Raw genomic sequence first — 244,085 nt, 5'->3', positions numbered from 1 at the left:
CGAGAGGCAACCAGAGGCCAGTCAGTATATACTGACCTTTCTGAACTGGCAGGTTAATAGAGTTTTGGACCAAACCCCTCGGTACCAGGAGATGGCACTGTTTACTGCTCTCTGCCATTGGCAGCTTGGAGTGCTGCACATCTTGGAGTCAACAGGTAAGTGATTGTACTGGATCCATATTTCAAGTGTTTTGTCAGGCTGTCCCCACTTAAACCAAGCATTTTCAGGTATTTCTAGTGATGAGGTAAGAAAATCGGTGGAAGTGCAATGTGGCAGTATGATGCTGTACCTTTGCCTAAACATAGGTCAGATCTGCTGTTGTGTTATATTACTTTCTGCTAGGTATTCCAAATCCCTCCTCATCCTTTAAGGACCCAAGAGAATAAATTTGTGTTATGCATGGCACTATCTTGAGGTTCTAATGTACTTGCAAGTAGGTCATGAATGACATTATCTGATAGCTTCTAAATATTGGGAAGGTACTTGTCTCTTATAAAGTCCCACTAGTAGTTTTTCAGCATAAAAAGCTGTAACATCTTTTCTGTGAGACTGTACATTGTCTCTGGCATTGAAGGATGTGAAGACAGAAGCAGATGTGCTTAAATAGTCCAGTTAAGACTTGCTTTTGCATTTCTGCTGTTGTGATAAGACTTAATTCTGCTTTACCTCTTGGTTCTCTTCAGGGTCAGCTATTTATACACGTTTCTGTGGGAATGTTTCTCCAACACAAATAAGATTACATGTGCAGTGCAGTTTTCTGTTCTGTGGTACATGTACAATCTCATTAGGATGCCAGAAGTGGTCACTCCCTTGAGAGTTTCCTCTTCATTAATTAAGTTGGCAGTGATGACGCAAAGAATATTGTGTCTTGCCATGATATGATTCATAAAATTAATCTGGCAGCGATGTTTTAGCGGCAGTGTGGCTCAAAACACCGTTTAAGAAGATTGCTTTAAACTTTTATTTTAAGGTAGTTGGCAGCTTTCTCTTTGTGCCAATTTTTAATTGCTTCCAGTATAATTGCCATGTGAGTTGTTTGCAAATCCTGAGCTCTTTCAGCCAAAACACTTTGCCTTTTTTGGGAGTAAGGATAGAAGAATATATGCTTGCCGTTGTTAAAGTATTCTAGTAGGTTCTAGCATCTCTGTGTTTAGGGCAGGGATCTGAAATCTTTCAGGGATGTGTCTTCTGCCTAACTTAAATCACATTAGCTAAACTGAGCTACATACGTCATGGAAAACTTGTAGGAAGGGGCTTGGTAGCATTTTCCATCTGCTCTGGCCCTGACACAGGCTGCTGGTGCATTTCCTAGGCTGAACCCTGGTGACTGAACTGCGCTGCTAAAAGCATTGAGTCAATGTCATTTGTTAGCTCAAGTGCTTGAGAACTTTGGCAAACAGCATTCATTTGCTGCTGATGCATGTTTGTCTTGCATCTGTGTGATAGCACAGAAATGCGGCTTTCCAGTTTTCTTTTAAACCCTTAAAACTACCCATCTACCGAACTCCTACCTTCACAAAAATCTGGTCATCAAAGAGCATGCAGGTTGCAGAAGGTGACAACTGAGTTTACCCAAATTCCCTTCTCTTATTGCTTAATTTCAGTTTACATTGGATGATAGAATAAATAAATCAGAAGGAATCAAAAACGGCAGTAATCACGCATTTTTAATCCACAAATATGATAATACATCATATACTTAGGGTGACCTGAACATTGCCCATATTTTAGCAATGTTATTACATACCAAGCTACAAATACAAAAGTAAACAATGGAGATACAGGATATGCAAGTATGAGAAATACTTGAAAACATCTCTTTCCTTAAGGCTACTCAGATTTATAAATAAAACACAGATGTTCAGCTGGTGTGTCTAAAATACCAGAATCTGAATATTGATACTTGCAACACACAAACAAAGTCACAGAGATCCCTTTTCTTTGGACATCTTGAATGTTAAATAATCCTTTCTTCTGGCTTTAAAAAACAAAAGATCTTAAATTTGTTTGCCACAAGTGAAACGAGCACACAAAATCTGAAATGGGCACTGAGACAGGAGTGTTGGATCCAATAAATACTGTTCAAAAGCATCGACTGACAGGTACATGCTTGGAGAAAACGTAGCTAATGGTGCATGTACGTATGGCTCTGCAAATGACTGAGCTTGCAACTCCAGATGTTGGTGTTTTGTCACCGTGCTGTGTTGCAAAGGAGTCGTCCACCTTCATTGACACTAATTTTAGTTTTTATGGTTAAAGGAAAAATGAGGGGAAAATTTACATCGCTACAAGCTGCTCTGCTAATATCTTGTGCTGCCATTTTTACTGTGCTCCAAATGATTTCTCCTGGGAACAGATAAAAATCCATGTTGCACAATCCAAGTGAATATGATCTGGGTATGTGTATTCTCTGTATAAAGGTGTGATAGTCAGAACTGTTGTTGTAAGAGATAAAATACAGTTATGGTGAGGAAAGACAGAAGAAGAATAAATGGCAGTAGATGGAAGTGAGGCTGGAGGATAACATGTAGAGGGCAAGGATAGATTTCTGAACACACTTCCTTTAGCGTCAGCACCTTACCAGCTCCAGGATCCTATAAGTGCTATGCTTGTCTATCTGCTCTACTCCCGTTCTCCCCTAATCCTAACAAAACTGGACAGAAACAAATATTTCTTTGCAAAATGTTTCCAGATTGAAGACATTGGACTATTTCATTAAAAAAAAAAGGGAAAAAAACAAGTCACTGACAACATTCTGAAGAAAAGAAATTGTTCATGAAGCTCCATGGAGTGGCTAAGACTGTTCTCTTCAGGCTCCTGCAGAGGTACAACCCTCGGATGGCACTGCAAGCATGAGTGGGGCTTCCTTTATCACACCTAGTTTACTGTAGGCACAAATTAATGTCGTGGACGTGTTAAACTGAGCGTTTTATCTAGGTTGAATGTTTTGAGGATAGGGAATGTAAACGTCGCTCCATTGGTGTCACTCCACTGGTGTCACTCCACTGGTGTCACTCCACTGGTGTCTTTGTCGCGTTCCTCTTCACAAGTGCAATTTCAAAATCCTTGCAAAGAATGTTTTGTCCTGTCAGCCAAAACAGTAAGAGCACAAAGAGCAGCACAACCTTTGGCCTAAACTTGCCTGATGTTACCAGATACACAAGCCCTGAGAGGGGGGAAACTGCTGTACTGCTTTATCTAGTTTTCGGATTGCCTCTGAGCTCGAACTGTTGAGCTGCTTTTCCAATTTAAAATGAAACCTTCCTCCTGTTAGCAGGTATGAACCAAAACTCTCTAATGAAAACATGGCTTCATCGAGCAATTCTTTAAATTTTCTCCCACTTCTACTCAGTTTGTATTATTTGTTGTTCTCCTATCAGACTTCTTAAATACCATGCAAAATCAGAGATGGCTTCTCATATTGATTCCTGATCCTTTTGAAAGGAGTGAGTTTAATCCATTACAGCCCTACTTTCTGTCCAAGCTTTTTCATGGAGATAAAAACATATGCACCAAGGGCCTGGGGGTAAATTCCATGCGTTGCTCTTTAGCCTTCACCTGTGTAGTTTTACATAGCCATGCACTGGAGTTTACTTTCTTTTCCCATGTTCAGCCTTGTACACAAAGGTAGTAAGATCATGGTGTGTAGCAATCTCTTTCTCAACAATATCAGCAGCCTTGTTCGCTCTGCTTCTTGGAAAAGACCAAGTTATTGGAACAAAACATTAAAATTGATAACTTTCTGATTGAAGTTCATCATGAGCCTGGTGAGCACTTTCTGGCCCTTGTTGGAGACTGTACTAAGAGGCCTGTGGGAAGGAAGCTCGCTTGCTCACGGTGGCTCATGAAGGGTGGCCAGTTCTAGAGAGAAGTTTTTGGTTGGCTTCTTGGTTTGGAGCGTAGTTTCAAAGGATCTTCTCATCAAGTAGTTTGTTGATGCCATCACAGATCTTTTTGAGGTACGGCCGACAATCCCCATCAAGACTGTACAGGGCAGTTAGAAACTCCACATCTGCAAAGTGGTTGAAGACGTGGTTGATGCGCCCGTGGGATCTTGGTGTCAGGTGTCGATCTACCAGTTCATGCACAAGGTCTTTACATTCATTCAGAAGTTCTGCAAGAACATTTCTGTCAAAAGTGTACTCTACCTCATAGAAACTGACAATTGTCATCGCAGTTTGGTTCAGCTTCTTCCTGAACTTGTCTACGATTTCCAGCTCTTCTTGGTTGAACTGATTATTTCGATACAGGATCCCAATTTTTATTGCCACTTTAATCAGGTCTTTCATAATTTTATGGGCTTCCTTTTTGTTTCTCGTATGTTCCTTTGTTACTTTGTACAGCTCATCAAAGATTTCACTGCTTGTGTCATCGATGAGCATGTTAGCCATGGTTTTGGTTGCCATTTTACTCAGGATCTTTTTCTGGGCTTGCAGTGCGAGATTCTTGGAACTGAAATAATCAGGACCTGTTTCAGAATAGGAGAGGAGAAAGGTTAATTTTATTTGGTGAATAATTTTCACAAGCACTTAAGAAATTAGTATCTATGTGCTTAACTGAAACGTTATGTGTAACACTGATCATTACATATAGTCATCGCTGCAGTAACAGAACGCTTCCAGCACTATTTCCAGGTATCCTTGGGGTCTCGGACACCCATGTTTCAGGTTTTGCTGTCACTGAGGTTTTTCGCTTACAATTTAAGAACAGAATATTCTGGCAGGGGATATCTTGTGCTGGGTCTTTGCTAGGCTTTTAATTTTGAAGTTCAATATTAAAGCTTTCTTGGCAGAGAGATCCCTTGAGATGCTGCGGTCAAAATAATACATAAGCTATCGGAGACAAGCAAAATGAGATAGTGACAAATAAATACATGCCCCTGAAAGAGTTATACTTTTGTCATTGGGAGGCACTGTTGTTCCACCGTTAGACTAAGCAGCATCTCAGCTAAGGACTAGCAAGACAGATTCAATTCATCAGCGTGGATTTGGCACATGGTTTAGTGATGGACTTGATAATCTTACAGGTCTTTTCTAACCTCGCCGATTCTACGATTTATTTTGCTTTAATCACTAGTAGCGATGCCTTTCCTGATTGTTACAGGTTTGCAAAGTTACAGGATGTGATTTTTGTGACGTGTTGGTACCTCAGCGCATGCAGTCCCACCACATGAAAGCACCCGAGTATTTGCTCTACATTTATCAAATAAATATCTTGGATTTTTTATCTTTTACTCATCTGTGCAAGTTTCACTCAGCACCTGAGCGAGCATGTGGCTACTCCTGCTGGACTGTATCTAATGAGCTTCTATAATTATTGCTAGAGGTTAATTCAACCTTCCTCTGGTTTTCACATGAATGTTGGTTTTTAACTGACCCTGTATGGAGAAAGTAGATGAAACAGAAAGCTTTTGTATGAAATAATCATCCAGTTTAATACTAGGGTACTGAAGTCTCTGTTGGATCAAAGGGCATTTTGTCGCTGTAGCCGAATGCTGGTGAGTATGTACTTGGGCTTACAGCTGATGAGGCGGGTGCTGAGTGCCAGCAGAGAGGCCTCTTTGGTACCAGATACCTTCCTCGCCTTTCCCTCACACCTCCTCTCAGTGTTTGCTCATGCAGAGGTGATGCCTGTCTCTACCTGCCAGCTGCAGACCTCACTCTGCTCACCGGGAGACCAGGGCCTTGGCTGGTGCAAGAGGAATGGAGGTAACCGATGGAGGTAACCACCAACAGGTTATGGATAACAGTGACAATCACAGTTTCCCATGCTGATTTGATTTTGGAGGCTGGGTGGGTTGAAGCTGGTTGGGTGAGCTCTGGGGCCCCTTTCCAGCCTTCAGCATGGGATCGCTGTCAGCCCGGTGCGCAGCTGTCGTCTGTCACATCTGTCATGGCTCAGTCTGCTCTGCAGCCTCGCTCAAGCTGCCACGGGTTCACCCTCTCCTTCCTCCCCATGCTCCCTACATCCTCTCATAAGGATAAAGGGGCGCTGGGTGCCTGTGCTCACTTTGAATAAGTAACCCTCTGAATTTCAAGTCTTCTGTTTAAATCCTGTTTTTCGAGTTAGCTGGAATATTAAAGTCATCTTTCTTTGTGTGCTACAGCTGTACTACTGCGCAGCATGAAAGAGTAACATTTAATTGCAAATGAACCACCACCTGGAAAAAATAATTCAATGTGCTTAAAAGAATTGTCTGTCATTTGGAGAGAAAATTGTGGGGCTGAGCTGCCGACGAGGAAATGGAAAAAACTGTGATTTAATCTAGAAACGATAAAACCAGGATGAAAGCATTCTTTCACTTAGCAGTACGTGGGTATATAAATAGTATCAGTGATGAATAATTATATGCATTTGATACAGTAAAATGGAAGATTAATATTAGCATCTGCTCCTGTAGTGTTTGCTATTAATCAAGTGCATGCAGTTGTTCAGTATCTGTTTTGATCAAAACCTGCAAATAACTGCAGTTAGAATATTGAGTTTTCTAATGTTCATGACACTTGTGTGTCACTGCCACCAGGTCACAGACCTGATGGCTCCTGCTGTGCCTGGCTCCGCTGCAGGGAGAGTTCTGCCGAGCCATGGCAATTCTGCAGCTGGAGCCAAAGCAGTGGTGGCGGAGCACAGAAAGCTCTGGCTGGCAAAGCACCACGTCCCCTCTTGCATCTCTGGTGTGCCAGCACATCTGTGTGGGAGCCAGGACCAGCACAACCACCAGCACGTTCTCACACACACAGGCATGCAGCTGCCCTCCCATCTATGTGCTTTCTGAGAGACATTTGATGCTATATGAGCACATCAAAGCTTCTAGTAAACTTAGCAGAAGTGAGGTTTGTTTGGCCCCAAATAAGTAGTTCTGAGGTATGTTCCTGTATTCAAAGTCTTGGCTGTCATCCATGAAACTGAACAGAGCATGATCCTTGAAAGGTGGGTTTCTTCCCCCATGACACCCCTGGGTTTGGTACCTTAAATGACAGTAACACAGTTCCCAGTGAAAGGTGCACAAGCTATGAAATGGGCAGCGCAGCTAGAGAGCATCAGGAGGAGTTTAACTGAATGTTAAGGCTGGAGCATTTTTCCATGGCAAATCCCAAGAGTGGTATCTGCTATTTAACATCATGAGGCTCAGCTCCTTCTCACCTTTCTAGAAGTGAAATAAAATACTCTGTTACTTCATTGGCGCTGCTAAGCATTTTTCTAGAAGCTGTATTCCCCGTCCCTCTATCCTTTCCTTTACCAGGCCTTAATGCTATATCCATCCCCTCCTCTCGTATCCTCTTGCTCTCCTCTGCTCAAACCAGGACCTGTTTCCTGGCTCCTATCCTTCCTGTGGCCCCCTTCACCACTCTGTGCTCTTTTCTCTCCAGCCTGTCTCACCATGGCAGCTCTACAGCTCAGCTGTGCCAGGCATGGGTACTCAGAGCCCTCAGAAACCAGGTAGATCCAACTACTTTGTGCACTCCTTTCCCCTGCCTCCTTCCATGATTTGTGCTGCTCTAGGGTATAATCTGTGATAGCTGGTAATTAGTTTCACCACCACGACTGCCATGCACTTCTCCCAGTCGACTGTCCCAAGAGAACAAGGTGCCAATGGAGAAGGGCAGTGCTTGGTGGGGACACAGCCCCTGTAGCACAGGATGGTGCTGTATGTTAATCCATGGATGTATGTATGGATGGTGCTGTATGTTAATCCATGGATGTATGTATGTATGGTGCTGTATGTTAATCCATGGATGTATGTATGTATGGTGCTGTATGTTAATCCATGGATGTATGTATGGATGGTGCTGTATGTTAATCCATGGATGTATGTATGGATGGTGCTGTATGTTAATCCATGGATGTATGTATGTATGGTGCTGTATGTTAATCCATGGATGTATGTATGTATGGTGCTGTATGTTAATCCATGGATGTATGTATGGATGGTGCTGTATGTTAATCCATGGATGTATGTATGGATGGTGCTGTATGTTAATCCATGGATGTATGTATGGATGGTGCTGTATGTTAATCCATGGATGTATGTATGTATGGTGCTGTATGTTAATCCATGGATGTATGTATGGATGGTGCTGTATGTTAATCCAGAGCCTGCAGCCTGCTGCCACAGTGCCTCCGCCACATCAAGAAACCGCTGAAAGCTCCGGGAGGAGGAGCACTGGTGCATCCCAGCTGCATGAGCAAGCGGCCAACCTGGACTCTGGGATCAGTGCTCCGCAGAGCCTCAGCCCCCGGTCTCCAGCTGCCCGAGTGCCTGCTGGTGGGGTCAGGCGATGTGCATGCAGTGAGGAGGAGGTAGATCGCAGCCATCAGCCCCCTTGGGCAGCCCAGACAATGGCGTAGGGGCTGTTTGCAAAGGGCTGTGCTCAGCTTTGCTTGTATTCGGGGCATGCACAGCTTTACAACAGGGTATGCTGGAAGGCGTGAGAGGGACTGTTTGGATCCCTGCCCCCAAAATCACGTCGTGTTCAGACACCACGGTGACGCTTTGCCTTTCCAAGATCACAAGTAGCTAGCCCCGTGATTAAATCCAGGCTTTCATGGGGACTGCAGGTTTACTGTGGCACTTTTCTTACTGCAGCACGTTGCTCATTACACAAAAAAACCATCTTTGCCTCCTACATACAGCAATTCTATTTTCTGCTTGCTTTCATACAGCAAAACAAATCAGCAACAACATTATAGATGCCATTAGCTTCCAGGAACATTACACCAAAGCTAAAAATGAGAAACCAACCTCTGAGTGTACTGCTTTGCTGGGTAATGATTAGCTTCCATTATAGAAAGTCTGACATCTTGTTACTGAAGTAAGGACCAGTTCTGCCTTCAGATCTGTTCTTTCCCTCTCTGTCATCCGGAGAGTTGTGTATGATAAAAGCTAATAAAAAAGGCCCCCATGATGGGATTGGTCCCACAGCAATCTTCCATCTTCCAGAAAGTGCAGCTCTTCAGACCTGTATTTCCACAGCTGTGGTGCCTGAAGAGGGAATGGCACAGACCCAGCTTCATGAGGGACCAAAGGGAGAGGCTCCCCGTGCTTGGGCAGTCCTGTGGTCAGGATGCTACACCGCTCCCCGCCAGTGACAGCCCCGCTTCTGGCACACGGTGCTGAGCATGACAAAGATGTCTCTCATCCACTAAACTTAATAACAGGATTGCTTAATAACAGAGTTGCCTAATAACAGAAGTGTGGAAAAAGTTTGGCAACTCTGGAGGGTGGATGTAGAAGTTTTGTATTTTAAAAGTTTTTGAGACAAAAATGCAAGGGCATCTGTAATATTCTTGAAGCGTTTTGGTTCCAGATGGCTGTACCCAGTACAAAATGGTTAGAACTAAATGCTCAGCAATACTATTTTCATGTAAATATCCATTCAGCCACTCTGTACAAAACACATGGCAGAACCAGTGAACCAGAACATGCTCCCACTATGCCCAGGAGAGAGCCTGGTCGACGTTTTCTGGAAGCAATTATGCAGACACAGAAACAAACCCCTGATATGAATCCATTTCCCTCCCAGTTTGCCGCTTCTTAGTCAAAGCCTTAATAAAGTTTTGCAGCCAGGGTATTTTCTCTGCTGGCAAAGGGCTGAAAGACGTCTTGAAGTGAGCTCTGGAGGGAGTGCTGCTTCACAGGTGAAAATGGGGAGCGCAGGACTTAATCTGAAGTGTCTCTGTGGAGTCTGTCTAGTGCAGTTTTAATTGTATTAGCAGGCTTGCTTGGATGGGGAAGGATGCAAGGCTATCCCTCTGGTTCTGTGGAGCTACGTCTGACACGGGAGCTGTTTCCGTAGTGCCTGCTGCAGCTTGCACTAATTAATCAATTACCTCAACCACTGACTTCACCTGCTCTAAAGTGAATCACACTTGGAGCTGTGTCTGACCTCCCACGTGCTGCGAGTACAACCCCAGCTCCCAGCAGCTGCTGATGGGCTGCTTTCAACCTCTTGCCAAGCAGTGTATTGGACAGGGGTTTCGCTTGACAGGTGAGTTGAGCTGTGGTAAGTTAAAGGACTGAGCTAAAGACATGAAGAGGATGCAGAACTGCAGTGGGAGTCTGCAGCCTGGCAAGAATGGGAGGTGATGGGAATGTGAAAAGGTCCCTGCACCTGTGCTCCTGTTGTGCTGTAAGTAGGCAAAGGGATGAATCTTAACAAGTGAGAAATACACCAGAAAGTAAAGATGATGTCAGGCTGACATACTTTTAATACTCCTGAATCCTCAATTTTCAAGCTCAGAACAGCCTCTGCAGCAAAAGACAGGCTTTAAGGAGTCAGCAGTGCCTTTGGAAATGCAGGCATCCCTCCAGCTGCTAGCAGTTGCTCAAGACTGTGGGAGATGGACTAAGCCAGGGGACAGGCGCACTTGAAGAAGTCTGCCACAGTATGGGGTAGCTGGGTTGTGAACACTGGTGTAGGAATGTGCTGTTTTAGTGATTTGTGTGACCCAGTTTGTGTTTTAACCCGGTGCCTACCTGCTCCTGAGCCTGGAGAGTCTGGACAGCCAAGGAGAAGGAAGGAGGCAGCTGCATGATAAAGCTCTTGCAGAGAGCTAAATGAGCAGTGGATATCTGCACGGTTATTCCAGTGTTGCTGCTGGTAATTTAGAAGGCCGGCAGTTTGTTCCATTATAACCTGGAGTGATCTGTGATGTCTCTTTTTCTTGACATCAGTAGTTAAGAAAGCATAAATAGCGTTTGAGGAAAATAAGAGCAAGGAGCTTTATTAAGCTGATATGTAAAGCTGTAAGGAAAAGAAAAACCTAGCGCAGAGTTGGAAATGAGAGTGTTGAAAAGCAAAGAGCAAAAAGATCTAGTTGTTTCATTTGCAACACTTGGGCAAAATAGAAGTCATGAGCTGCAAACCTGTGTTTCATTTATCCTTTAAGAATCCCTTACATGCCATAAGACTGACTAGAAAAGTAAACCACAGAACTCAGGATTTCAAAATAGCTCTAAAAGCAGGCAAGAAAAAAAGCACACTAAAGGCACTTCTTCCATAGCATTTAGTATGATGGCCAGGGTGTTAGCTCTAAGTGTGTGTGTTGCTCTTGGACAGCTACAGGATCACTGCAGAAGAAACATTCAGTGTTTCCAGTAACTTTAAGCCAAGAAATCCAATTGACCAGATGGAATATATCAGCTTTCTGTGAGGCCAATGTAAACATGTGTAAGCACCAGGGGCTCGGTGCTCAAACTCTTAACACTTTTATATTGTTACTATGAACATAAAAGGGTTGCTCATCTCCATAGTGGAACAGGAGATTACAGAGTGGTAATTATATGATCCTGGGAGAATGTACTGGTATCCAAGTGTCTGAAGGCAAAACTTGTGCATGCTGGAAATGGCAGCAATATCCCTGTACAGAGGGAACATGACTGAATGGAAAAAGGGAAAAGACCATTTTTCCCTTCAGTGCTTTATATGAGCAGCAATCATGCTGCAAAAAAGGACTGTCTGGGAATCTAGCAACTGGAGATTTGTAGTGATACTCTTATTTCAGCAGCTGGGTTTTATTTAGCATTTACTTTATTAACAATTCTTGTTGCTACATACTTGAGTGGGCCTTTCAGTACCTGGCAGAGGTGGTGGTAGGCTGGGGAGCCCCTTGTGTAAAGAGAAGAGGCACAATGCAGAACAAGCCTCGAAACTATTGTCGTTGTCCTGGTAATGCCTCCTGAGATGATACCAAGGGGGAGAGGGTCTCAGCTGCAGTTTCCATCGGCTCTGCTGGAGTTGCCAAGAGAGGGTTTGGCTAAGATGTTCTCCTGCTACCCCCAGTAGCTGGCTGGGGATTGAACTACATTGTTGTACTCTTCTACCCTGCCTAAACACAGCAGCTGGCAAGTGGTGTCTGGGGGACAGTGCTGTCCTGTGGCTGAAACTGGCCCGTGGTGTGGAACCTTCACAAAAGCTCCCTTGGTTATATGGCACAGCTGACATTGTGCCATGTTTTTTATGGCTGCTATCTGACACTAATACACTTGGTCACATCCTGGAAACTCACATCCAGCATGTGAGAGAGGAAACCACTCCCTGACAAAAAGGCTCAGTGAGGATCATCTCCATGTGATGTGTCCTGGTACCAGGCAGCAACTACTTTGCTAACAACCCAGCCCTTGGGTCTGGCCTGCCAAGTATGAGCTTGGCACATGCAAGCAGGAAAGTTGCCTCTCCAAAAGCAGTGACTTAAGATCCTAATTTTATCCTGATGGCGTATATCAGAACCAAACCTAAACCCAGCTGCAGCACAGGGAATGGCATCTTTGGAGAGTGGCTTACAGGTGTTCAGTTTAAGCTTTGCACCTCCCATTTTGTAGCATGCAGGGAAGCTTTGCCAAGGCAGCAAAGATCTGGTTAGCTTCTGGCAGCTGGTGGCGAGTGTAAACAATGCAGAGCTTGCTTAAACAGCACACGTGGGGGACACACCAAGTATGAAGAAGGCTTTGCTCTTATCTGAAAGTGCCCAGGTGTTATAGAATTAAGTAAGTCTGTCTGCCAGGAGTAATAGCGAAATACTGGGGTGTTTGGGTTGTTGAAGCTTTCCTGTGCAACCAAAAGAGGTTTTAAACTGAACACTGTATTTCATAAAGCGGTTCAAAGTCTCTCAGTGTCAGCTCATTACGGTGATAGCAAGTGCAAGCTCCACTGAGAAGACTGAACACCCCTACCCCAGAAGCTGCTGATTTAACTCTGCCTGACACCGCAAGACAAAGCTTGCACCCTGATGGCAAAGGTTTGACAAGGGAGGAATGTGCAACAGATTGAGACATAACAGACCAAGGCATTGCCTGGGCTGATCTTTAAGGACTGGGAATGCGGGAGGATTGGTTACTACCCTATTGCATTGACCCACTGATCCTGTTGCTCTATATTGAAATAGGTATTTGTGATTATATTGTGGGTTTTTCTTTAAATGCTAACTTTGATCAAAAGAAGTCTAGAGCAGAGAGGCATGCTGATATATCCAAAATGCTACAGCAGGATCCTGGGACAGTGCTCTGGTGGCAATAGGTGAGGACTTTTTGGTCTTCAAACTGTGACTTCTCCCCAGCCCCTTAATATATGCTATTTAGCAAATCCTGGACAGTAACTGTTGAAAAGTGTAACTTCAGTCTCCGAAACAGTTTGTGTTTAAACTCCTTTGTCTTCTCCACAATTACTGCATTTCTTAGACTTTCCTTTTAAAAACGCTTCATTTAAGAATAAGGTATCATGGTGACTACATAGCAAAAATACCTAATTAGACAAATGATTATTATCTCTATAGGAAAATTATGCTTGTTTTAATGTCTGGCCATGTAATTTTCACAACAGGACAGTAATGAGTTCTTTGATATGTGCTAAGGAACCGTTTATTGCTTAGATGGGACAAAGTCTCTGGGGAAGCCACAGGCATATAATGAATGATAAACCAATTATCTTGTTAAGGTAAAAAGCCTCACAGGCTTCTTTAAGAGGACTCTGCCATCACATTCTTCCACACAAAAGTAACAATTATCTAGAAGAGAAAGGACTTCTTGCCAAAGTGTTATTTGCTACCGTGACTCTTAGAAGCCATGAGAAACCCTTCAAGTTCTTGCAGCTATTCTGGTTTTATCCAGATGCAATTATTGTAGCGACTTCTCTTTGTAGATGATCTGTAAAACCTGCCTGCAGTTTTACTTTATGATTGGTTTCTAAACCAGTAAATTCTGTTTTGAACAAAGACTTGAAGAGGAAAACAAAAAACAAACTTGCAAGCACTGAATCATAGACAATCCAGCCTGTGTTATCTAAGCATGGGGAATACAGCTATGCATCCTGGAAGCCAGCAGCTAGAATTGCTTTAAGCTGCTGCGGCTTTAGGATTTCAGTACATACCATCTCTCTTGATCCAAAAATGCAGTAACAATTTGGTCTCTCCTCTTGCCCCTCTAAAACAAATGCATCACCACCTGCCTCAGACGACACACACAGAAATCAGAGCCAGGGCAGGCAGTGTATGTCTGTATGGTAGGTGCTTTCCACTGGCTATTTCTGTGCACAGTGATTACCGGCAGAAGCACATCTCCTGGTTCAACCTCTGGCTATGTTTTCCTGCTGTAGACGGGGGATTTGGTGGCCAGGAGCAGCTATTCCCTTTTTCTGATGTTTATTTGACCAATATGACAGTTGCAACAGATCTTGGGGGGCTTGAGTCCATGTTCATGAATTGCTTGGATTCCTGATCAGGCTGCGTAGGCTTTTCTGTGTTTTCTTGCATACCCTCTCTCATAGGGTGAGGGAAAGATGAGGGCTGTAGAAGCATCTGTGCTTTTTTGGGCTTGATGCTTGGCAATTGCCATATTATCACTCCTGGTTAACAGGAGGTGCAGATTTCCCTGTGCTTCTGTAGCCCAAATGCTTTCTATTCCTTCCACATAAGTCTCTTTAGCATGCAAGAGCCACTTGTTCCCAGTAGGAACATAATAATATGCTGTTAGTAAAGCAAGGCCTGGCAGTATCAGCCCTAAATATTAAACAACCTCTGTGTAATATGTGTGCTTTAAACAGATGAAGTGCAGCTAAGAAACAGGCGATTGGGTACGGGTTCACGGATCTCTCTCTCCCCCACCTCTCATTTCTCATCCCCATCAGGGAGAAAATTGAGGGTTTATTTTTGTGCCTTAAAGTTGCCTGTTGTTGCAGTACACTATTCTTTCAACGTCCTTGCCCTTTACATAGAGTAGCTCTATTTTTAACTCTAATATATTGAGTGACATGAAAAATAACCACATCTATGCTCTAGGGATGTACAAAATTCTGTGAGAAAGCAAGCAATAGAGACCCAAGGGGAGCTGGTCTGAAGATGCTCTGAAGCTCCAAGTTGGCATTTCTCTATAGCTTAATAGGAGGCTTAAAAATGGGGGGAAAAGTATTTCTGTTAAAGCAGGTCAAGGTGAATAAACTTTCACAATAGGCTGTAACTGCAGAAGGTGTCAAGCTGCTGCTGACCAAGCGGGCTCCCAGCTGCACAGGTCTGAGCTCTGTTACATCCAGGGGGAGAGGATGTGGGTTGGCAGCTCCAGCACTGCATCCCTGCAGAACTACACCAGTATCTATCTCTGCCGAGCATATGGCTCTGCTCACCAGCCTCCAGCGTGCTGTTCAGATACACCCAAAATAGCCCACCTTGTCCCACAGAGGGGAGTGACTGGAAGCAACACTGAAATTCACTCTTGTCATGTGTTTTTGTCTTGTTTTCAAAACCAAAAATCGCATGACCGTCCTGTTTAGCCTTCTGTGCTTGAAATGTGTTGAGTACACCGACACAGTGTAAGTGTTGGATGGGTAGGGGTAACACTGAACAGTGTGTGTATGTAAATGGGAAGAAGCCAAGGGAATTTGGGGGTGAAGGGGAAAGGCAGGCTGTTTAACTTTGGAACTGATTTAAGTTCATGGCATTTGTATATCTTGTTTGGTGGTTTTGGGTTTTATAAACACCATGTGCTATATTGTTTTGGTATGTTGGTATTTGGTTGCTTGACCAGTAGGTTTTAAAAAGGTGATGCATGGAAGGGGAATAAATCAATTGCAGAGATGATGTACATCTGAAAAAACATATGTCCCCAAATAAAATACCAGAGCAGCTGTTAATTTTTCCAATTAGCACCAGCCATGCTTCCGAACTCTGTTTTTAAACCAGAGAAGAGAATCAAATGAGGGAAAGACGAAGCAGGCAACAGTGGCAAGAAGTGTGGCAGCAGTTATCTTTTCCAAGCCAGGAACAGGCACTCTAGACTGATCAAAACATTTAAAACTCTTAAGAACGTTTAATTAACCTTATGCATAGACTGTTGTCTCGTTTTTATTCTTTGCTTACGTGCATTGGGGGAGTCAATGAAAAGAAAAAAATCTCATGCCTACTTATAATACTTGCTGTGTTAAAGCATCGTTGCATCGTTACTTACAAGGTACGTGGGTGCTACCTATGCACGTGTGCTCACAACAGTTTTTGTCCCCTCCATAATGCAAAGCCTAGATTAAAAATACCTGATGTATTGCTAAGCGCAGTCCAAAATATGAATTCCTAGTCTGAGAATATTCTGGAGGGAGAGGAAGACTACAAAAAATCTTGTTACTGCAACTTGTGAAGTCTTTTGCAGTAAAGGAAATGCTCCCAGTTAATTCACCACTTGCCACACCAGCGACCCTCCTGGCTGCAGAGCATCCCTTGCTCTCTTTGCCCTGCGTCCTTCTGCCCCAGTGCACAGTGCCTCAGCAGGTGGCCATGCATTACCCCTGCTCTGTGCCTGCCTGCCGGATGGAGGAACCATCAGCTTTTCAGACCCAGGTTTTAAACTTAGCATAGTAGTTTTCAGCAAACAGGTCCTTGCTCCACCCGCACAAACACTGCAGTGTGAATTTCACTGCCATTTGAAGCAGACAGTTTTGTTTCCCCCAGCTCAAATTATCTGATGCTCTGTGGTGTAGCTTTACAATACTGGCCCATCACCAGATGGGAATTTTGCTTGTGCAAGTTCATAAAAGACCTGGGGGCATCCTTCCTTTCTGAGTAAGAGCTGCTGATAACATCAGTGGCTGAATGGTGCCTGCTCTGGTTTCTTTTAACTCATCTGAAGCATTTATTTGTTTTTTTCCCACTAGAATTATAAAGATTTCTTTAGAGACTTCTAACAGACAATCCCACTCTGGCCTTGCTGAAACAAAACCAGTTTGCTGTTTGTTTATAACCATCAGAAATGATACTGTAGGATCCATCTTCAATGAGTTAGTTCGGTGGTATAGTTATAGATGAACCAATGGTGTTACAAGTTGAAATATATATATATCATTGCTTACCCTGGCTGACAAGCAAGCAAGTAAGTAAATTCCTTTTCCTTGTAGTTTAGGGTTTTCCCCCATTCTTCAACAGAGAACAGATGAGGTGTGTGCTATGCTGGAATAGCTGCCCATGCACAAACACTGGTGCTCTGAGCACATTTACAAGAAAAATCTAAACTGATTGTGTCAATACTGTTAATCCAGGGCGAAAACGATGTCTTGTTTTAAGTCTGCAAATGTTAGAAAAGTATTTCTTAGCAGCAAAGCTGAAACTGGAAAGGCAAAAGACATGAATACTTAAAAACAGGCTCTGCTTATGCCTGTTTATTGTAGCTCCCCCAAAAGGACAACAAAACTAGAGGAGTCTTCGTTTACTTATTGTTTTAAACAATTCTTTACTGTTTCCCTGGTGATTTTTTTCTCCTGCCTCTAGAGAAGGATTAGCTGCTGGGGAGATGGCCAGCCCTGATTCTGAATGGAAAACTCCTGAGCAAAGGAAAAATTAACACTGGTCAGTGCAGCTGGGTTTCATCATGCTCTCCACCGCTTACCAGTTTTTGTGCATTTGATTGGAGATTTATTGGTAGGGAGAAAGCACACATTGCTTCATGTCTCAGATGTGATCTATAACCCTGCTTTCCTTTAAGATGAAGCCTGATTTAGACTTTAATATGTCCTCAGGTTGATCTGCTCTGCCCTGCTCATCTGCACTGTTGGGTCAAGCACTCAATGCAGATGCACAAAACACTAAGAATGGAATATGCGATGGATTCCATCCCCATGGGGAAAAAAGGACACAGATTATTTATCTGTCCATCCCACATGAAGTAGGACACCTGCTGTATTCTCCGTATTCATTCTCCTTAATCCAGTCATGAAGAATGACCACTATTTATCCAGAATTTTCTTTACTACAAGGAATAGTTTTTAAGCCATGAAAACCTTAGTACAGCCGAATGAAAATGTATGCTGAGTCTTACCATAGGAGCAAAAGTTTTTATTTCCTGTGAAAGGATACAAAACCCAGGAAGGTGGATTTGCCGATCAGTTCTGTTCCCCCTTGGTTTAAGATCTGCATGAATAGTATCTGCTGAGAATTAGTGTCTTGCTGCCAATGACTAAGGAAAGAAAAAAATCCTGAGGTCATACTGGAAAAGAAGGAGGAGAAACTAGACTATAAATGATAATGTCCTTTTTATGGGTTTAAACTAAAGTTCTAAGCATATCATCAATACTTTCACAGGGATGTAACTGACCCAAACAGCATAAATAACATCTTACAGTCAAAGCTCCTTTAGAGAATAAATGCTAATGAAATAATCTGGTTTTGCACTTCTATCTTGTTCATGGTGTGTATATATATTGCAAAACATATCATGTCAGGAGGAGTATCCTGATAACAGGAACCCTTTCTCTGTCATCAGGGAGTCTCTAATAACAGTTTGACAGCAGTTGCTGTAACCACCCATGGTGCAGAAGCTCACTCTAAGTACAACTCTTTATTTCAGGAAAGCAGAAATGGAAGAGATGCTGGACAAGTACTGAAACAGTGAAGGCAGCTCTTAGGAGGTCTGCTTCATTATTCTGAGGTATGTGAGTAACAGCAATGGGTTGTTTCCTGTTAATATACATATATGTATCCTCATCATATGATAACTACAGCTATATGGAGTGAGGACTGAATCTACAGAGGAAACTTGAAAAAAATCACTACCTCCATGTTACCTAAAGAAAACCCTGAAAGGACAAGTATCAATGATAAGCACAGATAAGCAGAATGTGACATCCCTCCTGAGGTGCCAATTCTGAGAAATCTCTGAGTACACATGTACTGAGGTTATATGTGCTGATACCTACACCTGTGCTGAAAGCATCAGCTGGATCCAGCACAATGCAGAATTGTTACCTCTGAATACAGCAGTAACAACAGTCTCTAGAGAGACTCCACATGAACTGAATCAGGCCCTGCCTGATATTAAGAGAAAGAAATGTAGCACAGCCCACATGCTGTTATCATCTTGCTGTTTCAGATACCAGCAAAACCGCTGCTGCTTTTAGATCTGGTTAATGGTAACAGAGTAATAGAAAATTCTGCTAAAAGACTGTGCATGGGAACAAAAAAATCATTCCACCAAAACTTGTAATTTGGTCAATTTTGCCGTTTCGTAATCTCAAGCATGGTTTTTTAGTGTCTGTAGTACATGCGGAAGAAACAGAGCTACTTTTCCTTCTGGAGCCATTCTAAGTATAGGCAGCTTCTTGAGGCTTACCAAGAAAGTTGCCGAAGATGAATTTAGACCCATCTTATCTCTCCCGGATTTTGATATGGTATTCAAAGAGTGAACACCCTGTGGAGTTTCCTCAGATAGTCTAGCAGTTGCCTGAAGGGAAATAATGCTTAGCTTCCTATCACTGCTTTTTAGGGAGGTAAGCCCTTCTTTTTCATAAAGACCTAACATTGCGTTTCTCAGTCCTGTTCTAAGGCTCTGCTGGATTCAGTGCTCTTTCTGCCCGAAGAAGCATGACAAAATCTACTTCTTGCTCTAATCTCACCAGTCCCTTAGGAACAAACTGAATTCTGCCCAATCTTGTGTTTCCCATGTAACACAAGTTTCAGACAGTGGAAAAAAAAATAATTCCTTCCTTGAAGAGGGATTTATCATAGAACCATAGAATGGCTTGGGTTGGAAAGGACCTTAAGATCATCCAGTTCCAATCCCCTGCCATGGACACCTTCCCACTAGACCATGTTGCCCAAGGCTCTGTCCAACCTGGCCTTGAACACTGCCAGGGATGGAGCATTCACAACTTTCCTGGGCAACCCATTCCAGTGCCTCACCACCTTAACAGTAAAGAATTTCCTCCTTATATCCAATCTAAACTTCCCCTGTTTAAGTTTTAACCCGTTACCCCTTGTCCTATCACTACAGTCCCTAATGAAGAGTCCCTCCCCAGCATCCCTATAGCCCCCCTTCAGATACTGCAAGGCTGCTATGAGGTCTCCACGCAGCCTTCTCTTCTCCAGGCTGAACAGCCCCAACTTTCTCAGCCTATCTTCATACGGGAGGTGCTCCAGCCCCCTGATCATCCTCGTGGCCTCCTCTGGACTTGTTCCAACAGTTCCACATCCTTCTTACATTGAGGACACCAGAACTGCACACAGCACTCCAAGTGCGGTCTCATGACAGAAGAGCAGAGGGGCAGGATCACCTCTATCTGTATGCTCTCCACTGTGTCATGTTTATGTGAACTGCTATTATGCTCATGTGTTTTGTAGGGTTCAGCTTTTCCTGAAACATGTCTGTAGTTCCTGCTCTGTGCTCCTGCAATAGCATAAACCAGGGACATTCATGTCTAATTACATAAATAATTAGCAGAAAGCAATCACTGCTGCAGAGAGGTTTTAATCAAATGATACATTTGTATGCTCTTAAATGGAGACAAACCTTAAAAAGGAATGACTGTGTACCTGTCATTCAGTATTATTTTTTCAAATACCAAAAAATCTTAAGAGTTTCCTATGGGTTTGCACCACAAAACCTAGAGGATGATAATCCGGTGTTAGCACTCTGAATATAGGTATTGCTATACTGCTCACAGGGAATAACTGTTAGCAGGAACATTTAAGTAAACTCTATCATTAAGTTGAATGATGCCCTACAATAATTTAACTTTTACCAACGGTCATTATTAATTCAATGGAACTTCCCAGGGTGATTTAAAGAGACACATTTCACAGTCCTCCCCATAGACACATAGTACATTATCTGTTCAACATGGAAGGTCTGGAAGAGGAGCCCTTTGGTTTATTCTTCATTTTAATTAATGCAAATTTGAGTTGCTAGTGTTATGCTATTAAGCCTTAGACTACAATGTATTTGAAGCTTCCTTTGGCAAATAACTGAGGAGATTTGTAACTCAGCTGGGCTCACCTTAGTGGAGCTGGGTTTGCTGCCAAACTCAAGAGCTGGCATGCTTTTTTTTTTCTCTTTTTTCCCACCCAAGTCTATTAAAATAGTTTCTTTTGCAGCAATCTGTTCTCCTCCTCTGGGCCTCATGGTGTGCTGCTGAGGACCCCTTGGCATAATGCTAACTATTCAGGCCTGCCTTTGCCTTAGGGGTGAACTTGCTTACCTGCATTTCTTCAGCTCCTGGCAGCACTGGGTCCTCTCTAGCTACAGTCCTCTCAGGTTTGTTGTAGGAGATATGCTATCAGCATCTCCCCATCAGCCAGCTGCCTGTCCTGTCTTCAAGCCTAAAGCCTGAATATGATTTACCACTCGCTGCTTTTCAATATTCTCTCCCTAAATATTAAATACGCTCACGCTTACAGAGAAAACGCTGCAGCTTTACCCTTCCAGCATGCTTAACAACCATCCCTCCAATGCAAAATATGCTCATGCTAAAATCACATTTTCTTACAGCAAATGGGCACCCCAGTGAGCCTCTCAGACTAGCTTCCCATTATGTGAACTCTCATCAAGTGCAGCTTAGTGGTGCTAGCATGATGTTGCATCAGAGGACACTTATTGACTTTCATATACACAGAAATTGCTTGTGGAAAGCTTTTATCAAAGAAATAAAACTCCAAATGCCAGAAATCTCTCTCTCATATAGTGAGAGACTGCCTCGAAACCCAAGCAGCATGCTACAGCTTGCAAAATTTCTGACAAATGGAAACAGTCACTTAAAAAGCAGAAAGTAGTCAGCTGTCACTGCCCACGTTCTGGACCCGTGTTCATGCCCATGGCTGGCTGATGCATCTTCTTCCTGAAACTCACACAGAGGATACATCCTCCCTGTGTAGGAGCATTTGCTATATGAGGCTCTGTCCCTGGAATACATACAGATCCTAAGGTTGTATATGAACAAGCCAATTTAGGACATGATTCTACCTCCTTCTGCACAGATTAGAATTCTTTTGCTATATTCAGTGTTTCATGAAATAAAGTCTACTGATACCAGTGGGAATGGCCTAAACTGGCCATGTAAAATTATGATGTCATGTATGATGACAGGGAGATTATTTTTCCAAAGATGCTTCTTTACTTCGGTTTGCCTCAGCCATTTTCACATCCAAGACTGACTTAATATCCAGCAGGAGCTCTTTCCTAATTCTTTTACAGGGAACTCGCTATTCAAAGAGGACATGTTCCAAACAACCATATTTTTTTGAGATGCCTTGCATCATGTTTCTCACTGTATTGTCTCTGTACAGGATACCTGCTGTTATTGTTCTAATTTCCCTCAGGTACTAGAGGATAGCCAGGCTTTGCACACTGGTTACTGCCTGAATTAATGTCCTGAATGCAAACAGTATGTCTTTTGCATACTCTCATCCTCCAGGCCGGGGACTGGATCAGTAAGCGCAGAGGACTGTTTTCTGATTTCTCTTAGTTATGTTTATTTTTCACTATGACAATTTCTCAAACAGAGAACAAGCTGAAATCTTACTGTGTCTGTTCTTGCCTCATTCCTCCTTTTTTTTTCTCTTTTCATAAAATAATTATGCAATTCATCTGGAATATGGGAATATAAATTACTTCAGTCAATGGCTAGAGGTAGGAGTGACTTTTAATGACATTGTCTATGCTTTAGCTTCAGAAGTAAAGAGACAAAAGGCATAGGTCACCAAAGCAGTAAATGGAAAAAAAACAACCTTCAGAGATAGGAATGTGCAGTGAATGATTAGAACCTCCAAAGTGCTGAAATATTATAGGCTAGCTCTACCAAGCTCTCATGATTTATAAGATCTCTGGAACTCTTAGTTCTGTGTTATTTCTTGGCTGTCATTCTTATCACATATGCTAGTTAATGTGTTTTGTTAAATATGGGCAACTGTAATCACACTCTGTTCTCTCTTTAGGGTCTGCTTGTGTAATTTTTTTCCCCTTTCTTTGTTATACAAGAAAAATGGACTTCAAATAAAAAAACCATGCCAAAGCCAGGTTAGATCTCTGACAATGTCTAGCATGGTCTAAATGAAATGGGTACATTTCTATGGATTTTGATTTTATTTACTTTCCCAGTTGTCTGTAGGTACTCATTTGCCCTGGAAAATCTACAACACATACCTACTCTGGTACTGAAAGATTAGATGGAGAGCACAGAAAAATGTTTTATTGTTTAATAGACATTTTGTATTGCATTAATAGCAGTACCTTCTGTTTTGTTCAAGGCCATTGCAAAGCGTACCTGGTTTATTGTCCTTTAGTGGCGAAGGTGCAAGCTAAATGGACTTCTCCTTCCTTCCTCATTTCTACAAAATAATGTCCTTTCAGATATCTTGTTTTATAATAATAATTCGGTCGGCACATAAACACCCCCCTGCTTTCCTCCATGCTTCCAAATAGCTTTATCTCTGTGCTGCTCAGTACACGAGCAGCAGTGATGCAGAGGTGGAAAATGTTCATCCAACACAGGACTGTGATTATGACAATGTGGTTTCAGCTCCTCATGCCATAAGAATGAGCTGTGCTATCATGCTAGGGGCCGAGGAGATTAATGTGGCCAGGAACTGCTTTGGATAATATTTTTTAGCAGGTAAGTACAGGGCTGTATGATGTTTCTTGATAAAAGAAGGCATCTTTCATAAAGACCTCCTCATGTCCTTGAAGAGCTCCTTTCTTGGTTTCCTCAGATAAGACACAAAGCCTGCACGGAATCTAACAAACAGGCCATTCCCTGCACTTCTGTACCTCTGGAGCACTGACACAGCAAAGGAACCATTCGTTAGCATGGCAAACGGGCTCAAAGATATAACCCTTGGGATAACATGGACGTAAAGCACCAAATTCAGTAGCGTTATCACTTCTTTTTCATAACTACATTTTTCTTGTTCATACAATATCAAGTGCGGTATTTCCCAGCAAATGTGATCTGTAATTACAGCAATTCCTAAAGCGCCAGTAGTTTTAATTGCTGCCTTTTGCTGTATTTTTGGACTTGCAGCTTAGGATGGTCACTGTTGGCTTAATGTTTCAGACTTAGTATTTACTTGGGAGGGGAAAATGCTTCACTGAATTTTATAGTAATGGACAGGTTTATGTGGAGCCTTTAAAAGATTCAGTGGGAAAAGTTTCCTCTGATTCATTGCAGGATTTGCAACATTACGTTGCAGCACAGTTCATGAATGAATTCCTGAGAGTAAAGCTGTTTGGTCTGCTTCCCCTAATTGAGATGCACAGGAATAAACTGAATTATCTAAGTGGTAAGTGGAGCAAAGCAACACTTTTGAAGTCCAAACTAACTGTGAGAGGTTAGTAACACCAGCAAAGCCACCTCCGTGTAAAAATCTAAAATCCTTATCCTTTGAACAGTTACAATAATGAGCCTATTCTACTCACTTAGTCCTGACTAACCCACTGAAGTGGGAAGGAAATGAATGAAAAGCCGGTTCTCTCTCCATTGCCAGAGAACAGCTTTCCAAACAGCGCTTTTCAGCGGTACCCTGATTAGAATGACTGGCGGCTCAGGGGACTACCAGTTGCCAGCCTTGGCACCTCGCTGATTTTCAGCACTATTTGTTACTTTTTTTAAACCCTAAGCAAGTTGAAACTAATCAAAACACGCTTCTTCAACAGCCAGGCATTTCACACCCAAGCCCTGCTTAAACTTACTCATGAGAATAGCTTTGTCATTTTATAGGGTATATTCTGAGTGAAATGAACAGACCTTAGTGTGAAATTGAATTTAAAAAAGAATTGATTTCTTCCCCCCCACCCCTTCTCATATCTTTCCAAATACGTCCTAAGTTTTTGCCTGTACTAAGGTAACCCTGTTCATGGATCTAATGTTTAATAGTCAGATTGAATAATATCCCAAAGATGAGTCAGAACATTGATGAAATTTGCACTGAAGTCATAGAAAAACATAAGCCCTAAAGCAAAAAGAATTTGTGGTCTTTTCATCCCAAAGTACAGATCCAGCCTCTGAAACTATTTGCTCTTTTTCAATCTAAGAAGCTAAATCCTCTGGTGTACACTGGCACAGTTCCACTTGCACTGATAAACCGCTGTGGTTTTATACCAAGCAAGGGAGCACTGCCCTCATCAAATATATATTTGACAGGTTGACTGAGGAACAATAATCACTCTGGACCTAAAGAGACTTAAGACTGGACAGATATCATGGCTGTATTTACTGTATCTACTTATGCAATTAGGAACAGGGAAACTCACAAATTATTGGTTGTACCTAGCATTAATATAAGCTGGAAGTGTCGTTATTAAGCTATTTTGATGGAAAATATTGACTGGTTGAAATATTATTGGAAATGTGTGTACTATTTATAAAATTCCATATGTTTTCTTGTCAATCTCCCAAGCTGGCAGACAGCCCTTTTTTCCTGTGTCTGCCATTTGCATTAGCTTTGCTGCATAGATTTTAGCTGAAAAAATGACTTGTTCTTGTGTGATAGGGAATCCAGGTCTTTGCTCCTCTTCAAACAGCTGATATTGACCTTGGTCTTGTAGGCTCAGTATTGTTTTGAGGAAAAAAAACAACCAAACAACCAAAACCCAAAACCAAACACCAACCCCCCCCCATGTATAAATATGCATAAATATGTACAGACACACATATTTTTACATTTTCTCAGGAAATTAGTGACAACACAGCACCACTGGATTTTGCTAGTCTTTCTAAAACTGCCTTTAATCAGGTCTAATCTTGCATACCCTTATGTAGATTTCCCTAATGATATTGTAATTTCATCTCTGTGACACCACAGGACTGACAATAATGATTTGTTCAGAATTTGTTATTTATTTCTTACTGTCCAAAGCCTTTGTCATTTCATAGACTACCAAATGCATTCATTAGGATACCCTACTTCTAACGGCAGTAATACAATGGAAGAATTATTGTTGTCATAAAATGTTCTAAATGTATTTTTGTATGAAGGGAATAGCCCTATTTCTCATCAGATCAGTAGGATTAAATCACATACTTTGGGAACACTGTTGCTTATTAAGAAATTATTTATGAGTTGAATTATATTGCTTCTAAATATATAAAGAGTTGGGATGGCTTCCAACAATTACTTAAGAAGGCAGCCGAGTGATGCTTTCCAATTAAATCAGTCTGACTTTTTTTTAACTTCTTAGTGTCCTGTGTTCTTTCTTCTATTTTTTCACGATTGAAGTAGATAACGTATTAACCTCCTACCACTGAAGTCTTGCACATCTCCTCTTTGGTATCCTTTCATGTGGTGACGATCAGTAGGAGTCTCTCTGTAGGTACTCACTACATGAAAGGTTTCTTTCTTGTCCATATGCTGCTGGTGGTGCTTAAGTTCTTCCTTTTATTCAGGACCAGTTGTTATACAGAGCTTCAAAGCTTATAACTTCTGATGGCTCATTTATATTTGTATTCTTCATTCTTTGATAGTGATCATGTTAAAAAAAACCTGCTGAAAACAGTGCAGCACAGAAAACATTGGCTTCCGTGGTAGCGCCTGTGCTGTTCAAATTAGGCGAGGAGATAGGTGTAACTCCATGGCCTTATTTATTATCACAGGAATAAAGACACATTAATTAAAAACAAAAATGTGAACAAGCAAAAGAAAAAAATCCACTAAACCATAAAGCATTCCCTTTCCCACTTGGATGAAACTCTACAGAGAAAAAAAATCACAGCCCTCCTCAGAGGTCTGTCTCCTAGGTAAACCATACCACAGAAACTTAAGTTATCTAGCTAGGCTGAGTCTTAGACTGTGGACCTGGGTGGGACACCCCAGACCAGGGCAGCCCGTGAACTTTTCCCAAGGTGTCAGTGAAAAAGGTAACAAAGAAAACCTTGTCAATCAGTTATCTGTAAACGTGTATTTACTATATAAGCACTCTCAACTGAAGAAAAGTTAAATAAACTGCAAAAAAACCCCACTCAAAATCCCTGGAGCAGACTATTGAGCGCTTATTCCTTGGCAGAACAGCCTTCCCATAGCTGGCTATAGTCATCGCTGCAGAGTTCACTTTGTTCTATGCTGAAGGAGTATGTCTGCTCCAGAGTACATGAAGCCTGCCTTTATTGCTGGGGTTGGAAGTGTGCCACTCAAAGAACTAATCAGAATCATTTATTTTTTCCACTACTTTGGAGTAGATAGCAAACTCATTTGGGTATCTGGCTTATTTATTTAGCTCTGTTACAGGTTCATCTAGTTACTGATGTTCATTTGCAAGATTTAAAGGTTTCTTCTCCATTAGTGCTGGGAAATGAAACCAGATTGTGTTACTTGGAAAAATGACTTAAAATTATGGAAATCATTCTCGTACAAGGAGGACAGAAATAGCCCAACACAAGTGTACTTTGCAGTTGCCAGTTGAAACAGCAGCCTATTTTGTGTGACGCCTTTCACTGATTCCTTTCTAGGGTTGCTCCCTAAAAAGACTCTACAGTTGGTGGGTCTGAACTGCTGCTTTCTGTCAAGGGGAAACTGAGTGGCTATTCCATAGTCCTTTTCCAAAAGCTCCTTTTGAAAGCTGAAACACTGGAGCACAGAGATCTGCCAGAGCGCGCCACTGGGAACAGAGGAACACAGCCCTTGTCTAATGTCAGTACATCCTGCCAGCTCCTCCCGTTCTGCTACGACAGCTCATATTCTGTAACAGTGGCTATTGCTGCTTGTGCCATAAGTAGGAGTTTTAGCCAGAGGATTCATGAAGCCAAATCCATTTTTAACTTGTCCACATCCCCACCGGCCTCCACGAGAACTTCCCTGAAACAATGTTGATCAGTACTTGGACTTGTAGGCAGAGCACAGCTTGACACAAACTGCTTTCCTTCCTACAGAGTGGAGTTACCCTGCCATGCTGTTCCACATAACCGAGTGTTAAGGAACTGGCATTTACAGACCTATCTACTGGTTTTAATAAAGGCTTCTTTAGGTTAGTTTCAGGACCTCAAGCTTTCTGGGCACAGAACTGCCATCTAAATTGATGCTTTTAGGACATTGCATTCATCTCTGCGTGGGAGACAACACATTGGTAGTTTTTGACAAGACTGACAGAATTAAGGTGGTGATTGACATATTTTGCGTAGGGGGAGGATGGTTTCTGACCATGTGCTTTTCCTTTACATTGTATATAGGCAGCCAGAACCCTGGCTACTCCCAGGGAATGCAGTTCTTACTCTAAAAGTCCTCTGGAGCAAATCAGAGCAGAGTTAAGTCTGTGAGCCATTACCAAAGAGCACTCACAAGATAGTGGATGAATTTGTGATTATTATAGTTGAGCTACTCTAACTCATGGTTAATTTTATTCACAGATTAATCTCATAAAAGATAATTTAATGCCACTGTGTTAAGCTCAGGTAGGACTGTCAGTCCCTTGGGTAACATTCCTTACAACCAAATGATGCATTAGATTTGGGATTTGGCAACAAAACTCACCATCTCATTGAATTATACCACACCTCACTACGTTTTCACAATGACATTCAAAGAGTAATGGTACACTAAAATACATAGTTATGTACTTTAATGACATGCCCTTAAACAGACTTTTGTGGAATGTGCACTCTGCTGTTTAAAACTGCATTCTCACAAGCCAGCTTCTGTAAACCACGGATCAACCATGGATAATCCTTTATGGCTAGAATTGAAGAATTTCTTAATGCTATATTGTCTTGTGGTAATGGAACATATAAAGAAGCCCTGCAAAACTCTGCAAATTACTTAGGGCCAGCCATAAGCTCTCAGCAGTATATGGACCTTAGGTCCTTACCTATGTGTATCTTATGGAGATCTTTTTTACCCATATGAATTCTAGTCAGAGTTGGGATGGACAGAGGAAGGAGTGGGAGAAAGGGAAGCTTTACCCCCCTTTGATCCCCAGTTCTGCTCAATTCACTGATTTTGTTACGTGCTTGTGTGCTTGTGGCTGTAAAATGCATCTTCCTCTCCTAGGTCAGGGCTGTAACCACCCCTGCTGATTGTTTGCTCTAACTTTCTCCTGCCCTTCTGACAGCAGCTAGTTGTTCAGCTCACTTCCAAAATAGCACTTTGCTGCTCCAAAAATTATCATGGCTTCTCTTTTGGATCACAGCCTCTGTCAAACTGTTTATTTACAACACATCTTAAAAGCACCCTGACGTCCCAATCAGTAGTAAAATGAAATAATCATTGATTTCTTACAAGATGTACCAACCTTTATACCATTACATAGAGGAAGTAAAATAGAGGCTTGAGAGATAATCAGAGTAATAACTTTTGAATCTTAGTCTGGAAATAGCAACACACAAACACATCTTAAAAATAAGGATTTAAAACATTTTTCCTACATTTTTTTTAGAATTTGAAAGCTCTCAAAGCACACTGAACAAAAAAATCTTTCAGATTTTGGTTACAGAGTGTATCTTGCTTAATAAAGTATCACGCATAGCATGTTGGCTCTTTAAAATACACACTAAAATGAAAGCTGTCTAACGGTGTAGATACAGAAGGTTTTTAATATTAACACTTAGCACCTACATAGTCTATGAGAGTCTCCGCTCAGTGAGAACTGAGAAGTCCTTTGCGTTTGTGCTAGAAAGGTCACTCCGTAACATCCCTATTTGAAAAAGAAAATCTGAAACAATTTTTTCTTTTCCTGTCCAACAGGAAGTTATGAAAATTCTCTCCATATGAAGTTGTATAGAGAATTAAAAAAAAGGCCTTCACAGCAATCAGTTTCTGAGGTATTTGAAATTCCCATAGTAGATCGAGTTAAAAAGTGGTATTAGTGCTACCACAAATTTGCCAGAAAGATAATGACCGATTTGTCCTGAGCTTCAAGCAGCAGGCACTCGTTCATTGTCCTTTAGTAATGAAATACCAGATTCTCACTCACATTTGGAAATCAAGTGACAAAATCCTTTGACTACAGCTCCATACAACAAAGGCACTAATTAGAAAATTCCTTGGTAAATGACAAGACCAAGACACTTCTGTTCAAGACCAGGATGTTTAAATTTGTTCAGATAAATAAGACATGCAGAAGACAAGGATAATCAGATACGTATGTGTAACCTAAACATGTTTATTCCCCAGTAGTTTGTACCAGATTCTTTTTTATTTCCATATAAAAACAATACCTGCACATTTTTACTTCTCACCTCCTCCTAAGCTGTAAACCTCCTCCTGCTGTATATGCTATCCATGTCCAATCACATCATCTTTGTCTTTGTACCCATCAGATTTCACACTCAAGCTGAGAGTTTTTATTAAGGTCTGCAAAAGCACAGATTTTGGGATGCAGCTGATCATGATTCCTTTTTTCTATCCAAGTATTAGAAACCCTTCTGGGACATGTGAACTTCCCAGGGCTTGTTGCCATTTGAGTATTTTGATTTAGAATGAATCCTCAGTTATTCAGTAGTATCAGTTTGTGCATTTAAACACAAACTTTCTCTCTTCTCATGCTAGGAATCCCACTTCACACAGAGGCTAATTAGCTACAATTTCAAATGGAGTAGGAATGATTACTCTACTGTAATGCTGCTGTTTCTTAGCAACCATGAAAGATATAGTGAAGCCTGTGAGAGAGTGACACAAATAACATCTTTTCCAGAGTGAGAACTTCCACCTAAACCACCCTGCTAGTGGGATAGTAAATTAACTTGAAATGTTGCCTACTTCAGGCTCTAACAGTGTGATTTTCACAGTCCAAGATGGCACTGAAGTATTTCATTTCCACAGAGCTGGTAATACCAGCTACCTACTCCAACCAACTTGTAAAAGTTCATTAGAAAAGTATTTTCCGGCTTCCTTCCCAGATTGTGTCTAGCACTAACCCCTCACTTGATGGGAGTTTTACCAAAGCAAAACTGCAAGATTATGGATTGCTTCAGGCCTAATAAACAAAATTAATTTAATTAAGAGCAAAATTGGTAATTATGTTTTTTCATACTATGTTTTATCATACTAACAAGGTATCGTTGAGCTTTTAAATTGCCTTGCTGTACTCTGAAGATACTTATTCCATATAGTAACAGGTTTTACACTGCAAGACAAACACTGCTGTCACTGATTTGCAAAAATACTCACAGAACTTTAAAAACAGTCAATAGCTGAAAGTACAATTAAAAATTAAATTTCTTTAATACTTTCAGAATCTTTCTATGCCTTGTTATGCAGTCCTACTCTGCAATAGCTACTTGCATATGGCATTGCCAATACTGCAGATTTAATTTGTATTCTGGAAGGGCTGGAAGATTGGTCTCTGTGATCCTCTTTGTAATTTGCTTTTTGAGCATGGGAATGTCTGAAAAGGAAAACCACACAGTAGACTTCAAAGCACCAAAGTAAGGATAAAAATGAATTAATGGCTCAAAATAACAAAAACCATGGAGTCAGATTTTGTTCTATGCACCTGAGATGTGCAGTAAGGGGAGATACACATGGCAACACTGTGTTGCTGCTGTCTCACCCATAGCACAAGGTGCTCCTCATCAGCAAATCAAGGGTTTCACTGACCAGCTTCACCTGCCGCTTGAAATGGGAGAGAGGCAGGATGGAGAGCATGTTATTTGCTGCAGGGGAGCATGGAGGGGAAGGCAGTGATCGAAGGCTGAAACACAGGATGTGCAGCTTGCAAGGTTGGTGTGTAGCTCTTTGGTGCTGCTGGTCTGTCTTTGAACTTGGAACATCTTGGGGCTGTTGTTGGAGGCTGTGGGAAACTTTTCTGGTATTACAATGTTCTTGTCTGGGCATTTGCTGCTGTGAGAAGCTGTGTACTGAGCTGAAAGGAGCTGTGGTCTAACTTAGGGACTTCTGTGCAGCCTGCAACAGTATAGTGGAGTCTGTGTGGAAAAACTTCTGCAGGACAGTAGCTTTTTCACACCACTACAGGGTGTGCATATAGGCTAGAGTTTCTGTGGTCCTTTTATGTTGCTTTGGCACAAGGCACAGGTGGAACTGGAGTTTGTCTGGGTGGCCAGTACAGTTTTGTTTCACTGTTTCATGGAACTGAGAATGGGTTCAACTGCTTGTGTAAGTTGTTGACTTTTTGCTGGAAGAAGCCAAGCTAAACATATAAAAACCTGAAGCTGTAATTCTGTAGCCATAAACTTGCAGTGGAGCTTGGCAGAGCATTCTGCAAAGTCCTGTGCGAATGAAGGACTCGACTCTGCTGGCACTATGTGCAGTAGCGCATCCACCAGCCTGTTTGACAATGTATTTACAGGGCTCTTGTTTACTCTGAGTTTAAGGTTAATTTGGCAGCATTTATATTTTTGCTTGTTTAGTTTGTGTAGGTTTGTTGTTTTTTTTTTTTTTTTTTTTTTTTTTTTTTGTTGTTGGTGTCCCTCCCCCCCCCCTTTTTTTCCTTAAAGTAGAGATATTCTTTATTAGTCTGAAAGAAAGAGAGGAAACTGTTGGGTTAACCAGTATAAGCAAATACATACTCCATACTCAAGTGGTCCTCACAGAAACGGTGTTTTCTTACATGGTGAGCTCAAAGGGTCTCTGAGAATACTGGTCTATTAGATTTAAATGCTTTTTGTTGAGGTATTTTCATCTAAGATGTAGATGGATGTTTAACTCCTTGTTTAATATTCAAGAGTATCATCAAGGCTTGATTAGCTTATTTCTAGTAGCAGAATGGCTGAGCATTATGCCAAGTGCTTTCTGTAGTAGTTTTATTCATGCATTGTATTTCAGTAATTTTGTTCTGATGTGCTTTCCTTGCGTAGCCCAGAGTGGCTTTGTGGCACGCTCATTGAGAGGAAACGTTACTTTTCCCTTGGCTCCCTCCTATGATTAAACTTAAGAAAACCTTTGTGCTCACAAGTTCCAGACTTGCAGCTCCTAAAGGCTGGCTTGCAGGTAGATAGAAGGCAAGACTGTACTTGGTCTGGATTCCTGTCTCTGTAAGGCAGCCTGCATCATCATCTTCTTCTGTAGTCTGGAGCTCCAGAGTCTGTTTTCTCAGCCTTGCCATATTTTGAAATAAAAATTTGGTGTTCCTGGCTGACTTGACAGAGCAACTCAAGACCTGGTCCTCACAGTGACCACCTGGAAGGCATCTCTTCTCCCTTACTTTGCATAGAAACCAAAGCCTGTGGGAGAAAGGCTGAAGTGTCTCAAGTCTCTCCTTTTATGAGCCAGGATGAGGTTGCAGTTCACAATAGGATTCTGGAATGTTCTAGTATTCCCCCCCCCCCCCTTCAGTCTGTTTAGATTTCTCCAGGGGAAAGTTACAGCTCTACAAAGAAAGGAATAAGGCTAGCTATAATTCCTAGTTTTTAATATTGCTTTTTGCTTTATTTTTCCTGGTTAAAACTCGGATTCCTAAGATGGATAAGTGCTTAGTCTATCTTGGTTCACTTCAGGAACAGTTCTATTTTTTCTCCCCCTCTCCCCCTCCCTGCTATATATGGCATTGTTATAACAAGATTAAAATGGGAACTTGAATGTTTAATGTATAAAATACACTTTCTGGCAAAGTTAACGATGTCATCTGCTCTTCAGCAACACACTTGGTGTTATGCTTTGGTCTGATTTGCCTCCTGGTCTCACTGCAGTGTTAAGCAACACCTAATCAATGTGTAGGCTGGGAGAGGATGGTATAATTTAATGGAGCAGAAATCCACCTTCCTTTTCTCCAGGTGTAATTTACACCCACAAAATGCTTCTAGTGGGCATTAAGCAAGATGCATCTACAGTACCTACAGGAGATATATTTTTAGTATTATTTAAGATTGCCATTAGGTGTTAATAATGGCTGGTGGCTACATGGTATGTAAACACAAGGTATCACGACAGACCTCCAGGAACAGTTTGCTGATGACCTAGACTGGCTCTGTTTCTGCTTTCCAAGCTGGCTGGCACAGAGGGTGGCTGCACCTGCCTTCTGCAGGAAGATTAGCATCTGGAGAGGCGAGGGCAGTCTGCAGTCTATAGCACAGTGCCTGCTGTAGCAATTAAGCATCGGTAATACCTGAGGTGATGCTGGGAGGGATTAATCTGAATTGAATCTGGGGAGATGAGAATGGATGGTGAATGTGATGTGATAGCTTATGATACACACAATTGGTGCACCCTGATCTTGTGATTTAACATAAGCTGTAGTTTTTTTCGGCTTGTGGAGAAGAAAGGATAAGAATAATCAAGTGATTTTTCTCCTTTTTTTTTTTTTAGCTGCGTCTTGGGAGCCTTGGCAACTGAGCAGTTTGCATTTACACTTTAGAAATCAATGCTTGTTAACTGCCTGCAACCTAGTGATTAGGTAACCGATCAGTGAGCAAGGCTCAGAAGCCCTGAAGTTGGAGCAGTGAGGGTTTGGCTAACGTTAGGACTGGTGGACTGTCTATGCAGATAATAACTGAAGTGAGCACTCTACAGGAAGATTGGAGGCTTTATCTGCTAGACTCTCGGTGTTGAAAATGAGATTGAGTTAGGGACCAATTTTTGGCAAAGGTTATTGTCTGCTCACACAGAAGGCGCAGTCAGGATAACAGTTTGGTTTGGTGTAGAAAATCGTTCATGTCACTGAGCTAACCTTCAAATTGCTATTGTTTCAGTATCGTAGAAGCATGAGGTTGAAGGAACATTTTAACAACCATTCAATCCATTCCTTTCTCTGAGATAAGACCAACAGGCTAGAAGAGATAATCGTCTACTCTGTTGCTAAAGACTAACATCCCTTCATGGCTTAATGCAGTGCTTGTAACTCCTACAGCTAGAAAGACTTTTGTAATGTCAGACTCTATCTCCCTGGCTGCAAGTATGCTAAATATGCTGAGTGCTTCTTCTGTCTCCAACAGACATTGATCCCTGCATGCATTAACTAACTTTAGCAATATTCCAGTATGTGTGTGTGTGGGCAATGTTCTTTAGTGATCTCATTTCTAGATTGAATGAACTGATCTTGAGATGTAACAGAAGGAAATAATGTTATCCACTACAACTGTTCACTACTAAAACCTCAACCTGTGTTTCTACAGGCAAGATTACTGTTAGAGCTCTGTTAATGAAAAGCTATGCCTCAGATGGATCTGATTTTGGAGTTTGTTGTATTTCAGGCCAGGATTCATTTGGATTTCTAGAATTTGGGGTTTAGTGACAGGTTACTAGATCTCATCGCCTTACAGAGGATTTATTATTCCTTCCACTAAGGCATTGCCTGAGATGAAGCAATGGAAGGTGAATAGTTTTAAAGCACAAATTCAGTATCCTAGAAAGCCATCTTCCTGCAGAAAAGTCTGAACAGACAGGACTGGAAAATTGTCCACGTTCCTTGGGCTGCACACAAGTGAGCCTGGCAGCAAGCAACCCTTGAAGATTATGATGTAGGTGGGTTACATATGTAAGATCAACACACAATTTTTTACGTGGAAGAACTGAAACTGGAGTTATGAAGAAAACAGAGACTCTACATGCTGTAGGGAATGCTCTTCACTCTATGATGTACAGTGAGTTTCTTTGTGAGACTGTGTTCTTAGACTGTGGTTTATCACAGTCGTGGAAGGAAGTTTGTGTCCTATCACTTGATCAGGATCTCTCTGCTTGATCCCACCCTGTATTTTGGAAGACTTATATCAGAAAATATGCCAAAAATATGAGCATGTTAATTCTGCCAAGCTGCTTTTGTTCTGGTAAATTCTCTTTGGGTGAAAGACTTCCCTCATTTCAGTCAGAGGCTCATGTATTATAAGGGAAAAGCAAAACAAAGAGAAGTTTCAAATTGTGGGTTCTATTTTTATTCTAAACATGCGTTCACTGCCAGAGCTGGACAGCCAGAATCGGAAGCAAATGGAGAAATGGGGGGGAATGTGTGTTCTCTTTGGTTTAATTACTAAAAAATATGAAATTTCTACTTCTGTTTGTAGACAGAAGTAGACATATGATATGTCACAAGACATCATAGTCTTATGCAGTAGCTCTGCTTATTAGAGAAAAAATAATCACAGTAATGTGTTTAATATGACAAAGTCAACTGTGATGAATTAGTGCTCTGATGGCAGCCTTCTATGAAAGGCTTCTGAAAGACCATATTGAACGCATATGGAGCTTTCATATTTAAGATGATATTTAAGTGCTAACTGCAGAGGTGCAGCTTCTTTCTCAGGGTTGGAAGTTATAATGTACCTATGAAAGCATCTGCAGTGACCATGCACTGCATTGATATTACTATTTACTAGCTTTTAATAAAAAATCTTGAGGTTCTTACTGCACAGACTCAGACATTCTGACCTAAAAATAGTAAAGGTAAACAGACCAGGAATGGGAGGAGAAACAGATCAACTGAAATACTTGCTTAAGGCTATGATTAAGACCCTGCTGTCAGTGCAGTACTTCATCCATCAGATTTTAAAGGATATGATATGGGAGGCTGCACAAAGAAATTAGACCAGTATCTTTACAATGTCCTTAAATTTCAAATCCTATTTGACTTGAAATTCAGGAAGGTGTTATTTAATCAAAAGTGGCAAAGTTTAAGAAGATATGTGTATAACACATACCTCTTACAATGTATTAAATTGGTGGACAGACTGTTCACATGGAAGTCCGTGCTTAGTATGAATCCAGTATTACTAGAGCACACACCTACTGGGATGTTTTATGAGGAAAGGAATCCTGCCATTGTTTGGTGCTTTCTTTTTTTGTGATGGAAAATTGAAAAAGAGAAGAAAAAAAATGAAATAAAAGGCAACCTGGAAAACCAGGATATTTTTCTTTCCATCTTCTTCCAAATGAGCATGTGGAAACATGAGGAGGCTTCTTAATACTGCCACTTTCTGTTACTCTGCACATGTCTATACTTCTGTACTCTGGTAGAATTATGTCAACGCCAAATCAGCATTCTGTCTGTTGAGATCTGATATATCTGAGCATGTAATAGCATGGGTTGGGTTGGAAAGCCTTAAGATTGTCTAGTTCCAACCCCTCCTGCCACAGGCAGGGATGCCTCGCACTAGACCAGGTTGCTCAAAGCTGTGCCCAACCTGGCTTTGAACGCTGCCAGGGATGGAGCATTCACTTCTTTGGGCAACCTGTTCTAGTGCCTCACCACCCTCACAGTAAAGAGCTTTTTCCTTATATCTAACCTGAACTTCCCCTGTTCAAGTTTGAAGCCATGACATCATGTCCTATTAACTGTAGCTATCTAATGTTTCCTCTGTGGTGTCTCTTCTACCTGAGTAACTAACTGTGCTATTGCAGAATTGGTCACCCTACTTTCACTGGCTTGGATAGGACTGTCCCAGGATTAATTTTTATTTGCCATTTCAGTGTAAAGTGTTTTAGGCAATCTAGGGTCCATTTCCCCTTAACATCGTGAAAGCCATGTGTGTGTATATATGAGCCCAAGTGAAAGTAACCTTAAATACAACTTTCATGTGTGTCTGTGTATATAAACCTTTGTATTGTCGATCTGCTGGAGACAAACCAGGAAAAACCCCAACAACAGAACCTACTCCAACAGCTGGCACAATGCAGGTGTGCTACTCTCAAAGAATGAGAGAGCTGCAAAAGGTCAAAATGCAGGGTTTTGTTTTCCAGCATTGTGTACAGTTCTCCCTAGGGAGGCAGCTTCCCAGCCACAGTGCTCCCCAGGGGTAACTGTGGGGAGGCAGAGATTGATTTGTAACAGGCTGTAAATTTGATGACACAAAAATGCTCAGTAGCGTTCTTTTCTTTCCCAGAGCTGTTATTCCACACTGTACCTCCTGAGTGGCAGAGCCTGCACCCTCTATGATTTACTCAGCTCTTGACATTTGTTGAAAATACTTAAAACTTGGCTTTAAAGGCTTGCCTACTGATGTGTGTGCATTTGTGGTAACAGGACATGATCGTTGCTAGTGAAAAATGTGAGCCAACAGGATAAAGACTTCCATTCTGGAGGACACTGTTCTCTTTACTTACTAAGCTGTTCCTGGTGCTCTGTGTATTTTCATGAAGGAAACTGCTTTTATAGTGTTTGTTTGCATTTCTGCCTCTCTGGGGATGATGTCAAAAAACCTACTGAGGTCTAGGACTTGAAAGTATTTAGCTTCTCTATATATAGCATTTCCTTAAGGAAAATCAGTTTTGTCCACTTTACATAAGCATAAAAGAAAAAAGCTCAGTTTCATTCAGACACATACTCTTTGTATACAAAAAAAAAAAACAACCAAAAACCAAACCCCAAACAAAGCAGAAGTTAGACCAAGGCAAGTTTCAACCCAAAAAGAATTCAAGTGAATAACTGTTAATTGTGGCAACAAAACTGCTGCGAGTTTACGAGTTTTATGATGCTGTGTATCACTTCATCATGGTAAAGAAGCCACATTGCTTTCAAAGCAGAGTCCTTATTTAAAGATTATTCTTCTTTCCAGTCTTTTCAGTAACACATGATCTGTAGAGCAGACAATCTGTATGTCATTGATGAAGTGATTTAAACACAGGCATTAACTGTCCCAAAATTATAATCCCTGTTAAGTGTAAACACTGCTTTGTTACCTGTAAAAGTGAAGAAAGAAACAAGTATTCCAGAATTAGCGTGTGTGCCATTATGTTAAGCAAGTATCTGAATGCCCATCAAATGTGGCTGAGGAAAAAGAACTCTACCAATATAGAAAAGCTGTTTCAATAGCAAGTAAATTAATAAAAAACCACTCGCAGCCTGTGGTTGCCTGCATTGGTTATTTGGTAAGTCTAGTTATATTTCATTTCGGTTCACAGCCAGAGGTATTTGACATGAACCTTTCTACCTCCTCGTCATTGACTGTGCTAACTGCAAGGAAATGAAATTCTTTTCTGTGAAAATATGGAAAACACTGAATAATGGTTCCCCCCACCATCACCTTAAATTCTCTTCCTACACATCACTTGTCTCGGTCTCAATACTGTTCAGCTGTTGCTAAGGCAATATTTTCCTAGAGAAGTTCTAAAAGGTAAATACATAGAGCTCTAGGCAGTGCAAAAGCAACTGTTACTCATCTTCTGTACATGGATGGGCAAGCGTAGACACAGCTCTTGGGAATCTAAAAGCTACACAGGCATCCTGGTTGCAAAATCCTATCATGTAATGTTAATGTCTCTCCTCCGGTGCTGCACAATGCAAACGGAGAATGGCTGCACCAGAGCAAAGCAGTGCTCCCCCTGTCTGTCCCCCAATCTGCTGGGCAGGACTGTGTGTCCTCCTGTGTTCTGGCAAATCGCACACAAGATGCTGCTGACTGAGGATGAATGAGGTGGGCCTGGCATTAAGAGTTAGCGACCCAGAGAGATGCTGTCACGAAGAATGAAGACCCTGTTTCTAGCCACCCTGGAGATGGAAGATGAAACCTGGGTGTCAGGGAAGCTGCTAGCCCTGCAATTGACAGACTGCTTTGATTTGTGCTTGATTCAACTCAGCCAGCTCAGCAGTGGGATGGAAAGGTGGATGCAGGTGCTGTGTTGGTGTTCCGGTGAACCTGCATCTTCTTGGCAATTCTTGGCTTCAGGTTGTTTCCCTAAAGCCTCCTTTGGTGTACTTCTATGCACTCATCCTTGTCTCAGTGGCAGAAGAATAGTGAAATAGGCATTTTTGTCTTAAGAGAGTATGAGTTTAGTTTCTAGAAGCATCTCTCACCTTTGCTACCTCTTTACAGCTGTCTAAAGCTTTTGCTTGATTTCTAGAGGCAGCCTCTGTGAATCTTCTTGCAATATCTCTTAATGAAAAATTATTAGACCTTTGAAGAAAATATATTGGTAAACTTTGGGGGGGGGGGGGGGGGAAGAGAAGATCTGCATGCCATGGTTCACCACAATACTCTGCAAAAGGGCTATGCTTTGTTTTCCTTTATTCCCTGTAATTAAGCTATGTCACTAGAAAGCAGTGTCCTCCTCTGACCTCATTTTATCAATGACAGTCACAAGCTTCTGTGTCTGGAGAGAAATGCAATGTCTTCCCTGGATCTGCTATTCAAGCCCAATGATTTGCTCTTCCAGGGGTGAGGCTTTACTGTTTCTCCAAGTAGTTTTATTCAGGAATGAACTTGGAAATAACAGGGAAGCTCTTGTTATCTGTAGAGGTGCTTTTGTGTGTTCTCTCTCTGGCAAATACTGGATCTGTTTCAGTATTTCAAGATGAAATTAACTTTCCTGTTCTTGGCATGCTTTACTAATCAAGATGACACCAATCTCATTTTCAAACCCACTGCCTGTACTGTTTGTTTGCCAGAGGAGGCAGGTTGGTTCCTCTACTGAGGCAAATCTGTTTCTAATACCTCTAATTACAAAGACAAGACAGAATCTTACTCCCATCAGTTTCCCTTTCATTAAATATAACCTGCCAGCATTTACTCCCTCTTACAGTGGCAGAAATCATAAAACCTAGAATATTTGAGAAGAAATGAGTGGAGGAAGAAAAATCAGATCAATATGGGAGCAATTCAGGCTTGCAAAGAATAGCATATTGACCAAGGCATGGGGAAATGAGGCATCAGTTACATAGAATCATAGAATAGTTAGGGTTGGAAAGGACCTTAAGATCATCTAGTTCCAACCCCCTGACATGCTAGAAAGATGTGAATACCTGGAAAAGGAACACAAATTGTTAGTGTCAAAAGGTGAGGATAGGTGGAAAGAATTGAAAATGACTGTAGAGGTTAGAAGATGGAGAATATAGACAAAATTGGTATCTGCCTTCCTGCAAGGGACGTGGCCTCTCTGGTAGCATGTGGCATTCAAAGAGAGGGTTCAGGAAGGCTTTTGACCTTCCTTGCCTTTTGAGAGCCTGAGTGTGCTGCAAGTGCCAGGCCTCTTTTCAAAGCATGAGGCATTTCTGCCTGCCCTCCCAGGGAGCAGTTCCACTCACTGTTCTTGATGTAGTCAAAATAACCATTTTTACCAGCATGAGCTGCTGTGTGTAGCAACATAACACTGGAAGCGGCTATTTTCTGGCTCTTCATAACTAGGCTTTTGAATGCCTGGCACGGAGTAAAATCAGCACAGCTTTCTCTTGTTGAAGTGAGTGATACCAACTAGATAAAAAGAACCCTAGTTCACAGTTTGGAAATCAGCCTCAAAATTACAGGAGAGATCCTGGTTTGGAGGATGAACAGATACCAGCTGGTTACCAACTAAGTATGGAACTGCCCTAAGTCCCCAGACATGATGGAATCTGGTGAACACCGGTATTTGTCTGTCCTTCATATGACTTCCCCCCTCCCCTTATTTCATCAGTTCCGTATGATTTCTGTAGGGGAAAGTGTTTTGTGGAGAAATGCCATTTGGATGAAAATACTGGTCTGGGGGTTTGGGTTGTGTGGGGGTCTTTTTGTGTTGTGGGTTGGGTTGGTTTGGTTTTTTTTAGGTTTTTTTTTTTTTTTCCCCAAAGGGTTGTCAGGCAAGGAGGCAGGAGTAAAATCTCAGCCATATCTGCCCCAAGTACGCACACAATGTTATGACATTCCTTCTTATGCAGGATAATAGCTGTTACCAACCTTTAAGAACTGCTGTGGAAATAGACTCTTAAATACAGGTAAGAGAGAAGCTAGATGCACCTCATAGCTGAGCTCAGGTTAGACTGGGTTGGAAGTTTGGGTTTGGAAGGGACTTTAAAGATCATTTTGTTCCCCCACCACCCCCTGCCATGGGCAGGGACACCTTTATACGATAGAAGCTGGTTTCTGATAGAGATGAGGTTTAATCACTAAACAGAACCTTCCTCTTGTATAAAGACCCTGTTGGGTTAACTGGTGCCCTGTAAAAACAAGTTGTAGAGTGCCAGTATACTCTACTGCTGCCGATGTTTGTGGAAGTGGTCTTTACATATACTTGGGCTTTAACTTCTTATCCCATTTGCAAATCTGCAATCCGGGTCAACATTTTTCCTCATCAATTCTTTATTGTCTAAGAAATCCAGTACTGGTGCATCATAATGACTGTACTTACTTTTTTTTTGCCTCTACTACTAAACACTTCTGCTAACAGAGATCATTAATGAAATAAGGTATCAAAGAGCTGATGAGTAAGTATCAAAATAGCAAGGCACCAAGTATAACCTGCTTTGAAGTGAACATGAAGGTTGCTCTTGATACCTTTAACCTACTTCCTTCTGAATTCTGGGAGTTAAAGCGAAACGATGCACAAATAGAGAAAGTCAAAATTAAATGCAAGTAAACAAACACCAGACATTCACCTGTCATAACATTATATGGCACATAGGTTTTGTTGAAAGAATCATCTGAACGATGGTTATTTTAACTAACAAACAAACCAAACAAAGAGCAACTTGCTTTCAAGTTCAAGAAACCTGTATTTGATCTGCATATGTCAGTGATTGGACCATGTAAACTGTGTGCTCTAAAAGTAAACAGAAAACCGTTTGGAAAGGAGACAGTAACACAACAATAGTGTTAATGCATTTCTTCAAAGAGAGAAAATTTAGCTTTTCCTATAACACAGGCTGTTTGGATAAACAAAGTTAATGCCAGAAATGAGATGCTCATTGGTGGTAGCATGGTATTCTCCTACTTTTTAGTATTTGTGTTTCAGATTACCCTTCATATTAAACTAGCACCAGTAAGAGGACCAAAAGGAATGTCTTAATGGTGAAGTGTTTCATATCATAGATGGAAATATGCTCTAATTTCTGTTGTTACATCAACACACGTTAAACAAAAACCACATCTGTACGGAGAGACTAGTTCCTCTGCAGGAAGGCTAGACAGAACCAACTGATAAAACCTGACTTCAAACAGAATCTGTAGCAAGGAGGGATTAGTGACTGCTGGAAAGGACAGAAAAGTGACTCTTGCTCTTTCTCAGCCTTTTCCATTAAAGATGGTTGCCTTAAAAAGCAGGAAAATCATGGGCTACCAGCCAGCGTCTGAGCAAACTTGGCTTTTCCAGATGATGTTTGAGTCTTGAGTATAAAGTCATAATTATTACAGCAAGTTAGTCTTGGCTTCCTATAAGTCTCCTTCAGTCAGACTTACCAGCCTATAAGGTGCCTTCCCAAACTCTTAACTGGCAGAGAGATTTTTGCAGACAAACAGCAAGCAACGCATTTCTGATTGGGCAAGACTCCAAATCCAGGTCTTAGCCCAAGGCAGCTGCCCTGAGAGTGGTCCACAAGCAGTCTAGCAGCTGGACAGCCTTGAGCAGTGCACTGGAAGGCATGGTAATAGCGAAGAATCTCTGCACCCTGCTCTGACCACAGGCTCTATGTAAATAAACTGGGACAGAAACTGTTGTACGTGCATTTTATGGCCATCTGCATTCAAGCTGAATTATTTCCCACACTCCAAATGTTGTTTAATTCATACTGGCCACTGATATCCTCTGTCACATGCCAGGACATTCTGTGGGAGGCTATCTGGCATGGGCTGAAACAGTGCCAGGAAGTATATTAATAGATAAACAGTTTAGAGGATTGTGTACCACTGCTTGGGCTCACAGCCAGGTCCTGCTTAGTTTACCAGAAAGGATGAGTGCCATTAGAAAGTTACAAGGTTCTTCTACTTTCCTGGGAGGGCCTGCTACCCCCAAGGCTGATGCTGTGGGTAAACTGCAAATCCCAATGGCTTCTCAGGCAGACTAGGTCTTCAGGAACTTTCTCATCTTTCTGGCCCACTGTTTTCCCTTTTATCTGAGGTTTACAGCTTTATTCTTCTGTTATCAACTGTCAGGTGACAGTCTTCCTACCATGACATCTCAGTCTTTAGTGTAGATGAGAAGAAAAGATGAAAGATTGATTTCTTCAAAGGAGAAGTGTGAGGTTTTTGAGGAGATGCACTCATTGCCTTGTATAAGCATCCACTTTTGCCAAAATATCACATCAAATAGAACTCACTCTCATTCTAGGCTTTTGGCAAGGCAGACAGGACTGGTTGATGATTGCTATGTGTCAGGATATTGCTTTGTATTCCTGTCTATGAACTTCATCTGGCATCATAAATTCCTGCACCAAGGCTTGTCCCTATTCACCTGTTAGGAAAAGCAGAAGCTTTCTGGTCACTGACTGCTAACAGCATCATAATTTCAGGTGGGAACAGCTCAGTTTGAGGCTACAACCACCATGCCTTAGAAACAGGTTATCTCTGACCTGGCAAATCTGTTGGATGTCTTCTGCATGCTCTATGTGTATCTAGGTGGCACTAGCATGCCCTGTCCTGAAAATGAGTAGTTCTGATCAAGAGTATTAAATACTTATGCACTAAAATAACTCAATACAACATCCTTTGCATGCCTGCTGTCCTTACCTGGGAGTCAGAGCGTGCTTCACCTATGAAGACGAATCCTCTTGAGGCCACATGTTTCAATATGCCATCCTCAAAAGTAGGAAGAAGCTATTAAAGCTACTGAAAAGTGATATTGGTTATTGATGCGTAGCAGTTAGTATTGGCTACTGCACAGGCAGGTGAGCTTGAGCTTCAATCCAGTGCTTTATAAAGTTCCTAATTCTACTTGATTTACAAAAAAAAAAGAAAAACCCAACCCAGAAGGCTGAACAAGTTGACTTGTTCAACTAAACTGTCTATTCTGCTTGTCCAAGTTGTTTATTCAACTTGCCAGAAGCAGGATTTTTCCAGTTGGACAATCTGACAGTCACTGTGCTAAAGAGGGGTCTATGTGTAAATCAGCAGCCCAGGTGTTTCCTGGAGGGAATAGTGAAGAGATCCAAAGAAAATTCACCCAACCAGGCCCTTGGCTCATGCGCTTGCCCTAGCTGCTGCTCTTACAGGCAGTTGCTGCTTGCTCATCCCGAAGTGTCTCTTGCCCGTGCTCTTGGCAGAGAAACTTGGACACATGCTTTCCTCAGTTTGCAGTGTGAGCCAAAAAGCCCTGTAAGAGTTTGGAGCATGGTTTCCCATGATGTGCTAGTTCATGTCTGTCATCTGTCCATCTTTCTTCAACTAGCTTTGTTTTCCCTTTGTTTTCCAGCAGAAGGGAAAGGAGAGCCCTTTATTAGATATGTGCTAGAAAACACTTCATAACAGAAGCATCTAGTAGAGTCTGCACCTTCCACTTCAAACGGGTTTTATTGCTTTGTGGTTTGTTTATTTTCTAGTTTCCATACTTACAACATACTGTTATCTACCATTTCTGCTCGCTTATTTAAAGTCTGATAAATATTATTGCTTATCTGAGTTGGAACTTTCTATGTAGAATCAAAATACAGCTTTGTTAAACCAAAACCCTCCTTGTTCAAACACTCTGGGGCAAAATATACCTTTTGTCATGACAAATGTTATTCAAATGACCAGTGTAATACTACAAAAAAGAGTTATAAAATGCCTACTTGCATTTTATGTCAAGGAAGTATATTACTGATGCCTCAAATAATTGTGCTAAATATCTTATGGTACACTTTCTAATTAATTTTAACAAGAATATATTAGCTTTTCAATGGCATTTAACTTTGTCAAACTGATTAAAATAGGTAACAGGCTTAAAAGATTAATATCATGCAAGTACAGGCAGTTTGTGTAGCATGATAAATGATTTGAAGGAAAATTATTTGCTAACCACTACAAATCAAATAACTTTTCTGTAGCTGTAATATTATTTGTGTCTGTCAGGCCTGTTTTACAACAGTAAATAATGGTTAAGCCTATTCTTGTTTTTACTAAGAATATATTTCCTGTCCAGGGTAGAGTTCAGATAATTTATTAAAAATCTGAAATGTGTTAATATTCTTGTGCCAGGGTAAGATCTTGGCCCTCTTGAACACAATAATAAAACTCCCACTGCCATTATGGATGCAAGCCTGGTGATAATTTTGTCTTCATTTCGTTATCCCTGGCATCAGACAAAATTGCATGCTCCACAGTGCTAATGCTTCAAATACAAAAATCAAAACTCTTGTCACCAGTTTAGAGCTCCACTTAGAGTGCAAGCTGTAGTCTTTCCTAGGCCAAATGTCTGTTGACTTCAGCAGGATGAAAACCAGAAGGCACCAGCTCTCCAAGATATGTTAAGGTTCATAAAAACAATGTCTTTTTTTCAAAGACTATACAGGCAATTTAGCTTCTAGTTATCATATATTAATAGTGCAACATAGAATTTCATGTTGTTTTTTTTTTAATGGAACTATTATATTCTGACTTAGGAGCTTGTAGAAAGGCTTAAATCAATATCACCTAAAAGCTATATGGCTGAATTCCTGCTTGCTTCAGACAGGGCACTTAGGGCAAGCCACACCAAATGAAGATCTGCTGCCTTCTTTCTCTTACATGCAGAATCTCCAAACCCACTGCAAAAATCACTGCTGTTGGTGATGACCTGGATTTTTGTGCAATCTTACTCTGAAAGCTGGTACAGGTGATTCATGCTTTCATGTGTTAAGCTGCCTATGAAAGGGCTGGGAACAAGTAGTCCGGTGCTCTACCAAAGAGTTCTTTAAAAAGGCCCACCTCTCAATAGGTGGACATTAAAAAATGAGAACAGTGTTCTATTTTTAAAATTAATGTTCAGTTCTCGAAAGCTTATCTATAGGAAAAGAAATATGAGCAGTTGGAGTAAAACTCAAGGAATTTCACTGAGGATAGTGCTAGTAAGCATGCAACTCTTATTTTTGCAGTACAATATATATCTTTTTCAGAATCATGAAGACCTCTGTAATGCTCTTAATGGGGGTTTGTCTCATGAGTAACTTTTTTGGCGAAAACCAAACTTTTTTACTATACAGACAACTCGAAAGCAAAGCAGTAAAAGATGGGTGTGAGATTGTGGAAGGCAAGGCCATGGAGCTGGATGCTCTTCTGCACAGAGGTGTGGTGCTTTCTGCTCGTTTTAAAGTACAGCTCACATCTTGCACTGCTCGAGTACAAGGAGCTTTCTGTTTGCACCAAAAAAAAATCTTCAGATGCTATCATGACAACATGTTCAGAATAAACACAGAAAAAATAGTTCTGCCTCCTTGGAGACTCAGCTTTAAGTTGGTTATTAAAGGAAATGAGGCTGCTGGGATCTCCGAGTAGGACTCCAGCTGGCTTTCGGAAGCCAAGCATGTGTGGCAGATGGTAGGGGCGTACAAGGTAGCCTATCCTGTGCACACCCATGTGAGTCCCAGGAATGGCAGGGGTGCTGTTCCACTGGGACAGCAAAAGGCTGGGTAAGTGCTGCACAAGTAGTACAAACCCTTAAATGAGATGTTTTAAAACATCTGTATTGCATTAGCATCATGGAGCCCTAGTGATAAACTAAACTGGATTACACTGGGCTTGAACAATCGGACAGCCCAAGAAGTGGGCAATGGCTACAAGGAGTTTTAACTGTGTAAACTGAAGTCACTGCTTTATGAACCTGGAAGTGCTGAAAGTAATTAAGAGAGTAAGCTAAACATTCAAGCTGGCGTCACTTTCAGTACGAAATCCCAGCTAACCAAAGGCCAAAACTGAACCACTACTAGGACTTTGTCTCAAATACTGTTCTGATTCACTTTGCTTGCCCTATAAGCTGCAGGCAGAACGTTCCTGGTCACTGGGATCTGTGTGGTGTAGCACTTCCCTGAAGGTGGTGACTGATTCCCACACCATAACCCCTCAGCTTTTGTGCCTGCAACAGTGACTGACAGCATGACTACTGAACACCCACATACAGGGAGATACAGCACTGTACATATGGTAGAGCACAGAAATAAGACCAAATGAGATTTAGTAAAAACGCATTTTTCAGAAGAGGATGGAGGATACAAATGGCAAGAAATTCTTTAGGGCTGAAAAAATTATTGCAACTGGTTAAGACAAAACCACCATATTTTCACTCTATTCTACTGCATAGGCATCTGCCATGTATGGTCAAAATTCCAGATTTTTCTTGTCTTAGATAGTACAAAGCAGGAACAGAAAAGAGGAGAGGAGACTGATGAACATCAACTCTTGGCAGCTGGCAAGTGATGACATAAAAAGCACTTATGGCAACCTCCAAGCATGGTTATTTTTAATCTATTTAAAAGAAAATCCTATTCAGAACAGAAGTAAGTTGTTGGCAGGAGCTAGTACATTAATTTGTCTATAAATGTAATGTTTGTAACTTGTGCATCACAAACTACTTTGGATATTTGGATGAAAAAGTCTAGCTGTTGGTGGTCTTTGTTACCAAGTTCAGCCTAATGGAGCTTTATGGATATAAGCAGCTCTGTGACCTGTTGCTAGTCTTATTTTTCTAGATCACAAGTAGGAAAATACAAAATAAGGTAGCCCCTCATAGACTCCTTAGTAGTTAAAACTGAATTGGATTTGACTTTTTTTTTCCTGTTGTAGTTAAAATATTGTTTGGTGTTGAAACCCTTCTTTTTGGGGATGGGAGGAGGTGCCAGCTGGGATAAAGGACATGCCCAAACTGGACAGCTTGGCAAAAAGATCTTTCTTGAAGATCTCATAATGTAACATGGTAACTTTCTGTTGGGATTTATGATCACTAGGATTGTTTCAGACATTCTCACTGTGCTTACTCGTGTCTGATGCAAGTTAAACAGCTTCCGAGAAGTGCCTGTGACTTCCACCATGGGAAGCTGGAGGTCAAACAGGTCCCTTCTGCACTCGCTGTCAGTAATGGCCCAGCATCCATCACATGCCAGTGCGTGGCACCCTCAGCCTGCTCTGCTGAAGCCAGGTAACACCACTGTTGACCGAGGATGACTTGCAGACCTCATGTGCATGAGGAAGGGGGTGGCTTTGAGCCAACAGCAGTTCCCCACGGACCGGCAGTAGGATGCATGGCTGCATGCTGTGCCCCAAGAGCAAACCTACCTCCGGGTATGCTGGCTTTCACACAAGTTTATTGTCTCCACTTACTGTTTGTGCAGGACAGCCTTTAATTGTGGCTCACCACCAGTGGCTTGCTTTGTGCAGGGCACAGGAATGTGGAGATTTGGAAATGGCAGGAGAGTTTTATGTTTTTTTTTCTTCTGTCTCATCTCAGAACTATGCGGCTGCAGCAGCTAGACAAACAGCGTTATGGGTTTTGGTAACAAGTTAGGGCTTGAAAACAAAAGCGATGGGGCCCGAGGGCCTTGCATGCTGGCCGCTGAGAGGGACTCTCCCCTTCTGCACAAGGGCTAACTGCTGTGCTCCTGGAGCGATAGCAAAATACCCCTAATCAAACCCCCGAACTTCGCAGCCTCTGGATACAGAGCACAATGCATCTGCTCCGCGCCAGCGCTGCTCATTCAACCGGCTGTCGCGTCGCGGTTCAACTCTTCAGCGCGGCTCTCGCCCCTACCCGCGGCAGAGCGGAGCCCGGCGCCGGGCCGCACCCGTCCCGCTCCCGCGGTCTGTGTGTGCGGCAGCGGGCGCCGCTGGGATCACCGCGGGGCGGGCGGGCGAGCGAGGGGAGGTTTCTGCCTCTGATAGTGCCCGTCCTGCAGCGGGGCTCGCACGGGGCGGCAGTGACCGCGGGACAGCGGCGCTGTCGCTTCGGCGCTGAGCCTCGCACTGCCCCGGGGGCAGCGGGGGGTGTGTGCTGGGACCCCTTCCTTCCTTCCTGCAGTTGCCCCCGACCCGTCGCTCGCGGGGCCAGGCAGCAGCAGCCCCTCTTACCTGCGGGCGAGACCAGCTCGCCTTCGCTGAGCTCCGCGGAGTCCGAGTCCATGCTGCCGGAACCGGCGGGGCAGAAGCACCGAGGGGCGGCTCGGGGCGGGCGGAGTGCGGGCGGCCGCCGCTGGCAGGAGGAGTGCCCGCAGCCGGGGAGCGGGAGCCGGGAGCGAGCGGAGAGCAGAGCCGGCTGCCGCCTCCTCCTCTCGCAGCCCGGGCGCTGGGTCCGCGCCACCACATGCAGCCACCTCGCTTAGTGCCATTGGCTGCAAAGGAGGAGCGGAGACGGGCGGGCTCCGGCGAGGGGAGGAGGGATCGGGGGCGCGGCGAGGAGCGGGTGCTTCCCCGAGCCTGTTACACAAGTTCTCGGAGCCGTCGGTATCGGCCCGCCCGCCTCGGCTGAGCGGGACACGGGGCCGCGGGTTGCCGGCGGTGGCTGGGGGGACGGCCGGACCATCGCCAAGGGCGCTCCTCAGACAGGACTCAGGCGACCGACATGACAGTGCTTTACATTTGCTGCCATCGCATCCCCATTTATTTTGTCTTGTGGGCATCTTCGGTGACCTTCAGTCGTCGCCTTGCCACTTTTCACCAGCGCCCTCCCCTTAATGATCAGTGGCCACAAAAATTAGTCGTTAGAACAGCGGAGGGAAGAGTCAGTTCCCACTCGATATTGGTGTCCAAAAGAATACTGAAGGAGTGAGTTCTGCTGCTGCCTGTTTGCACATTATTCACAAGCTCAGGGTGATAGTGTAATACTTGGTAAATGAGGCCGTGTCGGAAGATCGTTTTGAACTCTTGAGTCTGAAAACTTTATAGCTTGAATGCAAAGCAGGCTTTTCTTGTGTCCTCCTACAAGCTACTACAGTCATGAGCTATCCCTAATTCACCTGTTTGAGGCCATTTGTTGAGCTCTGAGGTTAGGTAGATCTTTCTTTCCCTTTGCATTTATTACTTTCTATTTTTTCCTGCTGTTATAGGCCAAAGATCACTTGAACTTTAAAACAGAAATGCCAGAAAGGTTGCAGTAAGAGTACTTTTCTAATGGGGACCCAAATGTCATCCCAAACCAGACCTCATAATCTGACTGATCCATTCCTAAAAGCCAGCCAGTACCTGAAACACTTAACTGCAGGTAGCTGCAATCTCGAGCCAGAGCCTTATGCTTGTAGCTGCAGACCACAAATATCTCTTTCTTCGCTCTGTACCTCTCTCCCCCAAAACCACACAGGTCCTTATTACTGGAAAAAGCAATGCCTGGACATTGCTTTGAAGCTGCCTGTTTGCAGTTATTGTCATCAGGCTATGTCCAACACTCTCAACAAATGTAAAGACTTTCTCCATTAGCATATAGTGTGGCATCTAAAAAAGGTAAGAAGGGTTCTTTTTCAACTCAGTGGGTCCTGTCAAATTTTTGTCAGTGATGGCTTATCCTGTGCAATATTGAGTATAAGAACTAAAACTACAGTAGTAAAATGAAGCCAGAGTTTGCCTTATGTTCTAGGGCGAATCGTAGCATATGCCCCTGCCTTCAAATCAGGTTGAGCCTGAAGAGATAGAAGACCTCAAGCTTTCTGGCCCTGGAATACTCGCATTTGTATGCTGAATCGGAACACAAAACTCTTCAACCTCTGGAATGAAGTTAGTTATTTGTAATGTTGCTGTCATACCCTAGGCCTGTACTAAGGCACTTTTGGTTTTTAGTCTATGAAAACAAATTCTGACTTTTGTTTTTAATTGCTTTCATTAAATTTAAAATGACGTTCCAACTGCTGCTGATTATAACCCCATAAATTAGTATCATCTAACGAAAAACATCTAAACTAAAGTGATTTTAGGATTCTGTTATGAGGAGCCAGTGCAAAATCTAGAGTAGATGTGTGGAATCCACAAGCAATGTAGCTACAGAAAAATGCAAATACTAAGTTACAAAAAGTAATCCTAGCTACCACACCAAGGATGGAATCTGACAGTGGGAAAGGGTTTAGTCTGTCATTCTTGTTTTCTTTTCACCAGCAGAAATGCAACCTAAAAATCTCCCTAATAGGAGAAGAGTTTGTCTAATGGGAAGAGAAAGTTGTATTTGAGGTGCAAATTTTTTGCACTGTTTTTAATCACTTGAAATTAGAATTTCTAACCTGGACAAGTTCTGCCTTGCTAAGGATAATGCCTGTAATTAGATAAGCAAAAACCGAAGTGTTTTTTGCAGGGAGTTGTGGACGGTGGAATCTTTCCTGCTCCCTCAGCAGCAAAGGGTACAGTATATTCTGGGTCATGATACAATGCAGCTGTGTATATGCTTCCAAGGTATTCTAGGATCATAGACTCATAGAGTGATCTTGGTTGGAAGGGACCTTAAAGATCGAGTTCCAACCTCCAGTTGGAACTGGTCTAGTTTTCTGTGTGAGCTCTTTTCCTGAGTGTATAACCCATGCTACAATTGCAATTAAACGTTAAACTCTCAACAGTCACACTTCTCTGCACTGATTATAGTTCAGTTGGTAAAAGGACACATTATTTTCCCTGATCCTCTGAAAGACAGAATTCTTGGCATGGAATAGTTTAAACGAAAACTGAGTCCCACTTATTTTAATTCTTGCCTCTTTTCTTTACCCTTGTATTACCACAGTAATAATATATGATGGTAGAAACGGTGTAACTCAATCAGTATTGTATTGTGTCAGAGTTGTGATATATACATACATGGAGCATTCTTACTAGTATGCTGTAATTACTTTCTATTCCACAGTAAATGCTGTTTCAAGATTACTTTCCCTCTTTATTGCTGCTAACTGTAAAGCAGTCATTAAAGTTTTCAGCTGTCACAGAATGAGCATATTGTTTCATTTCAAAACATATGGTTAGAATTCAGTTTTTCTCCTTCCTAATGTTCTCTGCCCAGCAGAGTCTAGCACTTGGTTTAACATGTGACCTGGAAAATTCCATACGTGTACAGTTCTGAACTACATAGTTTCCACTCATTACAGTACTGGTGCAAAGAAAAGCACAAAAGGTTTATTAACAGTAATGTACGTACTAGCTAGATGCATGTTAAGTGAGACTCCACATGGAGAAGTTGACATGTCATAACTTATGTTTTTAATTCAGTACAAATATTGCAATTAGGTGTTCGTTGTTATAATCTAAAGTTCTGTTTCTCTGGGTTTGTGACTGTTTTCCTTATTACTAGGATAGACCTAAAGTTTGTTGGGATATTTAGGCACTGGAATGTTTTTTTCTCAAGGCTCAGTTAATACATTTGCCTGCAAGTCTCTACAAATATGACTTACGAGGGGAGCTGGCAACCCAGCCGACTGGAACTGTTGCATGTATTCCCAGTTATATGATGCTGTCTATCCTGTAGTGGCTACATCACTGTATGGCTCCTCTGTTCACATTTTGGCTGCATCTGGTCTTGATCTTCATTCCATATGTAACTTATCTGAAATCCTCTACCCGCTCATTGTATCTGAGCACTGGAGATCTGCCTGGGAGAGTTTCTAGGATTCATGCTTTTTCACTATTCTAGATATAAATCATACTTGAATGTTCACACAAATACGATTTCATTGTATTCTAAGTAAGTAGGCCAACTACCATAGAATCTATGTCTAATATGTTTATCTTTACAGGACTATTGTGAACTAAGATAATAGTATTTCTCACTTTCCGAGAAAGGGAACTAAGGTACTGAGAAGCTGTGATTTCAAGTCCAACACAGAGCACAGACATTCACCTGTATCTCGAGCTGTACCTGAACTCTTAGGTTATACTTTCTGCCAATTAAAAGATTGGTGAGCTGCCTCTGTGCTTTGCTACTCAAGCTTTCCCCCTTCAAACTGAGCCTTAAGGCTTATTCTAGGAAGCAGTGTCTCTTTTCTTTCCATTATCAAACATACCAGAACCCACTCTGCACTACCACCTTTTTGTTTGCCTTGCCTGGTTTAGACTGTAAGAACATGTCGATAGGATTATATTTTCTTTCTGATTCCAAATGTAAAAATGTAGGATAATATATTTTTCCTCACAATTTAACATGAAGGTGTGCTCTAGGATATATTATTTTTAGTATCGTTGCCTAATGTTTTGCTTTGCAGTTTATGATAGTATATCTTTCATATTCAAGCACCGCTGCTACTGATTGTATTAAACGGAGAAGCATCTCTCCATGCTGATTCACTTTCGGGATAGCGTGGTTAATCGGTGTCAAGGATCACTAGATTCTCTGATAACAACTTTGTTGTGCCAGGAGCCGAGATTCTTACTGGTGTCTCTAAGATAGTCGGCATGTGCATTTTGCATATGTTTTTTAATAGATTTTAGTTGAAATAACGCACCTATTGGTATTCTGCAAACACTCTTCATATTTGATTTAGAATTCAAACAATGAGCAAGATGTCTGAATTACTTTAATTCCTACTCATGTGCCAGCATTGAAGAGTGCAGTATTTTCTGGCTCCAGGTGTTCTAGCTCCCTGCCATAGTATAGGCATATATCTAGCCACTAGACTTGCTGAATTATGTTCTGCCTTTTTATAATGTTGACTTTTCTTCAAGAAGAGCTGAGGAAGCAGTCACAGACTGAGACTGCAGCCTGGTACTGGTGCTAACCTGTGCTGTGATGTTTTTGGAATACCGGATTTAAAGCTAGGACTGAAATTTAGCTGTGCTTGCTTCAGTGCCTTGTTCGGTGCTCTTAGATACTTTAGTCCCCTATGAAATAAAGTGGAAAAGAAAAATATTGTACTCCTCTGCAACTTAAATCCTGCTGAACTCCTTACTCTTGGTAGGTTATCAGAAAGCATAATTTTGTCAAAAATAATATTTTCATCTGTTTAAGTAGGCTAGGACTGCAGGTTGACTGTCCCAGGTAAAGTTTAATAACAGTAAGCAGTTGGTCTGATCTGATTTCTGACTGCTTATACTAAGAAAGGAAGAAGAAACAATAAATATCTTTGAGCTGATGCAACACTGAACAAAGGCAGCAACTTTTAAAGAAGGACTAGTTAAACTGGGAGGCAAGCTTGCTGACATCTATGCATATTAACATAGGAAAATAGCACAGCTGGAGTAGTGCATACTTCTTGTGTGGCATGCTTGGTTTTGTACATTGGGTTTTTTCCTAAAGTAGTAACTTTATACAAACAGGCTCCTACAGGAATTGAATGGCATAAACGTTCATGTCCACTTTTTGACCATGACAATGTTGTTACTTTTCTGTTCCCTTAGAGTAGGATTTGGCTCATAGAACAAGGTTTTCTATGTTAAGCTGTATTTGGGTTTATTTTTTTAAAGATGCTTTACCATTCTTTTTTTGGGATGATGATTTGTCCTGTGCTTGGGAGGATGCCTGTCTTATAAGTTATGTATGCAATTTGCTGTAGATTGGCAAACTCTTGCATTCAAAACCTTTCATTCTAAGTGATTTAAGAAATGGAAGCTACCTTCCCAAATGGAAAACATACCTGGTAGTTCTGGTGGTGGAAAATATCTGTTGAGGAAATTGTGTGTGGAAATTTTACTGATTAGGCTGTGACCCTCACTTGTTTCTGTGAGCAGGGAGTTGGGCATTACTATTTTAAAGCCCTGATAGATGCTTATTTTACTTGCCATTTAAAGTGGGATACTAATAACGTTTAAGACTGATTAGTGAAAACATAAACTTTGTTTCTGCTTTGTTTGTTCAGGGCTTGGGAAAATAAATCTTAAAGTTTTTTGTTTGTGGTTTTTTTTTTTTTCCTTGGGTATCACTGAAAAAATACAGGGTAGGGTGGGGGATTGCCTCCTGTTTTGTCCCCATTCTGACGCTGTCTGGAGAAAGCTCAGGAACAGCTGCAGTCAAAACTGTTTTAGTGTCTGCCACTGTTGTGTTTGTAATTTTGTGATGGTCACTGAAGGTATGTTAAAATTTGTCACGTCCTTACTTTCCATGTGTTGTTCAGTTATGCTGTTCATTACAAGGCTTGATTATCTGATGGCTACATATAAGCTTTTGACCACATCTGTGATGCAGGCAAAATACAGTTAAACCAACAATGGTTGCTGCTTACTGAGCTGTGTTTCAGCAAGTTTGAAACACTTTTCTGCTTCCAGTTTGGAAGATGGGTCATCCTTGTTTTCATCCATGATTTCAAATTATGTGTAGGAGGATTCTACAACTTCATGAGACTCTGAGAAAGTAGAGAGAAATTTGTTGCTAGGAAACTATGGAGGACCTATACTGTATTGTCTTTCCAGAATGTTTTATAGTTAGCATCAATTATTTCACTAACTTTTCTTAACCTGTTCCTTATGCAAACAACCCACATTTTTTTTCCTAGTCACAATGTTTGTTATACACTTATTTATACTAGAAAATGCATTCTTTCTGTGGTTATTTCTATATTGCTTTGTTCTGCTCTTCAGCAGAAAGAAACAAAACCCACCCCACCAAATATTTCAGATTATGTTGTGTTTTGAAGACAAATATTTATTCATGTAATAATGTAGCCTAGATATGCCGCATTATATGGTAGATATAATATGGATATAGGATATGGTAGATCGGGCTTTCTGACAAAAGGCAAATGAGATCTGCAGTTGCACTGCCTATATAGAAACTTAGTAATATTTTTCAAATTGGATACTACCAGGAGAAGTCTTAAAGCATACGGTGCTCTGCAGCTGACTAGGTCTAATTGCTCTTTTACACTGAATGTTGTCACTCCCATTTTACAACCATAAGACATGTCTGCACGTTGGAAAGGTGAGTGAATTAATGCAGTGGATTTTGGTCCAGGCGTGATGCACCTGTAACTGAAGTAGTGGTGCTACAGCTGAGGTTAGTCTTGGTAAAGAGTTTCTGCTAAAAACTGTTCTCTTTGACTGAAGGGAATCATAGCCTCTGAGAGGCAATCACGGAGAGAGAGAGCAGTTTTTTTGTGGAGCAATTCACTAACATCCACAGCCTTTGCTCAAATGGCAGAATGCTAATCTGCTCATTTGTGGTTTCTGTAGAGCTTGATGTGATTTTCAGTATGGAAACATCATCTTCATCTGACATTGCGTGGGCATTACTTCATGACCGTTTCAAAGCATGGCAAAAGGTACTATGCTACCCACCTATCTATAAATGGCTAAATATCATCTACTCAGACATAAAATTGCATTTTATGGGTAGTCTTAGGAACATGCAACATAGGCAATTAGATTACATGTGGTCCTAGAACAGCTCCAGCAAAGAGAATGAAATTACTTAGAAACTTGCTGTCCGGATCTCTTCCAGGTGAATTATTTCTCTTGCAAACATTGAGGGACTCAGAGTACTTGTAATACAATATTTGAATGACTTGACTTCAACTTGGACAATACAAATTTGACTGTAGATAAGTAGATCTACAGCCTTTACTTTTCTATGACTAAACTTTTGGATTGCAGACCTTAGATCCTCTTCGAAGCTAAAGTACATAAACCCTTCATAGTACTGGTGGAACTTTGAAGAAACAGAAAATGTAAAAGCCGTCAATACCTTTCCATAGTGTTACAGTGAGCTCTACAGACCACATGCCATTAGCAACCACTAAGGGCAACTTACCCCAGTACAAGAGGTAGCCTTCAAGCCAGATTTTATTATTCAGTAAAGCACCTCCTTGATGGCTGTGTGTCTTTGGGCAGAATCCTTTGCTCAGCTGGCAAGTCCTGCTGTTTCCTGAAAGGAGAATTTATGGAAAAGCTTGGATAAGAATTTTACTAGTTACATCTTCCCTCTGTCCCACTTTTTTTCAAGGAAAAGCATTTCATTGAGCATTAGAATTGTTGCAGTCATTATTCATGTTCTTCAGGAGTGGGGAGGAAGGTGATATCTCATTGAGAAGGATTTAAAGGTTTCAGACTGGGGAAAAAGGGAACAAAAGCAAATTGCAGCCTTAAACTGTATTTTTTTTTAGGACTTTCCTATTGGATCTAGATTGGTTCACTGTCCTCATTTGCCATATTGAAAATGAAGACTTGAACCTAAACCATTCTATCTTGCATCATATGCAGTGTCTATGAGTCATTCTGATTCATTGCATGTACATACAGTTATTCAAAGTGAATAGTTTTAGGAAGAGTGGCTACAGATGTAAATCAGCTGTTCTCTTGATAAATAATACCAAGACGATCTTCCTTTAGTATTGCCGAGGTCAGCACTGTGAGGTGTGTCTGCTTAATGATGTCTGCTCAAGAATTTCATGTAAATTCTGCCTATTTCCAGCATATGTAGGGGAAGAGTAATATTGAGGAGCAAAAAAATAGAATGCAGCAAGTAAGCATACCAAAGGGTTAAGAAGGTAAAGTGCTTATTAACACACCTGGTATTGTGTGATTTGGAACAAAACCACCTGGGTTCAGTGCTTTTTGTGAACAAGGCTTAATACCTTAGTGCTGGTATGTTGATATAGAAATACCTGCAGTTGGTAAATCAGAGCAGGTGTGCTTCTGTCCTAGGAGATACAGATTTCAGAATTATGAGGAAAATTGTTGGAAGGTAGAACAGGAGTATTGCATTAATGTGTCTTTGACTTTGCCTTTGTTAAAAAAACAAGCTCAGGCTGTCTCTGCCTTGTTCAAATAACTCTTAATACAGCTAGCCACTTCCAAAAGGTCAGAAGAGGAAAGCATGCCTCAAAAATGATTTAGTTTCTACAAACTGTGAAAAGTGGGTCTCCCTCCTTCACTCAGCAACCGAACTGGTGTCTCTGCTAAAGGGAAAGCAGAGAAATTTCATCTGTTGTTTGTTTGGCAGCAAGTGCCTGGGCAGTTGTTATGCATTTACTCAGATTTAGCTAGTGTATCACATGCTGGCACTCCATTGGTAGGTCTTTTGGAAAGTAAATTTTGTAATGTACTGTGAGGAAGAAAATAGGAGTGACCCACGTCTACAGGAAAGAAGGTATGTTAATTCCTGTGCATGTGGAACAGCATATTTGAAAGCGGAAACACAGTTGTACTAGTGCAGATATGACTCACTATGATCCATTCCATTTGTATTCTGACCAGAAGGCAGTTGGATTTCTCCTGATTTTTTTTTAAATTTTTTTTTTATTTTTTTCCAACCATGGTAATGAAAACTGTAGTGAGAGAAAATAATAATATGCTTCAATCATGAAAATGGAGTGCCAGGCAGATCAAAAGAGTACAAAATGCTGACAGTCTAAAAACTGGGCTGAAGAATGCTGAGTAAAGATAAAGGCACAGGAAGGCATGAGCATTTTCTGTTTTCAGGCAAGCGGGTAGAAGCAGAGGCTCAGTATCTCACAGGAAGCACTGAGCACCACGGAGGGATTGGACTCGGACAGGGGAACTGATGTGGAGGATGCTAGTGTGGGATGACTTGATGAGCAGCATGTGGAGCAAAATGCGGTTTAGAATGTGACAATCCAAGACCTCTGTCTCTGTGTATGGCTAAGAAGCCCAGTTCATTATGGAGAACAAAAGCAAACCAACAGATCCAACAGATTTCAGATAGTATCCATGGGTTGGTTGTACACCACTTTCAGCTCTGTGGCAGCAGTTAAAATGAGTAGCAAGCTGAGTCACTGCAGAGATTCATCATGGGTATTACAGACCCAAGGACAGATCAACTGCTGCAGCAGGTGTCATAATGAAAGAATTTGAAGAATGATAGAAAGCCATTACAAAGTCTACAAGCTGAAATGCTGCAGGGTACCAAAGCAAGCATGCTGCTTCATTAGGTAAAGAAATGAGGTAAGGTTCCCACCATTTTGAAGGGCAATGAACTGTGACTGGACCCCGTAATTAACTGGAAATCATACACAACAAACACCAGCTCTATTAATGAGGCCACGTATCTCTAAACAAAGTGTTTGGAGCTTTGCTGAAGTCAGCCATGTTCCATGAAGTTCTAACAGTGTATTGAGAATTTCAAGAGAAGGATCTGAAGTAGTTAGTAGCTGATGTCATTCTGGAGATAGAAATTTCTTTTCTGGGGTCTGGCTACTCATGTTTTTGCTGAAGGACAGTATTCTTTGTTCTGCTGAGTTCTAGGAGTTTTAAGAATTCTAATGAGCAATGCTTAACACTGTGAAGGAGACGTGGAGCCTGTGGTGTTCTTCTCACCTCCTCACAGCATCTACAGTGAGAATGAGGAATGATTCAAATAATCACAGCTGGGATACCGTTGCAACCAAATTTTGATGTGAAGTACTGGAACTGTTAGGAGAGGTGATCCTCAGTTCACCAATTATGTGCTGTTTAATTTTTTCCAAGGGAAGGATACATACTAAGTGAAAATGGAAAAAAAAACAAAACAGAAGTAGTACAAGGATATATACAACTGGCGCTACAGAGCATACATTATCACACTGAACACTAGCCAAACCTACTTGGGATAACAGGTTCAGTTTCAGAAATGGACTTCTGTCTAAAGTGAGATGCTTTTGGTACTGAAAAATACTGTATGAAAAGGCAATGTTAAAAAGCATTGGACAAAGCATGTGTGGGTTGGAGTTTAGTCCATTTGTTGTATCCCTCTTATGCTGTGATAAAATGAATCCTGAAATACCTTCTGTAATGACTCATCTGATATTAAGATGTCTGTTCATAAACAATGCTGTTCATCTTGTGTATGTGCATGTGTAAGAGATGTAGGTGGAAGCTGAAGTTTTAGTTGTGATGACTCAGCCTTTATTCACTGTTTCTCTTATTTCTGACTTATGAAGAAATTCTTTTCTTCCCTGTACACTTAGGTGAACTTCCACGGTTCAGTGAGGAACATAGTGTGTTTGTTTCCTGGAACAAGCATGAGATTTTTGTCTCAGATATTTGACTGCTAAAAATTCAGCCTCTTCTCACAGGCAAGACTCTTTCGGGGTGTTTTTTTTGTCCCTCAATTCTTCACTCGCTTTCTTGGTAATCCACTCAATTTAATGGGGAAGTTCTATCTACCCTCTTCTCTGTCAGATTTTACATACAATTATTAAGTGCTTTTGTAGGTAAAGCTTATTAGGAGAAATATGACTTTTATGAATTTCATCTTGTCAAAGTAAGTGTTCTGATTTTGTTACCTTGCCAGACTATTTGATAATCCAGTGACCAATTAGGATACAATGCAGAATGCGTATGTGAAAAATATGGGGAAAAGAACAGATAATTTTGACAGTGATTTAGGTCTCCATTGGTAAATGGGTGAAATCAGCTATTAAAATTTCCAGTGTAGGGTTGATTGTTTTTTTGTTGGTTCTGGTTGTGGTTTTTTTTGTTGTTGTTTTGGTTTTTTTTGGTTGGGTTTCTTATTTTTTATTTGTGTTTTTTTTTCCTTGTTTTTTTTTTGGGTGGGGTTTTGGGTTGTTGTTGGTTTTCTGGTTTTTGCTCTTATGAGGATTTGTATCATTATAAATTTTGGGTTCTGTGATTTGTTTGATCTATCAGCTGTTAAAATCTCCTTGAATAAAGTATGAAAAATGTGACTTGTCTTGTACAATTAAATTTAGCCTATGAGTTCCCATTTAAACTTTGTATTAGTGACTTGCAAACCACCATACATGAAATGTAGCCAGAAGATGGAGGGACTGTACTGTCTGCTAAAATTTGTAATTTGGCTGCCCCTGGCAGACACCTTATAAACATTCTGAAAGCTGTCACAGTTTTGGTGCTTCATATTTCTTACAAAATAAGAACCTGTATTTTAAAAGATGAACTATTATCATTATTATATTGCAATTATATTATTATTATAATGAACTGACTCTTTTCTTCACAATCATGTATAACTCCATTTGTGACTTTTGAACCTTTGTGGATGGTGATGGCATTTAGAAACCAAGTGATCATTGCAAAGCTAGGACATTAACACATACATACATAAATATACATATGTGGGAGTTGAGGAGGTGGTCATCTGTGTTTCTTTTTAACATCATGAAAACTCAAAGGTCTGTAACAGAAATGTAGCTGCCATTCGTGATACACTGCAATGCTAAGTGGGCTTTTCTGTTTCTTGTTTTTTTTTGGGTAAATGTTGACCAGTATAATTCACCACACTAAATGCTGTTTCCTTATGCAACACATTGGGATGTAGCTTGGTAACAGAGCTAAGTTGACCTCATGTCACTTGAAAAGGGCAGGCCTGCTTCTCCACTCCCTCTCCATAAAGGCTGGCACTCTACTTTTGCCATAATTGTTGTCCAATTTACCTGCCATCTCCTCCCATAAGCCAGTAGAGAGTTTCACTGGCAGAAAAATAGCTTGTCAAAATAAAAGTTAATAGTTTTCTACTGATTTAATTCCTTGAAAAATGTCACATGAAATCATGCAAGTGCCAGTGAGAAAGGGCCAGACATGAACAGGGTAAGGAAAAGGAAAGCAGGACTTCCTAGTTTAGTTTTCTAAACTAAAGGTGTCATCGGTATAGCTTAGAATTAATGACATTTTAGGAGGTTGCAGGAGCAATATAAGTACATAAATATACAGCGGTAGTTGCAGTTTTCCCCTAATGAAGGGTAGCTGTTGACTGCAGATGTTGTTGTGGAACTTCTCAAGGACATTGTTACACCTGGACAAATGGATGCAGTGCTTGTTGATACAGTACTCCCTTCTTCTAAGTCATGCTCAACCTGGGACTTTCTCCTATATCTTTATTTTGTTATCTGCTTACTCCTTGAATGGCTAAATCGCTAAATCAATAAACCTATGGAAGCTGGGGCAGTTTAAGCAGTGACAACAGCAGAAAGGAAAGAGGCAGTTGTGCTGGCTGTTGTTGGTATGTGAGTTGACCAAGGCTGCTGTTTTCTTTGCCAATTTCCTCTTTGTTCTCACCCCTTGCACTTCAGGGAATAGGGGCAGCAGCAACAGAAGAAAGCTGTTAACCTCCCCCCCCCCAAGTTTTTCCCCTTGTCTCCTCCATAATGGGTCTGCTGGACCATCTCCCTCTGTTTCTTTTTAGCTGGTCAGCCAACCCAGCTTGACTTTTCCCTGTCTGCCTACCATCTGCCTGTAGACTCTCTTCTTTTGTTCCTCTTTAAAAGCTCACTCCTGTGAGGCACTGAGGGTCTGCAGTGAAATGCTAAGCATGTACATTTCCTACTGATGGCGAGGTCAAATGATTGCTCAGAATCAGCTAAGAGAATTAACATCTAGAGACAAGGTATAATAACTTGTGGAACAGGACACACTGGCAATGGTAGTCAGCTTCAGCCATGTTTTTCAAAACCTTGCGATGATGTCCTAATGAATATTTATCATTATTTGTGACACCCTATTTTCAGCAGTTGTGTATTATAGCAACAGCTGACAAAATGTTCATTTTGGTTGCTAATGAAATTGTCTCTGATTTAGCTGTTTATTATGATGGGGATGTCACTCCCATACCATTGTGTGCCATTGTAACACAGCTGGATTATTGGCAGGCTAGCAAGTTTAAAGGCATATCTGATTAGTGTGTTTCCTGTCCAGATGAAGGTCTCTGAGTGAAAATGTTAACTCTTTGCACTATGCATTTATCTGGTAGGATATGTGAACAAAGTCTAGTTGGGTTTGACAGGTTTTGTGTTGGTTTTTTTAGCACAAATGAACTCTTCAAAACTTTTCAAACTTTATTTTTTTTAGTAGCAGTCACTAAAATAAAATTCTTTCAGTAAGAAGCAGTACAAAAGTGTTCACTGTCAAGTAAATTCAATTGAATTAGACTTTTATCAACTTTAAATCAGTTGGAATAGACTATCCAACCCTATCTATTTTATGATTCTACAATGTTAGAATTGCAATAAGAAATGCTTATTACTTACATGCCACAAGAAAGCTGTGTATGCTGTTTGGCAAAGCCTAGGTAGTATGTTTTGAACAATAGCAGAGCCCTTAACTCATGTGTCACACTTTGCACTTCACCTTTCTTGTACATACATCATCCTAAGATCTCAGTTGTCTTGCGCTCTTCTTCCTTTAGCCCCAACCAGCATATTAATTCAGCCAATTTAAAGGGCCTAGAATACAGTCCCTACTTTTATACTTGTTAAAAAATGTATTTGAATCAAAGCTTTAAACTTCTTTTGTTCCTGACATTTTAAACTAACTTTCTATGCTTGCATTCAACAATATCAGAATGAAAATATGAAACTAATTGTGGGTAAATCTCCCATCAAAATAAGCATCCACAGAGAGCAGCTATTGTTCTTTAAAGCCATACCCGCTTTAAGCCATGTTTTTGCCTTCACTTTCACTTTTGCCTTCTTTCTTTCACTAGGTAAGCAAGTTGACACAAAAGATAAATATCTAAGGAATCTAAAGAAAGATATTTTGCAAGATATTAGGACCTTTCTTTTCTTTCCTACTGTGGTCCATTGACCTGAGGGCTTTAGTGATGCATTAGTAATAACCTATGCATTATAAACTTGAACCTATTTGATCTGGTGAACAACCTTCAGTCTTGGCTGCCAATACAATTCTTCTAGATATCAGTGAAAGATATTTGCAATCTTAGACTGACATTTAGGAATCTGGTCAAAATGCTTTGTCATTATTTTTCCCTGACTTAAGTTTTAGCACAATCCAGGCTAGTCTGGAAACCTTTTATTTTATTAAACTATGAAACAAAAGATCATGGAAATGCTCATTAGAGCAGAAATTTCAAGCTAAGTTTCTGCCATCAGAGAATAGCTTTAAATAAATCTTACTTTTGGGATTACTGTCTCCCTTTTCTCAATTATTGCTGTTGTTTTGAATATGCTTAGTTTGGGCAAATGACGTTTTCAGAAAAAAGGATACTTTATTAGAAATTGGCAACCAGTTCTAACTTAATGCTGCATGATAGATTAAACCATAAGGTTGTCTTTGCAATGTTAATTTTAAAGCTCCAGATAAAACCTGGTTTGGGCTCAGCTTCAGTTATATAAACAAATTCATTGACATTTGAGTAGAAGAGGAATCTGAGTGATTCCACCTTTTAGCTGATTTCTTTTTCAATTAAAATTGAGAACTAATGGGGCCGATTTTGCTGCAGAAAAGAATACTGCAGTTGGGTTTTGCCTCGTAAAAAAAGAACTTGGAATGATTTGGACCTGGATACCATTTATTGTTCACAAATTCCAAGGACTTAGCAGGAAGCAAGTATCTCTTATTTGCTCTGTATAACGCAGACCAGTAAGTACCCTAAGTTTGTCACTGCAGCACATGTTGCACTACTTCTGGTTTGTTCTTACATCCTCAATTTAGAAAGAGATACTCAGCTGTTACCATAATGAAAGAAGAGAGCTGTGCTGGCATTTTAATTTTTAAAAAGGACATTCTAGAATACTTAAGTTAAAGCAGAAACATCCTTTCCAAATTATTGCTCATCTTCCTGTGAGTACGTAGAAAGTGTCAACAATAAAACACAGCGCACAAGAACAGATGTCCCGTGGCAAAGTTTAAATAAAATTGGGAGAAATTAAAGACCGGTTTGCTAATGTGCAGCAATGGAAACTTTGTTCTACATATGGGGGCTCAAGCTAATGGATGTCTACATCCCCTCCCCTTCATTATTGAACAAAGAAGAAGATAGGAACACAATAAAAATAGAAACTCATAAAAAGAGCTCAATCGATGTGTCCATTTTTATCATGTAGCAGAGTTTCATTTGCTGATCCATTTTCCTTGTATAATTGCTGATGAATTGAGTTCACCTTTAATCTCTGAAGCACAATTCTAAATTGTACAAATACAATATATAAATGCATGAAACATAATCCTAGTTCCAGGGCGCTGTTACTTTGGTCTTTCCTTGAGACATTACCTCATTAAATTCTTATCTCTGAAATTGTTTGAACTCAACAAAACTTGGAAAATTAGGAAGTTTAGATAAATGATTTCAGATTGGGCATGTCCTGTTTCAAGTAGAGAGCAGGAAAAAAAATCAGTATCAGATTGAATGAAGTCCACTGTATCTAGTTTGTGAAAAATTATGAGTAGTTGCACGTGTGGTAGCTTTGTAAATTTACAGGGTTTTACCTTCCTCAGAAGGACAGTTCAGAAATAAATTTATGTATATATATATACATATATATATATATATATATATAAGGAAGAAGAGTTTTGGATACTATATATATATATATATATATATATATATATAGTATCCAAAACTCTTCTTCCTTATTTGATATTGACCTCTCAGAGCAGCGATACCACAACAGAGTGCTTAAGATAAAATGCCACTAAAAGCACCTTTTTATGTCAGTTTTTACAAACTTGTTGGCTGTTTTGTGTTTACACTTTGTGTTATTCTCAAGAGACAGTGAGCCAAGGACCACTCACAGGAGAAGGCTGTCTTTGACATGCAGGAAAACTCTCTCACGCAAGTATTATTCTTTCATGTAAATGAACCAAATATATATTGCTAAATTATTCCCAACTGAGCAATACTTTTGCTGCCCAGTAAGGAGCGACAGTTGAATTACTATTTTGGCTTCCTTATCTAAGTGGTTGTTGAATATCAGTCCTATTTAGGACTTGTGGAGTCAAAGGAGTGTGATTAGTTTTACTCATTAGAGTAAACTTATTTAACTATAGCAGTTCAGGATATCAGAATTTTACAGCTTGATCCATGCATTATGGATTGTCTAACTGTAACAGTCTAAGAAGCTGGAATTTCTACTGTGTTTGGTATGTGAGAAAAAGCTGTGGTAGTTATGTTGTGATGACTGACCAGCAAAGAAATTCTTTCAAGTAGATTATTCCAAGTGCAATTTATAGCCATTTCTTCACTACTTTTATTCTAAATTGATTTTAGAGAGATTTTGTCTTTTAACAAGGTTTGTTGGAGTCCTACCCTTCAGTCTCTCAAAAATTATGGTTCTTTTTCTGAGTGCCAAGCTTTAGCTATTGTTCTTTCTCATCCAGAAAACAATAGATCAATTTAATCAATCAATTTAATCCTATGCCTCTGCTCCTTCATTTCTAATAAAACTCAATTATCAAAAGATGCAATGCTCCTTTTATAGCAGCTACATTAATTAGACGTCCTCCTGGATATAATTGTTCTGAGCACTTCAGTGCTTTCAGTTTGATAATTCATTACATTCAAGCAGGGATTGTGCATCATTATGTATATTTTAATTTGTCACAAAGAAGTTTCAGTTTTTTTCCCCTTCAGAACTTTTGCACATCTTTCTGAAAATAAAATAAGAAAGAATACTGAGTAAGTTCGATGTGTTAAGTTTTTGGTTTATCTGGTTTTTGTTTGTCCATAAGTGATCTGAAAAAAAATTCCCTTTGTGTGTGTGGTTCTAAGAAACAGGTTTAAGTCCCTCCTTTCACTATATCTGACTGTTGGGGAAGCACTGCTGAATAGGGCTTGAGAAAGGACTGATTCAGGCTACCTGATAGGTATTGCAGCACTGACTTCTGTGTCTTTCTATCCTCATGTGATCATTATCCTCTGTACCAAATGTATTTTTTCCCCCTTCCAAGATGACTGCAAGAGCCTAATTGCAGTTATTGTATTGCTGTGCTCGAACTACCAAGTCCTGCTGAGAAGTGGGTTTATTGTGGAGCTGTGGAAACTGCACGATTCCCTCCCAGTTCAGAACCATGGACAAAGCATACCCATACCTGCCTACAAGAACCTTGAGATAGTAATGTAAAGAATAGGCAGTTAACTTTACAGATTTTTCACCTAGTAATTCAATGACGTGAACCCCATGAACAACCCCCCTACCATACAATTGTCAGCTTGTTTTAATGAGGAAAAAAGGTGCTGAAGCATTTTGGAGAGTATATACTGAGTGAATGCTGGGAAGAAAAGAGATGTAGTTACTAAAACCTTTAAACTGTGGTATGTACACTTGCTATTGTTCTATAGAGGGAAAATAGAAAAGATAAATTAGCCAGTAAGTCTTCACAGCTGCAGGAGTTTTGAATGCTACAGTGTTCTGTTTTCCTAGAATAGCTAAAATGTGCTTAAAAAACATAAATTTGTCTTTATCATATGGTAATATGGGGGTTTTGAAAGAACATGGGGGGGGGGGGGGGGGGAGAAAAGAATAAACGTCAAGCTCCCAGTACAAATGCAATGTCTCTTCAGTGAAACTTTGATTTCAATGAAAGTGCACTGGACTAATTGTTCAATTCCTGATGATCGGTAAAACTTGATGAATTGAGTAAAGTATGTTTTAATGTTAGTCACTTATGAAAAAAGTGCAGTGTGTAGTATTTGATGACAGAATATTTATATTCCCTGATTTTTGAAGTCTTTGACTTAAGGGCAAAATATTTCTATATTATGACACAGGTGGCAAAGAGAGAGGGAGACTATTGATGATTACATACTTGATTCAGCAAGGTTTTCTACAGTCTAATCAATCTTTTTTTTATGTATTTTACTGGTCTTGTTTATGGAATTGTATAGAATTTTAAGTAATATTTTATGTGAAACATCACTTGTTACAAGCTGCTGGGGTGGGACAATGTCTGAGGCTTGATGTGAGACAGAAGATTTTTCTTTTAAACTATCAAACATCAGCTTTGATTAAAACCAAAGGGAAGGAGTCGAGTCTGAAAACATCTCATCAATAGACAGACCTAGGACCAGGCAGTCAGGAGAGAAGAGATTTTTGGTTTGTTTTTTTTTTGGGTTTTTTTGTTTGGTTTTTTTTTTGAGGCATTTTATCAATAGGACTCATAAGGGTTGCCTTTAATGATTTTTGAGAAAAGAACCTTCCACAACTTGCTGTGGTGATATAATGGCTCTGAGTGCCCTCTGACTTTGAGATCTGCACAATATGTCCTATATAATATCTAGTTTTGAGAACTACGGTGTCTGAAGTGTCTAAGTAGCAAAAGGTGGAACTTTGATAAGAGGGGAAAGAGAACACTCCACAAGATTTCCTGGTACTATTGAAAGCCAGCCAATGTCTGCTGGCTGCTAGCTCAGTTGAACAAAGTAAAATAATACCTTATGTTCCAGCTATAGATCCTTAGGTTTCTGTGTGTCAACAGTATGTGTTAAGTAGGAACAGATCCTGATTTCTGAGGCTGTAGGTAGTGAAGACAGAGGTGCAAATTTTTATGAAAAAAGGCAAGGACATCCTTTCTGATAGCAAAACATTGTTACTGATTCTGCAGTGATGGAACCAATCTCATTTGATGAGTGTTTCTGCTCTGATTTTTGTCACTGATAAGTATGGTAAAGCCGTTCAAAAATAGCATAAAATTAAGATATTTCCAGTGTATTATTAAAGCTTTATTGATTTGACTTTGGGATGGTTTGTGAGAAGGGCCTGTGAGTCGTAGTGATCTAGAGTGCAATGCCTGACCATGTTAAAACTCAGTAAGGGCTATCTTACTAAGGTTTTTAAGCAGCATTTGGCAGTGCAGGAGATGTCTGCAATCTGACAGGATGTTTTCCCATTTTCCCTCATGCTGTCACTTATCACTCATTTTTCTAAAGCAGAATTCTAGAATGTTCTTATAAAAGCATACAGAGCTTGAGCTAAAGTGCACAAAATGAAAAGCCTCTTGTGCCTTCAATGGGCTTCATGCAAACCCTGTTATGAACAGTATTTGATTATTAGGAACAAGGACTGTGAGAGAGAGAATTCATGACCCCTTGTTGTTCTAGTAAAGATGTCTTGCAGTAAGCTTTTGCTTTGATTCTGTTTTCAGCTCTGAAGAAAATAACTAGTGCTCTTGTCTCTTTGCTGTGAACATGCTGTGCTCATGTAGGTTTGGAGATGAAATTTTCATGAGAATTTTGTGAAGTGATCACTTTTTCCGTGGAAATGTTTCCCACTTTGTATTTGTAAAATATAAGAACAATTGGACTTTTTTTCCCCAATGGCAAACATTTTGGAAAGTGGGAACATGACACACTGCTTTAGTACTGAATGGCTTTCAGTTGTCATGCTTGGTGTGTTCTGTGCATCATAACAGTGAAAGACAAGAAAGCACTGATATCTGCTGATGTTACTACCCTGATCTCTAGTTTGGAAAGTTTCTGAAAATTTTAATGGCTTTAGAATCTCCTGTGGATTTATGCTGAACCATAGTAGTTAGAACTATCTGTATAAGTCTTGCTTCTATAAAGATGAGGACAAGAATATCCTTTTCTAATGTAGTTTTGAAGCAACTGTTGCTACTGATCAGCCTGAAATCAGGATGCAGACTGGCTGAAAAATGTGATTCTGAATAGTAACAAAAGAAAGAAGTTGAATATATGCATTGTGTAATGGCATTAACAGGCTGACCAGATAAACTAAAATAAACAAAACGTTACGAATTTTATAGTGCTGGGGAGATTTGAGCTTTGATGCAGTAATTCAGGATCATATGGGAGTCTAATGAAACTGAGCGTTAGGAATCCTCTCACATCCATTCCAGATGGTTTAGACTTTCTTTGGAACTGACTGTCCAATGTAAAATTAGCTGCCTGTTTATTTTCAATTAATAACACTTGCAAAGGTGAAGAGAAGATTAATCCAGAACACATGAGAAGAGCAAGATATCTGTCTTATAAAACAGTTATTGAAAGATTCAATTCCAGTGTAAGAGCAGAAGGATATGACTGCAAATAAGCACTTTGATTTACTACATATATTCAAACGTGTGATGGCATGTAAAGAAAGGAATCTCTCCTAGTAAGGAAAATGCAGGTTTCCTTTCAAAGGTTGAGGGGAAAAAAATCCTAAGGGGTTTGCCATTGACTGTAATGGGTAAATAAAGTTGTAGAACCTTTCCTGTGTATACACACAATTAATATAATTATCGCCCCATAATAATCAGTCCTTTGATATCCTTTAATAAGAAACTAACAGTATAGTTGTCATGGACAACTCTGTTGCTTATCAGTTATATGCCTTTTTCGCAAATATCAGTCTACACAAGAATAATTACTTTTGTGAGTCATTGTTCTAGGCCCAAAGATATCATGCCCACTTGGCAAAAACATATTGCTATTAATATATGAAACCTGTTCTGAAAAATAATTTAGGGCAGTTTGAAATGATTACTTTGTTCTTTAAAAAGTTTTTAATTCAAAAGAGATATTGGAGGCTGGGGATTTAGAATAGATCTGACAGAACTTGTTCCCTAATTAATTCTAAAAAGTTCTTGATTAGCATCTTTTGGACAGTTAATCTTGAATGCACAACTAACCCTACTTTACACTCTAGATTTATCATCTGATATTTTTACTACTGAGGGATTATTAAAGAGAAGATTATTTGGGAAGTATGTTGTCTAAGCATGGCTCTTGATGGCTGTATTTCATCCATGTGGTGCTCTGTCATCTTCTAGGGGATAACAGATGGGTTCAAGTGATCTGTGCAGTTTGTTCTCAATAGAAGCAATTCCGTGTTCACAATAGAAGCAATTCCGTTTTCTCAAGAATTTCAGTGATTTAAATCTAGCTATTCTGTTTTAGTCTTTGCTGCTTTTTGGGGTTTTCAAAAGCAGTTTCTCTGCCTAGTACATGACTCCGAAAGAGCTGGGAGGAAGACACAAAAGTTCTGTTTGGTGAAACCAAATAGTTCTATGGCAGCAGAATTACGAAACCCTTATTCATTTCTTGAGCTTTTTCCAGCTTAAGGAATTGTGAGCACCAAAATTGGATCTGTGTAAGAAGGCTCCATCAGACATGTTCTGATGTCTAATAAATTAAAGGTGGCTTGATTGGTTTGTTGTTTTGTTGTGTTTTTTTTTTTTTTTTTAGTTACAGCATTTCTCACTTCTGTCTTGTTGGATGGTTTAGAAAACTTGAATTGAAGATTGAAAATATTTTTTAAATTATTTTCCTTTCCATTTTTTTCTTTTAGTGCAAAATCTTTTGGGAAGAGCACACAAAAAAAAGTACATGGCTGTATAATCCCTGTTTCTGGGTAAATGGGATTAGCAATGTACGAGTTATTCTTTGATTTCCACACTTATCTATGCATCTATAGTAGGTAAAACAATCCATGTTTCTCCATTTCAGTATCCTACTAGGCTACATACAAAAGATGTGATGCATCAGATGTTTTCTAATAACCTAGCAGAATCATCATTAGTAAGGGGAGGGCAATTATTTCTCTTCATTAAACTTCTGAGTGCTTATTTTAAAGTAATCAGGAGACCATATGCTTTATTGTCTTGCATAGCTAATGCGTATCTATTTCTGCATTTTCTGTAACATCAAAGCTCAGAATTGTAGTGAAGGGTTAGAACATATCTGTGGTCATATGGAGATTTCAGAAATGACTGTTAAGAGGTGTTAATTAAATTCCTAGTTCTTCTAGATAATGTTTTAAATTTTAAACAGATTAATATATATGTCTGGCTACTACAGGAACTTGTTACAGGTGTGTCACTGAATGTTACCTGCAGTTAAATCTCCAAGAGTTGAAAAGGTTTAAATATTCTTTTGTGTTTGTTTTATGCACTGGAAATGGATTTGAAGCCAGTATTATGTCTGAGTTCCTTTTCGTCAAAGGGGGTTCAGAATCTAAACCCATTTTATGTGCTAATCTTAAATCTACTTTCAGCCCAAACTGAAGGAGATAAACCAGGCTTAAATACAAAAGCTTGGGGTTTATTTGGTTCATTATCTTCTTACAACAGGCCACTTACATGTCATTCAGTAGGGGTGAGGAAAAAAAAGCTTAGTAAAATACCATGAATTCCATTGATTTCTTGGAGGAGAATTGGGAATTTAAGAGTTTAATTAAGAATAATAGCCAAAAAAATTAAAATAAATAAAAAATTAAGAATAATAGCCAAAAAAATTAAAATAAATAAAAACCATTTTTTTTAAATCTAAAATAATCTGTGGAAAGATATTCATGTTAGTAGACCTCAAACAAATTCAATACATGCTTTGAAATTTAAGTAGGTCTAATATGCTTTAAGCTGCTCACAAATTGATGATCTGTAATGACAACTTTAAAGAACGTGGCAAACTTGGGTTTTCAGTAGTTTACAATGTTTGGAGACTTCCTGCACTTCAGTACTGCACACTGCAATATTGCCCTGTCTCTCAAAAAAATACCGTGGGTTGTGGTTGGTATTTTTGTTTGTCTTATTTTACACAATTGTCTGAACTCGGATTCTAGTATCAGTGGTAGCATCTAAACTGAAGAGCCTTGGCCTTCTTAAACTTGAGCTCTTCCACAGGGCTTTCAAGGATTAGCGCAGTTTCCAAAGAGTATGGAGAGAGTCCAGGTGAGAATCCTCACCAGAGAGTATATCTGCTGTGTATAGTCTGCATAAACTTCCTTGTCCTGTGAACCACAAGTCTCACTATCTCATGCCAATGTTTTGTACTAGCATGCTGTATGAAAACATTTTAACCCTGTAAGATGTAGTTCTCCAAAACAATTTATCCTTTGTTGGGTCATGCTACAGTTCTGTGGCACTTTTCAGAAATGATTGATGGTAAATGACTCAACTTTAAGAGAATTTCAACAGGCTTTTGTATTTGCAATGTGTCGTTCTCCTGTTATGACAAAGAGTTCTAGTGTGTAGCTGAAACTGAAAATGGGGAGTTGTCATTCCTTGATGTAATTTTAAGTAGCTGTTAAACCAACTACCACAAAAAGCCTTGAGGTTCTTGCATTTGTTTCAAGCAGAATACTTGCCTGCAAAGAAGGAAGACAAATGGAAGAGAGCCAGTCAATAGTTTACTGGTAACCTGGTTAATAAGCAAGCACTAATGAACCATAGCCGGTACATTTTAGCAGGCTTTATATATCCCTCCTCCTGAAGTGTTCTTGCATCTTGGTGATGTGTGGACTCTAAAGACTGATGGCTATTCTTCCCTAGACAGAATGTCACAAGAAGACTTTAGTCTCCCCAGTTCTGACAAGGAGGTGTTATATCTGATGGATGTGTCATCTTGTGCACATGTAGGCTCCCTGGAGCTGCATGCGTGCCTTTACAATAACAATTGGCTTACCTTCTCATTTTAATTTAGTCTGCAACTTTGTTATCTTTGTGTACATTCTAACCACAGTATTGCCATTTTTGTATATTTCCTGCTCCACTAACCTCTGGCTAAATTGTTAGATCACGTGGTGTACATAGCGTTGGAGAAATTTTTACCGCATACATAATCTTATTCACTTACACAATGCATGCATCCTCATAGATGCACACCCTGGCCATATATCTTGGTGTCTAAGCCAAGGCATTTTAACTGGATTATGGTCCTGATGTCTTGGGGTTTTGGCCAAAGATTTTCATCTAAGTGAAGGGGCCCTCAGGCAATTAGTTCCTGAGCTACACAGTACATTGGTGTTTTTTTTACTGTAAACGTTTTGTGGGGCATGAGTTTAGCAAGTCAGGTCTGTTTTGAAGACTTATACTCTTGACATGCTTTGAGATCCTTAGGTGCAGCAATATAGTGGATTGATAACATTTCTGTAGTTTGAATGTATCTTTGCATTGCTCTTCATGTAAGGAAAAAGACAAGACCAGTGAATATAGCTTCATCTGTATTTATATATCTGAGCTGGTGAAACTTCATTTGAAAACATTTCACTTCACATCAAACAGAAAAAGATCCATTTGCAGCTGCTTTAGTATTCATTCAGTCACTTTTGCGAAATTTAATTATGTGCTTTCTGAAATGGAAGTAAGTGGCAATTTTCTTAATGCAGTTAGCACCGTACATACTTGATATTATAATAATACTGATTTGTGCTCTTCTCATGCCTCTCTCAAACTATTGTTTAACATTCAAAAATATCTTCTAGCATTTGCTGGAATGAAAAAGGTGTCTAAATACAAATATGTGTATAGGTGTTAGAAGATGCAGTTTCTGAATGCAGCTATTTTGATCTATAATTACTTGCAAGAATCTTTCAATGACTCTAAATGGAGAATGAAATTCAACTCCATCTACATATCATTACAAGGTAAGGGTAAGTTTATAAAGCATTAAGTGAGGTGCTAATCAACTCTTCTAAAACTGAAGAGGAATTAAATGATTGAAATCCCATGGGAGGTATTTTCAGGCCTAATCAGGCAGTTTAATGGAGTTGTGCACATTGTGCCAAATGTATCCTTTTAGCAGCTGAATTAAGTGGTTTTGCTTTTGACCAGCAATTATTTAAAGAATAAAGAATTACTAAGAAGACCTGCTCAATTCTTGGACTGTGTTAATGAGTTAGTAAGTACTGTAGAATTGTGGTGAGGCTGCATGAAGTACTGGGGCTTGCACTGCTCATTGAAGGATCAATATACAAAAATCAAACTTTATTCAAAGACTCTAATATTTCATTAGAGAATCCTGCTCCACTGTGGACGATGGAAGAATGCCATAGAAGCACTAAATTAAATTAGCCAAGCATCAGGGTAAAATATCATCTAAAAATGTCATACTAAGAGAAAGTGAGTTAGTATCAATGCATCAAATTAATTGAGTAAGCTGAATTATTCTTAAAATACCATCAGAGCCTTACAATCTCTCAGCAATAATTCTGAAACTTGCTAAGCAGTGTTCTGTCAATCTTGATGCCAAATGGTACATACAGGTTCCACTCAAGTAGACCAGAACGCTTTTACTAAAAGGTGATCTTTGAGAAACCTTTTCTAATGCCAGGACTAATTGGAATAATACCAATACATTCATCCACACTATTGGGGGTCAGTTTTCTCTCAACTTCTGCACTTACAATGAGTCTAGAATGACTCCACCTCTTCCTAAAGCAGTGTTTAATAACTGAGGAAGACCACAAGAGTTTGCTGGCTGTTAGCTTTTTTTGTATCAGCAGGGACTTTGGTAACATACAAGCTGTTCTTGTTGCATGAATAAATTTTCTGTGTGTGCCATCTACTGGACCCTGCTCAGAGTGCAATGTTAACTCAGTTGTATTTGTACCTAAATAACCTTATCTGAAACTAAAGAGATTATTGCAAAAGTGAACAGCATAACATCTCACTTTATGAAAGCAGTAGGGTTTTGTAAGTGACCGTAATTCACAATAGATAAAGATGACAATTCTGGATTATGTTTTTAATGCATTGATGCATTTGAATAGAATTATTACTGCAGTAGTACAGATCTGTAGAATTGAGTGCTTGTCTATGTCATAAAATTAAAGATCTGTGTTTGAAAACATTGAACTTGTAACAGTATGCAAACCCAGAGCTTTCATAAATAGATATCGTAAGTTTAAGGCTCGCAATCGTAGTAGATAGGTAATGTTGTTTTGAGCCTTAACAGTTTTAACCTCACAAGTCGTGGTAACTGCCCCTTTAAAATGAGTATGACAGCAACAAATTCCCGTTTTAGAGAAGGATTTTATTTCACAATAGATCAGAGCAGAGTTGGCCCAACATATCAACTCTTCGTCCATCAGAGATAAATTCCTTGCTACTGTGAAATTTCAATTGGAATTTTGAAGTTAAGAATTTAATTTAATGGGGTATTAACTGAGGCTATAACAGTGGATTGTGTTGGAGAACGTGGAAAGTAAACTAATAAAATGACAATTTTTTATTAATGTTTATAAATTAGTAATAGAGGAAAATGTCTTCACTGGGTGAATATCACTATTGGTTACCATCTGACAAATGTATCCATCTCCTGCTGCTATGTCAGAGTTCCTGTGGGGTTTATTTTGATTGGTTTTGGTTTTGTTGGGGTTTTGGTTATTGTTTTTTTTTTATTTTTTTTCGTGGTGGGGAGGGGGTTGTTTGGATTGTGGTTTTTTTTTTTTTTAGTGTGCCATTTACTACCTTCCAGTTTTGTCACTTAGCCAAATACCATTACTCTGTAAGCTTTCATTTGAAAGTGAAATGGATTAGTTCTACAAATGCAGATTGAATGGGTTGTGCCATCATGATATGAGTAGAAAGAGATGAAATTTACTTTGAACTATGTAGTCAGTTTATGTCTTTGCTTGGTTTTATCTTTTCATTACTTCAGATACCTTTTTCTTTTCTTTTCTTTTCTTTTTTTTTTTTTTTCCCCCAAATAGCTGAGCCCTTTGTGTCATCAAGCCAAGCTTTTTTGTTACATCCACAAATTCCTCTTATTTTAAGAATCACCAAAACTTCCTTCTTCCCTTTTTTTAAAGCTTCAATAAAATGCATTCCTAGGCAAACAGTCTTGTGTGAACTTAAATTACTTCTATTTCTGCTTTCCTTCTACTATTAAAAATCCACAATACAATGTCCCCCGACAGAAGTAGTAAATTTGATTTTAGATTATCCCAGGTTTCATCCTTGTATCTAATACTTCAGTATCAGTTCACACATGCATACACATGCATTTAAGTACTTTTTTGTGATTCTTAGGTTTGGAAGACACAGTGAAACATGGTTTAAAACTTGGTTTTGTGAATACAACTTTTATTTGGTAATTAGATTATTTTCGAACAACATCCGTGCTTATGTGCTGTGAGCAGCCCATAATCACAGTGATGTATAAAACATAGTCATCGGGTTTGGTCTATGTCGATGCATTGAATTTAATGGAATAGTCACTTACTGACAGTAGACTTGATGTAGTTTTAAAAGTCACTTAAATTTTTACAGTACCTGGTAATAATCAGAGCTCTGTTTTGTGCAATGGCATATATACATTGGAAAGATTTAAACTGTTTATATCCACATGGCAAGCTTTGACACAGTGCTTCACCAGTTGCAGTTCTCAAACATATGTCAAGTATGTGAGGAGTGGAAATGGACCTTATTGTGCAAACATTCATGCAAACAGACCACTGTGTAACAGGCCTAATACAGATATGGAGAACAGAGCTCAGATTAGCTAATGGCTCAAATTAGCTAACAGCTCGGATTAACAGGTCTATTGTCCAAATGTGGACAAAATTAAGTACTGTAGAAATCTGAGGACCAGAAACACTATGTGCAAAGCATATCGGAAAGAATATACTTAAAATACAATGGGAAATAATTCAGCAGGCTTGCTTACAAAAAATAAAAAATTATACTGCTTTTTTTCTTTCATAGAATAATTATGGTAATCATGTTTCTGAAATTCCAGCCTACAAATTCAACGCTATATAATACATTAAAGGAATCAGAGCAGCATGCATGTTCCATATATCTACATGATTTTGTATAATTATTTCAAAATTTGAATGATAAAAGTAATTTATTAATTCCAACCTTGTGAAAAAACTTACTCAGCGAGAGACCTATAATTATGAGACAGAAAATCAGAGAGTAAATTATCACTATGAAAATGCTTTTCTGTGTGAAATAAGCAAAGATACGTACTGTGTATGAAAGACTAGTTTATTCCCCCCAGAAAAAGACCCTTCAGTGTAGTCCTTCTTAGAGTTCTTGTACAAATGAGAAGTGCTTGTCCAGTGAAGTGCCCTTTTTGGTGTTTTATGATACAGAATGAATAAGAATGAGATTTAACCTTTTTTTCTTTTTTTTTTTTTTTTTTTTGGAGGGTGTGTGTGGGGAGAGGTTCTGTTTGGGCTTTTTTTGTGTTAGTTTGTTTTTCCTTCTCCCAAGAGCTCTAACAATTTTCTAGTTTAAAGGTTATGGAGATGGTAGAAGTAGAAGTTACGTTAGATATTCCAAAGGTTTATACCACTGTGTCACTGATGTGAGGTGGGAATTTTCTGTGTTTAACCAGAGGAGGTGGAGATGGGTGTTGCCCCTGGCTCCTGTGTAATACTAGTGGTAATTTTATATATCCATTATCTTATTCTCAGATGGTCTTTACCAGGATGCTTACAGATCTTCTCTAGCATACTCTGTAGCACAGTGTTGGCTTTTAAAAACAGTTATCTCAACTATTGTTTTTACCCAGTGCTCTGAAAATTATTATCCTCAGTAAAATCTGTCTGACACTGTAAGTCTTTGGTATCAAGCAGAATGGTATGACAGCAAAACACAGTAAAGAAAAACGTTTGAGTGACTTCATATACAAACAGTTTTTGTAACTTAGATATGTCCTAAATATTTTAAACTGTTTCTTAGTCTTAAATTCAACTTTGATATTATTCATACAGATGTTTTCAAAAATAGATACTTAGAGCTTTTGCAATAGTCAAATACTGCTAGGTCCAGCTTCGGGGAGGTGAGGGAGAGGGGGACACGTGTAGTCCTGGAATTAAACATGCGTCAGGCTTGTTCTTTTGTTGACCCCCAAACCTTTTAACTTGCACTGTTTGAAAAGCAAAGCATAACATCATCTGAACTTGGTTTTAAAAAGTAGCCAGGAATCCTGCATATATTACTGCATCACCTACCAACAGGATTATTTTATTACTTTGAAGTTGTGGCCAGAACCTGGTTCTGCTGCGCAGGCAGAAAAAGTTGTCAGTGAAAATTGTAGCTATTTAGGGGCAACAAAATGTTTTACTCTATATCTTTGCCTGGAAATGATGTGTATTTCTTTGTTGCTATGACTGAGAAAGCCCTGTAACTTTACTGCTGATCCATTTTAGTCACCCTGGTTCTTGTTTGTGTTTCTTCTTGGTGTGAAAACCATCTCCAGCAGCGGTTGCCTTTCTATTGGGTGCATGGATAAGTCATTGTTTTTCTGGATGTTGTTAAGGCCTCTTCCTTTCATTGTCTGTACTCTGCAGCGTCTCAGAAGAGTCACCAGAATTGCTTTCATCATTACCATAGCAATAAACTTTCCTACACAGCCCCGAGGGCCAAATCCAAAGGGTTGGAAATAGCGCGAAGGAACCTGCACAGAATAACATGAGGAATAAACTTAAAGATGACTTTTTCTTCATAAAACTTGTGAAAATTATGATTGAAATTTGTAGTAGAAGAATTCTGAAAAACTTGTGGAAAGAATCTCTTAAGAGCAATTACTGCTTTCCTTTACAATGAACAACCCCTTCCACCCAGGTCAGATGAAAATAGAGACACACCTAGGAAAAGCATACCATTTGAAATGCTAAGATAGCAGTGACTGTAGGGTTAAGCAGTTGAATTCTCCCTGTGTGTTTCAGTCTGTTCGTCCTGTGAACTACAGGGATTTTTTCCACAAGCTGTGAAATAGAGTGAAGCTTTTTGCTCTTCAACCCATATTAAAGTTCATTAAAAACATTTTTCTCAGAAAATGTTTATTACAAAGCTCATAAATATCTGAGAAACAGGCTGATGCCTTGTCTAAAGAGAATGATAAAGCCCTGAACCTACTATAATTGTCACTGAAAAGCTAGCGTTCCTGAGAATTAATTTGTCATAAAATGTAATAGTAAAAGTTTTATTTGATACCTAGCAGTGAGATAACACAAAATTATCTCCTGTCCTATCAGCTAAAATGTGAAATGCAGGGCTCCCAGAACTGTTGAAGAATGCACAGCCAGTTTCCTACTTCTGTTGACACTGAGTAGATCAGTTATCCAAAGCAGCCAACAGCATGAATAGTACTTACTGTTAATGATTTGCAAAGATAATTGTTCTAAGTAAGAAAAAGCAAGTCTGGCTATAAATAAATTCATTTCTTGATCTGTGTAGTTTTCTTTTAAAAAGTAAGATATTGGCTGTCTTCTGACTTCCTATTTAACCTAAGAATAGCGTAGAAAATTTTGCTTTATATTAAATTGTCTAGGAAAGTGTCCTTTTCTTCTCATTTTCAGACTGAAAAGTGTTCTCCCTTTAAAGTTTTTCAAATAAACTGGGCTGTACTTTTAAAAAAAAAAGATAGGTAAATGCAAGTGTTTATAATACAGAGCAAGTACAGCAGCTGGCAGTACAGCACAATGGCAAATGCACAGCCTGGGAAAATGGAAAAATGTTTGGATTCCAACAATGCCCATCTTATCATAAATAATGGTGTGGGTTGTTATTCACTTAGAAAACCGTGTGAAAATTGTGCCTGCTAGAATAATTATGTGGCAAACAGAATGCATCAAGTCAGATAGAAAATGTGTGGTTAAACATTTGGTCAAGGGCAAATATTTTTAGAAGCAAAATGTACTTATAAAATGAGCAGGAAATCCATTTTGAAAGAAATACTTACAATGATAATAATGGGTAGCAAAATGGAAACAGTTCCCAGACAGTAGTTATTTCAATGAACTTAATCACTCTTTTCTTGAATTTTCTACTATGACTTTGTTCTTGATCTGTTGTTTTCAGTACTGAGTGCAGTGTTTGCTATGGGTAATCAAACAGGAGTTTAGAAAAGTTAACCAGGTTGTTTAGTGCTCATTTCTGTGTGTGGCATACATGGTACTCCAAGATGTTTGATAGGGTTGCACATAGGTAAAAAAATTCACATATTGCTTTTGATATCGGACTCGGTAATGTAGACTAAAGAAAATTCTCATTCTTTGGGGACTTAGAATATAACTTAAATGGGAATGCTGAGCTAAACTGGGACAGAGTTACTCAACATCTGCACTGCTGAGCTGGTTCAAATTTAGGATTTTAATTTTGGTCTATATATGTAATTTGATTTAGAATTTAAAAAAAATAGGTGCTAGATTCTCACTCTCTCGAGAATTACTATACTGCTTCATCTCTCCAGAGAATCCTCGCATGGCCTCAGTGTTTTGTGCTACTTGCATGGCTGTAGCTCCTGAAAGACTCTTTATTTTGTCTAGTGTTAGGGGATGTAATGGAAACTATGCGCGTCTTTGACAATTTTAATCAGAAATTTAAATTAAGATGTTTGGGAAAACTTTGGTTTTGATTTCATAATTATTTTTTAATTAAAAGGCACTTTGATAGGAAAATATCTGCCCAGCTTCAATAATAATGATGTACAGCTAACTAGGCACTTAGATGAAGGGAAAGCAGTTTTACGGTCACAAAGTTCCTGATCAAAATGAGAGGAAGAGACATTATCAATAAATAATACCCAATTTTCTATGAGAAATAAGATAAAAAACTTACATTTTTCTCAAAATTTTCAAGAGAAAACTCATTTGGCTTTGGGAAGAATTCAAGCTTATGCATACGTCCAATATTGAGAATAATGTTTGTCCCCTTTTTCACAGGATAGCCATCAATTACATCATCTTGTAAAGCTTTTCGCATGATCAAGTCCACAACTGGCTGGTACCTCATGCTCTCATAAATGAAATTCTCCACAACTTTTAAGTTCGGCATGTCATCACTCTGTATGTCTCTGTCACCTTGTGGAAGAACGCAAGTAGTAAAGATTTTGGTTAGGAATTTAATAGCTTCATTGTACAGCTACAAAACATTTTTGGAAGGTTCTCAGGTCCTGAACTGCAGGAAGGATCCAACAGCTTCTAATAAGTTTTATGTAGTCTCACATGTTTTGGAAATCTGGTATATTGTTCGTCAGTGTAAACCCTAGTTCATCAATTTATTATCTTCTCACCTTCTTAAGATCAGTCTTTGTTTTGCTTTCTTGTCAGTGACAAAAGTCCTTCCCTGACTTGTATGGCTGAGAACAAGACACAACAAAGAAAACTTCTGAGAGCTGACAGCAAACAGAATCTGGGAATACTCTGCAGATAGGAGAGAACTTTATGGGGACCTGAGATTTTCACCATGTGGTTGTTTGGCTGGATGTACAACAAGGTCCTACTGTGGACTGACTATTTCAGTTACCCTGAGTAACTTCCTCCCAGCTTGATGCCATCAGCAGCAGTGTCAGTGCCACAGTGGACTGCTAGTGGGAGCCTTACTTTAAGTTTCAAGCCACAAGCAGTTAAAGAACTACAGGGAAGTTTATGTACAGCGGTAGATTTCCAGCATACAAGGCAGCTTTACTACCTCAGTTTTGGCTTTTTTTTTCTTAAGGAAAAAGCAACAATATGCTACTGCCTTGGAAATCAAAACTATCAAAAGGAAATAGGAAAGATGAGTACTTAACTCTCACAAGGACAATAAAATAAGGCTTACTAAAAGAACCTTGTAAAAAGAGTAAAGGAGTTGTTACACATTTTTCAGTGTTTGACCAGAAGTAAATCTTGAGTAAGAATGGGTGAAATTAGATTCTATATTACTTCAGTGCAGGCTTTGAATGAAGTCTAGAGAAGGGGAAGAATGAAAATTTGGAGTATCTTGTGTTTTGAATAGTTAATAATCAGTACTTGGAAGCGACCAGTTTGCTATACAAATGGATGACAACAGAATATAATTTTAATTTTCTGTAATCTTTCCCTTCTGCAGTCATAGTGAAATATTAGGTAGGTTCTGGACATACACAGAGAAATATTGGTGAAGTGCTTGAAATTAGTGTCCCCTTTTGCTATTTCAAAGTAAATAGAAAATTTCAATTAAACCTACTGGGCTGAAACTTATGAGCACTGATTTTCTGTGCTGTCGCTGAGGATTAAATATAGCACATTCTTTCTAATAGATTGTCAGTTCTGATGATTCCGATTTGAAATTATCTCGTGAATTACTCATTTCCTTTCCTTTGACCTTGAATAGAATCTATTGCATAAAATGGTAATTCATGTATTTTACAGCAAATGCTTCTAAGAAAGCAGAATTCTCATCCTTTGAATACTCAAAATCTGATCACTGCTGAAGCAAAATTATATTCCCACATCACCGATTTTGCATCTCCTGCTTACCCATAACAGTTTCAATTTCTCTCATCATCTCCTCTTCCACTGTGGGGTGCTCTGCAATCAGTATTAGCATAAAGAAGAGAGTCACCGATAGAGTATCAGGAGCAGCAATCATCATCTCCAGCACACACTGGTTCACGTTCTCGGCAGTCAGATCCCCTCTGTTCTGAAAAAAAAAATTGAAATTTTGGAGAAAGCATGGATTGCTGACCTCTGATACCAACAAAGGTCCCACAGCAATAGAATGGGAAGGGTCTAAAGTATCTGTTTTAAGCAAAAGTAAAAATCCTTACGGTCTTTCTATCTCACATTCATTTTTTTTTTTCCTTTGGAGAAAAACAGAAACCTCATGTTTTGATGGGTATGTATTATCTTACTGAAAACAAGAGTTTGCTTTTAGCTTGTATTCTTACTGATTTCTTGCCTTTCCTCACAGTTGGTGAGCTGTCAGAGATTATGCAAGATAGAGTTTACGTAACATTTAGAGCCTTTGCAACAAAATGCAATAGATCAAGATAAACTACAAGGTTTAGGGAAAGAGTGGAGGACATTCAGGGACAGATGCATGAGTTTTTAAGGATGTTGTTTAAGCCATTAAAAAAAAAAAAGAAAATATCAGAAAAGCACCTCTTCCCAAAAATGCAAGTATTCAATGTTTGAATCACTGTTAGGGACTCTACAGAACCAGGTAATTTCTATATCCCTCTCTGAAGACATGACTTCAGATAGAAATATAAAGTTTAAGTGTCAGTCTGTGTTGTTATTGCCAGGAATGTCAGAAAAATGAAAGTTAACCATATTTTGAGTACATTGCCAATACCTGTGCAAATATCAACTGGGATGCAAAATCCATGTGTTCATCCAGCTTTTCAACAGTGGAAAGCATTTGTCGTTTCTGTTCTATTAAGATTTCCATTGCTCCTTTCAGATCCTTGCTGAAAACAGATGAAATCCAACATATTGATAAATATTTGCAGACTTCTAGTGTGCGCTAGGGTATGACCAGAAGCATAGAGACTATACCAAGGAAAATATCTAAGGACAGCAGAAATGAAATATTCTGAAGAGTGGCTATTCAGCTCTCTGCAAACAGAATAATACTAAGGGAAGGTGTATTTTCTTCTTTATTATTAAATAATTGCTTACTGGTTTGGGCTAAAATCTTTTTATAGAATAGGCTGAAAAGGACGAAAATATGTCTGTATATGCTACTGACGGAGTTTTTAAAGATTTATAAACATTTCCAAAGAATTTGTTTATTTCCTTCTCTTTTATACTCTAGTTTATAAGCTAATAAAATGAACTTGGAGAACATGAGGAATAATTGTTGGAAAAATTGGACTATCTTGAAAGTAGGGTTGATCCAAATTATTCATATTTAAATAATACCGTGTCAACAGTTTGTATTTCAGAGGTGAAAACAAAGCAATGTCCAGCAGTTTTTTTATATTTGGGATTTTCAATTAGCAATAGATGTGTAAGCAATGCTTTTTAAAAAGTATTTTGAAAAGTTTTTGAATTAAATCCTCAGGCCTTCCCTTTGTGCTTGTTATTGTTGGGATAGAAAAATTTACTGGCTTTGAAGGGGTAAATAGATTTAAAACCTTAAACCTGGTAAAGTTGTTATTATTTCTAACATCTTCTAGGTATTAGAAATAGCAAGTAGTTCTTTTTGCAAACTTTATCAGAAGAATGTCAGAAGTCATCATGTCCAGAGGTAATTTTTTGCATTGTGTTAAGTCTAGTGATCTTTATAATTTTTATGCAATAGAAATTTATCAATAAGCCCATTTTAATGGGATTGCTTTTGAAACATAAATATTTGCCTGCAGGGGCTTCTAGTAATAACTGGGCCACCACAGTTAGCTATTATTAGAATCACAGGGTAAAGCACTATTAGTGCCATAATAAAACTAAGAAGCAAATGTTAGGGAAATGAAATCTTGTGTCTGGCTGGTAAGAGTTGTCAGTCATTTTAGACAAACCTCCATCTTTCCTTTAAAGACTTTATGTTAAGTAGCACTATCAAAACAATTTATTACACATGCTTTGTAGGTAGTAGTTTCTCTCACTAGATGGAATCCAAATCCAAAATGAACAAACTGGTTGCCAGCTCTTTTTATAGCCGGTCCTCTTGGCAGAAGATAGAGAATGGGATCATAAAAATAGAAAATGCACTTTGTATTTTTGAAAAGAGTAAGATGGCAAAATATATTTGTTCCTAAATAAGGATTAAAAAGATTTGTTCCTAAGGATTAAAAGGATTTGTTCCTAAATAAGGATTAAAAAAAAAAACCACCTTGAAATGGGTTATCATGCTGAATACCAGGTTTTAACTAAAAAATGAGTGGTTGCCTCAAAAATGTATGCTGAGGGAACCAGTAAATAGAATTATGTTTGATGATGAACTCTTCTGGGACAGTCATGGACATAGATGGTTTTCTTGTTTGGATGAGCTGCAGCTTACTATTTGACAGTCTTTAACTCAATGGCAAATGGTAACTTCACACCATATGATGACTTTTCAATGTCTGTTTTAACTTAACCTGTGGTTTCAATTTAATTTCACATTTCAGCTGGTATTAACTAATATTTTGGTGAGTAAAATAGGGCTAAATAGACAACTGCCTTAACTTGTCCCCTGAGAGAAGCACATTTAGCATTGTGGCAAATCTTGTTCTGATCCTATCTTACCTCTGCAGACATGGGACTTCCCCCAGTCACCTTTGCAAGTTTCACAATTTATCCTCAAAAAGTCAGAGGAAAACATCAGGGAAAATCTGAGTAGAAAGAAAGAATCCTATGCAAATGATTTGTAAAACTGCTGATACTTACGCTGCCTCTTCGTATTTCTTGCACAGCCAAGAAATCTTAAAAAAGAAGTCAGGCTTTAATAGAAGTGCTTGCCAAGCATCAAAGTAGTTTTGAATCTTGAGGACAATGGCGCTTTCTGAAAAGAAATGTTAACAAAAAGCAGGATAAAATACAAGCCTCAATAGTCAAATATCAAAATGCTTCAAAATAAAAATAGTAATAAGGCCCTGTTGCCTACTCTAAGTTCATGGGAATTTGATAAACAGTTGTTTTTAATGGTGGTAGAGAATATTAGAAAACATTTGTAGCACACTGTAGAAAAAGTATAGATCTTTGTAAAGACTCTTGGTAGCTAGCTAAAAGGAGACGGTTGTGTGTCAACCAAAGCCAAATGCCTTCCCACAGGGGAGCAGAACAACTCTTACAGCATGTTGAAATGGGTAATTGAACATCACAATGTTGTTTCTGTCACATGGGTTTGAGGCCAAAGAAATCGCAGAAGACAAACTGTCAGGCAAACTTTTCAAGGAAATAATTTAGTTTGATGGAAAGACTTCCTATTCTTATACGCATATAATATTGGTATTGCACCAGTTCAGTGCATGAAAAAAACTTCTCTAAATGGTAATATTTAAGGTGAGTGTGACAAGCTAATGTATATTTTTATTCATATAAGATTCTTTCTATAACTAAAATGACTCATTTATTTCAATTAATAATATGGTGATATTAAAGTCTGTTCTTGCTCTGTTTTCTGGAACAAAACTGGTGAGTGATGTCAGTGAGTTTTCCTTGGACATGCGTTTTAAAGCCACCATAAAGTATAAAAATAGAGCTGCTGGTACCATCCAAAGGAATCCCGAGAAAAAGCTTGTTAGATGTGTCAAGCATGATCCGTCTCATGAGATTCAACACATTGATGTTTCCTACTTCAGTGGTTACTTCCTCTAATTTGTCCAGGTGATTAATTGTTGATTCAACACAAATTGCTATCATGCGCACAAGACCAGGACCAGACAGAGCTGAAATACATGTGGAAAATGATCAAAAGATTGGTTAACTTTTGAACCTTCTTTATAATTAATCAATTGGCCATAAAGGTGTCAATACGATGTAAAACATGACCATGTGAGTGACTTGTTTACAGTCATTCTGAAACTCAGGGATTTATCATCTTACGAAAGAAAAATGTAAACATTTTGAGTTAAAATGGCAATGAACCTGAAGCCCAAACATGCCTTGCATCCTGCTACTTTATCTCACAAATTTAATGCTAGGTTCACACCACATTAATGGAAGATAATTTGCCTCAAGAACATTATTCAATACATGTTGAGAAGGATTGAATGTTTGTAACCAAGAAGAGGGGACGTCTGTTCTGTAAATAGAAAGGACTGGTAGTTCTAGGAATAAGTAGAAAAATAAATAAATGAAAAAATTCAAGTCATCTTCAACCAGTACAAAGTTGCTGATATTTTTCAATAGCAAAATCAAACAGAAAGGCCAAGTTTCATGGAGGACCACAGATATATCAATAAAAAAATACAGAAAATTTAAACCAGTGGATAATTGATTTCTACTAGGTTTGGCTTTATTTTTATTTTCAGATTCTGGAATCACTGTCGGGAACTACTGCAGTCTCAGCTGGTGAGACTCTTTTCTGAGCTGTGGAACTTGCAGCACAAGTGTGGTGGTTTTGTTAGGAAGGAGATGGTTCTAACTAGTTGCTGAAAATCTTCAGCATGTGGACAAGAGGAGTTAATGCAATTTCCTATTTGATTTCAACTTAGTGATGTTAATTAATTCTTTTTCTGTTACTACATTGACTCCTAGTATATGACAGGATTAATAAATAGATTTCCTGTGAAATTTTCTAAATTAATTTTGAAATGACAGCTTTTTTATTTTTTTCCCCAGTTAGAACTGAAGCTAGAGCTGGGATAGGAACACCCAGCAATATTTATGGAAGTGCAGTTGAGCTAATATACCTGCTGGACTTGAAATATAAAACATTTAAAAACACATCTTGTAGGTAGCATTAAATTGGATGAGATTAAAAATCTGTGAAACTATTTCAGAAGCATTTCAAGTAGCACACCAAGCAGGGTAAGTGTGAAAAAAGGTGCAATAAAATAATTCTATGGATATATAAAGAGAACTGATTTCTGTAATTTAAGTTTGCAAAGGACAAAGAGCATTTCAGAAGAGATAGTGATGCAGTGAATTAATGCACACTGATTTACCTTTGGTGAAAAAGGGTCGAATTTCTTTCCAGTGTGCTGGGTTGTTATTGAATATGATCCCATTTTCATACATGCCAATGCATTGTAATCCAAGCTTGCTCCCAAATCGAGAAACATAATGCCAGTGTTTCATTACATGGAACACACTTGAGGATCTAGGAAAGAAACAGAGGGAGAAAAAAGCCCAAACCAAAAATACTGCTTCATAGATTGTACACAGACCTTTCCTACTGTCATTCTATAGCTCTGAAGTAGACTTGCAATCTTAATTTAGTAGGACACATAATGCTTGACCTTAAATGTTGTTCCTTTCACATAATTAATAATCTTACTGAGAAATGCCTTCGAATTGTATATAAAGCAATCATGTATTCTGTTCAGATTTAAAACTATTTTTAAGTTAAAATGCAAATGGTTTAAAAAAATATTTCAATCTGAATAGTGTGTATATTCAAGCAATGACCAATGTCACATATTTCAGAAGATAAGGAGTAAGTATTTGACAATTGCTAATTTCATGATGATGTATATTAAATTACAGCTATAATTTTATAGCTATTTGGTCATTCCCAGACACATGCAGAAAGTATAAATACATATGTACCATTTAAATATGCAGCATCACAATATGATTATGTGTGTGGGATAAATATTCCTAGACATGTTAGGGAAATCAGTGATATATACGTTTCTTTTTACAGTTGACTAGGTTTATTTACACAGGCTGGCAAACAGATTGTAACCAGCATTATTGCTTTAAGATACAATTTCTTTTAAAGGGAGATAGCATTTTAGAAACAATGACATGGTAAAAACCTGATCAAATGAAATCCAAGAAAAAGAAAAACAGAATAGAGACTGAAATGAAACAATATCCTACTTTCTTTACCATGTGGCATATTCAATGGATCAAATCCCAGACTTCTTACATGGGTTTAATTTGTTTTTAGAGTGAAGCAGAGTACATATGACTTTTGCTGTTGACTTGGGCAGTGCTGGGTTTTTACCCTAGTTTTGCATGACTAGAAGTAAAGTTAATCTTAAAGGCTTTTTGAGCATTCAGGGTCATTATCTATATTTTCATGAGCATGAAAAGATGATGTTGAATTATGATAGCTGTGCTGAGGGCTGGAAAGGTGCAGGTTGCTCATTTTGCTTCCCTCTACATAGGAGACCCAAAGTAATGTTTTAAGGGAGGATTTTGACATATGACCTTGTATAAGCATATCTTCCCTACAAAACTATTTAATTAAGTCTTCCAAAAGACAACATCTGCTGTAACGCAGACTGCAAGTCTTTCTCCCTGTGCATTAGTATCTCAGTATGATTAGATTTCATGGTCAAAAGTCAGATGACATTGGGGAAAATAGTATGCTTCTACAAAATTCAGGTTATGTTTAGTTTTGCAGTGCATTAGTTGATATTTGCAATTCCTGTGTAGAATAAGAATGTAAATAGTTTTCTTGTCATGTTTACCTCTTTTTATTGAGGTAAAACCAGAGATGAAGCTGACTTGATTCACATGGCAAATCCTGTGACAGTCTTCTATACTATGGTGTCTTTCAAAAGCTTTTGAGTAGTGAAAGCTGAGTACAGATTGATTGACATTGCTAATAAAAAGTTTGTGATTCTTCATCAGTTACAAGTGATAATAATTTTTAATTTTTTGGGTTTGTTTTTCATGGCATAGCTCATTTGCACCCAGAAGATCCAGTGAAAGCATAAAGCAACTTTTAACTACAGCTAATAAAATGACAGACTGCAGTTATGTTTAATACTGTGTATAACTCAAGTCTGTGAGTTCTTATTAATTGGGTACATTGCTTATAATCCTATAACACTGCATTTGCTTAATTAACTTGCTGAATTGGGACTATAGTCTTCAAACATTACTCCCATTTTAAGGAGAAATTTAAGAACCCAGGGAAATTTGGCTTAATCCTGCATTGCATCACTCTAGCTTCCTGTATAATACATAATCCTAATGTTCAATGGAATAATAAGAGATGGTAAACATTTCTTATGGTTGAGCCACAGTGCTTAATCTTCCTTTCCACAAAGAAAATGAGAGAATTCCCATAGACTTCAACAGCAGGATCTTTAATGAAACAACAGATTAGGGAAAAGTCTGTGAACAGCAGGATGTAAAAGGTTGATGTTAGGATAATTTTTGAAAATAACTTCAATTTTACTTTAAGAAAAAGTTAGCAAAGAGGGTGTAAAAATATGAAAAAGCTCTTGATATTATTAAGGATAGAAAATGAGGATTTACTTGCTAATTATATATGTTTCTTCACCGCTGATCCAAACTCTCACAAATTCTCCATATGTCTTATTGTAGTAGTTGCAGGCATTACCTACTCCCATCCAAAGAAATCTCCCATGTGAAATGAGGGGACCGATTCCCATACAGTATCCTGGCCCTAAGAAATAGGGTAAGAAAAGTTTGGTCTCATAAGTGGTCACTGACAAGAATAAACCTCTGAGCATCACCCATTTGAAAGGAGCTTTTAGACATGACAGGCAAGGCCTGCATTGGGGAAACTTGCCCCTGCATTGTGCATACAACTAATGACATTCGTTACTTTGCACAATTTCAGACTGCTGCTTTGAGACTGCTTATGTTTTAGTTTTATGGTTACATATTAGAAAGAAGATACGACTAGAAAAAATGCATATGGTTTCTAAATTTTTAACAAATCCTTAACTTTTGAAGAGTTTTAGCATATTGAAGGATGTTTGGAGAGGATCTTCTCTCAGAATTTCATTCAGTTGCCTCTGCATTTGTTTAGGATTATTCTTGTCAAACACCTTTGTGAGATGTGTACACTGCTCTCATTCATGGAGTAATTGCATTGAATCTAATGAAATATAGGCTGAATCAGTAAGGTCTACCACAAACCCTCCACATTAAAGAAGGGGCCCTCAGAAAAGGAAAACACTTGGTGTTTTTCTGTTCTTTAGGGTCTTTGGTGCCAAACATGGAAAAATTTATTATCTACTAAAATCTGAACAATTTCCTAGATAAGGGTTTTATGTCTAGTAAAGATAATTTAGAAAACTTGAAACTTGGTGTATAAAAATAGTTTATAATGCACATGAAAATATGAACATCTAGAATTTGTAAAATGGTATGATATCTTTCTAGCATATACATAATAAATCAGAAAACTGAACATCATATACTTACATAGCCAAGCCAGGTTTATTATGGAAGTTCTGAGGTTAGAGTGAGCCTGATTTGTTTTATGAATTCTTTGAAAAACTGTATTATTGAAACTGACTCTCAGTAAGTTTTGTTGGCATGCAGTCATTACTCAGCATTACTTTCCCACTTACATTCAAGAAACAAAAAGGTAATTTACCTGGTATTGATGAAGCTTCTTCATGATTCCATATTAGAAATAGAAAGCACATGAGAATGAGTACGGGCACTGTGGCCACTGTCATCGTATCTGGTACAAGGCTCGTGATGTTGTAGTGCATTGGATTCAGAGTTTCCAGTACCATCTTTTCCAAGAGATCCTGCTTTTCTTTAGGGAGAGAGAAAGGGAAAAGAGGCAGAGTTTTTCAAAGCTTTCTATTTTCAAAGATAGATTCAGCTTCAGTTGGTACCTCTCAACCCCTTTGTAGGTCTTGTAAATGAGCAAATTAACACTTGAGGTAGCCTCACTTTATACTGAGAGTGACGACTGCCGCCTGGACTGCTTGCCAGGACAAGCTGCGTCACAAGTCAAAACAGACATGCAGCAGAGACACTCTTTTTGTTTGGACCATAACAAAGCTTTCCTGACCTTGATGTTGAAGCATAGTTTTGGATACTTTGGCTTACAGATCTCTTATCTCTGATACTGACTTGGCTGGCCGATACTGAGGTTTACTCCTTGAAATTTGGAACCAAAGCACAAGAAATTAAGCTTTTAGCACGTGTGGAAGCCTTGAATGAGTTAATTCACAAGCTTTTGTCTCTGTTAGCTTTTTTCTTCCTACATGCCTGTAGTGTCAGAGTCCTTGAATTTTCAGATTGACTACAGTAGTTTTTTATGATGCAACCCCAGGTTTTTGTTTGAAACAATGTGTTATGGTGGTGGAGTTTTTGTTTGGTTGGTTGTGTTTTTTTTTTTCAATTGTCAACCTTTGTATATAATGTATTGTATTGCTCTATGGTTCTGCTAAATAATTTGAAAAATATAGTGTATGCCATGAAAAAAAAAAACACCAAAAACAGAAAAAAAAACCCACAGAAAATGGGATCATGGAATTTCTGGTACCATATTTTTCCTGAGGTAGTAACGAGCACTTGGCACAGGATAAAAAACCCAAAGCAAATGGACAGGCCTGTTAATGCAGGAGTAGAAGGATTCCTTCAAAGTTGTTTTGCATGTTTTTGACTTAAATCATAAAATATGAGAGATGACTGTACCTGAGAAGGAAGATATTTTTCTGTCAATGATAGCTCACATACAATCATAGAATAGTTAGGGCTGGAAAGGACCTTAAGATCATCTAGTTCCAGCCCCCTGGCCGTGGGCAGGGGCACCTCACACTAAACCATGACACCTGGCCTTGGACACTGCCAGTGATGGAGTGTTTCCCACTTCTTTGGGCAACCTCTTCCAGCACCTCACCACCCTCACAGTAAAGAACTTCTTCCTTATATCTGATCTGAACTTCCCCTGTTTAAGCTTAAACCCATTACCTCTTGTCCTGTCATTATAGTCTGTGACGAAGAGCCCCTCTCCATAACCACAGGCAGATTCTTGTTGAATCTGCACAGTAATTTAACAAAGCATCTTCTTACTTTTGCTCTGACAGTAATTAAGAATAGATTTGCTTTGGTCCTTGCAACAATAGCTCAAAATTGAAGGATGTGTCCACTTAATAGGAAGCTTTTCGTAAGTTTACTTTCAGCAAATGCTTTCTTGTTTATCTTGTGGTTTGGTCTCAGCTTGTAGAATAAAGTAGAGATTACTTTGTAGTAACTGTCAGTGTTATATTAAACTAAGCCAAGTATGTGATGGATGTTTTTTAAATAGTGAGAAGATTGGTAATTGTGGTCGAAGTAGAGAATCAATAGAGTACAGGAAAAACCCTGGGGAAGGGAGCAAGCAGTGGCTCAGAACTTTGCAAGTGCATGCAACAGTCCACGATTTTGGATGATTGCTACGCAAGGCTGCTGGTATTTTGATCCAAAATGACCATGACACAGTATGCCAGGTGACCATTTAGAAACATGTATGATATTCCAGTAGCTAGCAGTTACACCTCTTGTGATATGTACATGGAGACTCTCTCCTGTCTTGTCCGTTGCATTGTCCTGAATGTTGTAAAAAATGTGTTTGTAATCACAAGCGTTTTTTAATCCTATAATGGGATTTACTAGTTTAACTGGTGTGCTGTTGTGCACTAATGAGGCTTGTCCAACAAGGAAAAAAGCTGCCTGTAAATTTTCTTCAGTGCTCTTTATTACCACACCAAACATGTGCCTGTATGTCTATTTAAATACCTGTATTAGTTTCAGTGCCTTTCACATGAGCTTACAGCATTATTGAAGGAAATAACTACGCTTAGGGCACTTATTTTCATATTTTTTTTCTGCTTTCTCTCCAGATCTGGATGAACTTCATCTTTGTACTTCATTGCAATAGATAGGCTTTAATGTTTATTGGCTTTTGTTGTTTGTTTCGTCTCCAAGACATTCTGGTATGTCTGTACAGTACTTTCTCTGCCTCATATTCCCTATGAAGAGAAGTATTTAGGTGGTTATGCATTTGGTATGAAATAAAAACACCTATGTGTACAAACATGAATCCGTGAATATTACATCTGTAGGTTAAGCCCTGCTTAGAGTTCAAGGTACTGGTATGTTTGCATGGTGTACTTTGCAAGCATGAGTCTCCCCCTTTTATTTACTAAAAACTGACCCTGAGTTTTGATCTTGCTCAGTTCTTAGTTACTCACAGCTAAAGCTTATCTTTGCTTTGACAGAATTTTTTTAGTAAAGGAATAAAATATTTTTTGCTGTTATATGATATCCAATACATCAGTGCTGTTAAATTTATAATTTTTATATGCAGGATCATGTGCTCATGTAGGTAAAAGGTATTAAAGGCACTGTATTAAATCTAAGTCTTTTTTATGAGGCAAGTTCTTTGCCTCATTTCAATGAGTACGATCCAAGCACTTTCTGGGTTTGCATTTCTAATGCTTTTTTGTTTTAATTGCTAAAGCCAACCAGACCATGAAAAATTCACCTTAAAACTATTTCAACTGAACTGCTCATCTTGCTTGTACCCATTGTATTTTTTAAGACCTGTCCAATTGCTCTTGGTAAAAACTCAGCCAAGTAAGTTAACACTGAATAGATTGCAGAAGTTTAGAAATGGAGCAAACCTAGAGTGCCCATTGTTCACAAATGAAGCTTTAATTGCTCTTTCTGATTTTGTCTTGAAACCATAATTTTCCTTTCCGTGAAGCTGCTTGAGGTATATGTTTCATCAGAGGGATTTGTTTCTTCTGTTATCTAATAAAGGGGTGATTGAGACAGGGTGAAAAAGCTTTGAAAATCAGATTTTAAAAGAGAAAAGAGATTTATACTAAGGAGGTGCTTTTGTGACAAAATACAGGTGATGTGCACAGGCTGCCTGAGCTGACAAGAACTGTGGATCTTAACAGCTGGAAAATCATCTGCCAGCTGAGGGCCTTTAGATTCCTGGTCTGTACGTCTTTACTATAAAGCTCTGTGAGAAAATTCTAGGCTTTTAGATGTTTTCTTACAAAAAGTGGTATGATGGATTATGACAGTCCACAGGAAAGAAAAAAGTGCATATATGTAAAGGACAACTCCGTTTGACCCCTTTTATTCCAGTTAAAGCTTTGTACTTAATCATTGTGTCAATCATATTTTATAACTGGAGCTGAAAACTACTCATGATTTTGAGCAGGCCCTCATGAAACAGTCTGAAAATTCCTGAAGAATCATTTTTGGTTCTTTTCTCTGTAGCAGTTCCTCTGTCAGGAGAGACACAGGGAAAAAGTCTGCTACTTGTTATAAATCCCCAAATGTTAGTGACCAATACTAGCAGTGTCCGAAGAAGTGACATAGGTTTATTTAAACAGTTTGGAAAAGTAAAATTTTAAATAGACTGATTTCACATGAAAATAAATCTATTGGCTTAAATAAGTCCAGGAAGTCTTTATTTTTCCAGATAAAATGTTGTAGCCTTCCTCTCTTTCTAGAACATGGTTCCACATATTGTTTGTTTTCCCTCAGTTAAGACTGATGGTTTCATGCAGAATGTGAAGGTTCAGCCTTTTACACGTAAGTATGTAAACAGCTTTTGGTGTACATTCAACAACCAGAAGGCTACTGTCTAACTAGGTAAATAGTGATTTTCTTATATTTGTTCCATGGATGCTGCCTGATGTTGCAATAGTCCAGGAGGACTTAGACAAACTGGGGGCTTTTGGGATGAAAATAAATGAATTAATATTCTCCAAAGCTGTCTCTCAAGGACACCAGGGATTTTAATGGGGATTCAAATGACAAACCCTGTTTAGTTCTCTATCAGAGTGAACTCCCATGAAATGTGTGTAGTGTAGGGAGTGAATCATCACCAACTGTTTTGCTTGGCAGATCTGCTCCCATTGTGTCACGGTGTTTGCTAATGTTGATATGGCCTAAAAGGAACACGGTATCTTTTGAGAAATAAAATAGTTGGTTTTAATTAGTTTCAGACATGTAAGTGTCTTGCTGTACTGGTAGTAGAGCAGTTAACATAGGATGAGAACTGTCTCTGATTCTTAACTGCATGTCAGACTTGTGTAATGGAGCTTGTGCTGAAAGAGATCCACAGAGCTATTTTAACATTGCCTTTAAATTGTGGATTTTATTGCAAAGCCAGGCATTCTGTTCCCAGCTGTTGAGTAAGCAGTCATATGTGGAACTACTGTAAAATTGGTTGCATTTGTGTGGAACCTATTGTAAGAGCCATTAAGAAATAAATCTTTTTGTTACATAGTTACATTTCTTTTAAGCAATTAATTAATTTGAAGTGGATAATTATCCCCAGGTGTACAGCATATGTCACATAAACCTTGACACAGAGATTGTCTTGTTCCTTTGAAAGTCTGTGGGGTTTAAAGTCAAGAACAGATCAAAAGGCTCTTTTAAACTTGGGATTGCTTACTGCTCCTTCAAACTGCGCTGTGCAGTTATTCTGTAAGCATCAGATTGCGTTTTTACTCAGTGACACCCTAGAAATTGCTCTCTGATACTCTGTGGCCTTTTTCTAATGCTGTAATTTTTCAGGATGGAACGGGGATGTCACTGAGAGATTTGTATCACGATTTAGTGGTCATCTGATGTTGCGTTAGTCTTGTTGTGACGTTCTTTGACTATAATATTTTTTTGTTCTTATTCATTTTTCACTTGCTCTGAATCCATGCTTTAGTGAGCCGATCCTTTGGTCCTGAAGATATCTGTCTTCTTATAGATGTTTTCATTTGTAATCACAACGTGCAGAGCAGCATTTTAAAGTTGGATGTTTATACTACTCTGCTTCTGAAAGCACTCTGACTTGTTTTAGGTCCGTTTCCTACTTTTAATTCAATCCTTTGCAACTCAAAAAAAAAAAAAGATGTTTGTGGTAGATGTGAACGTTAGAGAATGAATGCACTGTGTATAGTTATCTTTCTCAGACATTTCTAGCGTTTGAGTCAGTGGGCTAGAATTTGTGTAGTTGTAGAGGTGTATAATACCAAAGTGCTAAGGAAATGTATTCTAGCAGGGTTCAATGATTATTATAGCCTTGTAGAACAATCCCGTACCACTTGCTTACTATGAAATCCGATCTAGATGGCACTTAGAATTTTATCTGTTGTTTAGGTTAGAGGAGGAGGAAGAGGGGAAGGAAGGGGTGACAGCTTTCAGCAGAAGCTTAGAAGTGGGAGTTTAATAATGGTAATCCTGGTGATCTAAAAGGGCTTTTCACAAGTAAAGGAGGAGGTGGGAGCCTAAAGTTGTGTCAGAGGGCAGGTGAGACGGAAGTGCAGAAATATCCATGACTATGCAGTTGTCCTGAGTTGAAAAAATGTCTGTACTGTAGGTAAAAAAAATTGTTAGATTTGATGGTGCTGCTACTATTTGGAATTGCAATTGTCTTCATTTTAGTTGAGCCTTCTTATGACATTGTTCTCTTGTTTCATAGCTGGATAGGATCTATCCCTTGAGTATGTTTCTGGTTTTTTTTTTAAGTTCTGTCAGCTGCATTCAGTATCACTTCTAAAATGCTGTTGAATACTTGTTATATGTTAATGGTGGCCACCAGTGGCTCATACACAACTGTAAACAACAGTGGGTTTTTCTTATCTCCCTCAGTGGCCACAGAACTCAACTTCTTGTCACCCCTCTTACTTAGTGTACTGTAAGCTTTCAAGGTGCAGACGAGGTTTTAGTTGCAGTCCTGTTGTAAATGCTGACATTCCTATTGTTTGGAGTCTGTTTGCGCAGTTAATTTTCTGAGCACTAACTTGTACCAGCATGTGTGTGAAACTTAACTGGCCAATGCAAGTTGAACCCACTGACAGGGAAATAAATACATTAAAAGTATCTTCTATGACTGTAGGACTCTATTTGAATATTACTGTTTGGATAACTGTAGTAAAGGCAGTGCATCTTTTCTGTGCCTTTACATGGTGGTACAGCCTTCATCTTGTGAACTTAAGGCATCTTTGTGCCTACCGTTCCAGGTCATCTACTGAGATGTGTTTTGGGTTAAATTAGAATTTGTAACAGGGATTCATTTATACACACATTTAGGTTTCATGGAGGAGCTGTTTGAAGCCATTGTAATGAACCTGGAGCGGTAATTTCTGCAAGGTGATGGTCAAATACATGTCCTACAGGCTGCTCTTCTCCTTAGGTTTTATGTAAGTGATTTTTCTGGTACTATGGAGCTCCAAGTCTTGCCTTTAAACGTTGCAAAGAAGTTACTGGATCATTTTAGTGATCCTTAATGCCCAAGATCTGATGTTTCTGACATATAACCAAGTACCATCCAAGATGATGAGTTATTGCTGAAGTGGCTAAATAAGCTTTTTATGTTGCTGTTGATCTTAGAGCTTAGTGAGCTACCAAAATAGAGCATATATAATATATTGTCAAGTCAGTTTGGGTGTTGTCTTTGGGACTAGTCAGTGAAAGTTCTGATATTATGAAAGTCTTGATTCAGATGTATCATTCTAGAAATGTCTAGTTTAGATGTCTAAATTGATCTTCAGAGGATGAATATTCACATCCTGAAATACCACTTTCCACTGGAGTGTTAAGCCTTCAAAATAACCAACAGTTTGTAAAACCATGATTGCCTGTAGTGAGCAAGACTTGGAGTGAAAAACCTGTAACTAAAAATCTGTAGTAATTTCTCTCCTTTCTGATCAGTGTCCATACTATTTTCTTGCAGCTACTTGTACACCATGGATATGTGAGGCAAGGTACTCTGTGTGCTTCCCAAGTAACTGTACAATAAGGGGGTTTGCTTTCTGAACAGTCTGTAATTATATGGTTATTCTTCTTTCACAAGAATGGTGATCTGAAATTCGAACTTGGACTATGCCCTATTCTGAGGTTTTAATTGCAGTCTGGTGTATGATTTGGAAAAATAACTTGCCAGTTTAGTACCATTCACAAAAGGTCTCATTGTTGCTTAGGAACCAACATAATGTCCATGAAAAGTACTATCCATGTTAGATAGTAAAAAGCTTTCATCTGAAACATATATCTGTTCTGCTTCAGGAGAGGTATCGGTGCTTGTAAGCCATCAAAAAATGCTATGGAGATATGCAACCTGCAGTATTGGTAAACATATACTGCATGTCTATCTCAGTGTTTCCTTAGAACAACATCAGCTCTGATTAACTCAAAACTAACCAGAAAACAAATTGTGGGGAGAGAGCTGAAACTTCTCTCTAACATGTTTTTTATCAGACTTCCTTCTTATGAGTATGGCAAAGCACACCCGTATGAGGAAGTTTTCTGTATGTAGTTACTATGACTTTGCTAGTACTATAGGGTTGGTGGTTTTGTTTCTAATTTGGCTAATACAAGGCAGCTCTCTCTGCCGCAATTGTGCCTTTGCTGTAGTATTTGTCATTGCTAGCAAATACTTTGACCAACTTCAGCAGAAGTTAGTTGACACAGAAGGGACCACTATATAAGAAATGTAAATTCTATCAAAGTGTGTAAATTAACCCAGAAACAAATTTATCTGGGTATTTGAAAAAACAACACCAAAGAAGAATGCATGACTATGCTCATTTCCTGAAAAATGCTAATTTCCCGAAAATTATTTTATTAATCAGAAATTATTACTAACTAAGATGTAGTAGCCTAAAGAAAGATAACCCTTTTTCACAGCAAGCATCAACTAAGAGGGATCAAGCTATGATAGAATTAAAAGATTATCTGGGTCAGTTCCAAACTTGTTCTACCTGATGAACTTTTTCTAACCTCACTCATGATCCATGTTTTCCTGCTGTAAAAATGATGCTTGGAAATGTTGGTTTGTCCAAATTCACTCATTTTCCAACTAATTCTGCATTGCTTTACATCATCAACAGTTGGCAGTGTCCATTCTATGCTATGAATTCTACCCTAACTTTGTCATGGTCACATCCTTTGCATGAAATGTAGTGAATGGAACAAAATCCACTTTAGAGTAGCTGGAATGAAATCGGAGACCACAGAAACACTGAACAGGTTAGATTTATTATTTTTTTTTTAAATCAGTGGAATCTGTACCTATAAAACCTAAAAAGTTTCCTTATTTCTTGATGTAATATAAGACAGTTTGACAGGGTGAATGAAGAGAGCACTTTCTAAGGAGGACTATTCTGCAAGACCATATTGCCATTTTTTAAAAGAAGAAACTTTGTAGGATACTTACAAATTATACAACACATTATTGCCATTATAATGCCAAGAATTTGTTTTAAGACCTGCATATATTTTACTAAGACCCCCCCCCCCTTCATTTAGGTAGTGACAACGTATAATTTACACAGTTAATTACAGTAACTCACATCAAAGCAGCTCCAGAAGGTATACTTCCCACTCAAAATAAAAAACATTTCAATAATGTCCTACTCACACTGAAGAATAATGGTCAAATACGAATAAAAATTTTACCTGTGTTCTCTTGTTATTTCTCAGTTTTTACCAGCGAAGAGTGCTATCTTTGTTACTGATGTGCTCCTTTTGAAGATCTGAATAGGTTTTCTGGTGATCACTCTCTGTGGCATCTTTTATGCAGGTGCTTCTTGTTGCTAAGAGATCAGTTGCTTAGAGATGGAAGTTTGTTTTTTTTTTTTTGTAATAGATCAGGGGGCATTGCTATTGAAAAGAAAATTTTGTAATTTCACCTCTAGAGCTCAATGTATCTCTGCAAAATAGCCAGTGACAGAAGTGTACCTGCCTAATGCAGATTAGAATTGTAACTGGAGAGTAAACCGGAAAAATAAACAAAGTTTTTAATTAGGTTCACTGGCTCTGAGAATTCAGGTTTGTCATTTAGCTGCGAGGTGCAACTAGAAGAAATGTTAATTCTTTGCCTAGCATATCTAAATGCATTTTTGTTTTCCAACAGAAAGGAAGAGAAGTCCAAAACTTTTATCTAAAATTGAGATGCATAGTGCTGTTGATAAACTCTTTTTAAGATGCAGTCCTGCACTGACATTGGAAAGGTCTTACTGACTGTCTTACGTATTTTTGTATGTAGCTTCATTTATATTCCCAGTAGGTTTGTTACTGTGAAATTACTTTGCAAGCTAAAGGCTTGTGCTTTTTGATCCTTCTCTTTTTTGCTGTAGCCTTGGCCAACTTGAACAAACTTCATTTACGAAAATCCAAATATTTTCAAGGACTGCATCAAGTAATTACAGGAATCATAGAAATAATGACCAGAGGTCTATAGGAAAAGACAATGCTGTTATTAAAAGATGAGAATTACACAGGAGTATGAATAAGGTACTTGCGCCTGTTACTTACTGTTTTGAAACAGCAAAAGAAATCCAGATTTCCTGAATTTCTGCTGTGGGAAATCTTTTGCTGATTTGGCTGCCTCTTCTATAAATACACCCCTATGAGTCCAAAGAGACTGCTTTATGAAATAGATCAGAAACATCTTTTTTGCTTATTGCTCTCAAGTTTAGAAAATCCAGTCGCTTGAGTCTGTTTTCAGCAAGGCCATGTTATGTCCTGTGGCAGGAAGACGTTCTGCATCCTTGTCTTTCACTATCAAGCACAAATGTAAAAGATTCCCATAAAATGATTTCATTCTTCTTTTTCCAAATTTACTCAATGCTTCTGTATTAGCATTTAAAAAGAATAAATAAAACAAATTAGAGTACTTATAATAAGAAAACCCAGCTAATGGGTAAAAGGGTCTTATATCTGAAGGACTACGATCTCATGATCTCACTTGCAACAGAAGTTATTTAACAGTTACATACAATAGGTCTAGTGATGAAATATTTTTAAGTCAGTGAAGGATGGGAGAGGCCTAGAATTTTATTGAATGTTCAGTTTATCTCTTTTGAGAAGCCTTTCCTAAAGTCAGTCAGCCAATAAATAAATAATGCAGACAGTTTGGGGAGAATAAGGACTGAATTCATGTGGAAATGCTTCCGGCATTACCGCAACCTCATTAAAGATACACAGCTTACAAAACCAGAAGCCAGCATAATTTCAGTCTGAGAACGGAACTCTTTTGTTCTTCTTCCACGTGCACACACTCTTCCATATCTGTTTATTATGCATAGACTTGTTCGCAGTAAAAGCAGAAATGGGCAGAACTTTGGTGAACAATTCTGTTGTGTCCTGTGTTTAGAGCTTGTCACAGTAATGGTTAAAGCCTGTTGTATAATATCTGATGTTTTGAAAGCACTGAAATTACTTTGGTTTATTCCAAAGAGAGGTGATAGCTGGTTTTAATTTTTTAAGCCTACCTAAAGTTGTGGGGGAAGTCATGCATGAATATTTTCTAACAAGCCAGCTGTATGTTTTTGCTGCCTGTAGACTGGGATATTTACATTCTGGAAGAAATATATTGTTATCCTAGTTTTGGTCCATTTCATGGTATGTTTCTCATAGGTTGTTAATGTGGGCAAACTAATATAAATGATCAGTTCTGAAGTCGATGGATAATTGTTTCATGTATGTCACACTCAGCTGCTGAGAAGAAGCTTCTGTTGAACTGTGCTTGCTAGTTTTTTCATGTTTTTCTTTGCGTTCCCCACATATTTTTATTAAAGGTCAAAGTCGGCATTTGTTGCCACTGCAAACACCTCATTGCTTTTGTGCTCTGCTTAAGATATAAAGGGAAATTACGATAACTCCAACCTTTGTGTTTGCAGCTGTCACTTGCTGACTTTGGAGATGGTATATTGTTTTATAGGTGTTAGCTCAGGCTGTAGTATTAGTATTATTCATATTAGTAGTATTAATAACATGGCTATTGGAAAAAGAGCTCTGGGATGCATTACTTTTGTTATTGCTGAATTGCAATTAAAAGAAATCTTAGTTTAATTTGGAAGCATCTATACCCTTAGTTATGCTTTATTATACATGCAAATGGTAAGAATTAAACTACCTAGCTATTTATATTATTTTTAAAAGTCTCAGAATGAAGTTTGGTAAAATAGGAAATTAATATAAGGAATGTGAAACCAACAAATTTCTTTGTCAGCATGTGTTGCTTGAAGTTTAGGGGTGTCCAAGGATGATCTGGCCAGTTTCCCACACAAACACATTTTGCTTCCTTGCTCCATGATAATTTATTTACTCAAAAGTGCTAATTTCTAAAAATGAAAGATCTGCTAAAGTGTTTTTGGAGCTGCTGCTTCTTTCACTGCTATGTATCTATTTACTGATACAAAGAATTTGTGCATGAATCCTACCGAATTCAGGGGCAAGAAGCCAGTTGAATTGGTCATGAAGATATCACAAAAGTGGTTAAATAACGTGAAAACACTTGTTTATAGTTAAACTAGGTTTTGTAAAGACTGCTTTTTGTGGGATATATCTTTAAATCAAATGTTATTCTCATATGCCAGAGAAAATGTATTTAAGTTCTTTCATGCCAAAGAATTCCCAGAACTTTGTATAATGAAACCAGAATAATGGGACTTGTTGTTCACTACAAAGATCTGTGGTTGAATACTACAAATTCTTCAAGCCTGAGTAGGCATTCACTGAATTAACAAAGTTCTTTTTTATACCATTAAAAATAACGCAGAGGTTTTTTTTCCTAAATATTTTACAGTAGACTTCTGGGGAAAAAGGATGCAAAATGCTCTTGATAGTTGAGCAGAAGGGTAGCCAACCCTGTAAGGACCCAGTTGCTCATGTGATAAAATTGATTACAGTTTTAGTAATAAGGGCTTGAATTGGTGATCACAATTTTTCTTCTATGCATAGCTTTAGAAGATTTATGTAGCTTGCAGTTCTAACACCAAGCTAGTTTGGCAATTCTGTGTCTGAAATCTTTGCAACTCACATTTTAGGATATATTCCAAACCCCTCAAACTTTAGAGGTTGTTAGAAAGTGTTCTGTGTGGATGTTTAACATTTAGAGATGCCCAGAGCAGCTGTGAGAGCCTCATTCCTGGCAGTGTTCAAAGCCAGGTTGGACAGGGCTTGGAGCAGCCTGGCCTAGTGGAAGGCATCCCTGCCTGTGGCAGGGGTTGATACTCGATGGTCTTTAAGATCCCTTCCAACCCAAACAATTCTATGATTCTAGAGTGTCATGGAGGCCTCTCCTTTTCAGTGAAGTACATTTGCTGTTATTCTGAATGTTGGAAAATAAAGGAAATTAATTTTATTTATTAATTTGCGGCATTGTTTATTTTTTAGTGCTGGGTGAACAGAGTAATGAAGGCAAAAGGTACACATATTTTAAAGCAAAATGTTGTTTTTAGGGAATTCCATTTCTCTCAGTAAACTCTAAAATCCCTGGGCAGGATCTGTGAAAAAGAATTAGGATGCCTGAATCCAGACTTCTTTGTGTGGTAACTTACTATAGATCAGGAAATATATTACTTCAACCCACAAGATGAATTCCTGAGAGTAAGAGAAAGTTATGCAGTGGGAAGCCAGAAGAGTTCCTCTCGTTTCATCAAATTGATCAAAATCAAACCATCTGCTTTAATGTTGGTGAAGAAATTCGACTGGAAAACGTTCTTGGTGGAATCTCTCTGCTTGGCTTACTAAACTAGCTGTGAGCGAGTCACTTGTAATCACCTCCTTTCTGGCCTCTGGGCAAAGCTTTTTGGTGGGAATCTAGAAAATGATTTTTTTTAATATAATTTAATTAAGAATTAAAAAATTGAAAAAGGAAAATAATCACAGGTGGGCAAGTTCCACTTTTCATGTGTTCTACCTCAACTAGACACAATAGATTTGGTGTGTGTGGTGATTGTTAATCTAATTTTTAAGGTAGACTACTTTTATTTTACTACAATTGGCAGACTGTATAATCATGGCTAGCAAAGAATGGGCTAGATATATGCATAAGCCACTTGTTTCTGCTCTCTCCATGGAAATATAGTTGTTTCCATAACATGTCAGCCAAAACTGCTTTCTGCCTTTTATGTTTCTATTTTGCATTTAAAAGGGTTAGAAAAAACCCTGGTTCAGCCAAAAAAATTGGATAAATATGCATCTTTTTGTTCCCCTTGAAGAATAATTAATAGCAGATGAAACAATCCTAGGTTTCTCTGCTGCCCACTGGGTAATCTGCATCCACTGTGGCATGGAAAGATGGCTATATTGGAACAAGAGGCAATCCAGAACCTATTCCATTTTGCTCCCTGATCTGATGAAGCTGCTCTATACAGTGGTGGGTTCTGTGACATGTAAAATCATCCTAGACACACCACATTTTTCTCGGGTAACATCTGTTCCTGTGCAAAGGAGGAGTCTGAGGTTCATTTCTACTTTAATTTTTCTGTCATTCTATTCATCTGACAACTTCCCAGCCGCTTTTTTGGTCCCAGTCCAACCTATCTCAACCTTATAGCAGTGACATTGAGATAAAGGGTTTTTGAGATCCCATTTTTCTGTCATCCATAATTCAAGAATCTACTTAGTCAATAATTTTGACTATCATCTGCTCAGTCTTCTTTAACTGGCAAAGAAGAAATTCCTGCATAAGCTTGCTGTAACACTGCTGTGCATAACAGCTACACATCTGTGGCGGCTGCTACTCTGTTAATACATTATATGTAAAAATCTAAATGTTTGCGTGTTCAGTCTGGCCTTAAGTAGGCCTTCCACATACCTCCACTAGCTGCAGGATGCTTCCCCAAATCTCTCCTTGCTGAAAATTGTTTAGAAATGTTTAAGGAGTACCAAAAGAAAGAAAAGCTTTTGGAGATGCTTGCTATACCATTGGGTACAAAACAGTCAATAAGTGCCTCTTGAAATCCCTTCTGTCTGTACTGCCTTGAGATAGGTTCAAATGTTCAGAATTGTCACTTCTGGGGACTTGAGGTTTGGTGTTTGTTGAGGTTTTTTGTTGTTTATGTTGCTGATGGAAAGAGCTTTATAAAAGAAGTTCTGTGTGGGCTTGAACACTCAAAAAGATCTCAGTAATTTCATTTATCTGAAACAGACGCAGATGCAGGAAAAATTGTAAGTGGTGTGGCTGAGAGCCATTACTTAAGAGCCATTTCTGTACATATGTTTTTATTAAAACGGGTTTCAGTGTTTGGGTACTCTGTGCTTCATTACAAACATTTTTTCCCTGAATAATAGATACGTGTGTAGCTGCACAAGAGCCAGTGGACTCTTTCAGCTTTTCTTTTGAGGGCCATTTTCCTCCCAAACCTGTAGCTTATAGGGATCGCTGTACACATCACACTGCATTTTTGGTTAATAGTTATTTTAGTGATCTATGTTGATAAAAAACTGTGTAATTCGCTGCGGCATATTAATATCAGAATGTTTACTGTTACTTGGGAATTGTCTACCTCAACTGCTACCGCATGAGCTGATTACTATTTTGGACTGTACTTGGGAGCATTTTGACTTGATTTTGAAAAACATTTAAATATCAAACAGCCCTTCTGTGAAGTGACTGGTGGTGGCAACCATTGATAAGTCTTTTAGAAATATCTGTAAAGAAAAACTGGCTCTTTGCTTGGGATTAGTTTGTTTGTAGGAGGTGGTGATTGTCAGCCCTCCAAAAACATAAAGAAAAGAAAAAAAGATTATTATAGGGTTATGTTGCTATTGCCTTTTGAGGCAGGCATTAGATAGCTGTTGTTCAGCACTGCTCCTTCCTATTCAGAGGATTTAAAACTTGTAATAAAATTAAGCTGTATTTTATTGGTGACTCCCCTTCAAATTATTCTTCTCATTCTGTCTACACCATGTTAGTAGAAGAGCATTAAAAAACTCCTAATAATAGTCAAAATGGAAAGAGTTAACAGTATGGATATTTTTCTTCTATTAGTCTGCCTGCATAAGTGCAGATCTTAAAACTATCTATACTTGTTAATTCAAGAAGTACTTCTTATTTTGAAGATGGGGGCAGTGTGTTCTTGTCACAGGCAGAAGCAACTATAATCAAGCATTACAGGAACAGGTCACAGACGTGCTAGCTCAAGCTAACTTTGTATTAAGTATCTGAGTGCCTACAGGTTCAGCTCGTTAGCTGTTCAACTTGTCTACTTTTGTTCTTCTTCTCCTGAACTGGTATTGCAGCTGGTGAGAAAAAGGAAGAGTGTGTGAAGATTTCTTTAGCCTTGATGTGCGGAACTAGTGAGGGCTATCTAAGATTTTCTCTCTTTGTCCATGGATGTAAGATAATTAGAGAGCAGTACTTTGGGGTCTGGGGAAAGGTGTTTTGAGAGACAGTCTATTCCCTTGCAATGATAAAATGTGCAGGCTATTCAGAGTAGTTTAGGACGAGTCTCCACATTGTTACAGGCTTCTCTTGACATCTAAGTACTTCTTTTTTTCCTGTCTCTGCAAATCCTGTGCATTTTCTTATGTAATGACTGCACTAAAAGTGATGCAGAACTTTTACTTGAATGTGCAGCCACAGAAGCAAAGTATATTCTATTAAACTTTTAATCCGCTTCCCCTATTTTTCTCTTTTTTTTTTTTTTGGAAGTAATATGCATGCTATACAAGTATGTGTTGTTATTGTGCATAAGAATCTGATTTGCTCAGGATTTTATCACACTGATTTAGCGTTGGTATTATCTACTTTACATTGTAGTTCTTTGCATACCTGAGTAGTTCATGCCAGTAAATTAATTTCCTCTTTTGCACATGAGGTTGAAAGTAATTCTTCATCCGAGAGATGGAAAACGTAAAAGCTGAAAAATCTTTTTATTAGAACTTTTGTGTCTTATAGTCAGCTTCTTTTCATTTGTAAAGTGGTATGCATGTATGTGAGAACATATGTGGTTAGCAGCTCTGCATTGCACTAATATAACTAAACATATATATATATATGGCCCCACTGCAATGGCTGCTGCCTCCTTTCCTGTAATATGTAGTCTGTTTCTCTCAACCTGTTCACATGATTCAGGTTCTTCTGTCTTCCTTTGAAGGAAAGTTCCCAAATAAGCAATACACACTGCTGCTAGGTATTGTTTTTTTCCATTGTTAACATTTTTCCTTACTTCTGAGGCTTGTCTGCTGCTGCTTATATCTTCATAAGTTTAAATTGCTAAGCACTGTTTTTGTTGCTCTAATTATTCCTACTTGTTGGACTTGTGAACAAACCTCCTTCCTTCCTTAACTCCTACCACTTTATCCTGTAGGGAAGGTTGGGAATATCTGCCTGTCTGAGCTTTCTTTGCACTGTTGTTCCAGTTTCTTGGAAAGGTAGGATTGCAGACTTGAATAAATACTAAAGAATAACTTCTTGCTGTTTGGCCAGATAATCACTGTGTATTGGCCAAGTGCTGGCATCACACTCCTACTCCTTGGAATGGTTCCAGGTAAGGTAGGAGGCTATGGGTCCACTAAGGCCACTGGACTTCATGTATTTGTGGGGTGACTTCAGCAGCTTAAATACACTTGTTGTCTATTGGTGGCACTTAAGAAAAATGCTCCAGTATCCCCTTAATTTTCCAAAGAAGATTTCTGTTATTGGCCATTCCATCCAAGTGGGAACAGGAGTCCACTGTGCTGTTATTGTATCACACAGAATTCTTTCTAATGGTCACTTAGATATATTGTGGGATGTTTAAGCAGTTTGTTTGGTTTTTAACAGGGATAATTTCCACCAAGAGTTCAAAGTAAGAATGTTAAACTTTTGCTGACAGTATAGCCAAACCCCTAGTGCATGTAATCCCAACCAGTCAAAGTAGTCACTGTAAAAGTCCTTGCAGAACAATTTTCAGTGCTGAAGGTGCTGCAGTAGAATTAAAAAGCTCAATACAACACTCAAGTACAGCTTTGAAAGAAGGTACACAGTAACCAAATGAAAATGCCACTAACCACTTCTAGTTGTTCTGAATCATCTAAACTGCTGCTTCAAGTGCTGTTAGCTGTTTTACTAATAGTACTGATTTCTCTGTCAAGACAGCCTTGGCTGCATAAGCTCTGAAGTGGGAGGGGGTTCAGAGGTTTCTCAGACAGTTCTTTTTTACTGTTACCTAAGTTTGCCTGTACATCAGCCCAAGTTCTGAAGTATTTTGTGACTGATCAGCTTATAAAATGCTGCTTTTTTTTTTCCATGTGTGCTGCTTTGGCAAATTCAAGAATATTTTGAAATGGTTTATGGGGGAGAAAAATACCATGAACAGTGAACTTAGGGCTGTGTGGAATTTCAGGTAAAAGTGCTCCTTTAAAATAATTGCCTCTGTGTTGAAATGTATTGTTCTAAGCTGCTGTCTTACCTCCACCTTTTAAAGACTGAAAGCCAGTTTGTGAAAACACGCGTGTTGTATGTTTAGACCCTCTCATGTAAGTGTTTAGGGGAATATTACAACTTCATGTTATACAACATTGCAATACTGCAGAAGCAGCTGCTGGCAAAGCCAAACCAGTTACATGTGATTATGTACCCAAACGGTCAAATTTGTCTTTTGGTTGTGAGCTCGGATTTCATGAGCTCTGAGGGAATAATCTAGCATGTGGCCCAGAATATATCCCAAACTTTGTATGAGGTAAGTGTGTTTGATACAGGTCCCTTCTGATAAGCTATGAAATGCAAGCAAAGAAGAATTTATCACCTGTGCAGGTAAGGCTTCTGAATCATCTGTAATTACATTTAGCAGCTTGTCCTACAACAAAACATTAACTTGTCCATTACAAAATTACTCACAATTACAATTTCTGTACACAAGTAAAATGCAGTATGTTTTCTAAACACCTAGTTGTGACAAACTAAACCCAAATTGAAGATTCGGTACTGAAATCTTTCCACCTGAAGAGATGTGTTGCTGAAGGTAATGTCTAAGACAGCAGCATAATGGAAACAGTGCAAAATCTCCTTTGCATACTCAGTGTTTGGAATCCAGTCAATTCCAACACCTGAAACACTCGGGATTATTAGCAATTCTAAATGAAGCTTTTGGAAGTAGTGCACAGGGCGCTACTCCACAGTAATATTCAAGATAACCAAAGGAAATTCCTTGGGGGCTGCTAGCAGAATGATCATGTTAGTTTGGTGCTCTGCCCATGATAATTCACTCTGCTTGCTAGTAAATGTTCTCAGATAGAAGTTTCTCTGCTGCAGTTGGGTGCTGTTGTTGGATGACTGAAACCTCTGGCTTTGCTGTTCAAGGTGAAATGGCTGGTATATGTAATCAAGAGCAAATCTCCTGGTCCATATTTTTCTTAAAGACAGATTATATTTGTAGGCTCAGGAAATGCCAGGTCCAGTAGACCTTCCATACATACTAAGAAAATAATTGATCAAAGGCTGGAGTGATAAGCAGTACAAATGAGGTTGATATGTTCTAGATTATGAATGTTCTCTCCTAATGGGTAATCAAATCAGTCACTGTGGTTATTACTTCATGTACAAATTGACATATTCGGTAATCTTTAATGTCTGCATGCCAGCAGACTCCCCACATACTTGTAATAGATGCTGATCTAATTCTGAAAGATATAATTGCTCAGGCATAAGAGCATTAATTTTAAAATTAGTACCTAAGTAGACAAACCAGGCAGCTTTCTGTAGTCATTTGGCTATGTAAAAACACTCATCAGCCTCCAAACTATAAAAAAATAAAAGTCACAATCAGGCCACATCTGATCTCTGCAATACATCATTAGAATCACAGGATGGTTTGGGTTGGAAAGGACCTTAAGGTCATCAAGTTCCAATCTGCCTCATAGGCACACACACCACGCGCTAAACCATATCACCCAGGGCTCTGTCCAGCCTGGCCTTGAACACTGCCAGGGATGGAGCATTCACAGCTTCTTTGGGTAACAGTATTGTGGTGAATCGCTCTGGAACTGTCAATTTATTTGTGGGTTTTTTTTGTCTTGTCTGAAGCCTGTCTTCATACGGGAGGTGCTCCAGTCCCCTGATCATCCTCGTGGCCCTTCTCTGGACTTGTTCCAACAGTTCCATGTCCTTTTTATGCTGAGGACACCAGCACTGCACACAATACTCCAGGTGAGGTCTCACGGGAGCAGAGTAGAGGGGCAGGATCACCTCCTCCGACCTGCTGGTCACGCTCCTTTTGATGCAGCCCAGGATACGGTTGGCTTTGTGGACTGCAAGCGCACACTGAAGCCGGCTCATGTTCATTTTCTCATCAACCAACACCCCCAAGTCCTCCTCCGCAGGGCTGCTCTGAATCTCTTCTTTGCCCAACCTGTAGCTGTGCCTGGGACTGCCCCGACCCAGGTGTAGGACCTTGCTTTATTGAACTTCATGAAACTGGCATTGGCCCACCTCACAAGTGTGTCAAGGTCCCTCTGGATGGCATTCCTTTCCTCCAGTATAAACTGAACCACACAACTTGGTGTCATTGGCAAACTTGCCAGTGAGATAAATAACTGTGGGATTTTTTCTGTCTGAATAGGCAGTTACGATTGCCTTCTTTATAAATAGCAGGATACAAATGCAAGGCCCTAGGTCAATGACAGTACTGTTTTTTCTGTATTTTTGCTAGTGCTGCTTTGATAAGACAAAAAGTCAGTATCACATCCTGTAAACAGGGTTTGTTTAAACAAACAAGAAAAACAAACATACAACAATGCAGCGGGGCATGCTCATACCGAAGAAGGTTTAATTGCAGTATGTGCATAAAATAACTTATGCAGGAGCAATGCGCAATTTCCAAAGTGACAGAGCAAGAATAACCACATCAAAACAAAACTAGGGAAGCAGAGGAAACAGAAGGAATGAATGTCCTGGGCACTTCTTGTTTGTGATCTTTCTTTCTTTAGGAAAAATCCTTGATAAAAGGCATGGAACTAAACAGACATTGGGGAATTATAAAGTGTATTTCTGGAGGAAAGAGGAGGGGGAATCTTTAATTTAATTTGTCATTGTTGAGGCAAAGATGCGAATCTTGATTTTCAAGCAAGAACTAAAGGGGAAAGAGCATGCAATTTCATACCAGAGTGACAAAAACAGTAGAAGAAGAAAAGTCAAGTTACCAGTACATTTCTGAGAATCATAAACATACTTCGTAGTGATCTCCACTAAAGCATTTCCTAAATGATCTGTTAATTTGCTGTTACCTTAGAAAATACTATAGTAGTACACAGGTAGAAATCAACATAAATTGTGTTGCTCTGTCAGTTCCTTTATTCTGTAATTAAATCCTTAGTTTGTAATTTTTTGTTAAACTTTAAATACATCTATTTTACATCTTGGTTGTTGAGATGCTGAACTAAGAGTGGTAGCTATACTTAGCTGTCTGGTTCTTCTGTTGTGGAAACACTGAATAGCATAGTACAGGTTACATAGCAAAAAAAAATGTTAGCTTAAGGCTAAAAGACCATGTAGTAAAAAAGGCTGAATAGCAGAAAAGTTGGAGCTCAGTTGCCCACATATTCAGTTGTCCGTAATATAAAATGTACCTGCCAATATAATCTCTTCTTTCTATAAAGAATCAAGAATATTGTTATGTCTGATTATTACTCCCAACCTCTTTCTTGTAAGAGGAACTATACTTTCTTATAAGAGGAACTATACTTTCTGCCCCTGCAGAAAGTATAGAAAGCACTTTGAGACTGCAGTCCTGTAGCATCCAGACTCATGAGCTTCACAAGTCTGATAAAATTGCTCTTTTATTTGAAGGTCTGCTTGTTTAGAATTTTTTTTCTTTGAGTCATGATTTGTGCCATTTCTTATCCTTTTGTGGTATCTTCACATCTTTTAATATGGAGGCAAGAAACATAAATTCAGACAGTGCAATCTGAGGGGGATCTTCCCAGACATGGAATGTGCCAAATTGCTTGCGTGTTGACGTGGGCTGTAGCTACAATGCCTGTGAAGGAACTAAGAATTCTGCCAGAGTGCCCCCTCCATCCTGTATTCCCAGAACAATTTGAATGTTGTGTCATAGCCATGTGCCATTTTGAGATCTGCACAGACTTGCACATTTTCTGCTCCGCTAATTAGGACACACACAGCTCTTAAATCTGGGTGTTTGGGGAAAGGGAGGGAATGTGCTCCTTCTTCCCCTCTTTGGAAAAGTCTTGGTGCCTTCCACAATTTTTCCCTAAATAAGGCAAAGTATTCAAAATACAGTTTGATGAGTATACATTCTATTATTGAGTTATATGTGCACCTCTCCTCCAAATTGTGCAACTAGAAATTTATATTAAAAAACCTTACTTTAAATTTAAAGTCGAACCTAATAATAAAAATCTGATATATAAAGACTCCATCTCCTGCTTCTTTGCTTGGTTCCTGTTTCTGCTGTGTATAAAACCTTTGAAGTAGAGACAGTCTTTTCGGAAATGGGTTTCAATAAGATCTGCCTTATTATCCCCCTTTCCCTGAGTAGTACTACTGCTATGGATATAATTCATTTTCCTTGATGTCAGACATGTCTGTCTAAACCTGTCTTCTGGACTTGCTTTGTTAACAGTAGAGGAAAAGCAGTCATTTCTAGGATGTGATTCACCTTGTTCTCAGGTAGAAGTCTATGTGGTCACTTGGTTTTCATGCCTGTCTGTAAGAGGCACTGAGGTGTCATAGATAAATTTATTATTAACTTCAGTTAATCCATTGTATGTGATTTTTATCCTGATTATGTGTAAATAGGTAGGTTACTTATAGAAGCTATAACTCTTCTCACTGAAGAATATGCAGTTCTAGATTAGTAGACTTTAAAGATGAAAATGGGAGATTAAATTGCTTTAATATAGTTAATGTCATTCTACTGCATGATTTTACTGCCATCTAATATAGCCTTTCAGTTACCTTTCAGTTATCCCTGTCTTTAAAATTACAATGTATTTTGCCATCAGGACCTCAGAGAGTACGTTCTGAGGTTTTTACTTGAGTTGATATATAGTGCTTATAATAATCTGCCTAAAACAGCTAGCAGTTCTCTTCATCTTGTGAATGTTCTGAGATCACATTACTATCTTCTCCAATTATCACACATCCCAGTGCATTTCTTTTGCAGCTGTCTTTGTGGCTATTATTGCCTTTAGCTTTCTGAAAGTTGTAGATACCTAATAATTTACTAATAGTAAATTCAGTATATGAAATTTCTTCTATACGATTTGTCAGACAGCTTATATACTGCTATTTATTTCTCTCTGCTTTATAATTAGTCTTACAATGTATGTTCATTGTATGTATAGTGATATATCAAATTAATATGTTAAAAAAAATAATTCCCTGTGAAAGAAAATAGTAAATAAATTGAATGAAAAAGTTGAGGGGAAAGGAGCTAGAATACTGTTTCTATTCAGTACTTTTTGAGTGAAAATTGCCAAGTGATACAGATTGCTTTAATCGGGTCTTTATTAGGTTGCACTATGTACAATACTAGCTGTAAGAGGGATGGATGCAATCTACACCTGATGTAATGTGGAGAGAGAGAGGAATTTCTGAAGTAGAGGCAACCTTAATGCTACTCTACTTTATATCCAGCTATTTTTCTTTTTCCACTCTGGCATCCTTGTGCCACAGAGACAACCACGCTTTCTCCTTAGACAGATCCTGGAAAGTGGGTGATGTAAGAGAGATCCCATAATATAAAAAACTCTGAATATTTCCTCTGTTGTTGGAAACCGTTAAACAAAAAATGTTTATTGGTTTGTGTGCCACTTTCAATATATACACAATTCAGGTTTGATATTTTGTTTGATAACGAATATTCAGAATTTACTTCCTGGCTTGGTTACGTAGTGATTGAGGAGTGTTCTCTTCTTCCTTTGATTCCCTGCTGAACCACAGGATCCTTTACAAAAAGCAAGGACCATTTTCTAAGGTCTGTGGATTTCTGCACTTCTATTCATTGTTTTCATATTCCAGTGGTGATACAAAGATGTGATATATGTGTTGAGCTTAGCATTTGTCATGTATTTTGATCAGTTGCTTTTATTCACATAGATTAAGTTATGAAGGGGTGGTTGTAGTCATGGTGTTTAAATTGTTCTGTTTGACTTCACTCCTTAAGTCATCTTTCTCTATGATTCAGCTTTGATTTTTGTCTAACGCACATGTATTGACGGAATTCTGAGCAGTTTTCTGGGAAAATAGTCTTTAGCTGCCAGTGCCCTAATGATGCATCTCTAAGGCATCTTCCTCCAAGACTACTGAACATTTATTCAAAGACAATGAAACATTCTGTTGATGCCGCTGAATAGTACTCTTTGTGCTGCACTACTTGCAGATATTTATGGGTTTATTTTGGTTTTTAAACACCCGTGTGGCTCACCTAATGTAAAATTGTTTTTCATTGGTTTTTAATTTATGATTTATCATTAAGACTGGATATTAAAAAGTAGCAGCTGGTACATCCTTTGCTCTGCATAAACGTATTTATTCTTGCATCTCAGTATTAAGTAGGAACTTCCTGAGATCAGATGTGGTACTTAGGGTATATGTTGCTGATTCCTTAAGGAGCTTTACATCCTTGTGCCAATGCAATACACGATGGAAACTTGAAGAGGTTGGGGTACAGCTCCAGCTTTTTCAGATAGTAATTTGATAAGCATTACCTGGCAATTCCAGCTCTTTCCATGAAGAATTTGTATTTGTAAAGTATTGTTTAAAAGGATGTTACCCTATCTGTAATGAAATATTTCTGTCATTAATTTCACTTATTCCAGTACTGTTCAGTCTGTAACTTTTCCTTTTTTTTTCTTGGCTGCTGTTTTGGTGGTAATATACATTTGTTTAGGGCACATCCATTGCTGAAACTAAATTAATGATTAATTCTTCCTGCCAAAGTATAGCAGTGAAGAAAGAATTCCACACACCTTTCTTTCTATTATTACCTTCCATCCTAGGTTAATATATAAAACTTAATTAAATAACCTTTCTGGAGTATTCTATAGCAGAATCTAAGGCTTCTTTTCATGACAAAAAAAACCAAACCACAAATCCACCTCTTGGGATATAAAATGGTCAGAATTGTACTGTTTTCTGTACATTTTATCTTCCTCTAATTCTTAAAAATACTCACTTGGTTCTTCTTAACACCCCCCCCCCCCCCCCCCCCTTCTAACTTGAAAAGCAAGCCTGTGTATCCAATGTGCTATATAATCTGTGTGGAATGTATGTACAGAAATGGAGTGGGTTGCATTGTGGTGTCTGTCACTGAGACAAGCCTGAAGTAACTGTGGGGTGAGGTTAATCGTGGAGCTTCGTGTAGTCTGAATTGCTGTAAGTCTGCTATTGTGACTGACCTACAGTTAATGCAAAGACATTTCAAACCTACATATTCCAGTTTTTCCGAACGTGAATAGTCTAGGACCTAATATGAATTTCAAAATCAAGCCTTTCTTTTTGCATATGGCAAAAAGAAAGCATTTTAACATTTCAAAGCTAAGCCTTTCCTGTAGAAACAATGTTGGTTTCGGTGCCAATATTGAATTGCCATTGTGATTTGGATGGAGGAGCTCTGCAGCTGGTTGGCTGCTAGTGTGCTACGTGGTTGGAGCAGCTGTAACAGAGATGAAGAAAAAGGGCTTTTATAGCTCAGGGTGGATTGCTTTCCTGACTACATCCATGCTGAACATAGAGTTGCAACAGTTACCAGTTTCAGCCATAGCAAGGAAAAGCATGCCAAACTTACTGAAAAGCATTAACTTTCATCAGTTTGAGAGTCCAAAGAATGATCTTCCCCATCTACTTTGTAGGCTTGGAGAGTAGAGTAGATTTAGAATCCCCAAACAAATCTATTAATCCTGTATCATATTTCCTGAGAAGAAAGGGAATTCAGTAAAATCTGTCAGTTATCATGGGAAGTTATGAAAGCTTTATACCTTTATTTCACTTTAACTAGTTCAGGAAAAGAGATTACTTTCTTTGTAATAGCATTCATAAAGATTATAAGCTGTACAATGTTTAAATGGCCTCACCAGCGGAAGTTTGCTTATCTATCTTTAAGGGCGTCATCCTCCGCAAGTCAGTCCTTCTTTAACATTAGTTATCCAAGTGAAAATAACATGCCATATAATATAGAATAACATGCCAATCTCCAACGTGCTTGATCCCTGCAACAGCTGCCTAAACAGATGAGATTTCAGTAATAACAATATTTGCAAAGTAAGACATCAGTGCAAACATTAGTTAAATGTAACTTATCTGAATACGTTATCAGCCTCAGAATAATCAAGTAACAATCTTTATTATACACATAGAGTGTGATGTAGATACAGAAATACATCTTGCGGTAAACCTGCGTTTTACCTCCTAACAATTTATTTTAACTGTGTGACTATGTGAAGAGCATAAACATGATGATATATCTGTAGTTTGCATATTTATATTGATAGTTTCTATCTAGTTCCTGTATAACTTGGGCAGATTTACATCACCTTTGTAGGCCATGCTTCACTACATGTCAGTTTTGAGGCACATTTGTGTTAGGATATGCTTTAGAGAAACAAATTCTAAAATGACAGGAAGGAATTGAAGCGCTGCTTGCTGACGTTCTGCCTACCTAAAAAAAAGACTGATGGGTTTATGGGATAACAGTTTTCTCACATGGGTTTAGATTGCTACTGAGCATATTTCTTCTGTAAGCGTATTTCTTTGGGTAAGGAAACAGGAGTGAAAGTTTCCAGACTTTATCATTGGCATTCCCAAGCTTCCATTCTGCTTTGCTGATCACCAGTGTCCATTTCATCATGGAGAAGGAACAGAGCCATAAAGCCTGAAGCTGCATTGCACTTCATAAGAAGTGATGTATGGACAGACCAAAATTTCAGATGTGTTATATAGGGACAAAAGATCTAGAAGGAGACATAGGATTGTAGGGCAGTAGCAGGGGATGAGATAATATAGAGACATGTGGAGGAAGTGCTGGTTATATGGTGTGGGGAGAGACTTAGTAGAAAGCTGGGAAAGACATGTCCACAGCTCAGTGAGACAGCTACTTCTGCTGCTGGAGTAGCTAATGGGACTTTCCAAGCAGTTTCAGCTTGGGAACCCCTTTGCCACAAAACTTGGCTGTTGACTGATTCCTGACTTTCAAGACAGGGCAGTTTCTTGACGCAGGTGAAATGCTTTGTGTCCTAGCAAACTGGTCACAGTATTGCACAGACTGCCATATAACTTGTGGTGTAGGTAGCAGCTCTGGAGCGATTAACAGCCCAGGTAAGAATCCTGCTAACTCTGCCAACTGAGCAGCTTCTGCAGCATTTGATAGGATTTTCATAGTGATCCAATGGCCCATTTTTTTAAATGAACAATATTCAAATTATTTTTGATTGTAATGCAAAGAAAGCCCTGCAAGATTAGACAGATGGGGAAGTAAGAACATTCTATTGCTTCTGTTATTCTCTAGATGGTAGCTTATGATTATTACACTCTTTTAACTCAATCATTATGCTCTGAAATGAGCAATAAACATGAAAAATTGCTGTTTGTTATCTGGTCTCTAGAGTGCAGTTCTATTCATGTTCTCAGAAAGAACGCCTTTGCTGTTATGATAATACTTACTAGTTTTATTGTATCTATGAAATTATAAACTAAACTGTATCTTCTGGGAATTTCTGTGCAAGGTCATAGTTCTTTTTTTCTTTTCTCTCCCCCACTAAGACTAATAGTGTAAGCAAAACTCAAATATGTACTTGCTTAGGAGTTCAGTGTCCTAGTTTTCTCTGGGATAAAGTTAATTTTCTTCTTAGTAGCTGGTACAGTGCTGTGTTTTGGATTTAGTATGAGAATACTGTTGATAAAACATGGATGTTTTAGCTGTTACTAAGTAGTGCGTACCCTCATCAAGGACTTGTCAGTTTCCTATGCTTTGAAGAAGAAGCCGGGAGGCAGCATGGCCAGGACAGCTGATGCCAACTAGCCAAGGTGGCATACCTTTCATACCACAGAGCATCCTGCTCAGCATATAGACTGTGGTGAGTGAGTGGCTGCATGGTACTTAGTTGTTGACTGTTAAACCATGACACAGAGTAAACAATTAGTCCTGTTATCTGCATTGGCATCACAAAGACTATTTACATGTAAGTAGAACTTTGTGATAGCTTCAGAATAGTCTGCCAAGGCCTCAGAAACGATTTTTCATGAGGTTTTTGCATTTTTGTTTTTGTTGTTATTCCTTAGAATGTCAATATTTTACTGGTGGAACCCGTTCTAAGACTGTTCATCCTGCAGAAAGATATGTACATCTGTGTGATGTTAGTAGTCTTGCATAAAATGCATTATCTGCAATATATGGTGAATTGCTCAAGCAGCAATTTAAGCTTCAGTGAGACTCTGGTTTTGGTGAACGTTTCACTGGAGGCCAGCAGTGGGAATATATTTAGGTAATGAGGTAGTAGTTCTGTCAATATTTGTTTGGTTTGGATGGGTTTTTGAATTAAGTTTTAAATAGTGCAAAAAAAGCTGAAAAACTTCCCATGATATGGCAGAAGTTGAGCAGGAAAATCTGCTTTCTCTGATTCCATGGTGGTGAGCCTCGTACCTTTGAATGTATGACGATTTGTCACTGTGTCTCATCTGTCACTGTGGGATGAGATGGAATGATGTTTGTCCCCTCTGCTTTCACTCTGCTCTACCCAAACCCATCATGATAGTTTCAGAAGGAAAGAGTCTCCAATGCGACGCCTGAGGACACCACTGCGTTTTGCAGTAAGCTGTTATTTCAGAGAGATGAGAACTTTAAGATGATGGATTTGTTTTCCTGTCTTGGCTTCTCTTCTGTGTTTAACCTACAGCAGCAGAACTACATGTATTCAATTCAAATGTGATTTGACCTAATGGTTCACCCTTCAATGCACTGTGGGATGGGCATGAATTGCAGGTCCATGGCATAGGTAGAATGGAGGCAAAATGTACCTGATCAGCTGCAGAGATCTGCAGAGGACTGTCACTTTGATAAAGTTAGGATCAAGAACCCTCTCTTGTGGGAACCCTGGCATTCAAAAGCTGTGAATGTCTTGAGATAGATTTGAAATAGTAACAATGTCAGAAAGCACACTGCTTTACCTTTGAAAGTAAAATGCCAGCATCCAAAATAACATTTCTGAGTTTAGTAACTTCCATATTCTTCATGAAGTCTTCATATGCAGTCAAATTCTGCTGTTGATGAGAGTGAAATTCTGGGTAGCTCATTTTCTTGTCTTTACTATGAATTAATTGGGAGCAAAATATTAAAGATAGCCCATGTCACAGAAGGTTTGCAAGAGTAATTTGGGAAAAGTCAGTGCATGACCATCTGAAGCAACAGGTAAAGTGCTATTAGTGAATGGCATATGATGTTTTTAAACTGTGATAGTATGAGCCGCACAATGACAGTGTATGTATGAGGGGGGGGGATTTTTACTTTTGTACCATAGCTTTGGGGAACGGAGTTAACGAGAATCGCGATACCTGAAGACAGTCGTGTGCAATCTGAGCCGTTTAAAACTACACCGTGACTACCGGCAGTCAGCTCAAGGCTCTCCCAGGCGATCCCCTCCGGAAACGGTCGACTCGGAGCAGCTTCCTCGTCCCGTCCAGCCCGACTTTGGTGGGCGGTGGGACCCTGCCCCGAGGTGCGCGGACCAGGTGCGGAAGCGGGGAGCAGGCGCCGGGCCGCGGTCCCTGTGCTAGGCGCTGCCGCCCCTCGGCCCCGGCCCCTGTCTCGTCTGTTCTCCCTGCCCGCTTCGCTCCGCGCCCCGTCCCTCTGCTCCGGCGGCTCCCGGCCCCCCCCCCCGCCACTCCCCTCCGCCCCGCCAGCGTCCCACGGCCCCCGGGGACATAAATCCCTCCCCGCCGGCGGCAGCCGTTCCGCGGCACCCCGCGGCGATGGCGGCTGCGGCGGGCGTGCGGGCGCTGCGGTGCGCGCTGGCGGCCGTGGGGCTGGTGTCGGCGCTCAGCGCCGCGGGGACGCTGTTCCTGCTGGCGCAGTGGCGGGAGCTGGGAGCGGCGCTGCGGGAGCTGGAGGCAGCGCGGCCCTCGGAGGGCAACGGCTCCGCGCGGGACCTGCTGGACCCCGGAACGGCGCCCGCCCGCAGCAAGCGGAGCCACCGCGGGGAGCGCGCCCGCGGACACGTGCGGGCCGAGAACGACGACATGCTGATGATGATGACCTACTCCATGGTGCCGGTACGGCGGAGCGCACGGCCCGCCGGGGCTGCGGCGGGAAGGGGGCCGGCAGCGGCGGCGTTGGCCCTTGGTACCCGCCTCTAGCCGCAAGGGGCTGAGGGACAGTGGGGCTGGGGCTTGTCCCAGCTCCGGCCCTACGGTTCCCTTGTATGGGCGATGCTGACATTGCCGGGTCTGGGCCGCTCTTTGCTGCTGCTGAGTTTACGTCGTGCAAAAACACCCGCTTGATGCTTTCAGAGCGTGGTGCCTAAGGAACAGCGTCTGTAAATGATGAGGCCTTAGAGTTGATGTGCCATCTAGGTTACAGTTTATGATTAAACTTCTAAAATGATAGTTACGTAGATAAACAGAGTGAAGTTATTCGTTAGAAGCATGGGTTTAATGAAGCTTCAAAAATATAATTGTAATAGGGTCAGCCTTCTGGTTCTAAGGTTTTGGATCTTTAAATCTCTGCACCACTAGTAGAACCCCCATGTGTTTCCTGCTGTTAAGTACCTCAAGGTGAGGTACTTGACATCGCTTTACCCGCACATGTGTCTGAAGTTGATAGAAACCTTTCAGTAAATATTAAATTTAAAAGTAGTGCTCGATGGGTCAGTAGAGACCTTTATGTCCTTTCTCTAGCAAAATTGCGTAGTTTTTTGCACTTCAGTGAAAAGGTTATCTTTGCTTGGTGTTAACTAGGTTATGTAATGGAGAAGATACACAGGTCATACAGTTTAAAAACTCTGAATAGATTTAAAAGCTTTTAAGTTCTGAGTCAGAAGTACAAGAAAAGTATTACTATTACAAGCAGCTTAGTGGGAATTCTGTCCCAGTGAAGACTGCAGACCTTGGCCCACAAAAGAGCAGGAGAGGCTAACTCCACCTCCTACTGCTGTCACCAGTATTACTGGTTTAAAACATCACTTACAGAAAATACCTTTTCAGTATTGTTCCAGTGGCATTTTTGTTAATAAACCATTGCAATGATGGTTTTGCAGTGATGGCATCTCCATTAATATTCAAGCTAATGAGGCTGTAGAGTGCGGGTGTTCATAGCATAGCATATTGATAATGCAGTTGTTGGGAGTTTAGGATAAATAATTATTTCAGGTCAAAGTGGAATGTTAATCATTATTTTTTGGAACCATAATTCTCAAGTTACTGAGCAGGGCTCTTCCAAATTTGAAAACTGAAATGACTTTCTAGAAACATAAAAAAAACCAAAACCTGGAAAACAACAGTGTGTTTTCTTTAGATTTTTTTTGATCAAATAACCTTAAAAAATGTGATGACCCAGTGAAATATTTTCATGTGCTGCAGCTAAGCTTTTCATCAAAACATTTAGTCAAAACTTCTTCCTGTTTCTCTTATGAAACCATCTTTGTATTTGGCAGCTGCTGCTCACTTTGTTCCAGCTGACGTGAACTGCTGCTTTGAGTCTAAGGAATCCACAAATAAGATTATCAGAGAAAAGGTTCAGATCCTGACAGGGACTGAACACTGCTGATGCTCTCTGTTAGGTGCTGGGGATTAAACTGTTAGTGGCCATTGGATGTCTAGATAATCTTGACAGTGGCAGTTAAATATGCTACTCTGTTGTCATTAGGTAGCATGCGTGGATTGAATGACTTTTATCATCATCTTCAAATAGCACTGAGTGACACGGTGTATATTTTATCAGCATGTGGCAAGACTATTCACTTGTGCAGCATCTCCATTTAAATCACCCCTGTGACTACTGCTGTGTGTGATGTGCTTCGTATAAACGTGCATTCTGTAGGGAGCTGCTTGGGCAGGTTTTGTGTCATTTGTTCTCACAGAGTTTCCGCCAACTGTTTTTCATTCTGGCTGTTGCTGGGTGTGTATCTGTGTGCAGACCCACTTGATCAAGGGGAAAAGTCCTCAGAAAAAATTTCAAGCACCCCCTCCCACTCTTTCATTTTTCCATTTTGTGCCTAACTCCCACTAATGTAATACGAAGACTTGAATGCTTCTATTGTCTCACTTGTAGTGCGAGATAAAGTTACTTGCAGTTGGTGAGATGATCTTTACTACACTTGCACGCCTTAGAATGATATTCAAGCCTCTGTTGAATGTGGGCCCGGAATGGAGGTTTCCCCTGAGCAGGATCTCTCCTGTAGCAGAGGCACAGGTTTCTGCAGGTTGGTGCTGTAGGTATCAATATCCTACAGCTCTACACAGCTGTTGGTCAGGGGAGGTCTGTTGTGGCCACGGCTCAAGTCTCTCTGAAATAGCTTTAGGTATCAAAAGTCATATTTTATCTTTAATAACATGAGCATAGTTTTTTTGGTTCTGGGCCTTTTGTTTATGTATTTATAAATAAATTTATTTTGTAAGAGAATAAAAATAGGAAGTCGGCGAATCTGCTGCTCTAGAAAGGCTGCTAAGAGGGTAACAGCCCAATAAATTTGAGAGTAATAAGTTTGAAAGTGAGATTTAAAACAGTGCAAGAGGTGATGGCTTATGGCTATCTAGTTATCCAAGTTGTTGCTTCATAACTTTGGTTGTCTTATTTTGTGTTTTCACTTGCTTAGTGACAAAACTAAACTTTTATTATTTAAATAATATACTTTTATCTGTAGCTTTTCTTCATGGTGGTGCTGGCTGATTGGATGACTTGTGTACTCATCTTTCATAGCTAATCAGGAGGTTCTGCTGTAAGCTATTTGCTAACACACTTTGAGTGCCATGTTTTTTAATTGTCACCTGAATTGTACCTGATTGGTAAAATAATACTGCTGAGATAATTGGAGGGCCCCAAAGCAAGTTGCAATCACTTCAGCAACCTCAACAAAACCATTTAGATTAAAATGCAGTTTGAATTAGAGCACACATGGACAATGTGCATTTTACAAGTTACATGGTGAAAGCCAGGTGTTTTGGAGGGGTGGGAGGGGAAAGAGAACAAGCCAATTCTGATGTTCAAAACCAGTTAGCGCTTCTCAGCTAATTTAAATTGAGTCTAAAACTTGTAAATACAAGAGCTGTGCCAGTGCGGTCTAGAATCTGGTGAATTCTCCAGGTGTATCTGACTGAGTTAAAATCCTTCTTTTGATTTTGCAGCAAAAGAGGACTTGCATCAAAACAGTTGTCCTTTGAGTCTGTTACATTTGTTGCTTGAAGCTAATGATGTGCTAGTTTTAAAAGTAAAGATTAACAGCAGCAAATAACATGCTAGGATTAAACATCAATCTGCCTTTCAGATTGATTTGCACTTGTTCTCTTTTGGGATTGGTGCATTCCATTATTGGTAAATAGAGTAGTTTTATAAGGATGAATAAATGAGCAACTCTGGGTAAATAGTTCCTAAATTATCATATATTGCACAGCTCTGAAATAACAATCTTTTTAATTTCTGACTATAAACATTAGAATTGCCCATGAAGAGCTGAGGCCCTTCCAGTGCTTGCGTTCATAATATCCTCATTTCTGCTTGGTGTTTTGATGAGTCACAAAACATTTTATGGTGTTGACTCTCACTCTCAGCAAGCAGGACATGTAAAATGAATGCTTTCTCAGCCAAAACCCATGCGCTTTGTAAAGATGACTTTCTGATTGAGAAACTTTAGTCTATTCTAAATTAAGAGCATCTGTATGAATGTGTTTTTCAGCTTGGTTTTGATGAAGTCAGTCATTGCTGGAATGGAATTTTGAATGGATGAAAGTCCTTTCCAAATTAGTAGATCTTGGTTATTCCAAGATAAGAAATCACTTCGTTTGTATTTCTCACTGGATATCTTATGTTAGACAAGTATTCATCATCTGATATGAATTTAAAATAAAATTGAGTGTAACCTTTATTGGCTGATTTTGGCTTTTAATACCTTCTAGTGGTAGAGTCAATGCATGGACAACCATGGAGGTTTTACAATAAAGTATGAGCCTTAATGCCTAGATGATGTATGGAGTAGTCTGCCAAATATTTTCTTCCTGCCTTCAGTAAGATTTAAGATGAGGTATATTAAACAGATTCCTATGAGAGTCACTGCCTGAAGAGATGGATGGAGTCACAGGGTTAAGGTAGTTTATTCTTACGAACACAGAGTGGACAGTTTTATCTTTGTTGTTGGAATTATTTCTGTAGGCAAAGTAAACCAGATACTTCTGTGGCATGCACTGGCTTCAACTTCACTTTCTTTGCAATTTTAGGTCCGAGTGATGGTGGATTTATGTAACAGCACAAAAGGGATATGCTTAACAGGTACGTTTATTGCCTGAAGCGCTACACCTATGTTATCTTCAGGAACAAAGAATTACAATGTCTTCAAAGAACTTGAGGTCGGTGACTGTGTCAAAGAGCGGTGCTATTTACTGAGAATGTATATATCAATTATGCTGCTTATTTAAAAAAAGATAATAGGTGCTACTTTGGGTTTTACCTATGCCAACTTAATATAAATGTTGGAATCTAAGGATCTCAGTTGATGTTAGTTGGAGCTGTTTCTTTCCCAAGTAATTTTCATAAGCAAATCTTATAGACTTGGGTGTTTAAAATACTAGCTGAGGTTTGGTCTTGGTATTTTTGTCTACATCTCCACACTTCAAGGCTACCTGGGATGAACATACAGGATGTAGAAACTTGCTTCCATTGTTTAACTGCTGTGGAGTAATGAGGCTTAGATAAGTAAAATGTTTGCCTACCCCTGCTTTGGATTGGACCATGGTAACAGGACATTGGGTTTCACATGTTATCAGTGAGGAACTGGAATGGCTGATAGCTAGAAGAGGTTATCTGAGAAGTTTTTATGTGATTTGATGAAAAGAATGTCAGGATGTAGCCATTTTAAGGGCTATGGTCCAGCTTTGAATTCTGTAACAGACTGAGCTGTGTTCTGTTTTGAAGATGGAAGATTAGAAATAAGCCACTTTTTATGTGTTTAAGAAAATGCTTCACTTACGTTAGTAAGTAGTACAGTAATGCTTACTATAGTATAGTATAGTAATGCTTCACTTACTATAGTAAGTGAAGGAACACTTACCACTTGTGTTTTCAAATGGCTATCGGGTCCGTGTGGCTGAACTGATTTCAACATAAATGAGTGTTGTGGCACTATTATCATAGTACAAACAGATGCTAAATACTGCTTCTGAAAATGCAGATCAGTTCTGACTGCAACTGAGGCTGAGCCATAGACAACTTAGAAGTTTGTTTCTTTGGGCTACAGACTTCTGAATTCATGCTGCTTGGTGCCTTCTGCACATTTTTGATCTCTTGACACCATTAAACTTTGTTGCTGGCTTTCTCTGCCATAGGCCTTTGTGACAATTGCTGCTTTTTCAAGTACCTTTCTTGTTTACATTATGCTTATACAAGGGTAATAAAGATCCTCAGTTTTTGAGGTAAGGAAGTAATTGAATGCACTTGATGGATGTAACATTGTAGTGTGGAAGAAATGGTCATTTACTGGAAAATTGGCAGAAAGATGTTAACTGACGTTACTGCCTGTACTGATTAAAAGAGATAATTGCTGTAATGGTATTATAAAATAGTTTTCACTTTACTCATAATGCTTTCTAATTAATGCTGAAAATTGTCATCGTTAGGGAAATCTAGTAATTACTGTTATTTTCTGTTGTAGAGTTACGTTGAAACAAGACTACTTTGTTGGCTAGATGAAAATGCTCACAGAACTAATTTGGTTCTTTAATTGCAACTGCCACCTTTCTTTGTATTCTCCTAACCTGCTTTTTCTGCTTGTTTTTTGTGGCTCTTTTTTTAATATGTTTTGGTGATAGATCTTATTACAGAAACATTTTTGGTTTATTCTTGGTTTACTCTTGCCTGCTGTGCTTTCTTCTCATTGAGGCCCTATACCTGAACTAAGACAGAGAGAATGAGACAGATTTTATTGCATGGCGTGTTGCTGAATAACTGAGCCAAGGCCAGTTTCTAACACACCAGCCAGGGCCTGTGGGAAGCTTGGGTTCCAGACCAGAGAACAAATACGTGTGAAAAGGCTGATTGTGATTTAGATGTAGTCAATAATAATGACAAGACTTTTTACATTTTTTTCCCTGTTTAAATAGTTTGAATCCTGAACTGCAATGAAATACAACACATGGGAAATATAGCATGTATTTTTAATGTGTATTTTCAACAGGACTTTTAATTATGACATTCATCAGTATTTGTTAAATCTATTCTTCTGCAGTAGGATTGTGGAGAGCACTTATATGAAGGAGATGTGATGATTGTTAAATGCCTTGCATCCATCCAGATAAGCCATGACAGTGAGAGTACATTGTAGAGGTGGTTGTTTGCCAAACCTTTATCAATAGAAATTTGCGAAAAGCAATATGTATGTGTCTGTGTAATTTCCTTTAAGGATACTCTTTCAGTAAGTGAGTTTCTGCTAATGTTTAAATTATTATTTATAATACAAAGCAGCTAAACCCACAGGTGTTCATTTTGAAATCTGTGGGGGGGTCCTCCCCTTTTACTGTTCTGATTTAATCCCGATAAATTGAGTTTGGAATTGTTTTTTGTTTCTTACTAGCTTAAACTCATCATTTCTTCTTTCTTGTTCTTGCTGTAGGCCCCCCAGGTCCCCCAGGTAAGATGCTTGGTACAACTGCACTAACATTTTTGGATAATAGAAACAGTTGCCGGTACAAAACCTCAAAATGTAGAAGTGTATCTTTTATGGCACAGTCTGCTTTGCTAATTAGAGTGAGAGGGCTGAATGACTGCCTGCCTTTCCTGCCTTTCTAATTACCGTATTTAGGTCAATTCGTGCCCCTTCTGAGCAGGGGGGAGGTTTTAGACATTATACTTTTCTAGTGGAGGGAATGCAATAGTTTCACATTTGCCAAAATTTATTTGATCAAAACCAGGTGAAATTAAGAGTGTTTAAGTAGCATTTAGCTGAAGACATGAATGTACGCATATAAAAACCCCAACAACCTGGGTAAATTGATATTATAACACTAAAAGCATCACTTAAAAAAAATGTTGGTTAATGATTCCACCCTCCCACCACCCCCATAACTTTCTCCTTGATTATTTAATTCTTTCTGTTCTCCCTCATGGGTTGCTAGGCTATGTGAATGGTTACTTGCCTTCTTTCTGTGCTGCCTTAGCTGTGGGTCTGCTTAGAATAATTCTCTATATCAGAAAAGTATCAGGTACATTTTGTTTGTCGGGGTTCAAGTAACAGTGAGAGGCAGTGATGTCTTCTCAGTCAACCAGTCATGGTTTGGCACTGCAGTATTCTGGACAAGTAGGTAAATGTTGTTCTTGTGTTAGATTAGTCCAGCAGATACCATGAGCAACATTAAATCTTAGGTGGCTTCTGGAAGGTGCTATAGTCACTGCCAAATTCAGAAATAAATGGGTCCACAGTTCTTGTCATTGAAGTGGAATCCAAAAGGCTGATCTGTGCTGGCCTTAATGCAGGTTGTGGGCAGTATTAATTTTATTCAGTTTTCTTATACACAGGCCAGGGCAAAAAAGCATCTTACCTTTAAGTTTGGTTTCATAGCGTTTTGTTGTTTGTTGTGGATGGGTGTTTTCCTGTTTGTATTGGTTTGGTTTGGTGGTGTGGTGGGGGTTTGTTGTAGGAGGATACTCTATTGGCATGAAGAACATAATGGCCAAATAGAGGATTTTATATGTCATATCTATTAAATATATATAAACTTACTTTATGTAACTATAGCAGAATTAAGGATAAATTGCATTTAACAGTGCAAACATATATCATTTATGCTGTTTGGTTTGTTCAGGGCCTCCTGGACTCGATGGACGACCTGGCTACAATGGATCAGATGGACTCCCAGGTATACCAGGACAAAAGGGAGAACCAGGAATAAGTGGAAAAAGAGGAAAAATAGGTATTTTTATTTTTTTATTTTTTTGGTGGTAGTTTAAAAAAGGAATTGTTTCTTACTATTATTTCAGATGTAGTTGCTTTTAGACCTGTGTACAGGGAGAAGGGTTTCAGTGTTTACAAAGAAGCTGCACGTTACAGAATTCTGTAGATTCACGGTCTTACACCAGGCTTTGGTAGATTACTTCAGATTTAATCCACAGTAAGGAAGATGATGCAATATTGCAGATTAAAGCTGTTGTATCTCAGTATTCTGAACTTGCTAGTAAATACTGTTATTGGAAGAGTATTTCCTTTCACTCACCTGCCAACATAATGGCCCTTAGACTTTAGATGCCTTAAAAAAGGAAAGCCAGAGTTTGTGGGTGAAATCTGTTACTTATTATCACAGTTTTGATTCCAGATTCATAATACCTGTGGCAGGAGCTGTATATTTGCATATTTTGCTTCTTTTCTGTATTGCTTATTTAGGCTGGAAGCTCTTATTTTTCAGTCTCTGGTACACTTTGTAATGCGTTTAGTCCACAAGGGATTTTTTTTATGGTGGTTGACGAAGCTATTTAGCCCAACTTAAATGATTTCACCACAGTATGTTTCTGCTAAAAACAGCGAGAATCAGCAGCAGAAGTGCTGTCGTTTCTTAGCTGTGCAGCTCATCAGGAGGAAATGGGACAGGCTGACTATAGAGAACAGAAGTAGACCTGGCAAGCTAGGTTCAACAGATGACTGCACAGTAGCTGAGGCAGTTACTTCAGGCAAAGCCTGTAAACTACTGAGAAGATTTAAAGTGGAAGCAATTGGTTTATCCACTGACTTGTCTGATGCACAGTAGCAATGTACAAGCACTTCAAGGCAGAATGAAAAAGCAATTGGGTTGTGCATGGTAGAAGGATAAGGAGACAAAAGGGCATCAGAATGGTAACTTTGAGAGGGGCAGAGAAGAGGGAAGGGTATGTCCATGAGTGAACAGGCTGACATTAGCAGGTTGGTATTTATAGTGGCCCATCTATTATTCTGGCTTTTGCACGTAGCCGCGTGGGTTTGCTGCCAGGTACAAGTGGAACAATTGCCTACTGTATCTTGAGACACGGCATGATCTGTCACTGCAGTATCCCCAGTAAATGTTTAAAATTGGAAATGAAAGTGAGAACCAGTGTTCAGAGTCGGTGGCAATTGTGCCAAAGGCACACTTCGGATTTCTCCCCAGAACTGAAATTGTTTCAGATTTCACAAAATCAATTTAAATAGTAAAATCCTGGGTAGAGAACTACACATTTTGTTCTCAAGTATTAACAAATATAATTCAGTTGAAACCTATGGCTGCAAGAACACGCACATTTCTACTTGTGCAACTGTTAAGATTCCCTCTTCTAAAGCAAGAAAATACAAATTGCCACAGAAGTGGAGTGCAAGCTTTTGATGTGTCAGTTGTGCAAACACACCATTGTTTTTCTGATTGCACAACTAAATCACACGGGACAAAGGAATGAATACCTTGCTAAATATGTTAGTTTACCAATCAAGTGCAAAAAGTACCTGGACTACGCTTTCACCAAGCATAGAGGGAGGGTTATAGTAGCCATGTGAAAATGTTACCAGGAAGCTGTTCCTGTTCTCTGTTGGACACTGGAAAATGTTAGAAGTGCAGTGTGTGTTGTAATGGTTAGTAATTGCTTTAAGAAAAAGCCTAGAACCATGAAAATGCCATTCTTCAGTGCCTTACAAATGTGAGATAAAGATAGTACTTCACATCTTCACTTACTGTTCTTTCTTGCCCAGAAATTTTCTAGCCAGTGTTAATGAGGCCCAGGTCTGTATATTTCATGCTCAAACCTCAGAGGTCACTAGGTAAAGAATGTATTATTAGCACCAAACAGATTGTACCAACTTTCTCTTCATATTAGGTTATGGTGTGGTTTTGGAATCAGACATATTACAGCTACCCAGTTAAATACAGGTGAAAAAAACAACTAGAGTGATATGGTATTTGTATTTAAAAGTTTCTTGATTGATGCTTAATACTGGAACAGTGCTCTTGGTACTGAATCACTTTTTATTTCTAGGTGTGCCAGGACCAAAAGGTGATCAAGGGCAGAAAGGAGAACCTGGAGAAATGGGTTTACCTGGCAAGGATGGTATGCCAGGAGGAAAAGGTGCAAGAGGAGCAAAGGGTGAAAAGGGGGATGCAAACAATGATGTGATATTAGAAGGTAGGAAGAAGTGCTCTTAGAAGCTCTCTTGCAACAGTGTGCTTGATAAAGATGTACCATGGTTCTGAAGCATGAATGTGATCTGCAGGAGTAAGACCAACCACTACAAACATGTTATCCACAGTGAAGTTTGAGTGTTTCTCTGTGCACAAAATGTTCTCTCTTTAATGCAAGTCTTCACAAGAACTTTTCTGCTTGGGCTTTGAGTTGAGGTGTACGTGGATTCTGACCTTTCCAGTACACTTCCAGCCAGGTGACCTCCTGTTCTTTCTTGCAGTGTTTTATTTGTCTATTAGAAAATAAAGGGCAGGTTTCTTCTCAGGAATATGTGAAGCAGCCATAAATATAAGCTGTGTAAAATTACAGCATTGTAACATCTGACGTTGAAGTCTCAGGATACAGTAACTAAAAGCCAACAGTGCTTTTATAACTCTCTAATGTGCCTGTAATCCCAACAGATAAATTGCATTGTTGTCATACAACTTGTGAAGTTTTGTATGGTTCATCTTCTAACATACAGTACCCCGCTGTGTTTATTGCACCAGATTTCTATATGCAGATACACCTTAAGAAGGGAGGGGCTGTTTTACAGATCTCTGAAAGTCCATCATGTGAACACACACGTTTCTCTGCAGGTTGCCTGTTCCTTAGAGCACCTGTGACATTGTACTCTGTTTTGTATAGGTGCAAAAGGTGAACCTGGACCCCCAGGGCCCCCTGGACCACCTGGACCCCCAGGGCCTCCAGGAAAACGTAAAGGCAAAAATAAAGCACAGCTTCAGGAGAACGTGTACAGCAGCAAATGCACAGGTTAGTTCTTTCCAGTGTTCTTTTTAGGATAGTAAAGCCTCATAAAGCAGTATGCATGTGTTTAATTTTGCTGGCATCAATAAAATTGTACAAACTTAAAGCCGAGCATGTGGTTAGGTGTTTTGCTGAAATTTAATTTGGATAAGGCAGCAAGCTATCTCCAGTATAACAGTAGTCTTTCAATATGTTATTCAACGTACTTAATTGTGCTCAGGCGAAGTATTTACACATAGGGTTTTCTGTTGGATGGGATACACTTGCATAGTAAGAGAAAGGCCTTTGAAATTTTTTGCTTTTAAATGCTCAATTTTAATTTTATATGTAACTATAACACCTAATAATCAGGCTGCATTTCACTGTATTCTACAAAATGAAATTGCCTGTTATTGGCAGAAATGAAGCAAGCTTGAACTAGCTAAGACTTTTAAAAGCTGGAGGAATACAAAAGGATTCTCTGAGACTTTGTGTCCATTTGAAAATGTAAATTCTGGAGCAGGGTGATCTTGAGTTCTTTTCTGCTGTTGTTCATCATTATTGCATCCCGAATGCAGGTGGATCATGAGTCTCTTATTTCATTTACTGTAGCTGTGTTGGTGAAATATATGGCTAATTTTAATATTCATAAAGAAAAAAAGAATAGATTCCCTCCAAACTGTGTCTGCAAATTGCACAGCAGCTACTGTTAGAATCAAAATCTGAGCATCCAGACTACTGGTTCACAGATTGTATGATGAAGTGTAGCAGGTGCTATGCTTTAAGTCCCTGATCAGGTGCTGATATAATAAAGAGTTTGCCATGAGAAATCTCTGGCATGATTTTCAGGTGTGCTGGATACTAGTAAATCCTCATGGATTTAACTTGATACTGTGGACTGTTGAAAAATCATGCCAGGATTGTATTTTTAGCTTACTCCAACTCTTGGGTTTGTATCTGCATAGTAGATCTGACTGTCCTTGTCCCTTACCCCTGGACGGTATTGCATTCAACAGGGTGGCAGCTTTCAGTGACTGCTGCTACCCTTAGAGTTCTGGGATGGATTTTCCTCCCAGCCATGTTTTCAGGGGAGATCAGAATGATCCTTTAAACTTAGGAATAGCAAAGGATGTCTCGGTTACTAATCTTAGGCATTTCTGGAAGAGAGTTATTTGCAGCACTCCTTGATAAAGTGGGATTTCTTTCATAATTGGGAATGTAGTTTCTTGATAGGCATACCAAAAGGGAATAGCTTCCCTTTTGGGAACTGAAGAACTACATACAGTTATTAAGTGTGAAACAAGCAGAGCAATTTGTATGTCGTACCATTAATAGGGTGGTATCTTTTTATGTCACCATCATTCAGCACAGTTTGCTGAGATGACTTTATTATTATTATAAATGTATTAATTAAAACTAATGTAAAAAAGTGTCAAAATTAGCAAGTGAATATTTAATGCTGGGTGAAAAAACATACCAACTATTTCTGCCTCTTATTATAGCATTTAATTGTAGTAACATGCAAGAACCTCAATCAAGAGATTCTGGGTGTTGATGTATCACAACAGAGCCCAAAGAGCTTCCTTACAACGGAAAGTAGATAGCTGGAGCAGAAATCTCATCCTATTTGAAATTCAGAAATGCATGAACTATTGTACAAGGTATAATTGGAGCATTTACTCAGGTACCCTCTTTTCAAGTGTTGAAACAGACTGAAGTGCTTTGGAGGATAAGCTACCTGATGGATCTCTGATGGATTTTAAATCCCAGTGTGCAAGTAGGAGTTATACTCGAATAACTGCAAAGATGAGCTCTTCCTCAGTGAGCGTTTACTTTTTATGAGTTAGTAGCTGCGAGATCTTATTACCAAAATTCAAGGAATAAAACAGCTTTTGTAATTAAATATTCATGTCCCTTTGAAGAAAAAAGAATACAGATGCTGATTTACAACTGTAGTTAACTTATTGCATAGATTACAAGAACAGTTTCTTTAAATTAAATTTGTATCAGATAAAACTTTAAGAGAACAATTAGCTGAAAGCTCAGGTGCATTTGTTCTCAATGGTACTGTTAGCTAACTCAAACAGAAATATCCCTGCTCCACACTCCCTTGCTTCATCCTTCCCACCCTCCCAGACAGCCCAAATCAATAGTTTTAATGTCTTGTAAACTCCATTAACTCTCAGCCAGATGTTTCAGCTATTTTTTTTAATTTATTTTTCTTTTCCCCTGGAAAGAAAGCAGAGAAAATTCCACCCGAGAATCTCTGATGGAAACCCATCTGTTTAATCTTAGTCGCTTTCCTTTTCATGCAGCTGAAAGTCCTCAGAGTATTGCAGATATTCTCAAATGTAAATAGTGCACTCAGCTTCACTGCAAACACTGACCTAGTCCTTGACTACTCTATAGTCTTAGATAAACTGCTGTATAGGGCACTGCTCATTCAGTTAACTGCATTTGTTAGACTTAGTCCAACAAAATTAACCTGTGCATTGCAACTTATAATTTACACTGAGTGGGTTCCTTTTCTGAGATATTTTAACACTATTTTGAGATCAGAATCTGGAAAGGGATCTAGAAGGATTGCTGGATTCTAGCGATAGGCATTCATCTTCCCCTGGTTGCACTGACTGTGCCTTATTTTGGAGATAGCTGTGATCACTTACAAACTTTTAATGTCATCACTAAATGTCCTAGATAAATGGGTGGGAGAAATATGCGTAGTTCTTGTTCTATCTTGGAGTAATTTTGTTCTTCATGAACAAAGAGTGAATATAACCTAAAGGAGAAAAAAACAATGCAGTATAATCTGTCCTTTCTTTCCTAAATGTCACAGTAACCTTTCAGCATTATTTCAGTTATTTCATATTTTTACTGTCTTTCTCATTTAAACTTCAGCACAGCCATGTAAGTCCTAGAAATATACTGGAAGGCAACAGTGAAAAACACATGTCCAGAAGAATTTGCTGCCTGCATGTCAAGCAGTGTGAAATGTGTAAGGAGATGAAGGTTAAGAATGGAATTATAAAACAAAGCTACAGTTAAATCAGGGTATCTACTGCAAAGAACTGAGAACTGTTCTCTCTGGTTATTCATTCTAAGCAAACTGAAATGTGTTGCATTGTTTTGAAGGCAGAAGAGGTATCTGGGTTTATAGAAAAAGGTTCATAAATAATATTCAGGAATTGTTTTAACAGTAAATGCTAAGAGTAAACAAAACCCAATTTAGAATTTAGTTACTCTACAAATTGTTAAGGGATGGGGAAAACCATTCCCAGGTGTTTCTATTGTGAGCCATTTCTATGTGTATAAGGAATATAATGTAAAATTTCCCTTAGTCTTTCATACTGTTTATTAGCATGGATGACTGACCTGCATTCTTATGCATTACGTGTCAGTGTATGTGTTCAAGCTTTATTACTGTCTTGGGCATTAACAGCATAAGCAAAACTTCCAGTACTGCCTACAGAGTACACCCCCTCTGCTGATGTGCGTATATTTGGGCATAACGCTTTTTGAGTTTAGCCTTCACTCACTCCCAAGAACATATTTTTGGTATTGCTGCTAAATCAGCCAGCTGCCAGCTATCTCAGTTGTCTGGTTATCTAAGGAAAGGGGCAACTCTGCCTTTCTAAGCAGCTACTCAGAAATTCACAGCTCGGGAATTAAATCTATTGAGTAAAATCAATACTCCTCAAAGTCAACTGTCTAATGACTTTAAGGAAAAAAAACTAGCCTGAACACTTAATTTCCTTGGTGGAAGTGAGAGCAAGTCTCTTTTTATCTCTTTATGACCAGACCAACCTAAGCTTTTTGTCCCAGATCAAACAAAATCCCAGTTGTCATTCCATGATTTTAGTGGAGTCACTGATGTGCATATCTGCCATGTCAGATATAGAAAAGTGACGTATTTGACCCTTTCTCTCTCAACTCTAGGTGAGACGTGTGCTGTACCAAATGATGATACCCTGGCTGGAAAAGCTGAAGACAGAACCCCTGCTCCTTCAAAAAAAGCTGGTAACCTGCTACAGAGTGTGACTATCTGCTACTTACTGTTTTAATGCCACAGATAATGGACATGTGCTTTTTCTCTACTAGCATGTGTCATAACATCTGTAGGAAGTCCTGTTCACTTTGTCAGTGTACAGCAAACGTTTGGAACTTGGATGCGGGAGCCTGCAAATATAAGTGATGAAAGGATTTGGCTTACCATGCATTTTTCAGGTACACTGGGAGTAGTCACTCATTAAAGACCAGCTGTTATACTAATATTGCTTTGTGAATGCCTTCAGAACCCTAAACTAATAATTCAAATGAAGAATGATGGGGTTTGTACCCACATCTTTTTCAGAATGTTTTCTGTATTGCCTATACAGTATTTGACTATACGGCTATAGACATTTGCAGTATCTTTAGATGTTTTCAAAGTCACATCAGATTTTGAAAACAGTTTGAGGATTTTGGTTGGGTTTTTTTTGCTTGCTTGTTTTTTTAACCAATCCAAGTTTAAATATCTGTGGTTCATGCCTTTTTTTTGTATTCTTTCAACAGTTTCCTATGGTTTTACTTCCCTAAACTGTAGCTAGTTTTGCCTTTTCATTTAGTGAGGCATGAAAATGAATCAGATGCTGCATGAGCTACATTTAGTGCAGGACCTAAGTGGAAAAAGGAAACGTTTCTGTATATTTACCAACTGTGTTCAGAATTAGGGTCCATCAGGTCTGTGGGAAGCAGCCTTTGAACACCATCTCTGTAGATTTTTATTTTTTTTTTTTGGTATGTGTGTCTGAATTGTTTTATCACATTCCAGCAAGTTGAATCACTATTGGAAACACAAATACAATTGTCTGTCAGCTATTTGATCGAGATTGACTTTCACCAGAGATTGAATTTTAGGACAGAGATTTCAAAATTAGAGGAAATACACGATAGCGCTCTTTATATGTTTTCTCCTTCGTTTAGGAAACTCTATAAGAGAATATGAGAATTCCAATGCCTTGCTGAATGACAGCTACAGGATCATTAACATCACAGGATTCTTTTATGGATGTGGTCATGCAGTACGAAACAATCATCTGTACTATCAAAAGGGAGGAACCAATGTCATTCTGAAGTAAGTCACACATAGTTGGCTTAAGGCAAGTGACAATGTGGAAAGAGGAACAATGGGTTACAGTGACAGACGTGAACCTCAGAAAAGCAGACCACTTGCACCATTTTATGTTTCATTTTGGTCCTGTCCAAAATAGGAAGAATGGAGGAATGGTTCAGAATTCTTTCCAGAACAGAACTACTAATGCTTTCCAATCTGTAACTAGAATGTGCATTACCAGACTTCTCTGCGTGTGTGTAGATGCTGTGGAAGGAGAGGAGCTGGGAGGGTAGTCCAGGTCTTTTAACTCTGCTGTGACAGTTTGTTAAGCATTAAGTGCCTAAGTGGTTATTCTGAGTGGTCCCTGCACGGTAGGATAATGGGGCCTCCAGATAAATGAGATGCCATGTGCAGAAGTGAAGAGGTTTTTCTTTTGGCTATAGTGAGATCCAGTAGGTTTCTATTCTAAGTTACATTGCTGTGGATGTTCTTGCACTTGGATTTACTGTGCTTATAATAAAGAAATAAGAATGAAGGAATTTGGTGATTAGAAACAAGTATTTGAGTGGAAAAAAAAACCAACCAAAACCTAAAGCAGCTGTACATCTACCTCCATCAGAGTAAGAATTGGTTCAGCTGCAGCTTGGGGAACATGGATGAGCAATTACATGACTGAAGCCCACCTGTGGAGCTTGGCTTTCCAGAGCTTCCTGCTGGGTTGATGCACATGCTTTGTTCTTGGATAGCACTGTTCTTAGCTTAGGGGTTCTTAGGCAGGGGTTGATTTTATGCTGCTAGTGCAAAGGAATGCACCAAGACACCAGCTGGTGAACTGGTGGATTGTGCATCTTGCTGTGGAGTGGCTCCACTGTTTGATTTCCTTGTAATAAGTTCTTACAACTCTCCCAATTCATCTCCCTGAATTGGAGCTGGGAATTACATCTCCCTGAATTGGAACTGGGAATTACATCTCCCTCTTCAGTTTCTACTGAGGACAGACAATACAAATCAAAACCAAACTCTCATCTTGTGGGAAGAGCCAAAGAAAGACAGCCCAAGGGCAAGTGAAAGATTGCATTTGCTTTCACATTCTCTTACATGACTCTGATGTTTGAGCCAAGAATATTAGTATACTTTGATGTCTTCTCAAGCAGGTGTGAGTGCTGCCTTCCTATATTCATTTAGACGCCAAGGAATGTGAACAAGCTGCTTGGATTCTATAATGCTGTTGTGGTTTAAGCCAGGTTTATTCTGCTAAAGACAAGCACACTTTCTGGCAACCTCCTTTAAATATCTTCTGGGCTTTTTGTTTATACAAATATAACACGGTGTTGATATTTGCTGATAGCACAGAGGTTCCTCACTTCTGCTTGGGTGCTGTTAATTGGGAAATGCCTTCACGTACAGATGAGCACAAACTATTTGTGGAATTTTCAAAACCTCTCTCAAAGTTGCCGAGACGTGGCCTTTCTGTTCAGTTATTCACTCTTAAGATTATTTTATCTTCTGCGCAGACAGAATGAGGCACTATGAATTCTGTGACAGTAAAGTCCTTGATTTTGGGCTGCAGAAAAGCTTCTGGGAGTTTTTGCATTGGTTTAATGGAAAGAATAGGTGAGGACCTGGTTGGTTCATTTTGCAGACGTTGACAAATAAAGTAAGTTTCCTGTCATATTTAAAAGCTGGTAGAACTAGGTTTGTCTCACTTTTGACAGGTTTTCTCATGATACCTGAGATTGCTTCATCCTTTCATCCGTTGTTTCATCACATGCTTTTCCACCTCTTTTTAATTTTGGTTGACTTCATTCATATTAGCAATCAAAAATTGTAGGTTTAATTCCCTGCAGTTGATGAAGATATTACAGTGCCTCCTGTCATTTACCCCAGTGTGCCAGAAGATTCAGGGATTTTTGAACTGTTCGAAGTTCTAGGCTAGACTGTCTTTGATGGGGGGAATGGAAAAGAACCTCAGGGAATGAAACCTCACTTTTCTGTTCCCTTCAGGATTTTCATATAAAAGACAAAAATATAGGGTATTTTTTGTTGCAGTTTTTGCACATTTCTAATGAATCTTGAGATGCTTTTTATCTTGTTGACTCTTTATAGAAAAAAGTCCTGAAGAAAATCTGCCTTTCTATGTGACTGCTCCTCCTAAGAGCTGTCCTTCTAGCCCCTGCAAGGTTATCTACAAACATGAAGCAACTAGCAAGATTAACTGCATTGACACACACGTTGCTCAGAAATCTCCTCCAGCCTGGAAGCTTTTTTGTATTGCCCATACATGCTGCTGGAATACGGAGTTACTGCAGACATGAGTTTTACAAAAGCTGAGGGGAATCATCTAGTTAGTCAGTCTCGACTTTTCTTACCATGATTCTTCCAAACTATGCTGTCAACACCACTTCCACAGAAAAATTATTTTTCCAGTATTCTTCCTTCCATTGTAAGTTCCTGGATCTGAAATGTTCCTCTCATTAAGCTTGTCTTTTCAGAAGCATTTTGTATCAGTAGCGTATTCCTGTATTGAGTAATGTTTTTCCTCTATTTGAGGAATGGAGCTATACAGTTAGATAAACATCAGACAATGAAATGTGCTTTATACAGAAGGCATTGCTTAAAGCATTACTCTCTCTGCCTTTGCTAAAATACTGCATTTTTCAGTGATTAAATGCTAACTGCAAATGTGTCTTGATAGTAGCTGATTAGCCGCTTAAACTAGTAAGGGAACTCAATCTAGCTGCCCAGTTCTGCTGTCCTCAGATGATCATCCTATTAAGGAATTTCAAGGAATAAAAACAATTTTATATATCAGAGACGAGACGTACAGTCTGTCCTGTTGGAGGCCAGCATAAGGTCGGGATTTTGGCTCTGAAAAGTAGAATTTTTGTTCCTTTGATGTTTACTTGAGCACTCCATTATCTGAACTGTTTTGAAAAGGAACTCTAAGACTAGGTGATCCTGCCCAGAATTCATGATGGTTTGGTCAATCACATTTCCTTGCTTTAGTTCTCGCCTAGTAGAAAGTAAACTTCTGTACAGGTTTCATTTCATACGTTTGGGCCTTCACTTAGTATCTTATTCTTTTTCATACACATTCCTTTTAGTTTCTGCTTTCATCCTAGTGATAATAAAGATTATAGACAAAATAAAGTGAAACCTACTAAAGTGAATTCATGCTCTTGTGCTCTTTTTAGATTGGTTATTGCTTTGGAATTTTCTCCTGGTTTTTTGGAAGGTGATTTGAGTGGAGTACATAATCTTAAAAGACATGAGAATGGTCCTTGAGGACAAATATTTTCAGCAATGCTTCTACCAGTAATAATGCACTCTGAACTGATTCAACCAGTGTGTATAAAAATGAATTTCTAACACAACAATCCAAATACTTTATCTCATTTCAGACTTGGGCTTGACAGAGCATTGCTGGGCACACTGCTAATTGAAAAAGCATTACATCATGGTCGTAACTACCTGTTTTCTAACTCAAAGACATATTTCAAAGTAGCAGTGGATGAGAAGGGACTTTGGATTATATATGCCTCAAGCACTGATGAAAATATCATAGTTGCGCATATTGAGGAAGAAACCTTTTCAGTCATTCGGCATATCAATACCACATACCCCAAGTCCAAGGCGGGTAACGCATTCATAGCATGTGGCATTATGTACGTTACCGATACTAAGGACACGACAGTAAGTTTTGCTTTTGATTTACTGAAAGAGAAGCAGGTTGACACAAGGTTTGAGTTACGGTCTTCACAGTCCGTTCTTGCCATGCTTTCATACAGTCTAAGAGATAAGAATTTGTATACATGGGAGAATGGGAGCTTAATGGTATACCCTGTGCATTTTGGGAGATGAATATATTTTAAAACTTCATGTATGGGAGCTGTGTTGACTAAATAGATTATTTAAAGCTGTATAGTACACACACAGGAGTCTACACAGGGGTCTCTTCACTTGGGATAATTCTCTGTTCACTGTTGGTGGTTTCTGAGTGTGTATAGAAGGGAGAGCAGGCGCCTTTGCATAAACACACTTCAATTATACAGTCCATTCTCATTTCTTTACAAGAATAGCTGTTCAATATTGCAGCTGGCACACAGTTAGCACAGACTTGCTTTTGTTTTCCCCTTGTTATTCAGCCGATAATTATATCTAATGTACATTGATTCCATGGTCATGTGCTCAGCAGAGACTATTTATAACTTTCAGTTGCAATCATCTTATCTGCCATCATTTTCTCATCAGTGATTATGGTTTAGCAGAAATAATGATCTGTTGTGTACAAATACCTTTGTCACTTCCACTTAATACTTTTCACTGATTCTCTGTGAGCTTTTTATGGACAAAGGTATACAGCTATTAAAAATGGCGATGGAAATAGTTGTTTAGGTAGAAAAAAAGGAGATAGCTTTGAATTTGAAAAACCCAGTGAACTGTTACGTAATCAAAAGAAAAATCCAGCCCAAGTACAAGGAAATGGGAATAACTACATTGTTAAATATTGAATATACATGAAATTGTGTTTAGTACATGGAGCAAGGGGGAAAAGTAATGAGGTATAAAATCGAAGAGAAGATGTAAAATTTATGATTAAAATTTCTTTTTTAACAGTGTTTGTATTGCTGCAGACTCTTCCTTACTCCTCACTGCCATGTAAACTATACCACTACAACTTGCTTATACCTACACTTAATTATAGTAAGGCATATATCTATAAAAAAAATTCCCCACATTTATCCATAGAAAGTCATAAAATGAAGGGTATATGTTTTTGGTGCTACTAGAAAAATAAAAAACACAGGCTGTGTTTCCTGCAGCTGCCTTTGTTGGAGATGAGGATCCACATTCTGTTAACCTTATGCTTTTCTAGGACAGCTGACAATAAAATGCACACAGCTCATCCTTTTTTACATCAGTACAATCTGAGATAGAGTTAAAGATAGCTCAGCACTATCCAGTCAGTCCACTGGAGGTTTAGTCACATCCATTTAAATATAAGGAAGAGTTCTGCAATGGACTGTTCCATGAAATAAAAGTAATTTATTTAACTTACAAAGGGAAAACTAAACAGTGACATTTACTCTTCTTTCTTTTCATACTTCTCATACTTCACAGCCTGCAATTTAAAATCACCTTGGGAGAAAGGTGCTTTTTATTCTAGTATATTTTACAATACAGCACAGACATTAAAATTTTCATTGGAGGAATAAGACAAATTTGTTAACATTTAAATACGCAGACATCCGTTCCAGTCTCTTAAGAACATATTTTTTGTTTACAACAGAAAAATACATCTGACAACAGTAGCTGGTTATATTACAAGCAAACAATATTGAACTCTGCATAGTTTATACAATATACTGTGGTAATAATTTAATTACCAGTTTTATCCACTATTTACTAGCTGGCCACATAAAGCCTGACATTCATCTGAAATGTGGCATTGTATGCTCCGTTGGTATTCTCTTAACAGCTTCATTTAATGAAGTATTTTTCAGGACAAATGAATTTCAAAACTAAAAGCTGACTAGAATCATGGATGTCTTCACTACAAACATTTAGTGCTTACAATACATTCCTAAAGTAAAGGCAGGTGTCCAATAGAAAACATAGCTGTTGGGAAGAAAGGAAAATAGTGTGCAAATTAAAAACATTGTGTTTAAAAATGTGTTGATGTGCAAGTTGCAGTATCAACCGTGTATTAAAACTCACTAGGAAAAAAAATCTCAGCAGAAAATGATACATGTCTCACAGTACGTTCTTGATTGCACATGTTCCACGGCATTTGCATCCATTACACTTTCTTGTGAAAACCAAAATACACCACGTACTCTTTAATTAAAACTAAACTATTTTACAATGAGAAGTTGTACACATGCTTCAATTGGTGCGAAAAACTGGAATAAAAATAATCAGAATCACATCAGAAATGCTTACTGACTTGTAGAGCCACAGTGCTTGTGAAGTGACTGACAGTTGTCAGAATCTTTGCAATACGCTTACTAAATGCAGCTTGTGGGTTACTAAGCAATAACCCTGCCTGTGACTGCCTGTACTGGGTTTAATTCTTTGCTTTTACAATACAGTACATGCATTTCCACCCCAGTGATCCTAATGGGCATACTCAAAATACACCTGTTGTAAAAGTGGTGTGGGTTGGTGGTTTTTTGTTGTATTTTTTTAAATCTTTTTTCCCCTATAATACTTAATGCTGCAGCAACTGCTTTGAAAGGAAACATTCTGTTTCCTTTCCACAGTGCTTATCACTGTGTTTTTAGCTACTTAAAGGGACATTATATAAAACCAGGATTAGCTTACGTGATGCTACAGCGTGTCAGAAATGCTTGAAGGTACATTGAAAGCATGGGGAAGAACCCTCATTTTCAGTGTGCCATCTGCTCCACAGGAGAAAATACGATTGCCTTGCACAGTTTCAATCTGGGTGACACCAGCACCAATGTTTCTGAAAATGGACTGCTTAGCATGTTCATTTTTAAATGAATGAATTAAATTATAGCCAGTCAGTCTCCACACCTGTATCAAAAGAATGACAAATGAGAAAAGAAGATTAAAATTAGGATTTGTATTTTTTCCTTGATATTTCAGATTCCTGGCTGTTCTAAATGCTATTCAGCAACAATAAAGGGTATTTTTTGTTGTCTGTTAGCATCAATTACAAATCCCAGAGTCTTGAGAGGCTCCTGATGAAGCATAATGTGAGACAGCAGAAAGCTACCTTAATATGGACCAGCTGGTTATTGGGCAGGGTGAAGCTGCCTTGTGTTACCTGGTCAGCAGTGGCCCTCCCAGCTTCTCCCCATGAAAGCTGCAGAAATGGACAGGCTGCGTTTTTGTCCAAGATGACTACTGTCAACTTTCCAGCAGCTGGGAATGGTTTACTGCTAAGGAATGCTGCACGAAGTAAGCTGTATAACTAATAAGCAAGCAGAGTGGTAGCAGAGCTGAGCTGTCTGCTCTTGTGTCCTAAGTTTTAGAAGCCCTCATCAAGACTAGCCCAGTAAGTGCACAGAGGCACAGAAAGCGCCTACTAAACAGTATGCAGTCCAGCTAAAAGGAGAGAAACTGTATTCTCCTTCTCTTTACCATGTTCTTTTATTTTTTTCCTTTAGTATTCAGGAAGTATGCCATTTAAAACAGGGACTGGTTTTCTGTTTTGTTGGGGTTTGTTTCTGACTGCTATGACAGCTTAATATCTGTGTTGGGCTTCAGCACCAAGATTGAACGGAACTCGGTGTTACAGAAACTCCACACGTTGCTGAAGTTACTGAACGTCCCCTGTATTGCAGGGAGAAGTAACTAAAGGCAAAACCAGACGCTTTTTAACTGAGAAAAATAAAGCTAAGGTTTCAGAGTCATGCAGTTTGATTTATCCACTTACATATCAGTCACACAACTTTAAAAAGACTGTTTATTTGGAGAGCAAAACCTGCTTGCTTTAGAAAGATGTTAGTACATTTAAGTTCACGTTATAAATGTAAAGCAAGCATCCTGTGTGTCAAATGTGGGTTTGGGTTTTGGGTGTTTGTTTCGTTACTGCATTCATCTGGCTATTTGCAGCATGCCCATCAACGTGTCAATATACTACTTCAGCTAAATACTATATACAACTTGGCTCATCCAGTACCTTACCTTCATGTTGCCTTCTGCTGAGCCTGTGACAAAATACTCTTCAGAAGGGTCCAGGGCAAGGGCCTTCACAGCTGACTCATGTGCGTGGAAGGTGTAAAGGATTTGCCTCTGTCTGATGTCAAAGATGCAGATGTATCCCTTCCTACCTCCAGAAATTAGCAGTTGATGTTTAGGTGCATACTGAAGTACTGTGGCACCGTGATCATGACAAGTAAAGGCTGAAGAAGGAGGATATCAGAAATTAATAGATTTGAAACTGTAAGTAGCTTTCAATCTTAAAATGCATTTCTTCTATAAAGTGTTATCTGAGTATTTTCTAACTTGACAGATATATTGCTTCACACAGGTAATGTCGTATCGGCTGACAGCTTGTTGCTCTCCTAAGAGCTATGCAGATCTAATGCACAAGAAAATACAATATGCAGTTTAATTCATTTTATAATACAGGTAGATATCTGGATTTAGAACAAATGAGAAAATACAAAATTCCCTATATTAAGTTTGATTAAATCCCCAAGTTGAAAAAAGAAAACATATATATATATATATATAGCTGAACTAAGACATCTCTTTTAAAGTGAGGCTGAACTGTGAAATCTCCTAGTTTTACAATATGAATCTCAGAATGCACCTATTGCTTATTCAAGTAATGAAGTTATTTGCAGATGTTGATGGTTGAACTTGCTCTTTTAAAAGCACAGGATATTGTATTTGGATTTGGATATATTTTTCTTTCATAGCGCAACATGACAGGATTTCGCTTTGGTTCATTACATAAAGATGAAATTATTGAAGTGGGTCAAATAGGCACAAACGTTTTTTAAGATCCCAATCCAAGTGCTGAAAGACAAGGACAGTAGACAGAAGGATTTGCTTCTACTGTTACCTACAGTTGTCTTTTCCTTTGTGCTACAACAGAGTACTGGATATAGGAAGTGCCACTTTTAAGTGGAAGCCTGCATACACCAAAGTATTCAATAAAACAGCCTTATTAGATGGGGTTTTTTTAGGACTGTATTCAGATATTTCAGTCTTTATTAATACTGGCACAAAACCAGCTTTGTGAATAACCTTCTTTCTTCATACTCTTATATAGAACTGATGGACATCATGCTAGAGACTAAGCAGAACCAGTTCTGGTACATGCATTAGTGTACAATGTATGTTTAGACCAGTTCCCCTTAGCCCAAATGCATACGCATGCTTTATTTCCTTAGTCAGTAAGTAGTAGAGGTTTAATTTTCACTGCTTTACTTACCATGTATAAGATTGTTACCAGATGAAGCCAAACTGTCCCAGAGGCACACATTTCTGAGGGGGGACAAAAAGTCATTATGGCTTGTTACTAAGTGATTCATAGGGTGACATGACTCAAAAAGCATTTACATTTTATATCAAAGCCTAGAAGGCAGAACTGAATAAGGAGTCCTTGACTCTGCAGTCATCAGAGAGCACAAACAAAGAGTTAAAAGCTTTAATTCTTTCTGTGCTCTTTCATGCTTCTTAATGGACCTATACTTCCTGTCTTTAAGATGTGTAATCCTAAATTGTACTAAGAAATTATAGTTGTTCTTTTCAGAGAAAAAGAATTATCTTGTCTTTGCTGAACATTTTTTCCCCCAGCAACAGCATCATGTCAGACTAACTCCATTTGGAATACACCTTGAAAAAACTGGCTGTTGACCCCTCCTCACAAAAACTAAATTTGGGAAACCAGCAACTGAAGGAATATGTTCAAAAAAATGATCTGTAAGTTCATATATAACAAAGCTTAGAACACTGAGCCTTAAGATAAGATGTCAGCTACACATTAATGCACAAGAGCTTGCAAGTTAATGAGATGAGTAGGTTAATTTGGTGAAATTCCTCAATGTTTCTTTAAACGCACCTGTTATCACTGGACTGTCCCGATGTAGCAACTAGACTCGAGGAGGTTATAAATGCAAAGTCACTTGTGGTTTTACTGTGGCACTGCCAACTCTATTAAAAACAAAACAGAAAGATGCAATCTTACCAGTTCAGTTCTGCATCAAAAGTTACTATCAGTCTGATGTCACTGATAGCATAACACGAGCAGTCTTTTAGACAAAGTTTAAAAATTGACGGGCAGCACAGTTTGAAGCCTTAAGAGAACAGACCGAGGGAATAAAAAACGAGTGAAAAATCAAAAGATACTAAATAAGTAAACTGTGACAAATCCACAATACAGTGTATCGCCATAACCTGATTTTCAAAGTAAGCATGGTCTGGTCTTCATGTACTGTAAAGCATCAGTGAAAAGAATCGAAGGGTGTATTTTTACTCAGGTTTGGGTTGTTACTGTCAGCTCTGATTTTTAATCAAGAGTAGCGCTGAAGTAGTATTTGTAATTACATTGCAGCTTATGGTTATTGTAGAATTAGTTTTCCAAAGACTTATCATTGAAACGGTACAGTTGTTTTGCTAAAATGTGCTAATTAAAAGCAGCAAAATCAAAACATCGCAGTGAAACCTTACACTCTTGGCCTGTCTGAAGTCTCAAAGATGTAACTTTCCTCTACAAAAAGAAAAAATAAAAGAATTACAAAATTCTGTGTACTTACCAGATAGGGTTTAGGATTTGAGGTGGTTTGGTTTACTTGCCAAATACTTAGAAATCCTTCACCATCAGCAACACCGCACTGAAAGGAATAAACTGGATTTATTAGCACAATATACTGCTTACTGGAGTCTTACTTCCTGAGAGTAATCAGCTGACCAGGAAAAAAACCTACCTAAGCCACCAAACCATATTAAATAATGACTGTCAGGTACAAAACAGTAGTTTAGAAGCCAAGTGAATTCAAGTGTGAATTGTTTAATTCACATATCTAACATATCTAACTCTTTTCTGGAAATTGAGGCTTTTTAGGTGTGGAAGCTTATCTTTCAAATCCCAATAATGCTAAAGTTTACACAGGCATGCTTCCTCCATAACTCTACTTGAAAATGCTTAGTGAAGTAAGATGCATGACAGCGAGTTATTAAACCATGATAACAGTTATGGAAGGACTCTACCATATCATGAATGGTAAAATGACTGAGTTATATTTATTAACCAAAATGTACAGCAAGTAATACTGTATATGCTATACAGTGTATTCTACACCTGCAAGTATTCTTAAAGGTTTTTTAGAAATATTTAGAAGTATTTTTTATATTCTCTTTTTAGTTAGGTTTCATGAGTCCTGCCTGAGTAACCCCAATGTGAAACACTGGGAACGACTAGTACATCTCAATTTCTTGCTTAAAATTGATTCCCATGTGATGTTAACATTGCAATGACTCAAAATATAATCAAACCACTAATCTTTTTAAAAAAAGTTTAAATGAGATTTTATGCTACCTGAAAATAAGTATGCTGGGAGATACTTTATGTTTCCAGCTATTTCTAAACATTGCCCTTCACTGCTTTATTGCTATCTTACAGTCAAGCCCAAAGTCCTTTAATACACTTTTTATGGCTTTCAACTATAATGAGGTTAAATAGTTAGTAAAAATACAGACAAGGCCTGCTAAAATAACAGAATGGGCAACATGAAAAACTGAAGAGGTGGATATTCGTCCCAGTTTCTTTCTTTGGCCACTCTGCTTTCTGCATCTCATATACCTTGGGAGTCATTTCTGGCCAAAGCATATGGTGTGTTCTCCTTCTGCTCTCCCCTGTACTGGAGTATATTTATATTCTTCAAACTGACACACTGTATTATGTGTATCTCCTAGGTAACGTATTGTCAAAACTTGGTCTTGGCCAGAATGGAAAGTGTGAAGCACTCTTTAAGACCCATGCCTAGATTGATATAAGTTTGCTTCTATAAAATATGTAAGCTCAGTATCATTTTAATGTTTAATTGAAAAAGTTCACCACATAGGAATACAGATCTCAGAACAAATAGAACAGAAAGTCTGAAAATGCAGCAAATGGGATATGGGGTAGCAGTGTAAAGCTGGCAGAAAAGAAAGGAGAATAAGGGCCAGCATTTATTACAAAGCTTCCATATGCAGACAAAATGAATGGTATGACACTGTGATATCATTTTAGGACATCTTAACAGTTTGGTGCATCGCCAGTTAAAACTGCTTTTCAGGCTACAGCACAATCAAATGTTTCTTAAGAATAAAAACAAACAATCCCCCCTGCCCCCCAAAAAAAGGGGCAAAAAAGAGAAAAATTCTAAACATTGTACTTACTTTATTGCCCTGGGAATTGAAATACATTCTTGTAACCCTGGCATTCCCAGCCTGCTGGAAGCATACCAATTGCTGTGGCCTTGTCCACTCAAACATTCTAACACTACCATCTTGTGCTCCTGTAAGATCTAAGATTAAGATAGATGTTCATTCATTAATACCCCAGTATTTTATACAAAATTATCTAATCTTTACTAGTAAATATGATTCACTTACAATACTGATGGACTGGATGTGAAGCCATTCTCTTGACATTATTCAGATTTCTTTTAATAAGCTTCATATAAGACAAATAAAAATTAACATTATTTTGAGAAAAAGACACAAACACACTCTTAAATTATGTTTCTACTACTACATGGTGAGTCTCCTCCAGTTAAAAAAAGCCTGTTAAGCTAAATTTATTTGCATCTAATTATGTTTAGTGGCAGTATAGTAATTAAAGCCTGTTCGTGACATAACATTTTTAGACATGAGAGTTCAAATAGTATTAACGTTATCTTCTATTATACGAAGAACTTTAGCACATGCTGATGTGTATGCTTTTGATACTGGTCCCAGTGCAAGAACTTAAAGTTTGGGCTTGTGTGGGTTTCAGTTGGCCTTTGTTGTTTGTTTGTCTCCAGAAACTAAACGTCTTACCTCAAAGTTTCCATAAGAAAAACCTGACTGCCCCATTATTTTCTATGTCACAATAATTCTATGCCACAATAAACAAGAAAATGCTTAGTTTGGCCTTCTTTTGGGCCAGGTCTTAGTCACTGTAAGCCCTTTATGTCAACGCTGAATTAACAGTATGATGACTTGTGCACACTAGGGGTCTCTACTAAATAATACACTAAAAAAAGTAAGTCTTGAGCTGCATGCAACAGAAGTACTTACCACACCAGCTCCTGTGCTAGTTTGACCACTGCCTAACCATGGCATAGATGAAGAAGGCTGTATCTGAGTCCCTCCAAAAGATGATGCAGAAGACTGAGCTAGTGTTGTGGTAGAGCCACGAAAGTCAATATCATCAGAACTGTAAAAGAACAGCAGTGCTATGGTTTAAACAAGTGTTTCTTTTCTACCAGTACTGTTTGGTTATCTCATTGTCAAGTGCTTAATGGAAGTGGGTAGACAAGTGATTATGATTACTGCACTTACATTGTACAAATGCTTTCCACATGTCCCAAAACTATCCGTGTTTTAACTTCAACAGATTGTCCTAACTGTGGTAGACAGATGTTACAAATATAAGCTCTTTTGAGAACAATATTGTTGGAATATTTCTGACCTGTATCTCTTTATGTAGACCTGTTCTGTTAAATGGAGCATGGTAAAGATGAGTGCTTGGTGCAGCTGATATATTTACACTTCTCAGCACGGTAAAGGAGGAGGCAGTAATTCAAGCCATTGCAATATACAACTAGCATTAGCCACTACAACTAGCCTCAACACTGCAATAATGCAACTGCAGTGTTTCTAAGGTAGCACTTCCTTTATTAGCTCATGCACCATAAGACTTCACTGTGCAGACATGCCAAAAATACTCAAACCCCTCAAAACCTTAGTTTCTCGATTTGTAAAGCAAAGACAGTAACTATTCTTTTGCCTTTCCTCACTCCTTTATACAGCAATCTGAAACCTAGTGAAGAAGAGTAATCTACTTTTTTTTTTCTTATGACTCACTTGTGCTCACACAGGTATTATATATGCATCCTTGCAGTAAACCAGTACTCTTAATACAAGCACAAAGAAACAATCCTACCTTTTAGACTCTCTGTCATATTCTTCCCCAATCCATATAAATGACTGAGCAGCCAGTAGAGCTGAAATATCAAGTTCTTGAACATCATGCGTAGATGCCAAAACAATTTCACTGCTGTTTGCCTAGGAGCACAAAGAGAAAGTTTATAGTAACTACAATTAAGGTATTTTATTACACTTATTGTAGCATTTGAGGGCTTACCTTATTAACTGCAAATGCCATTATCATATCTGACTCTTTGTGAATGATTTTTGCTTTTCCTCCAGGGTAGCCAAGATCTGCTTCAACCTACAAAACATGTGTAAGACATTGCAATTAGCATGAAAATCCATTTTGTAGCGGTACATTCAGACTGCAAAAATCTAAACAAAATTCATGCAAGAAAAGTTCAGTGGCCTCAGCATTGTTTAGGAAGCTAGACTTCAGACTTCTCATACTCTTTAGTGTTCTAGAAGCCGAAAGTTTTATTTGAGTGTAAGAAACACAAAGCTATTTACAGGGTGTTCACTCATCCCAATTATCAGGACATCCAAAGATAATTCACGGATTAAAAGCCTGTCACACAGACTACAAAGAACATAGAGCTTCTGTTAGTCACATTAGAGAAAGAAAAGCCAGTTCCACAGAACTTTTAAGAATGTGCTAGAGGTTTGGGAGAAGGGATACTACCTTGTTTTTGTGATCTTCTGCTACGCAGTTTTGTTTGACCTGCTCCACACGATCTTCTACAGACTACATAACATCACACAGTCACAAACACAAAACACATGCACAAACAAATATAAAAAAAGAATGAAACATTCCAAACTAGATTTTAAAGGCCACTCTGTCAGTAAATGATGACAAATGTATTTTTAACTTTTTATAAAAGGCACAGAAACTAAGACAGGAATCTAAACAAGCTCTGTTTAAATGTAATGCCTCCTAGATGAACATAAAATGTATGATGTAGTAAATAAATGGAGGAGTAATACACACACAAACTCCATACTTACAGGAATTCTTAAAGATACTAAGTAGTATACTTATTCCCATGGTAGTTATGTGTTGGTTTAAATTTTCAGTTAGAACTCATTACAGTTGTAACTGGTACAATTTGTAAAGACCTGTATTATATATTACTATATAATATTATTTTTATATGTATATATTACTCATGCATATATACATATACACAAAGCAATAGCTCATTTAATTTTTTTCAATATGACACACGAATATATATGACTACTCAAATTTTTTTACTGAATACTTAATGTTCTGTTTCTTCATGAGGACAGCATTCAAAACCATGTAAGGTGAGATATGTCTTGTCTAAATTATCTGGTTTAGTTGATATTTCAATAACAACATGACAGCCATGTTGATTAAAAAAAAAAAATCCATAGACTACTAAACGAAAGGAAATTGAAATACCAACAAAAATGGAAAGAAAAATTAAAAGAAATACTGAGGAGACTGAGGAACAGCTATAATTGAAGGGGATTTTGTTCGGTTGTTTTTTTTGTTGTGGGTTTTTTTTCCTAAGAAAAAAGTTACATCCTTTGTTTACCTCACTTTGTTTTCTTTTCTTGGTGAATATGTATCTTATGAAAGTCTCCTGAAGAATTTCTTGCTTCACAAGAAAATGCCAGAGCCTTTTTGCTGGAAGTGCTGAGTAGTCCTTTGATCTGGACAGAACAAAAGAAGGGGGGGGGGGAAAGGGAGGGCGGTGGGAAGATAAAGCTTCAACATAAGTATAGCTGGACAGAAAAAAAAAAAATAAATCTAAAAAAAACTCTCAATGCCTTTACATGAAATTCTGAAGAAAAAAAGAAAATCAACCAAAGTTTAAGATCTAATTTGCTTTCAGCAAATATTGAGATACTTTTTTCTTGCATTTTTTTTAAAATCCACACTATGTTACTAACTTCCAAGTACTACACTTTAATCGGCTGACTTGCATTTATGTTTGTATTTGCACTCTACTAAAACTGCTTTTATGTTGGAGGTATGCTGGCCCTATAGAATTTCCTTATGTGTTTCTTTCAGTATTCAAAAGAACTCACAAATATTTAGCTCATGAACCAATAAAATTCACTGCCTCATGTCTGAGGATGAACGCTTCTAAAGAAGTTAGTGTGTGTCTGTAAAAATTATTAAAATCCTATAGCAGTATCAACCATAAGAATCCAAAGTCATTTATACTGAGCAAACCTAAAATTGCATTTTAGTATACTGATAAAAGCAAGCTATGTCTGAGTTGAAAACACAGCTCACTGTCTGCCTCTAGGGATACCTGCAAGCATGACACTGACCTAAACACAGAAGGACTGGCATTACAAGCACTATGCTATAACTTGCTTTCTCTCTTCCTCCTGACATCTTGCATGTACTATATAACTATCTTCTGCTGCTGCTAAGGTAAGCTGGGAAACAGCTGCTACTGGAGGAATAGTAAAAGAGGCTGAATAGGGTCTTCCCATAGCAGCCATTGCCCTTGTCCTCCAAGTTCTGCTCTTCCTATTTTCTTTTCTTGCTGCAGTTGTGAAAGGTGCAGCAGAGTAAGTATAGGCTGCTGCAGGAGACAGCTCTATATGAAGGCTCAAGGAAACATGGGGAAGTGGTTTCTGTAAAGCATTGGCTAGAACCTTTATTTGGCTGTTTAGATGAAAATACTCGTTAGTATTCATATGATCAAAGAATGTGGTTTTGCTGAAAAAAATCCTTACTTGAATGGTGTGTTTTCTGGTTCAATCATTGCTTTATTGCGGAGAATAGCTGGTCCTGCACCTACGACAACGTCACTAGGATAAGTATTGATGTAGTTTGGTGGTGGGCCTTCAAACTGGTCCATTCTCTCTTGAAGAATCTGTTCCCAGTGTTCCAAATTTTTTATTACAGCAATGCCCAATGGTGATGTTACAGGCAGATCTAAACAGAAATATTAATAAAGTAAGGCTTAGAGAAAAAAAAAAAAAATCAATGAAGTTACAGTATGTATAAAAATCCCCAGAATAATACAACCATAAAAAAAAAGAAAATGTACTTGCAGTTGTAAAAAATTATGTATTATTTAAATTTAAAAATGAAAATAAAAAGCAAAGTATGACAGCCACTTATACAGAAAACTAAGATATAAAGCAGAATTTAGCGTACCGGCAATTTCCAGACCAGCAATGGGAAAGAAGTTCTTAATATTGTGCAGAACTAATTTTACCATTGTCAGATGTAGAAGAGCCCAGCTGTATAAAAAAAAAGTAGATTTAGTTTTATTAAAACATTAACACTGTTACCTGCAGAACATTTTTCTCCTTCTACCAGGTACCCAGATTAGAAGAACAATAAAGCTGTTCACTGAGGTTTACCAGACACAGAGAAATACAACTGTGCAACTGTTAGAGATGCCTCCGAGGGCACCTCACTGTAACAAGCAGTGTCCCCTTCTCTCTTTTACAAATCCCAGATTATTGTACTCTTCCCCCAGATAAAAGCATGTGCACGTGCAAGCCTCTCTATGACTGAGAATTAAGTACAAGCTTCCTGAAATGCCTCCTGAAATTCTCCATGAAATCATGATGAATACAAGACATTACCTGAGTTTGGTATTCATGGTAGAAGCCTTCACACAGAAAGAGTATCACAGATATTAAAGATGCAAATCCTATACATTATAGCTGTAATGACTAATAAGAGACTTGAAGAACACATAAACATATTTTTTCTCCATTTTTATAATGATCAAGTGATACATTTTATTTCATTTTATCTTGCAATATTTAATCTTTTAAGTGTTCTGTTCAGTCTGCCCCTCATTCAAAAGCTAAAAAGCATGTCTGAATTGGGTCTTTGTGTCTTAAAAATGAAGATTTTTTTGACCTTTGACTTCCTAATCCTGTTTTTTTAGGCAAGTAAATTTAGAGCTGTTACTGTGATGAGAAATTGTCACTTGTGTAATCCCACTGCCACAGAGAGGTCTACCCACAGTACTAGAATTATTTGACTTAAACTGGGTGGTGCAGAGGACCTGTATTTTCTTCAATTTGGAAGCAAAGGTAAGCACCTGACGTAACTATTCTGAAATAGTGGTAATTTCTGCTAACCTGTAAGAATTGGCATCTCTGTGTTCCTGGATCTGTGTATCAGAAAGGAAAGCATCCTCCTCTTCCTCCTCATCACTGTGAAAGCTTTCATCGGAGTCATATATAACACCACTGTCTGATAGAGGAAGAAATGGCTGCAACGCAAAATAAAAGTCTGCTATAAAAGCTATTTCCTGATCTCTCAATATTCAATTCTTACTTCAGTTATCACTGTCATAGATACTACTTAGCTGATAAGTAAGTTTCCCTAAAACAAAAGTGGCAAGGGGAAAAGTGTTAATATCTCTTATTGGCCAGAGATACATTTTGAAAGTTGAGTATAGACTTGCAGGCTCTTCTATTACAAGGATAATATTCTGTGGCAGACTATGAAAAGCACTCAAAATTTTCATGTTATTTTTATACTTTAAAACTGAATAAGAAGAAATAAGCTTTTATAAACTTAATTTTTCCATTTTTAATTACCTTTGCCATAAAGTAGTCCCACATGCTGAGTTCTGGAGGGATAAACTTTTCTTTGTAAAAGGGTCTTTCTGCAGGTACAGGTGGTGGTACAGTGCTATCTTTTACTGGTCTTCCAGGCACCAGCATTCTCATATTAAACCGACGGCGATGTTTATCCATTTCTTCTGATGGAAGAGGTGGTGCTAAATTCAGGTAATTCGAAAAGCTGATGTTACTACTGCATCTTTAGAAATGGCTGTATCTTCTAATCAAAGCAACTAAAACCACTGTTATAGGTACTGATTTCTACCATTTTAGAAGTCAAAGCCATCCTAAATAAAGTAAGTGTAATTATAGAAAAAGTTTGTTTATGATGAATTCAATAACTGTGGCATTTATACATTAGATATATCATGAGAAATAAAATTTTATTATCTGGATTGAGTTCTCAGGGGATGCAGCTTCTAAATAAAAAAACTTTTAGCTGAAAAAGTTTTAATAAAAAAATTAAAGAATTTAAGAACTTTTGTTGAGAAATAAATGTAATGTATAAAATTTCACTAAACTGTAAACTGCACAAGTAGCAGTAGTTATTCAAAAGATAAGGCAAGGAATTCATGGCAAAGAAAATTTGAATAGACACGCTTTTTGACAACTGAAGTCTATCAAAAGTGATATGATTTGAAATGTCTGAAGAGTTACCAAAATATTAATGTGGAATTTGGTTTTCAATTTGGTTTTGACAACTGAAGTCTATTAAAAGTGATACGATTTAAAATGTCTGAAGAGTTACCAAAATATTAATGTGGAATTTGGTTTTCAAAGTGTTACTGACCAGGCAACATTGAAAATCACACTTACTTTATTAAAAAGGAGCTAAATATTTAAATATTATTTTTCTTTTAAAAAGCCACTACTAACATTCATCTACACTGCAAGTTATTACAAACCTTCATTACTGTCCTCTGAAACATCAGAAGCTGTAGCAGCTTGTAGGTTAAAGGAAAACAGAATACATCTCACATGAACACATGGCTTTATATGTTATTCATATTAACATTAACATCTTTTGAGAATAACTACTCTAAGTAAGTTTAAGTTATTGCATGGATGCCAAATATCTATTGTACATACTTACAATGGTGCATTGCCTTATTATTGTTTGGTTTTATATTTCAGATATGGAACATTATTTTTTGCCTAAGTTTCAAGCCTATCACTATTTTGAAAGTCTGTGTGACACGGTTTTCTGTACTGTTGCAGTGTGAAGTCTATGACAAATGGTTGCATTTGCTTTTGTCTCCATAGCCTGAATTCAGTCTTCATTATTGCTTTTTGCTGTGCAACATTTTAAGACATGCTCACCTATCTTTGCAAGATTTCCTGGGTTTAGTGGAGCTTACATATGCATGAATTGTTTTCCAGCAGATGAAGTTGATATTTCTTTTCTGTGGTCTTGTGCAAGGTGAAACCGTATCTTGCAATGGAAACTGGTTCCAGAAATATTGCCTTCAAGTTACTGCAGTTGTTAAACAGTAACACTCATCTCTAACATACACAAAACCATAGATATTAACACTGATTTATACTGTTTTTTCGCTAAAAAAATGGTGCCTGAAAGGCCTGAAAAGTGTTGTAAGTAAGCATCTCATAGTTATATTAGCAATATAATAACAATACAGTTTTTATGGCAAATTCAGAATGTGCTGGGTGCCATTACAAAGGACAATTAAAGACTAATTTTTTTCTGCTTTTTAATTTATGTAACAGTTTTCTTGCCAGTAAATATTTAAATTCTGCTTGCTTTTTTTTGTCTTTAAAAGGAAAAAATCTGTCCTACTAGGTTACTAAAAGGAATGAAATGCAAATCATTAGCGTGACCTTCAGAGATCAAGGTACCTGGAATATTTTCTGACTGCCTTCGAGGTTTTACAAGAAGCTTCACTCCTCCACCAAAAACAGCAGCCCACATTCGATTGTTCAAAGGATGAGCTGCTAGTCGAAATAATTCGTTACATGAATTAGTTGCAAGGGCATGTATAAGGAGACTCAGGTAGACAGCTACAACAGCTTCACAAAGTAGGATGTTTAACTTTGGTTGATCTTCATCCTGAGCTGAACTTAACAGATTTATAAGTGAACTCACACCTGGAAAGAGAAAAGAGGAAAAGTTCTCTGTTAAATGAGTAAAAGTGCAAATGGAAAAAAATGTTTCACCTCTGCATTTTATGATAAACATATGTTAATAACCACAAATACTTTTATTCGGGTGAATTGTACTATTGATACTTTCCTTAAATGTACTATTGATACTTTTCTTAAAATCATAAAGATCAAAATTAGAAAAAGCCTTCTTGGGTTTGGGACTTCTGTGTTGTTGTACCTCTCTGCAAATACGGGCAATCCAGTTTGCCTATGAAATTCCTGCACTGTTTCCACAATTGACCTCAAAAAACTAAATTTATGCTCATATATTGGGAGTGGTTGTTTTGATAGCTATACCATATAAAGCATAGATGTAAGACAGTACTGTGGAAACAGCTAACAGAATTAGCTTTGTTGGGGGTGAGGCAGACTGGTAGAAAACATTTTAGCATGACAAATTATCAGCTTTCTGAGTTTATCTTAAAGATCGTGGTCTCTCCTTCAAGCAAGATGTTTGCCATATAGAAAGTTTATTTTTGTTTGTTTTGTTAGGTGAAAAAGTTAAACGCCATTATTACTTTGAAAATTAAATCGGAAGTATACATCACTGACCATCCATCATATTACAGGGGAGTGAAATTATTTTGAAATGTGGAGCTGATCCAGTGGTGCCAAAAGTAACCTTATTTTTGTCTCACCAGGCCACTGAGCAGGAGATGAGCTTGGACTTGCATGCTCTTCAATGCTTTCTGTCCTCAGTCTGCGTCGATCGCTCAAAAGCAGTCCTTGATAAACCATCCCTGTAAACTGATTCGTATCTGCTTGAAGGCTAAATACAAATAAATTTTTTTCTGATGAGAAAGGATTTTAGAATGTTTTTGTACTAAAGTATAGTATATATACATTCTTGTCATTTTAATCAGAAAATACAACATTTAAAATTCTATGGGATTAAGTCAAGAGTTTTAGAATCTCACAGTATACAAAATACATTGTTTATTAAAACTTGAAATGTTTTCATGTGGCATTATCAATTTTAATACGTTTTGTGCATGGCTCCAGGTATGAAAAAGGCTTTTTCAAAAACTTTAGTGATATGTTTGTTCTGATATTTATAGCATTCTGTTCCAGTTTGGAATCCCTGGCAGTGTTCAAGGCCAGGTTGGACGAGGCCTTGGGTGATATGATTTAGCCTAAGGTGTCCCTGCCCGTGGCAGGGGGGTTGGAACTAGATGATCTTAAGGTCCTTTCCAACCCTAACTATTCTATGATTCTATGAAACCTGACTTCAGTTAGGTTTCAAGTGTTTTCCCTGCACCCCTAAACAGCAATGAATGTGCTATGGAAAGCCAGCATTCAGTTATTTTTCAGAAGCCTCCCAAGTTGGGGGCTGGAACTAGATGATCTTAAGGTCCTTTCCAATCCTAACGATTCTATGGTTCTAAGTGAGAGTGACACCATATTTTCCTACTATTTATCGGAAAAAATCCAAATGATTGGTGTTACCTAATCTGCGTAAAACTGATCTGGCATGTCAAAGCTAGCAATGTGTTAACTGTGCAAGTATCTACACCCATACACAGATATTTAATCCCTTTCTTCAATGCATCCATGAAGGATTTCTGTTTTAGATACACAAAGTATACTCCCAATATACGACTGTAAGAAAACTTCCATTTTTACCTGTAGCTGTGGCTGTCACATAATGCTTGATAAATGGATGCAGAAAGTGAAGCTGCTAAAGAATGAAGCGTGTACACCTAAAATAAAACGAGCCAATAAGTTATATATCAAAGGTGAGTAAACCTCAATTCTTTCTAAACAGCACTGGAAATGTGTGTATAGAAGAACATCCTAGTTTTAAACCAAGTGCAGGAAACAGAAGTTGAATGTTCCTTTAAGTTTAGAATACAGTACTTTGAAAAAATCACAACTGCTTGTTCAAGCTAATCTGACTGCAGTCAAAACCTAATATGTCAAGTTAATTAACTTGATTCTAACACAGAACTGTTGCATTGAATGAGTATGTGGAAGGAGTTATTAAGTATGTCCTATTATGATAATGAATTTGATGGGATGGTTCCTGGACGCCGTATTACGTAACATTACAGTTCAGTGTAGTAGTAGTTGCTCAAAATACATAAAATACAAAAGTTTGTGTTTTATCTATTATCTCTTTTTTACCTGAGTTCTCCGCTTACAAATTTCCAGAAGTCTCCAGGAATAATAAGAAAAATACTCTGTTATTGCCTCACAGTGCAACAGAAATATTCCTGTTCTTAAACAGAAGAAATTCAAGGATTTTTTGGAAAATTCGGTGAAATCCACAGTGTGAAGAAAATGGTACTGTCAAACTGTTAAAAATGTAAACTTTTTTAAACTCACCATGTGTTCATTTCTATCTTTTCCTACCATCTTTCCATTTAATCAAAGTTAAACCTTAGACTAAAGCTATGAATTATTCTAATTGTTGTTTTGCAGTTAGGAGGTATCACCTTTGCTTTCTGAATTCTCTATTAAAAAAAAATGCATGTGAAGTAGGAGTTTCTAGAGTAAGAAAGATGCTTGCTGTAGTATAATGCAGGAGGGAAAAAGTAAACAAATACAAGAGAAAATGAGACTTAAATGAGCTTTGGTTACAGTTTTAGGAACTTTACTGCCTTTAAGTGGGACAGCTCACTTAGTTTCCTAATTTTTCCCTACTTTCATCTCACCAATAGGTATTAAAATTGATGAATAGGAATACTGACCTAAATGTACAAAATAATGATTCAGCTTTTTACTAATTTACTGTGTCAGTCTCAGGCTCTTTGACATCCTAACCCCCAAATATACTGACTCTGAACAGAATTCAGTGTTTTAGTGAACATTCACATTTAGAATAGTTTCCTGAGAATGGCCAGAACTTGGATGAACTAACTGGATTCAAAAAAGGTGTCAGAAAGCAAGTGGTTAACTAGCATTTTCAGTTCACCAGACTTGAGGGAGAAAGTCAGTACTGTGAAAGGGTAAGTTGAAAATTTAACTCAAACACCGCATTTTCTTCTTCATGTTCTCATTGCCCATTTTATAAAAGAAATCATTTAGCGTTTCCTGAAAGCTTTTCGTTACCTTGACATCTTCAATATGAGGGTGTGGTGGTGATTTCATCTGCACAATAGTGTGAAGAATATCATGGATGTGGTTGTTTAAATACAGCACAGGATTAGCTATCACTGTTTTTGTGGATGCTATGCTCGCAGAAAGCAACGGTAGTGTTGTGGGTAGTGGAAGAGGAGACTGAAGCTGTTTTACAGTAGTTTCCTGTTTAAAACAAAAGATTGTATTTAATGATACTGCTGAGGGAAAAAAAAACTTAAAAAAAAAAAGGAAGATAATTTTACATCTTAAATGTTTTTCCGGGGTTATTTATCCTCTTCCATTGCTGTCTACCCAGTATAGACAAGATTTTACTGTGACTGATGTCAAAAGTATCTTATTTACTGTAACAACATGGATCAGACCTGATGGTGATATTTGCTGGAATACCTTTTCATTTACTGCAGGAAGAGTATTTTTATGTAGTTCATTAGGAAGTATTAGGATTGTCTAATAAGAAACATTAAATAAAATGCATGTGCAGTAGAATAAGTTGACATAATACTCACTGGTCTGAGTTTAATAACAAAATCAAATTTGCATTAATCTGAGCTTCTCAAGTGGAAACAACATTTTTTTTATTTTATCCTTCAAAGTACACGCTAAGCTTAGTACCACCAAAATAGTCGTCCACTGCTCCTATGAAATGTGAGAAATCTAGGACTCGAGCAGATAATCTGATACTGCCTGGTATCACATTATCTACTGCAGCTTAGTTTAGCCATTAGCATTTGCTGGAAAATATCTCTTTTTCTGTGAATGTAGAGAATGCCACAGTAAAAGGGAGCACTACCCTGTCTTAATACGATCTGCTGAGTCTTGCAGCTAATACCTCTTTCCTTGTAGCTCCCTTGAATGACTTGCAGAGGTGCAGGGAATCAGGTTTTGTCAGATTTCAGTAACTGTGAATTTAATTTAGTGTGATCAAAATCAGAATTTCATTGGAACACCTATATAATGATGCAGCTCCAAGAACATTAAAATGATCATGAACATTAGACTTGCAGAATGTGAGAAACATCTATCTAGGCACAAACTTCAGCATTTGACAAAACTGACAGTCCAGAACTATTCATATTTGTGAACAGAAATTAGTTGAATGTTTTACCTGCTGTGACTCTTGCAGCAAGAACTTCAGCTCCATTCTTACTGATGCTAAGCCACCACCTTGTGCCCCATGAAGACTACAATAACTTAGAAAAACTCTTAGAAGAGCTTGGTTCTTCTGCAGCCACCACTTTCGTCTTTCAGCATGTTCTCGTTTTGCTTGTAACCTGCGTCTTTCTATCTGGTGCCGTTCATATGAACCAATGTCTGGCTTATCCATATCATCGTGATCAAGCAGATCCCCATTTACTTTGGTATACATTTTACAATAGTCTTTGCCCTCTGTATCATGGTTGCATATTTCATGCATAGCAGCAATCTCTTTTTCAAGCCAGTTGTACAGCTGAAATCTGAGCTTTCCTCCATCTACTTCATAACCTGTAGCCAAAGTCCTCAGTTCAGTCATAAGGATCTTCAAACAGGCTCTGAACTTCAGTTGTTCAGCAATAACATCAACCTCAGTATCTCCTGCATCACAAATCTTCCCATGTGGTGTTTGTGGGACGTTGGTGTCTGAGGTTCTCTCATCATCTTCTCCACTCTTCAAATCAGATTTTGAGTTTTTCATCATTATACCAACATCCTTGTCCTCTTCATCTGACTCATTTTTGTCTTCACCCCAGTCAAGAGTAAGGGGCTCATCATCAAATTTTACTGCTGGCTGACTCCAGTCAAATTGTGCTGAAGATTCAACAGTACTTTCCAGTGCAAAGGAAGTTGAAATTGGCTTTGACCAGTCTATATCACCACTTCCAGCACCCTCCCTTAGGGCTTTGGAATCTGAAACACCAGCCACTGTTGGAGTACTAGGTGACTCTTTCTGTGCATCTACAGTAGACTTTTTTCTTACTTTTGGAATTTTGGAAAGGACTTCAAGGGCTAGTACAGGGCAGCCCACTTTAAAATGTGCATTTGCAGTAGTGAAGAATAATTTTCTTTCTATAAGATTAATTTTATCAACAAAGCTTTTCTCAGTTTTTAGACCTAAGGTGGCCAAAGTCCCTTCTGGTGAACTGAAGTATCTTCGGATGAGCAAAGGATGTGTCCGAAGATAATTGTAAAAACTGAACACCACAGGATTACATGACTTGACGATAACTAAGGAATTAAAGAGATATGACAGCTATTGAAAATGGCTTTAAAATGGTACTATTCTGTTTTGCACTATTTCCTGCATTACAGAGACTTGTCAAAATACATAAAACCAAGACACTTTTTGGTCTAGTTGCCAAAACAAAATGAAGAATTACTTATTCCCCACAAAAAGATTAAAGGTATGAGCTGGATGAGTAGAAAGATACTAAATTCCCTCATTTGCTTCACTGTTGTATTTTACTCAGTTAAGCCTAAAAATAAGCTAGGGTGATCAGTCAGGTAGTTTTTTCCCCAAGGGAGGGAATATGCCACACAAACCCATATAGCTACCTGTCCCTTAACATTAATCTTGAAAGAGACAGGATAGGAAATCCTGCTAGAACACTGCGAATTCCTAGAAGCAAGAACGAGAATTTAAGTCCATTAGACAAGTCCTTGAAAGAAATGCAGAAAAGATGGTTGGTGTGTGTTTTCTTTCTTTTTTTTTTAAGTAAAAATTGAGTGGGCCAGTACATAAGGCAATTAATGCATAATGGCATCTTAGGAAAGGAACTGCATAGGAAGTATTCCTCCTTCTCTACTCTGTCTTAGTAAGTTTGTCTCATCAGACTAAGGTTTTTCCCTTACCTGGGTTTTCATCATCATCTCTAGGGGTTTGCTCCAATAACGTGTCCAGTGCTCTAGTGTAATCTTTCATTATCCAGTATGCAATGCTTCTCAGAAATGGATCAGAATGCAATTTAGTACAGCTGAACCCAGTTCCATCCTTTTGGCAGCCCAAAATTTTTTCATAAAGAATGGAAGTGTATGTGATGGAGGTTTCAAACTCTGATTCATACAAACGAGCAATAACCATAGCCAACTGGATGTCTTCCATTTTCTCAAGGCAAACCTACGATGAGAAGTGGGGAAAAGGTTGCTTTATAAGGTAAAGGTAGTTCTTTAAAATAACAATTAAGTGGATAGCGATAAATGTTTACAGAACAGACTGATTTTTTTTTTTTTTTTTTTCCCTTCATCATACCTGTTCTTTAAGTACATACGTATCTCTGGGTCAAACCCATGGTGATAAGATATCTAAGTAATATATTTTCTTCCATGTTTGGAAAGAGGTGTGCTTTATTCTGTTTCAGGAATTATCATATGAATACCAGTACACCAGCATGTCAAAGATTAATATGGCAGAAGTAAAGATGTTTATTCTACCTAGTAGAACAAAGATAACTTCCAACTTCAATGTTAATACATCACTGACAAGATATTCTTCACACTGTCTCATCTGCAGAATTGCATCTCTCAGGAAAATTCTTTACATTCTCAGGTAAAGACAAACATACTGCATATTAGCAGGCAGGAGAACTAAAGGTTCTCTAATTCCCATTCTCTTCTGAGGTACTGCTTCGGTAATGATCCTGCTTACAGCTCTCACCTCCCTTGTGGCAGGCAACATCACAGCTCCACTAAAAAGGAATCCTAGGGCTGCTTCAGAAGAGAACTCTGACTTCTTTTTTTCACTTAATGTTGTAACAATAGGTCATGCAGAATAGCTGGAGGCTGAGCTCCAACCTAACTGTTGTTACCAAATTTTGCCAGAAGGATCATGACATGAAGAGTGCTTCCACTGAGAACTGATGTATCTGAAAAATTATTCTGGCCTTCAAATCAGCTTTCAATCTGCTTTTTACAGTACTGTGGAGGTATATGGTATGTCTGCAGCACACAAGGAGGTCATGTGTGGGCACACCATACCATTTGTGCTGCCACAATTTATGGAAAACATTAGCAGAGAACAGCTTGTAAGGATGCATTTACATAGGTCAAATTAGAAACTGAAACTTAATTTCTCAAAAATGGATACCTCTATAGCATCTTTCAGTGAACCTGCTAGCAGGAAAAATGCAGCTGATTGTTCAAAGCGTTGTTTTCCCAACAAAGCAAAAGCATTTTTTAAAGCAGCTTTGCGCCATCTATCTTCACTGAAGTTGTGGCTGAAAAAGGCAGTCATCTTCTCATCATTCTGGGACCTGCATAAGTAAATGTGACACATACAACTACTTATTATATCATCTTAGCATACAATCACTTGAATAATTAATCACTTATATTTAAACTCTAATCTGGATGAGTTCCACTTTGCATTCCTGGTTCAATTAAGTTTTAATCAAAGTTGCAGTTAACGGAACTTACCTAAACAGACCCCACACCACTGCCTTTTTCTTCATAGCAAGGTAAAAAAGTGCAGCATCTAAGGCATCATTGTTCCTCTGAAATGAAGCTTTTGCAACCTGCAGTAAGCAAAACTTACTGTTATTACTGCAAATATAGAGGCTGCTTTTAGCTAAGTAACATGTTTTGTGTCAGAAAGGATGGTATAGGTGACTGTATTATTTCTACAAAGCAAAAGTAACTCCTGTCAGAATGTTTTATTCATGTCACAATTCTCTAAACATTCTTAAGACTCAGAAAAACGGCACTATTGCAAATATAACCCCTCTTAACCACAGTGGGACATTACAACTATGCAAATAAGTCTTTTCTTAGAAAAGTGTTACAGTAACTCATACTATCACATGAAATTCCTCTTGCATTCCATTATTTACATATATCTAAGTTCATACAAGTATTTCCTTAATGAACGCTGTTTTCTGTATAGGACTCGGAGATATAATTTGGAATACTAGGATAATTAAGTTTTACTCCTGGATTCCAGTATCCTGTAATTTTTCAAAATGAATTTTTACAGCATAACTAGTAAGTACTTCTGTTCCACAGATGTTTCCGAGATTGCATTATTTGTTTACTGTAATTCAAAGCAAAATCTAGTAATTATTCATATCCCTCAAGCTTCAGGTTACAAAACAATTCTTATTAAAGCAAGGATTTAAATCTCATTGGTACCTACAGGAAAATTTAGGTATCTCAAAAATGTGTTGCATTTTATCCATTATTACACCTCCCATAAGAAAACTGCATGTAAATGAGACTTTGGTTTTACATAATATAGGTACATGTTTACATAAAACAGTAATTTTATGACTCTCCAGAAAAGTAAACACTGCACTTAGTTGCAATTCAGATCTTTTATGTTCTACAATACTCCATTATAAAAAATACAAAAATGGCAAAAAGACCCCGTATATATTTTTACTAATATTTATATATATTTCTTAAATAAAACCCACTACCGAATTCAAAGCATAATTCCCTGTTTAATACTGACTCTATCTGAAAACAAGATTCTTATCAGAGTAGTTAATATGATCTTAAACATACTGTAGAATATTGGGGAGTGGGGGAGAGGGAAATTAGGTGCTTCAGAAATGGTTTTACCCTCGATAAACTGAATTATATCTTACTATTGAATAATGAAATTTGTAAGCCAAGCATGCCAACATCAGTTGGCATAGAAAAAACTAGTTACATTATCTCCTAGCTGAGCTGGAGTACAAAGGAATCTGCTATATGCAAATCATGTGCATATCTGTTAAGGCATACCTAACAGCATGTCAACTGTAACATGTAAGTAGCGAAAAGTACCTTCTCAATGCACCTTCGGAGTGTGTTGATATTCCTGACCCACCAACCAATACCCATAGCTCTTAATTCAGACCACTGTGGGTCTCCCTTCTGGATAGCGGGAATCATACTGATCAACTCCTCCTCAGCCTCAGAATGAAAAGCCCATGCAAAATGGCAAGTAGAAAGGCCTAAACAGTAACATAATAGAATTGAGAAGATTAAGCCTTGTTAATAAGCAAATGAAGTATGTCAGAGATCAAAGTGGGATCTCCAACCCAAGAGTTAGGTAGATTCAAGTGAGACTGCCTCAACAGGAAGTAGAGCTGCCGAAGGAACAGCTCAAAAATCTTTTTACTTGCTAGGGATGTTCTCTCCTCAGTGCTTCTTATGTCATTTCCCAGTACACCATTCATGCATGTATAAGTTATATGGTGAAAGACTGAAGGAAAAATATTCTGCTATTGCAGAGGCAGACCTATTCTGTGCCAGAAACCTTTCTGTCTTTTGCTTAGGTGGTAACTGCTTTTATTTCCTGGATTTCACAACAGCATGTACTCAAGACTGAGCTTGGAAAAAACCTGCTGTGATAAAAACAATAGAAAAATCTTTAAGGTAAGATAAAGCCATCCTGTGTAAAGCACTTTCTTTATTCTCCAGCAGAAACAATATGTACAATTTGTCTGTTATCTGGTTGGAGAACTTATTCATGCCTGAAACTGAATGGGACAGAATTTTTGTCCTGTTCTACCTTTTTTTCTGCTATTCACAGTACATGCAAGGAAGTCTGTACTAAATCTTTGCAAAATAAGGGCCTTAATGAAATAGAGAGCATCTAAAATGAATATACAGATAATATAAATAATAATAATAGAAATAAGAAAAAAAGACCCAGACCCTATCAAGTCAAGTAGATCAAATGAAAGCAAAACTTCACTCTAAGAAATACCTTGGTGAAGCAGCTGAACTCGATACAGAGGTGGGAGTGATGTCAGGAGGCAGGTGTGCAAACGCATAGCCAACAGGTATCTTAAGCCACATTCATCTAAGGTATCCCTTCCTGTGAAACATAAATGCTAATTTTTGAACATGCGGATGACTACAAGAGCACATATATACACTTGCCATATGCAGTGAGGGATGTATGTTTCAGAACTTGCTGAGAACTAAACTACAAGTTATTATGTATGAATTATAAGTAGAGATTTATACTTAAGTTCTTCTTTCTTGCTGTATCTAATCTGAATAACTGATACTAGCTTTGTTATCCCGAATACCCAACGATTAAGTCTACCTTTGCTGAGAAGAACAAGAATGTTAATTCAATACATCAGTTACTAACCTGAGTAATTCTTATCTCTGTTCTCATCTAGTTCAGTGCTTGTTGTGGCCACAGTGTCTGCCAAAGCTACAAGGAACATCTGCTCCAGTCGAGTGAGGCCTGGCAGACTTGAGTGCATCAGGTGGCTTGACAAAACACTAGCATGTTCTCGGCCAAAGTAAGTCGGACCATACTGTGACAGATTAATAACTTTGGATTTACTCTCCCTCTTCTCAGGCTCAAAATCAATAAAGTCTTCAGTTGTAACAGACGGAATTTGGAATAGGTCTGAGTACTGATCTTCTGCTTTTCTCTTGTCATGATGTTCAGAGCCCTGAGGTATTTTAGCAGTTTCTTCAGAAACAAAAGTGGCATCTTGATCTGCAGCAAGCAGTGCATACAGTGGCAATGGGGGAATTGAGTCTATTTCTGTGTAGTCTCGAGTACTGTCTTTTCCAGCTGTAATGGTATCCTTTGCAGTACTACCACTTACACTAATGGTGCGAGAAAGATGGCGCTTAGGACCAGTTCCTTCTCCAGCTTCTGTGTCTTTAACGATTGCAACTTCTCCTGCAATACATTTAACTAAATGCGATAGAATGGCTTTGGCTCGGCGAACTTTACCCAGATCCATAAGTTCTAATAACTGGGTTGGATGATACTGGGGTAGAGTAGGTGAAAGAACATGAGCAGCTTCAAAAAGGCCACCATCCTGTATTACAGTTGGAGTGCCAAAAACATCATCTACAATACCTGCCCTATCGATTACACTGGACTTCTTTGCTATCAGGCTTGTTTTGAGTGGATCTTGTGTTGTTGAGTCTTCAGTAGTAAAAACATCACTTTCTCCATCACCAAACCTGATAGTGTGTTTCCACTGGGCGTAAACATGCATTTCACAGTCCATTCCCACTACCAGTATACCATCTCTCACCCAGGACAGAGAAACAGGCAGTGAAGGAGTGCCATCTACAGATGAGACCAAATCAATTGATCTAAGCAACACCCACTTCGACTTTATACCTTGTTTTATGCTACCACCTAGTGGTAAAGTAATGACAGCTACACCATCTTTACTGCTAGTTTGATCTGTTACAATTCCTGAAAGTCTTCCGTACATGTAGATGTTGGCACCAACTCCAACTGTCAATATATGTGAACCATCTTCTTTTGATACCCAGTCCAAATGTACTAAATGCTTGATACTAGGCACCAGGTATTGGTCTTTATTCAAAAAAGCATCTGATTTACTGTAAACAAACAAATTACTATCTACACTGACTCTAGAATCAAGTACACTTCCCACCTTAACTAAATCATCCAGATGAATTGTCTGTTCCAAAACCCATTCTGATCCTCCTGTAGACTCACATTCAAGTATACAAACATGCATGGAAAATTCTTTGGAAACAAAACCATTATGCTGTATGGGTTGTTTGTATGCTACTGCAAGACGTCCTGTGTAAGAACAGCTAACAGCAACTGGCCTTCCTACAATGCTCACTGTACTGCTGTTGTCTTCTCCTTCATCATTCATTAAAGGCCATTTCCTCCAATGGTATGTTTCCCTTTCTTCATTTTTGCTGTTTAGGTCTGTCTCTACAGTACATCTCCAGAACCGCACTCTGTTGTCTGAACAGGATGTTACTATCAGATAAGGTGCAAGGCAGACTGGGTATATTGATGAAGAACTCAGGTGACCTGAAGTTAGAACACATTACATATTTACTTTTAGTAATATGAAGTATAATGCCTCTATGAATAACATGAAACCTAAGGAGGCGAGGGAGGAGGAAGGACAGGAGGGACATGAAGACAGACATACAGAAGAAGGTGTAAGGAGATCAGGTAAGAAAAGCATTATATAACCAACATGCTAATATTGGCAGATGATATAAAGCAGGTATATACTGTTTGTTAAAAAATTTAGAAGTTAAGTTTTCAACCATTAGAGCAGCACATTTCAGGAACAGCTTTCCTGTGGGGATTCGATATATTTATGGAAGGCTAATATGACATGGACACAATGACTTGAGAGAGCCTTTTAAGCCTGGTGTTCCCTGTATCAGTAAATCAGAATGCAATAGGCTGAGGAAATACAACCAATCCTAACAATAGTAAATAAATTAGTGGACAAACTGGATAGAAAAAAATGTTACATTTACCTGCTGAAGGAGTTGCTCTTATTACTTCTACACCAGCAGGAAGATCCAGAGGTTGGCTATACACAAGTCTGGAGCTCAGAATGAGTTTACTAGCAGTCTGAAGATTAGCAATTGATGAAGATCGTGGAATGGGACTTATGCCAGGTGATACATTTGGAGAAGATACCACACTCTTTTGCACAGGTACACTAAGCTTATTCTCTGGTGAAGTAGCTTCAGTTGGTTTTGCTATATTCAAAAAATTGACAACGGTGTTAAAGAAATTGTTCAAGTAAGGATAAGGCATGAATATCTTACAATATCAGATCTATTTTTAGCCATGCTTAAGTTACACAAAAATACTTATATGATGTGTGCAGGCTGTGTTTACTTTTACTGCATGCTATGACTATTCATTTTGGGATACCCATAATATTCTGAAATACCGAGAATTAAAAAGAAAGAATCCAGTGCCTATCAAGAAATTTTTGCATTGCTAATGGTGTAGAGAACAACCAGTGTTTGTAAGGAATCTTACTGCTATTATTGCATTGATAGAATTCTAAATGTTCCTGACTTTGAGGCTTCTACTCAGTAAAGGTGACAATGTGTTTTGAAATGAAACACCAATCTCTAAGTTTTATTTTAAAATAATATTAAAGTAATGTCTGTCTCTAAGAAAATTACTGTCACTCACCTAAACAGGCTTGCACAGATTTGAGATGAAGGTGCCACATCTGAAGAACAGAGCAGCCATTACTATCTTTTTCAATTACTACTAGGTAGAACTTCTCCGAGAAAGGTGGTGGACGATACCCTGTAATTTCAACATCACTATCATGAACTTTATCTTCAACATAAATTATTTTCAATAACAGAAGACTGTCTAAAAATTATTTATACTAAAAGAACTGTTTTCATCTTTGAAAGAAATTGCTTGTTTAGAAACAAAACATTCAAACGGTATGATTAATAACTTTTTAAACATTAATAGCATTTGTTTGCTTATGGCTACAGAACTATTAAAAAAATAGACTGACTTACAGACAACCTGAGTACTAGTAGCAAATCTAATTAATTAGATATATTTGCCTTACAGATCAGTTTGAACTATCTTGCTATATTGTAAAGACTCTTCTACCTGCCTGCTTTCTTTCTTTTAAAATTTTAAGTCTGCTAACAAATCCCCAAGTTACTTTTTATTGTATTAGCTTGGAAGTCAAATATGTTCATCTTATCACCTGGAACTATATATTGATGCAGAAAATATACTTCTGCTCTATTTTGTACACATTTATATACAACATACAGTGTTTTGAAAAATGGACTTTGTCATATAGCTTAAAATGTTTCACTCTAAGCAAATTAGAATACCTTTGTTTATTACCGTTACCATGTAAACTACAACTCATAGGAGCAACATGAAACAGCCATTTTAGTAAATTCTAGATTCTCATAAAAAGGAAACTAACAGATGCTGGCTATTTCTGTACCTTAAAAAACATTTCTACCTACACTTCATTCATATTAGCTATTTTTATTTTGTACCTTGTGATGGCTGGAAAAATATCTCAGTTTCCTTCCCTTCCACATCTTCCTTATGTGGTTTGTATCCCAAAATGAAGTCTTCTTGAAAGACATGAAGCAACTGTGTGTTTGAGCCACACTGAAATATTAAGTAATAGTTACGCTTCCAGAAAAATAAGGAAACATTTAGTACTAATGCAATTATTTCTTTCCTGCAATCTAGCTACCGATGAGGATCACTTTCTTTTATAATGTTAAAAGTTATCTTAATGCATCCAAAAACCTGAATGTTTTATATTAAGAACAGCATATTCTAGAACTGATTGTTTGTATATGCAAATTATTTCACTGAGATCTACTCTGCTAGACATATTCTGTAATAACATTTTTGCTGCAGTTATTGACAGATGCATTAGTACCTGATTGGTTTTTATTGCTTTAGGTGTTGAATAAATGACAGTGGGAAAAACTCTTAGACTTTTATCCCTTTTCAGTGGGAAGACAGGTCCACAATGAACTGCTTAGGAAATCTAAAAAGAGGGAATGATTTTCAGATTTCCCTTCTCTTGTGTATCGCAACAGCTGTCCTTTCTGACAGCAACAGATTTCCTTGCAGTACCTCCACCTCTCTACAAAGGAGGCTGCTGGCAGTGAAATCCTTTTCTGCAGGCAAGGAAAAATATGTCCCCAAAGACAGAGATGGCTAAATTTTCATGCTGCAAAACACCCTCTTTTTCCAGAGAAACATGGAAAGAGAGCATTTTCTGTACTCATCTATAAAAATATTTGAACCTAAGACTGAAGATCCCATGTGATTAATACTTAAAAGCATGGAAATTTATTGACAAATAGAGAACAACTTCTTTGTAAGTGTCAAAAACATCCAGATAACTAATTAAGAAATGGTAAAACACTGTTTTCACAGGCTGCTTTCTAACACAAAACAGCACTGGAACATGTCTGGTCAAAATAACTGTGAGTAAGAACAAGATATAATGCTGCTGCCCCCTCATTGTTCAAAATGGATAGCTGAATTAATTAGGTTAATTAACAGACAGAACTACTAAACAACTTTATGTGAAACCCTTAAAGAATTAACCATTTACTTACTTTGTTAGTTATTGCATCAAGTTCAATAATGCATCCTGGTCGAGCAGTAGATTGTTGACTCACAATATTAAACACTTCCCCAATAAGTTTCTGAAACAGAAAAAAAATAGACGAGTTAGTATATTTTTCCTTCAGACAGAAGGAAACTGCAGTCACAATAAACTGATGCTTTAATTTTCCCTGTTAGCATAAACTGTAACAGATTTCTTACTGTTGTCACTTAAAAAGCATTTCTTAAGACATTTGCACTGTTGTGTTTGTACCTATTCATGGGGTTTTAACGGGAACTAAAGAGTGTTTATTTAAAGACTTATAGTTTAATCACAACTTGGTATCTGTGACATGAGAAAGTAAGATATACTGCTTCACTTCTGTTTAAAGCTTCAGGTTTTGTCACAACATGTAAAAAAAGTCAGTATAGCTTATACATAAACTGAAGGCTCTATTGATTTTTGCTCGAATGTTCACAATTACTGCTCTTGGAACAGATTCCCCAGGCTGATCTGAATAGTGACAGGCTCTACCTTGCAGGATAGCTTAGAAAATAACAAAATAATGGAAAAAAAGGAAAGATGTGCTTCTTTATACAATAATAGTGCAAGATCAGGCTTTACTTTGCTTAAAGTTATAGAAATTAAATATTAAAGAGGGATGAAAAAATAAGAACTAATATTACCCTTGGCAATAACCTGCCAATCCCCCCTTATCCCACCATCTCTGCCCTTCCTCATGTACAGACGTAACTTTGGTGGATACACCTAAGTCTGCTCTACTGTTTTCACTTTCCCACTTACTCCGACTTCCCCTCTTTTAAGAAAACAAAGTAAGAGATCCTGATTTTCCTTTCCCCACCTGCTACAGGCTGGGGAAGCCTGTCAGGGGAATTTTGTTTCAGTGCAGCCACTTTTAGTAGTAATAGCTGTATTTCTGACTGCTGATGTTTAGATAGAGATGCAAACCATAAAATTATGTAAGGTATAAGGCATAAGATCCCATACACAGAATGGCAAAAAAATTATACAGAACCAAGTGAAGACAAATACCCCACTAAAGAGGGGAGTGACCTTAAGTAGTTTTAATACTTTCAAACCATTGCTACAGAAAACTTACGGATGATTCAGGGTCAGATAATTCATCTAGAAGTTTTCGTGCATCTACGACAGCTTGGTAGAGTCTCAAGTTTTTGCCATCAGATGCAACAAAGCAAGCACTAGCAGAATTGCAGTATGTACCTAATAGAAAACACAAAAACTTAATAGCTAAAAAAAAGGGGCAGTGAAATGGCATCAGGTAATCTACTACGTTCCACATCACTGCATGTGAATCCATTTCTTACATAATTTCCATAAAGTATCGAAGCAAAAAACCTAAGCAAATGTGTGCATTAAAGCACCATTATCTGAATTCTGAAATAACTCCCTTTCTCCTCATTTATGTAACTGAAATTCCTCGTTAAAGCTGAATAATCGAAGCAGAACTCATATTTACAAATAATGGTTCACACATACAAAATCCATTACGTACACCTGAAGGAATATTGCCATTCCTTAAGGGAAGCAGGTAGTTATTTGTGTTTAGAAGACTCTGGGATTTACACAGCACAGAATGTTACTATGTAAGCAGAGAAAAGAATTTATTTTATTTTAAATAAAACACGTTACACACTTATTAAGTATATTTAGGAGTTTTGAAGTTGTACAACATCTTTGACACCTATTTTATCATTGCAAAGGTCAGACTGGCCTTAGCCTAATAAAATAACTTGGCATTATTAATAGAAAACAATGTTACATCCATCGCAAAAATGACATTTCTAGTACTATATGCAAAGATGACAACTTACTACAACAGCAGCATCCTTGTGATCATTCAAAAATAATTATCTGAGTGGATGAGGAGAATCATAGTTGTAGAGACTATTTTGTCTTACCAGTACTGGAAACTATTTTGCTAACTGCAGTAGAAGGCCCTAAAATACAAAACCTGCAGAGTCATCCTAGGGCATTAGACTTCAGATGATTTGCTGCCTGACCTCTGAAAAAGTAGTTGCAGTTCTCTAAAGTTCATGTAGCCTATTTCTTTAAAAGTGCTCTGTTCTAATGGGGCTTTTGTAAAACACTGGCAGCCTGAAGAATTTGGGTATTGTTTCAGGATCTTCTAAGCAGAGTTTTTAGCCAGCACGTTAAAAGGTTTTGATATTTGATATCAAAATTATTATATCAAAGTGTAAATTTTGGCTGAAAACCTTTCCCAACTAATCAGATGTTCAAGTAGGCCAAATACTAGCTCTGCTCGACCGACCGCCTCCTTCAGCTGTATGTGGCCACCAAACCAGATGCCCAAGTTGTCAGAATATCTGCATTATTAATATGATGGCAATACAGAGAACACTCAATGAAGCTGCCTAAAGCACTGAGGAAAGGGATCATCTTATTCTTTGTGAGAGTGATGATTACTTATTCACACGAAGTTACTGGATGGCAGCTGATTCACAGTAACTACAGGCACACTGAGACCAGATGAAATGTTTTGAAGTTGTTTAGCCTCAAATGAAATAAAAATACTTAATTTGCATAATACAAGGAAATTGATGAAAAGTTAATACAAGAATACTCCAAATTACAATAGTAATTTATTTTGACAATTAATTCTACAACTCATAGTGTTAACTCTATATGGAAACATGCTAAATATACTCACCAAGGCAATAGCTGGGAATAAGTGTTGGAAGCCAGGCTACGTTAGAGAAAGCGGAGGTATGAAGAGAGTTAATTCGAGCCAATTCAGATACTCCTCCAGTGTATGATAAAGGTCCTATAGGGTCTACACGCCACAGGATCAGCTCACTATAGATTGCGTTTGGGTCATGGAATGTACGGGTTGCTGCATTTTTAAGCTGCTGCCTGGAAGAACCTTTCACATGTTTAATTGGATCCATTTTTCTGTTTATCCTATCAGAGTCCCAGGAACTGTCTGATTCAGGAGTTAATAGAGCATTATGATGAGAAGATGTTAGCAGTAATGGTAAAACAGAATGGCAAGCTAGATCATTGAGATGAAAACGGTGACCGCAGTACCTAAATTTATGTGATACGGTTAGCACAGAAGTGAAAGCTGATTTATCAACAAAAGTAACTGCCCACTGATTTAGAGAGCCATCTATATGTTTGGAAACCATCATTACTTTTGGAGAAATTATATTCACATTTGCACTACCCTGGTCAAAGCTTGATCCTTTATTTGCTAGAGTCTTATCTGGAAAGTCCATTGTCTTCTGATAGACAGCATTGCTATCATCTTTTACAAAGATGGGGCAAGCATACATCATAATATTTTTGCTAAGGGAGCTAGCATCTCCTGATGGAAATGCAACAGGAATCCTTGAAGAAAATGAAACCTAAAAAAAAAAATAAATAAAAACAGTTAGAATTTAACACTGCAGCTTAAGTCTAAATAAATATTAGCTGTTTCATTAAGCTTATACCAATGTTCAGGTATAAAAGAAAGGACACAATGATTGTTAAGATCATAAATAATAAAACATTTTCAAATATACAATACCTGAACTTGCCGAAAGATGCCTGGAGTGTATTCATCTAAGTATTTCACATGCCACACCAAAAAGGTACCATCAATGGGATGAATAGTAAAAAGCATATCTGGATTTCTGTTCCATTCAGTTACAAGCAACTCAATTTTCTGATCTAACAAAACTGTCGGAAGAGGCATGCATGGGCCTGTTAGTAGAGATGTTTTGGGGCTTCCCTCTCTTTCTCCATCTTCATGTTCTGAAGAACCTGTACCAGTCCCTGTCTCTGATTCTCTGTCTATAGACAAGTCTGCAACAGAAAAGGAATGTGCCATTTAATGCATTAAAAAGATTTCCCCATCAGTTTCTATTCAAAACAACATAATATTTCTTATCTGCTAAGAGTAGCATCTGATAAGAACATTCATGTGCACTGCAGGTAGAAACATCTTTGTCTGCTGAAAAATGTGAGGGTCTGGCCCTTGACTATGGCTTCTAACTATGCAATGCAAGTAATAATAAATATAACCATCCAAATTCAGATACTTAACAGTAATGCCCTGCCTAAAATTATTCTGCTCAAGTATATAAACCCACATATTTTATATGAATGCTGGTTTCAAACTAATGCGGGTGGATGTTTGTATTTAGAAGGTAATAATGAAATATCATTGATCACAGTGATCATTGAGAAAGTAGTATGTAGTGCATGTTCAATAAGAATTATCATACACTTAACTACTGCATTGGTAATCTGTATTTCAAGAACCTAAGCATTATAAAGAACAAAATATATCATCAATTTACTGTCACTAATTGGTCTTCCTGGTTTCTGGAAACAGATTTAGATTTTTACATATGCTTACTGACCGAGTGACCCTCCTACAGCAATGTAAGGTATTTCTGGTAGGACACTTTTTCACCATTAATTTCAAAATAGTCTCTCCGTTGCTTTGTGAACAGCTACAACTGGCATCATCACATGGGCTAAAGCTTAAGATGTAAATCTTACCAGTACTGGAAACACTGCAGTTGCATTAAAACGGAGCTATGTCCAACCCTACTTAAGGCCTGCCATAAATTGGTTTATCATTACTGACAACAGATAGTAAGGTAAATAGAGAGCAGGTCTTAATCATGATTTCATAGCTTAGTGGAATATATTCAAAAATGGAAATGAAAGACCAAAGCTACCTTTCTTTTTCACTCTGTATGTCACTATTGCATTCCAACAGAGTACCTCACCGCATTTTTCATGCCTACAATTACAGCAGTCAAAATTTCAGCTGTAAATGTCTATTTCAGGTTAGTGATGTTAGCATTTTCATTCTTGTGGTAAATAAATGTATTAATTATTGCATTAATGCACTTCAAAATAATTCTTGTGCTACATATCTCAATGTTACTAACCATGATCTAATTTCATACGTAAACCTTTCTCTTTTTCTTCCATTTCTTCTTCCTCTTCAGCCTCAACATCAAAATCTTGTTCTACTTGTTGTTCAGAAATTTTTCTTAGATGCTGCATAAACACTTCAATAGAGGATGTAAAATTAAATTCTTTATTATTCAACCAGTGAACAACGAAGCCTCCATTTCCTTCATCTATATTAAAAGCTGTTCCAGCCAAGACTGATGGAATATCTGTGGACATTTTTAAACAAATAAAAAAAAGCTATATATTAAACTGCTCACCTTTAAAAAATATATATACAACACATACACACAGATTTCTTAAGACATTTAGGTTATTTTAGGTAGAACCTAAAAATTATTAACAATTTGTGCCTGTAAGATCAGAAAAGGTAGATAAAGTTTTTACATGAAATTGAAATTTAAAAAAAATTATTAAGATATTTTGAAGTCAATAAATTTACATGAAAATTAATACTTATGTGAATGGTAAATGATACTCAACAGTTCTAATTGCGCAATTTCTTGTGTTGCAGTATTGTCATTTCACATACAGATTTTTGGTAACAAATATGATTGCTCTTTAGTTTTTCACTTGTTTATAATATTTTGCATTACTCTATAAAAAGTAGCTGGTTTCCTGCCAAAAAATCTGGTACAGCCTTTTTTTTAACTCATTATCTATTCTGTAGGACACAAATACTCTATTCATCATATACGATGGCCTCCCAAAACCCAACAATCTAACACCAAGCAGACATGCAATTTAGGTTTCTTTTGCTTTCTAACATGTAAAGATGAATTCAATTGGCTTTTAGAAGTTCTGAAGGTATTCAGAATAAATTCAACCTCATTTGTCTTACAAAACTCTATGAGAAATTACAGGCTTGTGAAATAAGTCGTCCTACAAATTACCTGTATTCAATTAGGTAAAGCAAACAACTTACATCTCTGTTCCCTCTCCCCCACCCCCCGCCTTTTTTTTGTCCATTTTGTGTAAATATATTATTACAGTTTAGTAAATAGTTGTAATATTTCACCTGTATTAGGGTTGATGCTTGCTGCTATGTGGAAGTGACCAAGTGCATTTGCGTGATGTGAAATGTGACGCTGAACTTCGTGAGTACCCTGTTGATCTGGCAATGTATCTGTATGGGTAACAAGAACGGACGACCTTCTTTGTCCTTTTCTCATATTTTTCAACTCGTGAATTGTCTGGTATATTTATAAGAAAAAATTAAAATTAAACTGTAAGGTAAAAATTCACACTTAGCAAAGCCTAAAGCTATTTAACTTCTTTCTACGTAAGACATGAAGATTAATTTGAAAAGGATTACTTAAAATATATTTCAGCAGAGATTAGTAACACTTGTATACACCAGTTCTAGCTAAAGGCAAAGGTCTTCTAACAGTCTTCTGAAATTTACGTTAATATCTGCTAAAACAACAACATAAAAATACACACTATTTTGTGTAACTTTCATAAACAAGCTTATGGCAATCTAAAAGCAGTAACCTTTCCAATGTAATTTTATAGTGAATTATTTTTGTGAATAGAAAATTGCTGAGAGCACAACTGATTGAACAGCCCAAAGCATATTTGGTTCCACTTTCCCTATTTGTTGATAGTCATGATATGTAAGAAGTAAGAACCTCATCAGGCTGTAATAGTCTACAAATGAGTAGTGGGGTGTTCATTTTTTTATTTTCTTGGTTTTATATTGATAGGTTTTCTCTTACTGTAAACTTAATAGACTTGATATGACTGCCACTGAAATTCTGAGCCCTATAGTACCACTTTTTGGAAATGCAGTTACCAAATCAGATAACTAAGAATTAAAAGATTTACTGCTTCCTCTGTTTCTACAACTACAGACTTTCAGAGCCAATCAAAATGAAACTATCACTATTCCATAGTAAACGTTGTCTCATCATTATTAGCTATAGAAAAAGTAGATTGAGTTTTAAGAACATAGAGCTTGTGTGCAGAGTTGCAAAGTCTGATTTCTTCATTGTTTAATAACAAACTTCAAAAACTGATATGTAATAATTCAGACTATTTTTATCCTTATAAGAACCAGATAATACACATCCATAGAGTTATACATCCTTTAAGCATTTCAATTTTAAGAATCTTGACATAAAAAAGTGACAAGTATTTACTTGTACCTCTAGTGCATGCTGTATACTGTCCTTTTGCTTTCCAGATTGAGAGACGGCGCTGCTAATGCTGGAAGTGCTGGTTTCACAGATCTGCTCACCAAGAAGAGTATCTTCTGGTAACAGTGTCTCTGACCAAAGCCGACAGATGCCATCAAGACAAGATGTGAGTAACACGTTACAGACCAAACCCCTAACAATAGACATATCAAGGTTACTGCTCAATGCAATTAAATTAGCTATATGGACACAGTGGAAATTAAGAGTAGTTGTTGTTTCATCCAAATTTCTACCTCTCCGCTAACTAAAGGTTTTATATCATTAGTGATTTCTGGCATGCTGGCAAACCCATATTGGATTTGGCAAAACCTACTGATTGTTGGCAAAAGTGCATGTGAACATAGAATGATGATTATTTGATAAATGCAACAGTTATTATAAAACTGCAGTTATCAAACTGCCTAAACTATCTGACTTGTTGGACTATGTGAAGAATGCATAATTTTTACTAAATAACTAAAAGTGAAATTGAACAACTAATTCATAACCAGTATATACAATACAAATTAGCTTACTAAATGCTGATCATTTAAATAAGTATTTTATTTCCAATGTCATATCACCAATTGGTGAAGACAAAGCTTTATATTCATGCTTCCTGGCATACCTTGAGAAGGCATTAAAGTTTAGACTATATTTTAGAATAAATCTCACCTGTTAATGTGACTATCACTATTGTACTAGGTAATACAAAAGCTTATGGGAAGATGTTCATATGTTTTTTTCCACCAAGTATAAGCAGAGACATCTAATCATGCTCTTGATAGCCAAACTTTAAGCAAAGTGTTAAAAAAATACTTGTTCAAAGCCTTGCCTGGGTTTTTTAAAAACAAAACTTTCGAACCTGGGCATGTATTTGCTAATGTTACGCCATGAAAATCCTGTCACCGCTCGAGGATGTGCCAAATACACAAATGCAAAGTTGACATCTCCTGAGCTTTTTTTCTTTTCTTCATTCTCTTGGGGTAGAAGAGATGACTTCCAACCAGTCATAGGATACCAAACCTTTAACAGGCAGTCATTCTAGGTAAAGCAACAAAAAACCACGGGGTTAGCTAGCTATAATTAAAAATATCACAAAAATAAAGTCCCAAATAATAAGGAAACTGCTGTTCTGGTACTATTTGCACTTTTCCAGACAAGCCATTTCTGAGACCACTTATTTCATTGATGATCCTCCTGGAATAAGCTACAGGACTGAAGAAATATTCTGCTAGCAATATTCCATTCCTATAAGGACTTTTTCTTGCAGTCCAGTTGGCCCCCTACTTTTCTCTTGGTTCACTGTGAATTTCTGCTTAGCACATACACATGCTTAAAATGCCATGTTCATTTCCCTGCAAAGATAGAAGCCAGAAATAGGCTGCTACTAACACTACAATATTAAGCTCATTAATAGTTTCTCCACTGAGACAACTCATGTTGGTTGCCATGCACAGGAAGCCTGACTTTCATGGAAAGCACTGTACCTACTGAGTACAGGCACAGAGTGGAGGAGCAGATGCATGTTACAACCTTACCCTTCACCATCACAGCCTATGCTACCTTCCTGGTTTAAATGGTTGGGCACCACTGATGTAATTATTGAAACAGAAGTGAACTGCTGAAATAGCAATACTATTAATGCTGTTAAGTGAGACTGGAGTATGACTATACTGATGTGAGCTAAGGACCACATTACTAATATGTCTACAGTAATTGTACACAGCTGGATATCAGGACTTGCTGCTGGAATGGTGATACAGAATAAAATAAAAATATGAATGACAAACCTCAGAGTGTAGATACGAGATAGTATTACCTGACAAGCATCAAAAAGTACACCATCTGACTACAGATTCTGCAAGGAGGAAGTCTGACAGGCAGCCCTGTTAAGAATTATGATCAGGGCTGTGTATCTATCTCACAAAACAACTAATGTGTTCTACAGACAGAAAATTATAGAATTGTCCTACAGACAGAAAATTCTGGAAACATCTGCCTCATCTAATTTGCCAAATATTTAGCTATATAAAAGTATATTCATGAGAAACACAGAACGAAGCAAATTTTTTATAGTTTTCTAACCACAATGATTCTATATGTAGTAATTATTAAGGAGTTGAAAGTAAGAGTTTAGTCATAAAACAACATAGCTCATGATTCAGTTGTCCTCTTTAGTAAGTGTAGGAAAATAAAGCTTCTTAAAATTAATCTAATTGTTCAACCAACATTAAGTGCAAGCAATAAATGCTTACCTAACCAAACCTGAAAACCAAAGGGAATCACTCAAATGAGAGGGTGACAATAAAGAGAATTATTAATTGAAAACTTGAATAGCAATTTGACAAAAAATACTGCAAACTGAAATGGAAGTTAAGAACTGATAACTGAACCCAGAATTCACTAAACAGAAAATCTTTTCTAATTTGTGCACTGAGCTGTACATATTATCAGTTCAAAAGGTATCTTTTTGTTAAACAAATAAAAACCATTGCAATCACTTATTAAATTATTCCTTTTTTGTCCTTACTTTCCCAGCTGTTGCAAAGTATTCACCATCAGGAGACCATGCCATCAAATGTACTGATACAGCAGTCCTAAAGAATACAAGAGTAAAGTTTTAAGTTGTAAGTAAAGTCTATTTATTCCACAGTATTATTCCATATATATTCAGTTGATTAAATATTACTGTTCATTACTTAAACGAAATGTATTAGTGTTTTATAGTTGTTGTTTTAAGCATACTTTAGAAATGGCAGAATCATAAGAAGTATTTTCTACAATGAAACAAAATAATTAGTATTTTCAAAATTTTACAGAAAAACAGGCCATAAAATACACTGTTTTAAGTATGGCAAGCCTAGGCTATATCCAATGAGATCACAGAAGTGAAATTTGTCCCATCTACTCCTCTACTCCCAGTGAAGACAAATCATAGGAAGAAATGAAAGTGAAGATCACCTAGATAATTTGTGATATTATTTGTCTGTGACTACAGCTTAAGGGTCTGCTGCCTGAAAGTGGAAAGTAGCCTATACAGCGCTTTGTGGGCACAAAATCTAAAATGGCTCTTAAAAAGTCAAGAGAAAACAGGTTTATGGGCAACTGCTTCCGAGTCTGCTTGCATATTTATAGAAATGGCTGATCATGAAGCACTTCCGTCACATGGATCTCAAACAGAACTGGGCAAAAAGTTTTGGGACCCTCTGGTGAACATTCGAAAAGCAGCTCTCATCTTTATCAGTGTAGCATATCTGACTGCTACTGCTCCTCTGTTCAGCCTTATCCAATAACTCAACACTACTTTTGAAGAAAACAGTGACAATTTTGATACATTGCCAGTGCTACCGTTTGGGTAAGCCTTTGACTACCTTGTCTGGTGATAGGTCACTTGCAAAAGTGAAGAATTTTTATTTGGAATAACTGACATAATTTGGATTTTTATGGTATTTTAAGCTGATTTAAAAGCACATTTTAAAATATAGTTTTGGAAAGAAGATACAGTTGATAAATGAGGTGGCACTGCAATTTGTCTTAAAATAAAAATTATCTCACTCACTTGCACTGCCAGACACATTTCCAGTCATTTAGAACTGGAAGAACTTTATCATCTTTGACCTGATTGTCAGGATCATCATCATCTTCTTCTAGAATGTCACTAGATGGAGGGGCCCACAATTGCAAAAAGTCAGTTGCTGTCAGCAGCCTGTTACCTGAAAGTGAGTAATAGCAAAGCTGTGAAGGCAAGATGATGCATGTATATTGAAAGATTAAGCCTGTCATCATGTTTTACTGAGAATTATTCAAAAACAGGTTGAAACCTCAACTTTATAAAGTCAGTTTTAAATACGATAGGGTATTCAATCATATTATACAGCTGTTTTTATAAAAACATTTTGAATTTATGTTTTAAGAAAGAACATCAGTGGTTTTTTGTGACTTCAAATGATAAATCATATGAAATAATCAACATTACATCTCAAATACACATCTTATAAAAATCTGTGTCCGTGTACACTGCTGATTTTAATTGTGATAAAATTATGTCTACATGATTAGCTATGGTAATTCAAGTCAGTTAACAACTTAACACTGTGATTCCCAGACTAAGATCTTGCATAAGAGATTCAAACACTTGGCACAGCATCTTCACAAATGTTAAATGTAGCCTCGCATTTTATGCAACCCTGCCTGAGAACAGATAATCTAAAATTTCCATATTCATGTTCTCACTTTACTACAATAACAACAGTTTGTGTACAAGGTCTCCTAACTACAAATGTTGAACAAATACTTCACAAACTTCACATTACCTTGAGGATCCCATGCTAGGTTATAAGTCATGGAACTGAGGAAGAATTGCCCAGTTTTAAGCCACTGACACTTTAGTTGCTGTGGTTTAAAAACAGTAAAGGATTAATTCTCACATCAACAGCAAAATACAAAGGTATTGGTATTTCATTCTTTCCCTATGAAACTGGTATTAAGCCTGTTGCAGAAACATTCAGGACCTCATGGCAGATGGCTGAATCTAGTTTTAATAATTCTTTAATTGTTTTATAAAAATTAAAATGCTCTACGCATCACACCAGGACCTGTCACAGATATAAATAAGTACGTAGATTACTTTAGCTAGGTCATATATTTATAACAGTTTACAGGATGTCAGTATAGATAGAACAAAGATTGTGAAACCTGCTTGAGAATCACATAATAGTTAGGGTTGGAAAGGACCTTAAAATAATCTAGTTCCAACCCCCCTGCCATGGGCAGGGACACCTCACACTAGACCATGTCACCCAAGACTGTCCAGCCTGGCCTTGAACACTGCCAGGGATGGAGCATTTACCATACCAAGAATATACTTAATGCTTGAGTGCTCAGCTATGGCTGTGCAGTTAATACAAGCCTGGGTACATATATACAAGTCTAAGTCATATTTCTGTAACACAAATCTGATGATCTCTTCAAGCTATAGAATCACAAATGTGTCACTGTGTCATTCTAGTATGAGATTCGAGAACAAGATGTTATTGTGTACTTAGCAGATGTGCAGACCCCAGTTTGATTCACGCAGTGGAAGACTCTACACATCCAATTTTATTATGGATGGTGGAAAATGTTTATCCATTAGTCTTTCGTATGCCAATGTAATTTAATAACTGGCAGACAGACTTTTGCCTCTTCTAAGAGGCTAAACCAAATTACAATCATGAAATACATACTTACACTATTTCTTTTATGAGAATTTATACCAAGTGGTTCAAAAATGCAAACAGCATTCCCATATGATGCTGCAATCTGGAAAGAAAAAAGTAATACTGAAGACTCAAACTGTAAGGTTAGGAGATAAGTATAACCACTCCTCAGTATTCCAAAAAAGCTAAAGAACTTCCAGTACCTCTTCTACGTATCATTGTTCAAGAAAAATGAAATTAATCCAAATGTCATTAATTATGTTATATGTCTACTTTCTCAAGGGAACTGTGAAATACATCCTTCTGAACAAGCCCATCTTTAAGATTTTAACTCTGAGTAGGGAAGACACTGTTCAGTGGGATAAACACTGCCAGATCTAATACATTCTTCTAGGGTAACTACTGTTAATGCATAAGGGAAAGCCGATGCCTTCACTACTTCTGCTTATGTTCCATCTACTTCACAGCTAAATAATAAATGAATTATTAGTGACTGGGTCTCTCTGTTCCCAGATTCCATTCTGTACCACTGAACAACAATTATGAGAAATAGGAAGAAATGCAATTATATTTTGAATACTTAAGTATGTTTTGAGGGAGATAAATGGTAAATGGAAAAACTAAAGTACTTGCACCACTGAACCCCTCAATTTCTTTTATCCATTTATTTCACAGAAACCCCGCTACACAAAATGGTCTTTATTGGGAATCTGTCTGGTTGGGTTGCTAATACTCATGTGCTTACGAGTACTTTTGACTATCTTTAAAAATCCTTTTCCTTCCTTAAAAGATTCTTAAAAGACTGTCTCAGTTCTTCCCATTCAGGATCTGGTTTCCTCAATACAGAAATTAAGTAAAACTTTCAAAATATTTATTATGAAATCTTACTTCCTCTTCAGGGCAGGGGAAGGAGGCTGCAACTCCTACAAAAAACAACAGTCCTTGAGTTCAGAGTCCTGAATGCAGAACCACCCAGCAGGTCATGATGATCTTGCAGGGGACACCTGTGCAGCTGGAATCGCTCTTCCAGTCCTATTGGGACTGCCTGGCTGCTATGCAGGCACCTTGCTGGCTAAACCTGCCCAAACCCTAAGTAGGGCTTTCTCAATACTGCAACTAACTTTTAACTAGCTAATATTAGTATGCAGTGACAACTGACAAACAAAATTTGCTCAGAGCATTACCATAACTTATAAGTTTTTCCCAGTAACATGAACTGTCTCTTTATCATTGTTAGGGATTAAAAATAAAACCACAAGGCCAGGCAAGGGCCCTCGCAGTTGTGACTGCTCATAATGTAGCACTTCTAAACACATTAAACATGCCTAAGCTTTTCTGAAAAATAAAGTATTTTTAATTCATTATTTTGGAGGACACAAACACCCACTCACACATATGTGTGTATTTATATGTATACATGAACATTTATCTGTATATTCTCTAGCTAGATGAAAGTATACAATAGTGGAAACAATAACAACCATTTCAGTACCATTCCAGTTCTGATACTATACTATAACTAATACATATTTCCACATTTTGTTAGACCTGTTATTGCAGGTCCTGGAAAGGAATAAAACCCATTGTTACAAAATGTCTACCCTCTTCTCCCCTCCCACCCCAAAAAAAAACCCCAAACCCCATACTATTAAATTGGAACAATTCTCTGAGTAACAAACCTCAAAGTGTTACTCAAAGTTACAGATCAGTAAAATAAGATCTTTGCCATGAAATCAACTCATTAATAACATTAATGTATTATATTGCTGTTTATTTCATTTAGAGTATTCTGTTAAAAAAACCAAAACTACAGAAATGTATTAAAATCCTTACCCTGCCTTGTTGCTGGGAGCACTCCACACAACTGACCTGGATATTTCCATGTTTAGCACCAGGAATAATTTGCACACATTCAAAGTCATCTGCCAGAATAACAATATCACAACCAGAGCCATATGCCTGAAATATTTGAAAAAGAAATACAATTAAAAAATTAATTTAAAAAACTGAATGTGTATTAGACAAGTTTGAGAGCTCTGTGAAAATCTCCATTGAAACAAGCTGTCATTATGTAGCAGGTTTATCCTAACCAATTCAGTAGCACTGGGAGAATAAGCAACAAGTAGCAAAGGGGGCCTTAAACATTCCAGGGCTTAAATCACAGCAAACAAAACCAGTACAAAACCCAAACAAAACCAGTACAAAACCCAAACAAAACCAGTACAAAACCCAAACAAAAAAAAGCCTCGAACTTACTCTAGAACTCAAGCTCTGTTTGTACTTTCATACATTTGTTTTGTGGACTTTTTTTTTTTTTTCCAGATTTTAGTTGTTTGGGTTTTTTAATCCCCTCCAATTCTTGATGCCTCTTAGAGCAAGGCAGCCAAGAGTCTGCTGTTCAGGTGGACTAACTGAATTTGCATATAAATTTCTTAAATATGTGTGCCCCCCACTTTTTTTTTTTTTAAGAATAAGTTCTAGAACAATGAAAGCTTGCAGCTATTGGGAGAATAAATCACATATATCTGCCTGCCAACCTTCACCTGTCCTACTGTGTCAAAGTACTCTAAAAAGTTAATCGCTCCAGATGATCTGTTCCACTGACTCCCACATTCAGGCAGAGAAATCCTCTCTAGCACCTGTCTACCAATAAGCCTTTCTAAAGTAAACATTTATAGCTACAATTCTCTTTCCTTAAAGGAAGTTTTCCACTGATTCCAATACAGTAGGCAGAAATTTTACAAGGGATGAATTAAGCAGAAGGTGCAAGTCCTCAACAGTCAATTTCAGATGGTACAAAATCACTTTGGCATTTTAACTTGTCCCCTGCTTCTTTCACAGGTGAATTTCCAAATTCCTGAGTCCTAGCCCTCTCCTTTGAACTTAAAAATCAGTTTAAAGGCTACCTGTACTATTTTTTAGAAGTGTATGAGAAGTTATTTTGATAGATTTACAGGATCAATGCCCACTGACGTGTACATGAAGAGAATAGCGCAAGATGGAACTAGAATGAACAATTTAGGTCTCATGACCTTCTGCGTCTGCTTCTAATCCTCCTGGGAAGGAGCAACAAGTGAGAAAGTCTGAAGAAAAAGGTTTAAACTTAGTTAAAGTATAGTCACTGCTAAAACCAAGAAAGGAACAGCAATAAAAGCAATGAAGCAGAAACTCAGGCCTCAGAAATTAACACACCATACAATTGCACACAAAAATGAAAGCTGTTCAAAAGATAGACTGTCTGAAAGATTTCCAAGGTCATCTCATAAAAACAAAGTGAAACAGTGTTGTCTGAGTCCTCAAGCTCACAGCCGTTGTTCTGGAAGGTCTGAGGAACTGATACTAGAGTTATTCACAGTGTAAGCAGAAGAAGGGAAAAAAATGCAGCTGCTGTTAGAGGGAGATTATCTATGTAACAGAATATCCTAGCTCTCTGATGATTGGGCTATGCAATTATTAGATCCAATTGGAAGGGAATCAGTTATTAAAATGGAATAGGATTATTTCCAGAAAGTAAGAAAAAGAAAAATGAGATTGTGGCATTGAACAGAAAGTCTTTTCATTTTCTTGTTTTCCTATCTTTTTAATATTGGAATTTGTTGCAAAACAAACTCCATCAGTGGCATGGAGTGCTGGACAGGCCAGCAAATGTACACAAGTACAGAGGAAAACGATGGAGACCAGGATCTGAATGTCCATAAGCAGACAGAAAAATAAAAGCAGGTCTTCTTGTTCCAATAACTTATTCAGAATTTTAATGTTCAAAAGCAACTGGTTCTCCCATTTATTTCAAAGGGTGAACAATTAAAACAGCAAAGGATTTAAAGACCTTTTTTCCAATGGTTTGTTTCGTAACTACTAATACAAATTACTAAAAGACATGATTTAAATGGTTACCTAATACAGTAAAAAAAGTACAGATCCACTTCAAGCAAGGTCCTAAACACTTCTGATACCCTATCTTTTCACTGTCAGTTTTGATAACTTGACTGGCAAATTTCAAACTAAACTAAACATAATTTACCTCTAGTTTCAATCCTGTTAGCAGGAGATAGGGACGTGTGTCTCAGAAACAACACAGGCAAAGGAAAAGACTTCTCAACTTTAATTGGCTTATGCTTACTATTCTCAAACATGCATGCTTTTATGTGTGTGTATAGTTAATAACACATGAATCAGAAAATACCCAACTGTGTCTGTTGACTCTGTGAGGCAAAACAATTCAGTGTCTTCCTTTTAAAACATTTTAGTTTCCCTCCTGTCCCTTATATGCACTTTATATTACAGTGACAAAGCAGTATATTTTTTTCTGACTAATTATACTATTTAGCACATTTTTACAAAGTTAAGTAAAAAACATGGTTGTGAAATAAAAATGTGGTTTACAGTAGTTTGTTGGGTTTTTTTTCTTCTTAAAGAATCATCGAGATGCAAAGATCTCTTTCCTGAGGGTACTTTTATTACTGTCATCCATATCCCTCCTACTCTTTGTCTGTGTTTGGCACTGCACCAACAAGTGACTCAGCACACCTAAGTGTCATGCCAGCAGAGAGGATCCAGTCTGTTAGGGAGCTTAGTCGGAACACATTTCCAACAGCAGGGTATCAGCCTTCAGCAGGTGCTGTCTCTTGGTAATTTTCTCAGTGTAGATATTTATTCTGAGAATGTGTCTCGTTTCTTGACAGTATATTAAAGTATATTTACCTTAAACCTTAAATTTACTTTAAGAAGTACATTTATTATAACCTTTGAGAAAAGGTGCCCCCTCATTTTAATGTGCCCACTTTTTCGCATTTATAGTCTCCAAATTTCTCAAAACAAAAAATATCAATATACTTTCATGTACTGGAAAATATTTCTGTATTTTATATGTCTAAAACCAAGTTTTCCTTTTGATTACTTTTACGAGGCTTTTCTTATATACTCAATATATTGAACGTGTTTATACTTGAACAGAACACATTTCTATTAAATCCTCTTTTCATTTTGTCCTTTCACTCCTTAAGGGGGTACTGCAGCAGAAGCACCCTACAGTGGCAAAAAACAGAGAAGTGTCATAATATTTAACATCATTACTTCCTTTTAAGGATTCAGCTGACAACATCTTCCGGAAGATCATTCATGCCACTACAGACATCTCCTGCCAGAAATAACAGTGGCCACAGTACTTGTGGCAGCAATCTGCATAGCCTGATGAAAGGAATAGAAAATCAGTAAGCTATACAAAAAGGGAAGATAGCAAATAAGATGCTGAGATACTGTTGTGCATGAGAGCAGCATAGAGCTCTTAAATAAACAGAATTCGCAGTCACTGAATGAAGCAATTTCAGTAAAACCCATCCACATGGAGTATCTGCCAAACTCCATTTCTAATGTCACCGATAACTTCTAAGAGAAAATTAAATGGAGCTGCAAAACAGCCAGAATGAAAGGATGACTTGCAGGATCCATAAGCAATAAGCTGTAGTGTGCCAATGTCTGCTCTAACTCAAAATCTGGGACCACTGAAATGAACAACAAAGCTCTAATTGAATGCAGGAGCACCAGATGGAAGTAGGACATTGTGTCCTAAGAGTTTATGCTATATCCTCAATTTTCAAATAATACAGAAGCAGCATTTGCATCTCTTTCAGCTGCCCGTATTTTCTGGTTTGGTTGTCTAATTTTAATGTTGAATACTAGAACTAACAGACAGGGCAACGATTATTCCTTCACATTCTCAGCTTGTTTTCCTCTTTATATATTTTTCACTGTGTATACACACACACACACACACATACATACATACATACACACACACACACTTACAGAAAGATTCTTCTCCTTCTATAACCTGCAATTCTTTACAAATTTGGTGTAAATGAAATGGACAAGACATCTTCAAGCTCCAATGTGTGCTGTCTGGGGTACCGAGGCAGTTCAAGAAGGTAAATGATGTGAAGGGAACAAAATCAGCCCACAGTGGTATTTAAAAAAACCTCAGAAATTCATAAACATCTAAAATTACATAAATTAATTAAAATACGTATTAAAACCTGCATTAAAGCATGTGTTGACCTTATAGTACTCCTCCAGTATAATAACACTTGTCTTTAAGTTTCTGGCTATGGATAGTAAACGTAATATGCAGAAAGCCCTTCACTTTCCTACCTGTGATGAAGACAACTGAATTCTGAAATGTTTCCATACTCTCATAATGGATACAACATTTACACTTCCCCTTCCCATGGCTAAGTACAATTACACATATTCATGCAAACTGGCAAAAAAACCCCAACCAACCAACAAAACCAACCAACCCATTACTAGCTTGTGGCCTGTAGAACACTTCCCTAAATTGACATTCGAGACAAATTAATGATGAAACACTTTACAGTATGCTTACACACAGACTACAGAGAAAAGGGAACATAGTAAAGATTCAGATGTTAAGTGTCTGTAATCCAGTTCACATAAACATGACACAGTGGAGAACACACAGATAGAGATGATCCTGCCCCTCCATCCTGCTCTCGTAAGACCCCACTGGGAGCACTGTGTGCAATTCTGGTGTCCTCACATAAGAAGGGCATGGAGCTGTTGGAGCAAGTCCAGAGGAGGCCACAGGGATGATAAGGGGCTGGAGCACTTCCTGTAGGAAGACAGACTAAGAAAGTTGGGGCTGTTCAGCCTGCAGAAGAGAAGCTGTGTGGTGAACTCATAGCAGCCGTCCAGTATCTGAAGGGAGCCTACAAGGATGCTTCAGAGGGACTCTTCATCAGGGACTGTAGCGATAGGACAAGAAGTAATGGGTTTAAACTTAAATAGAGGAAGTTCAGGTTAGATACATGGAAGAAGTTCTTTCCTGTTAGGGTGGTGAGGCACTGGATTGGGTTGCCCAAAGAAGTGGTGAATGCTCCATCCCAGGCAGTGTTCAAGGCCAGGCTGGACAGAGCCTTAGGCAACATGGTCTAGTGTGAGGCATCCCTGCCCATGGCAGGGGGTTTGGAACTAGATGATCTTAAAGTCCCTCCCAACTGCAACCATTCTATGATTCTATGTACAGGTGTATATATGTAAGTATAATAAATAAATGACAAGGATCTACAAATAAGGGTTTTAATAAGTATTTTTTCAAGAAGGATGAAGTAGAGTACGTAGCAGAGGAAACCTATTCTTACTCACTGTATTTTGTGGACATAATGCTTTAGATGAAGAATTTGCTGTTTTCAATTACAATAACAGCTTCTGAAATGCATTACACGCAGGTCCAGGCCAAGTATTAGTACTGGCATGGAAGCTGCCATGAAGCTTGTCCTTTTTAAAACAAAGAAAAAATTTCCCTTCTATCGGCAAAGTTCTTCTGTAAAGGTAAGTCTAAAATCCAACATTCTGATTTTTCATCAGTGTTTAGCTTTCCATATTTACCTTTTACAAGAGGCAAGTATTCATTAATCTTCTGTTTGTGAAAGCTTGGAACTTTTATATTTATAGGATCTAGCCTGCAGGTAACTGCCATATTTATGGATTATTTTTTTTTTATTTTATTTTTTTAAATCTAGATTGATCTTAGAAACAGCTACATATTCTGTTCAGAGTTTCAGGGGGAGGGAAAAACAACCCTGAGCTTGGGCAAAGGGCAGAAGTCGTTCAAACAGAATCAGAACAGCTCATCGTCTTTATCTGAAAACACCTTATTCCACATCACAGAAAGTCAGGCTGGTTACATACATCCCACTTGGAGTTAAGGTCAGTGACTGAAAGCAGCTCAACATAAAACAGCTGCGTAATAACAAGAGCTAAGCAAAATCAACTGTGATTTGAGAAAAGCAGTTTACTACCTCTAAAAAGTTGTTAGCTGCCAGTTAGACTATGAGGTTCAAACAAGATACCCTTCTGTCTAGGCAGGGTCTGCTGTAAGGCCCTTCTGTATAAAGCTCAACTCTGACCTTTTGTAAACTCACTTGTGAAACACAGGTAATATTTGCTGAAAAGAGAACATGAAGCAACAGCAAATTGAGTAGTGCACAGGATTATTACCAGAACTTCCTTCATTTAGTACTTAAACCCTTTATTATGCAGTGTCCTTTTTGGAGCTCAAATGAAGGGAGGCTGAAGAGACTGCTTGGTAGAGCATAGCACTGTGAAGCTATTTTTCTCCTAACTGCCCTTCAAACTTTTCTTTCCTGTGTACTACCTTCCCTACAAGACCGGGCACAATACAGCTATAATATCCACAAGCCAGTTTATTAACCAAACATTTCTGTGCTTCACCCCTTATTTGGGAAATGCTTGATACACGTCAAGATTGCTGCAGGCAGACTGTGGGAGCACAGGGAGGAAAGAACACTATGTGCATTTCAGATAAAGGACTGACAAAAACTTTTTTGCCAATTTACAGCAATTGTCTCTGTTTCTCTGGATTTGTTTTGCTTATGGAGTCACTCCACTACTTGGGGTTTAGCAAGTAAAGAAAAATTAATGGCAAAGTAATTTCTTTTCCTTTTCTTATTCTAAGAATAACTAGATGACTTTCACCAAAGCTTTAAAAAAGTTGAGGCAGAACATGTCCTCATCTTAGTTCTAGCTACACTGACTTGGAAATAAAAGCTTACCACAGAAAAAAGGAAGGATGAAGAACAACCTTCAGAATTGCAGGGTCCCTAATTAGGAAAAAAAAAAAATGTGTTCCTTCTCTCAGAATCCTGAGATTGCTGGAGAGTGCTTGCATCTAAAGCAATAAAGCAAGTTCATTTTAAGGCCTTTCTCCTCTTCCTCAAAAAAAAAAAAAAAAAAAAAGGAAGGAAATATGCCCCAAACTATCAAACAGCAAATGCATATTTACGTGTACCCAAGCCATTATTCTGTTAAGTAGAGTAACTTCAACATGAGTGATTCACTTCTGCACACAAAAAGCTGTATTTTCTAGTCCCTAAGATGAATCAGTTGCAGCAATTCTGAACTATTTCTCACACATTTTAAATGAATGCTCTAACATCAACCAAAACGCAAGCAAGCATACATGCACACAAATAAAGGCTCCTCTGCCACAGCCTAACTTCGCAAGGATTCATAAAGTACAGCACATACTGTGTAGATCTCCCTTCACCGCTTGCCCTTTCACTGCTCTGCTTCTGCTCTTAGAGGCTGACTTGGGTCTTAAGAGCACAATCAGACCCTGTCATGAATACAGATGATCTCTAAACTGCAAATCCTGCTTCATGACCTGAAGTTATGACTCCAAACAGTTTAACGGTTTCTAGGGGGAGGGGGGTAAAGCTATGTCAATACAGCATTACTGATGTTGACCAACTGAATTTAAGGTTAGGCACTAACAAAGGCGACACCTGCAGCTGGGGGTAGACTGAAGCTACTGAGAGTCACCTAGGTGACTAATTTCCCAAGAATTTGGATATAAGACCCCAAACTGTTTGCAAGCAGATGTTTTTAGCCATACTGTTTACTGTAGGATCAAGGTCTAGCTCAGCAGTAAATAATACCACAGAGAAAGAAGAAAAGGGAAGAAGAACATTACAGCTGTGGAAATCCAGAATATACATTTATTAAGATAAAGTTATCCTTTTAGTTCCTTCTTTATTGTAGAATAAAAAATTGGATGCAGCAGCCACAGAAGACAGTGAGGTCTGTTATATGCAGTTCCAAAATTAACATGCTACCAAATGATTCTGCATTTCTTTTTTTGTAAAATGTGACTTTTGTTCTTGGGTAATTCTTGTGTAAACAACAATATATATATAATTCATTATAGATGTTATAAAATGTATACAATATTATGAGAATAAGCATAAGGTTGTCTTTCGTAATACAAATTGACTGACTTTTCAAATTATCACAGTACAAAGAAACACATATGAATGAGTAAATTATTTCTTATATAAATATAAAAAGTCACAGAGGTCCCTTTAACAGCAGTACGGCTGCATAGCACCAGAACAAGGAAAATAAAGGCAGACATGGCACCTATTTTTTTCCTAAAGACTTTGAAGCATTCATTACTGAAGTTAGACATCTGTGATGATCTAAAGTAAGCTTTAAATGTTTGACAAGTCTGCTGACAGTTATCTTAGACTAAAAACGACACTCTGTATCATTTAGCTGGGAATTGGTTTGTGCTTGGGATATAGCGTTGTAAATGTTAATAAAAAACCTAATGAGACAATTTATTCCCAAATAATAACGTACTGATTAGACAACAGTATGCAAAACACTGCAGGGGCTCATCACTCCTGAGAGTCAGAGAAGCATATCATAAACTGAGAAAGTGGAAATTAACACTGAAATAGACAAAAATAGCCAGTGGATGGTAAACAGATTTTATTATGTAAACTACCGGAATCCTGAAACTTACTTAGTGTATTTCCTTCAATTTCTTTCCGCTTCCAGTTTAAAAGGACCATCTGACAAATTTGTCTTTTATTAACCACAGTAATTGAAGCCAGACGCTCATCAATAGTGGACAGGCTTCTTAAAAAGCCTAGTGCAACACTCCTCTTCGCAGGAGGATCGGATACACACACACACACACACACACACAAACAAACACCCATAAACACGCCGGCTGTCACAGCCCCGCCCCGCCGCTCATAATCCCCGCTTTAGCCACACCGGCATTCCCCACCTCGGTAATCCCAACCCCGGTAAGAGGGTCGCAGAGATCCTGCCCGTCCCCCGCCCCGCAGGTTGATCCCCTCCAGCCCCTCCCACCGCTCTCCTCGGGCCTACACGACACCCCCCTTCCCTGCTCCAGCCCGGCTCTCCTCTCGCACCGCCACCATTACCGTGAAGGGGATGTCCTCCACGCTGCCCACCGAGTAGCAGTTGTCCCCGGGGTTCACGGCGCCGGTGAGCACCTGGTGCAGATGCATCGCGGCGGCGAGCGGACGAGACCCGGATGGCTCCGCGCGGAGCCCAGGCCCTGCCCACTGCCGCCGCGGGCGGGCGAGCGGGCGGGCGGGCGCGCGCCGGGGAGGCGGAGCACGCGCAGGGCTCAGAGTGAGTCAGGTGAGGCGCGCGCGCACAGGGACCGCCCCCGCGCGAGCAGCGGCCGTTGTGCGCGAGCCCGGGAGGCATTTAAAGGCGCGGGGGGTGCCCGGGGAGGGTCATTGCTCGTCCTGTCAGCGCGGGGTCCCGCCACGGGGCGGGCCGCAGGAGAGCGCCGGGGTTGAAAGAGGAGAGGGAGGGACGGCTGAGGATGCGGAGCGCTCGGCTGGTGCCGTCAGGTGAGGGAGTGGCAGGGCGCCTCACGGGGCGGGCTGGAGGAAAAGCAGGAGTTGGAGGAGGAGGAGGTTATCCGCCTCTGCAGCGCCTGGGGAGGTGTGTCCCGTCAGAGGAGGGACTGGCAGCTCCTCCCTGGCTGGAGGCCGGCAGGTGCAGCCGCCGCTGCACTTTTATTAGTTGCGTGCAGCCGTTCTGTGGATGGTTTGGGCTGTTCTCTTTAAGGATCCTCGCGTTTGGTCGTGAAGCTCTTTACGAAGCTTTTGGGAGTCTGCCTCTGGAGGCCACCAGCAGCTGCTGGCTGGTGTGTTGTAGTTGATCACTGAGGGGTTGTACTTAGCTATCGATTCAAGAGTGGAGCCGACATTAAGTCAGGCTGCTTTGTGTCTGTGAGAAATACACCATGTTTCAGGGTCGTTGTAAATACCATTTACTAGGAGTTGGTGAGAAAATTACCAGTACTTGACACTAAAAGCATAGCATGAGGAGGTGGGAGACCGCTGCTGTTTAAGGTGTGTGGTTGCGTTTTAGGCACATCGTGTGACCTCATGCAAATTATCGTGGGACTTATGCTGCTTTATTTGTGTTAACTGCCAAACGTTGTTGAAAACAAAGGCCTTTAAATGTACTTATCTTTTTCTGTCTCGGAAGTGTGAAGAAAGCTGGTTCCTGAAAAGTGTTTGGAAGGGATTCTAAACTCTGAAGGAGGAAAAACAAAATACTTTCTAGGCTGTTTGTCATGGTACCAAGAAAGTTCTTCGGTTTTGTGTACTAGGTAGTCTTGCTATTGTACCATTGGTGCTAATGATTGAACCTGCTAAAGTCAATCTCTTTTTAAGTCTATAGCAATCTTCCTTCAGGATTCATCTTGCCTTTCACCTCTTCTTGAAAGTGTACATCTCTTACCGAATAAATGAGTTTGCTCGGAATGTAGAGGCAAATGAAGGCATAACCAAGTTATCTTTTGCCGGAAAAAAAAACATTGTTGTAGCATTCACTGTTTTTTCAACTGCTGTGCTTGTTAAAGGCTGTCTTTTTTATTTTTTTGATGGGAACGATATCTCTACCTGGGATGAAAGGGGAAAAAATACTTTGATCTTCAGTTGACCTGGTTGCATGTCAAACCACTATGTAATGTTCATATGTTTCCACTGATTAGTGTTCCATAACTTCTTTGATTGAAGACATTGTCCATATAAAATGTATGCTAATTTACAGTTGTTTTTTATTTTGGGTAAGTTTATTTTTTTTTTTCCCTGAATTCATGCAACAGGACTTAGAGGCAAAAGCAGTGTCATGAAGCTTTCTGTTTGATTTGGTTTTTTGTTTTTTTTTTGTTTGTTTTTTTTTCTGTTTTTTAAGTAAGTGAAACGAAGTCCAACTAATGCCTGAAAAGACAGCTAGCTTTTGAATTTGCACAGTCAGTCATAAAATTAAGTAGGATGCTAGGAGAATAGTATGATCCAAAGGAAAGCAACCTATGCAGGACTGCCTTTCATTTCAAAAGTGAAATACTGCACTCCAGGCTTGGTATCTTGAAACCTAAAGAACACAGTCCATTTCTAACACTGTCAGCTTTCCATGTTCCTCCTGAAGGCCTTTACCTGTCCACAAAAAAGAGAACTTGTGAGCATAACACTTTTATGTTTCTGTGAATGATTGTCTCAAAGCTTCACTGGGTTCTTGAAGTATTATTTTTGTGTTTTTAAAATTGTGTTTTTGCCTGAAGAAAAATTACTTGCCTGTTTTCTCTAGAACTCAAATCCAGCCATTAGCTTTACTTAGAGAAAATCCTGTTCTTTGATCCATAAGATGCAACACCTGTTCTTTAATATTGATTTCTGAACTGCAATGTGAGTTTCCTCTCAACCTTTGTTATTACTGACACAACAAGGTAGTTGCCAAAAAGATATTAGTATGTAAACATTGTCCCTGTAATGGTCTTAATTTTGTGAAGTGTTGCTCACTGTGTTTCTGTAGAAAGCCTTAAAGGCTTTATGAAGGGTGGTCACCTCTTACATACTCTTGAAAGGTTCTTGCTACAACACAATTTTTGCTTGGATATTTTTAAAAGATTGTGTTTATGGAAACTTGCTTCCCAAGGGATATCTAAATGCTGAATGCTTTTGGTAGTGCATAGGTGTCTTAACATCTTCCCCTCTTTGGACTCTTACTGTCCTGTAGAATAATCACTTGTACTTTCTATTTTACAGAAAACAAAAAAGGGCATTAAAAATGAAACTTTTTGGTAATTCTTTTAAACCACAATTGGGTACTTGTGGAGGAGGTAACTAATGATTAAAAATGCCAATCCATTAAGTGGTGAAGTAGGAAAAAGGACAGGCAATTTAAACAGCACAGGGGAGTTGAGGCACTTATTTGAAGGTGCTGACTTTCTGTGGCTAAGGAGAAGGCTATATCTAAGAATGCTGTCTTAATTCTCTTCAGAACCTTCAAGGCTTTTGTTTTGTTGACTCGTATAATTGTGATGGCAGTTGCAGACTGGTAGAGTTTTCTGTGGGGAGTGGGTTAAGACTTTTTTTATTTTGTAATTTTTTATTTTTATTTTTAGGAAATGACTGAGTAGATGCTAGACAAGCAGAGGCAGAATAAACATAAATTACTCCTAGTAGTGATATGTGGCATGACGTTATACTTCAATGACATAGGATTAAGTATTAACTGGTTCAGTTGGCTGAATTTGTGTGCTCTATGCCAAATCCTTATGTTATACAGAAGTTTAGCTACTGAACAAACATGTTTAGCGTGATTTTCTGAGTGTCTGGGTCAAATATGTGGTAGGAGGCACTGTTTTAATATAAATAGTTTTTTTTTTAAATGGAAGAATACTTTGTACTCTTGCAGTTCTGATCATCTGTGTATCTAGCTTTTCTACATATATCTTTCAAGTATCTGGAAACTAGATTTCCTTCAGTGAAGTCACAAATGACCATATACATAGAGTTCTTTAACTTCTACTCTAAATGATGAATTAGTGGAATGACAAATGATTTTAAAGTCAGTTGCAGAAAAACAACTTCGTAACATAATAAAAACAGTTTGTATCAGACCAAGTGTTCTCATGGCACTAAATGTAAATGAAACGTGTCCTGGGAATTTCCCTATATCATCTTTATGGGGGTAAAAGCAAACAAACAAATCTCAGATGCATACTGAGTCAAAGGCAGATGTTTCTGTCCTTAAAAAGGACATGAATGGTGTTGCATGGGGTTATTTATAGTACAGACTTGTATCCAGGAACTCGAGGACACAAGAAGAGGATTCCGCTTATGAACTTCTGATGACTGTTTTCAGGCTCAGGCCACATCTTCAACACCAACCATTATATAAGCACCACAGCAAAGACTGAGGAAGACTTCAATTAAAAGCCCTTCTGGGGATCTTAAGCCAAAATATTTTGGACTGACATTTGGAAAGCCTGTCATCAGTTTAGGTTTGTGTTGATTTCTTGTAGTAGTTCTTGTAGTGTGTATTTATTTCTTCAATTTCAAGGTGCCTTGTCACTAATAAATTCTAACTTTATAAGGTGGTTATTATTCTTCTAATAAGAAAAAACTGTAAGGGAAGAATTTTTCTCCTGTGTTATTTTAATTTTTGTTTTCTGCATGGTACCCTTCTTGAATTTTACTGGCACCTATGTAGACTGTTTTAAAAACGTGCATCTTGATGTTATTTTGCCTAACTTAATTTCTGCAGGTACCTGAATGCATCCTAAATCATCATATTCTTAAGACTCACTGGCTTTTGGTAAGACCTTAACTAGCTTAAGTTTAAGCCTGTTACAATAGAAGAATAGATAATTATACTTCAAAAGATTGTAGTATGGATTTTTAAGTTGTATGTAAAATCAACCAAGCTTGTAACGCTATAGCTGTCACTTTTGCTTCCTTTGAACTGAAGATGTAAATAAAGTATGCAAACATTTATGGATTTAGCTGTTAAAAGTCACTATGAACTTACTTTCTTCTGTTTGCAATATTAGTAACAAATAAACCCTATTTCTCTATCTCAAAGTATACTGAGTGAGAAAGAGGAGTGGAAACAGTTTCCACACTGTTCAATTTTTGTTCTTTATATGCTCAGCAAAATCTCTGCAGAACGTACTTATAGTACCTAGCTAGGTATTTCAAACTGCCTCCAGAATGTCTTACTAATTTGTTGACTATAAAGGGAATTCATGAGATGTGTTTTCCCCTTATGGAAGTATACCACTGATCAGTGCAATTGGTGTACTGTGTGCTAATTGCTGGGGTTTAGTTTGGTTTGCTAATTTTATTTTTTATTTTTAGGCTCTACTCATCAACTCTGAAGTATTCATATCTATAGCATAAATTTTGTGACCTTGTTGACACTTGACCTGAGCTATTGCTAATTATCCCAATGGCATTTTCTTATGCTGAGAACAACATTGCAATGTATCTATATGGGCTGTGGCTTAGGCAGTACTGATGTGTCTCCTGTGAATAAATTTGGGTCCCCAGTATTTAGCCTGTTGGCAGTTATGGATTGTTTGAAGTCAAGTAAAATAGTTATCAATATTCCTTCTTACTAACATAACTCTGAGGCATCTCTCACCAACTTGACTTAGTGGTGAAATTTATTTTTAAAACTTGAGGGAGGTTCTTGTGTCTAATTGACTTTTAAAAAGCTGGGGATATATTTAGTAGTGTCTGAGACTGCGTGAGTGATATTCTTCCCCCTCATCAATCAGTAAACAGTTGAAAATACAAAATCTACTGTGAAATGGAAAATTAAAAACCAAAAATTCCCCCAAATACCTCTACTTTAGATGCTTTGCCCTGATATGCTTCTCCAGTTGAAAAGTTAATTAGAAGCAGGTCCACTGAATAGTCTTTAGTTATCTTTTATCCATTGTAAACCAGTATTAGTGAAGGAAACTTCAGCTGGTAGTAAGCAACAGTAATACCAATGAGCAGTGTTTCAGTGAGTTAAATTTGAGTTACTGACCTTTTCTTAATGCAAGAAAGGTCAAATTATAATCTTTACTACATTTTTAGATGAAAAAGCTCACCCAAACAATGTTTTAGAGGTACAAAGTCCTGTGTTCAGTGAGAATTAAGTTGTCTGATTAGGAAATGGACTGACAAATTTTTGCTTGATATATGACTTAATGACTTACTCAGAAAAATGGACTGGGATTTTACTTGTCCTTGCTGTTCTGACAGAGAACATTGTATGTTCTGTGGAACTTGACGTTGGTATCTTTATTGATACTGTTTCTGTGCTTTGGTGTTTGTTTTTTTTTGGGATTTTTTTTTTTTGGTCTTTTTCTTTGTGTTTTTGTTTGTTTTTTTTTCTCCAAGGCACTGAAAAACCATGTAACAAAGACTTCCCTTTCGCACTGGGCCTGTTTAGTCATAGGGTATTTTATCTAGAATCTTTGCTATCCTGAATTCTTTCTCAGGAAGACAGAGGTTCATCATCTTTGGTGGAGTTAGCGAGCCATAACTGCCATGGAATTTGCTGAACTTCAGATGTTCAGATGTTCCTTGGTTTAACACCTCATAATCTGTGTCCACAGAAAAGCGTTTGAGAATTTCTTGCAGTAATACATAAAGAACATTAATATTGAAGGTATTTGCACTATATATTTGTAAATTGTGTTCTAGAAATGGCATCTAAGGAACATATCTCAAGAACAAAATGCTGTCAATGTATTCAGTTGCTAAAATCGTGCATTGTAAGGTTTTTTTGGAGGTAGTAGGTTGAAAGATGAAACATGATTTGCAAAACTCTATGGACTTCATAGTTTTGAACTGGTGACTGACTCTTGTGGACTCTTTATTACTCATCATAATTAATAAAAAACAAGTTCCTGTTGGTAATAAACTAAATCTATTTCCTGGAATATTGCATATGGAACAACTCGGTTGTTTGTAGCTTTTCTGCAGAGAATGTGAGAAGTCCATAGAGGTTTTGAACTGTGGAGATTTGTAATGCAGGAACAGTTAAGAATCGTTGATACCTATGTCAACATATTTATAAGGAATATGTTGATTTTACTCTAGTTTTCAAACCAATCTGCAGAATGCTACAGGACATGTTAAAGTAAAATTTGCCTGACTGCTCATATTATTGTGAGCCTCTAGGAGTATTTTGGGATATGAACTGTGAGTCCTTATCTTGCAGACAATTCTGTGATTATAATAAAGATGTGTGCTTGTGGAAAAACATTCCCTCGGTTCTTAGAACCACAAACAGGATATGAGAAATGAACCAAATGGTAGCCATCATTAATTATGCTATGAAACAAATTCACTGAAAGAGCACTCTAGATATCTAGTCATAGACCTCAAATTAAATCAAGATAAAAGGTGAAATTTGGGCCTAAGTAAACAAATAGTTTTTGTCAGTGACTTGGTGGGAAAAGTGTTTCTTGTGTTCTTTAATTTGTATATATTTCTTTTAGGTTTTGTTGTACTGTCTTAACTTGTGTCTCGCCTGCTCATTACCACTGAGTTAAGTGGTATGTGCCAAACTCCTCTGACAGGTCAGTGATGTGTACGTGTGTTCTGAGGGTGCGCACAGGAGTAAGTCATTTAAATGGTGGTGATATTTGCCAGCAGCGTGATATGGAATGCTGCCTACTGCATCGCACAGAACTGCTACCATCTGTTCACAAAGGTTTGCTGCGTTGAGGGGAGCACAAAATTGTATAATTTTCCTTAAGTTAAAGCCTGTGGAAAAAAACTTGCTTTTTTTTTTTTTCCTCTCTGAATATTTATTTTCTCTGAACTCAAATAAAGTCTCTTTTTTCTTTTAATATTTTGAAATTTCCTTGAATCTTATGATGTTAAGAGGCTTTAGCTATGTAAATAATATTTTCTTCCATATCTGATCAACAGTGATTTTTGTATATGTGTTTTGCTTTGCTTTTCCAGCAAATACGTAAACCCAGTAATTGAGGTGTCAGGCCTAGCAGCCTGTTAGGTGGATCATATAGTATTTATTCTGTCTTAATAATAATGTACCCAAAAAGGGATCACTTAACATTGACCTTGTAGTCATAGTTATCAAACAGTCTGTATTTTGATTTTTTTGAGTTAAGCAGATCAAACAGACTAATCACAGTTGCTGCCGTATTTGTTACTCATGGGTGCTTGCCATTATTTTTGGCCAAATAACTTATTTAAAACAGTTTTATTTTTAGTACTGACTGTGCAGCCCAACATACAACCAGCAGTGGGGTGGTCTGTAAAGGATCTCAGACTACCAGTGTTTAGTGTCAGATACTATATTGTCTAAGGGCAGCTGGTCTTAAATACAAGTGTTTATTAAGAAGGCCAGCAAGCCTGAGTAGGACCATTCAGCATCTTTGAGTATTTTCCCATCTGCAAATAGCTATTTGGACACCAGCTGTGCTCTATTACTGAACTTTACTGAGCAATCTGACATAAGGCATAGGGGATCTGTAAGCAGTGTATTCTGATGTTCAAATGGTCTCCAGTTTTCTCTATCCCAACACCTCTTTGTGCCTCATTAACCTGTTCTGGAGTCATAAGCTTTCGGTTAGCTAAAGAATCTGTTAGTGTTTTGCTGGTGATGACTCCAATAGGTGCTACTTCTCACCTTCTCTCTCTCCTCTTTGTGAATCTCTGGAGCAGGAGACATCCAGGCTGAACTTCTGTGTTTTCAAACTGGTTTTTACCAGTAGCATCGCAGTACACCTTGACAGTTGCTCCAAGTAGTGGATTATGTCAACCTTGAATGTTGCCTGCTTTGTATCAAAGAGCCAAAATAATGCTGACAGGCTTGAGTGCAGCCAAGTTCTCTCTCTTTTGTTCTTGAACTGAGCCCAGTGCCAGCACAAAGATTAATTATTCCCATTATGTCTTGGTCCTAAATCGGTAAATAAAACTGAAAAGGAGAGATGCCTAGGATATATGGTTCAGCATTGCAAATGCCTGGATTATTTGGTTCTGCCATGATCAAGAAATGTACTAGCTATAAATCAGCTGTTTTGTAATCGAGCTGTATAATATTTTATTATGGTTTATACAGCTTAATTTGATGTTTAGTTGCTTAGACCTCTAGTACCAGTGCAAATTCTCCATCTGTACAGTTGTACTAATGAAGTAAAGAACTTGGAATAATTTTTAGTGCTGGCTGTTGACTGGAATCTCTGTTCTGAAGAAAACTATGAAACATTTTACTGAAAAATAGAAACCAGAACAACTATGAAGGAGGAATAAAAAAATAAAAAAAAGTGGGCTGTGTTTTGTTTTGTTCCTTTTTTTTTTTTTTTATTCCTCTCCCCTCACTGCCCCCACCCCCAAGGTGGGTAACTTGGAAAACCTGGAAGCTTCTGCTTTCCAGTTCCCACTGCAGAGAATGAAAGTGCCTCTAATATATATATATATATATATATATATTTTTTTTTTTTTTTCCCCTGATGGGGAAGAGATGAGTGGATTTACGTGTTTGGCTACATAGAGCCCAAAGGCCTAAGGGAATTATCCTGCTATCTGCACTTCTGTATGGTCATTTTACAATCATGTTGACAAAACTATACAATTTTTATCTTGGTGGTAAGACGTATGCAATACATATAGATTGCCAATGTGCCTAAAAAATATATGCAATATAGGTCCATTTCTAGACTTTGGTCTTTTGGCTCCTTCAGCTTCCAAGGCACATAGTGGTTGAATGTTGTTGGCTTTTTTCTCTTGCTTCCAGCTGAAAAATACTGAACAGATGGTAGTGGGAGAAAAAATGACAAGGCAGTGCAGACAGTGTGATTAATTTATTGGGGGTTTAGGTGTTGTTTTTACTTTTGTGGGGTTTTGTTTGTTTGTTTGACTTTGTTTTTTATGTGGGAGGGTAGTGCACATGCTACAGAAAAAGTAGCAAAAATATACAGGTATGTATTGAGCATTGTTATTCATGCCTCAGAAATGTCTTCAGTTGCTGGAGGAAGATGTAGTGGGAAAGGAGCTAGTCTGCGCTACTATGTTTAGAAAGGGTTGCACCCATCAGGTAACATTTCAGTGTTTCAGAGCTCTGCCAGATGGTGTTAGCTGTGAGAAAGTTCTGTGATTCATTTCGTAAAATGTTTGTTGTGGCAGATGAGGAGCTTCAGACTTGTAGGTCCAGCCAATGGTAGAAACCACCATTGGTCTCACCAGATGTGATGCTGGATATAAAGGAAACTTCTCATGATGCTACTTTTAGACCTGGTTGCTTTCTTCAATGAGATGCAATTGTAAATTGTTTTTGCTTGCAGCTCCATCTGAGGGTTCAGCAAACCTTAAATTTGCTATTTCAAAACCCTAAGAGAGCTACTTAGAAATATAAAAAAAATTCACTGAATTTTCCTTTGCCTTGTGTTTACAGTAACTGATCAAAGGAGAAATGAGTTTTCACTTAGATTAAATTCTCTCCTCCCCACTTTAGAACAAGAAGTAGGAAGATTAGCCCAGGAATGGGGTTTCTAGTAGAACAACAAAAAAGGGATGGGGGAAGGCTGGAATAACATTCTTAAAAAAACTCTCTGGGGACAAGAACTGCAAGGTAGTATTCTAATGATCTACACTAGCAAAAAAACCCTCCAAAACCTTTGTATAGCTCACTGTCAGTTTGCTGTTCAGAAATATTTATTATTCATTTCCTAGTTTAGTGTCTCAAAGTTCAAATCTGACCCTCCTTGCTGGTAATTAGGAAGCAGCAATGCTGTGAAGTAGGTCATAATAATTTCCTGAGGAATAATCTGGTAGCTGCATTGGGGAAAATGACTAAGCATCCTCAAAGGCAACATCACATAACATGTTATGTTACAGGAAGGGCCCATACTGACAGAATGGATATATAGAGAAACACCACAGAAGCCTTTTAGTTTCCTTATAAGCTTTTGTAAGTTAAAGAAAAGTATGTCTAGGTTACAGATAATTGCAAATGAAACTCCCCTCCCACCTGTAAAACTGAAAAAGCATGAAACCCATGGAATATCCAAAGCTATTTCAATTTACATAGTCAGAATCACCTATTCAGGAATAGGGCTTCATGTGTCAAGAAGTGATTATGGAATAATTCTGCCTTCCTCAGCCTCAAGAGACAAGATATTCAACTTCAATAGTGCAAGTCAGGCTTTTAGCTGTGATAGGGTGTTTTTTGTGTTTGTGGAGGTTTTTTGTTTGTTTTTTTTTTAGTGGGTGTGTTTGCTTTTTGTTTTGTTTGGTGTGTTTTTTGTTTTGCCAGAAGTGTATGTGTTTTTCTGTTGTGCAATTGACAGATGCCAGAGAACTTACGAAGTAAGTCTTCTGATCCCAGAATATTTTTATTGATGCTGTAATAAAGACAAGTGTATTTAAAAAGAGCCTGTGCCAAAGAGATACTTTGGACCTTAACTGATAGAAACCAGCACTGCTTTGCTGTCTTTAACAGATCTGTATCTGCTGACATCATTTCAGGATCCTTCTCAATCTCGTTGCAATATCTGTTTTCTTTCTGCATTCATTTATGTATCTTCCTTGCAATAAACCCATCAAATATGTATTTTATTATCTAATGAAAAAGTATGGGGACAAATAGCAAGATAACTTTGCTAGCTTGTCTGTACTGTATTTTGACCAGATTGTTTCTATTCATGTCATTTTGTCAGGCTTCTTGGAATGATGCATGCTGAATACTCAAGCTGCATAGCACTGGAGAAAGGAAAGCAGTAACACATGCATATTGTGTATGTACACATTACATATGAGTTGTATGTTAAATATCTGGTGTTAAAAGGGAAACAAGCATGTATCTTCTGTCAGTCAGCATACAGTTTTCACAAAGGGAAGCCTTCACTAAGTGGGACATGATGAGTTTGGGATGATGTGTGAAAGAAATGGAACCATTGGTGATGGTATAAAACTTTAATGAGATGTACTGTTATTAGGATAACACTTCTTTATATTCCTTAAACTTAGTGCTTCCTAGCAAGATTGTATAATAGTAGTAGAAAACTTACTCTTTTTTGAATAATAAGCAATTTTTGAGGAAATGGGTAATACTCTACTTTTTTTTAAGGATAAATATGTTCTCAGTACTTGAGATTTAAAATTACGTTTTTTTTATAGCTGATCTTTCCCATTGAAAAGAATCAGAAGAACAACTTGGATAGTTCACTTAGAAAACTGTATGTTAAATATTGTTATACTGAATGCCTAAACAATCTTATAGTGAAAACAAAAAGGTTAATTTTGTCCTGAATGATTTATTGTATGTACGTCTTTTGTGAAGGGATTAGAAAGCTGACAACATCTTTTGTGAAGTGATTAGAAGCTGACAACTTGACAACTGCTTTTGCTTAACATGATGAAAGAAAATATTTTTAATTAATTTGCTGTATTGAGGCTAAAATAGAGCATTGCTCATGGGAATTTAATTTACTTGCAGCAAAAAAAAAAAAGATATATAGCCTTCTCACCTCTAAACCTCACTTACAGATCAACCATACAGACATAAAAAGCACACTGAAAAGTTCTTGTCAATGCTGTATTTTATTATTAGTTGGTAAAAGATTATAACAAAGGAGCTGTTGATTTTTACCATAGGAGCATATTGGCTCTTTTGTTCTCTTTGGCATCAACTGATTAGCTTGGTTTGTTCTCAGAACGATTGCATGGAAACAGTTGCTTTCATGTATTGTTGCTCTATGCCAGGATTTCCTTGCTTGCTAAATTGGATGCTATGAAGTTAGAGTTGAGGCAGAAATAGCATTGATTCTTGGGAAAACACACGGACCTCCTGAGATTCTGTACTGTCATTTATTCATCTGCTTAAAATTAATGTGTCCTAAATATGTAGGTATTATATGAAGACTTAAGAATTACCAAAGCATGTGGAAATATTTCCATCAGAAAACACATGTAAAATGTAGTAGCTCGCTCCCTTTTCGTAGAGCATTAGTGACACCCAGTGGTGATATTCTGCTGTGGACAGTCTAAGCTTTTTTTTTCCCGTATAAAAACTGGAGCTCAGAGAACCTATGGGAAAACTGTTTGAGATCCATGTCCCTTTGTTAGGTATGTATTTTGCTCGTACTTTAGTTTCACAAATTTGAATAAACTTAAGTAAAGAGATTAAAGGGGAAAAGAAGCAAAACTTGCTTTGAAATGGTTCTCACTTTATCACTGACTTGACAATGGGGAAAGTTTTCTGTGCTTCCCTACATCCCCTCTTTTTTTTTTTTCTTTCCACATTTTTAAAATGGTGCACTGTAACATTTTATTTATTCTTCCACTGGTTTAAGTAACTATACAGAAAACTGGGTTTACTATTTTAACACGACTGTCATCCCCCTTTTGTACCCTGCTTGTTTTGCTAGGACTTGATTTGTTGTTTTGCAAATACATTTAATAAGTGATGAATGTCGGCAAGGTATTTTGAGATTATGGGTCCACTGTTGCCTATTCAGAAGCAAAATTTACTGTTGAAGTCACTGAGAGTTTTGTCCTACTAAGTTCCTTAGGATTAATTTCTTTCTGTTGTTGTTGTTCAACCTGTAGCGAGTGGTTTTAGTGTTTGTCTAAATACTCAGGCTTGGAAACAAGCCTTCTAAATATGGGTGGTCCCCAAGGTATGATTCTAACAGAGGATATGAAAAGGCTGGGCAGCAAGACTTCATACCTCAGGGACATACAAAGATGATATGCTCTTACTAGTACCTTTCTGGGCTTTAGAAAGTTGCATTAAGAAAGGAAAAGAAGACTTGAGAGAGATGGAGGGTAGGTGGGGGGAAGAAGATAATCTAATGCATGTAGAACCTTAGGTTATGAACCTCTCTGTGTTCAACTAGGGGATGATGTAAACTTTAAGCTTCATGAGGAAGATCTGGGTACAATTCCTTACTTTTACATGTACTTGGGCAAGTCATATAGGTCTAAATACATCTTCATCTGTATAGTGGTGATATTGGTGTTTTCTTCCTCTTCAGAAGAGATATGCTAAAGATTAGTGATAGTATTTTTTTTTATGGGAGCCAGGGCAGTGCAGTATGCAGGTGCAGAAAGCCTGTTGGCATTGACTGTAATTAGGGTAAAATCCTACTTTCTTCAAAGGCAGGGATCATTTACCAAGCATGTCAAACCCAGCAGCTTCTTCTGTCTCCATTTTAGAAGGTAAGCCGAGCTAGCATGGTTTATGACCTTACTTCAGTGTCATTGCCTTTGCATGAATTTGTTCAAAATTTCTATTCCCTTTGTTTCGTAAAATGAAACATGGGTATGTTTCTTGCCTGGAAGTGTGCTGGTCCTTTTTCTGAAGGTGCTAAGGGTAATTAGAGAGTTTGACTGCCCTTCTTCAGCATCTGTTTCCCAAGAGATGCTGCTGTGAAGGTGCTGGTTGGGGTCTTGCAATGAGCAGCAAAAGGAACTGACTGTAAACCTGAAAATAGTCATTCAGCGCTCTTGAGCATGTAGTATCTACAGCCTTTACTGGCCAATAATTCCAATACACACAATATTTCTGTGTAATATTGATCAATTTAGGACAGCTGATATTTCCATTCAGGGTGGCTAGTACTCTGCTTATGATTGCAGAGGAGAATCCATGAAATTGAAATGAGACCAGTGGTGGAATTGATTTTCTTGTATCTGTCTTTCTTTATCAAGACTTGAGCTGAAATATTAAAATATAATGTTGGGATTTTTCAGATGCATGCATTTAACTACAGAATATATTCATCATATCTCCCAGAGAAATGAATAATACCATGAGGAGCTATTTAATCATGAGCATGGAGATTGCTCTGCAGATTGCTGTACTCTGACAGTGCCAGTCAAGATGGAATAAGAAAAATTATGCTGGGAAACAAGGTGTCAGGTTCATAGTTACTTAAAACTGGTAAACATAGTCTGTACTTTCTTAACAACAGAGAAATATGTACAGAGGGAAGCAACAACATCTGTTCTTATTAACTAAATTGAACAATACAAAATTAGAAGTATAATTTACAGTTCTTTGTGTACTGTCTCATGTTATCAATACTGGGAGATACTTTTGCTGAGGAGACTGGAATTAAGAATATTCTGTTGGAGACTGAGTTATTTAACTCTCTTTCATATTTAAAGTACTGAGCATATATTCAGTTAGGCTATGAAGCTTGGTAGGCAGTCGCAGGCAGCCAGCTCCAAACGTCTAAAAGCTCATTATTTTAAGCCTAATCTGTGTTTTAGTGGTTCTTCTTTGTGTAGTTGCATAATGTATTTTGTTTTGCTGCTGGATAAAGTTCAGCGGGTATCAGCTGAACTTGTGAAGGTGTGACATATATCGTGTATATGTGTTCCAGTGTGACAGCATTAACATAGTTGTGATGAAGCATGTTTCTTTCACATAGATGTGCTTAAGGTACTAGCCTTTAGCTTATAGATGTGAAGGTTCCTAGGCACAACAGGAATTTTAGTGGAAGAGATGGTGCCGTGTGGAGCCTGCTTAAAGACAAGAGACAAGTGAATGGAAGAAGATCAAGTGAGAGATTAAGTGTAACAACATGCCAGCACACCTCAGCAAGATGAAGCAGCGATGCTTCACCGTGACAGCTATAGGACTTTTGTTGCTCAGTGTGACATTTGAGTGTTACAAAGACAGTCTGTGTTCTGATTGTCTACAAATCCCATCTGCTTTAGTGACAAGTCTTCCAAGGAAGGACTTTATAATTGACATATCTGCCTGCTGTTGTTCACTTGACATCACCAAAAGAGCATGGTGATGTCTACAGTAATGAACTGAAAGCCCACCAGTTTTGTGGGCTTAACTGTTTTTGCCTTATTCAGCAGTTGAGTCTAGGTATGTACTGGGAGAGTATAGATACAGGGCAAAGTTTGGATGGGAGCACAGGTAGCACACAGTTAACGCCATTAATGAAATTATATGGTTTGCTCTGGCTGATTATGTATACACTTAGTAAGTTTAAGTCAGATTTTAATCTCTCTAAATAAGCACCTTTACAAATCATGGCTGATAAAAAAACTTCTGTAAACTGACATGGGAATTTCTTCTGCTTTTGCGTGGAAAAACCTACTGCTGAGGGGATGGATCTAAAATTCTTGATTAGGCTCAGCTTTTTAGAAGAATGGAGCATGGATAGGATAGACTTTAGGAGGCAGTCTGCACCCACAAAAGCCAATGGTAAGAAATACAGGAACATCCGTGTGAGGAGGAACAACTGCTAGAAGCTGTAGGCATGTTCAACAGCACCTCTGCAATAGCCACTTTCTCTTTAATATGGTACCACACCTGAGTAGCATGGTCTGAATATAAGGAGGTTGTAGGTTATTTCGAGAATTTACTAGACTCTACCAAAATTTTGTCTTAACAAATGAACACTCAGAACATAGGTTTTTTTTATGCCTTGTCATTTAATTTGTTTTACAAATCAGACGTAGACACCAGCCAATAGACATGAGGTTGGTACCAAGGATCCGATTTTCAAGCAGTGGTATCTTCTGCTGAGAAGTGTTTACAGTTTCTTGGCACTAGTAGGCAGATAAGGGAAATGGTTGAGGCAGTGTGGTGTTTGTGGAGGGTTTTTTTGTTAGGTTGTTTTTCCAAACTGTTCACTTTTGCATAAAGGGAGTGTTTCAAAAATTGCCATCCCAGAGTATGTATTTCAAAAAATGTGTGTAAGAAATGAGATGTGTAAATAGAATAGGTGGAGTCATTCTGATGGGTTGGGGTGAACGCAACACAGTCTTTTCAAGTTGTTTGAATTTTAAACAGCTGTTTGGTTTGATCTTGAATAGGCCATTTCATTTTGTTATTCCTGTTTTTGGATATAGGAACTTCCAGTCCTTATTGTAGTAAGAAGAAACACATGTGCATGGAAATTGGATTGGTTACCTTGTATTTGAAACTATTTTTCCTTCTTTTTTTCTGAATTCATACTACTGAGGGGCAAATTAAGTAAGTTACACCACAGTAAAAGGGGAAGAATGATGAATACGGGTCTTGATCAACCTGTTAGCTCACTTGTATTCATGAAAATATTCATTATTCCCAGTTCATATTTGCTCAAATTAATAATTTTCAACATGAACAATTCTGGAAAAGAAAAATGGGCTCAACTTAGCAAAGTATTTATTTACTACAAATACTAGTAGGTTTGATTTCAGATGAATAGAAAAATAGAAAACATAACAGTCCACTGCCAGAGACTGCTGCAGTATTTTGTTACATTTAATATGTATTTCTTCATTACAGGTTTATGTATATTTTGGAAATACTAACACTTGCAAAACACCACATTAAATTGAAGATAAATGTGCCTGTGATAAAACTAAAAATCAGCCTTAGGAGTTAGAGGTGAAGTAGTCCTTAGAAAAATTAAAAAATTCCCAAACTGTTGATGCATACACCATCTCTCACTGGAGTTAATAATTATGCAGTGAGCCCTGCTGCTGGTTCCGAGTTGCTTCTGTGCATGATATGAAAAAAAAAGGACAAAACCACAACAACATGAGATTTAGACATGCATAGTCAGAGATTTACCCAGCATGAGAGTAGGAGCTGAGTGCACAAGTACTTTTATGGAGAAAAAAAAAGCTCCAGATTAAAAAAAGTAGCCTAGGAAGCAAAATGATGACACTTGCAATTGAGGTAACATTTATACATATTCTGCAATTAAATAATATAGTCGGCAAATAGTTTGTATTTTAAATATTTACTGAAACTGTTGAAAAGCACCTATCAACAGGACAAAATCTATTAATGTGACGTATCTCATCGCACATTCTAACATATTTTACAATGGTGTCAGGGAAAAGCTCAGCAACTTCTTTATATTGGAGCTTGATCCAAAGCCTGTTTAAATTAGAAAGATTGATTAGTCATTTTATAAGACTGTCTTTTATACTTTAATTTCTGGCATCACCCCAGAAATTAAAAGCTCTAAAAATACTGTTTTACGAAAGCTGTAATTGAAATACAGTATTTGAATAGCATATTACTTATTTGAATGGAAGGGCTGCCAATATCATATTCTCTTGAAAAAATCATGCTTGTAATAAATAGAGTGCTTATACAGCTTTGCTAAATGGATTGAACTGCTAACAACTCGTGGTTATTTTAAGTTGCTCAAAAATGACTCCTTGAGAAAAAGAGCTGAGTCAAAGGAGACCATCTCTTCTTTTTTGTTTTTCCCCTGGCCTTGCTTTAAGGTAAAATCCTTTAAGAAGAGGTCATCTACAGGAAATGTTCAGTTACTACTTGGGAGAAGATCTGTGCTATTTATGCAATTTGAAAAAGATTGCTTTGAAGGAAAAGATATAGCAAATTGTGTGATTTTTTTTTTTTTTTTTTTTCTTAGTATATCTCATGAAACTTTGGAGTGATGTATGGAAACAAGTTATTGTAAAAAAGCAAATCTGAAGTAAGGAAACATCTTGATTTTTTTTTTTTTTTTTTTTTTAAGAGCTGTACATCATTGCTGGGCTCAGAAGACATTCCATGAAGAAAAAGGTTGATGAAAGTTCTTGTGTGTTCAGTTCTTGCTGTAATAAGACAGCAGAAGTGAAAAGAATCTTGATGCTTTTGACAGTCTCAAGAGAAGCTTGAGGCACAGCATAGGACAAATTTGAAAGCTTCTGGATTGTTACTTTCAGTCCAGCTTAACCCACAAGATCTGGATGGTACAGAATCCCAGTCATCCTTGATGCTCCTTTTCCGTTCCCCTCCTTGCCAATGCTTATGCTGTGTCTTCACACATTTAGGTGACCATTTCCTTGCTAATGAATGTTGCAGAAATGAGTCATCATCTTCATTTGAAGAGGTTGCTTTTATTTTTTTCCTTGTGGAAATTGTTAGGTCATTGTAGCTGACAGCCATAGTCAGCATAGGGACTTATTGGGAAACGCAGGAAAAGATTAGAGCAGCTGTGTTTCTCAGGTACTGTTTTAAGTTTGTTTTTTTCTTTTTTTTTTGTTCTTGGGTTTATATGCATTGGTCAAAGATCTATGTCAGCCTAATGCATGCTGTCAAAGCACTTAAAATGTTTAATGAGTTTTGATTCCCAGTCCAATACCTTACTTGAATGAAACTAGTGATGTCATTTGAAAAAGGAGACTGCCCTGAAGAGCAACTATAACAATATATCACATTTTAAAGTGGCAGAACAATACTGGTTGCTCTTATATTCTTTATTTGAAAACTGTAAAATTCTAACCCCCCAAATGCTGCAGAGAAATCTGCCACCTGGGATTTGCTCCGAGACAGCCCTGCGGAGATATCTCCTACTCTGAGGTTTCCTTTTTCTATTATTGATTGTGCAGCTGTGTGTGAAACTTGCAGGGTATTTGTTTCCTGTTCCTCTCTGGTTTGGTTTCCTTTGCATATTTCTGTGGATACTATCTCAATTTTCAGATCTTCTGTGTTATTTTTTTATGTTCCCCTACCTATTTCTCCTGAGTTGAATGAATCTCTGAAAACCTTTTCATTTGTTGTTGTTTCTTATTTTCCAGTCACTCATCATATATGTCCAAAATTCATCAGTTGAAACTCATTCTTAAGAGCCCTTGCCTGGATTGAAAAAGTAATGATTCCAAAGGTGCTGACATTCGTTGTTGTTCACAGGGACGACTTCTGGTATTGCTTACATGTTCTGGGTGGAGCTTGTTTGCCAGAAGGCAGTCTTCAGCACCGCTTCCCATGCGTGCCTTGCGTGGGTCAGTCGCTTGCAAAGGAAAGCCATCAATTCAGGCAGGTTTTAAAATGTAGTTTTGCAGTGTTTAATGGTTATTGCTAGACAAGATTTTTACTTTAAGGCTTCTGGTGCAGAGATCAGCTGGCTTAAGTTGAAGAGGATCACTATGCTAAATACTAGTTAGCATTCATCTGAAGGGTCATGGTAGTCTGTGATAGAAAACTGTGAATGTGTCAGTAGGAGCTGAGGCATTGACATGTGGTAGTCCATACTGTTTAACTGTTTGCATGGTTCATGCCAGCTGGCACTTGCCCTGTGTTCATGGGGGTAGCACAGGTAGCTGCTAGGCAGCACTGATAAAGCTTGGCAGTGTGAATGGAGGCTGTGCTGTGCTGAAGAGTGCAGGCGTTTTTTGTATGTTAGAATCTTACAGGCTGAGTAATGGTTGGGGGGAACAAGATTTGGGCTCCCAAAGTATAATAGTTTTGTGTTTATAAATGGCTGCATTACAGTAATTTTGTCTGTAGATAGACCTTTATCCTAAATGGACAACTGTGCAAAATCCTTTTGCATTCTAATTCTGCTAATGAGCTGGTTTTGATATAAACAGACATGGGACAAGTTTGCATCTGACCACCCAAATGAACTTGATTTAGGTACATTTTTCAAGTTCATCCCCTGCCCAGAAACTTGAGATTGTCACAAGAGTTGTGCTGATTCAGCTTGATTGTTTTGTTTTTTTTTTTTTAGAAGTTGACAATATTGAGACTAGAAAAAGATGAAAATGATTGCATAATACTTGAATTATTTGTCTGTTAGGGCCATAGGAACAAAAGCGGTAGGAAGGCCCTTCTACCCTTTTAATCTCTCAGCAACAAACCTGGCAGTACCCTTTATCTCAGCTGGCTGCATACCAGCTACAAATGGGTGCAAACAAAAAAAATTAAAATACTGTAGAGCTGGAAGGAGGATACATTATTCTTCTGTCACAGGAGCAGACTCGGCACAGGGCGGTACATGAATTGGGCCTTGCTGATAGAAAGCAGTTCTCAGGATTTCATGGTGCCCTGGGTTCAGCAGTAGCAGTCATTTTTTCTCCTTCTTGGTTTAAACCACAACACATGGGTACTACTCCTCCATTTAATAAGACCGTATTTTTTGACTTGCAACTCAATACAGCACATCATGATTGAACACATTCAGAAAATGTGTTCAATCATGATGCAGTTTAGATAACAAAGTTGAATACCGTCATCCTGAAGTGTATGATGTAGCTATTAAACAAAATAAATGCCTCATTTAAGAAATTGCTTTTTGATGTATTATTTGCTCATTTTCCTGATAGTTCTTCTGATGACTTGAGTGGAATTTTGGTAGTTGGTTCTTGGAAACACTGCAGTGGTTTGAATCTGGGTAGGTATCCAACCCGAATTCATCACTGTGGCAATTGTATTTTGGCATCACATATTTCTGGCAGCACGTATTTCCAGCAGCATGAGTGGGTATCCAAAAAGTAATGTCTGTGTATGTATTTCCTCAGTATACAGGTTTGCTTGCACATGCTTACCCTAGAACCTCCTTACTCCAGTATGTTAGGGAAACCTCTTTGCAATGTTATGGTGGCATGAGTTATGCTAGTTGTGAAATATTTATACAGAACAACTGATTCCATTGGTTCTTAATCTTTACAGGCAGTTTTCTTCAAGTTATGTTGGTTATTTGTTATACTGTTACTGGTTTCAACTGGTGGTTGGTACCTAAGCATTAATTTCAGCATCACTGGAACCTAAAGTTAGTTTATGTATCTGTGTATGGAAATTCTTACAAAGTACTTGCTTACTGACTCATTGTTTTCTCTTTGAGAAAAAAAATGGGCTTCTAGAATTTTGTTCAAATACAGCATTCCTTCCCTCCTTTCTGGGGAAAAAAAAGTGCCTGGAAGGAAACAATGTGTGCATTAATCATGAAAATCATTTTTAAAGTTGTCATCAACTGAGGTTTTGAATAGTAACTGTTATAATCCTTTGATTTAAGATTCCAAGTAATTCACAAAAATGAAGAACTCTACCCGAATTAATAAATTAAGGAAACGTAGCATTCATTCCAAAAGCACTGAGCTGTGTTTACGTTACAGTCTTGACCTCCCCCAGCAGGAGGAGTCAGAAGTATGTTATAATAATACTTCATCTTTATGCATTTTTGCATTGTGTAGTAGGATGGATTTTCCAGCAGAGGGAGCGGTATACTGGGTTATTGGGAGCTGAGCTGCAATTTTGCAACCCCTAGTTCAGCAAAGCTGAAGAAAATAAGGCTGTGAGAATTCCTGTTACTTTGCTTTAGAGGTTATACTTACTTGTTCTGACTGATATTCTTTTGAAATGTCAATATATCTTTGCCACATTTGTTACCAGTAATTTTTATATCATCATTGTTTTGGTATTTTTTTTTAGACATAATCAAGTAGCCAAGTGTCGGTTTTATAGAGTTCTTTTCACATCTGTAATAGTCTGGGCTAATGAGTTGCACTTTTCACTGACTGCAGTGATAGCTGTTTCTTAATTCTTACTTAAACTATGTTAAATATGCTTTAAGGGACTTGTGTGATAATGATGTTCATCTAGTTTTTATCAGAGTAAACTATGGATAATAGCTGTTAAAAAAAGGGAGGGGACCCCCCACAAACCCCTCCTCAAACCAAACCAGAAAACCTCAAACAATAATCCAACAAACCCTGGAGCACTCCTTGTTAGAACAGCATGTTATTTGAAGAGAAATGTAAATGAAAAGTACAGCATGCTCCAAATAAGAGCAAATCCTGTGATGTGCCAAACTTGACATATATGTTTTGTCATCACTGGTCTTTGCTTACTGGCCTCAAATCTGTTCTCTTCCTTGCATAAAGAACTTCAGCCATGTGCCAGTTCTACTGATGGGCAGTGATTTGCTGGTGCATGGTTTGAAGTATGTATTTTAGTCTGTGGAGCTACTGTACAATGTCTTTTATGTGCTATTTTGCGACAAAGTAGTGTCATCCAAAAAGGCCCTCTTAAGCCGTAGAATGTTTTATTGCAGAACATGATAAATTTTGATCATTGCCATCTTGGCAGTTTCAGCTTTGTTTTAGGAGACTTAAAAAGAGAGAGGGTGGTGGAGGTTGCTTAAGCTTTAGTGAGGCCACTTTTATTCTTTGTAACAAAATTAACCAATACGGAAATAATTATTCTGCAATAACTACATCCTCTGTCCTTCTTGTGAAAGTGGCCATGTTCAGCAGTGAAACTAATGGCACTGGGAATATTATTGGATAACTTGTCTTCAGAGACCAATTCATGTAACACTGTCAAATTACGCAATGTCAGTGCAAGGTATTGAAGAACACATTACAATGACAAATTAGAAGTGCAAGGTCCTTTGAATAATGTAGTTCCTGTGAAGGTGGAAACTCATTACAGAGTAGCTCTTGGGACTCCACAAGCTATCTGGGATTTATGAATATGGCAGGTATTTTGGTTTTAGGGTCTGGGGGAAGAGGGACTGTAGCTCTATAGTAAGGCTTTTGTATGAGATGAACTTGCTTGTTAATGTGAGATGCAGTATGTCCTACTCCCTCCCTTCTACAGGGAATTTCCATGTAACAGTTGTTTAGATAATTCTTTAACTTGCAGAGCAAAAATTGAAAATTTAATTTATTGCAATAAGGAATTACTGCAGCCGTGTTGGTAGGATCAATGATGTATGGAAGAGGACAGTTATAATTCTAAGCCTTTGCAGGGACATAGCCTGCTTTAGCTGACACTGAGTTAGTGACAGCTTTTTGGGAAGTACTCCTTGTTTGTGCCTTTCTGAAAAAAGAACATGCATCAATCCTTTGGCCTTCTCCTTTCCCCATGGCAAAAGGCACACTAAACAGCATGACAATGGTAAACTCTTTTAGTAAGTGGCTCAAGTGAGGAATAAAGTATGTCAGAGAAGCTTTAAACAGGAACATTTATGCAGGGAGTTTACTAAGACCTGCCCAGTTGTCACTCCAGCAAGTAGGTACAGTCGAGCCTTGGGGGACTGGGCACTTGCTCTGACTTGTCTCAGTGTAAGGTGGTAAAGGTGATATCAGCTCAGCACCAACCTATAACTGGTTTGCCTTCCACACTGTGCTTCTACATGGTGACAGGTATATGCATACATGCTTTGTACCTTTTGTACGACTGTGTAGGTGTAAGTAGAGACATGTAGTTTTTGGGCTGCATTTTTTTTTTTCCACTGGAAATAGATACTACCTTGTAGATTGTTGGCCAGACCCAGATCTTCAATCATGAGAGTGACATGTCTATATAGATATTATTGGGGTGATTGTAGGAAATATTGGTTAATATTCTCAACAATAGAAACTACATTGAGGTAGAAATGGTGTGTAAATCAAACTTGTAAGATGAGGAAAATATGGGAGAACATAAGAATTTATTTTAAGTGTGGCACCAGACCAGCAACATCTAAAGGTCAACTGAGGGATGTGTACAATGGGAAAACCCTTTTCTCTTTGAATTCTTAGTAATATTTACCACCTTATTTCAGAAGAACTGTATTTTATGAAGCGAAACACCTGACTAAATACTAATGACAATATCATCCTTCATGTATGGTCAGTTCATGCTAATAACAAAGCTTTACATCTTTTTGGGATTCTGTGCAGTAACATTGGTTTGCAATGCAGTCTTGTGAGAAGTGGAATTTTTGTTAGTGGACAAGTATAAAAATAAGAGGAACAAAACTGCTTTAGTCAACAACGATTTGTTTCATTTAACCTTTGGAACCTTGCTTAAATTTTTAGATTAATTAATGTATTTGACATGACATTTTCATTTTTAGGCCATGCAGGGTATTCCCCCCCCCCCCTTTGGCCAAAAATATTTGCTTCATTCATGAACAGTTCTGACTGTTTTGAAATTGGATTTACCAGTAACTCTCTTCCCTTGTGCAATGAGTTTTAATGCTGATTTCACTCAGCCTGCTCAGCAAGAGCGTGGGCTCTTACACAGTCAAACTAGGCCTAAATGCACCTTTGGCAAGCTAGTTCCCTTTAGGACCAGCCTGCACAACTGTAAATTTAGAGGGAAAACCAAAACCTGAAAAAAAAACCCCAACAAAGTAGGAGGAAAGGAAGCAAGTAAAGGAGAGATTCTGTCTGCATTCAGTACTTTTTAGCACGCTTACTGCTGCCTTCAACACTTGGTAGGCATTGCCAGGAAGTGGAAGTGCCTGAATGCCTTGGTAATACTCAAAGAAAGATAGATGTGCATGTCTCTGAACTCCTCTACTTTTTTTTTTTCTCCCCCCCCCCTCCCCCCCCTTGAAGCTTTTATTTAAGCCCATTTACTTCTGCCAGGGCTTGCTGACTCATTGTTTGATCTCACATTCTCTCTCCTTCTTCCACTACAGCACAGTTTTGCTAACAATAAAATCCTGTTTGATCAGGTTGTCCTGAATATGGTGGCATGCATGACACGCACACAGGTTGTGTGTAAAGGTGCGATTGCATAGTCGCTTGCTTACCCTAGTGTGCTATGGGAGTGAAAAACACTGAGGTCATGGTAAGGTTTTGATATTTTTGTCAAGCATTGCCTGGTTGCCTCTGAACTTCCAGTTCATTCTCATAACTGCTGTTATTACAATTACTATAATAGAGTTAATTTATTTAGTGTTACTAATAAATTACTTTATCCAGATTTACAGTTGTGGCTGGGAATGTTGCAGTGCTTTCATTTTGCATGTCTGCTTTTACATTTTTGGTTTTGCTGCTTTTATTTCTTGCACAGTATGATGCAACTTGCAGGTATTTCTACCTAGAGTCATACTGACTGTTGACCAACTAAACTTTGGCGGTTTTATACTAGTTATCTAGTTATGTGATGTCAAATTTTGCACATCTGTACATCTAAATTTGTATTGTAGTTTAACCCAGAATAGTCTTAGATTATTTGGCTTTTTAATACATGAAGGGATATACTTGCTACCTTGATCTGCAGCGAGTTACATTACCTGGCATTTGCATTTAGAAGTCTTGACTAAAAAGGCATAGTGAACACTTAACCAAATTGTCCACTAGTCACATCAGACGTGGCTCCTGAGAGGAACTCTTGCTTTCTCTCTTATCAGGAGACACAAAGATCTCTGACGTTGCCAGACAGTCTGACTACCAACTGGTAGTGTAACCCTATCACCTCAGTTCAAGTGAACTTCAGTGTGCTTTATTAATGCTTTGTGCCTTCCCTCCTATTTGAGTAGCTGTCATGTAACTGATTTTTTTGCATACTGTAGCAATGAAAAGCACCCACAGGTGCCTCTTCTTAAAAATGCATTTTATATAGGAATTCTGCAAATAATCCCTGCAACAGTTTTCCTCTGTGCTAATTTCCCATTCCTGCTTCCCCAGTGGGAATGTGAAGGGGAGGGCTGCAGAATGGGGAAATGTCAATGGTTCCTGTGGCCAGTGATTCTGGACAGAAGGGGCCACCACATGAGCTAGGCTGGCAGTTGGGTGTAAGAGAAGGTGGACTGTCCTTGGCTAGAACAAATTCTCTCCTGCTCCTTCTGGGGAAGACCTCAGGAAAGCAGTAAAGTTGTTCTGGGCTAGAAGACCTTGTGAAGTCCATGCTATTTTATTCAGGCCTCATCTCTGCTTTTGTGTGCTGATTCTAGGAGAACTGAATAGGGACTGGAAAGGGCTTATGCCATGTGCTAATCTGGACCTATTATAAACAGCTTAAGGTCTGATTTTGTGCATTTGTGTCTACTTGGAATCAGAATAATCTATTTTGGTATGCATACAGCTGTGGTGGCTGCAATTTGTATTAATTTACCTGAATTGTCTTGGATTACAGTTATGTGGCAGTACAGAGCTCAAGGCAGGCTACATGCTATTTAACCATTTTATTAGTTCATTTTCTTGCACTAATTCTGCACTTGCACTCAGGCACTTAGCTGTTGTAAAAACTGAGCTCGAGGTATCTACCAGGTTTCTACATGTGCTGGCTGTAGAATTAGCTCTATGCTAGATAGGGATTTCTTTTATGCTATAGGAATGCTCAGGCTTGACAGCTTTGAATGCATTTCTAGCTGCTTTTTGCCATTTTGTGCAAGGTAAAACTCTTGGAAACAATTGGGTCTTGTGCTTGGAGGATTTTGTTGCTCTTGTGAGCAGAGCAAGTCTCCTTAGCTTAAACTCAAACTAGACAAAGATTTTACAGTAAGGGAAAGGCAGGCTTTTCAGTAGAATTGCTTAGTCTAAATTTTGATGGAATATTTCACTCTTGCATGCAGCTGAATAGATATTAAAAGCTGGGAGGTATGAAAGTATGAATGAAGTAATTTTGACTGTAAGAGCTATGTTAGGGGCAGGCTATCAAGTTGTATTCCTCAAGAAAATGATTATGTTGAGGAGAAAAGCGAGGCATGATCTCAGTTGATAAAGTGATAGTTGGTGCAAAATTTCCTTTTCAATTACTTTTGGATTTTTTTGTGTGTGTGCTGGATTACTTCTGCACATAGTCCCTTTCTGTAATTTCTTCATACAAGGCTCAGAAGCTGTGTGTATATTCTGCATGGGATAGAAGGAGGTAGATTTTAGGCAAGTATAGCATAAGAGAAACTGGAGGAGGGTGTGGTGTGGTGTTGGTGTTTCTATCACTGACATAATACTTCTGGTTAGTGAGCAAATTAGATCTAATTAGTTGTCTAATGCACCAGTTTACCATGTGAAATTGTCCACACCTTGCATATGACAAGATAATGTGCCTTTGAAGTAGCTGGCTATTGTAATTCAGGCAGAATTGTCTCTGGAATCATAACATACTCCTTTGTACTTGTTTCAAAATAAACTTCTATAGAGCCTTATTTTTTAGGGTGCCACTCCTTTGCTCACCTGAGGGGGAATACCTCTGAATCAAATTAATTTGCTCTTTCTCATGTTTTTCCAGATAGCATTTGAAGAATTGAGGAGAAAAGTGATAACTGGAAGGAAAAATGTGAGAGATTAATAAAGAAAATGAAAAATGAGAAGTTTGCTCATGACAAATGCATGGACTAGTTATATCAGTGCTTCAGTTCATTTCTCACTGGCACCACAGAAAGAACAGGGGACATGGCTAAGGCACTGCTCTAGGAGCAGTTATTCTGGTGCAGATGTGGTATAAGCAAGATGATAATGTTTGCCTTTACTTAGCTCAGGTCCTTGAACAAAGGGTTGGGCAATAGAAGAATAATATTGTTAGTAGTGCCTTCAGCACTCCTTGGTCTGAAAGATTAAGTGATCAAAAAGGCAGAAATATGGAAGTAAGCAGTCAATGAATGGAATGGAACCATGAAGCAGGAAACACTTTGCTGAAGGCAATCAATACCTAAATGTAAATTTCAGTTAATATAAAGGACCTGGACCTTGGGAAAGCAGAAAATACCTGGCAGTTTACTATTATTCTGATGGTATTGTCTCTCTGAAGCAGCTGGTCTTTTGCCTGTGCCAGAGTTTGTGATGTGACCTGCCTCTTTTGAAAACTGTTCCCTGTACAATTATGTATCACAACCCAATTTTCATATAGTAAGACCTGCATTTCAAGTGCATCTGAAGGGCTGTGTTGTTTCAATGTATTTAAATGACCCTTATTCTATAATTTATGTACATTGCTTTTGTCAGGTGTGTATTGATTACCATTCTATTGGATGTTTGTTCCCTCTCTCCGGAGGTGCATGGAGCAAAGCAGAGAGCTGGTCCTTCTGTTAAAAGTCTATTAAGCTGTAATGATTTGCAGCCTTGCATACCACAGAAGCTGTGTAAGGTCACAGATCCTGGGACTAGAGCAAGCTGACCTACGCAGCATGGAGTTTGGCCTCATTGTGGAAACACTTTGCTGTTTCTTTTCACATATCCGCCACACAGATCTATAGGGGAATTTTGCTCTGGAAACTCAGTTGTGATACGTACCTGTGTTACTTGAAAATTTTGAAAGTGGGCAGCTACTCCTTGGAGTTCTAGGATTGCGTATCTGCCAAGGCAGGTTTATGACCTGGATCAAAACTATGGCTTTGTTTTTAAAAATAATCAGCACACATATCCTTTCCATTCCTCTTCCCTTGGTAGTTACAAGATGTGAGATCAACAGTCTTGGGTGATGTTTTGGCTTTTGTTTTTCACTTCAAAGGCAGAAAAGGTCAAGCATCCTCAATACAGTATTTATCTAAAACCTTATTTTTTTAAGGTGATATATCTTTAACTGCTATTACTGGCTCTTATTATGAGGCTTAAATGTGTGATCCAATGTGTGAACTTTTGTATAAACACAAAGCAAAACTCAGCTGATTGCCTTTAAAGCTAGATATCTTTACTATCTGGATAGAACTGCAAGTTGACATTGGAGGCATTCTTTTCAACAAGTGATACAAACCAGTCTGTTGCCAGCTGCATATATTAAATGTGCCCACTATATAGCTATGGCAGGCTACTGCAGTTATGGTTTTCTTTGCATTGTTCTGCGGATACATCAGAGGAACCAAACTAAGCCTGAGTGTCAGTTGTGCCCAAAGTGGAAGGAGGTATTATGACAGAAATTCTGGATGGGGCAGTAGTTTATCATATCCCATTATGCCAGGGGGAGAAAAATTTTCTATATCTTTTTATACTCTTTAACTAAGCTGGATAGGTATTTCTGAACAGGCTTCTTTTGCAGTAGGAAGTTGCGCAGGTGACAGGAGCCTGCAGCGCTCAGCAGGACCCGTTACCTTGAGTGCAATACAGAACTAATGTCCTCTTGCGGAGCTGTACTGTGGTATGCGGTGTAGAAGTACTGCTTGGATCAGCTTGATTGGCTGTCTATCCCATGTACACACATTCTTAGCTTCCTGGTCCTCATTGCTACAAGTCCATTAAGAATTTTCTCAGACTCAGCTTGACAAGTAAGAAAAAAGCAGGCCTTGTCAGGTGTTTATGAACACCTTTGTGCCTTTCCACAGGTGAATTTTAGAATCTGTAGTGCTTTGTCATGCAGCTTGGTAGCTTGGTACAATCAGAGTTAATTTTGTTTTGCCTCCAGTCTTGACTGCCATCCTGAAAAGGCACTGAATTAAAAGAACTTTTCAAAAACATATCCAGAGGGAACAAATACCACTGATTAACTTAATAGGTGAATGAGCATCATTGCACTGCAGAAATATACCTCTAAATTGGATTCTCGGTGCAAGAAATCGAAAGGAAGAAGCTTGACAATGACAGATATTTCTTTGTATGGTTTATTTGTAGACAGCGAAGCAGTTGGTTGCGAGGTGTTTTGTTTTTTTTTTGTCTTTTGTTGTTGCTTTGTTTTTATTTGTTTTCTTATCATTACTATTTTTCCCTTAAATATCTAGGGAAAGCCTGGGTATCTTTATTCATTTTTATTCACTTATTTATGTTTTAGATAGTCAAGGTCTGGGAGACTCTAACTTAAAATGGAATAGATTCAGTGGTGGGTGTAGGGAAAGTGGGGAAAATGCCTGTTTGGTGCATTTTTTGGTGCTCGAGACCCACATATTTCCCTGCAGCATGCTGGCTAGGACTGGTTTTGTGTTAAAGTTGCTGATCCTCTTCTGTTGGCTGTTTCTTTTATACTGGGAAGCAGAGCTCATGATCCAGCTTTCTTGGGTCCACTTGAGAAGCCACCCAAGCATGCACCTTAAGTTTGCAAGTATTAGCCTGTGCTATATGTACAGCTACATCATAGATACACTGGGATCATGCTTCTGTCAACAACAAAAAAAAGTCGGGGCAGCAGAGCCCTAACTTTGAAAATCTGCTCATTTGTTGGCTTCCTAAAGACAAAGGGATGCCTCATTTGTGTGTTTCAAAAGGATTGGAGGCAGGAGGAAAGTATGTAGGTATCACATGTGTTCTGACATCGGCATACAGGACATCAAGTAAAACAGGAAGGCTGTTAGGTTATTGTAGGGTTATGTGCTAAGTCAAGATCTGACTTCTGAGCTTCTGAGACTTCCTTTACTGCATCTAGCCTTTCATCTCCTGTAATATGTAAACTATATGCCCTGGGGCATGTTGCAGTTTCTTAATTTTCAATACTTTTTACCTTAGCTTGGATGCTACTGAATTATTTTTGAGATAGGCTGTCTTTATACCTAATATCTAATTTTTTTTTTCTGTATAATGATCAATGATACTAAAATTTTTGTCTGGTACACTTTACTGAAGTGTTGCTGCTTGTTACTGTGATCAACAAAACCTTTATTTCATGCCTGGATGACTGGAACAACTCACATGAGAAATGCTACCATAGTTCTTATTTGTTCAAGATTTGCCCTTGACTTTTTGTTATACATCTACAGGTAGTTTTCTCTGCTTTGGAGAACTCAAATAAGTGGCTTGTAGAAATTAAACTTTTTTGTCTTTCACACTAAGCTGTTGGGATAATATACATTATATTTGTGTAAATCCAGTGAAGAATTTCTATTTCTGCCGTGTAAATTATCCTGCAGCTTACCTGAGCAAAGATGTATGTTGATAATTTCTGGTATTTCTGCACTGGTAAGCACTCTAGTTAATGTTGCAAACAGACTTTCATTATAGCCCTTTTTTTTTTATCCTCACCATCTACATTTTTGAAAAATTCTGCTGTCTCAAAACTGTCATCATTAGTCTCAGCTCAAAAGTTTTCAGGAAGGTTTCAATTAAATGCAGTCAGCTATTATGCAAGTGGGAGGAGAATACAAAATTACCATTGCTTTAGTTTTGCACATAATAGTTTGAAAATAGTTATGTACGTACTTAAAATGTGGTGAAACATGATTTACACATGCAGAACTATTCCTCATTTTAAAGCTTGGAGTTGGACTTTCTTTTTTCCTATCATTATAATTACAATCTAAGTTAACCTAAAATCCTGTCAACTTGGTTCTTCCACATTTTACAGGTATTGTTAGAGAATGGCAAATTGCTTGTGCTTTCTATGCATTGGTGTATTAGGCATGTTATCTGTTTATTCAACAGACTATAACTATGATTTTAACTCTTTAGGATACTCTATCAGTGGACACATAAAAGTGCTGATGTTTGGATTTCATTTGAAGCAATACATCATTGCTGTTAAATATATTTTTTTGTCATAAAATCAGGTCAGTTGCAAAGAAACATCTTAATCCCCTCTCCCTTCAATACTTTCAATTGAAAAATTTAGTTCCAATATTTTTTAAATGTCGATTTACTTTTAGTAGTATGCTATTAAGTTAGAAGTACTAGGACAGGAAATCATATATTTGTCTTCAGTAATTTCCTAACATGTCAGCAGTATTGGCACGCAGAACATACACCTTATTATACTGGGGTATGTATGCTATGTCCTGCTACTGACACTTCCTGACTGAAAAACAGGCAAGCTGCTGGGTTTTTATTTTATTTATTTTATTTTATTTTATTTATTTTATCATTTTATTATTTTATCTTTTAATTTTAATTTAATTTAATTTTATTTTATTGAAAAAAAAATCTTATTGATGGCCACCGTGTAGCATTCACTGAAACATCCTCTAATGGAAATCAGGGTCTCATGTTTGTAATCACAAAATCTGGTATTTTGACATTTGTTGGAAAACTAGGAACTGAGTACTCCATAAACTAGACAAAGTGGTCTTTGAAACCTTTGTACTAGTCCATAATATTCTAAAATTTGAGACAACTCTTTTTCAGAAAAGCATTTCATATTAAACTTTGAGTTTATTTCTGAAGTGGTATTTATTTTTCAGATTTACTCTAGTTTGGGACATTTTTCGTTCTGACTTCTCTTGGTAGGAAAGGAAAATGGCAAGTTTTGAGCAACTCTTTGTAGCACTAATGTGGATAAAATGCATTCCGTAGTTTGGAGTTATTTTACCCCTAATATGGCTACAAAATTCATAAGCCTTGCACTTTGCAAAGGTCACACTAGTATTAAGCTCTTCCAATACTACATTGTGAGGAATACAGGTGAAAGATTGATATAATTTCATTTTTAATGTGATCATTGTTGATGATGATAGTGAAGTATTCTACTTCTCTGCTTTAAAAATAATGCTATTTAAATTCTTATAATTTGGGTTTTGTTTCTGGTGTTTGTTTTTGTTTGCTTGGGTATTTTTTTGCTTTTTTTGCTTTTTTTTTTGTGCAAAAGTGTGTTTCAAGTAAAAATGAAAACCTTTCATTAATCTTGAACATTTTTTGATATTTTTACTATTTAGTGTATTCCTTTATAGCCAACACACATTTTTAAATCTGCAGTGCTTTATGTAATGCCCCAAACCTGCTGCAAGAACAGCATGGTAGTCAAGTCAGTGAATCTCTGCAATGTATGACATACACCTTGTTCAGTACAGTCATGAGCTGAGAGCACCTTCAGATATAGAATGCTAAAGCTGTTTGCAGTTCAGATCTTTCCTTTTTCAGCACCTGCCTGCCCTTTTTTTGCTTTACATTATGGTCAGTCACTATCTTCAGTGATGGCAACATTCTTCTGCTCATCTGACCATGGTCTTATGTTCAAGTTTCAGTGTCCTAGATTCAGTATCAAAACTTTCTATCAGTTGCTGTCTTTGGACTGTTAAGTGGCAGCAAGTATTACCTATCTGCCAGCAGTGCTTTTCCTCAGGACTTGCTGAAGAAGTCTGCCACGTGGCAAAAGCAATTTGTATTAACCATGTGCAGATTTACAGAGAGTCTCGAGGGAGCAGGGCTTTCCCCCTCAGTGCTGCTGCAGTCCTGGCTGAACCAAAGGCCACTGGGTTGTTGTCTGGCAAGGCGAACTTTCTCAATGTGTCCATCAACAAGTCAAATATTTCTCAGCCTGTTACAGACAAGCACTGAGCCATGTCCAGAAAACTAATGCATAGAGTTGGTCTCCTTTTTGTTTAAAGGAGAGCTAATACTTTCTCCCTGCAGGCTTTGAGCTTCACTGTGTATAAATAATAACTACTGTTGGATACAGTGTTCACATCCCTTTATTCTTTCAGTTCATGGGTAGGAGAAGCAATGCTGTTGGAAGTTTCATATGTAATTTCTGCTCTATACATCTTCTAGAATTGCCTAATGAAAATTGACTCCCCCCCAAAAAAAAAAAATTGTACTTCTTAATGCATTTAAAAATATGTCTTGGTGATCTGGCACCTTCAAATGAGTCTGCATTTCAAGTAGACCTAAACAAAGTTTTTTCCAGGTGCAGTAGATTTCTGGAGATCAGGCAGTCCACAGCTCCACTGCCAAAATAGCTCCCACATGTTGGTACTGGAGCAGGTGTTTCTCTTGTCACTCAAGGCCACTCAGTTGACGTCTGATTTCCAGATGTTCTAAAATACTACTTTATAATAGTCTATTTCATGCAGTCCTGCTCTCATGTTCTTATCTTTTATTAGGTGCTTTCAGGACACATTAGTTTCCTCTGACCGGAAAAAAAATGATGGGTTTGAAATGAGCTCATGTACCTTTTAAAAGTTATAGGATATATATGACCAAGTTTACATCAGGCTGTAAGTTGGAAACTTATTTCTGTGGCTACAAATGATTATACTCATGAGGTGGGCATCTCAGCAATGCTTACCTACAAGCTCATAATTTAATCTGCGTGATTAGTATTGTTTCATTTTTCTCCAGACCCCCTGTTAATTTTCTAGCTTTCACCTGTCTTTGTCCTTTTGTATGTCCCTAATTTCTTTCAATATTCTTGACATCTCCAGCAGGTTACTTTGGACTGAATGCTCCTCAACACCTGCTGCCTCCTTCCTCTTTCTCTTTTAATAGGCATTTCAACTGCTACGTATTGGGTAGAAAGGTAATTGCTTATGTATTATGTATTAAAAGTCATGATTTTTTTTTATTTTAGGCAGGCAAGTCTTCCAGTGAAAAGAATAGATCCTGTTCTTCTATTCTTTTCCCCTTATTTTTGCAGTTGTAGTTGGGAATATTTTCCTTTTTTATTTTTCTAACCACCACCACCCCGCCCCCCACCATGTGTGTATGTGGAAAACTGCAATAGCATCCATTGGTGTGGTTTAAACCCAGGCAGTAGGTCAGCATCGTGGAGGTTGGGATGGGGAGGAGAGTCAAAAGAATGTAAACCCCACAAATTGAGATAAGAACAGTTCAGTAACAAAAGTATAATATAAAACTACTACTACCAATAATAATAGTAAGGGAAATAACAAGGGGAGAGAATATAAAACTAAAAATGGAAATGAGAAAAAAAAAGAACAAAACCAAAGCCTACAGGTGCTGCACAATACAAGTGATCACCACCCACTGACTAATACCCAGCCTGACCCCAGCAGTGATCTGGGCCTTCCAGATGACCCCCGCCAGTTTCTCTACTGGACATGCCATGCTGTGGTATGGAATACCTCTTTGGCTAGTTTGGGTCAGGTGTCCTGTCTCTGCTTCCTCCTGGCTTCCCATGCCCCTCCTTCCTGGCAGGGCTAGCACTGAAAAGTCATTGATCAGTATAAGTGCTACTTAGTAACAGCTAAAAAGTATCAGTGTGTTATCAGAGTTGTTCTCAGACTAAAGCCAAAACACAGCACTGCCAGCTACCAAGGAGGACAAAAATAACTGCTACAGCTGAACGTGGAACAATCATACTAAATAAATGGGCAATGACCCATGAGAATAAGATGCAGAGGAAGACGGAATGGAATGTCAGCATTACTTTGCGTTGCCTTTTCTTGTTTAAGAGAAACAATGTAAAGCATACAAGTTTTTGAAATGCCTTTTGTGAGTATTGCAGTAGGTGAAGAATCAGAAAGCTGAGGCATTGGTATTTTTCCATGCTAATAATAAACACTACAATTGTGTAACAGTGGGAGGGTCATACCACCCTGAAATTCTGAATATATAGTTGGTTCTCTGTGAGAGTAGAAGATTACTGAAGTTACTGAAGATTCCAGGCGTGGCAGTAAAGTTGGCCTAAGATTTAAGAAATGAAGTGTTCACAGGCACAGATAGTCTTTTATGAGGAAAATAGAATATTTTCCTTTTGTCTGCTTCTCATAACTGAGCTAATAAAAGATAGTTTGTTATTACAAAGTTCATGTTGCCAGACTTAGGCCTTTTTCCATTTTTTCTTTTTTTTTATTCGTTTCCACCACCCTCCTTTATCGCTGGATTCAACACGTGTTATGAACCTGTTCTCTCACAGTAATGCTTTTCAGAGAGATCGAGCTATGATGGCTACCATTGATTTCTGTGGAAACTGTGTATGTCCATCATCTTTGAGAAGCAGTTTTGTCCCAGGCTGCCCACTTGGGTATCCAGACCCGATTCTCCTCAGTTTGAGAATTATGACTATTGGAAAACTTCCCTTTTGGAGGAATCCTAACCCTCTAATGTCCTCAAGCTATTAATCTGCCTGGGGACAGTCAACTCCAAAGTAAACTTGATCTGGAATTAATTGTAATGATATATGTATACAAATAATTGCATGTCTTAAGTTTAGGAGTTCTCAGTTCTGGGTCCTTGAGCTTTGAGGGCAATATGCTTTTTGAAGATGGAGTATATACAAATTGTGTATATACAACTGTGTGGTTTTTTGTTCTTCTGCTTTGAATGTTATATCTGTAATCTGGGCACAATTCCTGTTCTCCACAAACCAAAGCGTGAGTTTCAGCAGGCAAGTTGGCAACATGGAGATGGGCACGTTTTATTTTTATCTGACTCACCCAGCTTTATGGCAACCTTGTTACAGAGTTTTTGGAATCTCTCACGGGGCACGTTTCCATTCGCAACAGTATGACTTGCATCAGGACTGGTATAGGGATCATTGCATATGTTTCCTTTTACCTGTTAATAAACCAAGTTCTTGTTTGCCCTGGGAGAAAGTAAGTCTATGAATTTCACATGTTCACTGAAAAAGGTCAGTGTGATATTTTAGCTAGAGAAGTGCAGGAGTACGATTGTAGAGAGAAAAGGAATGGGGAAAGTATGAGAAATAATCCGCTTCATAATAGCGCTCTGATTTGAGCAACATGTTTGACTGGTATCCTTGTACTAAATAAACAATTTGTCTCTTCAGAATGTCTGCGGAGAAGTAACATAGCTGATTTATTTTGTGAAGCCACTGTGGTTGCTTTACCTTGTCGTCAGAATCCACATGGACATGCAATACTAGGTCACGAATCCAGAGTGTTTTCTGATGGGCCTTGAAGGAAAATAAAACAAACAGAAAAACCCAACCATGTTTGGTTTGCGCCCTTGGAAGGTCTGAGCTCTGTGGGATGTCATTTTAAAATATTTCCTATGTTTTCTTTTACTTAGTCTCGATACGTCAGGCTCAGCTAAACGAAGAACTAAATTAAAACTGTCATTTCAGCTCATAAATAACAGATGTCTCACCCATTTAATTATTTATAGTCTTGAATCTTTCAAAAATGAAAATGGCTATATACACATTTTTAATGTAGTTCTTGGTAATTTGCTGCATGAATGATAAGACTTGAGATAATCCCGGCACACAAACATGAAAAATAAAACTTTGACTGACTCGCTTATCTTATATGGCTGCTTTTTCGATCCCCTGTGACTTTTTTTAAATTAAAATTTAAGTGAAATCTAATCACAACAAAATGATGTTCATACACTTGCATTAATAATTTATCTGCTAGAGATCACAGCGCAGGTACTATGGACATCAGAGATTTGTTTTTTGCCTGAAAATCAATGCTTTCTCTTTTTTGGTAAGATTCAGTTTTTCAGGTGTGTGAACTGTGTTTGGATGGATCCTAAGTCTGAAATAACAATGCTGCAAGAAATTGAGACTGTGCCAACATTAAAAAAAGACACCACCCCCACCACTCCCAAAATGCCAAACTAAACAACACTTTCCTGTATTCGTTAGCTAATGATAAAATTATGTTGCTTGGCTTAATGACTTTAGCTATCTTCATAAAAATAAGAGTATCTAGTGATAGATGAACTTAGGGGTTAACAAAGATTCACCAGAACTGCCAGCAAACCAAGCGCGATGTGTGTGAGCTGAAAGAGTGGCTGTGAATGCTGTAATTCCTTTTTGGAGGAAAGCAATGCACCTGAAGAAAACACACCTCTTGCCTCCTAAGCATCACACTTTAAGTCCCTTTATGAGAAACAAAGGGAAATCAATGTCAGTCTATCACATGAGGAGAAAGTGTTTGGATTGTCTGGAATCTACTTATTTTAGAGCTGAAGAGGTGCAAGTTATTGGTTCTTGGTTGGAAGAAGGGCTCTTTTGAGAGTGGCTAAACTGAGGGAAGCACAGACTCCAAAATGTGAAGGAATCATATGTGTGGTTAGCAAAGCATTCGCAGAACAACTATGGAGAAAAAAAGACAAAGAGTGGGAGTTAGCATCTTGGCAAGTTGCAGGCTATCAAAAGGCGTAGAACAAAGAAATGCTATTTGGTTAGTACTGTGTTCAGCAACACAAAATCTGTTTACACCCTTTAGTAAACAGGAGCAATATCCAACAGCTGCTTGGATATTTGCTCCTAGTTGAATCTTTGAAGCCCAAATCTTTAAAAATGCTTGAAGATGAAAAATGTTGCATAGAGGTGGCTTTGGTAGCTAAGGCAAAATGTTAATGAAAATAAAAACAAGGAGATCTGCTTCACTACTACCAATTTTCTGCCAAAAAAGGAATTGTTTTGCTACTGCTACTTGGGTACAGCAGCATTTATCAGCAAGGCATTTGTTAACGAACTTTGCAGACAGAAATCAACACAGATCCTTTGAATTAATGGAATTGCTGTAAACTGCCTGCTAAAGTCCAGTGTTTTCTATCAGGAGCTGCTCCTTTGAGTTGGAGCAGTTAAACTGGACCACTTAAAATGGAGAGTGTGCAGGTATTTGGCCTTGAAGGCTGACTAAAAGAAATAACTTGTACCTGCAGTGTATTAAAGGCAGGCATAACTACTTACTGTCTGTTGGTTTACTACAAAGAATAAGAAAAGCAGTCTAGCACTGTCTAGCATTTTGGTGGTTGCTCAGGCTAAACACTTTCATATTTGCAAGGAAGAATTGTATGTTTGCAGTCTCTCATCATGATGCATCTACAGGAGTGTACTGAGAAGTTCTGTTTCGAAGGAAAAGGTAGACTGACTGTAATCTGGGTTTGTGGGAAGTGATGGGTAAGAAACCCAGGGTGAAGCTGAGTGCATTTAAGCACTGATGTTCCTGTTGGCAGGGGGAAGGGGCTGGATGGTTTGGGGAGAGAAGCAGAGGATGGGAGAACAGAACTGCTGTGGCTGAGAGAAAAATGGATAAGAAATGCTTCTGGTATGTTCAGTAAGGCTTTAGGCGCATAAGATGATACCCAAACTGTGGACTCTTGAGCATCAGAAGCCACTAACTGTGTGGCAGGGAAGAAAAGTGAAAGAAGCAGCCTGTTGAGTGACTACAAAAAGTATAGCCTGAGTGCTATGAAGAAGGGAGGATTGCCAAGGACAGGAGGAAGATATTAGGTCAAGGAGTTGGGGAGAGCTGCTAGGCCTGGGTTGTTGATGTGAAAGGCACCTTATGTTTTGAATAGGAGTGACTGGAATACCCTTGTAAACTTAACTCTTCCTTCGTGCTTAATAGGCTGAACCAATATTGGTAAATAAATGTACAAAAGCACTTTTATACATGCTAGGTGACAGAGCCAGGGAAATAATGTGTTTTGCAAACACCACGCATCCAAATTTGGCTTCCAGCTTAATGTGTTTTGTAAATATTTTCTCATCATGAGACTGTATAACAAAGAGTATCCTGGCATCCATTTTCTCAGGTGCGTGGAAATCTAAATGGCTATTGTAATTGGAGAATGACAGATCAGGATTACAAACAGATTTCTGTTCTCAGTTTACACTTTGTAAAGATTGACAAAGGTAAGTAAAATAACGATTTAAAAATCTGATTTAAGCTGTGGCAGTGTCCCTTTAATGATGTTTCGCACCACTGCAGAATTACATATTGCAGCTTTTTACTAGACACTGCCCTTTGCAAACTTTCTGGAAAATATTTTCCATCATTTTGACATTTCATTTAAAATGAAATATAGAAGATATTAGAAATTCATGTTCATGACAGGTATTATTTGTTTGACTTTGAAATATACAGAGAGCACACATTAATGCACAGTGACTGAAGTGTTACAGGGGTGTGTGTCTGCATATTCATGGGACACTTCTTTACTCCACAAGAAAGCATTGCAGAATCAGAAGAGGAGTGACCTTTTCTAATACTAAAAAATCTGTGTGTGCAACAATGAATAATTTAAAAAGGGGCCAGCTGGAATGACCTTCTTGCCAATATATATACATGTGTGTATATAACCAAGAAATACAAAATGTTATTTTTCCCTGCAAAGGTGCACAACTCCAGAATTGTTTCTGAGTTGCTCCTGTTTACACATTCAGCACAGAAAGTCTTATCCAAACTGCTATGTTCCTATAGGTATATCTGTGTTTTAGTTATATATCCTAGATACATATTTAGGGACTTGTACAAATGTGCCTGCTGTGGATGCTGTTTCAAAGAGGGAAAGCCAGGACCAGAACATTGTCATTGTATGTGATCTGCAAATCAGCTGAGGAGATGCCTCCTTTTCAGTCATCTCTTCTGGAGCTCTTCTTGGGGAATATGAAAGTATTATGTCTCAGGACTGGAAAATGGGCTACTGTAAGTATATTGAAGTGCAAACTGAGACCTAGTAAGGTGGAAGTTCATGTCAATTCTGTTTTTCTTTTTAATTCTTTAAGAAAGTTTATTTGCTTAGGAGTCCTTTTAACATGAAGCACATTATATTTCTACTAGAGAGAAAACAGAGGCACTGAATGGGTTTTTTATTAAAATGCACCTATGCACATGTATGATCAGAGCAGTGAATAAGTTGTACTGTGGTTGAAATGGTTATAAGTGCAACAGAGTATTGATTGGCAACTCCTGTTTGTTGTCCAGACGAGGATAAAATCCATTTGAATTGACAGTTGCCTTCCTTTAACTGTTATGTAAAGAACTACTCTTCACATTTTTTTGGTGACCCAGTGAGCTGTTTTACAAACCCAACACATGCTGCAGGTGTGCTGAGGAAGGCATTTTAGTGTTTTTCTTTTTTCCGTATCAAACAGTTCCGAAATTATAAATTGTTACTGAGGATTTATACAACTTTTTCTGAGGTGGGGTTTGTCAACAGTTTGCATTGGAACTTTGGCTTAGCTGATTTCTGTATTTAATGTAGTCACAAACTTTACTATCTAATAGTAAAGCTTTCATATTTCTGATCTTGAGCTTGTATCTTCTTGGTGTCAAAGAATGTGGTATAGCATCTGTATTTTTGGTAAAATCGAGAGCTAGTAAGTTCGAAGTTTTAGACAGCTGAAAGAATGAAGGGCTTTCCTCCTCTGAAGTGGTTTTTCTTCTCTCTCCCTCTGACCTATTGACAGGGAAATTCTAATTGTAACTGATCAGTGCTAAAAAATTCATTTAAATTCTGTTTCCTCTTAACTACCTGCATTAGAACATTATTAGTTCCCAGAAGAGGTACAAGATGTTGTTTGGAATGGGAATTAACTCAACCTGGAGACACATCTCATTCTTTGGTCCTCAAACTTCTATTTAATTGCAATGAATGTCATATTTTTAATGAGGCCCAGTTTTAATTCTGCTTTGTGTACATGTGGTTGCTTGTGCACTCATTGCAAGTGCACATGAATATAAGAAAATTACCTGTTCTCTAAGTCAATTATTAACTGTTTATTGCAGTTAAGTGCAATCACTGAATTTACATGTGCGATTGTACAGTTAGGCAATACCCAAGTTTTGGTAATGTAGATAACTTTTGTTGGTGATGTGCATCACGGGAGATAGCATGTGTATCTACTGCAGAATAACTTGAGTATATTGTCAGAAGGTTGTAAAATCCTTCTCAAACAGTATTAGTAAGTAGATATTTTTTTAAGTAGATATTAGTAAGTAGATAATTTGCAACTAAAATGCATCTGATTAAATAAATAATCCCTTCTCAGTCTGAAGTATATAAAACTTTTGTGATTGTACTATTTTATTCAAAATCAAATAATTTTCCAACTTCCCTTTGATATTTTCCCTATAACTTTAGTTTTCAGTTACAGTTGTTGCAATAACTGAACAATTGAATGCCAGTGCTGGATTGTTTTCTCATGCAAAGTGGTCTCTGATCAAGAGCAGCTGATTATGTACTCTTCCCACATGCATCAGCATGTTGATTATGTGAAATCTCATGAAGAATTACAGTCAGTGCCAATCACTGTCTAACTGAAGGTCAAATTTTACATTCCTCTACTGATGTCATATTTTTTTCTATACTAATCTATAAACCATGTTAGGAATCCTTGGATACATGTTCTTAAAATATATTTAAACTTTCAACTAGTGTTTTAGCATGCAAAACCAGGGCTCTGTTGTTGTTCAGCATGCTATTCCTATAATGTTTATTGATATTGGAAAAAAAGAAACACTAGGAGAGCCCCGGGGTATAGAGCATTTAAAGCTGAAGAGGGCTGCTTAGCTATTATGCTTGCTTTGTGCAAGGTCTGCATATGGCTACTGCAGAGGGGCGTATCTATGCTCAGTGCAATTCCTGTATTAATAGTCACATTCATTGTTGAGTCTGCTTCTGCTGCTCTGGATGAGGTCAGCATAGCAGATGATGCTTTGGGGGGTTTAGTACCATGTTTGTGCCCTAGAAGTTTCAGAAGCACAGTCTACTGGCTCAAAATAGATTGGTTAAGAAAAATATTTTCTTCATTTATCAGTGCTCTGTCTTTTCTGATTTACTTCATTTGCATTTAACATATCTGATTAATTGCTTCCCAGTGATTGCTTTGTATTAGGCTCCCATATGAAGCAGTCATTTATCTGGCAGATGTAGGCAATCAACAAACACTTCAATAAGCTTGATCAATGGAAAGGCATCTTTGTCTGAGATCAGGTACCAAGTAGCTATGCAGTTTAGTAAGCCAGTGTTAACTCAAGAAATGTTTGCCAGTTAAGCTTGTAGTAAATATAAATTGGAAAGCCCTCCCCCCCCCCCCCCCCCCCCCCCCCATAATAAATGGAAAAATATTAACAGTATTCATTTCATGCCAGTGCCCTGCATTCAAAATGTCAAGGCCAGAGATTTTGAGAAGTCAGCTAAGCTATATTATATGTGTGATGTCTGCATGTTATTTGCAAACAGCTTATTTTATGTTAATATCGTTCAAATATGGAGATCTTCATTTCCATATTTGAATATTTTGCTACCACTTTTCAGAATATGAAATAAGTAGGAAATTAAGTTTGAACTTTTTTCATAATGCTATACTAATTCCACTGTGTCTGCATGGTAGAAATTTTCTGTAGCAAGCAGATGTGTTTCTGTTTGCTTTCTGCCAAGTACAGATGTGTACAACGGGAAACTACCTTATAGGGCTAGCTGAAAACTTTTTCCTAACAAGAGTATGCAAAGCTAAAACCTTTGTGCTCAAAATCATGTCTTTGAACGTACAGGGATGTTCACATTGAAGAATGTGAATGGAAAAAGTAGCAATCAATTTTTGCAGTGGGGTATGATGAATTCGACAGCTGAGAAAGCAGAGGTGAATAAAGATTATTATGCATGGTACTGCTGTGGTATCCACACATCTCAGTCAGAAATGGAATTTTATTTCAGCCTTTGTCTTCCCCTAGATGAGAGAAATATGAAAAAGATAGGAATGGCTTGACTAGTATTTCATTAGCAGATCATTGCCATAAATTTTTGATTTAGATACTTTAACATTGCTAACAAGGGAGAAGTTTGGAGTATTTGAAAGGTTTCCTTTGAAATGGAGGCATGGAGGTTTTTTTTAATTTGCCTTTTTAGATAATTTGCAGTATGTGCTGGAAGTAAACTTGAAGAAAAAAGAAAAAATATGAATATAGGGACTTTTTAGACTTTGCTTATAGTGAAGCCTTATACCCATTTGAATGCTGCCTGATTTTTGCTCTTATATATTGTAATTGTAAGTTGAATTTCTTTTTCTGTCCATGCTGGATTTTGTTTCTTAGGATTCAGTATGATTAGAGACCCAGTCACTGATTTCCCTTAGTAGAAGGGAAAGTGGTGTATTGTGATATATTTGGTTGCATACGCTAACAGTACCTGGAGCACACTGGTGGTGGTGCTCTAATGAATATTTTTCCAGTGCTCAGTAATGGAGATGAATAGATATTTTGATGAACAGTAAAAATTTTATCAGGAAGAGACATTTCCTTACAAATTCTAGATCTAGCAGGTCTTGTGGTGTTACTTAAAGAAGAACTCTGCAAGAGAAATAGTTGTGTATTTTTTTTATGGGACCAAAGTCCCCAGTAACACAGACTGTTCTATTTTGGCAGCCTTGGCCAGATTAATGCCCAAACTGGTTTTCTGCAGTTTTATATGTCAACTAGGATCTTACCAATGCATGTATACGTTTACAGAGCTTTTTCCTGGTGTGATTTATGCCAGTGTGAGTCTTAGCATTGAATTGGTTTTCAGTGGAGAATCTCTTTTCTTGTTTCTATTTAATGCTAGTATGAAAGGAAGGCAGGAAGAGTATTTCTCATTCATTAACTTGTGTAGTCAAATTGGTGCTATTCTAAGAAGGATGACATTTCTCATTCATTTTTTTATTTTTCATAATTTAGATATAACTAACAATGTGATAAAGAGTGTGATACCCTGTTGTGGTCTCATTTGGGGCTGCTCTGTTCAGTGTCTTTACCAGGATATATGAAAATATTTGTTGTATATTTCCATTTTAACTTGAATTACATATATTTGAGTTTTATTATATCCACATTCACTACAAAATCTAGTGCTCTACCTTGTCAAGAACATACAAATATATTTTGTAAGATGAGATTTTGCTCAATGTCCAATATTTTTCATTTTTAAAGGTACGTAATGAAGGTTGTAGGAAGCTCATGTATCCTCAACTCTTAATATTTTCTTTGAGAGTTTAATATATTCTTTAATTCAGCTAATGAAGCTGACTCGTGATACCTCTGCATCTGGGTTTATGAAAACTGCGGCAAGAATTTGCTGTCTCACCCTGAATAAATCCTTTCGGAGTCCCTATCTTAAGAAAACTTTGCTTTTTAAGCAGCTCTGTTATCCAGCAAGTTCATTGTGTAGGACAGCATTCTTTTTTGTGTTCTCATGCAGCTTTGTTGTTAAGCAATAACATGTGCAAACATGTTTCAGAATAATGTGCCAGACTTTGTACAGTTAATTTCTGAATGTCAGTCAGCAACATTTTTAATGTCTAGACATATTTAGGAGCAGATTAACTTTTATGCCATCCAATTTGGTTATGCAAGTTTTCTCTGGATCCCTGAGATGTTTGTTTAGATTCATATCACCAAAGCCTGTACTTTTTTTTATTAAAGGAAATTGTCGCATCAGGGTATATCGAAGATTGTCATGGCCAACAAGAAAACATTGCATATGAGCTTCTGAAAAATCAATCTGTAAATATGCAATTAATATATTTTTCTCCAGGATTAAGTCATATCATCTGACTGCTAGAAAAACAAGAAATAGAAGTAAGAACAGTCTATGCATGCTATGCCTGTAAACAATACAGTAAACCAGCTACATTATTCAGTAAGTTATTTAATCAAAAATTTTTTATTTACTGGAATTTAAAGCTTCTGCTTCTGCACTGTAAACGAGCATGCACATACCTTGTGACTTCATGAGTACAATTAAAAGAAAGTGAAGATGCTCCATCCCTGGCAATTTCCAAGGTCAGGTTGGACAGAGGCTTGGGTGACATGATCTAGTGTGAGGCATCCCGCCCATGGCAGGAAGGTTGGAACTGTATGATCTTAAGGTCCTTTCCAACCCAAACCATTCTGTGATTCTATTCTACCATGACTCTCAAAGATGAAGGTCTGAAAATTCAGAGAGATTATGAAAACAATGTCTGATTTGCATATTGATAAATATGCATAACTTGATCGTATTAAAAGCTGTAAGCTGCATATTTGCCCAGTAAATGTTCTGTGATGCTTGTCCCCTGGGTCACTTCATCCCACAGCCAATCAGATAGTTTTGACTGGACAGGCATTTCCCTTAAGCATTCTTTCTTGCAGATGCACAAGTTTTGTTTCCCGAGGCATTATTTTTTTTCCTTGAGGTTGCTTTCCCTCACAGAAGAACTTATTCATGGTTACTGGAGTTTTGATGAGTGTTAATGGTATATACTGCTTTAATGTGGTGCTTTTCTTTTTTATCCACAAGACATTTCAGGATAAATTGTTCATAGTTCCAAAGATTCCTACCATACAGGCTTATTGCTGGCTTTAGCATGAATGACTGCTTCAGTACGTTTCAGATGGAATCAGAGGATTCTTATTACATTCTAGAGCATTAATAGTGACTTGTAAGTGCAAGTTTATCAAAATAACACCATACCTGGAATACGTAGCAAATGCCTTAGTAGACAAAACAGTGTTCCTTGCAATAATTTTAAACTTTCAATATATATTTTTCTCATTTTTTGTCATATGATATGCCCATGCTTCTAACTAAAAAATGTTTAATTTCTAGCATTGTGTGTGTATGCATATCTGATCTGAGAGGTATAGAGCCACTGACTTTTGGTACATATTGTCTAATATTTCAGTTTCAATGTAATCAAATTTATCTGTGGGTTTTTCTTTTTCTCTCTTTTTTTTGTTTTGTTTTGTTTGTGGTGTATGGGTTTTTTGTTTCTTTTGTTTGGCTGTTTGTTCATTCAATATATTACTTCTAATCCAGGCAATTTGAGAAATAGTTATATCATAGAATCCTAGAATGGTTAGAGTTGGAAATGAACTTAAAGCTCATCCAGTTCCAACCCTCTGCCATGGGTGAGGACACCTCCCACTAGACTAAGTTGCTCCAAACCCCTTCCAACCTGGCTTTGAGCACTGCCAGAGATGGGGCAGCCACAGCTTCTTTGGGCACCCTGTGTCAGTGTCTAGTTCCTGTTCCAGTCAAGTTAACATAATCTTTACATTTTGAGAAATAGCAGATGGGAGCTGTATAGTAACATTGTAGCAGCATGGAACAAAGAGTGAATTAAAAAGTCTGAATTTAAAATAAGTTAATCACTCAGTATCTGTGCTTTGCTAGTGGGTCATTTGAAACATTATTTATTTATTGCCATAATAATTTATTAATACAAATTTTATTTATTTATGATGCATCCACGCATGTGCTAGGCAACTCATAAAATAAAGCTGATATTTACCAAGAAGGGCTTACATGCTTAGAGGGGATAAAATCTCACCATGATTAATGGCAATATGTCACTTGTTAAGTTTCAGATTCTGATGATGTAAGAAACTGGAAAATTTAGGAAAATTGTGGGATTTTTTTTCCTAAACAACATAATGGAATTCTTTTAATTTACTTTTGGGTTTCTACTTCATCACTTTCTTTTTCTTCTCATTTGAGCTCTACTCACATTTTTTCCTAATACCTTATTTGACTGTCATCTTTACAGTATACATTTTGGGGGATGTATTAAAGAAGAGTAGTCATTTTTATATTAAGGCTAGAAATGCCTTAAATTTCTACATACTGTGATGAAAAGTGAGTTCAAGTGATATTTTATCCCATACTTTTAAATATTACCACTTTAGGCAAAATTGTATGAGCAAATGTGTTAATATTCTCTTCTGTTCAAAACAACAGTTTATTTTGGACAAATGACTAGAAAGGTGCAATTAAATGCATATGATATTGATTGTTTTTTTATTCCAGTAAATACAATTGTTGGTTTTGTGGTTGGGTTGTTTGTTTGTTTTGTTTTGTGTTTTTTTTTTTTATTAGGCCAGCTTTGATTCAGTGAAATGAATGGTGTGAGAGTATACTTGAACTTTACGTGTCTCTTGTTTTCAACTGATAAGAACACTGGGACTGCTAAAATAAAACTTGCATTCCTGTGGCTTAAAATATATCCAGTAACAACAGTTTTCTACCTTGATCTTTAGATAATTAAATTTGTATGTTTCAAAAATCCCATTAGAAAATGCTCTTTCAAACTAAGGTTCTTAGTAAGAATCTAAGTTTGGGTTTTTTTTCAAAAGGGTTTCTTAAATCCACAGTGCAACTTCTGGTGAAAAGTAGAGGGAAACAGTAGAGCACAGGATGGAGTAGCCAGTAGCTTTCTGGTTAAGGTACTAATATATAGGCTCTGGGATCAAACCGTATTATTTCTGCCTTGTTTAAAAATCTCTAACCCAGATCTCCACATGCCAGGTAAATTCTACAAGACTGGGGCTATAAAGTCAGTTTCTGTTTTTATAGACGTGCTGAAGGAATAGTATGTCTGATCTACTCTAAATGTTTATTTTAAGATGAAATGAATACTAGACTCTATTGACTTTCAACTAGATTTCTATTGATTATTAGGGGAGCCTGGGGTGAATAAGTCTATAGCCTGTAACAGAATATTAAATATATTCTTTAAAGTGTGACCAGTAAGTCTCAAACTGTGAGTTTTATTGTGTAAGAAACATAATGTATTTTAAATCTTATAAATCTCCCATTTCTTTTGCGTACACAACAATGTAAGTATCCAGAAATGTACTGTATATATGGAAAAGTTAATTCAGCAGTGGTAACCTGATGACATGTCAACTGAATCAAACCCTTTTTGTTTCATCAATCCCATGACCTGCTTCCCAGTATCTTCTAGTCCAGGAATCCTCTTCTGTAAAATAACCAAAATCAAGGATTTCATGGTAGACACACCTGTATGTTGGTGATATAGTTGGAAAGCTATAACATTCAGCTATGGAGTGACACAGTGCTTGCTCATATTCTGACGATGTGAGCTACCGCATCTGGCCACATAATAGCATGGCACCTTGATGTGGTACCTTCAATTCAGGACAGCTCATAGGAGACTTTCTGCCAAGGCTTGGTAAGGAACTAATAGGCATTACTTTGCTTTTGAAAGAGACTTGAGGATGGAGGTTACTGAATCAGCATCGAACTGTCCTTTAGCAGATATTTAGTGATATGGCAAATTGTTTGCCCTATTTTTCATCTGTCATTATGGAACAGAGTTTTATCTTTTATTTTCTTTAAATTACATGATACAACTAATTTAAGTCAACAGAATCTTCCCTTGCATTTTTTTTTTCTTTCCTAAACTGATCAAGAACTGAAAAGATTGACGGTTAAATGCAATCTTATTCTAAATTCAAAACGCTTTTGCAAATAGGTATTTGTTTTCATGACCATAGTGGTTGCCTGAAGCCCAAGCTAATCATAATCTAAAATGAAAGAATAGTTAGATCCTTTCTTGCTGAGATGGGAATTCATTAACACTATTAATAGACTTTGCTACCTACTAAGCTTACTCTAAAACTGTAAATTCTTCTAAATGCTTTCCTTAACCATTGAATGCATGACACAATCTGACTTTAAAGGCATTATAGTGAAAGAAAATTCTTGTTCACTAGATAATATCATGTGAACAAGTGACTGTAATAAATTGATGTATATTGCATGGCTTTAAATAACTGTACCATTATGAAATTAGTTAGAGCCCAAATGAAGGAGAAAACAATGTTAAGGGATAGGAAAAGAAAAGAATCATCAATGTCAGAGAAAGAAGGAATGCACATTCTGGGTAGCTTTCTTAAATTTGTCACAGATTTTGATTGTTTTCTGACACTTGTGCAGCTTCCAGCCACCTCACATTATTTAAAATGTAACACTTGATAGGGTATTTATATAATAAATGCACTTCATTTAATCATTGACTATGCTAATACCAAAACAAATCCACCTTACAACTCTGAATCACAAACCCGCTGGGATGTATCAATCTATCTCTGCCACAAATGCTCACAGAAAAGATGGCCTTTGTAAAGTGCCTTGAATATTAATGACTCAAGCCCTGAATTTTACAAAGCTAGAGAAACTGGAAATGAACATCATCCTTGACTGACATAAATCTGTTCAGCCTTAGAAGTCCATCCTCACCAAATGAGAATTTGACTCTCTGAACATGGCTTGTGACCTAACATATTATCTGCTGAATAAAAAAAATCAGTATCTCACCCTCCTGGTGCCTGGATCTACCTGTTTATCTTTTCCTGATATAATTCCTATCTTCAAATACTTACATGCAGACCCAAATCATCTCATTTGGTCTAAAGACATTATGGAATCCTTCCCTGGCAATTGCTAAAACCAATATTTATTCTCATCTTAAG

General features: G+C 38.1%; 4 protein-coding genes and 1 long non-coding RNA gene across 12 annotated transcripts; 2 read left to right on the top strand and 3 right to left on the bottom strand.

Moving 5' to 3' along the window:
* Nucleotides 1-3,219: 3,219 nt before the first annotated feature.
* Nucleotides 3,220-49,661, bottom strand: TNFAIP8L3 (TNF alpha induced protein 8 like 3). The gene is made up of 2 exons (XM_057397416.1): nucleotides 49,242-49,661; nucleotides 3,220-4,468 (listed from the first exon to the last, which is right to left on the bottom strand). The coding sequence occupies exons 1-2, from the start codon at nucleotides 49,291-49,293 to the stop codon at nucleotides 3,906-3,908; spliced, it is 615 nt and encodes a 204-aa protein (XP_057253399.1). The 5' UTR covers nucleotides 49,294-49,661; the 3' UTR covers nucleotides 3,220-3,905.
* Nucleotides 41,215-140,249, top strand: GLDN (gliomedin). Of its 4 annotated transcripts, none has more exons than XM_057397388.1 (10): nucleotides 41,215-41,233; nucleotides 124,602-124,653; nucleotides 126,989-127,006; nucleotides 128,178-128,285; nucleotides 130,345-130,491; nucleotides 131,176-131,301; nucleotides 135,211-135,291; nucleotides 135,373-135,498; nucleotides 136,237-136,387; nucleotides 139,768-140,249. In XM_057397388.1, exons 2-10 carry the CDS (start codon nucleotides 124,611-124,613, stop codon nucleotides 140,225-140,227), a joined length of 1,260 nt encoding a protein of 419 aa, XP_057253371.1. In that variant the 5' UTR covers nucleotides 41,215-41,233; nucleotides 124,602-124,610; the 3' UTR covers nucleotides 140,228-140,249. The 4 variants fall into 4 exon arrangements, with proteins under 4 accessions (XP_057253371.1, XP_057253363.1, XP_057253386.1 ...); XM_057397380.1 differs by lacking the exon at nucleotides 41,215-41,233 and adding an exon at nucleotides 84,359-84,377; XM_057397403.1 differs by lacking the exon at nucleotides 41,215-41,233 and adding an exon at nucleotides 120,182-120,446.
* LOC130592787 (aromatase) lies at nucleotides 78,454-101,098 on the bottom strand. 2 transcript variants are annotated; one of them, XM_057397368.1, is made up of 10 exons: nucleotides 100,763-101,098; nucleotides 91,083-91,250; nucleotides 89,990-90,140; nucleotides 87,718-87,872; nucleotides 86,320-86,496; nucleotides 85,496-85,610; nucleotides 83,481-83,595; nucleotides 82,664-82,826; nucleotides 81,003-81,244; nucleotides 78,454-78,837 (listed from the first exon to the last, which is right to left on the bottom strand). In XM_057397368.1, exons 1-10 carry the CDS (start codon nucleotides 100,896-100,898, stop codon nucleotides 78,586-78,588), a joined length of 1,674 nt encoding a protein of 557 aa, XP_057253351.1. In that variant the 5' UTR covers nucleotides 100,899-101,098; the 3' UTR covers nucleotides 78,454-78,585. The 2 variants fall into 2 exon arrangements, with proteins under 2 accessions (XP_057253351.1, XP_057253356.1); XM_057397373.1 differs by lacking the exon at nucleotides 100,763-101,098 and adding an exon at nucleotides 99,905-100,041.
* Nucleotides 140,250-141,392: 1,143 nt separating the features above from the next.
* On the bottom strand, nucleotides 141,393-194,847 carry DMXL2 (Dmx like 2). Of its 4 annotated transcripts, XM_057397337.1 has the most exons (45): nucleotides 194,728-194,847; nucleotides 185,786-185,911; nucleotides 183,984-184,055; nucleotides 183,068-183,146; nucleotides 182,314-182,467; nucleotides 181,285-181,351; nucleotides 179,617-179,795; nucleotides 178,722-178,905; nucleotides 177,593-177,767; nucleotides 176,550-176,783; nucleotides 175,172-175,449; nucleotides 174,311-175,007; nucleotides 172,721-172,842; nucleotides 171,611-171,700; nucleotides 170,522-170,639; nucleotides 169,671-169,790; nucleotides 168,995-169,222; nucleotides 166,851-168,530; nucleotides 166,458-166,568; nucleotides 165,530-165,699; nucleotides 164,180-164,277; nucleotides 163,851-164,016; nucleotides 162,620-162,884; nucleotides 160,899-161,995; nucleotides 159,764-159,955; nucleotides 158,336-158,412; nucleotides 157,351-157,481; nucleotides 156,407-156,655; nucleotides 154,529-154,710; nucleotides 154,064-154,197; nucleotides 153,120-153,205; nucleotides 152,693-152,894; nucleotides 151,534-151,651; nucleotides 150,651-150,713; nucleotides 150,183-150,269; nucleotides 149,982-150,103; nucleotides 149,114-149,252; nucleotides 148,448-148,508; nucleotides 148,232-148,359; nucleotides 146,605-146,682; nucleotides 145,911-146,002; nucleotides 145,281-145,333; nucleotides 144,023-144,240; nucleotides 142,691-142,906; nucleotides 141,393-141,985 (listed from the first exon to the last, which is right to left on the bottom strand). In XM_057397337.1, exons 1-44 carry the CDS (start codon nucleotides 194,812-194,814, stop codon nucleotides 142,697-142,699), a joined length of 9,219 nt encoding a protein of 3,072 aa, XP_057253320.1. In that variant the 5' UTR covers nucleotides 194,815-194,847; the 3' UTR covers nucleotides 141,393-141,985; nucleotides 142,691-142,696. The 4 variants fall into 4 exon arrangements, with proteins under 4 accessions (XP_057253320.1, XP_057253317.1, XP_057253329.1 ...); XM_057397334.1 differs by having other exon boundaries at nucleotides 141,393-142,906; XM_057397346.1 differs by lacking the exon at nucleotides 150,651-150,713 and having other exon boundaries at nucleotides 141,393-142,906.
* Nucleotides 194,848-195,092: 245 nt separating this feature from the next.
* Nucleotides 195,093-231,353, top strand: LOC130592763 (uncharacterized). Its single transcript, XR_008970651.1, has 3 exons — nucleotides 195,093-195,168; nucleotides 228,552-228,646; nucleotides 230,879-231,353. It is a non-coding gene; the product is annotated as an uncharacterized LOC130592763 (long non-coding RNA).
* The last annotated feature ends 12,732 nt before the right edge of the window (nucleotides 231,354-244,085 follow it).

The sequence above is a fragment of the Pezoporus wallicus genome, unplaced genomic scaffold, assembly GCF_028554395.1.
Source record: "Pezoporus wallicus isolate ANWC-B61680 ecotype Strahan unplaced genomic scaffold, APGP_CSIRO_Pwel_v1 contig_3952, whole genome shotgun sequence".
In the NCBI taxonomy this organism is placed as follows: Eukaryota; Metazoa; Chordata; class Aves; order Psittaciformes; family Psittacidae; genus Pezoporus; species Pezoporus wallicus.
This window is presented reverse-complemented; position numbering and strand designations above follow the sequence as displayed.

What these genes read in the sequence shown, in the direction of transcription:
- TNFAIP8L3 (XM_057397416.1), bottom strand. Translation starts at nt 49,293, where the DNA reads ATGGACTCGGACTCCGCGGAGCTCAGCGAAGGCGAGCTGGTCTCGCCC. An exon ending in CGAGCTGGTCTCGCCCGCAG is followed by an intron (nt 4,469 to 49,241) that starts GTAAGAGGGGCT and finishes ATTCTGAAACAG; the next exon opens with GTCCTGATTATTTCAGTTCC.
- LOC130592787 (XM_057397368.1), bottom strand. Translation starts at nt 100,898, where the DNA reads ATGTTTCTGATCTATTTCATAAAGCAGTCTCTTTGGACTCATAGGGGT. An exon ending in AAGAAATACGAAGAGGCAGC is followed by an intron (nt 83,596 to 85,495) that starts GTAAGTATCAGC and finishes ATCTGTTTTCAG; the next exon opens with CAAGGATCTGAAAGGAGCAA. An exon ending in TTGAAAATTTTGAGAAAAAT is followed by an intron (nt 78,838 to 81,002) that starts GTAAGTTTTTTA and finishes TATTCTGTGCAG; the next exon opens with GTTCCTTCGCGCTATTTCCA.
- GLDN (XM_057397403.1), top strand. Translation starts at nt 120,414, where the DNA reads ATGCTGATGATGATGACCTACTCCATGGTGCCG. An exon ending in GTACAGCAGCAAATGCACAG is followed by an intron (nt 131,302 to 135,210) that starts GTTAGTTCTTTC and finishes TCTCAACTCTAG; the next exon opens with GTGAGACGTGTGCTGTACCA. An exon ending in GGAACCAATGTCATTCTGAA is followed by an intron (nt 136,388 to 139,767) that starts GTAAGTCACACA and finishes ATCTCATTTCAG; the next exon opens with ACTTGGGCTTGACAGAGCAT.
- DMXL2 (XM_057397334.1), bottom strand. Translation starts at nt 194,814, where the DNA reads ATGCATCTGCACCAGGTGCTCACCGGCGCCGTGAACCCCGGGGACAAC. An exon ending in TGCTGCAAGAGTCACAGCAG is followed by an intron (nt 159,956 to 160,898) that starts GTAAAACATTCA and finishes TGTTTTAAACAG; the next exon opens with GAAACTACTGTAAAACAGCT. An exon ending in TGTGACAGCCACAGCTACAG is followed by an intron (nt 157,482 to 158,335) that starts GTAAAAATGGAA and finishes ATTTGTATTTAG; the next exon opens with CCTTCAAGCAGATACGAATC.